General features: G+C 43.9%; 6 protein-coding genes, 2 long non-coding RNA genes and 1 pseudogene across 36 annotated transcripts; 7 read left to right on the top strand and 2 right to left on the bottom strand.

Annotated features, from left to right (window-relative positions):
* The first annotated feature begins 1,425 nt into the window (after positions 1 to 1,425).
* On the top strand, positions 1,426 to 50,730 carry CRAMP1 (cramped chromatin regulator 1). Of its 3 annotated transcripts, none has more exons than XM_021529626.1 (21): positions 1,426 to 1,768; positions 4,015 to 4,364; positions 13,332 to 13,525; positions 14,960 to 15,113; positions 17,975 to 18,058; positions 20,551 to 20,599; positions 27,926 to 28,011; positions 28,696 to 28,819; positions 29,910 to 29,991; positions 31,025 to 32,284; positions 34,529 to 34,703; positions 36,891 to 37,072; positions 37,739 to 37,813; positions 39,092 to 39,173; positions 39,864 to 39,968; positions 40,614 to 40,792; positions 41,330 to 41,398; positions 42,715 to 42,949; positions 43,265 to 43,429; positions 44,075 to 44,220; positions 46,479 to 50,730. In XM_021529626.1, exons 2-21 carry the CDS (start codon positions 4,016 to 4,018, stop codon positions 46,644 to 46,646), a joined length of 3,963 nt encoding a protein of 1,320 aa, XP_021385301.1. In that variant the 5' UTR covers positions 1,426 to 1,768; position 4,015; the 3' UTR covers positions 46,647 to 50,730. The 3 variants fall into 3 exon arrangements, with proteins under 3 accessions (XP_021385301.1, XP_021385300.1, XP_021385299.1); XM_021529625.3 differs by lacking the exon at positions 1,426 to 1,768 and adding an exon at positions 3,418 to 3,546 and having other exon boundaries at positions 13,335 to 13,525; XM_021529624.3 differs by lacking the exon at positions 1,426 to 1,768 and adding an exon at positions 3,418 to 3,546.
* Positions 50,731 to 54,386: 3,656 nt separating this feature from the next.
* Positions 54,387 to 66,215, top strand: JPT2 (Jupiter microtubule associated homolog 2). Its single transcript, XM_021529623.3, has 5 exons — positions 54,387 to 54,500; positions 60,361 to 60,509; positions 60,965 to 61,107; positions 63,068 to 63,113; positions 63,877 to 66,215. The coding sequence occupies exons 1-5, from the start codon at positions 54,457 to 54,459 to the stop codon at positions 64,053 to 64,055; spliced, it is 561 nt and encodes a 186-aa protein (XP_021385298.1). The 5' UTR covers positions 54,387 to 54,456; the 3' UTR covers positions 64,056 to 66,215.
* Positions 66,216 to 69,279: 3,064 nt separating this feature from the next.
* LOC144247168 (lysosomal dipeptide transporter MFSD1-like) lies at positions 69,280 to 75,735 on the bottom strand (annotated as a pseudogene).
* A 9,264-nt stretch (positions 75,736 to 84,999) lies between these two features.
* LOC144247152 (uncharacterized) lies at positions 85,000 to 87,902 on the top strand. The gene is made up of 2 exons (XR_013340846.1): positions 85,000 to 85,202; positions 85,618 to 87,902. It is a non-coding gene; the product is annotated as an uncharacterized LOC144247152 (long non-coding RNA).
* A 5,588-nt stretch (positions 87,903 to 93,490) lies between these two features.
* Positions 93,491 to 169,664, top strand: MAPK8IP3 (mitogen-activated protein kinase 8 interacting protein 3). 24 transcript variants are annotated; one of them, XM_021529609.3, is made up of 33 exons: positions 93,491 to 93,942; positions 118,436 to 118,556; positions 119,302 to 119,372; positions 120,618 to 120,709; positions 122,556 to 122,579; positions 126,527 to 126,671; positions 131,797 to 132,046; positions 134,664 to 134,766; positions 137,801 to 137,919; positions 142,215 to 142,226; positions 143,859 to 143,876; positions 146,322 to 146,379; positions 147,340 to 147,492; positions 148,762 to 148,843; positions 150,587 to 150,738; positions 151,289 to 151,345; positions 151,843 to 152,013; positions 153,438 to 153,564; positions 154,368 to 154,463; positions 155,658 to 155,819; positions 156,733 to 156,898; positions 157,365 to 157,523; positions 158,130 to 158,313; positions 159,025 to 159,144; positions 159,420 to 159,500; positions 160,169 to 160,236; positions 161,328 to 161,476; positions 162,204 to 162,375; positions 162,476 to 162,589; positions 163,809 to 163,847; positions 165,412 to 165,591; positions 165,825 to 165,968; positions 166,968 to 169,664. In XM_021529609.3, the coding sequence occupies exons 1-33, from the start codon at positions 93,625 to 93,627 to the stop codon at positions 167,087 to 167,089; spliced, it is 4,029 nt and encodes a 1,342-aa protein (XP_021385284.2). In that variant the 5' UTR covers positions 93,491 to 93,624; the 3' UTR covers positions 167,090 to 169,664. The 24 variants fall into 24 exon arrangements, with proteins under 24 accessions (XP_021385284.2, XP_021385291.2, XP_077642897.1 ...); XM_021529616.3 differs by having other exon boundaries at positions 93,492 to 93,942; positions 126,530 to 126,578; positions 157,338 to 157,523; XM_077786771.1 differs by having other exon boundaries at positions 93,492 to 93,942; positions 126,530 to 126,671; positions 150,608 to 150,738; positions 157,338 to 157,523.
* A 2,522-nt stretch (positions 169,665 to 172,186) lies between these two features.
* Positions 172,187 to 174,247, bottom strand: MRPS34 (mitochondrial ribosomal protein S34). The gene is made up of 3 exons (XM_021529598.2): positions 173,854 to 174,247; positions 173,705 to 173,747; positions 172,187 to 172,863 (listed from the first exon to the last, which is right to left on the bottom strand). Exons 1-3 carry the CDS (start codon positions 174,169 to 174,171, stop codon positions 172,577 to 172,579), a joined length of 648 nt encoding a protein of 215 aa, XP_021385273.1. The 5' UTR covers positions 174,172 to 174,247; the 3' UTR covers positions 172,187 to 172,576.
* Positions 174,248 to 176,510: 2,263 nt separating this feature from the next.
* On the top strand, positions 176,511 to 199,398 carry GLYR1 (glyoxylate reductase 1 homolog). 3 transcript variants are annotated; one of them, XM_021529597.3, is made up of 17 exons: positions 176,561 to 176,627; positions 177,901 to 178,007; positions 178,642 to 178,678; positions 179,640 to 179,719; positions 183,684 to 183,822; positions 184,393 to 184,635; positions 187,612 to 187,698; positions 188,569 to 188,625; positions 189,676 to 189,726; positions 189,871 to 189,944; positions 191,671 to 191,770; positions 192,957 to 193,067; positions 193,368 to 193,469; positions 194,468 to 194,630; positions 195,047 to 195,226; positions 195,692 to 195,816; positions 196,154 to 199,398. In XM_021529597.3, the coding sequence occupies exons 5-17, from the start codon at positions 183,736 to 183,738 to the stop codon at positions 196,226 to 196,228; spliced, it is 1,455 nt and encodes a 484-aa protein (XP_021385272.1). In that variant the 5' UTR covers positions 176,561 to 176,627; positions 177,901 to 178,007; positions 178,642 to 178,678; positions 179,640 to 179,719; positions 183,684 to 183,735; the 3' UTR covers positions 196,229 to 199,398. The 3 variants fall into 3 exon arrangements, with proteins under 3 accessions (XP_021385270.1, XP_077642896.1, XP_021385272.1); XM_021529595.3 differs by lacking the exon at positions 177,901 to 178,007 and having other exon boundaries at positions 176,511 to 176,627; XM_077786770.1 differs by lacking the exon at positions 177,901 to 178,007 and having other exon boundaries at positions 176,511 to 176,627; positions 192,957 to 193,069; positions 193,373 to 193,469.
* Positions 199,399 to 200,446: 1,048 nt separating this feature from the next.
* On the top strand, positions 200,447 to 212,648 carry ROGDI (rogdi atypical leucine zipper). 2 transcript variants are annotated; one of them, XM_021529594.3, is made up of 11 exons: positions 200,447 to 200,549; positions 202,962 to 203,033; positions 204,291 to 204,373; positions 205,661 to 205,715; positions 206,208 to 206,288; positions 208,586 to 208,681; positions 209,902 to 209,976; positions 210,459 to 210,572; positions 211,317 to 211,366; positions 211,887 to 212,013; positions 212,496 to 212,648. In XM_021529594.3, the coding sequence occupies exons 1-11, from the start codon at positions 200,508 to 200,510 to the stop codon at positions 212,535 to 212,537; spliced, it is 837 nt and encodes a 278-aa protein (XP_021385269.1). In that variant the 5' UTR covers positions 200,447 to 200,507; the 3' UTR covers positions 212,538 to 212,648. The 2 variants fall into 2 exon arrangements, with proteins under 2 accessions (XP_021385269.1, XP_021385268.1); XM_021529593.3 differs by having other exon boundaries at positions 209,878 to 209,976.
* An 11,227-nt stretch (positions 212,649 to 223,875) lies between these two features.
* LOC110470226 (uncharacterized) lies at positions 223,876 to 227,807 on the top strand. Its single transcript, XR_002465371.3, has 2 exons — positions 223,876 to 227,262; positions 227,511 to 227,807. It is a non-coding gene; the product is annotated as an uncharacterized LOC110470226 (long non-coding RNA).
* The last annotated feature ends 9,867 nt before the right edge of the window (positions 227,808 to 237,674 follow it).

Below are 237,674 nucleotides of genomic sequence, written 5' to 3'. Positions count from 1 at the left end.
GGTCTGTAAAAACAGACTAGCAAGGAAGAGCCATGATCAAAACTGAATAAAGCTCAAGTGTCTTTTGACATCTCACCCTAGCCCCTGCCTCTCAGCTCTTGTCCAACTCCTTTTCAGTCAGCTTTTCTCTCACAAACATTTAGACACATGAGCAATTTCACACCTTAACAGCCCACTGGAGGCAATGAGGCTATTCACGCAGGGAAAGTTATTTATATACAGAGAATGGAAACCTTCAGCTGGAGAGCTGAACATAACTGCAAATCTCTCAGCAAAGCACTATGGAAACACATGGTAGTGGAGATGCAGAATCCATAATTTCCTAACAGTATTGTTGAATTTGGTTGTGGCCAAACCAAGGAGGAAAAATAAGCCATATAATTTTGTGTGAGATTATTACAAAATTGAAAAATATTTTCTTCAAAAAAACCCAAAGAATTAAGATGTAGCTTTAAATGTAAAGCTTGGCACTGGAGACAATTTTTTTTTAACAAATTCCATTTAGAGTAATCCACTTGGTTGGTTACTCACAAATACACTTTACAGCTTATTTACATATTTCCATACACAGTGCTCAAGACACGCTACATTTCTACCATCATAGATAATTACTTGCAACATGCTCCACGGGAGCCAGATTTTCCAGAATTCAGATACCATCATGAGGTTTAACAACTTATGACCTTATTTCTAAGTTTACAGAGATTTTCCTTGGAACAGGACTGACATCCTTTCCTGCTATGAAAATTATAAAGATTCAAAAGAGGATGATCTAATTTTCTTTCCACAAACACATTATTAAGAGGAAAGTATCTCATGCAGTATCAGTTATAATTTTTTTTTTTAATTATCCTGCTTAGCAGTTAACGTGAAGTCACTACATAGAAGTATTAGTTCACATCAAGCAGCAAACTCAGGTCGAGCGAAGGGCCTCCCCAGGGGTAATCGCCTGTTTCCAAATGCAGCCCACGAACGTCCCAATCGGCCCAGGGAGAGCGGTCCCACGGCTTTCCTGGGGATGCCGGCCCAATACGGCGCCGCCAGGCAGCGAGCTCCAGCAGCTACCGAGCCCCGGGCGACTGATACACTAGCACAAGTTGGCGGCGCCGCCGCCCGGCAGCCACAAATACTGCGCCGCATGCAAATCACCCGCTCCTGACCAATGGAATCCTGGACCCCATCCAAAGCCCTCGGCTAGAGGGCTCTCCATTGGCTTTTCTTTCAGCCAATCAACAGCCAGATCTCGGGATTCACCCCCACCCCTGGCGGACACGCGCTGCCTCCTCTTCTTCCGCGCGGAGCTTTCGTCACGCGCCCCGCGCCGCGCTTTGTTTGGCTCGCGCTGGGGCCGTGACCCCGCCCCCGCCTCGCTCCCGCTCACTGCCGGCCAATGGAACGCGTTGCTTGGGGGGCGGGGAGCGCCGGCGCTCTCAGCTGGGCCCGCGCGACGCGGCCCCGCCCCCGGCCCGGGCAGGGTGAGGAGGAACCGGAACCGCCGCGGCCCCGGCCCGGCTGAGCCTGGCGGCGTTGGGACCGCGGCTGGGTTTCGGAGCAACCCGGGAAAAGAGGTCGGCCCCGCAGCCGGGAGCGGGGCTACCGCCGTCAGCAAAACTGGGAGGGCGGCTGGGCTTCGCGCCGGCTGCCTGTGGAGCTGGCGGGTCTGGGCGCAGCCTGGGGGTGCCTGAAACTGTGGGTGCCGGAACAACCGAGGCAGCCGCCGCCGGCGGAGCCGGAGCGCAGAGGCTGCGTGACGGCATTGATGCGGCAGGTGAGGCAGGGGCGGGGGATGGAGCCTGCGGGGCGGCACGCACCTGGCCCTGGGGAGACCGGCCCGGCCCCGCTTGCCATCCGGGCCGGCCGCGCTTGGGGAACGCGTCTCTGGGGCTCTTACGGGAGGAGGTGGAGGGACGGCCACGAGGGTGTAGACGACTAAAGCAGCTTGGCTGAAGAAATTTTGAGTTAAGGAGAAAAAGGAAAAGGAGGAAGAAGGTGAAAACGAAAGGAGAAAGTAGCTATAACGGGGAAACTGCACGGCTTAGGCAGAATGCTGAATGGAGCCAGCAGTTGAGAAGTGGGGCAGATCCTGCGGTGTGATACTCGGGTCCTGTAAGGAGCTGTCCCCAAGGAGTGTGTCTTTGTTTCCCGCCGCTAATTGCTGGGGGAGGCCAGTGGCTGGATGCATCGCTTGGTTATAACCAAATAATAAATAATAAAACCAAAACCGCTAATTGATAATTCAGTAATAAAACCAAACTTCAAATTATTTAAGCCTTACTTACGCAAAGATTTTGAGCATACACTGTCAGAATTGTAATATTTCTGTCCTCAAAACAACTAGAAACTGTAGGTTTTGATGAGTGAAGAACTAGTCTCTAACTAGTCAAGTTATTCACTGTCAAGTGAATAAATAACCAAATTTCAGTGTGAGTTTAGATCCACAGTTCAGATCAGTTTATTGATAATTTTCAAGGAGCAAAACACTACCCAGCACAATTCTGGATGGGTTCAGTGTTTTAGCTGAAAACTAGTGGGAAAGGTATAATTTTAATAGTATGAATACAATTCATAAGCAGTAACTTAATGAATTTATATGCCATATAATGTTGATGCATCTTTGTTAATTTGAACCTTGTTATCCTGGTGTCAGCCTAATCTGTAGTGATTCCAGTGTTTGTGATATTCAGAATTTCCTCCTCTTGTTGGTTATCTTTTCCCTAAAGAAGTTGGATGGTGGCTTCTGCCATGGTGTCAAGGCAATTGCATCCCAAGTACTGCTCCTTGCTGTGTGCTCTAATTGGTTCTTTCTTGGAAGTTGACTTCTTTAGGACATGCTGTCAGAAATATTTTTACACTCTTGAGGAAAAAACTAAAGAAGTTGTTGGGTTTTAACAGATAATGTGATTTAATGCCTTCAGCTTGTTTCTGATGTTTTGTTCCAAGTATTTGAAAAAAGCCTTCAGAATTGACAGGATTTGTGAAGTCAGCACAGGAAGTGGTCATCCCAGCAACTGGTCCCAGTGTCAGGTCCGAAAAGTCGACAGATGTCTTTGAAAGCCTAAGGATGCTCCCTTGGCACAAGGGTTTAGGGCTGCCCTGCTTGGCCGGGGTCTCTGCATGGCCAGGAGCAACGAGGCAAGGGTGCACAACCGCTGTAGATGCATCTGAAGTTTATTGCCCTCCAAAGTAAAAAAAAAAAAAAAAAAAAAAAAGAAAAAAAAAAAAGAAAAGGGGGAAAAAATGGGGTGTCATTAATTTCCTTCCAGCAGAGGCGGCAGGCAGGGGTGCTGGCCTGGGGAGCCGGTCCCTGCCCGTTCCCAGTGACAGAACAGACCCGGCCCACGGTGCTGCCGTCGGCGGGGGCGGCGGGGTCGGGGCTGCCCGGCGGAAAGGAGCGCGGGGAGGTGCGGGGTGGGGGCGGAGGGGAGCGGGAACCTCGGGAGCCTCGGCCAGTCCCAGCCCCAGACACACACACAGAGGAGGAGAAGCCGCCGCCGCATCCAGGAGCATGCATCCCCCCCCCTCGGCGGGCCGGGCCGCGGCTCCGCGGTGAGGAGAGAGGAGAGCCCCGGGCTCGGGAGCCGCGGAGGGGTGGGGTAGGGTGGGATGGGATGGGGGAGCAGCACTTTTCCGTTCTCCTCCGCTGGCCCAGCGGCTGACGCTCCTCCGGCGCTGGCGAGCGCTGCTACACGCCCGAGTTTGGCCGAGCGATTTCTCGGCCAAGGGCGGCCCGGAGCACTTCGGGACAGAGACGAGGGGCTACCGGGGGCTTCTGGCCGCCGTTTGGGCCGGTTTGAGAGGGGTTGTGGCGGGGCTTTCCCCCTCCCACCCTCGGCACAGGTTGTTGGGTCGGGACAGCAAACGAAAGGGGATTTAGTAACAAACAACGGCGGCCATGTTGAGAGGAATTTCTGCAGCTAAACTTCTCCCCTCTCAGCCCAGGGGTTTTTCTGCCTCCCCGGGGGGCTCCCTGGCCTGACTGGGTTGCCTCCCTCTTTTCTCCCTCCTCCCCCACAGGATGACAGTGAAACTGGGAGAGAGCAGCGGGGAGGAAGGGGTGAAAAAGCTGGGCAAGAGAACAGGAGGAGATGAGGAGTCCCTGGAAGAAGAAGGGGCAGGAGGAGGAGGAGAGGCAGCTCCAGGCAGCAGTAGCACAAAGAAAGAAGAGAAGATCATTAACAACAACACTACCAGCAGCCCCCCACCGAACCCCAGCTTGTCACCGGCCCCTGCCTCTCTCCAGCCCTCCCAGAGCCAGGACCAGCATCATTTTCTCAGGTCCAGTGTCAGACCGCAGAGCAAGAGACTGAAGAAAGATTCCCAGGCATCCTCCTCAGTTGGCAGCAGCACTGCTGGGAAAGGCAAAGGTAATGTGTTTTGACACCCTAAAAACATGCAGGGAAGGGTGATGGCAAAGAGGGGAGGCACCTGTGGGACTGTGGGTTGCCATTCTCTTTCTGTAGATGCCATCTTTTTTTTTTTGTTTTGGGAAGGTGTTTTGGGGCTTGTTTCTCATGGCTGAAATCTTCTTTGTGTCCCAAGGCTTCAGCTTCTCGGCTGCGCACTGTCCTCTCTGCGCTTCCAGAAATGGAGGGTCTGGACATTTATGTGGAGGAGGAAAAATTCTACATTATTGAAGCAAATCTTTAATGTCTTTATTTCATCTCTCCTGAGTTTTGGGAAAATCCTGTCTTTTGATTAGGAAATCAGACTCTAGCTAACTACTCTGTGTAATTAGATGGCTGCACACTGAATTCTGTTCTTGGATGGTAACATAATATTCACTGGGTGCTAGTTAGCATAGGAAAAAAAATCCCACCCACAAGACATTGGTGATTTCCCCCAGTTATTTCTATTATCCAAATAATTATTTTGGAAACAGCAATGAAATACACATATTGACATACTTGTTTCTAAGGTGTTGGGAGTCCTGGTTCTCTATATCAGAATAGGTTGAGCATCTATGTGATTTGAGTTTTTATTAAGACTGATTTATATACATCTGAAGGTTTGTAGGTACAGACATACGCACACCTGCTTTTCCACTTAGCATTGGAGACAAGAATTTAATTTTTTGGCACTGTTTCTAACTTGGAATAGCTGGAAGGCAGCAGGAATATTTAAATATTTTGGTGCTATTATGTGTGCTCAGCAGTGACTGATGACATCTCAGACTGCAGTTGAGCTGTACTTGAACCTAATTTTGGGTATCAGGTGCTAAAGTGCTATTTTCTGTTAATTTTTGAGAAAAACAGCACTCAAAGATTGCATCAACATTTAAAATAATGAAATTTACTCTTGTCTGCTAAATTGAAGTATAATTCCATGTAGCATAAATGTGTCTTGGAGGTTACCTCACTCTTTCCCTCTCAGGGCTGTGCACATGCTAGGCATTAAGTAAGCATTACAGTTACGATAGTTTTGTGTTGCCATGATAAATCAGTGCAAATGGGGATATTTTAGTTATTGTTATATCAGAAAAATATTATTGAACTCAGTTGCTTGGCAGTTGGTATAATTGACTAAAATATTTCTAAATACCTTAGTAAGTCCTCTTTAATCTCTTGAATGTTAAATGAAAGCAGTGTGTAGTGGCAGAGGACAGAACAGAAAGGCCTATATAATTTTTCTTCCAGTTGCACGAAACCAAATAAACAAACAAATGGAATACCCAGGAGTGTTTAGCTATGTATAATTAATCCCAGGATTGTAAATAGTATTAGATGTGAGGAGGTGTTTCCTTGAAATACATCTTGTCTGTGATTCACAAGTTGAATATGTCCATTTGAAATTATTCAATTGATTTGGAAGTCCATACGTGTGTGAACAAGTACATGTGTTTGTGTAAGTGTATATTCATGTTTGTACATGAACATTTATTTCCAATTCCAGAGCAGCATAATGATTTTTCACTAAGAATATCCATGCAATAGGAAAAGAAATTTAATTCACTTTTGCAATTCAGATTCCAAAACAAACATTAAAAAATTACATACAGAACAGGAAATACAAACTTAGTTAGCAGCCATGGATTGCAATCACTGTACCATGTTGTCAGGTTTGGGAGAACTTCTTAAATTCATCAGGAGTGACAGTGGTAGAATTATGACTGTGCTTTCACTTTTTTGATTTTAAGACTGGCCACACCTCTGCCTGGCCAGATTTGGTGTGAATGTGTCCTATTGATTGAATTCTCTGATATGATTGAGAACATAACTGCTAGATTTTGGAGAACAGAGCCATGGAGCGGGGATCCTTTCTAATTTGGGCTCTTTATGTTCAGAGATGCCTAATGAGAGATTTTCCAGGCTTGTCTAAATTCTCCCTAGTGGAATGCCTTGTGATCAGAATTCATAGTGCGCTGTGTTCCAGGCAAAGTGTCTCACAGAGCCAGCTTCTGATACAGAATGAATGGAAGGGTGGAGATGACTAATAAAGATTGTACTTAAATCCTTTCTTTAGCTGTCCCACTAACTTTCACCTCCCTCTCTAAGTATAAAAATGATGAACAGCTGGAGTGCATCAGTTCTGAACCTGGAAGCTTTTGTATTGTTTATGTCAAAGTCAAGGTGATGGCTGCACAAGTAACTCTGACAGGGGCCAGCTGAAGTGACCAGACCATGCCTATGCTTGGTGCAGTGAAACAAGAAACTTGCTTTTGTAATAGGCATTCAATAATGCTGTGTAACCCTTAACATTTTATTGAAGTGGTTCTACTTGTAGAACCTCTGTATTCTGAAAGGAAGACTCTCACTTGCCAATTTCTTAGGAGTGTGATCAATGCACTTTCTTTCAAATTGTAGTTGCTCAGCAGGCGTTGGTTTGTCTTCAGAGAAATTTTGAAAATAGTAATTTTTTTATGTGTGTTGCAAATTCCTTGTTACTTTTGGCATTTATGCTTTTAGGGTCCTTATTGTAGCAGACAAATCATTAATAAACTCGGCTGTAAACTGTAAAAAGAGTGTGCCCACTCAGCAGCTGCTGACTTTTCAACTTTATCTTACTGTGGTTCTGGGAAGCTTGCTCATAGTAATTCCCGAGTTCTGCCTCGTGGAGTGTGTAAACATGCTCCTAATGTTGCCCTGATGTACTCTTTAATTCCACCTTTGAATACTGCCTCTTGTCTTTTGTGCACTGAGATGCAGTTTTGAGTTTGAGGCAAAAATTACATAGGAAGTAGTACAGTAAAATACAGTTTGGAAACTATTTCACTTCAGTAGCCAATCAATTTGGAATTGTGGGAAGGTTTATCAAATTTCCTGCATAAATATCTAAATCTCTACATTTTTTTTAGAATTATTGTCATACTCTGTTCATCACCTTTTAATTGTATTTTCAAGGTTGTAGTCACTACCTCAACTGATGGATGACTTTTAAAGCATGAAGGCTTGAAAAGAAGTCAAGTAACTTGCATGAAACCATAGCAGAAACTTGAAGGACTAGTGGTGTCAAGACAGTTTATTGAAGGAGTTCCAGTGCAGGGAGGTCTGTAGAGGGAGGAGATGTAGACCAATGGAAGGTTGCTGAAAAAGAGGGATTTCTGAGAGTTTGCTTCTCAAACACCAGTATGCCACATAGTTGCTGAGCACAGGGGTTAAAGTGTGTTTTGAGGCTTTGGTCCATGAAGCCGGAGTGGATGGAATATGTATGCATGTGTATGTTGTGACCACATTGATAAAAGGCATATTGGAATACATTGCTACAAAGTACTGTAGATTTAGCTTATAGAACTAGAGTATTGCCATTTTTGTGTTTTTATCCGTTTTCTGAATGCAGAATGAAGTCAGGAAGACTAGCGTAATGGTGATGAGCTGAAGCTTGAAGATGTCTTTCATGCTGTTGTTCTGGATTTATTCCTAAAATGTGTGGAATAGCTTAAACAAGTATTTGGGTTTGTTTTGAAGTAATAATCAGTTATTTTTTGAAAAAGAACTTGTTCAGCTGAAAGCTTAGTCAAATTAAAGTGTTCAATCTCTTTTGGCATGGTATAGAACTTGCTAAAAAGCAGTCTAGTTTGTTTCAGCATGCCAAAATTTCATGTTTGGTAGCATGTGGGTTAAATCAACTACTGTCTTCTGTAGAGCGGATGTAGATACCAAAAAAAACTGATGTATGTACTTACAGTATCTTCTGTTGTATCTTCCTGAGTTCATGGGTTGCCGAATATATTGTAACCATCATTTGGGATGTTATTCCTCCAGCATTTCTCTGGGACATGAACCACTGTTTAAAAACTAGTGGCACAGTCCGTTGTTCTGACATTCTCCTTAATTCTGTCCATCTCACTTGCACTTAGTACCTCTCCTTCCATCCTACCCTGAAATGATTCATTCTTTGCCATCCCATTTACACCAGTTCTCCCTCCTCCCTCCCTTTCAAAGTGGCTTGGGGCTGGGACTCCACAGTCTCTCATCCTGTACTGCAAGAGGAGGATTTTCTCCTTTGGTGCAGTAAGTACTGAGTCTGACAGGTACCTGCCTGCAAGGCTGCAGGATTAAGTGGAACTGAGCTTTATGGGTATTTTCTTCGGGAAAAGCAAGAGAATAGTGATTTATGGGAGATGGGGTGGTGACCAAATGTATAATAAAACATGGAGGCTTTTTATAGCTCTTCTGGGTTAGCTCAGATAGTACTGCCTTTGATACATTATATACTAAACAGATCCTGCTTAGTATAGAGAGAAGCAAGCCTTCAGTATAGCTTTGTTAAAAGGCTCCGGTTGACAATTGAAACTCTCTATGCTTTTAACTCATTCATCTATCTCTAATTTTCTAACTAGTAGCAGTTAGGAGAAGATAGGCGGCCATTGTCTGTGTAGGACAGTTACCAGTTGAGCCTGAGATTAGCTGAGTTGGTCATGGCATGGTACTAAGAATGCCACAGTCACATGTTCTGTTCCTGTATGGGCCATTCATGTAAGAGTTGAACTCCATAATCCTTGTGGGTCCCTTCCAACTCAGGTTATTCTGTGAGTCTGTTGCAAACTTTGGATGTTAATTCACAACAAGAACACTATATGGCATAACCCTGCTGTAAGCTGTTCTAGACTTGCCTTTCTCAGGTGTCCGTGCTGTGTTCTGTGGAGGCAGGATGGAAACTTCCTTTCCAGTTACAAAGTTTGCAAAATGAAGTGTTGACTTGTGGGGAACTTGTCTGTTACAAGTTGGCATTCGCATCCCACGCTTTGGGGAGTGAGTTCAGCATTTGAACTGCGGCAGGCAAGAGTGTGAATGCCCCATCTTGTTTATAAAGGTATTCCCACATGAGTGCTCCACCTACAGTGACTGGTGACACCTGAAGAAGTTAAGATGTTGTGAGCTAAGCCTGTAACCCAGCCTGTGTGTTTGGATACAAGGATGTAGTGAGAATTTACTCTGGGGACTCCAGCTTCTCTGTGTATAATCTGTCACAGAAGACATGAATCAGCTGGCCTGTAAGAGCTGTCAGTGGAAGACTGAAAGGCAAATTCTAACACACTACCTAGAAGGAAGAAGTTGAGGCACTATGAGATCCTGATACTATCAGTGTCTGTTATTTTAAATATGTGTATTCCATTGTTTGTCATTTTCATATCAGATTCTGAAACTGCAGCTTTTAAATGTTTTTGTATAAATTTTTGCAAGTGTTTATGTTTTGCCTTGAACTACAGAGACAGCTTTTTCCATGGGAATGTAGTTTGATATGATATTATGCCAGTCACAGATCAATGACGTTTTAATAATGGGACATGTAGATGGGTAGAGAACACTGGACAAAAGGATTGAATAAGTTTCTCTGGAACACTAGTGTTTTGACCCATGATTTTGTTAGGTGTTGCAGTTCAAATACCGAGCACAAAAACCTGAAGTCTTTGCAAACTGTGTATTAGAGGCTGAGGGAAAATGCTGGGAACTTACATATCCAAATTAATACCTGGTACACAGATGCTGGTGTTCTGGTGCACCTAGGGCAAAGGAAAGGAGTTGTTACAGCTGTAATGGTGTGGACGGCTAATTCACTGGTTGAGAGATGCAAGAGGAGTAGACAGTGGGAGAATGTCCAGCTTGTCTTTGTCTTGTCTCTTCTATAAATGATTTTACATTGAGCAAACACCCCAGCAGGTTGTTAAGAGTGAGCCCCCTCCTTCTCCCCAGCATTCTGCAGCAGTAATTGTATAGCTGGCCTCAGGGGAGCTTCTTGTTTCAATGCATTGATGAATTTTTAAATCATCCATTATTGGAAATTAATAATAGAATCTTCAATCATTAGTGAGGGGATGAAAGCTCATTAGCTGTTCTGTATGTAACGAGAATTGCATACAGCAAGATTGAAGTAATGAATTTATGGGGAGTAATTTATTGATGTACGACTGGTCTTGTTTTTGCTTTGTATCCTGAACTCGTCTGTAGTTCTTTGTTTTAGACTACAGTACATTCCATTGCCGTACCAAGGTTCAGTATACTCTAAGTTTGATTGGGATCACCCAACAATAAATATTACCATGCACAGTAGTAAGAAAGTTTATGCAAAGGAATATAGAGCAAGCGCGTTTGTTTCTGAAAAAACTGAATGGCATGAAAGAGCTCTGTAGATGTGAAAGGATATTCAGATTTTTAGATCTTCATATACAATATTCTGAACAATTGTCTGGATGCTAATTTTTAAAAGAGTTTAAAACGAAAAAGATACTGTTAAAATTCCCAGGACTACAGTTTGTCTTGTGCAATAGTAAGTGTGCATAAAGGAACAAAAGATCACTTATGAGCTACGTGTCCTTTGTAGAAGATGAATTCATGGAGTCCTCAGCATGTCCAATAGAACTCTTCAGTCCATCTTTTACCTACAACTAAAATGTAAATGAAAATTAATTGAACTTTAAATTTCAATAAGACCATAAAATCTTCACTGACACTTTTGCTTTGTACGCTTTTTAATAAGGAAAACTTTATGTGTACCAAGTGTACTGAACAATCTTTAGAAAATTCTTGGTAAGATCTGTTCCTCAAGCAGCTTACTTAGGATTTATTTGCTTGACTAAGTATTAAAAAAAATAAATCCCCCCCCCCCCAGAAACCCCAAACAAAAACCAACCACCCAGCACACAAATGAAACCCCCATATCCTGCATTCATTGTTCCTCTGAAGGATTTCTTGGAAGTTAGGGATCTGTGATCAGAATAGTGACTCTGGACTGAAATCCTGTACCTGGCTTCTGATAAAGGACATCTTTGTGTTGGGAGCTGGTAGCAACAGGAGATTGGAGATTGAGTTTGGGGGCTGACGTGTTTGATTTTCCCCTTCTTGACCAAAGATCTGTATTTCATTACTGTGCAAGTTGTGATATTCCAATCTCACATTTGCAGAATGAGGAAGTGTCAGTTCTGTGTCTGTGTTGGCTTTTTTCTCAGCCGTCTGTTAAAGTGCTCAGTTTTTTTCTTGTGGTTTCCTTTTTTATAAAGGATTTACCTACACAGTGCCAGAATTAAATGGCATAAGTTTCAATTATTTTATCGGTGGCTGAAGACTTTAGGAAGTAAAGAAGCTGTTTATTTCAGAAGTTGTTTATAAGTGCATTTCCTTCTAGATGTCTAATGATTTTTCATGTCTTGCCTTGCATGCTTCCTTGTGGTAGACAGTAATATTTTCAAAAGAGTCAAATAGTAATCCCTAGAATTAAAAGAAACATTAACTCCAAAATAGTCACAATATCGTATTTTATATCAAGTAAATATTTTTTGTATGCATGAAAAAAAGTACTTTCACACCTCTTGCTTTCTTCCAGGTTTGATTTCAAATATTCTCCATTACTTGCGCAAACCACCTTCTCTAGGATTTGGAGAAATATTGTCACCCAAAGGAATTCCTTTCAAATTGCAACTGACTTGTTAAGATTTACATACAAGTCTTTAAATCTCTAAAACATGCTGGGCCTGTAACACCTGATTCTTCTGATACTTAAAAAAAATACTGTTAAAATTGTCAAAGTGGGATCTCTGGGTTCTTGAATGAGATATATATGTATGTGTATATATAAAAAACATATATATAGGGGGTTTTTTTAACCTTTGTCAGGGAAAAAGACCTGCTTCATGAAGCTGAGTTTGAAAAGATAACTGAACTTTTTAAGCCTAAATATGAAAGAGAGAATTATGTTGATACCTATAGAAGTTAAGGAAACCAGTTAGGACCGCTGTATTGTACAAGCTGGGTGTATAAGCAGATAAACTAAGGCAAGCCAATATATCATGAGGTAAAACACAAAACATAATGGCCAGTAACTAGAGAAAAGGAAAGTGTAATGAGCATTCTTTATAATGAGCAATGAATGCTTAGTGTTAAAAGACTTCTGTTCTATTAAGTAGATGTTGGCATTGATAAGGACAGTCAAATCCTAAATAATTTTTTAAAATAAGATTGAAGACAATTCATTTTGGAAATATAAATTACTGGGAATGTTTATATTTTTACAGAAAAAAATGAGTACAATTTGGGGAGTTTGCCTTAGTTTCTGGATTAGCGTTCCGATATACAGTGTCAAACCGGGCATGGTGTTTTGTCTGTAGATTTTCTATCCCATTTTCTTTTCAGATCCCTACTTGAGTAAACAGCAAATTCTCTTAGTTTTATCCAGCATTATTCTCATTTTAGTATTTCCAATCTTCACACCTCTTTTTCCATGTTCTTTGCTGATAACTGACAAAGGGACAATCAAGATTACACCTCTGTGCCTTTTTCTGAAAGCCACAGCAGGATTTGGGAAAGGAGAATGGGTTGAGACTTGCCGTCCTTTGGATAGCTGGAGGCTTCCTAGATGGGCCGTGTCAGAGGTGGTGCTCTGAGGATCATACACTGTGGATCAGATTATGGAAATGCTGATCTATTGTTGTGTGATGAACTAAAGTCCAAATCTCTCAATCCTTCCTTTTTCACAGTTACTCCGGAGGCAGTAGGATCAAGACCAAAGACAAGGTTGTCACTGTCCTACCTATTTTCCTCATGGACATCACTTTGCTCCACTGGTCAGCTCCCTGTTCAGCACTGCTCAGGAGTTTCCCCTGGCTGCAGGGCAGTGACTGCAGACCTCACCAGCATATAAGCACCAGCAGGGGTTATCTGGTAGAGGCTGCTGTGATACATTCCTGCTTATCTGTGTTACTTCTGGAAGTAGAAAATTAAGCCATTGAAATCTTCCCCTTGTTTTCTGTGCTTTGAGATTTTATTCCCATAAAATGAACCTTGTTATTTGCCCATTGTATTTCAAGTGAAAAAGGAGAAAATCCCAAGTTACTCCCTTACCTCTCTATCCATGAATTCTCCTGTTGGTTTAATATTCACCCTGGTCATGGATTTTTACAGCAGCAGATAATGGAGGAAATGCGCCTGGTGGCACATCAGGAATTCCTCCCAGCAATCCTGCTGGGAATTCCAAGTCAGCAGCAAGGAACTTGGGTTCCTCGGCAGGAGAGAAGGAAGAAGGGAAGAAAGTCCGACGGCAGTGGGAGTCATGGAGCACGGAGGACAAGAATACTTTCTTTGAGGGACTGTATGAGGTACATGTAGAAGAAAATAACAGACATCGATGGCTTTGGTTAGAGTCTGGATATTCCTAAAGAAGGTTGATTAGGGTGAGATTGGCAGGAGCAGAAGGCTACTTACAGATGAGCATTTGTAGGGCCATACATGGGGCTGTAAAACAGCTGTCAGTCCAAGTCATATGTTAAAAGTGTCCAGTTTCTTGGTTTTTTTTTCTTTAAATACACAGGAAATATTTTTGAGTTTTATTAATAAATGTTTATAGTAAGTTCAGTTGTTCTTTAATTATGGTTGTTTCAAATGAACATAATTAAATAATGTCCCCATCTGAACATTTAAAAGCAACACACTTGCTTTGTAATAATACCAAACAAGAAAAGCTGCTCTATTCTAAAGAGAATTGTGTTTAATCTTTGGTCCTGAAGAGGCTAGAGCCTGTTCAGTCCTAGGGTTGAGAGACAAGAAAAAGTTACATCATCTTATCTGCTGTCTCTTATGATGTATATGATGGATTCCTGCTTTTCCTCTTCCTGTGATTATTTCAACAGCATATCTGTTTTGAAACTACATGCCAAAGGTAAAAACAAAAGCAGTGATGGGGAGTTATCTTTGCACATGTGCATGTTTTTGAATTATTATTTTTTCATAATACATATGGTATCACATATATATGTTTTCTGGACAAAAGGAGCACTTGAACAGTATTGTCTTTTTTTAACTCCCCTGAATTTCAGTAATATTCCTAAGAATCAAGTAATTTTTAAGTCACTTCACTGACTTTTTTTTGAACAGTGAGGGAAAATTTTTAAAAATTGTTTTAAGGTAGATCTGAGACTCAGTTTGTTCAATCCCTCCTACCATTCATTTTGTGCCACTACCTTTCAGAAGAGGTTTTCATACTTTGTATTTAAATGAGTTCCAACCTTTTCTAAATACAAAAAAAATGTGATAGCAGAAGTTAATGTGTATAAAATCAAATCTTCTGAAACTCAAATTTTTTACTTCTAGTATCAGTAACATTAAATGTACTGTAAATAAAACTGCAGCTGGTATATATAGTATGTTTTTCATTTACTCTAGTCGGATATGTGGGGGAAATGCAAAGGATGCTCAGGGAGAAAAATCAATGTTTTCAGTCCATCTACTTAGCACATTTGTAAGTAAAGTTGAGTGATTTTTTTAATTTGCTAGCAACTTACTGGTTTTATTTTGAAACAGTTAAAGAAATTGGAATGTAATTAATTTGGGATCCATATTGCATTTTATGTAAAACAAAGGAAGCCATTGTCATTCTTTCACAGTTGAGTTCCGGTCCCCAAAAATTTTGTTTGTGACCATTGATATCCAGTTTCCCACAAAGAACCCCAAAGTCCCTCATGTTGTTTGACTTGACTTACAACAAGATCCAAGTTTGTGTTTGAGTATTTCTATCTGATTTATTCTTTCTTCAGCATGGGAAGGATTTTGAAGCTATCCAGAACAACATTGCCCTGAAATACAAGAAGAAAGGCAAACCAGCAAGCATGGTGAAGAACAAGGAGCAGGTCCGGCACTTCTACTACCGCACCTGGCACAAGATTTCCAAGTACATTGACTTTGACAATGGTTAGTATGCACCGAAATGGGCTTTGTGCAAGGGTTGGAGTCCTACCTTTTAGAGGTGAGGAAATAAATACTAAGGAGGAACAGAGAGTTCACAGTGTCTCACTTCTTATTTTTGTTAGCATGGCCCTATCAAGGTTCATGTTTTGTGAAAAATGCTTTTCAGAACCTGCTGTTTATATCACTACTATTCTGTGAATTCACCAAGCCAAAGTAAATGCAGATCTGCTCTTAATACTGGGGGGAAAACCAGGTTCAGGGAAATGTTTTTGTATTCTCAGGAACATACCCGTACCTTCAACAAATGACTTAACATTGATCAGGCATGGCTCTATCAAGCAAACTGACCCGGCAACACTTTGCAATTCTTGGGGGAAGGTAGAAACAAATAACAGTCCAATACATTTGTAAATGGTGACATATTTGCTCCCACTTTACAGAAGTTTGAATATTATTCCCAGTGCCATATTCCCCTTCCCATTCTTTTCCCTCCTTCTGCAACTGGTTTAATGAAAACAAAATTAGGATGTCAGATAAACTGCTGGTGGTGTTTAATAACAGTAACATTTTAATTGATAATGGATTTTTATCAAATCCATACTACTTAGGAATGGGCAGAGAGAATTTGAGTTAGTCTGTGGGTGGCCTAATCTGAATAACAGGCTAAAGAAATGTATTTCAGTGTGATCAGATTTTAGTAAGACTCAGTTCTTCTGACATTAAGGTGTCAAACTCCCATTAGCTTGTGATTAAGTAGTAGTCTCCAGAGTTTTCTGGTCATTCTAATTGTGTGTTCTGTAATGCATAAATCATGGCAATTTGCGGTGGTTGAATTTTTTGGTCTTTGAACAACTCCTAAATATCAGCAAAATTTTGGATATAAATTCATCTACAGTTTGTGGCCAGAGCCTCTCAAGTTAAAAACTAATCCGGGAAAAATTGATGTGGAAAGAAGTTAAAAGAATGCAAAGCTAGTGTAAAATACAATCTCTTTATCACAGAATCAACTAGGATGGAAAAGACCTTTGAGATCATAAAGTCCAACCTATGACCACCTTGCCAAGTAGACCATGGCACCAAGTGCCACACCCAGTCTTAAACATCTCCAGAGACAGTGACTCCACCGCCTCCCTGGGCAGCCCATTCCAATGCTCAATCATCCTTTCTGTGAGCTACTTCCTAATTTCCATCCTAGACCTCTGCTGATGCAGCTGAAGGCTGTGTCCTCTTATTCTGTAACTGGTTGCATAAGAGAAGAGATTGACCCCCACCTGGCTACATCCTCCTTTCAGGGAGCTGTAGAGAGTGATGAGCCTCCTTTTCTGCAGGCTAAACAATCCAAATCCCTCAGCCACTCCTTACAAAGACTTGGGTTTCAGACCCTTCTCCAGCTTTGTTGCCCTTCTCTGAACACATTTGAGCATTTCAACATCTTTCCTAAATTGCGGGACCCAGAACTGGACACAACAGTCAAGGTGTGGTCCAAGCAGTGCTGAGTACAAGGGAAGAATCACTGCCCTTGTCCTGCTGGCCATAGCATTCCTGATCCAAGCCAGGTGCCATTGGTCTTCTTGGCCACTTGGGCACACAGCTGGCTCATGTTCAGTCAGCTGTCTGTCAGCACCCCCACGTCCCTTTCTGCTTGGCCATTATCCAGCCACTCTGTCCCCAACCCGTAGTGCTGCAGGGAGTTTTGACCAAAGTGCAGGACCCAGCACTTGGTCTTGATAAACCTCACTAAAAATTAAAAATAAGGAATTATTAAAAGTAACCCATTAAGGAGAAATGGATATGGCTAGAAAGAAGCTGAAGGAATGCAAAGCTAGTGTACGATACACTTAGTATCATACTATGCATGATAGTACATACTATACTACGAATGTATCGTTTTTTAGGAACTTTTGTGTTCCTGAGCTTAGGTTATCTAAAGGAGGACTTGAGTATCTAAACAACCTGGCACAAGGTATATTTGTGGGTTCCTTTTTTCAAAACAAGGCAGCAGTTTAAGATGGGAGCCATTCATATTTTATTTAAAAGCCAGCGTTACAGTGAACGCAGTATGGAAGAATTTTAAAAATAAAAATAAGTTATATATCTGTATCTTTGGCTTCTAGAATCTCATTGTCTGAAGGAATTTTAACAATCAGTGCAGTAGTTCAATTAGGTTTTAGTATTGATAAAAATATGTGTGCTTGGATTTTGAGATCAAAGAGAACTAAAGTTTTGATGAATAGACAAGAATAAATATTTTCACTTGATCTGTAAATCACAAGACTCTCCTTGCTGTTATAGATCTTTAGATCTATTAGGAGTAATGTCTGCATCTTGTGTGTTGAAGAGAAAGGACAAAAAAAAACCCTTGCAAAGTTGGAATAAAATGTCAGCAATTTTTTGTGTAAAAGTTTAGAATCTAGAATTTGTGTCAAATCTCTTATGGTGTGTTTGTGCGTAGAAAAAATCTGTCTCTGGAAAATCCAAACCTACCCCTGAATTTTCATGTAAAAGTGTTCTGTATGCATTTGCTTGGGGGCATCTGGACATTTCCCTTAGAATTTGTAAGCAGTTGATACTAGATCTAGCTTTATTGTGATTTAGCTTTATTTTGCATATTGAGCAGTTGCATATTTGTTTAAATTCCATGGAGATTGCTTTGTTTTCCTGTAATCTAAAATATGCCATAAAAAGGAAGTTGGTGAACCAATCCTATTATAGTGTTTCTTGAACCAAAACTTAATTTTGCCTTTGTGATTTGTCTCATCATTGAAAATACAAATCTTCTCCTTTTTAGTGTTGAAATGAGCATCTGCAATGTAGCTGTGTGTATCTGCAACCTGCATCTCACGGACACCTTTTCTGCTTTCTAGTGTTTTCTCAAGGGCTGAAAAAATCCTCCCTGGAGCTGTATGGCTTAATCTGCTATGGGGAACTAAGGAAAAAGATCGGGGGATGTGAGTATGAATGACTTCAGGTTATTTTTACATGATAGAATCAGAAGTTACTACACTTGAGGCTTGCAGTGTCTAGTTCAGATCCACTTTTGAGTTGCTGTTATCTGTGGTGTTATTTCTTCATTAAATGTGTTTTTATTTTTACATACCTTCTTAGTCTGTTGGATTAATCCACTTTGATAGATTTCTTTAGTTTTATCTTCTGCAAAATGCTGTGCATGTATTGCCCACAGGTGATAAGAAAACATACACAAAGTTTAGATTATCTATTCTGTTATTACTGAAACCTAAGCAATTAAGGGTGTAAATTATACACACCCAGAATTATCTCTGCCCATGCAGTCAAAATCTGGGATGTTGTATTTTTCTAAGTTTTTCTTTAAATATTTGCTCACTGTACCCTGAAGATAAAAAGGCACAAACCACAATTGGAAATAATTTTACTGGCTAAGCAAGATGGGTTCTGACCTTGTCGGTCCCAGAGTCCAGTTTTGTCCATATCGATGAGTGGAGATGGAGGAGTACGTGCCATAACAATGCTTCACTCTGATGTTTGCTGGCAGTTGATTAATTGCATTAGCAACATACCTGAGCTTAGGCTCACAGAACTACAGAGTGGTTTGGATTGGAAGGAACCTTAAAGACCATTTTATCCCAACCCCCTGCCACGGGCAGGGGTACTTTCTACTAAACAAGGGTACTTTCCACTAGACCAACCCCTGTCCTTCTTGGCCTTGAACATTTCCAGGGATGGGACACCCACAGCTTCTTTGGGCAACCTGTGCCAGAGCCCCCCCCACACTTGTAATAAAAAATGTTTTCATAATATATTTTAAATTTCCCCTCCTGTGGTTTAAAACCATCAACCTTTTTCCTGTCCCTCCAGGCCCTGCTGAAAAGTCTTTCCTTGTCTTTTTTATAAGCCTTCTTTAAGTACTTCATATGCTGGGACCCCCAGAACTGCAGGTACAATCTCACTTGAGTAGAATAGAGGATCCCTATCTTACCCTACTGTCCACACTGAGGGGATGAGTCCCACGACATAGTTCCTATGGTTTTCATGGCTTCCAGACCAGAGAGAACTGTGACTTGTCTGCCTTGAAGAATGGGCAGATAAACATGCCCTGTATGTGCCAGTCCATGTGCATACACTTTATCCATGTAGTTTTTCATTTGTCCCCAGGCTTTTTGCACAGTCAGTGTTACATAATAGTGCATCTTCTACCTGCTTTGTTTAATTCGTGAGACATAGAAAACCAGCAAAATACCTTCACTTCTTTGTGAAGTCATACTAGTTGTAAGGTGAAATGACACTAAAGTCTTCATAAGTGAACATGTGCAATTCCTAAAAGGGTTGTGGGATTTTGGGAAAGGTTTTTTGCTATGTTATTCCCTTACCTGGGATTGCTGTCATAGCAGGTAATGAATGAGAATTCACTGTTGTGAATGTTCATACTGACTTTATTCGGTTTGTTTAAAGATCTCCAGTGTGTTAACTGGAGAAGCAGTGCTCAACTTGGAGAAGCAATTTTGAGCTGTTTGATGACAAAGCAGGTGCAGAAGCAAGGCACATTGCACTGTCAGCAGAGATCAGTGTTAGTGTTTCTTTCATGTACCCACATCTGTTTTACAAGCAGACCCTTCCTGCTATGACTGGGAGTAAGATTTCACATAGTCACCATGGCAATGCCTGCAGCCTCTGTGCTTCTGTCTTTTTAGTACTTTGGGACTTGGTTACATATTTTACTTGCTGTCACTTAGAACATTCTTGTCTCCAAGACCAAATGTACTCAAGATGCAAGACTGTACACCCATTTATGACAGGTCTACTCTGTAGCTATGGAAAGCAATTTCTTCCTTCCCCCCACCCCCTTTTTTTAACTCTTGTGGTATTCACAGTCACAGAAATGGTGAAGACTTACTGTGAGCTATTGAGACACAAAAGCACTCCAGAAATACTTTTAGCATTGCCAGAGGAAGGTTAATTGTTCAGTTAATAGATCTGGGCCTAACTGTCATATAAATCAAGTTACCAAAATGTCTGTTTAAAAACATGCTCTATAATGCATACAAAACAGTGAGGGTTACATGTGCACTTTATTATTTTTATTTACTCTTTTGTTGTGTTAAGCACTAGGGTGCTGTTTCATTCTGCCTTGCTGCCTTAGTAACAGAGATTGAGCAGGAAGAAGCTTTGCTTTTTAATAACCTGGTGTCAGATTAAAGCCCAATGTTCAAAGGTGGGTGTAGTACCTAAACTAGGGCTATTTAATCCATGTGTAGAAAGTAATTTTTGTGGCAAAGATCATGTGAAGCTTGCATGTTATGAAAATACAAACTTTCCAGAAGAGCTATGTTACAGTGCATTTATGTATGTTAATCCTATGTGAGAATAAAATGTAATAGTTTTGAAAACCCAACAGGACACAGAGAAGGCCATGAGTTTAAATGTGTAAATCCTAATTCACTCTGTTATCTCATTTACTGAAAAGGTATGGATGACAAGAATGCAGCTAAACTCAATGAGCTCATTCAAGCTGGGTAAGTAAGAACTTACTCCTGAAACTCATAAAACTGTGTTGCTCAGCTGGATGTTGTATTGATCCAAAGTTTGGGACATTTTTTAATTTTCAAGAGCTGAAGTTTGATGTTTTCCATTCTTAGTTTGTTTTGTATTAGGATATTTCTCCCCTTTTCCATGAAGCCATTAATTGTTAATAATAAGAAATGATGGGTTAAGTTTAATAAAATAATTAAATGAGAATTCTTTACAGAAGCTACACTCACTTTCCCTGTGAATCCACTTACTTGTGGATTCACTCAGGGAAATCACAAAATTATTTAGGTTGGAATCCAAGATCATCAAGTCCAACCATTACCTCAGCCCTGCCACCACTAACTCCTGTCCCCAAGTGCCATATCCATAGGTCTTTTAAATTTCTTCAGGGATGGTCATTCCACCACTGCCCTAGGCAGCCTGTTCCACTGCCTGACCACACTTTCAGTGCAGAAATTTTCCCAGTATCCATCTAAACCTCCCCTGGCACATCTTGAAGCTGTTTCCTCTTGTCCTGATCCTTGTTCCCTTGGAGCTGAGCCCAACCCCCAACTGGCTGCACACTCTTGTCAGGGAGTTGTGGAGAGCCAGAAAGTCCCCCCTGAGCCTTGTTTTCTCCAGGCTGAGCCCCTTTCTCAGCTCCCTCAACTGCTCCTTATCAGACTTGTGCTCCAGATCCTTCCCCAGCTCCATTCCCATCTCTGCACACATTCCAGCCCCTTAAATGTCCTTCTTGCAGTGAGGGTTCATCTCCAAACCATGCTACCTCAGCAGGGCTCACAAGTCTTGACTTTCAGGCCTGAAATGACCCTTCAGGACCTTGGAGGCCTCAGCCCTCCAGTGGCTTTTGCATCTCCTTGACATAAAGAGCAAATGTTCTCTTTCACTTCTAAAGCATATTGTGGGATTTGGGGATGCAGTCTATGATTTGATGTACTCCTAGAATGCAGAAGGGGTTAGAAGTTGTGTATTATTATAAATGAGGGCATACCTGATGTATTTGTGCATAAAGTTTTCCAAAGTAGTTCAGCTTTTAGAATTTATGTGTTTTAAAGTGAAATCTCTTTCAAAAGACAAGGCATGTAATTACTTAGGAGGCAGTGATGTGTCCTTAACCCCATCTTTAAAAGTGATTTGAAAAATCGTTATTTTCTGTCTCTTACAGGTCTGCTTTTACCTTTTACATTCTTGCTTTTAGGGTGTTCACTGTAGCAGACAAGTTATTGATGAAGTAAACTTGACTGTAGACAGGAGCAGGAGTTTGCCCCCTCAGCAGCTGCAGTCTTTGGACTTTACCTTGCAAAATATGGATACTTGGCATTGTGCCTTTCATGTGTTCTCAAATGGAGTTTCTAATTCAGTTTCTTAGGAGTTGAACAACCTTTTCTCTCCTGGGAGATGCTGTTTGTACAGTGTGCTTGTGTTGATGGTCTTCAATCACTTGAATCACTTGTTCATTCTTCTGTTAACTGCAAGGTTTTAAATTAGAAGAGAAATTCCCATGTGGTTTGGGTTTTGTAAAATTAGGAAAATATGAGCTGTATGTTTAATGGCATTATTCTTAAAGCAAATTACTTTTTTAAATTTGAGTTACCAGTTAAAGTGGACCTGGGACGAGCCTTCATCTGTAGTTTCTGGAATATCTCTATGTTTCAGAGTTTCAGCAGTTGGTTTAGTCACACTGTGCTATACTAGAGCACCTTTCTTATATTGGGTTATCCAAACATACTAAAGCATAACAAATGAGCCTAATGACGTTTAGTGAGCTGTAGTATCAGTATACCACTTTGCATGATTCAGGCCTTAGTTCTTCTGATTAATTGTTAAATGAGGGCTAGTGATTTCTGTGAAGTCTAGGTGTTTACTTCATGAAAGCCAATCTTGTAACAAGCCATTTTGGGAACAGGAGTCTTACATTTGAAAGTATTAATACTAATCTTCTATGCCAAAATTAGAGTGTACATAACATTAACCAGTTCAGAAGTAGTTGCTTTTGCATAGGCTTTTTGTCTACATCTGGGAGACCCATTTTTGCTTCTGTTTTTCTCCTGCATCCTTTACCCCATTTGGTGGTGAACCTCATCAGTTGAAGAAGAGCAAACTGTGTCTCATTACCGTGTGGATGTCTGCATCACCTGCACGTGCAGGGCAGCCTCATAGCTCCCAGAAGGAAACACATTGCATAAACCTTGGTTGGTTCAACTTCCCATCTTGTTCAGTGATAGTACAATTCTGTGGGCCTCTTCCCTATTTATAATCAGTGTTTTCTCCAGTTCCTGATACATTTCTTTCAAGTGTGACACTCCTCTTCTGAATGCAATGCACTTTGTAAGGCTTGTCACTGAGGAAAGCTGTGAAAGAAAGTGAAACCAAAGTGATTAAAAATGGGGAACATGCATTATTCTGATGATCTGTTCCTTAAGTAGGTAAGCATTCTCTTCATTTAATTGGTAAGAAAAGCCAAGAAAGGTTGTGAGGAGCTACCTGGCAATTTATTTGCAGCATGACTCCTGACCCTGGAGTTACATGCTCTAATTCAGTGCTTGTTTTGCATCTGTGGTTTCTCTACTAATTTCATGGAGCATTGAAAAACAAATGACCCTGTCAGGGACTCACAAGAAAATCATACTTAAAAGCTTCCTAGCTTCCTAGAGTTTATAATCCAGGACATGGATACTAAGGAGTGCCTGACAGCTCCAGTCAACTGACTCTGGTAAGTACTGGCAAAGTCTGTGTGTGACACATCCCTGTTTGGCTGTTGGAGTTAAGGTTATTCTCTGTTGTACATCTCTGTACTTGTCTTCAGAATGTCAGTAACAGGCAAATGAGGCTAGTCAACAGCCAGTGGTACAGGGGTTGTTGAATAAATAGAGAATCTTGCAGAAAATAGATCACAGTTTACATCTTTATAAATGCAAAGGGGAGCTAAGAATTATTCTGTCATCTTCTGTAACTGTTCTGAGTAGTTCAGTGTACTCAGGGCAGCACTGGCCTACTTTAGCTGCTGAAAGACAGGATCACTCTCTGTCCAGTCCTTTGTGCTAAGATTTTTATTACGGCATTTTAATTTCACGACACATTTACTAGGTCATTGATTAGGATGTATAAAAAAAAAAAAAAAAAGGTTTATAGTGGTATAGCAGAACTGCTCAGTAACTAATTTAAATAAACTTAAACTGAAGGTCTGTTGTTTTTTTTCAATTTTAGGAGGGAAGCAATTTTATTTGACTTAGGTTTTGCAACACTCTTTACATTTAATGAAAACTATATATGAATGAATACAAATATTTTCTCTATGTCTTTGTAAATATGCAGAAATTTTGGGTAAGTTAAAAAAAAACAAACAAAAAACAAAGCACAAGAAACACCTAATTAAAGAAGTATTGTAACAGTGGACCAGTTAAGCAGAGCACTCTTCAGTGTCTTGTAGTGTATGTGGTTTTACCCCTCGACCTGAGAGGCTCTTTATAACACAAGTTAAGAAAGAAAGAAGCCATTAACAGGCATTAGTTGTTCTGTCTGGTTCAGATTCTGAATGTGGGATAGGAGTGATTCTTTACTGTCTCCCAGTTGCTTGGGAAAACTCTTTGGCATGCTGAGGGGAAATCTGTAACTCTTTTTAAGATTTTAATCTTGATCATAAGATAACAACTGAAAAAAATAATGTATAAACCAAACCATTTTAAGTAGGCAGGTTATGCTCTTAGTATCAAGTCAGACTGGTAATTCTGAATGCATAGTCAGTAGAGTGACTTTTTTTAAGACTTACCCTTTTCTGCATTTGGAGACATCCAGAATCTAGGTAGCAGAAGAAAATAGGGATTTTGAAGCTTAAAGTAGTTCTGTTGTAGACTGACTGTTCTACTGTGCTTTCCCTAAATTTGTGGAAATAGTGTTCTTCCAGCATCCCAGCTACAGATTTCAATTAGAAAATTATAGTCTAAATATATCTGCTTTTATATTAGTTTGATAAAAAGTTATTCTTTAGACTCTGTCCTAGATTGCTTGAAGCTAAGCATACTTAATGGAGAAGGGAGTTAGGGGAAGCAGAACACATGAATGTAGTGAGCTGGGATATTCAAAAACATGTGCGATGGAAGCATGAAAATAACATTGATTGCTGTTGTGGAAGAGTTTTGTAGTGGCAGGGTGAAAACTTGCATGGGAAGTCTTTAATGGTTTTTCACGTTTGTGTGTGCTCTGTGTTTCTTCATTTAGTGAATGGTGTACTTTTCTTGCTGACTTCTGAACTGTGCCATTTCCCCTCGTGCTCAGGGAAGGCAGTAGTTCCTGCTTCTCCATATAGGTATCAGGTTTGCAGTTTGGTTTTCTCCAATGTGGTTTTCCTCTTAGTGTTTCATTGTTTTGTTTTGGCTTTTTTTTTCAAACAATATATTTTCCATAATATACTTATATTTTTCACACTTCTTTTCTGGCTTTTATCTTAGGTTTTGGTTGGGTTGGTTGTTTTTTTTCTCATTTCTCTGCCCTTTGAAGCATAGATAGAGAGTCGTGAGTCTGTGATGCTGATCCATGTTCATTTATAAGCTGTTCCATGGTAACAGGTGGTGGATACCTGCAGCCCAAGGTCCACCTGCACAGGTGGCAGACAAATGGAGCACAAGCAACTACCAGGAAGCCTGACTCAACAATAAATGCTTTATGACCAAGTAGCTGGGCTCTTGAACAGAAATAGGAAATACGAAGAATGAACAACAGCACTTCTTTCTTCTTTTTCTTAGATCAGTTAGTTCAGCTGTTTTAGGCAGAGCAAACCTTCTGAGCCTTCTGAGTAGCCAGACTCTTGTTTCAATAACTTTCCACTCATGTGATGAAACAATTTCCACAAAACTTGATTGGTTTATATAGTCATATCAGTTAATATAAAAAATGTTTCTCTCGCCAAACCCCTTCTTACTTGTACTGTTATAACTGTCAAGATAATAATTATGGTGATGATGGTAATAATAATGCTATTTCTGACTCTTCACTCACATGCTTCAAGGGGACGTGTGATAGTAAAGAATTGCATTAGCTAAAATCAAGGAGGAGAGTCTCAGCTTGCACAAGTACTGAAAATAATTTGTTGTATTAAAACAGATTACAAATAGGGAAGAAGATCATTGTACAAAATGCTGATTTTCTGATAAACTCATATCTACACTTTAATATAAGGATAAATACAAGAGGATATGGAGTCTCATGCTAAGGCTGAGGTGCCCAGGAGGACGTTTCAACTTTCATCCTTGCCTTAACTTATTGATTAGATATCTGCAAGGGTTTCTGTGTCCCTCTCTAAGAGTATTTACACTGGAAGACACTGACAGAGACTTTACACTGTTGGACTTGGTGGGACCAACTGTGTTCAAACAATTCTTGTTTCCAATAATTAAATTGAAAAGAAATACGCCCTTCCAGCCCAGGGATATTCCAAATCTGTAGAAGTTCACAGTTCAGTAACAAACTTTTGAGTTGCTCATCCCATCAGCTCTATCTTCTCAGGTCTGCCCTCAGTTCTGCTGCCCTTTTGCAAGTTTTCCTCTTAGCACTGTAGACAGCTGCTCTTCCTGCTTGATGGTGTTTTACTTACAGCATAGGAATATTCTTTATAATTTATTTTGTTTTACTGAAAGGACTTGTGTTCAATCCTGATGCTTCTATGCCAGCTGATCCTTAATGCTTCGAGTATTAGAGAGTAATACTGCCATTGGTAATTTGATTGAGCTCAATGTCTGCCTTTTATGTCCCTACAAAGAAAACAGGACTGATGGAGTGAAGAAATCAAGTAGTTTCACAGTGTGAAAACAAAAATTACCTCTGACTTCTAAGGATCTTTGAAACTGCTAGTGATATTGAAACTGAACCAGTGAAATCATACTGTAAAAAGTTACTTTGTTCAGATTTTGCACAAGCTCTTAGACCTCATGTCTGCGCCAGATATGGTGATCATATTTCCAAATGAAAGACTGCAAAGACTTCAGACTCTTTCGTCCTATAATTAAGAGTCATGAGTATAAAGGGAAGACTAAATCAAAACCACTCGTCTTTTATGAAGCAGCTGTCTGTGAGGGCACTATTGAACCCAAGTAACATGATCTTGGTCCACTTATAAAACAGAACTCCCTCCCTGAGTGGATAACCAAGTATTTCATGAAAGTCTGGAAGAGGAGAATCACAAGAGTAGCTCTTCCACAGTGAAAAGGTGATAGGAAAGACTGAATGCTCTGTGAACTTGCACTGCAGACCCTTACATTTCTGTATTCATTCCTGTAGCTATGGTGGTGTTTTGCTCTGTGTCCCTGATCACAGAATAAGCTGAGTTGGAAGGTACAGGGATCCAGGGATCATCAAGGTCAACTTCCAGCCCTGCACAGCACCATCCCCAGGAGTCACACTGTGCCTGAGAGCATTGTATTAATGCTTCTTGATTTCTGTCAGGGTTGGTGCTGTGACCACTGCCCTGGAGAGCTCTCTGGGGGAAGAAGCTTTTTCTCCATCCTACATATCCAGCCTACATCTGCCCTGGCACAGCTTTAGGCCATTTCCATGGCTCTTGTCACTGGTAACCAGCACAGAGAAGAAATTGCTGTCTGCCCCTTCTCTTCTCCTCATGAGGAAGTAGTAGCTGCAAGGTCTCCCCTCAGTCTCCTTTTCTCCAGGCTGAACAGACCAAGTGCCCTCAGCCAATCCTCATATGGCTTCCCCCTTCACCATTTTCATTGCCTTCCTTTGGACATTATCTAATAGTTTATTATCTTTACTATATGGTAGTGACCAAAACTGCACACAATACTCAAGGTGAGGCCACTCCAGTGCAAAGCAGAATGGGACAATCCCCTCCCTGGCCCAGCTGGCAATGCTGGACCTGGTGCTCCCAGAACAAGAACAAGGACTTCCCTCTTGGCTGGAAGGCACTGGTGACTCAGCTCCAACTGGCCTTTGACCAGGATCCCCAGGTCCTTTCTGCAACACTGCTTTCCAGCATCTCATTCCCCAGTCTATCCATACATCGAAGGTTGCCCCATCCCAGGTGCACAATCTGGCACTTTCCCTTGTTGAACTTCACATGGTTGGTGATTGCCCAGTCCTCTAATTTGCTGAGTTCTCTCTGCAGGGCCTCCCTGCCTTCAAGGGAGTCCACAGCTTCTCCCAATTTTTTATCATCTGCAAACTTGCTTAGTATCTCTTCCAGTCCTGTGTCCAAGTCATATATGAAGATGGTGAAGAGGACAGGGCCTAAGATGGATAGGTCTGTATTCACATACTGTTGTTACTGGTTCCTCTAAGTACTTCCCTTTCCATATATCCAGGGCTACAACTGTTCGTTACAAAGGCAGAAACCTGCGTATCAAAGCTCCCATGTGCAGGGCTTTGAAGAAACTCTGTGATCCAGATGGTGAGTAAAAGATGCTGGAACGTGAGGGTGTTCTAGAAGATGGCTGGAAACATAGAAAGTGAGAAGGCTTGTTCTAGTGTGTCCATCACAGGCAGGGAAATTTGGGCTATTGCATGTTTGTCCTGGACACAGTATTCTGTCTTGGCCTCTTTGCTCATATAACCCCAGTAACTTCAGGATTCACCTAGTTTTCTTACCAGCTAACTTGGAAAGAAAATACTCACACCAGACCAGTTTACTGCTGCTTTCACTGTATGTGAAGATGCTAGTGAATGAGCAGTAGTATTGTATTTAGCACTGAACATTTTCAAATGTTTTACCTTCTCCTATTCAGCTATGTATGTTTTCATTTTGGATTTTTTATTTTCTTCCTCATTCTGAAGTAAGTAGAATTAGGCTGTTCAAAGGTTAGAAATACTGTACTTGCTCAAAGTTTCCAGACATCTGATTTTTGACACTGCTTGCTCAGCTGGAATCCCCAGTACCACTACAGTGTCCAAGGATAAGAACATATTGAAACAGAAGGTAAATTAAGGAAGCAGGCTCCACTGGTGAAGCTGACCTGCCCGAGTTGTCTGTAGGTGCTGATGACGTAGGTCTGATATTTTGTATTGTGTAACTGAGCATACAGTGTTGTGACTGAGCTGTCCTTGCTTTGACTCTTTGTGCTTCTTCTCCATTCAGGTGTAAGTGATGAAGAGGACCAAAAACCAGTACGACTTCCCCTCAAGGTCCCTGTGGAGTTGCAGCCACGGAATAACCATGCATGGGCTCGAGTACAGAGTCTTGCCCAGAACCCACGGCTTAGGTAATGGAGAGCTGATTGTGGTGCTCAGAATAGGGAAATAGATGAGCAGCATCCTAGCCCCTTCCTCTTTCTTCAGGGTTCTCTTTGCCAGTTGAGCAGTTCATCTTTGATAATGCAGTTGGCCTAAGTGTACTTAGTCTGAAGCCTTTGTCCAATCAGTGCATGGTTTGTAAACATGACTTATCACGTGGGAAAATTAGATTACCATTGTTCTTTATATCTTTTAATTTGAGTAATGAAGGAGCTACTAGCTTTGGAGATGAGTGTAGTTTGTGCCATGTTAATGTCAGAGCAGAGGCTAAGTAAAATGGAGATAGTAGCCTTAGTTTTACTAAAATTTGTATTGTATGTACCATAAACAGAGAGAAGGAAATATACACAGTGGTCAGAGGTGCCTGCGCCAAGGCTCTGAATATTTCACTTGCACCCAATGATTAAAGTAGCATGGAAAGTGTTTGTAGTTTCTCCCTTGCGAAACATTGCTGGTGCAGGTGTTCAGTGTCATCAGTGGCTGTTCATCCTGGTACTTACGTCTAGTCCAGAACTTGGGACAGCAAACACGAGACCTCAATTGAGTGTTGTTTCAAATGCAGCAGTTCAGTGTAGTGACTAAAGATCATGATAAAAATATCCATTCTCTTCTCTGCATTAGGTTTATTTAGTAAAATGCTTTCAAAAAGTGAATGTTTGTCTTTTGTGCCCCTTTTTCTCTTTCTTTATATACTAGCTTCATGCCTTGCCTGCACTTGAACTGCACTTTTGCAGTTCAGCTAAGTGCTGCCATCTTTTCCTATCTTCTTCCATCTGGAAAAAAAATAGTTTCTTGAGTCATGGCAGTCAGGTTTATCTGACAGGGTTTTAGAATGTATGAGTTATCACAGTTGTGAGTTAATCTAAATTTTAAAGTTGTGGGATAACATGTTTTTGGTTTTGTTGTAGATTTTTTTCTTAGCACTTGGGAGTATTCTTTGTGCTGGCATTATAGAATGCCAGTTTATTCCTTAATTCCCCTTCTAGCATCAAGGATAGGACTTGGAGCTCCTGCTGACAGCTGTTCTCTGTTCCCTTGCTTTGCTTCTTGTGCATACAGGATGATCGTGGAGTTACATCGGAAGGTCTCCAGCCTCCTTGAATTCCTGAAGCAGAAGTGGGCTCTACATGAAGTGCGGGTTGTATCCTTTTCCTACTCAGTCTGTTCCATGTGCTGTGTCCTGGGAGAAATTCCCTTCCTATTCCAAGTTCAGTTTTGCATCAGAAAAGTGAATCTACTTCATTAATGTATGAGTCTCTGCTTAGTAAAAATATAGATAAAGTCTCAGCATCACTAGTGGAGGCTTTTGTGGGACATCCCATGGTGTTCTGTTTTTATCGCAACTCTTCTCTGTTATCATCCCATAAAAGCTAGTTAAGAAAAAATTACATTCCTGCCTTTATTTAATTTCCTCAAAGGGTGATCTTAGTCTGGTTCATTATCAGTGGGTGACCCAAGTACAGCCTGGATAATAACTGGCAATTCTGTTTCTGGTTTCAGTAGAGAGATTAAGGACAGATCTTTGCACTTGGTGCATTTTCACCTTGTCCAGGTAGGTGCTGGAACCTGCAATGTATCTGCACTGTCTGAGCCATACAGCATTCAGGGTGCCCGTGCCTCTGAACTTTGATCCATGCAATAGAAGGATTTGTGAGTTAGCAGCTGTTCTGTTCTGAACATAGTCTTTCCCACTTGTCGGTTTTATCCTCTTCTTTGACCTTTCATTCAGGCTTTTCTGTTTAATTTGTGAGCCTGGAAGAAGCAGTGGCATAGCACTTGAAACTCTGAAGGATGTCAGACTGTGTAAGGTGGAGTTTGTTGCACTCATGAGAGGCTGCTTTGCTGTGCAGTGTTAGAGGTTGTGCTTTGCTTTTTTGGGGTTTGTTGATTGGGATTTTTCTTTTTTACAATTACAGTGGTGTGTGAAACGGAGAGGTAATTTTGTTTGGAATGGATATTTGGGCTTGTAGCAGGTCTTCACTGCAGTCTTTATCACCACAAAGGACCTAATTTCTGATTATACTTGTCTTCACTACAATCTGTGCTGAATAGAGAACATGTCCTTGATCAGCTAGGTTTTCTTTTTTTTTTTTTTTAACTTGCAAAGTAGGCTCCCAGGTACTTTTTTGGAAGGGGAAGGCGACTGTTACATTCTTTGACACATCTTTTTTTAGCGTAAAACACTTGAAGAACAGCAACCTCAAGACTCCAGAGATGCAGAAACAAGAGGCAGCTTCTCGGAGGAGAAAGTGATGCTCCATCTCTTTCCAGGGGAGAACTGTACCCTCACTCCACTGCCTGGGGTAGCCAGAGTGGTCCACTCCAAGGCCTTCTGTACTGTGCATTGGCAGGAAACGGGCAAATGCAAACAGAACACAAAAGATTCTCACTTACTCCCCCCTGCCCAAATCCTTGGCATACAGAGTGGTCAGGGGACAGCAAGGGGACAGCTGAAATACCTGCGGGGGATGGAAGGTAAGGGTGTGGGAAGGGGAGAGAGCACTACAGAGCCCAGCCGAACCTTGCAGCCTACAGCTGAAGTTTCTGCAAGCACTGAAGATGGTGCCCCAGAGCCTGTCCTGGTGGAAGGAGCAGCCTCAAATCTTGGCATCACTAATTCCCTTCAGAAATCACCTTCTGGACTTCAGGATCCAGGAGGGCCCCAGGAAAAGCTGAGCTCATTGGCCCCCTGCATGGAGGGCAGGGAGGCCCTGGCTAGTGACCAGGCAGGATTGCTACCCTCGTGCAGCACAGAGTGTGCTTGCAGCAAGATCCCTGATGTGGAGGAGCTCTCTCTGCTCGATCCATTCCCACGGTACATGAAGTCCTGCCAGGACCTAATCGTCCCAGAGAATTGTACTTGCACAGACAAACTGCATGGGAAAGACTCTGCTTCAGCAATTGGTAATGCTTCTCCAGTGATTTTTCCAAGCAGGAGGAGTGCAGAGACCTCTGACTCTTATTCCCAGCTGCTGAGAGGTGGTGTGGCTTCCCCTGGCAGCAGCAGATGTGAAACTCAGGCCAGCCACAGCCAGGGCCAGCAACTTGATGCTTGTACCAAGGATATCATGGATACAGTAATGGAGGATTCTCAAGAGAAGCTGGGCTCCTTGTTTCCACCTCCACCTCAGGGACAATCCAGTACAAAGTCTCTCAAGGATGACCCAAGTCGACTCTCCCAACAAGTTAGAGAAGAAGGATGGAGTCTGCGAACCTCTGAGAGCCTTACGCTGGCTGAAGTCTACCTCATGATGGGCAAACCAAACAAGCTGCAGCTGGAATATGACTGGTTGGCTGTCTTGGAGCCAGAAACCCAGCATGCTAGAGAGCATGCATCTGAGTCCAGTACTGTCCCTGCATGTCCTACCTTTCACAAGCAGAGACTCTTGAATTGCCTTCTGAGACTCATCTCTACTGAAGTCAATCCCAAACCAGTAAGTAGCTCTTGTTCATGCTCCAGATACTAAACTCTAGTTTCATTTGGGGAATAATTGCCGAGTTGTGCATTCACAATAAATCAGTAACTAGCCATGTCAAGAGCTTTGGAGATTCCTGTGTTTAAATTATACAAAAACCACAACACAAGACAGCTGGCTACAGAGTGGACTTTGCTTCACTATGCTTTTTACACTGCCTTTTAGCTTCTGTTTTGCTGTGAGTTTAATTTGTGTTCCAGTGAACATTTGTGACTAGTGACTACATTTGTGACATCCAGTGACTACTCAAAAGATCAGTTATGAGGTGAGGTGCCTTCTGTTATCTCTCAGATTCACAGAACCTTAGAACAGCCCAGGTTGGAAGGCGCCTTGGAAGATCATCTAAGCCAGCCTTTTGTGGGAAATGGAGCCTGGATGAGGTTAATATTGCACATGAAAACTGCATTGATTTTCAGTGTTTATGCAGTTCAAATTACACAGTGTGAGAGTGAAAAGAATGTATTTCTTCAGAATAGTAGAGTCAACAGAACTGTGCCTGTCACAGTTGATTTGGGTAAAAGTTCCCAGACTCTAAGATAGCTGTTCAACAGTCCCAGTCCTTAGACAGACCTTAGGGAATTGAATTTGCTTTCCTTCTTGTGCTTTGTAAACTTGTATTTAAGATTTGCCCCAGTGATACCTGGGTAGCCAATTCCACCTAGTGCAGGCAACTGAAACTCAGTAAAACATCTTTTAAAAAGACACAGAGTTCAGCAGATCTGCTTAAATGCCTGTGGTAGATATGATGAACTAAAGATTCAGTTCCACCCAGGATGCAAATGCATCACTGTTCCCAAACACACAGTTCTTTAATCCTTGTTTGTTGGTGATTTAACCTCCTTCAAAGTTCCTTTTGATTATCATTCTGCAGACATGGAATGCAGGATTTTATCAATTTAAACCCGTCTTTGTTCAGATGCAGCTCCAGATATAGACTTTGTTTAAACTGCAAAATTTAAACATCTGACATCTCACAGATCTGGAATACAGTCTCCTCTTTAGCATCTACTTTTACTTCTGGTGACACAGGTGATAGCTAGGCATGATATGATGAAACAATCACAAACTATAAAGAAGGACATCCCTGAGACTTGCAGGAAAAGGAATTGAAGAGGAGGAGAAACCAGCAGTTAGGATTTGCACGTGTTTTTCTGTCACTTTCACACTCTCGGCTGTCTTACAGTAGCATAGTACTACTGAACAATAAAGGAGCTCTTTAAGGATATGTACCATATTGTACATTCCAGCAAAAAAAAGGAACACAATCATTCATTTTTCAAATACCACTTTATTCTCACTGTTTTTCGGAAAAACATACTCTCCTTGAAGCATGAACATTGTGGCACTGATAGTGCAAAGACCAGGAAGATATTTACTGCCTCACTGAAAGCACTGTAGATGTCTTGAAAGTTGCATTTCTTAAAATAATGACAGGAACTATGATATTTTTGCCACAGGATATTTTAAGAGGAAGGATTGATTGTGTGCATGCCTGCTGTTTTCTCCAGATAATCTGTAATGGCCAAAGCAGCCAGCTGTGCTGTGGTTCATCCTTTAAATCAAAATCATCAGCATAAAACAAACTGTGAAGTGCCGTTGTAGTTGAGCAGAGGGTGTAATTTTAAGCCTGTGACTGCATATAGATTCCTTAAAAAGGGAGGGTTTTCCAGAAAACAGTTTAAAGAACTTAATGAAACAACTGGATAGGCCTTTAAAATTATTGAAGGGCATGTGTCTCGTTAGTGCTGTATTACAGTGTGAAAGACAAGGGAAGGGAAAAAATTCAAAACTCTACTTGATTAGAATTAAGAGAGAATTAAAATGTTTTTGTCCAGATGTATTTTTCACCAGAGCAGCCCTCTGTGTGGAGTTACAAAAAATAGCTTTGCACTGAGTTAAAACCAACACAATTTTTCTTCTCTTTCTTTCTATCCTGTGGTGATACAGTACATTGCATGAAGCTTGTCAAGTGTTAACCCGATTGTAACATAAATTAATATATTGAATGGGTGACATCCAGCAATGCTAAATGGGCAAGAAGGTAATTTCAGCTACCCCTCACACCCACTAGGAGATATTGCTTAGAGTGCTTTAAGGTATTGTAGTATGTCAAATCTTAATTTTAAGTCTTCCTGAGTACAGTGAGTTTCCCAATACATTTGTTGTACCAGCACAAAATATTCATTTAATGTGCATTTTCAGATGCCTGAGATGAGCTCCATTGCCACATCACCTATAAAGCCTGCTCAGGAGGAGCAGTCCCTGACTCCCCCCGGAAAGGTGATTGCCATCAATACCAGGAGTCCAGGCTGTGCACGGAATCAGTCTGCCCTTCGCAACAAGACTTTTTCTCCTGGTGCTGCTTCCAGCTCCTCAGGTGAGTATTCCTAAAAATCCACTTGATGAAATCAACTTATTAATAACTCACACCATGATGAGAATTTCCCAGAGATGGAACACTGGAAGGAGAAGTGCTCTTACTCTTAGGAGCTCCACTGTCTGAGAACATTGGTGTGTGCTAATTTGCTTTAGAATTGTCCTAAGTCCAGTGCTGCTTTGAATCTTGAATAACAATGCACATCAGTATATGCAGTTCACAATCCAGAGTAACTCCCGTTAGTCACTCTTAGAGAAGATGCTTGGGGTTTTTTTGGGAGCTGTATCATGGTTTAATCCCAGCTAGCAACTCAGCCCCATACATCTACTCAGTTACACCCCTCTGGTGGAATGGGGGAGAACTGAAAGAGTAAAACTGAGAGAACTCATGGTTTGAAAAAAAACCAGTTTATTAGGGGAAGTAAACACCATTAATACAAAGTAGAGCAAGGAATTTGTTCCCTGCTTCCCCTGGGCAGGCAGATGTTCAACCATCCCCAAGACAGCATGGCTGCATCGTATGTAACAGTAACTTGGAAAGACAAACACCCTCCCTCTGAATGTCCACCCCCTTCCTTCTTCTTCTTCCCCCAGCTCCTTATGCTATGCCTGACCCCCCCATGGTGTGGAATATCACTGTGGTCAGCTGGGATCAGCTGTCTTGGCTGTGTCCCCTCCCAGTTCCTCATGCATCCCCAGCCCCCTCACTGGCAGTGTGGGGTGAGGAGCAGCAAAGGTCTTGACCAGTGTAAGTCCTGCTCAGGAGTAACTAAAGCATCCCTGAGTTGTGAGCACTGTTTGCAACGCAAATTCAAAACTGCCACTAGAGAAAATTAACCCCTTCCCAGCCTAAACCAGTACATGCTGACTGGCACAGGGCGTGAGATCTCAAGACAATATCAGCTTACAAAACAGGCAAGTAGATGCCCAGTGTAAAATCTGTTGATAGATACTTACTGAAATTTTTCTGTGCCATCCTGCCACTATAGGTTTAAATTAAATATTAGGAAGAAATTCTTCCCTGTGAGGGTGGTGAGGCCCTGGCACAATTGCCCAGAGAAGTTGTGTCTGCCCCTGGGTGCCTGGCAGTGTTCAAGGCCAGGTTAGATGGGGCTTGGAGCAACCTGAGATAGTGAAAGGGGTCCCTGCCCATGGCAAGGGGCGGAATGAGATGAGCTTCAATGTCCCTTCCAACCCAAACCAGTTTCGTGATTCTATGATTGTGCGATAGAGAATGATTATGAATTGCCTTTTCTTTAATAGGCGGTATGGCGGCTGTAACCTGTGAGCCCCAACCACGCACACCAAGAATTTTGGTTCTGTGTTTCAGCCCAAAATTGCATTTTCCACCAAAGGTTTATGACTTCAGGAAAGTTTGTGATGGTGTTGGGGTTACTGGGACCAGCTGTGATTCTTAGGCAATCCTTTTCACAGCCTGGAGCAGGTTAACTCGGTTAACTGGTGCTGTTAAAGCACCTCTGTGGATCTTGGCTCAGAGTGACAGGCTAATGATGCTGGCTTTCATCCAAGCTGGCTGCATGCAGATGGAAATCCTAGCAAATTTTTTAAACTTAAACATAAATGGGGAAGTTTTACTCAGACAAGTTACCATTATTTCACTATGCCAAATGTATTTTGAAGTCCATCTTTGGGAAGGTATTTTGGTAAATTGATCTCCATTCCATCACCAGATTGATTTTATTTGGGTTGCACTTCAAATTACTATAGGGAAAGAAGGGGTGGGGAGTGTAAATAAATCATAAACACTGTAAAATGGCTCTGTGTTTGTATTATCTTTCCCCACATAAGAAATGGTAGATATAGTTTGTTTACTGAGATAGGCCCTCAGGTATGCCTACAAGATGAACAGATAAACTGATTATCACAGTGTATGTGCAGCTGAAAACAGGGCTTCAATTCTAGTTTCTTAAGTAGTGTAAAATTACATTTAATCCCATACTTCCAAGAATTGCAAAGCAAGTGAATATTAGTGGTATTCATAGCAGATACATACTGTCAGTTTGCAGGTGGGACAACTGAAATATGGAGAAATTCCTGATTTTAGAAACAGCTGCTGACAAAGCCTAAATCCTGAAGTCCCAGCTCGCTATGATCCTTCAGTTACTAAAGAGTTATTTCCTTTTTGTTTTCACTTTATTTCATTTAAATTGCTGTTAAAATCTTACAGGTTTGAGAAACCTCCCTAGACCTCTCTTGGTGGCTAGTCCTTCAAGTTCTGGGAGCACTGAGGCTGACAGTGGACTGTTTGCAGTCCCTACAACTTTGCCTCCCAACAGCCGCCATGGGAAACTGTTCCTACCCAACAAGGAAGCAGAGCTGACCTTCCGGCAGCACCTGGACACCATCAGTGTAAGTGAGATGACTGAATAGAAAATGCAGCATGGTGTGCATGAGCCAGCTTCCAGGAGGTATCACAGGCATTCTGAATTCCTCAGAAAGTATGGGCTGCCTTGTGAAGCAGTGCTTCTTATCATGCTTAAGTTTAACATTGTATTAAATGAGATGAGTGAGATTTTGACTATGTAACTGTGCTTTGAACTGACATTACCTGTTCAGGTAATTCAGGTAATTCAACTCTGAATACCATCACACAGCCTGATTACACTTACTTGCTGTCTAATTAAGTTGCTCCAGCAAATATTTGTGCCAGATTTAGCAAAAACCTATCCCCTTCTGATGTGTAGCTAATTTTAACACATCCTCATTGCTGTATATAAGTCAAATTCTAATTTTTATGTATACAATCTCAGTAAGAATTTTGTAGGAAGCCAAACTAGTTGGTAATGAAATGGCTTTTTTGGGACAAAGCTTCATCTCCATAAAAAAGAAGAAAAAATACATTCTTGGTGGAAAATTCTGACTCTAGCAGGAAGGATATTGTGCTATCTGAAACAAAACATAGTATTTTAGTTAACTGTTAACTCGTCTTTATTGAAAATAAGAATTTGTGGGATGTAATTTATTCTGTGTCTGGATGCTTAAAATAATTGTAATTAATTTCCTGTTGTTGTCCAGATGCAGTCGGACTTCTTCCTTCCAAAGCCCAGGAAATTACGGAACAGGCACTTGCGGAAGCCACTGGTAGTACAGGTCAGAGCAATGTGCAAATGCCTGTTTTGCTCCCTGAGTATCAGTAAGGCTGTAGTAATTTGCATAGAAGAAAAAAAAACCTGAATTTCCCTCATGCATCCACTGGAGATATAAAGATGTAATTATGAAGGAACAAACATTTCAGTCTCTTGTGTAACTAGCCATGTTACATTCTCTATGAAGAATATAAACAACAGAAGTCCAGTGCCTAAGGTAGTTTGGAGAAACCAAAAGCCTCTGGAAGAGGCTTCTGAAACCTGGAAGCAGGTTCTGCTACCTGGGCCTTCTGGCACTGAAGCATAGGCTGTGTTGTCCCTGTCCTGTCCTGTGCTGTGCTGGCAGTGTTGGGAGCTGGCAGCCCTCTTAACAGCAAAATCTTCTGTTATATCTTTTTCCTGCTTCCTGCTCAGTAGTGGATGTTAAACTGTGGTGGATATAAGCCTCTGTAGTGAACCATAAACACTTTACCATAAACACATGGCCATAAAACACTTCGAAGGAACAATGATTCCTGGGAAAAAATGGGGCTTGTAAAAAGATGTATGGAAGGAATGGCCTGTTGTTGTGGAAAAAGATGTATGGAAGGAATGGCCTATTGTTGTGGTGCTTTGGTGACAGACAGGTATTAATTACTCTCCTTCAGACTGCTCTAACAGCCCTGGGAAAAGGCACATGTGACTGGGACACCAGAGACAGGTCAGAAAAAAGAAATCTGAAACCTAAATAATAGCAACCTACTGGGGAAAACGAAGTTCACAGGTGTCACTATACCATTTTTTCTATTCTGTTTTGTATGAGTAGGGGATACAGAAATCACTCCTGGACTATTTTTGATCTTGAGATCTTCAGATCTGGGCAATTCCATCTGTTCTAAGAGCTCCTAAGTACACAGAGCTGTCTCACTCATCTACCCTTGCTGAATTTTAAGGGTAGATCAGTTTGTATACAGACTAGGTACCATGCTTAAGATCACTGCTGTAATTCTGAGAGAGATGTGAAAATCACTGCAAGTATAATCAGAGAGGATTATAGTTCTAATCAGAATTTCTCTGAGAATTTTCCCTGTGGAAATACTTTATTTTAATAATTCACAGAGAAAACACATTGTTCCTTTCTGTAGCTTTTTTCTCAAGGGCACACCGATCACATTGCTGTGTCTGGTGCAGTATAGTAGTGCCACGGAAATACTCTGCTATTCTGGAAGGTCTCATGAACTCCTGCAACTTATACAACTGTCTGTGTTTAAATCTGTTCTGGTTTATTGTTTCTCTCACATAGAGAACACTGCTCCCCAGACCATCTGGAAATCCATCCCAGCATGTCTGTTCCTTTTCTATCTTGTCCAACTCATCCATTACAGGTGAGTCTACCATTTACACAAACTGAAAAGTGTCCCTTAACACTGTATAAAGAAATAATTTCTAAAAAGAAGAAAATACTCTTTCAAAATGACATTGTCACCAGCCTGCAGGATGATGGAATTGCTCTGCTGGATCATTGTGAAGCAAGTCATGCTTTTGATAAATTTTTTTCTTCCATTTCCCAAGACTGAAATCACAGAAGAGCAAGGAGTTCTCAACAGGGAGATGAAATTTGGAATAAAATACTTAGATAGGAATTTTTGTTGTGTAGGGTATAATAATTTGTCTAGATTTTTTATTGGACTTTGCCCAGTACCTGGCATTCTGTCTAAATTTTATACAGCAGAAGCAATCCACTGCCCATATGTTCTTTTCTGCTGGTACACTCTTGAATACAGTGGTAGTACATGTGATCCCCTATGAAAACCAGCATGAGACCTGAAGGGTTGTCTTCACTGACAGTATGAGAGCAGCTCCAGTAGCACAGCAGCACTTGCTGTTGCATGTCAGTGTCAAAACACTGATTAGCTCACATCACTATTGTAGCTCTATTCCATCATTTCCACTACTTGCATTCGTGCACCTTGGCTGCTGTTTGGAATTTATTTGCTTCCATTGAATTGTGTTGTGTTCTGCTTTAAAGGTGTTAGATTTCAATTGCATGAAAGGTATTAATGCTTCCCCCCCAGGGAGAGGTTCATTTCGGCCAGTCCAGTCCTCACTGACTAAAGCTGCTGTTTCTCGTCCAATTGTGCCCAAAGTTCTTCCAACACAGGCCACCAACCATCTGTCTAGTAAGTCATTCTGAATTCTGCAATAAAAGCCATGCTGGTGTCCTCCAGTCAGGTCCTGTCTCGCAGTAGAGAGTGGGTTCCATAATTAGAACAATTAATCAGGTGAAAACAGTGACTGCTATGTTTTACCTAGAGGATTCTTTTGAGATAAGAAGACATTCAGATGTTTGAAGTGGATTTTAAAAGGTCTGGTTGAGGTTGACCCTTACAACAACTTAAAATTTTTACACAGATTCTGCATGGCTGTCAGAGGCAAGATAAAAAAATAAGTCTGTATTGTTTCTAGACCTCCTCTAGTAACCCATAGGAAATTTCTGGAAACTGCATAATGAAATACTTACCAATTTGGAGGACAAAAAAGAAAAAAAAAGAATGGGAAGAGAACTGGGATGTTTCTCAGTTATTTTGATATACCTAGTAAGAGGTTGGAACAGGGCAGAAAAGTTAAATATTTTAGCTAAAAGCAGTGTTACCCTTGGTGCAGAGAGGCAGCTGACCCAGATTATCAGATCATTACCATTGCTGCTTTTTTACATAGGCTGACTTTTGACTCTGGGTAAGTTTAAAAAAATCATCTTTTAGAGAATCATAACAAAGTGAAAAAGAAGCTTGTAATATGTTTTTTGGTCTTTTGTTTCACCCTAGGTGCTATTGACTTGGCAGCTAAAAGTGCTGGCATTATCCCTGGTAGTCCCATGCCTGTCCTGGATGCAGATGGTTTGCCAGGTGTGTCTCCATTGTCACCGGATGCAGTGACCACGGTAGTGACAGGGCAGGAGCAAGCAGCAGCACATCAGAACGGAGGCTCCATCACCACTGTGGAGGTCAGAGGCTCTTCAACAAGCTTCTTTCAAGTGCTTAACTGTCTTGTTCTTTCATTGTATAAAAAAGCTGTATTATTATGACTCCTCAGTGAGCTTTCTCCTGGGGCTTGCTGTTAGGCGCTGCTGTTCATGGCAGACCCAGTCTGTGTTGTGTACTGTGTAGTTGGGGTTGAGGGATCAAAGCATCATCTTATTGAATGAATTTCCATCCTGTGAAATAGTTTAGAGCTGGTAGAGCATTGAACTTGGCCATCCAGAAATCTGGCTTGAAAAGAAATGATGGCATTTCAGAAATTCAGCAGGGAATCTGGGGCAAAACATGGACTTTTTGGGATTGTATTTGGAATGGAAACTAATTTCTCCTTGCTGTTTCTTTCATTGAGACCCAGACACATGTTAGTCCATGTCATGTTCTTAGGGAGTTGATGGATAATTTCAAAAGACATGGGATGTATGAAGAGCACAGATAAATGGTGATAGGCCTTTATGTCTTCCCTCCCCAGCTGGTCACTCACGTGATTTCTGTTGTGCTTGCAGGGCTCAGGCCCAGGGTGCCGGGTGCCATACATCAGCCTGCCGACCCAGCCCGAGCAGGATGGCTTCCAGGTACAGTGTGCAGGAGGAATGGGTAATGTTCTGTGAAAACACCACTGGTATTGCTAGTTAAAACTCCATACTCCCAGGTAATTGTGCACCACTGGTACTGTCTGGTGGAAATTAAATCCCAAGCATCTGAAGAGTTTTAAAGAAATTTAGGAAAGCTGCTTAAATATGTGTTGTGTGCCATTCCCTAAAATTAAAGTGACACTGACAGTCCCTGACCTGTGAGGGACAAACAAGCTTTACATATCTCTTAATAGAGTGGAGGAGTTTATAATCGCTCTGCTATATTTATGTGTGTATTTTAGACATCACAAGGAGACATTTCAGGAGTTTGCAGTCCTGCTGCCTCACTGTAGCTAAAGCAGGATTATTAGGACTAAAAGTGTGATTGTAATGTCAGCATCCTTTCCAGAGATTTACTGTTCATTGTGAAGGATCCAGTAAGACATAGACAGATACTTAAAGAGTAACTATGATGGCTCTTGATGAGGCTCAGCAGGATATTGTCATCCTGTCCCCAGGCTCTTTTTCTGGTGGGATCCAGGACCTGGTGCTGGATTTTTAGGCCTCATAATATAGGCTCTTCTTTTCTTCAGTGGAAGCACTTTCCACACTCCCTGTGATGCCTGCATGTGAAAAGAAATAGTTTGATTGGAAGGTGTAAAGGAGATTAAGATTTTTCATGGGACAGATGTTAGGACATGAACCTATGAGGCATTTATGGTAATGGGCCTTGGGTTCTGGTACTTACTCTCAGGACAGTTGTGTATACACTACATCAAAAAAAAAAAAAGTTACAGTTCTGAAATGTGGTATTGGTAATGAGACTCCTAAAAGATCAGTTGAATTTTGGGAAATCTGGCTGTAAAAAGTGAATAAACGTGAGTTACCAGTTTAAAATATGTGTATGCTCTTCCAGAAGTTAAAGGGGTTTTGCCTATACAAAGACAAATTAATACAAATCTATTGGGAACTATCTTGTAGATATATCAAAATTATGTTAATTTTAAGACTACGCTTGTTCTGTTATGTAGGCTGTTTTAAAAATTCTTTGGAATGTTACAAACTCATATTTTTTCAGATTATTTGGCAGGATATGGGCTGAAGCATATTTGTTTATGCTTACAGGTACTTTTCATTAAAATAATACATATTTATTATATAAATAGTATATTCCTCTAATTTAGGCATATTATCTATTGGATTTTTTTCCCTTAGAAGTCTGGTTTAAATCTGATACTCAAGAGACAAAATGTTGCTTTTTAGTTTTCTGAGTTCTTAATAAATTTATGAACACTTAATTCCATTTCTTATAACAGGGTACATCAGTCCTTTCTCTGCCAGAACTGGCCAAGACTTCTCTCCAGAATGGTCTGTCCACCCCTCCACTTCCCTCATCAGAAGCTTCCAGTACTCGGCTCTCTCCTCCCAATGTTTCTGCTCTCTTGGATATTTCTCTGCCTGGACCACCTGAAGATGTGCTTTCCCAAGGCGAACCTACCTCTCAGATCAGTGATTCCATCATTGAAATAGCCATTAGCTCTGGCCAATACAGTAAGTCGAAGACTAGCTGAAGTCTGCCTATCAACTTTTAAAAAATCCCTGACATCTTACATAGCAGCAGAAACTTTTCCAGGAAGCAGTTCTTGGGTTATGAGTTTTTTGTGGGTTTGGGTGTTTTGTGTGTTTGTTTGTTTCCAAATACCTGTTGCAAATAAAATTCTGTGCCTGATCTTTATTTTCTAGCAAATATAGGGCAGGTGGGTTGTTGTTGTTTGGGGGCTTTTTCCTTTCTAAACAAAAACTGTTGCAGTGTCCTATAACTTTACCATATTGACTGAATTTGTGATCCTCAACATCGGTTTACAGGTGAAGGTGTTTCTCTCTCTCCTGCAAAGCTGAATGGCAGTGACAGCTCCAAAAGTCTTCCGTCCCCATCCAGTAGTCCTCAGCAGAGCTGGATTGCGTCTCCTACCCATGATCCCCAGTGGTACCCCAATGACTCCACAGACTCCTCCCTCAGCAGCTTGTTCTGTAAGTGTCCAGATGCAGAGAAGTGCAACCAAAAACTGTTTTCCTGTTAACAAAAAACCCCAACATTGTTTATCAGAAGTGAATCCTTTGAAAAATTGTAAACCCAGTAGGACATTTGTAGAATTATTCCGAATACTTCTTGCTTTCATTTCCACAGTGTTGCTTTGAGTACATTTTCTCTCTTTACAAGTCTGTTCCTGGAAAGATCCTGTTGCTATATTGGGGCCTGTAGCTTGGGACAAGTAATGCCTTGGCAGTTCCTTGTAGTCTGTTGGGAGCCTGACCCATCAGTTAGGGTGAGACATCTGGACTGTTTGTACGAAAATGAACAAATGTCTTTGGCTCTGCTGGTGTAAAAACAGACTTTGTTGTGTGCTTCATAACTACTATCTCAAAGACATGAGGTGAATCACTGGGCTTAGTTGAGATTTAGTTTTTGAGAAGTTTTTTTAATTCATAATTCATGGGTCCAGTATAATAAGTCTCCTTACTCTTAGCAGAGTGGTGATGCTGGCAACACATAATTTTTAAAAATGGAAGAAATGGATATCTGTCCTCCATTTTGAATTTCCTTGCCCTTCTTTTTTATCCTCCCAGTTAAGAACACCTAGTGAAGTGACTTACTGATGTGCTTTTTCTCTGCAGCAAGTTTCATCTCCCCAGAGAAGGGACGAAAAATGTTACCAACTCCAGCTGGGAACACCAGTGGCACCTCCTTACTGGGACCCAGCCTGCTGGATGGAAACTCACGGGACTCCTTTGTGTCGCGGTCCCTGGCAGATGTGGCAGAGGTATGTCAGCAAATTACACTCGGAGTCGGCTTCCTCTTGCAGTGCTGGAAGTTACAGTTACTGGGTACTGTCCCTCAGACCTTCCTGAGATACTTCAAACGCAGAGGTGCTTTGACACCTGCACTTTAGCTCAGTAGATGAGAATTACAGTCATAACAGAAAGGGCAAAATTATCTGAGGGTAATTACCCGACACCAGAGCTGGTGTGAGAAGCTGCTGTGAGTGCCTTCAACCAGGTTCTTTTTGCTCAGGGAGGTCATATTCACCTGTTGGATACACCTTTGTTCTGACAGAGAAAGATTCTATCATTCTGTTGTGTGTGTCTTGCTTTGTAGAGCAAGAACTGAAAATGCTAAAGATAAGAGCAAGATTAATAGTGATGCAGCTACAATCCAGTTGGAAGCCTGGTAGGAAAAAGCAAATAGGTCCAGAAGGAAGAAGAAGGACATGGTTCTGTGCTGCTGAATTAGTTGTCTCTGTTGGCAGAGGTATCCCTTTGTTTTGAGCTCTTCTGAAGGAGTAGAATGAAGCCCAGCAGTTTTTAAAGCTGTGACACACTTAAGGACAGTGCTCCTTTTCAGAGGGACAGACGGGAAGAATACATTAATTACTCATTAATTACTCATTAATTACATAATGTTACAGGAACATTATGTAGCTTAGTAAGGAACATGCAAAGTCCTGCCCTAGGAAGGGATTAAGGAATAACCCCACAGCTGGGGACTGGCTGTCTGGGAAGCAGCTCTGCCATACCTGTATATGCCGATAGACACGAGCTGAGCATGATGCAGGGTGGATCCAAAGGTGTGGATCCAAAGATTACCAATGATATCATGAGTTGTTTTTAACAGGAGCATGGCCAGGATATTGAACAAAATTATTGTTAACATGCTCAACTCTGTCGAGTAGTAGCATCTACCTGCTGTGAGACCATGCTTAGAATATTGTCACTAGTTTTGAACACCCAATATATAGGAGAGATAGATTAACCAGAGCAAGTTCAGCTGAGGTTTACCAGGAGGATCAGGTGGTGGAGAAAGGGTGATGTCTGGGCTTGTTCAGAAAAGGCTTCAGAGTGGGAGGAATCCTGCTGCCTACCACTGCCTGCAGTAGAGAAGATGTAGCAAGCCCTTTACACAATGGTGATGGGAGGTGGGAGAAACAAGCAAAAGCTGAACTGAGAAAGGTTCTGCTTTATCCATAGAAAAACTTCACTTTGATGGTAGGCAGGCAAGGAAACAGGATGCCCAGAGGTGTTGCACAGTGACTGTCTTCAGAGCTTTCCAGGGCTCACATTAGTAAAGCCCTGAGTGAGCTGGTCTGTCCTTATAGGTGAACCTGCTTTGACCAGGCAGCTGAATTAGAGACCTGTTCAGATCCCTTCCCGTCTTACTTATCCCACAGTTTAGTTGTTAATTCAGTACAATACCACATAACTTACAATTCCTTGGGGACTTGCCCTTACGATTTGGATAAGGAGGTTCTGTATAGACCATGTAACCGGGAGCTGCAGCAAGCTCATGCTGATTTAGTGTGATGTTGGCAGCTTCAGACCTGAAACACAGATCCACTTCTGGCACAAATACGAAGATTTTGTTGCTTGGTGGTAATAAGTTGTCAAGGTGTGTTCTAATTAAATAAATATGTGATAATCTATTTGCATGGTTTTGAAGTGACATTGCAGCCCTCAGTATTATCAAGTCCCTTTAGAAGAAAATGGGGTAAGCCTCCATGTTATGCACAGGATAGCAGCTCCTGTGGTAGAGATAATATCTTTAGACCTGTGCACCTTAATGCTAAATTGGAGCAGGTAAGACCCATTGAGACTATGGGTGGTTAGGTTTTTTAGAAGCTTCCGTTTAGTTGTGGATGAGAAGAGCTGTTCTCTAACTCAGGTCAAGTGAGATAAAGTATCTCTTTCATATGAGGAGAGGCTGGGAAGGAAGCTGAGGGAGCCAGACTCTTCTCAGGATGAGAAACTGCAAGCAAAATTTGAAACACAATAAATTCCACCTGAAGACAAGAGATCTATATTGAGGTAATCAGGCATGGAAAAAGGGTACCCAGAGAGTTTTGGAATGTCTGTGCATGGGGATAAATTCAGCACCTGCCAAGGTCCAGTGCGGTCTGTTCTAAGCTGACCCTGCTCAAGTGAGATGGTTGGATAAAATGCTCTCAAGATGTTCCTTCCAACCTCAATTATTCCATGAAATTGCCACTGACATGTAGCTTATCTCTTCTCTCCTTGTCTCTTCCAGGTGGTGGATTCCCAGCTGGCTTGCATGATGAATGAGAACAGCATAGATTACATATCTCGGTTTAATGACCTTGCCCAGGAACTGTCGATATCTGAGCCAACTCGCAGGGAGATCCTGTTTGATGGAGGAGGTGGTGGTGGTCCCCCAACTGGGGATCTGTCACAGTAAGGGAATGACCAGCAGGCTGATGCAGACTGTTCAGCTAAGTTGGAGCTTGCAGAGCTAGAACTTGATGAGGGCAGCAGCTGAATCTGAGTTATCCCTGTCCTGTGTGCTTCTTTCTAACAGAGAGGCACTGGTTTCAAAGATCCCGAGAAGTACTTGCAAGTCCTGGAATGTGCAATATGCTGGCAACAATAGAACGTGGAATAACATTACAGGAGATAATGTGTCCCTGCATCAGCGATGTAAGATTGCAGGTTTGTGGGACAGTCCTGGACTTGTACTTTGGAATAGCCTAACCAAGCAGATCAAGTAGGGATGGGATTGCCACAAGCTCCTGTTTATGAATTATTGTTTGTGTAGTGATCAAAATGCCATGCTTTTGGATCCCCGTGAAAGTTGTGGAGGATGAAGGGTAGGTGTGGGTAGGGAAACTGTTGTGTCTCATTACATGTCCTAGTTGGCAGTCTTCTTACCATTCAGTCAAACTGAAGTTCTTGCACTCTCTCTAGGGCACTGCCACTCCTTGATGCTGTGTTCTTACAGACCACTCTGTTCCTTTGGCTCTTTGACCATTCCAGTAGGGCTCACGCCTGCTTGCTTGTTTGATAGGGGAGCTCTGATCCAGCCTCCTTCCATGCTGCTTGGATCCCCAACTTTTAAACCCCATCACATCACAATCATCATCATCATCACCCTGACTGCACTCATATTCTTAACCTTTGAGATTTTTCAGCACATTGCACAATTCACTCTGTGAGTGGGAGTGTGCTATATTGCTCTCCCTGAAGAACAGTTGCTTTTTAGGTCTGGAAACATAGCAAAAGAGCTTACACTAGGAAAACTGTGTCATAATTAGTCTTGGCTTTGCTGGAAACATGTAAATATTGTCATCTTCACCAAAACTCAGGATTTACCTGGGAGAGGAAATAGAGAAAGAATATTGTAATTTGTAGGAACAAATACTAGGTTAACACTACTAAAGCAGTTGAGATTGGTTTTGTGTTATGAAGAGAAGTGTCAAGTCCTAGCTTAATCCCTTAGTCCTTCCCTACTTCCTCTTTCTTCTGTGAACTCTGGATGCTCTGTAGTACCTCACTGTCATTCTTCATTACAGTCACTCCCAAGCATGAGTGGGTCTGGCACTCCCTCTCTGAAATCCCTGTGCATTTAATGTTGTGTTTTCTTCTAGGAAAAACCCAGATACTGATTCCAGTGGGTTCAAGAGGATAGCAAGTTAATAGTTAATCCGTAGTTAATTTCTGGGAGCTGGTTGTCTGTCAATTCTAGCTTTATAACTCAGGAGACTTTTTTTTCCCTTTCCTTTCTTCTTTCCTGTCCTGAGCAAGAATACCCATGTTGTGCCCCTTTTGTAAGCACTTGTCTGTTTCTCCAGTTAGAGGATGTTCCTTGGCTGGTATGGGTAGCTCTGAAATTTTCCAAGGGGCTGCTCCTATATACACCTCAACTTTGTATTAATAATGAATAAACAAACCTTCTCCATCCTGTAGGCTGTTATCATGGGTTCATTTCCCAACTTGCACTATACTTGGTGGATGTAGTTTTGCCTGCCTTTAGCTACTTGTAGGAGGCATTCCTTTGACTGGGAGTCTATTGTAACTTGCTCACAATGCGCTGACACTGCTGTTTGCCCAATCCCTTCACTCTGCTTTAGGTCAATGATTTGTAGCTTCTAGGGAGTTGGCCTTTTGTTTTCTGTCATTAGGAGAAAATTGAACAAGTTTTCTGATGCACATAGAGCCTAATTTGAGAATTCTGACAGAATTGTCAGGAAATCACATAAACCTGGAATAGGAAAAGTTGAAGGCTGTCACAGAAATGAATGCTAGGACCTATTTTGTTCTGAGCATTCCCCCTTGGTATGGAGAAGACACCTGTTAATCTCAAGAGTTATGCCCACTAAAACTTTTCAGTTTTACTTAAAATTTAGCTGTATTTTGGTTTGGACTTTCCTAGGTTGTTCTCTCTTGGTTTTGGGTTCCTCCATTACTAATGCTGATTATTCTATATGCTGTGTCTCCAGAAATCCTTCAGGTTTGCAGGACAAAAGTAGAAGGCACCTACTATGGCTGTGGATTACAGAACATGCAGGAGGAAGTGTGTTACAGTCTAATCAAGTACTGTCTAAAAAGAAATCTGAACTCTCATTCTTAAACTTCTAAATATTGCAAGAGTAATGTGAGGGTCTCCAATGTATTTGTAACTTGCCAAACTTTTCATCTTCCCTAGTGATGCTGGTAACACAGTGGATATGACACTGGGTTTGGCTCTGAAGTTGCCTAGAATAAAGACCAGTGTTGCTGTGCTTGCTGCAGGAATGGAGAGCAGAGCACTTCATCCTGATCCATGAAGGCTTTTTGCCTTGTGATAGAAGGAGCTGTCAGTTGCCTTGCCTCAGCCTACCCAGGGGGAAGGACCCAACTGCAGAATGAAGGCAGCACAAGTGGCTATTTTTGATGATGCCATGACATCAGAAAACTTCTAATACCCTGAACCTTTGCAAGTGGGCTTGAACCACCCAGTAAATAACAAAGTATAAATTACAGAAATCGTTCAGCACTCAGAATGTTTGGGTTAGAAATGTGCTTAGCATCAGCCCCTTAAAAGTTGGCATTATGAAGCAGAATTTGATTTCAGAAATGTAATGCATTGCAAACTGCTTTTTAAGAATAAAGCCCTTTGAGGAAAAGGCAAGAACTTAAGAATAATTAAGATCATTATGGTAATTCTGAATTGATTCAGTATTTGTTACCCTTACTATGTGAATGGCCATTTAAACACATCCCTGATTGGACCAGCTCTAGATTTTAGGTGAATGTGCTTTACAATAGTAGTCATCATCAGTTTGTGCCTGAGACTGCTAAGGAGGTGGTGTATACACACATGCACACACACACACAGACACACATGTGCATGTGCGTGCGCAGATGGTGGGGGGGTGGTAATACTCAAAACTTCTTCAATTTTAATTATTTCAGCTTTCCCAACAACAGTAACAAAATCTATATGAGGGACAGTGTCAGGCCAAGCAGACATCAAAGCGAGCGACACTGAAATGCACACAGTATCATTTCTGAGGTAGAAGTGATTTCATTAGGTTAGTACTTTCCTGGTACCTATGAGGTGTTGGAGAGGACTAAGGGACGCTAACAGTCTCCAGGTCTAGGATTAACTGCTCTAGGTTTTTCCCTCTCAGTGACCGTAAGGCAGCTCTGAGTAGCTGACAAGGTAAATGGCAGAAGATTCAGTGTCTCATCACCACGGGCTGGGTGGAGAGCAGTACCATAGCCCGAGGCTGGATCCACCCAGGTGTGTGTGACAGAGATCCGTACTGGGTGCTGCATCCTGATCACTCACACAATCATTTTATCCTGCATCCCTAAATCTACTAAGCATAGGAATAGTAATGGTTTTTCATACAGCAGTGTTAAGCCTTTTTTTGACACCCTCTATATTTCTAAATTGAATTAAATGGCTTGATTAAAATCTAACCTATAAAGACATCTCATTTACTGACAGTAGATCCCAGAGGAGAAATTCAGTTGCATTTTGTTTTCTACACTTAGACTTCAGATGCATTTATAAGGAAAGTACTGCACTTTTTTTTAACTTTTTCAAATTTTTCAATCTGTTAATTTCACAAGTTGTAAATGTTACCTAAGTGAAACCTTGGCAAGCACTACGGCAATAAGTTATCATTAATTATTGAAACATGATAACTGCTTTAGAGCTTATGGTTCTGGCAGCAAAATGTAATGCTGTTTCTTTTAATGATAGTTAAGCCATATCATCTAAGGTTTCTGGCTTGTTTGAGATGTGAATTTGTTTTATAGATTATAAATATACCTATATAGTGTATGTATAAAGCAAAATGCCTGTCCTTATTGATTATTTTTTGTACCATACTGTAAATTATGTTATTTATTCTTTACCAATTTTGGAAAAAAAATGTTTTGGTTATTTAATATAATATACAAAAGCTGTTAAACTTCTTCTGTTTAAATTTCCAATTCAACTTGTAAAGCTGTTTTTATTCTTGTGCATAAATACATACTAATACTTGGTCTAACTTGTGTCCAGTGTGTTCTTTGCTGTTCATGTCCTCACAGATTTTTTTTTCATTTAAGCTTTATTTACATGGTCATGGCGTTGTGGGAGTTAAGATTCTTCCATAAGGCCAAGCCTTTCAGAGTGATTTGATTGCAGTGAAATCAGTTACCAAACTCCCATTGGCATTTCCCATCCCAGAATTTTGATGATTCTCAGCATGATCAGAGAAAATGTTGGTAGGATTGTTTTTGCTTTATAGCTGGCATTCCCAGTAGTGTCTGCTCATGCCTGTCGGTGGCCATGGGTACCAGTAACAAGAGGGAGAAAGAGAGAATAACAATCACAAAAAACACCAAAAAAATCCCAACCACCACCACCACCAAGAAGGTACAATAAAAATGGTAGTGTTTATCTTGGGGGTTTGTTTTGTTTTGTTTTTTTGCATTCACAGTTTGAGATAGGCAGAAACTAGGCTGTGAAGGTTGTATTCAGGCCATCATGTTTTATACAGCCACTACCAGAAACACCTTTTCACCCCAGGACTGAAGAACAGGAAGCCCTAAGAGGGTTGCATAGTCTATCTTCAGAGCTTTCCAAGATAAAACTAACTAAAGCCCATAGAAAGGTGGGCTGACACAGCACACCCTGCTTTGGGCAAGTTGGACTCGAGGCCTGAAGTTCCTGTCATCTAGGTCAGTAACACTTTCAGAATCTTGATCTCTACAACATACAAAAAGGCAGCTTATTGTTGCACTGAGAAAGTGCAAGTGTATAATCAATCAGAAATTAAGAATTTTCTAAAAAGCTCAATATAAGTTTTATTAGTATTTTGATACTTCCTTCCCATCCAAAAAGTGCATAGTTACCTCTCCTGCCTGTTTACTGAGAAAATTGGGCTATGACCGTCTGAGCTCTTTCTCTGCAGCTTCTCCCGTGTACTGGCTCTGAGCCTTTGTCAGCATAAAAGACCTCTAAATCTTTTCCACCCTCTAATAAAGCTGCTACTGAATCTTCTTTCAAAATTTAGTTAATTTTGCCCTTAATGACCAAAATTTAAGACTGTGAAAACAAAAGGAATGAGTCTGAAAAATTATTAGCAAAACAAGATACTGCAGTGATAGTACATATTTTTCATGCTCTTTTGTTAGCTTTGATTTGGTTTTTTCAGTCCTTCCAAACAAAAGTAGCAGTATGCTACTAAATGTATGCCTCTGAGTTTAATTCTTGACATATCACAGCTGTACAGCTGTGAAATAAAACCTTCAGCTGAAAATGTTAGCTTGTAATGTTATAGACAACGAAAAATGGTTAGGCCATGCAAATGCTGGCTTTGCAGGTGCAGCTATACCATCTCCTCCCAATGCAGGTTGTCCAGGCAGCCGGTGGCTCTCATGTGGCAGCCACCCATGCTTCAGCCACAGAGCTGTGAGCAAAACATGGACACATGCCAGGCTGCAGAATGGATCACAGCAGCCAGACTCTGCTCAACACTGTGCTGGCAAACCCCTGTGCATACTGACAAGGCCAGATGAGGTATAGAGGCCCAACACACAACAATCACAGAATTTACCATGTTGGAAGGGACCAGAGTGGGTCATCTGATCCCATTTCCCTCCTCACGCAGGGTCATCCCAGAGCACATGGTATAGAGCTGTGTCCAGATGGTTCTGGAATATCTCCAATGAAGTAGACTCCACATCCTCTGCAGTGTTCAGTCGCTGTACAGTGAAGAAACTCTTTGCCATGTTTGCGTGGAAGTTCCAGTTGCTGCCTTTGCACTTGTTTTGCTAGCTGACACCAGAGAGAAGAGCCTGGTCCATCCTCTTGATATTCATCTTAGATATTCATACACATTAATGAGGTCCCCTCTCAGCCATCTGTTCTCAAGATTCAACAGGTCCAGCTCCCTCAGCTTTTCCTCTTAAGAAGGATTCTCCAGACCATTGACCAACTCTCTGATAGAACTGCTCCAGGAGCTCCATGTCTGTCTTGTACTGTGGGGCTCAGATGTGTAAGCAATGCTACAAATTTGGCTTCACCAGGGCTGAGTTGAGGAGCAGGATCATCTCCCTTGACCTGCTGGTAATACTCTTTCTAAGGCCTGGACAACATTGCCCTTCTTGGCCCCAAGGCATACAGCTGGTCAGGGACAGATAGCTGTGCACCAGGACACCCAGGTCCTACTCTGCAGCACTGCTGACCAGCGGGTCAGCTCCCAGCCTGTACTGGTGACCAGGGCTGTTCCTCCACAGGTGCACGACCTGCATTTGTCCTTGTTAAATTTCAGAAGGTTCTTCTCTTACCCATCTCCCCAAGCTGTTGAGGTCCCTCTGAAGGGCTGCACAACCCTCTGAAGTATCAGCCACTCCTTTGTATCAACAGTGAACTTGCTGAGGACACAGCTGCTCTTTCATCCAATCAGTGATGAAGAAGTTATACAACACTGAGCCCAACAGAGAACCCTAGGGGACAACCACTAGTGACAGGTCTCCAGCTTTACTCTGTACCACTGATCATAGGCCTCTGGGATCTGCCACTCAAGCAGTTCCCACTGTCCACTCATCCAACCCACTTTTCTTGAGTTTGACTATGAGAGTACTGTGAGAGAAAAGCAAGGTGGGCAAAGAAGAATTTTTCTTGCTTCCCTAAGTATGGATTGCCCTCCACTTGCTTCTCACTTCACAAATGGTACCTGCTCTTTGCTGGAGGATGGATAGAGCATTTCCTTTCTGTTGGATGCTACTGTCTTAGGGAGGCCAGAGCATAGTCCCACCAGCCTATGTCCCTCTCTGATTTTCTAATACTTCTCAGCCTTTCTAGTTTGTCTTGTAGCTCTGCTACCAGGCTGGATAGTTTATCCACCTGGTCTTACCTGATGCAGCTGCCCATCACTGATGCAATCCACTGACAGGCTCAGGCATTAGCTACAGCCAGAAGCCTGGGTGGCCACATGGAGTTTTTGCATGTTTTGCACGGTTTTTTGGGGACTTCACTCTGAGACACTGCATCTTTTTTGGTGAGTTTAAGGGACTCCCTTCTGAGTGGGCACCATATATTTGAGTTCTCTCAGCAACTGTAATGACCAGAAAACCGAGCAAACTGCGTGCGCTGCAGCGCCCTTTCCCGCTCCATGTCCTGCTCGCTCGCGCTCCCTGGAGCCGCTTCAAATCTCCCGCGCTGCAACGCTCCCACCGCGCCTGAGGGGCTGCCGGGTGCGGGCGGGCTCGGGCCTTGCTGCTCGGGTATCCTCGAACTCGGAAACGCTGTGGAGGGCAGCAGGTTACGAAGTCCTCCCTGAAGTTATTCCATACGATGATCTTCCTTCTGTTTTCTACGTTGCATCACCATCTCGAGGTGAAGTCCTCACATAAGGTCTCGCCTGTAAGGCCCAGGCTCGAACCACACTACTACAGCCCCATATACCAGCCCCACCCCGTCGCTTTAAATGCCCACCCGCTGCTCGCCCCGCCTTTCCCCTAGCCAATGGCTGTGCAGTTTCCTCTGACGGACGGGCAGTGCAACCAATGGGAGCATCCAGCATGAGCGCCGACGCGGGTCGTTTTAAGCTTCCCTCCCTCTGCGAGGCTGGCCGAACAGGCGGGATCTCGAGCGAATGAACTGCGTTGATAGGCTGCCCGTCACGATGGGCAGCCAAATCGGCCAATGGCCGAGCAAGGCGGGGCGGCCGGCTCTCCCCGCGGCGCGGTTGGAGCGGGGCTGTGGAGCGGAGCTGCTGAGTGCCACCATGTTCCAGGGCGCTGAGGCCGAGGCGGCCAAGCCTAGCTCCAGGTGGGGCGGCGGGCGACGCTTGGCGGGGCGAGGGGAAGAGTCGTGCGGCGGCGCGGAGTCCTTTGCGCGGCTTCGTTTGGGCGCGGGAGGTGCGGGCTCCAGCTGAGGGCCGTGAGGGGAAGAGGAGGGCGGGTCGGGATGTAGGTTCTGGCGGAGGACATTGGGCCCCCCGAAGGGCCTCTTCGCTGCGGGCGGAAACGGAGCCCCATACCTCCCGTCCCGCCGGACAGAAGCCAGCGCACGGCTGGTGCCTTCGCCGTCCCTCAGTTGGCTTGTCCCGCGCCCCGGGTGCTGGGCGGGGAGTGGCCGCACTGCGCTGCCGTCGGTGGTGCCTTGGGCTGGGGCCATGCTTGAGGCGCAGGAGGAGAGCCCCAGGCCGGGGGGCACCCACGATTGCCGCGCCCAGCCTGACCCCAGAGCTCCTGGGCGGGGAGAAGGGCCCGGCGCTGGGGAGCACCTGGTCCCGCCGTGTTTCGGCTCTCGGGGAGCGAGGGGCCCCACCTACTTTCTGTGCACAAACGCCTGCAGAAGCAGATTGTTTTCGCCCTGCGAAGTTGAAGTATATTGCTTTGTTTGGAGGAGGGCCGTTGCCCTGAATACTGCAGGGCGTGAGTGCAGTGATTAATCCATCTGCGAGGCTGTACGGGAAGGTGGAAGGGTTTCGAAATTGTCTTAAGAGCGCTGTAAGTTTTCCTGTATTTCAATCGGTCCAAGCTGTGACATGCTTTTAGAAGAAGACTTTTGAGGATGCTCTGTCTTTGGTGTAGTCTCTGAGAAGTGTCAGTTTACATAGTAATTTTGAAACTACGTTTAACACATAAATTGGGTTTCCGGGCAGACCATTGCAACGTGTTAGTTAATAGCGAGCAAAGGTGGCCTTACAGCTTCTTCCCTGTTGCCGTGTCGGGGTGTGTTTGTGGTGCCTGAGAGCAGAATGGAGCCCCTCACAGCTCTGTACCAGAGACTGGCAGCACCGCAGGAACTTCTTTTAGCGGGTTTGCAGCATGGTCTCTGAGGTGTTTACTATATCGACTCATGGCCTGTGTCATCAAGGGCAAAAGTACCTGGTCTAAAGACACAGCTTATTTTGTTCATTCCCTGAACAAAACTTTGTTTAGTGAGAATGCAAATCCTTTTGCAGTTCTTGGTACGTAGAAGTTGCTCTAATTAAAATCTGAGCCTAATTCAAAATCCCTGCAGCAACCACTACTAGCTGTGGAAGTGGGGAAAAAATGTCTTCCTAATGTGTAAAATCTTGCCTAGAAAATTATAAACAAGTGTTTGCATTTTGAGAACTTCATAGTACAGGGGTATTACAGTTAGAAGTAAATTACGCTAAGAAGATCTTAAGTGAAAGCTTTAATTGTCTAGTGAAATGTGTTTCTAGTGATCCTGTAAATTACCACAGTGATAGAGCAAGCAGCTAGTTTGCTGAGTTGAATTAATTGCCTAGTTTTATTTTATTAAACTTTTAACAATGACACTTTGTATTTTTAAGCAAGTTTTCCTTTTTCAAAATAAAACCTGGTACTACTCATCTAAGAGCTTCTAAAAGCAAAACAGGACAGAGTTGTATCATTCTGCTATTGTGTGCTATAGATGCATTGTATTAACATACACTCCATTTGTCCTGTGTATGAGCAGTTTCATACCTACTGCAGAGAGCTGACTGGTAAATTTAACCGTCTTGGAAATGTAATACTTGTGTTCCTCTACTCTCATCGGGGCCACTGCAGAGTATCTTGGAGCTTTCAGGTCAGGAACATGGCTGCATAACACAGCTTGCTGTTTTGTATGTGAGTGAGCTGTTTAATGAGCCATGAGTCCTACTGATCCCACTGCAGGAGTACCCCAGGACCTCTGGTCTTGTTTTAGAGCCGGCAGTTCCAAACCTCTACACATGCTTTCTGCTAGTCTCTTATGTGTAATGTAGCAATTATCTACTGTATTAGAACAGTCTGAAAACTGGTAAAAGTTCAGTGTTTAACTTTCAGGCAGGATTAAGAACAAACTATGTAGAGGGCATCTTGAAGTAATGAATAAGCCTTCCATAGGTTGACTGAAAGGCTTAATGAGGAAAGGGTATTCAAATTGTAGTGTTTCAGAATGTAGGGGATAAAAAAAACCCAAACAAAAAAAAAAAAAAAAAAAAAAAAAAACAGAAAAACTAATTACAATTCTTCCAGTCTGCCAGAAGAGAAGAAGGCAATTAGTGAGGGTTTTTAAACTTGCAGACCGGGGCTCTTGATTTAGCTGTTTTAGAGGAGTTCACCAACTTCTGGTCTGCTGGAGGGGAGAGAGGGAAAGGTAGATTTAGATTTTGTAGGAGACAAAGGGTTGGTTTTTCACAGTTTGACAGAATAAAGCAACACCTTCCCAAAGGAATAAATACCTGACTACAAGGGAAAAAAAAGTATAAACTGGCGTAATACTGATGTAAACTAAAATGACAATAAAGTATAAACTAAAGTTACTATACAGTATACATGAAATTTCTGTGTACTCTGTTGGAGCAGCTCATCTTGGTTTGCTGAGTTTAGCATGTTGTTTTCCTTTGCTAGGATTTACAGGGGAAATCTGATTTTCTTACTTGGTGTGGGGGACCTGCATGTCTCACTGCTTTAGAACTGAGTATGTGGTAGTACAGGGAGGCCAGCAGTGCTCTGGAGGCTACACAGAAAGAAAATAGCTTTGTAGTCTCCCACATATTTGGTTGGAGGGAGCAAGTGCAAAGCCCTGTCTTCTTGTTGGCATCAGCTGACAGACTTTGTTGCTTCAAGGTTATTTTGACTTTTAACCTTTTAACTTCAAAGTTATTTTTGGTAAGTCCTATCAATGACTTAGTTATCTGACTTTGTATTAGTTCAAATTTTATTAACCTGGTGTCACTGCCATTTGAAAGTTTATGTAATGCTTGGAAGGTTCCCAGCATTTCGAAGTTCTTGAAATTGAGATTGTAAATCCACTTTGTGTATGTAGAGTCGTTATTTTGTGTGATGCTGGCAGAAAAGGTACTTGTGCCGATTTCTACCTTGTAAGTACCACCAGTGATGCCTCTGGTTAATTTATTCAACAGTAGGGTTTTCACAGACTGGCTACTAAGCTGAAAATAAGAGGACAGTATAAGATTAATCAGTGTTGGATTTATTTTGATGAAGTTTCTTTAGTGAATTACCAAGACTTTTAATCTTAAAATGGATTTTCTCTAGAATTTCTTTCTGCAATAGTTCTTAAAATCCATTGCAGGAATGAGAAGTAATTTGATTCTTATAACTGGCTATTTTCCTTTAAAAAAATCTGAATGTATTTATTTGATTATTCCCTCCTATGCTTATAGGCATGTGTTAAGTGACCAAACAATGTGATAAATTGAATGAATCTGGGCTGTAAGAGACTCCAGCTGTATAAACAGCTTTTTACTTCCTTTCAGTCTCTTTCCTGGTATACTTAGTGTAGTTGGAATGCAAGAAAGACTAAATGCAGTTTAAAAATAGCTGAAAAGAATAGGTAAAGTAAAAAATCATTTGTGAGAGGAGTCCACTTTAACAGAGACCCCTTCCCAAACTGCTTTTTTGTGGATTTCCATCTTCTTTGTCTCCCCGCTTTAAATACTTAAACTACCTCATGGTTTCTAGACCGTTATGAATGTTTGAAATACAGAATTTACCTATACAGTGTTTGCTTTAATTGTGGGTTTAAGTCTCCTGAAATAAGTGGAGAGCACAGAGGCTAGTTGGATCTGTAGTCTGCTGGACACTAAATTGTAAATAAATAAGCTTTGTAAGATCTAACCTGTACTTTGGACAAGGAGTTGTCCTGTCTGCTGGAATTCTAGTTACTCCTCAAGCTAAAGGCATTTATTAAATCCACAATCATACTAAGAATTAAAATCTTGAAATTGGCTAGCAAAGACAGTCCATCTGAGGCTAGTACTGTGTATATAAACTATTCCCAGACTAAAAGAGGAACTTTTTTCTCCTTCCCAAAAGACCTAAAACTGTGTTCTGCATCTTAAGATCTGAAATGCACACAAACCACATTTTCTGACAGAGCAGCCAAAATCTCTACTTTTGTGAAATTAAATCTTAAACTGGAGTAGATCTTGGCACCAAGAGGTACCTCATTTTATACTCGGTGTAGCTCTCCTGTAATGACATGCTGCTGTCACAGGGCTAGGCAGAGGAGGGATTGTAATAATTCACTGACATTTGAATTGTGTTCAGGTAGGGTGGGATCAAGATCTTGCAATTTATAACTGTTCTTTGGTTTAAAAGCAAAGGTTACTTTAGGTTCCAGATCAAGGGTTAAGATCAGAAGCAGTATAATTGAGCTGCTACCTTTGTTCAGCTGCTAAGACTGTGGGTAATTGGTAGATGTAACTGTAAAAATTATTTTTGATACAGAATCCAAGAATCATTGAGGTTGGAAAAGCCCTCTGAGATCATGGAGTTCAACGTTTGATTGCTTGTCACCTAGACCAGAGCATTAAGTGCCACATTCAGTCATTTTGTGAACACCTCCAGGAATGGTGACTCCACCACTGCCCCGGGCAGCACATTCCAATGTTCAACAACCCTTCCTGTGAAGAAATTCCTTCTGATGTCCACTATGCCCTCTCCTGGCACAAATTGAGGCTGTTTCCTCTTGTCCTATTCCCTGCTCCCTGACAGCAGAGCCCAGACCCCCCCTGGCTGCAGCCTCCCATCAGGGAATTGTGGAGAGCCAGAAGGTCCCTCCTTAGCCTCCTTTTCTCCAGGCTGAGCCCCTCCAGCTCCCTCAGCTGCTCCTCACCAGACTTGTGCTCCAGACCCTTTCCCAGCTCCATTCTCTTTTATGGATATGCTCCAGCCACTTAAGGTCTTTATTGTCGTGAGGGTCCCACAATTTGAGGTGCCTCAGCAGTGCCCAGCAGAGGTTACTCTCCTGGTCCTGGTACAGGCCAGGATGTTACTGGCCTTCTTGCCCACCTGGGCACACCCAGCTCATGTTCAGCCACTGTCAACAAGCACTCCCAGGCCCTTTTTTTTGCTGAACTTCTTTCCGGCCATATTTAGGTATTAATCTCTTTCCTGTGCATTTTCTGTTAATTTTCCAATAAATTTCCACTGATTCTACTCCCAAATAATAGTTTGGTTCCTTTTTGGGGCAGAACCTGTAGTCTGTTGAACAGGACCTAGGCATTACTACTGAAGGACAAGCATGACTTATGGTAAGTTTTCAAGAAGTCAGATGATTTCTGCTGTAAGCTCTAATTTTTCTGCAGATCCATTTGATATCCTCTGGTGCAAAGCTTTAGTTTTAATGGATTTGCAGCTTGACCACTAAAGAATTGGTTTGTTGTTTTGTCTCTCCATTCTAATCTAAACAGCTATTATGATAACTGATGGTTGAAACTAGCAAATTTTTTAGTAGTTATGAAATGTCTGCCTTTATTTAAAAGTCAGTGGGTTTGAATTGTATCACAGATTCAAAGTCGGTATGTGCAGTTTAGCAGAAAGTCTGATTCTGTTGTAATGGTTATTTTTAAAATCCTGACCATCATATGGCTTCTCTTAATCTCTGGAACACCACAGATAGCATAGCCATTTGTGTTGGTGGCAGTGTTAGGATCATTCCATGAAATCATAGATACCTTAATGATGAAGTTGACTGACCTGGAGATTGGCAATATTTGTGCTGAACTTAAGAATATTAAAACAGCTCTTGAAAAGTAGATAGTTCTTGGGTATAGCAGAATTACTTAAAGTAAGTTAAAATCAGGATAGTTACATACAAGGAGAGAATGGGAAGGGGACATCAAATATGTTGAATGCTATAAATTTTAAATGAACTTTTGTATCTTGTTTCTTCTCTGATATAGGGTATTGAAGCCCCCAGGGGGAGATTCTAGTAATCTCTTTGGGAGTACAGAAGAAGTGTCTTCTTCAAGCAGGCCACACCGGATGGCATCCAATATCTTTGGAGCATCAGAAAAACCTCAGAACATTCCAAAAAGAACAAACCCTCCAGGTAAAAGCTGCTCCCTCTTTCTGTGTGGGCTGTGAATTGCAGCATAGAATGGTTTTGTGCTCCTAAACTGGAGCACTTGGATCTGTCTTTTTATGTTGCATTCTTTTTTACTGAGTAGATTTGAACAACAAATCTCTTCAAACTTCTGAATATATGAATATTTCAGTGATCTGTATGTTTGCAGACTTTTTAGCACATTATTCAAGTCTTAATTCTTTCCAAATTGAGGTTCTAAGAAATGATGAAAGGAAACTGCTTCTGTTGTAGAGTTGTCAGCAGTTAGCTCAATTTGAGACCTGCAGGTGAATTGTAGCAAAGGATTTCAGCTAGGCAAATACAACTAAGTCCCTAGGCAGCAGGGTTGTAGAAGTCCTTGAATTACATATTTAATTTTTTTTTTTAATATAGTGTGATAAAACTAATCTAGAACAAAATTCTTAACAACTGCCTTGCAGGAGGAAAAGAAAGTGGCATTTTTGAGGACTCTACTTCTGCTCAGCCTCGTCCACGCTTGAATCCACCTGGTGGGAAGACAAGTGATATCTTTGGGTCTCCTGTCTCTCCCAGCATTGTGCGAGCACACCCGAACAAACCCAAGGTATTTGTACTAATGTTGCTGTCAGATGAAGAAGCAGCTTCAGGGTCCTGTCATGTGTCTGTGTTCTCCATAAGAACAGAACTGAATATATATGTAGTGACTTTGAGTTAGACAGTCCCAGAGTCTCTTTGATAGCTTGGTACTTTGGGTGTGTTAGATCTCTGCAGTTTGTTGTAAAAGTATTAATTAGACTGTGCATGTGCATTCAAAAAAAAAAAAAAAGTCTTTGATCTTTCTTGTGAGTGAGGTACAGCTGGAGCTCTTGACAGAGCCAAGAGGCATTTAAACTGGATAGGGAGGAGTTATTTCTCCTGATTCTGCAGTTTAGCAGATGTGATCTTGATGCAGGCTTGGGAAGTTGGTGAGCTACAGTCATAAACCTTTGTGAGGCCTGGCTGTGCACTTCAGCTGTCTTAAATACATGTATCTACAGTCACCTTGAAAGCACTTCAGCAGATTAGGCTTACAGTGATCAACAATGAAAAAGTGAACTTTGGGTCAGTGGTGTCGGGCCCAGCAGGTACTTGATTTGTACAAGATAAACAAAAGTGTCTCTTAGTATAGTGTTACAGTTGTTACATATAGGTTGTACAGTTGAGTTTTGATCTTAAAGCTGGGATGTGTAATAGTTCCTTGTAGTTATGACCACTTCTGAGTTTGGAAAAAGCAGGATACATTACCAGTTACTGTATTTAAGTGCCCTATATGCAGATTTACGGCCTGCCTTACTCTAAGTAAATACTAATAAGTGAGTAGCTATTATGGTGATAATATTTTTGGCATGTCAAATAGCATGGAAATCTAACATTCTATGAAACTGCTGTGGTTTAGGAATGGTATTCCCCAGTTTAGTGTTCCTGCTGAAAACACTCCAAAACATGCACCACTCATGCTCCCCTCCCCCTTCCCCCTGTGGCTGGGGGAGGGAAATTGGAGGTAAAAACCATGGGTTGAGATATGAACAATTTACTGGAAATAGAAATGAGATAATAAAAGAAGAGTAACAGCAACAAAATTAATAATTAAATGTACAGGAATGATGAATACACAATGGTTCACGTGTGAGGTCTCACCACATGGAACACAGCACTACCCCAGCTGCTCAGCCACCACTGCCCACCCCACACCCTGCACATGATGTGGTTTAGAATAAGCTTCAGGTCCTGGCCTTGCCCTCCCTGGCTACTGCAAAAATTAACCCCTGTACTGGCTGGAACCAGGACAGAAATTGCGCTGAAAACAGTCTCGTTTTTCCTGGAAACTTAGGAAGAAAGGATCAATCCAATTTAACTTTCTTGCCTTTGTTTTTTTCCCCTTAAATTTAAGGTGTTGGTATTGTGGGAGATACTGAGCTGGAAAGAAGACCTGCGAGTTGAGTTTCATGGGTGGGAAAACACACTTCTTTGAAGTGTGACTGTGTATTTCCAACAGTCAGTTCAGATTGTTAGGGAAATGGTCTTAAATGTTTTGATTATTACCTGACTGGGGGTACTTGCTGAAGAGAGGAATTACTGCGTACAAATAGGGTCTTCAAGGGCTGTTTGTATGTGTATTATAGTTGTGTATACCAACTTCTTCGTGATAGAAGGTACTTGAGAGGAATGGTAATTCCTGTCCTTAAAATCAATGAATCCTTAAGGTTGGAGAAGGCCTCTAAATTTGAGTCTGGCAGTTAACCCACCACTGTTGTGTTTACCATTTTGATGATCTAATGTAGCCTCTTCATCCATGTTACAATGAATTGTCTTGAGATGTACACCTTGCCATAACATAGAAGATTTGTGCCCCTGCTTTTGGGGTTCTATAGAAGTAGAGGGGATGAAGGGTTGCACACAGCTTGCTTTTATTTGATCAGTGATCTATAAACTTGGAAGTGAAGCAAAATTTCCCAAAGGATTTTGTGACAGACTTGTTGTTTGAGAACAGTAATACACTAAGATAGTTTTTGATTTCTTTGCAGGATCACATTGTCTTAAAAGAAGAGGAAATACCAAAGAAACTAGAAGGTCAGCAAGAGAAATTCTTTGTTCTCTTTGGGAAGATAAGCTATGAGGAAGTTTCTTGTGCTTCTGCTTAAACACTAGCCTTAGTCTCATGTTTTTAGGATAATATGACTGAAAAGTTTAGTCAGAAGTCTAATCACTTGTCTGAGGGAAATGGTTTTCTTCCTCTTATTGAGGAGAACACAGGTGTGAGTCATGGTACTCCATGTCTGTGAGTTTAGACTTTGCTTGATACCATGTGTATGTCTATATACAAATATGTATGGAATCTGTATATGGCAAACATCTTACCAGGTTGCCACTTCCTCTCTTGCCATCTCCTTCAAGTGGCTAATTTTGGCCTTCTACAGTTGGAAATAATGAACAGCTAACTGACAAAATTTATTATTGCTCCGCTAACTGTTAAAGAATGAATGAGAATCCTGCTTTCAAGTTCAGTATGAAAAGATTGATTGGTACCTTGTATCTTTTAATTTCCTGCAACTGCCAAAATAATTCTGAAGTGTATTGCTCAGTCTTTATATCCTTAGAAAGGATATGGAAGATTAGAAAGATTGCTGAAGGAAGAGAGGAATTGTTGAGAAAAGTGAAATTCTTTTCTTACTACATGTTTCCTTCATAGAAAAATGAATAGGTAATGAGAAACCTTGGTGTGCTATGGATGGGAGATGTGGGGAAAAAATGCAGCTGACAGAAGATGAGGTACTTTGTGCACTACAGAATCGTGAGTGATCTGATAATATGTTTTTTTTTAATGTACCTACAGAAAATACCAAACCACAGCTGGAAGACGGAGGCGAAAAAAAGGCTCTGGGCAAAGAGGAGCAATGCAAGGAGCCAGAACCCAAGACAGACAATCACGAACCGCGACTAGGGCCAAGGCCACGCTCGCACAACAAAGTCCTCAATCCACCAGGGGGGAAATCCAGCATTGCGTTCTATTAGGGTCATCATGTCACTGTCACTTATGGAAAAGTCTTGTCTATGCCGGTGAGGTCAGTTTATACACTATTGCTTGTGAATAGATTCTTAGGCAAATGGATGAGGGTTATGTTAGAGCATGAAGAAAGGGTAACCTGGTGATTTGGGGAGGGAATGGGTGCCTTGTGGAAGATGTGAGTACTGGCCTGCCTGGGTGGGTGGCAGAGCCAGACATTAGTGTAACTTTGTGAAAAAGCAGTGCTACTTAGTGGTAAGTTCCTCAGACTGTTAGATTCTTAGCTAGCTTGTGGCTCAGGAGGCTCTTGGGGAATCAGGCTTCCATAAAGTCAACATGTCAAACATTGTGAATGGGAAGGGGCCTGAAGGTTCCACTTGAAGCTTCTGAAGTAAAGCAGTTAGGTGGGGCTTTCCCCTAGGCAATGGGATGCAGCTTCCAGCGTGAGCTGACTTGCAGTTATATGACTATAAATATGTTCCACAGGAACAAGTACTGCTGCCATGGTTAAGAGTGTCTTCAGTCATTGCTTCTTTTTCTCCTTTCTTGCTTGCAGCACGATTGCTGATACAAGGACAAAATATGCTGAAAATTTCTTTTATACTCGTAAACAATCACACGTTTCTAAAGATTGTGGTCTTCCCCTGTCTAGGTATTCAGGTCTTTTGGATGCCTTTAGTAATTTGCTGATTACTGTGACTAGCTCTTCACATGTGGCAGTCCAACTTGCTGTTTCATGTAGGTGCTTCTAGTTGAGTGCTTGTATGTTTTCTGGTAAAGATGTGGGTGCAAACAATAGCTTTATGGTACTCTTTGAACAGAGGCAACAAGTTTACCACGGAGCATAGGCTGAGGTGTTAGCCAGGTCACTCTGACCCAGCCTTTGTAGAAAGAGCTTAGCTTCAGCACATGTTTTCACTTGGCTCCCTGTGGAAACCAGGACAGTTCTCCTGTTTCCACCACAGTGAATTTCCTGTTGGTTTTGCCTGTGCTGGCTCTGTTAGTGAATTCTCCTGTCTTTCATCAGCCTTACCTTTGCCTTTGTCTCAGATAACCTAGAGCTGTAGTTGATTTTGCTGTAGATTACCTTAGCTGGAAAATCAAAGACAGCACAAACAGCAGGTTTGTATTACTAAACTCTGTCATAAATCATGTTTGAAGATGTGCATGTTTTGCACAGATGTTTTTGGGGGAGGGTTTGTTCCCTGAATTGATTGATGATCCTATCCAGAGCTTTGATACATGAATGTTAACTCTAGGTGCTTACTGTTAAATATATTGAATACTGCCCTTTTAAATCTGACATATCAAAACATTTCTTGCATTTCTTTCTTTGGAATCTAAACAATGTTTTCAGCCCCATCAGGTACATCAAAGAACAAGTGGCCTTACTCTGTGTATCCACTGCTGTTCTAGCCCACGTTCCTTGGGAACTGCTGCCATTGAGACAGAATGCTGGGCCAGCTGCTAAACCTTTCTGTGATTGTAATGCTTCTTAGGCCGCACAATTTCCTTGTGTCAGCAGCAGTGGGTGACTGCTTTAAGACTTAGTTGCCTTTTCAAATAGTGAAACATATGGGGCAGTGGTAGGATAGAAACAGCCATGGAAAGTAGGGATTTGAATGCCTTTGTATCTTTCAGATTGGTTTGGAGCTGCCTGTTAATTTTCCCCCCAGGAAAACAAGGCAGTAGTTCAAACTGCAACCATGGAATGAACTTATGTTAGTTCCAAATATGTACTTCTTAGCACCTCTTCCTGAGTCTGTGCTCTCCAGCCTCTGGCTGAGTCTCAGACACATTAGCCATTTCACAGTTCCTTGTTCCACTACTTGACAGGAAGCTGTCATATAGAAAAGTCAACCAAAGGCTGCTTCCTACATTGCAGGCTCTGGTGTAGCTGATGCTATCTGCAATACCAAGCATTTGGCATCTTTTATTTAGTACCTGATGTGCACTGGCTTCCGTGCCTGTCCTTTAGGGAGCAACTTCTAACTAGGCCTTAAATCAGTTAAATTCTGTTAAATTTCTTGCATTTCTTTCTTTGGAACCTAAACAATGTTTTCAGCTCTTAAAGTAAGGTAGATCTGAGCATTTCTCTGGGACAGAAGGGGATTTGGAACCAAATGAAGAACATGCAGTTACCAATAAACAAGTATTTTGTCACTTCATTGTGTGCTATAGATGCCTGCTTTTATAAATTGGTCAGTACTCTATTTCACTATAGATACACTGGTGAATTTTATGGTCTGAAATGGGAAAAATTGCACATATATTTTCCAGCTTTCCATACATGGGACTGTACTCAGGAGCTGTGACATCCTGCCCAAGGCTGCACATGAGACAGATGCCTCTTATCCCTGGGGAGCGGTAGGACAGTAGCAAGAGCTCAGCTTAATGCCTTTTTGTGGGCAACATTCCATGATGTTCTGTACCACACTGGGATTCTGTTATGTTCTTCAGCAATATTGTAAATATAATTAAATATTCAAATATTTTAAATAGTTAAGGCTATTTGTAGAAAAACATAGTCATTCCCCTTGAACGAGTGATACTCTTTATGTGGAGAAATCATACCCTCACTTGTGTATTTCTAGTGAGCGCATAAAACACCCTTCATGTACCAGACTGCCTTGGCTGACAGAGGAGGGGACTCCAGCTACTACAGACATTGCAATTCTGGGTGAGCTGGACACAGTGACCTCTCGGCCAGGATGTTGTGTGTCTGCGGCATTCATCGCTGAACTTCCAGACTGTAATGCTTGCAGAGCCTCTTGGCCAGCCCTCACTCAAGAGTGACTTCTATGTTTGGCCATTTACAGTTCAGAACTCTCCTCTGAAACATATACAGTTTGGGTGGGATCTGCACAGTGTGGGAATGTGGCAATGTCCTTGATAAATAGCACATTAGCAATGAAGTATTGTCTTTCCTTTGAGCTGCAGCCAACAGTAGACTGCAGTATAGCTCCAGTTTGCAACTGTGTGTGTTACCTCATTGCTTTACCCAAAACTGACGGTTTGTAGCTAAACACTTGGGATAGAATTTTATCAGAGTTGCTGCTTCAGTCTGGGAAGGAAAATTATGGTGTCCATAGCAAGCTTAGCCTAAGAAGTGGTTAAAGGAGGATTTTGCATGCTTTAGTGAGTCATGTGTGGTTCTAGGCATATGTGTTGCTTAGTCACTAGATATGTCACTGTGTCTGTCCTGAACAAGATCTCACAGCTCTAGTGAGCTGGCCAGCTGCAATGTGTCATCCCTCCTGATCCTCATGTGTACCAGTTAACCCAGATCATGCATGTTTTTTCCCCTGTGAAGACTGCTGGCAATTGTACAAAACCTTTTAAGCTGGCACGGTCTGATACTGTCCATCTGTTGCATCACACCCTGCATTGCACTTTCAATGAAAAAGATTAATGTCCTCCTCTCTCTTGGTGTTTTAAGCAGCATTATTGTGAGTTTTTAAAATTATTTATACAGGCTAATCAGACTTGGAATATCCAAAGTACTTTCTTGGGGCTTGTCTAGTGCGAGAAGATATATAAAGTAGTGACGTGTGGAGACAATTACTTAAGCACTAAATGAGTAACTTCTGTAGTATGTTCCCTGGAAGGCTGTCAGAGTTGCTTATGTACAATATATGATCATACTGATGTATGGATGTCCAAGTATCTTGGCTACCTGGGTGATTGTGTATTGGAGTTGGCCACCCAGTGAATTTCAGCTTGAAGCTTTGCTGAAACGGTGTATCACTTCCCTTTGGAAAAGGTGATGGATTAAATGTCATTGAGACTGGAATTTTCCATTTTTTCTTAAGGCGCAAAGACAAGTCACAGCATCCTGGCTGGGGGAGATTTGGCCACATGTAAGCTGTTTCTGTCGTTACTGGTTATCAGCTGTGCAAGAAGTGGACTGGGTAACAATTCATTGCTGGCCAAAAACTGGTGTCTAGAAGCCTCCCAGCAGGCTAAGCTGGCTGCCTAGGCTCTGCCCAGTCGCCACTCCTCCCTTTGAACACAGTTGGTGAGCAGGAAGAGGCAGGTTTAAATTATTGGGCTAAATTAGTAGCCCTGATTATTTTTGTAGTTTTATCTTGCTTCTGGGAATTAAGACAGTCTCATGTTGAATTTGCTCTTCCTTTCTTTCAAGTTCCTTATATTGCTAGCTGGACAACCTCTTCTTCCTCAGGCAGATCGAAATACTCTTCATAGTCAGCAAGAATGCAGAAATTGGCTTTACTTATCAGCCTCTCTAGGTCCAGCTGCCTTCTAATTCTGGTGTCTTACCTACTGCTTTCATCCCTCCTCCTACATATACAGATATTAGAAATAGTAGCTATGCTGCCTTTGGTTTCTCCGTGACTCCTCCTCTGCTGCTTGCTTGGGTGTGTGCTATGTGCCACTTAAGCCAAAACCACAGACTGCTCTGTGTCCAGGTGTATCAGAAGCCCAGGGGCCTGCTGAAGTAATGGGAACTTGTCGCTATGCCAGGTTTTTCATGAAGATCATAAAAATGATGGCTTTTTCTCCGAAGTCTTGTCCTGCAGACTTATATAAATGTGTGCTCTACTGTGACACTGTTTAACGTCCTGGCTGCTGGGAGAATGTGCTTAGGCATGAAGGGCAACACAAGTCCAAGTGTGAGCTGCCTGCACTATTGTCCACTTTCAGGCTTCAGTCTGTATTTTACAAGTCTCAATGCACTGTGTGCAGTTTTGGCCTGCCTAGTACAAGACAGATGTGGTTTAGGGAATGCAGTGATGGGCCACAAAGGTGATAAAGAGACTGGAGCATCTGTCACAGGAGGAGGGGCTGAAAGAGCTGGAGCTGCTCAAGAAGGTTCTGGGAGATCTGGCCAGTGTGCTCAAGTCCCTGCTGGGAGGAAGCAAGGATGAGGGGGCCAGATTTTGCTCTGGACAGGAGGCAATGGGCAAAAGAGAAACCACACAGAATTCCAGCTGAACACAAGGACATACATTTTTCCTGTGAGGGGTCAGATACTGGGACAGGTAGCCCAGCGATGCTGCAGAGTCTTCATCCATGGAGATGTTCAAACTCTGCTCTGTACTCTGCCTTCTGCTCCATGTTGATTCTTCAGGGTTATTTGTTTGCTAAGCAAAGATGCCAGGCTTGCAGAGCTAGTGACTTCAAACTGTGACTGTGAAACCTGCTCAGCAGGAAACCAGGGCAGCTGTAATACGCCATCCCGATGTAGGTGTATAGCCACAATACACCCAGCTACAGTTGGGAACTCACAGTAGCAAAGGAATAAGTGATTTTGAGCCAGCTGGTAGAGACCAGCAGGGGCATAGACGTGAATGCCAAGAGAGTGAAGACTGGCAGAGTCAGCATGGCACAGACAATAGCAAGGACACCTCTCAGTCTAACACGGTGGTGAAGGGAATGAACAGAAAATCTCTTCCAGGGGACCCTGCTTCCCATGGGTCCTAGTGGCACACGGGGCTGTGCAAAGTGGGCTGGCAGGAGTGGCAGTGACACGGCCTTTCCTTGGCTGTTAGTAGTGTAGCGGACCAGCTGTTCTATCTCTTGCTGAGACTTCTGAACTGAGAACTGAAGTGTTACTAGGTGTCTGGCACTCAAGCGAAACCCCAGGTTTTAACAAAGGGGAAGGGAAAACATTGTTATACCATGATAATTATGGAAATAAGGAATGGAAGCTGTTTGACAAAATGGGGCCTGATTGCATGAAAGTTGTCTTTTCCCACTTGCAAAGCTTATCCCAGTCCTTTCTGTTTTTGTCTCAGGCTTCCCAAAACACACAGCCATATACCACAGGTTGATGCTACAATAGCACAATTACAGGACAGAGGTAAAACCAGGGGACTGTTACTTCTTGTAATTTAAGTCAGGTTAAGGTGCGTCTCGCAGTTTGCAAGGATATAAAGGACTCCTCGTTCAGCTACAACAGGTGAAATTCTGTTTGAGGGGGCTGTAGTGGATGTTTCAAAAAATCAGGAGCAAGTTATCGGCAAGTGCTTCATGTTTTGGGTACTCACAATTAATATGCCAATTGCTACAGAGAGAATGAGGGAGCTGTCGTAAACTGCCCCAAAAAATGCAAGCAGCTGCCTGCTGATTTTAACCAGAATATTTATCCTGGATAAACTTGCTTAAAATAAAATGAAGCCAAGAAAAAAAAAAAATTAGTATTCTTGATCTGGTTATTTTGATAGAAAGTAAGTTTGAGCACAAGCATATGGGCAGGAAGGGTTTGAATGAGAGGATGTGTAAACAAGGTTGGTTCTGTCTGGTTTGTACTACCAAGCCCTTGGTGGTTTACTTTCTTTTTAATTAATGTGCACCACAGAGGAGCTGGTATTTTCAGACACTTTGAAGGCAAGTCAGCAAGTGCAGAGTGAAACTGCAGGTTAAAGTGGAGCATGTGTTTCCTGTATCAGCAAAGCTCACAGCTGCAGCATGTCCAAACTACATGGGTGAAGTTTTGACATCCTCTTTTAAGAGGCTAAATGCCTGATCAGTTAAAGGGGGTGAATGCTGAGGGGCAGGACCATGGTTTAAAAATAATATAGCAGCAAGAAAAATTTATATTGAACATCTACATTTGAGAAATACCAGGAATTGCACAGTAAATTACTTTAAAAAGACCCTAGTTACAGCAAAAAACAAACCAAAAATACCACCCTGTCAAATTGTTAGGGACATGCAGAAATTTTATTAAATTTCCTCAAATTCTTTATAGAATTTACAGTAATTCAGTTTAACAGCTTTCACAGAGGTTTATTTAAAGATCTTAAATTTGATTAAAACTGGTTTGATTTGATTAAAAACTTAAATTTGATTTGGCGATTTGCCTATCTGTATGGCTGCTTCCCATCAGTTGTCATACTGATGACATTTCTTCCCTCCTGATTTCACAGTGGCTTCTTTCAAATCACTAATGAAATAGTACCAAAATAATTTTATTTATTTTACTGCAGGCCTTACCTAATATAAAAGTTCATCCTCATAATGTGACAGAGGCTGCTACATCATCCACAAAGGGCAACAAAGCAGCAAAACAAGTCTGTGGCAGAACACCAGAACAGAAGCAGGAGTCTCAATTTAGATAGCCAGGTTGGTGCTTTCTTTTAAGCAAAGGCAAGCATTAAAAAAGAAGTCTGAAGCTTTCCCCAGATACAAAGGCTTCCTCTTGTACAGACTCAGGCTGAGCAAGCCCAGTTATATTCTGGACACAACAGTGCGGCATCTGCAGGGCAGAGCTGCCCCAAGCATGTGACATTGACACCCCACCCAGCTCAGGAGGCACCCACTTTGTTGGTCTGTCACGAAGGTGAAATGTCTATGGACTGTTTTTTAAATGGAGTATTTCTTCCCATTCTCCCAAATCCTTCTGATCCTCCTTTGGCAGTGTTTGAAGCTTTAAATATTGGATGAGTAATTTTCCTTTAAGGTTTTTTTGCAGTCTTTCAGAAGACTTTGAAGGGAAAGAAGGGTCAAAGAGTCCTCAAACTTTTAGGTGTCAAAGGCATGCTTCTCCACATTTCACGAGTGGAAGGAACAAGTCTTATTACTCCTGTATTTCCTAGTCCCTCCAAAACTGAGGCCTGCAAGGCTTTGTCCGCTTATGTCAGTCAATGGGCCACAGCCATAGAACAGTACATGGTGTCTGGCACAAAGGGGGCAATACAGTTGTGGAAGAACATGATAGTGAGGACCAGGAGCCAGTAGGGAACGGGAAGGTGCTGTATGTCCTGAATGTGCTGCAAAGATAAGATGTGCCCTCACTCTCCACGAAAATAGCCCAGCTTCACACCAGTGTTACTTTCTGCAAGCCACTGAAGAGCACAAGAGATTTAAGAAGTGATGGCAGTTAAAAGGGAAGTAAAAGGCAGCTCCATATACCTCTAAGTGAAATTTGAGATGTACTGACTCTAAAACATGCCTTCTGTAACACTATCCAGTAAAAAAAAAAAACAAAAAAGCTTTCTTATTTTTGTAAAGGTTCTGGCTGCAAGAGACTGTTTTGAGCAGGCTTTGTTAAGAGTCCACTGCACATCCTTAAGTGAAACACAACAGAAAGGTACAGTATAAACAGGAGTCAGAACACAACTACAGAAACCAGTTGAGAGTACTGTCATGAGAAGGAACCCATCTAATAGATCAAGGTGCATAAAAATTGCAGACTGAAGTTGCTTGTAATGCTTGTTCCTAGGCAGAATGCAAGGAGGAATTGAAGTTAAGGTCTAGGAAGAGAACAGTACTGTCCACATTAGCTATTTCCTATCCTGAATCCTGTGAGCCAGAAGGCAGTTCAGAGGGAGGCTACCAGCTAGTTTTGTGCACAGTATGCTCCTCTGAGCCACCTACAGTCAAAAAGTAACTGGCTCAGAAAGCTGCTGCCAGTCTGAGTAACACCTGAGCTCCCTAGAAGGCTCTAGGCAGGGAACTCTTGGCTGGTGGCTCACAGATGCAATCTTAGCACTGCTCTGCAGGGTTGACCCAAGGGGTGTGAATGCCCTCTCCTGGCCAAGACTGGCTCCTGTTGCTCCAGTGGCAGTGCTCCTGCACCAGGGATTTCCAGGATAGAGATGGGGAAAAAAAACATGTACAACTTTTTTGGATTCTTGCTGGATAATGCCATCCAAGCCCAGCTACCCACTTTATCAAGTACACTGATTGTAAGGGCTGAAACAAACCCCAGCACACAGAGCATGTTCCCTGGGAAAAACAAAAAGTATTAGAAATTCCTGGGAGTGGAGAGCACTGAACGACAAAACCCACTGCATATAAAATGCCGAATTCTCCATGACTCCTAAGCCCAGATTCTCTTCAAACAGAGTAGGACCCTTCACCTTGCACCACCCTGTCACAGTCCCTGAGCTCTGCCCACTGAGCTCCCATGGCTGCAGGCCAGTGAGGCTAAAGCCACCTGAGTCTCAGGCAGAACTCAGCTGGCCTGTGGCTAGAATGCTCCTGATCTGCAGCAGAACTGTGCAATAAACCCAAGATAAAAGCAAAGGGAAACCCAAGATAAAAGCATTGGGAAACTTACCTGGTCCGCAGAGCAGGGGAGGCATATCAGGGCCGTACAGGAAGCTAGGCTGTACCTCTTCATTTGTGTGACCTGTTGCAGTTACCCCAGCAGTCTGGTCTGTGAGCACCAGCAGCTCCAGAGTAGTGAGTGAGTCTGTTTATTGCTGCCTACACCAAAGCAAGTTTTACAGTGGTCATCTGCTGCAGACATCCTTCTTAGAAGGAGTTTTGTACACATTTTGTTTTCCAGCGAGCCAAAACAGCTTCTGAGATGAATGCACGCTTTGTCTGATGTATTGACCCCTTTGTGGGCTACAGAAGTCACTGTGCTGTGCTTGTAAATGCTGCATGAGCACAAAACTTAAATGTCAGACAGGATGCGATGCCCTATGCTCACCACAGCTTTCTCTCTGAGAGCTGGAATCAGAGGACACTAATCAGTTTCAGCTTCTGCAAGAGATTAATCTCTTTTCAGTGGGTCATGGCTAATACTGCCTTGTTTTATAAATAACACTTTTCTATAGTCACTGAAGCAAGTCTCCCTAACATCACCATTCCAGCAGACTACTCATGTGCTGTATAATCCTTTCCTTCCACTTGAGACAGATCTTGTTTCACTGCACCAAAAAGAGGAGAGAAACTCAAATCTTATAAAGCCCCAGAATAGATTCACACTAAAAAATGTGCAATTCAGGTTCTTCTCACAGTAATTTGAACATGTGGTTTCAATCAACCATGTGCAAGGCATCTTCTGCTGGGACCAGTACAGACACTGCTGCAGAATCAGCAGGTTCTGCTGGCCAAAGTACAGAATGATGAACACATTTCGTTCCTGTCTCTTTCACTCCGAAGTCTCTATTCCATGGGAGTTCTCCTATATTAAGTACTGACTGTCTGTGATTGTAGATGCTAAAATATGCCAAGAAAACTAAGCTGTCAGGCTGACACTAGAGAATTAGAGTGCATTTTCTGGCATCAGTGTAGAAAACACCACTCATTGCATACAGAAAGCAACAGGAAAAACTGGAAGATCATGTGCCATTTCCTGCTTACCTCACTACTTCTTTCAGGTTCTTTTAATCATTGGACAAAACAAGCTGGCCTTGGTCTAGAAAACACCAAAGAAATTCACCTCCCTAGAGTGTCCATTGCATTCCAAACCTTGTCTCAAACTGCTGGGTGAAGAAGAAATTGAGAACACTCCCAAGATGGGAGAAAGACAAGAGTCAATCCAAATGCCAGTGCCAGCTCCTTCCCCTTGAACCAGAAAATTGTGATAACGATTCTGCACAACTTACAGAAGAGAAGAATCCTCTCTTGAACAGACAGGCTTGACCAAGAGCATGGCACAGAAATAACAGCTCTCAAGCTGGAGAGCTCACGCTAGAAGCTGCTCCATGCATGCCAAGAGGAGGCATGTGCCAGAGAAGGTATATGCTAGCCTTACAGTTCATTTAAAAATGTAGTAAATCATGCAGAGGCATGGGAGATGAACTTATTCATCCTCTAAGGCAAGCAAAAATAATTTCAAAGGCAGAGAAATCACATGTCAGTGACCACCCTTAAGAGAAGGACAAACTTGTTAGAGGGGAAGACTTAAAACATTCCAGCACGCATTAAATTAAGGAGCAGTGGTCTACCAACAACACAAGTCACTGGGGAAGAGCAGGTGAAGCCAACTGGTAGGACAAGGGTCCAGAAGGCAAAAGTGTATCATGACCCTTTTGTGAGATGTAAATTAGAAAATATGAAAGTATATAAATGTGAATTCCTTACTACTAAGTGACCCATTCCCAGAACCAAAGAGCTATTAACATCATTGGGAGGAGGTATGGAAAGCCCTTGAAGCAAGCTCAAAGCAAAGATGGGTGATCCCAGCACAGTGAGAAAAGAAAGCAAAAACACCAACTAGGAATAAACAGAAAAAATGCACAAACCTCAAAAGACATGCTTATGTCAGGACAAAGGCATTCTGTGTCGAAAAGCTAAAGAACAACCTTAAAACACACCAATAAACCTCATCAGTTTACTCTGTGCTTTCAATTTCTTGAAGACTAGTCTCTTTTTATAAAATGACTTGGCAATCATCGAAATAATGATGCTATTATCAATGGTGGGAGGTCAGAGGGACAGGTAAGTGGCAGGGAACTCTCAAGAGTACTCTATATAATCTCTGACTCTGCCCTGAGCTCCATTGCAGACTATGACCTAGAGAACATGATCTCCTGTGTACCTTTCCTAAGACATTTACCTCTGTGATACCTAGTGAGAGGGACTAATCTGATTTTTATTTATGCCTCAACATATGTTACTCATAAAATAGAAGATTCCTATAAGGGCTGTACATGTGCTGGCAGCCCTGTCCCTGGGAAGGCTTTGCCTGGCAGCCAGTCAGGGCAGAGAACGCTTCCACGATCTCCCCCTCCCCCACACTTGCCGGTGGGACAAATGCCCAGATGCCTGGAAAGAATGCCCAGGAAACTGGGCTATGGGAGGAGCTTTTAGCACATAAAAGCAGTTAACTGTGACACAATGAGAGCCATTATTCTTTGGGTTTCTTGGAGGAAGCAGGGCCTCACCTCTAGGGTCTCTCCCCATCTCGGTTTCTCATCCTGGTGGTCCTGCTTCCCTGTCCGCACCTGCTTTGCCCTGCTTCACCATTTCCATGAACCAGCTCATCGCCACAACAACTTCATGCTCTGCTGCCTCCCCAGCAGAGCAGGTGCTGCCACAGCCAGCCGCCCCTGCCGTGTTTCCTGGGCACAGCAGTGGCTACTGCTGCTTGCACCCAGCTGCAACCACACCTGCCACAATATCAACCCGTGGCGACCAGCCTCTACCCGCCACTTGCACCGAGCCATTCACAAGAGCTGTGCAAGGCTCGCTGCAGCTTGCAGCCAACACCAGAGGCATGCTGCCACTTTGAAAGCCCCACCAAGCCGCCGCTAGAGGCACGCAGCTCGCTGTGGCTTGCAACACACAGCACCATTTGCCTTGCTGATGCTGACAGAATGCTAGAGTTCTTACGGTAACACTGTCCCTGTCTTGTTTCTCTCTCTGTCTCTTTCCCTCTCTGCTCGTGTTTCTATCTCCTTCAGTAGGAACACTCCTTTACCAATAAACAGTTGTCAGATATAATATTGTCTTGTTTGCACTTTATTTTCATCTGATAAATCTACTAAAAAGAATCCTCCCTGTCTCCCTCTTTAACAACATGTCTTGGTTTGAAAAGACAGGTGTCTGTTAAGGAAGGCAGGAGCCTCTCTTGAAATGGAAAATGTCAACCTCCTCCCTCCAAATTATTATAGTTTTGAAATTAAGGGGTTCTCAGGCAAAGATATGGGAGTATGAATAACAGTTCTTTATTAGGAAAAATAAAAATGCAGTAATACAAAACAACACTGACACAGTCAGAATATGACCTGACATTCTGTTGGTCAGGGTGTTGGTAGCAGTCTGATTGAACGGTGGCTGCAGTCCTCCTGCAGTGACAGATGTGGTTCTGTTGAAGCAGTGATCCTGTAGAAGTTTTCCTCTGAAGGTCCCGAGGTGGTGTAGATAGACCTGGTCTTCCTTTGGGAATCCAGTGGAAAAGAAAGCTGCTCTGGGTATCCAGTGGGAAAAGGCTGCTGTGGTTTTCCAAAAATCAGAGTCTATCCAGGTAGGAATGCTTGGATCCTCTCTGGGCAGAGCATCTTCTAGTGGGATGATGTAATTTGATCAGTCATGCAGTGAGACTCAATGGCCCATTAACAGAAGATACCTCCTGGAGGTAGGGTGGGTCTGGAAGAGAAAGAAAACTGCCCCGCCTGGTTTTAACAGGTTGTCAATTAACACAAGATAACTGCCCCACCTCTGACAGATGGCTATAAAATACACACCCCCAGCCACATCTTGCATTTGCAATGTAAGACACAGAAGAACAAGATGTGCAAAGTATGACTGCATTTTCTGGGACTGCTGGGTCTTGGCTTTCAGCAAACACCAGAGCAAATGCCAGAGCTGGGAGAAGAATCCTGCTTTATCAATTTGTCCCATCAAAAATATGTAATACTAGTCTCTATCATGTCTGTGTCAGCAAAAAGTGTGGTCCCAGACTTCAGGAAAGCAGACCCAGCAAATGAAAGGACCCTAAATCCACCTACTTCATGTGCTGTAAAGAGACCAGAGATGCACCAGCTTCCTATATGTTTTTTCCCAAGCTACTGCATGAACTTGTTGTTTTTTTTCTTCCCTGAGACAAAAGCCATCACCATTTTTCCCCCTACACCCCACCAGGTCATCAGCCGTTGGGTTTTTTGGTAGGGTTTTTTTTGTGGTTTTGTTTTGTTTTGGGTTTTGTTTTGTTTGTTTTGTTTTGTTTTGTTTTCCCCTGGTATGTGTATGTAGTATGGTTCTGACATTTCAATATCTAGCGTTTATTTACTTTTTTCGTGTGCTGTGTGGACACTTGGTTTGTCATAAATGTCTGGCTTTTTCCACTTTCATCCATTAACATTAATTTCTTATCAGCTGGAAGAGATTTCTGAAACCCTTTTCTTCAGAGGAAACATAAATTCCAGAGTGTTTCCTCGCAAACTTGTCTCTAATCCGATGTCAGAGTCCAGCAAATCCCTCTGGCTGCCCTGGCTGTCTTGAGACCCTGGTAGGGGGCTCAGAGATGCTGACATGAAGTAAAAAATATCTGTGGCTTCGATATTGGCCCGTGGAAAAAGCTGTCAATTTTGTATGAGGAATTACAAGTCACAAGGGTTTTAGTAGTGTGATATTTGAACTAACACAGGGTGGAAAAGTAGAATTTTTGGGATTTTTAGAATGTGATTCAGGGGGTTCAAGATGGAGGAATTTGGGCATGTCCTAGTCTTCTTCTCCTTCATCTTGTCCTCCATGTCTTGATGTGATGGTGACACTTTTCTGTTGGTTTAAGGTAGAGATTCACTGTGTAACATAGATGATGTGAACTAGTAATAAATTGTAAACATAGACATGTAGTTTTGAGTGTATAAGGTGGGAGCCATCTGAGGCTTGGGGGCAGATGGCCATGGCCTCCTTTCTGGATGGAGCTCGGCAGATCAGAGAAAGAATGTTATAGATAAGAAGAAATCAACAACCTTGAAAGTGCAATTGGACGCATTCCAGGCTCCTTATTTGGCTGCATTGGGCTAGGGAAGCAAAAACTCTTTATGATCTCGGGGTCACCTCGACCATCTGAACCCCAAGACATCAACAATCTGAGACACATTGCTTTATACAAAGCAATGGAAATAAATGGGGATGTTGCTGTAAATTTTTGAGGCACTAAGGTGTGTGCAGCTGCACCTTCCTGCCTAAAGAAATTGTCCCCAGCCAGGCCTGTCTGCACCTGCAGCTTGTCAGCTGAGAGTACATCAGGAAAAGTGGGGCTGGAGTCCAGGACAGGAGAAAGAAAGCAGCATGCTGGTACTGAATATATGGACAAACGTGACATTGGCTATCTCCCATCCTACTCTGTTCATCTTTCTGTCTCACTGGATGGAAGGCCATTGGGTACAGAAAGGCTACAATAAAACATTTAACAGCAGCCAGCATTTCTGGGATTATCATGAGCCTCTGTATATTTTACTGCACTTTTTAGCTCTTTCTTAGTTTAACATGAGATACCTGTCCTAGCAGAGGCTACGGTTTATGTAAACATAGCTTGCTTTTTCTGTCCACTCTATACTGTATAGGGCAGGGAGTAAAATGTATGAGATTGGCATGCTAGAACATCTTGGCCTCATTCAGGAAATCTTGTTTACCTTTTACCTTCAGTTCAAGGTCTACTCATTGGTTTAATATGCATGAAAAAATAAATAAAGCCTGCATGCAAGTTAATAGAAAGAAACCAACCCTGAACTTACACTTTTGCATGCACATGTTTGTTGCAGTTCGTTTGTGGTCCCCAGGGAGTCCCCCTAAACTGTATGTTCGCTGGTAGCAGTAGGCAGGCAAGGAGACTCCACATGCTTCTAAGGGTGCTAGTTAGATGAGGGTTTACTGGGGGTCCTACCCCTGGGAAGCAGCATGGTTTCTGAGGGAGAGGGAGGGGGAAGAGGGAGAAGCTAGGGAGAAAATGGCCAAGAGAGAGCCTGGTCCCCCTGACACAGTTTAACAGGGAGATTCAAAGTGGGCAAGGAAGAAGACTTGGGCCAGTGGGATTACAGACACATGATACTTCAGGGGAGGATTACAGGCTTGGAATAAACCGTATATTTTTGAGGGGTGAGATAGAGCATACCATTTAACTAAAATGTAACACCACACGTGTTATGTTCATATCCACTGTGATTATCATCTTCCCTGAAAAGCACCCTTTGATATCAGTAACACAGCAATGAGAATTAGTGGAATTCAGAACTGGAAGACAGGACCGCTATCCTACAGTTCCTCAGAGTAGATCCCACTGTACTTAAGGTTTGGCACTTAGCACAATGACATTAGAAGGGAAGGCTGCATCACTCAACCATCATTTCCTGATACATGACAGAGCTCTCAGGGGACACTTGTGAGTGTTGGGGACAAGGTAGGTAGTACACAAATCCAGCAGTTTATTGTTACAGATCAAAAGGTGGGCAGTAACTGGATATGTGCTAATTTGGGGGACTCTGGCAAAAAGAATTTGCTTTAGGCAAATATGCCATTTTTAATATTGTCCAGAAAATGCTACTGAAGCATACTGAAGAGAGGCAGAGGATAAAATATGTTGCCAAACCACCTCAGCACAGCAATGAGCAGGTCACTTCAACCTTCATCAAATCAGATGATTTTTAAAGGTTACAGCAAAATTTATAAATCTGTTTTGATCAAAATGTTGGAAAAAATATAGCTATCTGAAGCATTTTAAATACAGAATCGCACTGCTTATACTGAATTCATCTCTGCTTTCTTATGTTCTTTAAAGAACTTAAATAAAATAGAGTATGAAAAAAGAGTTGGAGTTGCTTTCGGAGATGCAGAAATCCATGTTTGTGAATCTCAGGGGTTTCACCAAGAATGAAAGTTGCTTTCACTAACGTTTTATGAGCACTAAACAAAACCTCTCCTGAGCCTTCCCTACAAGACCTGACTTCCCCTTCTGCTTTCCTTTCCCGTTTCGTTCCCTTCCTTTTCCCCTTCTCTTCCCCTTCTGTTTTCTGTTCCCTTTCCTTTCCCCATCCTCTGTACACTGAGGCACTGTGTACAGTGCCACCAGAAACTTCCAAACACCTCTTTGATGTACCATTAGTGTTGAACAGGGAGCAGCAGCCTGAGATCCTGCTTGGTATATTCACAGTCTTGCCTTGTTGAACATGTTTTTATTTTGTTTATTGTGCACTGTTCTGGTTTGAAAGCAAAACCAGTGAGAGACTCCAAGTCAGAAATACAATTTATTAGGGAAAAAAAAAATATCCATGCAATAATGTAAAAGAAAAACCACTGACAGAGTCAGTATGCAACCTGAGACCCTTTTGGTCAGCATTTTGGTAGCCATCTAAATTGGGGTGGCTGCATTCCTCCTGGAGTGGCAGATATGGTTCTGTTGGAGCAGTGGTCCTGTAGAAGGGTGTAGTCTTCCTCTGAAGGTCTAGTGAAAAACCCCAAGCTGTACCTCTTGGGAACCTGTGGAAAGGCTGACTACTCTGTTGCAAGCCCCAGAATATATTGAGGTGGGGATGTTTAGCTCCCCCCCCCTGGGCGGAGCATCTCACAATGGGCTGAGGTCATTCTGAGTCATTTGGTGGGTCATTGATCACCCGTTAAACAGAAAAGGTTCTTGGAGGGAGTTTTCTCTGAGTAATGTGGCAAGACATTGCTGGGCCCATTGAGGGGATAAGGAAAATTGCCCAGAAGACAGCTGCTGCATAGATGGCAGTAGAAAACATCTCAGACAATGTCAATCTCGGACATGCACATTTATACCGGTGCCACTTACTACTCTGAAGCAATATAAAGGATTAGAGGTAACAAACCAGCATATGCACCTGCTTCTCTGTTGGTTAGAGAAAGCAACATGCTACACTGAAGCCATTAATTACATTTTGACTAATGAGAATATTGTTTGCCAAATGATGATGGAGTGCTCAGATGGACACAGCTAGTCTATACAAAAATTTCCTGGTTGTGAATGTATCCAACCCATAGTTTTATCTATTTTTTTCAGGCCATTTAATTAATAAAACTCTATAATAAGGTAGAAAACTACAGAATCTGCAGTATTAAAATTCAGTCAGATGACAACAGATCAAACAGAAATAGTAAGAGTCTGTGGTCTCTGAGTACCTAACAAGTCAGGTATGTGGGAGATTGCTCCTTCTAACATGCTAACCCAGCACTTACACAGCACAATATATGGTTAAATGTCATGCATATTCATTACATTCCTTGCGATAGGAGTGGTTTTACAAATCAATTCTCAGAAATCATTAATGTCATTAACATATGTAATACACAAGCATAGCGTACTCTGGTGGTCACATTGAAGAAGGCTCCGGGTCTTCCTCAGGGGTTGTTCTGACAAAGACTGGCAGTCTTCCTCACTTTGCACTTTTCACCTTTATTTCCTTTCCTGGCTAGTTACACGTTTTATGTGCTGGCTGGTTACACGTTTTCTGTGTCGGTTTCAATAGGTTTTATTCCTTTTATCTTGACAAGGTACATTCTGTTTCTCTTATCTTAACAAAGCTAAGGCACATCCTGCTTAGACTTGTGATTAATATTTGCTGACTCTTACTAGTTTACTCATGGTTACATGAGTTAACTGTTGATCAACTCCTTTCACCTCGTGGCTGTAAACTAAAAACTCTAGACGTGGACATACTGGTAAGGGTTTCCAAGATACATTGCTGGTTGTCTATTTAAATGAAGGCTGACAATCTCTGTAGCAGACATTCCATAGCCAAAGCACCAGTCACTGCCAGTCACCAGTCACAGTTCAGAAATTACTTGACAAAGGAGGTTTTGAAAAACTACTTCAGTGAGTTTTCCTGACCTTAACAGATATGCAAGAAGCTTTTGCAATAGGAGATGAACTTCATTAAACTGTTTTGAAAGGAATGAGGGACTTGTCTTTACAGACTGTGGATCTGCTGGTAAACAAAGGTAGATACTGAGAGATAAAAGAAACAACCGGAAGGATTTCACTGATTGATAAATGGAACGAGAGACAAATTGTAGGTCTGCTGAGAAATAAAATTGTATACTGAGAAATGAAAGAAACAATGAGAAGAACCATAAATTCCATATATATAGTTTTTAGGCTATAGCATAATATTAAAATAGAAACTATGTGACTTTTGGTAACTAGCTCAAAGAAATCAATAAATTATTTGCACTATCCTCTCTGGATAGAGATAACACCAACAAACAAGATTCCAAGAAAAGAATTATTGCCCCCTTCTTGGGAAAGCCCAGATTTCAAGGAACCAAAAAGACTGATTTACAAGATGAGGGGGGGAAGCTGAAATTAAGTAGAAACACCCTAGTGTGAAAGGAATGAAAGGAATACTTGAATCATGTATGAGATATATGAATATGAAATTGGCTATTGCTTTTAAGAGGTAATCCTTTGTTAGCAAGGTGTGCCTTTTGGCAGAATGCCAGGCACCTGGACATCTGTAATTCTTTGCTTTTTGTTGTCTCCTATTGTCCTAATTTTTATTACTATTTTCATTACTATTAAACTTCTAAAATTTTAACACAAGTGAATGGTGTTTTTCACATTTGTGCATTAATTTTCCTGACTATTTGAAGCCAAATAAACATTCATTTTAAATAAACAGGAATGCTACTAACCAGTTTTTATTCTATACAGAGATAAATATTTTAATAAATTTATTAGTGACAAGCTAAAGCTTGTCAATCACCCCTCCAGATACTACTGCCTTATTGAAAGAAAGCACAAATAGTTTCTGCTATCCATGCATTTTTAAACAAGAATAATCTTGTAATGTTATAGATGATAATATAATATTGAATAATCACTTATAAATCTTATAGATATATGTTATACATATAAATGTGAAATAGAATTTTTGGAGTTCGCTTGAGTTAACAAAATAAATTAAGCATTTAAATGTTAGCTTGTACAATTATGCATTGAATTTTAACCTTTTACTTAAGAAACTTCTGCCATGATACAAAGGGCATAGGAAAATGCAAATTCCTGAAGCTTCTTCCATAAAGAACAACACCGAGGAGACTAGGAGATGCAAAGAACCCAGATAAAGGGGCTCCTCTGTCTCCAAGCTTATCAAGACTGACTGATGTACTCAGATAAGCACCAAAGAACCAAAAACACATGCACAAAGGAGAAAACTTCTAAAGTTCAATCATGATAAAGACCACAATCTTCAGCCTCAGAGACTGAGATAAGTGGAAAATCATTTGTTCACTGTGATATGCTCGCTTACCTTGGTTTGCATAAGAATGTACTGGTGTGTCTTTGAAATGCTTATTTGCTTACAAGGTGATAAGGAGGTTGAGATTAGAGTCCTGGGTGTGTGTATCTGGTCTGCTTGCTGTATCTCAAAAGAAGAGACTTAGAAGCTATCACAACGACCAGACTCAGACTACATCTGGAGAGTCACGCCTGCAAGGAGAAGGGGGGGGATAAAAGGAAGGTTGGGACAGAACATTTTTGCACGCCGTTGGTGGAGCAGGAGACTCCCCGGCCGCCCAGCGCTGTGCTTTGCCTGCCTTACTCGCTTGCTATTTTCAATAAAATTGCTTTATTGGATTAAGACACTTCAAATTGCCGTGTCACAATTTATAACAGAGACCACTGAGAGACCCTCATGTGACCACTCCAGCAAACCACACATGCCCAGAAGGGCGTGGCTCTATTTAGCATGAGAGGCGAGGACAGATGGGGCCAGGGGTTGAATATGCATGGGAAGGTTGTGTAATGTATTGCATATGGAATAAAGAATAAAGATGTGGGTAAGACTGAAGCTCGGCGCACAAGTTTTTTGAGAGATATCTCACTTGTGCCGGGTGCTGACACACGTATACCCACTTCATAACTACATCAGGTTGTGGAGTCTATTTATTATGCGTATTGCTTCAAATGTTATACAAGAATAATCACTTGTAAATGTTAGAGATAATAATATAATATTGGTTTCCACATTCATAGATTAGCTTTTTGCATCACAAGTATTCTGATAGGGTATAAAATACTTACTACTTTGTATAGTATAATCTGTCAGTTTATGTATTCACTGTATAGTTCATACGAATAGTAATGTGTTAAATATATCATAGACTTTAACAAAATATTAAAATAGACACTAAAATACTTCTATGTAACTAACTCAGAAAATGGTGTAAAGCAATTATTCTCTTTCTTACATGTGCGGATTGGCCTCTCCAAGTGTTAAGATAACAGTGACAAGAAACAGAGCATAAGCATCCAGGAAAGATTTATTGACTCCGTGGTATCAGGTAGTGTGAAACAACAGGATAGAACTACAGGAAGAAATAAAATATATGGACCTAATCTACAGAATGTCCTGCAGACAAGTCAGAGGTTAAAACTTTACGAGAGTTCCTGGAACATCAAAAACTCAAAGGAATGTTTAGTGATGTACAAATTAATTGTGAGAAACACCTGCTCACTTAAAAAATTTTAAAAGGTTTATTCAACCTTAGCAAAAATATAACAAAAATACTAAATAAGGGGGAAAAAGCACCGAAAGCCTCCTGTGGCTGCCTACAATGTGGCTGACTCGTCTTCAAGATGAATGCTCTGCCTTTTATACCTCTAGCCTCTCCTAGAACCTTGTCGATCAAGTCCTTCCTTGTCCTTTCTCACATTCGGATTGGAGGTCAGGTGCTACCATAGCAACAAGCCGACCTTCCCAAATGCCCAGATTACCAAAACCATCCAAATAACACATACTGGGGGGGAGCACATTGCAGTAACATAATGTCGTGGTTTGACACGGAAAGATAATTTTTCCCGGAAGGAAGAGGTCAATTTAGATATTGACCAATTGAAAGTAGACACGCCTCTGAGAACACAGAGGGGTTGAAAGCAGAATTCCCAGGGGAACTCGCTCTCTTTGGTTCCGGTCAGCGTGCAGTGCAGACCTTCCCCCCCCCAGCCACGAGCTGGGTGGGGGAGGGGAAGCCCCCATGGCCTGATGGAGGTAACTCCGAAGGGTGGAGGGACTGGAACCGGGCTGGCCCCTGCAGATGGAAGGGTGGAAGAAATCTGGGATGTCTCCATTTCCCCCCCCCAGAGTTCCTCTCCCGAGAGGGAGAGAGAAAGCCGCAAGGAAGGAGGAGCGGGGGGAGCTGCAAGGTGCCCAGTTGTGTGGGAGTTGCTGGATGTCCGGGCATCGAGCCATCCTGGGAGTTCGGACTTTTAACCCTTTCTTGAGAAATGGAAGCTTTGTGAATTTTCCTTTCCCCTCCTCGGTTTGAAAGAGAGGAAGAGGGACACCTTGGACCCTGGGATGGGATGTTGAAAGGAGGAATTCTGGATGGGAGGGGGACAAAGAGTGGCTTTTGGCTGGACTTTTCCATGTTAGCCACAACCTGAACCAAATCTTCTCCTTCAAGAGGGACTGTGTTTTGGGAGGATGCCAGTGAGTCGAGAGACCTGCTTCAGCTGAGAAAAAGACAAAAGTGGAGTGAACAGAGGAAAGGTTAGGGGGTTTGTGGTGGCGCCCCCTTGCCCTGGAAAGGAAAAGAGAAGAGAAGAGAAGAAGATCTCTGTTCTTGAGCCCTCGGCCCCAGGGGAAAATGGGGGGGGACTGTGGTCCCAAACAAGGAAAAACTGAACTGTTGTTTTCTCCCCTCTTGGCAGGGCATCCTTGAAAGGAAAAATCCTAAAGGCAGTCTGACCATCCATGCATTGGTGGTGAGAGCACTGTGCATGGAAAGGAGAAGGGTCACCATGGCAAACTTTTTCTCCGGGCGGTGCCATGTGTGACATGGAAACACAGGATGTGGAGCTGTGTTTCTTGGGGGGGGGGGTCTGTGGCACAGGAGAGACTCTGTTCCCTCGATGGACTGAGTATCGATTGCTTGGAGGGTGGAAACCTGATTGGGGTCCAGATTGTGTCTCACTGTGGTTTGTTGGAGTTGGGTGGTGGGGGGAGGAATGTTTTACGAGGTTTTCATTTGATCTTTGTGTGGTTTTTTTCCCCCCTTCTTTAGTTTTCTCTTTTCTTTAGTAGTAGTAGTTTAATAAAGTTTTTTTCCTGTTATTAAGCTTGGGCCTGCTTTGCTCTATTCTAGATTCCACTTCACAGCATTCAAGGTAGAGATCACATTTTCATGGGGGCACTGGCATTGTGCCAGTGTCAAACCATGACATTTGGTTCCCTGACCGGGAAATCGATAAGATAAGATCAGATAAGATAAGATAAGATGGTGATAAGGTGAATGCTGTGAAATGGGATCAGGAGGAATAAGAGCAAAGCATGTGTTGGGTTTTGAGATGAATTGGGGTGGAGATTTAGTGTAAATTGCTGTTTTATGTAGAATGTGTTGAATGTAATTTTGATAATGATTTTTTTTTTCTTTTGTAGTCTGTGTTCTCAGAGGCGAAGGGTGGAATGTCGTGGTTTGACACGGAAAGATAATTTTTCCCGGAAGGAAGAGGTCAATTTAGATATTGACCAATTGAAAGTAGACACGCCTCTGAGAACACAGAGGGGTTGAAAGCAGAATTCCCAGGGGAACTCGCTCTCTTTGGTTCCGGTCAGCGTGCAGTGCAGACCTTCCCCCCCCCAGCCACGAGCTGGGTGGGGGAGGGGAAGCCCCCATGGCCTGATGGAGGTAACTCCGAAGGGTGGAGGGACTGGAACCGGGCTGGCCCCTGCAGATGGAAGGGTGGAAGAAATCTGGGATGTCTCCATTTCCCCCCCCCAGAGTTCCTCTCCCGAGAGGGAGAGAGAAAGCCGCAAGGAAGGAGGAGCGGGGGGAGCTGCAAGGTGCCCAGTTGTGTGGGAGTTGCTGGATGTCCGGGCATCGAGCCATCCTGGGAGTTCGGACTTTTAACCCTTTCTTGAGAAATGGAAGCTTTGTGAATTTTCCTTTCCCCTCCTCGGTTTGAAAGAGAGGAAGAGGGACACCTTGGACCCTGGGATGGGATGTTGAAAGGAGGAATTCTGGATGGGAGGGGGACAAAGAGTGGCTTTTGGCTGGACTTTTCCATGTTAGCCACAACCTGAACCAAATCTTCTCCTTCAAGAGGGACTGTGTTTTGGGAGGATGCCAGTGAGTCAAGAGACCTGCTTCAGCTGAGAAAAAGACAAAAGTGGAGTGAACAGAGGAAAGGTTAGGGGGTTTGTGGTGGCGCCCCCTTGCCCTGGAAAGGAAAAGAGAAGAGAAGAGAAGAAGATCTCTGTTCTTGAGCCCTCGGCCCCAGGGGAAAATGGGGGGGGACTGTGGTCCCAAACAAGGAAAAACTGAACTGTTGTTTTCTCCCCTCTTGGCAGGGCATCCTTGAAAGGAAAAATCCTAAAGGCAGTCTGACCATCCATGCATTGGTGGTGAGAGCACTGTGCATGGAAAGGAGAAGGGTCACCATGGCAAACTTTTTCTCCGGGCGGTGCCATGTGTGACATGGAAACACAGGATGTGGAGCTGTGTTTCTTGGGGGGGGGTCTGTGGCACAGGAGAGACTCTGTTCCCTCGATGGACTGAGTATCGATTGCTTGGAGGGTGGAAACCTGATTGGGGTCCAGATTGTGTCTCACTGTGGTTTGTTGGAGTTGGGTGGTGGGGGGAGGAATGTTTTACGAGGTTTTCATTTGATCTTTGTGTGGTTTTTTTCCCCCCTTCTTTAGTTTTCTCTTTTCTTTAGTAGTAGTAGTTTAATAAAGTTTTTTTCCTGTTATTAAGCTTGGGCCTGCTTTGCTCTATTCTAGATTCCACTTCACAGCATTCAAGGTAGAGATCACATTTTCATGGGGGCACTGGCATTGTGCCAGTGTCAAACCATGACACATAACTATACAAAATTTCTTTTAACATACATATAATGTTCACGCCTTAATTGTGAGATTCACTCATCTATAACATAATGAATATGCATGTAACCCCAGCAAATTAACTGTATGTAGAGAACATGATTTTAAGATACTCGTGTGCTCTTTGGCTGTTCACCAAAAAAAAAAAAAAAAGCACTCCGATGCTGAATTCTTCTTTTATCCTTATTAAACTTTTTAAAGTCTAGAAAGTGAACTCTGTTTTTCACATAAAACCTGGTTTACGTAAATTCTTCCTCTACCACAACTGTCATATGTTACTCTGGTCCATCTTTTGTTGTAGAAACAACACCTTGAATTTCAGCTCAGTACTAATTAAAGGGTAGATTCTCGGTACTAAAAATAATATATTTTCATTAGTTGTGTGCCATCAAAGTAGAAACTTAATGTTAGGATCCCCTCTGCCCCCCAGGGAACTCTCTCCCCATCTGTTGCCTAAGAGATGATAATGACCAGCACTTAAGAGAGACAAAAGAAGTGACTGAGGAGGGGAGAAGGAGTGCAGCTGCCTGCTGATTTAGCCGGGGGCTTTTCTCTTGGAAGGACAAAGATAGCTGGAGACTTTGCTGGGGGGTCAGGGGGCTGGGCTTTGCCGCGGCCCCGCCCCAGACCCCTGTCCCCAGCCCCGCCTAGCTCTCCTGCGGGGCGAGTAGGGTGAGTGGAAGCACCCGCCACTGTACCAGCTGGGCTTTGGAGAGTGCTTTGCGGGTCCTGAGGGCGCTGCTGATTCCAACGGCGAGGAAATGAGGAGAGGCACTTGTTGGGGCAAAAATCCGATGTTTATTGAGGTCCTGTGGATCCAACAGCACCGGAGGGGGCCAGCCAACAAGAGCTACTGAGGAGTGCTGGCAACATGTTCCATAGGGAGAGGGAGGGGGGCCGATCAGCCAGTGGGGAACAGACAGGAGTGACTCTGTGGGGATGGACATGGGGGGATCCAGTGAGGGGGAGACAGGGGAGGGGTCCCAGGCCCTCATCCAATCACTCGGTGCCCTGGATGGAAGTTTCCAGAGGTAGGGGAAGGGGCACCGACTGACAGACAAGGCACTTGGGAAAGGGCAGGGGACTGACTCGGCACCTTCCAGGGAAACCGACACTTGGGGAAAGGCAGGAAAACTCAGGGAGAAACCAATACAGTATGGGGGTACACTGGAACAAACCATGACAGAATAAAGATGTAATAAAGCATATAAAAACACAACTCCACAGGGCTTGGCTCTTCTCTTGCTCTCAGGATCAGAGGGGAACAGTCGAGCTGCTGCCGCCGTGTGGAGTCCAACCTGTTACTGCTGTGAAATACAAAGTTGTGTTTCATGACAGGCACATAAAGGCAACCTGTGCAGTTGTGGTTACGAAATGTGTGGAAGAAGGCCATGAGACAATTATAAAGATGAGTTCTAATAAACAACCGAGGAAAGCATGAAAGAAGGCTTTTGAACCAGTTTTTTGTTTGCAAATAACAATTATAAGTCTTGTTATAGATAAAAATTGATCCAGCCAAATTAAAAATTAAAAAATAAAAATTGTATTATTAAGATCGAATTATCTCTCAGCCAGCCACAAGGAAACAGACAGTGCCGAGCCCGGGATCGGGACTGGGTGTGTCACAGAGCAGATAGCCTCAGCAGAGGTTTCCCCGATGCCCACACACCACCCTCCTGGTACAAGCAGGCAATCCGTCTTTTCTTCACATTCAAAGTCCCACATATTCATAAAGTCTCTTTCCTCTGTGTTGGGATGGAACAATTCGGTGTCCAGTGCTGATGAATCTTCTTGATGGAGTTACGGGAACACGGCATTCAGATGTATCAACCAGGAGGATTTCAGTGATCCCGATCTAGAATAGATGGTTGCTGGATGATCAGCACCTGGGCGTTCCTGTATCACCTTGAGAAACGACCCATCTGTGGGTGAACCCCATGTATTAGTTTGCAAATGAGGTTTTGTCAGAAACCGGTTTTCGAATATGTGGGGGCACCTCCCAGTGCCAGCATGTGTACTTCCAACAATATAAAATATTACACTTATCATATTATACTGGAACGAATTACACTGACTACATATAACAGTCTTGAGCTGTTTTGCGATAAGAACTTTTGAATTATAACTTTAGAATGTTGCTTAGTATTAAAGTTATTAAACTGTAGCTTTAGAATGTATAACTCTTAACCTGTTTTGTAATAAGAGCTTTTGAATTATAACTTTAGAATGTTGCTGAGTACTAAGGATTTTTAAGCTGTAGCTTTAGAATATAAATAATTTAAACAGAAAGGGAAGGGACCCTATCCCAAGCTCCTGGAGAAGGAAGATGGACATCAAGGTTGCTGATAGATGATTTCAAAATGGGAAGTTGGACATCACTACCATAGATTAATGATCCCCAAAAATAGAAGTTGGACCCCACCATCTGGACACACATACTGGGATATACACAATAGGTTATAGAAATTGGAAAAGAACCAAATATCACCATCATGTTGATGATGAGGTATAGAATTGTGATGTTAAAGGTAGAAACGGAAACTGTTGAAAGCTCATGTAGAAACTGGGAAAAGCTTATGAATCTGCATTACTATGATCAATAAATACCAGCAAGACCAACAACCAGTGTGCAGTGGGAGGGGAAAACCCCCACCACTGTACCCTGCGCTGTGTTTGCTCATACGTTACCATATTAATTAATAATTTGAATTGCTGCTTGATATATTGGCTGAGTCATGTGTCTCATTTCTAACACTGCTTTCTTCCTTACTGTGGGTGAGCATCTGCTCCTAAGAGCAGCCATTGAGCTGGAACCTTAGTAATGCCTGATCTGACTGGAAAGGATCATCACCATCTACTAGGGTGCCACCAGGGAAAACCCAGGACCCCTGGAATCCTGAGGGTGTGTCTCCTGGGTATGTGTGGCAACTGCTATGGAGAAGCCCAGCTGCTGCTGCCCAGCCCACTGCTTTCTGCCACTGCCTTGGGCTTTCGTGCTACACCCTTACCCAACACACTGTGTCCACCCAACTATTGCAGCTCCTGCTAAAGGCTGCAGTTTTCTGCTACATTTTTTTTGTCACCCTGGGTGACGAACTTCAGCCGTTCTAGCCAGCGCTCCGAGATTCCTGCTACAGCCCATTTCTCCATCTGGACGGGCACCAGGACTGGCTTCCCCTGTGGGTTTGTAAACAGAGCCCCTTTTCTCTCCGCCCTCCCGGCTGAATTTCCATCACCGTGTGGAGAAGCGGCTGACCTTGCGCCACGGCGCCCCCTGCAGCCGGGGGGAATCACTGCATGCGCACTGCCAGGCCAGGAGCCACCAGTGCCCCTGCCGGCTGTGAGCAGAACTGCACCAAAGGGGAGGGTGTCTGCGGCTGAGACAAGGCTGTGATTGGGTTTCTGGTATTTTGTTTGTTGTTGCTGCTGCCATTGTTGATGTTTGTTTGCCTTGTTATACATATATATCTATATTTATATCTATATATCTACTAGTAAAGACACGCTATTCCTTTTATCCTATCTTTTCCCAAAAGACCCATAATTTCAGAGTTATAATAATTTGGAGGGAAGGGAGTCACATTTTCTCTTCCAAGAGAAGTTCCCACATTCCTTGGCAGACACCTGTCTTTCAAACCAAGATACCTAAAAAATACTTATTCTTTCACAAAGCGAAGTTCCACCTGTCTAAGGGAAAAAAAATCCCCAATAGTTAATTTGAGGTCATATGGTTATTGCAAAAGAATCCTGATTTTCCTTTCATAGTCTCAGTGTTTCTATCAATTTCTCACTCCTTGTGCCTTTACTTTGCCTACTTGGAAAGGTAAGCTCTTCAGCAAAGTGCCCTTGCAGCCATAACACAATTGCATATGTATAGCACAGTCAGTTTTTAGTTTGCTTTTAGTGCTAAGCAAATAACAACTTGAACTCCTATGCTAGATGCAATAAACCCCCAAAAGGGTAGAATAAGCAAATATTTTGCTTGCCAACTTTGACCTGGAAGTGGTATTTTAATTTTTTCTCATGCATGGCAGCACCTAGCATTCCTGCCATTTCTTGACTGATCTCTAGACTTGAAGTTATTTATGAATTTATAAATACAGGAATGTATCTTTTAGTGATTGATTTAAGTTAAGGCAATCACTGCCTTTCAGCAGGAGCTTTAACACAGTCACTGGACCTGAACCAGGATTCTGTTGTAGAAAGGAGGATGCACTTCAACTGATATCCCCTCCCCTCAGGGATGCCTGCTAGACCTGTTGGGATTACAATCAGAAGAGTGGGTAATGCTATGAGCTCATCAGTCTCTGTGGTTCAACAGGCTTTAGTTTGTGTCATGTCCATTGTGTCAGTTTCTTATGTATGCGGGAAAAATGCAAGAAAACTTTATAAATGTTTTTACATGCTCTCTAGGTTACAGAAGATTAGAAGTTCAGTGTAATATGGAATTAGTGAATTAGTGAATCAGTGAATAAGTCTTACCTCTTTGCCTGCCTTGCTTCTCTCCCTGTTCACCTGTATATTTTTATTCAAAATATTTTCAATGCAATCTTGCATTTAATAAAGCACACTCTTGTGTTTGTTGTAACATAGAACAAAACAGTCATAAAACTTAAAATTCTTAATTATAAGTGAGATGTGATATTCCCACTGCAATTAGGCTTTCTGGGTAGGGTTAAAGTTCTTTCCCTTTTTGCAGTATGAAGCTTTTAGGGTCATTGCTAGTCACGACCTTGGAATTACACTCTTCAGGGCTCTAAGCCAAATGAAGGTGTGGGAAGCCTTTTCCAAATCAACCCCTTATTTCTTTCTCCTGCCAGGCTGTTCTCAGTTCTCAGAGAATAATGATTCCTGCTGTCTTCTTCCAACTCTACAGCCCAGCTGAGCCCAGGATGTGGCAGACTCTAACTTCTGTGACACCTGTTGAGGGTGCTGGAGGCTACCGCCCATAATTTGCTGGAGCTGCTGTCCGTAATTTGGTGTGTGTTGCTGTTGATTTGGGAAATCTGATTAAATTCGGTGGTTGTGCTGAATTTTCTTTGAAGACTTGAGATGGCCATATTTGGCCCTCTGGCTTTTTCTTCATCCCTGACTGAACAGATCCTTGTCTGCTTTCTCTGTAGTAACTACGGCTGCTTCATCTCGGAAATACGACTACCGCGGCTGTGACGGGTCTCTAACGCGGCTCCCGGAGCCAGCGCGTGTCCGGGATGCGGCGCGACCCGGGCCCGCGCTGGCCCCCGCTCGGTGTCTGCGCGTGACGCCGCAGCGCGGGGCCTCGTGCGCCCCCATCGCGCCTCGCGGGGCCCCGGTGCGCAGCGCTTTGTCTGCGCGGGGCTCGCGACGGGCCGCGAGCTGCGCCGCCCGCGGCTCCGGCGCAAGAAGCACTGCGGCGCCCCGCCTCCTCCCAGCACGGGCAGCTTGCGTCCCCGATCTAGCGGCTCTGGGCGGTGCCGCCGCGCTCCGCCCCGGCCGGTGCCCGCGGACCTTGACGCGGCGTGCGGGGCGGGGCAGCGCCCGGTGGCGGTGTCAGCAGGGCCCGAAGCGGAGGCGAGCGGAGCGGGGTTGAGGGCTGTCGGCCGGCAGGATGCTGGAGATCCAGCTAGACGATGGCGGCGTGGGGGGGTATCCGGGCGATGATTACTGCTCGGGGTCGGTGATGTCGGAGCGGGTCTCGGGCCTCGCCAACAGCATCTACCGCGAGTTCGAGCGACTGATCCACTGCTACGACGAGGAGGTGGTGAAGGAGCTGATGCCGCTGGTGGTGACGGTGCTGGAGAACCTAGACTCGGTGCTCACCGACAACCAGGAGCACGAGGTGGAGCTGGAGCTGCTGCGGGAGGACAACGAGCAGCTGCTCACGCAGTACGAGCGGGAGAAGGCGCTGCGCAAGCAGGCCGAGGAGGTGAGCGCCGCCGCCTCGCGACTGTTTTGGCCACGGGCGGGGGCCCCAGTGCAGGGCAGTGGGAGGGCCGAGGCGGTGGCGGGGGCGGCTCAGGGCTGCGGCCTCGGCCGCCTCTCGCAGACCTTCGACCGACTGCCCGCTCCCCCGCGGTGGACCTGGTTCAAAAGGAGGCGGGGGGGGCGGCGGGCGCCCCGGGGCATCGGTCGCCGGTTCCTTCTAGAAGCGGAGGGCGGGGGCGGGACCGGGCGAGGCGCATCCCCTCCCGCGGGACGCGGTGCTCCTGTCCCCGGGACGGCCCCGGCAGGCCCGGCCCAGCCCGGCTCCTCCGCCGCCCCGCGGGGCCGGGGCCACTGCGGCTGAGCTGCCCCTGACAGCGGGAGGGAAAAAAGCCGAACCACAAACCGCAATAGCTGCAATCCTGTGGAATTCTTGAAGAATTAGGATTTTAGTTTGAAATGCCAACAGCATCCGGAGGGGTCAGCATAATTTGTGGTGTAAAATATAGTTTTTAAAATGGGTAATTTGTGTAGTCATCCAGCATTCTCAATGTCGGCTGTAAGCTGTTTCGTTGCAGCAAGGAATTGCCTTTAGAGTATAATATCTTACTTTTGAAGCTTATTTGTATCAAAACTGTGCCTTGAGTTTTAATAAAATCGTTCCCAACTCGGTATCTGCCGTTTCCTGGAGCGTGGATGCGCTCTCGGGAGAGCGGGGGCAACGTTGCTCAGCTGGTGGCGTTGTTTGGAAGTGGCTCATGAGAAATCCAATCCCTCTGATGGAGAGGAAGAAGAATCCTCCGGTTACAAGGACTCGGATGTAGACAAGACAGAGGGGAGGTGATCTGCACGCTGTCATCTTGCTGCGTCTGCGCCTGTCCCTGGTGAAATAGAACATCCTTTCAGCCTTGAAGGATGGGGGCCATAGGGATTGCTGTTCAGCTTCTTGGAGTGACAGTCTGTGAGCTAGGATAGAGCTTTGTTGCTGAAAACAGTCCATCCTAACCACATCATCCCCACCACATCATCTCCTTTAAACTTCTTTAGAAGTGGGGTTTTTCTGTCTTTAAGACTAAGGAAGAGCAGAAGATTTAAGATTCACTTGATTTCCTAGGAGTCAAGTTCTGGTTTGATATGGGGTAATTAATAAAATAAAATAAGTGGTAATAATGAAATAGTTGTTGAACTGGAGAATGGTGTAAAGCAGATGTGAGATTTTCATAGACATGTTTGTGTTGCTTAATAATCATGGGCAAGAAAGTTGGTAACTCAGTGGGGAGGACACTTGTCGTCCATTACTAATACTGAAAGCAAGAGCCAGTCAGTTAAAAGTTTCAGTCCCAAGTTTTAATTATGTATTAATAGATTAGTAAATGATCATAAAATTCTTTTGAATGCTTGTAGGGGTCAAAAATTATTCTAAGTACATGATGCTTATTTGTGTTGTGTAGAGACAGCATTTTGCAGCTTCTGAGAAATAATTTTTAAAATTTACTCTTTATGGGAAAAGAATGGGACTGCCAATGGGGGTTGGAACAGTCCAGTTGGAATCATCTTGCGTCTTTTGACTGGGGTGCATTTCTGTTCTGGTCTTAATAGATACAGGATGTGTTTTCTGGAAGCAAATGTACTGATGGCAGTTAAATTCCCCGCAAGGAAACTTTGGAACCATGGCAGAATACCATTTACCAATGGTGTTTTTAGAGAGTGAGATTTAAAAAATGCCAGTGATGATGATGATGAAGAAGATACTCTGTCATTGTTACACATAGCTCAGTGTAAGTGGGAGAAGTGTCTGCAAGGAGGCTTGTTATCAAAAGGAATAGATAATGTGTTTCTTATGAGAATAAATGAGAATTCTGCCTCTACAAGCCCTTATTACAAGGTCGTACATGGAATACATGGCTGCTGTTTTCCTCCATATATAACAAAGTACATTATTTCTCTGTACCTGTTTATCCCATGCACTGTTTACTCTGCAGTAAATTGTGTGTTATGGGGGTGAAAGTCTATGTATGACAGGGAATTCTGCTGGCTACCAGGTTATTGTACACAATCAAAACCCAGAAAACTTTTCTTCTCAGAACTTGCATTGCTGCTCTGAAACACTGCCACAGTGACCAGGGACTGTCCATGCCACCTCTCCACCAGCATCAGTTTCCTAGGCTGTGACTCAAGTCTTGGGTGGGATCTTCACTTCTAACTGGGAAGATCCTCCCCTGGAAACAGGATTTGACCTTAGTTTTGATTCCTCTCTGTGTATGCGTGCCAATTACTACAATTAAATTGACACTGAGAGGCTGGAGATGAAAAATGGATCTGTTCTCTTGCAATATCCTGTCAAAGGACCCTGAGTTATAGTTACTTTATATTAATTTATTAAATTCAAAGTAACTGGAACCACAGGTGGGCATTGTTCTGGCATTAAAATGTGCATTGTATTGGCTGATTACCACTGTGAAGAGCCATCACACCTTGCTGTTCATCTTTATGCAGCAGTTGTGCACAAACAGACTGTACAGGTATGGTTTGTTAAATTAGGGCTAATACTACAATCATAGAAACACAGAATAGTTTGAGATGGAAGGGTCCTAAAGATCATGTAGTTCCCACACCCCTGCCACAGGCAGAGGAACAACCTCCTTTTCATTAAGGCCATAAAGGAATGTTTCCTTTTGAAAATTACTGTCTTAAGACAATTCTGTATGTTGTCTTTTAAATCAATCTTTGCCAAAAACAAATGAATGCATTACTTTCTAAATGCTTAGGTTGTAGGGATTCCATGTTTTTCACTTGTCCTAAAATAGGGCAACAGAAACATCTGGGCAAGTGGATTTAGAATCGAAGTTCCTTAGCATGAGGCAGTGCTGTCAGTTGCTGTCGTTACGGAGCTCAGTACAGATTATTGCAATTTTCCATGACCTCCCAGCTACTGAAGATCTGGGATTGCACCAGATTTTTTGTGATTTTGTTTTCTTCCATCTGTTTCATACGAACATAGAATACATATGTGTGAATGTAGGGCCATTATTGCTTTTGCGGTGTGGTGGTGTGTGGAATCACAGACTCCTCTTGTGTGTCTTTGATCTCCTGAGATTGAATCCCCCACCCTTGCTCAGTCAGGGGCAGCTGGAGCAGGTTGTCCAGGACCTGCTTAGACTCTGTGCCTTTGTTTAGAGAGTTCCTACAATTGACAGTGGCTCACTGCATTGGCCTACTATCAGCACAATGCCCCATGTGAAAGGTTGGCAGTGTTAGGATGCTGAGCACTCCTTGCCTTACAAAACCTGTAGCAATAAAACTGAATGGGATTGTAAGCTAAAAATCAATTTAGGCAAACATCTGGGGAGAGCAATTTGAAAGGATACTCCAAGTTTGGGATGGAAGATTTCTTGCATCATTTCACTACTGTTTCAGCGAAACAAATTTACAGAAGACATTTGAAGACTGTTGAAGAGGACCAGAAGAAAGAATCTCAATCACTTGCTCCTTTGTTGTGTGACAAAAAAAGAGGGGGAGATGTGGGAATCCAGGGCATCCCTCTGGCTGCCCTGGAAGGCCTGGGACCCTGGCAGGGGGTCAGGAACCCCCCTGGACAGTGCCCCGAGAGACACTGTCTGTGATCTCTGTCCATGGAAAAGAGTTTTCAATCTTACAGGATGAATTACAAGCTCTGAGTGTTTTATATAAGTAATAATTAGTGTGACGGGGTGCAAAAGTAGAATTTTAGGATTCTAGATAAGGGGTTAAAAGGAGGCAAGATGGAGGAAATTTGGCGTGCCTTGTCCTTTTTCTTCTTCTTCATGTCTTGCCATGTTTCACTGTAGTGCTGGCATTTTTCTATTGGTTTAGACTGGGGACACACTCTTCAACGTAAGTGATAGATATTGGCACGTTATTGTAAATATAGCACACATAGTTTCTGGTACATAATGTTTGTAACATCCCACTGAGGGACAGAGCCCTGCATGCTGTCCTGCTGCAGGGCAGACTGAATATGTTATAGATAAGCAAGAATAAACTACCTTGAAAACCAGCACAGATGAATTATGACTTCTCTGGCAGCGGGGCTGAAAGATAGACACTTTCTACAATCTCGGAATAATTTAAATACCACAGAGTCTGTCACCATCCCATCACGTATCTTCTAATGCAGGACTAGGGTTGATGTTAATACAAATAACTGTAAGGAGATGATAATTCCTTCCTTCCCCTGAAGGTGGACTGGGAGCCATTTGTTGGGGGATAACTCAGTGATGCCTTTTCTCTGTCCAAAGTGAGGGTGGTGATCTACCTCTGCCAGCAGCAGGAGTGTTGCCTGCCATTCTGGATCAGGTGCTGCCTCCCTCGCTCCTGCCCACAGGATACCAGGGCAGGGACTGCTCTCTTCCCTTTCCTGGTATCTTGACAGTGTTGTGGCAGTCTGCTCTTTTCTCTTTGTCTCATCCTTTGTGCATGGCTCTACAGGTGAAGGGCAATGCAGGCTTGGTTGGCTGTGGAGTGGGGTGACAGCACGGGTGGAACTCAGGCTGGCAGCCAGGAGGCATCCTGAAGGATTTAGAATGTCCTGCACTGTTCTGGGGACCTTAGCTTATCAGCCAGTGCTGACTTTGAGCTGTGGAGGTGTGTCCTGCTGCTGGTTTCTCCCCAGCTGGTCTGATGAAGGTTACCCAATGCACACTGAGAGCTGAAGTACAAATGCTTCGGGGTTGTGCTCCGAGAGATGCAGAAGGAGCTTGTCCCTCCCTTGCCTTTTTTTATCTTTTCCCCATCAGAAGATTGTGTGCAGAATAAAATTTTTTGGTGAAAACTATACATGTGTCTAGCTTACTAGAGGTGATGTTATAGGACATTGGCTGTTGGAAAGCCACTTGCTATAAACATATGATCAGTTATTACAATTTTTCTTAACAAATTGTATGAATTCCTCACTGATGGGATGAAATGCATTTAGAGACTCTTCTGTTTACAAGTTCTGTTAATTTAAAGGAATGTAACAGACAGTTTGTGATTCTGTTTTGCAATAGAGACTGGCCATATGATGCATATTGCTAAATCACTTCTCTGTGAGGAATCAGGCTTTCCACATATAATGTCAATTAGTCCTTGCTATTTGGTAACCTTTACTCTCACTAATCTTGGAGGGGAAAAAATCTGTGTCCAAACACAGATCCTTCATACAAATCCTCACTCAAGCTCATGGCAATTACTAATATTCATAAATACCAGCATGTTATTAAAAATTGCCTTGAAAGTAGAACAGTAAAAAGCACTGTGAGTTGCAATTTATTTAAAAAGCAGTTCAGGGTAATCTGAATATCAGTTGATAATGATGATTAGAGGTGGTGGCTAGGTTTCTCCTCAACAGGGTTAACTGCATAAGTCAAATTGTGATCCATGGGTAAGCTTTGATGAGAAACTTTTTTCTCTGGTGCAGTGGAGCAGCTACTGCCTGGTCCCTTTCTGTTCACAGCTCTGCAGGTTGATTTGTCAATGATACTTTCGGGATTTCCTCAGGTATATGTAGGCAGAAGTTACTACTGGAGTTTCAGGAAGCAGTTGTAAGAGAAAAGCCAAGAAGACTGTGAGGATTTGGCTTTACTACCATTGCAGATGGATGGACCTTCAAGCTCATCTTGTTCCAGCCCCTGCCATGGGCAGGGACACCTCCCCCTGGACCAGGTTGATCCAAGCCCCATCCAAACCCTGGCTTTGGACACTTTCAGGGATGGGGCAGCCACAGCTTCTCTGGGCAACCTGTGCCAGGGCTTCCTCACCCTCACAGGGAATTATTTCTTTGTTATATCTAACCTCCTTCAGTTTAAAGCCATTCCCCCTTATCCCAGCAAGACTGGAGAGGGATTGCAATAACTGAAGTTTCAAGAAAAACCCCCAGTCAGTCTTCATTTATCTGAAAATGATACAATCTTCCATCTAGCGCAGGCACCTTGGCCGCTTTCATTCTTTTTCTTGTCCACTGGGAAGGATGCAGATGACCCACATCCCCATCATCATTGGTTGTCTTGGTGCCTCTGATGAGCTGTAGCAGGCTGGATCCTTTCATGCCATTGAGGAGGAAGCAAGGGCTGTCCCAAGTGAGAGAAGCTCTATCTTGCCTTGCAGGACAGGATTCAGTGGGAAGCACTGAACCTTTTGCTTCTGAGTTGGATTGTGACATGGCCTCCTTTGTTCATGAACACCTGCTGGTTTCTACCTTCTGTCCCAGTGCCCTGCTTGGAAGGGACTTGCTCAAAGCAGGACATGATGTTCAACTGAGTCTGATAAAAACAGTTTCAGGCTCTTATTTATCTTTCTTCTTCTGCCTGGGTCTTGGCCATCCCACTTGGTGGTACGAATGTGAGTTGCTATTCCATTCCAGAGCAGACCTGCTTGTCCCCCTCAAGACAGGAAGCACCAACAGAGGGCGCAAGGCTTTGTGGAAAGGTATTCCCATTGAAACTACGTGCCAAGTTTCTCCCAAAACATAATTGTACATAATAATTGTAAATACTAATTGAAAACAGGAAAATTTACTGATCTGTTAATGACTGGGTATTTTCAAGGCATATGGCCCAAAAGCTTGTTAGCGTTTTGCCCTCTTTGGGTTTGGGATTCTGTGCTTGTAAAAGGACTGAAAGACCTCACTGGCGATACATTCACAAACAGCATGTATGGGAGAAGTGTACAGTGTGACGTACCATACATTTTGAAGAACTTGAGCATGGAGAAGTACCTTCCCTTCCCCACAATAAAGAGAGGTGTCATTTCAGTGTATTTTACTATTTTCTTTCACCAGTCAATGGTAGCTTTGGAAGAGAGCTCAAATACATGTTTTGGTTGATCTAAATCAGTTATCTCTTTATTAGCAAAACTGGAGAATTGTACTTTGCAGGGGAGAACAATGTCTTGGCAAGGACATAATAAAACCATTCAAGAACATCAAGTCCAGTCCAGCCTTTGAACTCATTGCCACCTTGTCAACCAGACCAAAGCACTGAATGCCACGTCCAGTCATTTCTTGGACACCTCCAGGGACAGTGACTCCACCATCTGCATGGGCTGCCCTGCTGCTCCCGGAATGGAATTGGGTTGTGTGTCAGGTGATGTCAGCTTCCTTCCTTCTTTCCTAGGTGATTATGGTTGCAGTGGTAGGTTGTTCCCCCATTCTGGGGCCCTGCCCTCCCACCATCGTGCTCTCCTTGAGCTCAAGTACCCATGGCTGCTTTGCTTCTCACTTGCACGTGGTCTTTGATCTTCTGTCCCTTTGTTGCAGACTTTTAAACTTGTAAACTAAAGATGTAACACCTCTGGGGATAGTTTTGTGGTTTAACACAGGTTTTCATCACAGCCACTTTTGTATCAGTGCTAAATGCAACTGCAGCATCTTTGTAAGTTCCACTTATTTGAACCACTGCCCACGCTTCAGTAGCCCCACCTTTGCCTCGCTGGTTGTGTACCTTGCCATCCCTTCAGCTGAGTGGTTTTTGTGGTGGTCTTGAGTTCAATAAAAAGCACCACATAATTTGCACCATAATTCCAGGTAACAAAAATACCTACAAATGTATTTTTGCCCTCACAAAGGAAGATAAGTTAACACTACCAGCTTGTGTAATTTTAATTTTCCTTTTCATATTGTTAATTCCATTAATATTCTTCTCACTGTCTATTGTTATCCATGCTCCCTCTCTGCTCAGCATTTAAAACCAGTGCATCAGTGTCTTTTATCTCCCTGAGTGGAGGCATATGCTAAGCTATGCAGGAGGCAACTGTGACTTCAATAATGCAATGTCATACATGAAAAAAAAAACCCTATAAAATATTTCAGAAGAAATTAAAAACAGGCAGGCCAAAATCTGGACAGTGATTGTTGGATGCTTTACGCTTGCTGCACTTGGGGTATGATGAGCTCTGTGATTTGCAAGAAGATTCACATCTATGCTTGAAATAAGAAGCTTATCTTAAATTAGTACTTACCAGGGAATTTTACTGGGAATGCCTCTGTCCAAGTGACCTTTCATAGAGCAATCCTCTGTATGAAGAAGCAGTGTGTGTGTGAATCAGGAGGTCTTGCATATTACAAGGTGGTGGATGTCTGAGAGCCACTCAGCCTGTTAATAACTGAATAGTATAAACAATGTGTTTATACACACACATTAAGGTGATATTAGCGTTAAAAATGTGTGTAGCTGTACTAGGTATAGCCACATCACTGGACACTGTCTTGGTTTAAGTTGAATTACTTCAGACTTGAGCCCTAGGGACTTCTTACTGCATAGTAGTTTTTGCCCCAGTTCTGTAGCTGTTTTGCCACCAGCATTCTCAGAAACACCCGTTCTTCCTTAAAAACCCAGGGCAGCAGCACTGGAAGGGACTTCCTGAGTCAGCATGTCCAGTTACTGAGTATGGCAGGAGCTCGAGTCACATAATCAGTTTCATCAATATATCAAGCTTGGTTAAAACTCCTGCCTCTATTCCTCCCTTCCTCAAAATTGCAGTGGAATTATTTTTTGGGTTTTAATTCATGGCCTGGTTTCCTGGTTTGTTATTGTGCTACCATTGTCTTTTACTATTAGTAAGTTTTTGCTCTGTCAAGTATTTCTTACTTTATTTTTTTAGGGGAAACTGGTCCTGTCCTGTCTGGTCTCTGCAGGGTCCTGAAACCAAACTCTGTTCCCTTGCCAAAGAAGGCAGGTTTGCAGGCCTGTGCCATGTGTCACCTGGCCAGCCTAGTCTTTTTTTATAGATTCCCTCATATGTTCATTGAGTGACACATAGCCACATCTGGTGCTTGTGCTGATCCTCTCTGAGAGGCAGAAGGAATAACATGTGATTTTCCAGGGAAAACTTACCTGTGCCTTATAGCATGTGAATGCTCTCTGTGAGTGTCCCATGGCATTTTTCAAAGTGTTAGTAATAAGGTTTATGTGAGGGCTTTGACCTTCATTACTAAGTCTGGTGTGGCCTATATGACATGGAGTGGCTGAGACGGCAGCATGTCCATCTCCTCTCTGTCCCCCTTGGCTGCAGTTGCACCTGGCCCACTGCGAGGGCATGTCACTGTGTGGCCAATTAGCTGATGGTTCCATCATCAGCTCCTTCCTCTCCACCCTTCTCACAGCACAACTGGTGGTTCTCATGTGCATGCCCACGCACTCAAGTGCTGTTCAGCCTTGCATAGCTCTGGTCTCCAGCATAATTCAGTTTTTCTCTCTGATAGCTGGTTCTCTTTAGTGCTGGTGATACCTCCTGGTCTACTGTCATCTTCAGGACTTCACAGTCACACCTTCTTTCTTTTTGGCCATCTTGGTGGAAATAAGGTCAAGGCTGTTCTCAAGGCCAGCTGTTCTGCCAGAAGCCCATCTCTTCTGTGTGCACCCCTTTCTTCTCCTGCATCTTCTGTCCCAATTAACCTTGTCATTAGTCCCACCAGGAGATGAGAGCACCTGGGTGGGTGAACATTGAGGCAGAGCCTGGAGCCAGGGTCCAAGATGTGGGAGGGTCCCTCTGTATCTTCTGTTTGTGCTGGAAGACCAGGCCTACTTCATGGAGAGCATCATAAGGGAAAAGTAATTCTCTGTTGGAAAAGGGCTCAGGTCCCTTAGAGCAGGAATATGGGAGATGGTAATCTTTGCATACATCAACAAAAAAGATACTTATTTCATGGGAGACACTCAAAGTCCCATATATAGTTAGTAAATACCTAGTAGATAAAAGATGTCATTTTGACTTTTTGAAGTTAGCAACAGGAACAGAAATCTTTTATCTCTAAGCTCTGCAGATATAAAGGAAATGTTATTTCACTATGCTTCCATGGAGATTGGAGTGTTCTTTCAGGAGTGCATTTGTCTTTGAGGATAGCAAAGATTCTAACACAAGACACAGCTCAGAGAATCTTTCCATTGATGCCAAATTGATTTTTGCCTTTTTTGCTTTCATATATTCTCATTGTTCTTTACACATATATTTGTAGCTCTGTAGCCTATTATTGAAGCTATGTACTTACTGTGTGTGTCCTTCTGGGCTAGTAAATTCTAAAAACTAGGTTAGAAATGCGGTTAAAATGGCATTATATTCTGTTCTCTTTTATGATATTTTGGCCATTTTGCTAATAATTGGCCATGTTTACAGTCAGCTTTATTTGCTGGCAGGGACCTTACCTGAGGAAGGCTGGTAATTATTTTTCCATATGAAATTCTTGTGTGTATGTCTTCATGTGATTCAGGGTTATATACATCTTAACTACTTAATATAAAAAGGTGATTGTAATAATGCACTTCAAATATAAAATTCCTCCAGGGCTGATATGTAATGTATGCTATACTGGGAATATGGTTTGAAATTCAGGCCAAGCTCTGCAATGAAAACGTAAGAGTTTTCACACTTGCCACAGCTGTGATGGCACAAATACACTTAAAATGAGGAAACCACACTAAGCAGAACAGGGGACAGAACAGTGTTCTTTGCTGGAGAACACACAGAGCAGAGCAAGGAACTTTAGAGAACACAGCTGGAATTTGCTGAGTTTTTTGACAAGTACAGGGTAAGATGTTGAACAAGTATGAAATTTGAGTTGGTCAATCAGTTGTGAATTTTAGCAAGTGTTCTCTAGTTGCAGGTTTAAATTGTTGGTTCTTCATGCCGGAGCTGCAGCTCTGTTCAGCTTGTGGCCTCTTTGCAGTGCAGTGTGAGAGTGTGAGAGTTTGGCCTTTTGGGCTGTGTCCTGTAACACTTACAGTGGAGACAGTTTCTTCTGTTTGCTGTAACTGAGATCCTTTGGAGATGCAAAAGATACCATCTGTTTACCGATGCTGTGTTTTCTCATGGAATTGGCATCAGGTGTTCACTCTACAGGTACCATGACTGCGATCACTTGGAACAGAGTCTGCTGAAGGCAAACGCTTCCCAGGAGAAAGGGTGGCATTGCTTGGAGCACCCCCAGACCCATGGTTCTGTCACGTCGAGGCACTAAGGAGCAAGATGAATGATAATCAGGTGAAATGCAAGGACCTCTTTTTTACCTGTAAATGACACTGCTCTCAAGGAGCCAAAACATTTCTAAAATTCATGTTAGGTACAGCATGATGGAAATGCAGGTATGTTTTTATCACAGGGGGGACGACTAATGACAATTTTTCTATTTTCTGAGGATCCATTTCAGCTCTTGAGACCAGCAAAGGAGAGCAGCTTTAAATATTTTTAAACTCTTTATTTTCCCAAGAGAAACACTAAATATTTCTGTACTGCCTTTCTTCTGGGAATGTTTTCATGCAATAAAGTCAAGGTAATGTTGGTGTAAAGTAGACAACTCAATTTCTTAATCTTCTACTTCCATCTTTGCTAAATAAATGCCTATAGGGATAAAAGCTGAACATAGAATCACAGAGTGGTTTGGATTGGCACCTTCTGCTGTTCCAGGTTGCTTTGAGTCCCACCCAGCCTGGCCTTGGACACTTCCAGGGATGGGTCAACTGCAGCTTCTCTGGGCAACCTCTGCCTGGACCTGCCCACCCTCACAGGGAAGAATTTCTTCCTAATATTACATTTAACCCTGCCCTCTGACAATGGGAAGCCAACTGAGCGTGTCTGTGGCCTCCTCAAGACTCACTCCAGCAGCTCTACATCCTTGTGGTGAGGACCCCTGAACTGGAGGCAGCACTACAGGTGGGGTCTCACCTGAGCGAAGTCAGAGGAAGAATAACCTCTCTCACCCTGCTTCCCACGCTGAAAGGAAACCACAGCTGTCTCAAGTGAGGGGTTTTCTCCCAACACAGCTTTCACCCACAGCCCTGCTCCCTCACTCAGGTCTGGACTGAACCACAGCACTCCCTTTGCTCCCACTGCGCTCCCACTGCGCACGCAGCCACCACAAATTAAGGCCACATAATGAGATTCCTGGATCTCTGTGCATCTCTGTCTCTGTTTGGTTTCTCACTGATGTGATGTGATGATTTCTGATATATTACTATTTTTAGTCATTTTCTTCCTTTGCAAGAGACAGGAAAGCAGGAAGCCAAGCAATCTGCAATATACCACTGCTCTTCAGAGGCACAGTCATTCTTTGGCCTTGGGATGATTTTGTGCTAGTTATTTTCCCTCTAAAAAGTAGTGTGTGAGCCATTGTTGTTTGCCATAATCCTGGATTATTACAGATCAGTGATCCTACTTGAAATCTAGGGATAGAGCCTAGCAGAAAAAAAATCCATGTGACATTTATATATATATATATATATGTGTATGTGTGTGTGTGTGTGTGTATCAGTTTCATATTTGAGTTCTCTTAGATGACTGAGGCGATAAACTGTTTAATTTTTCATATTCAGAAATTATTCTTTGCCATTAGGGGTAGAGACACTGAAAAAAAAAAAAAAAAGGAGAAAAAGTAATAAAATAGTAATGCTTTGGTCAGCCTTGCTGTTGAGAGCTCCTGGGGTTGGGGGCTGTTTCTGCTTCCAGTGCACCCACTTCTTTGTCATGGTGGGAGACCAAAAAAAAAAGGTACTTTTTCTTTACCATCAGTGGAATTCTCGTATCCTTTTTTATTTCTTTTTTCTGAAGGTCTTTATTGCATCTCCATAAAGCTGGAGTTGGAAGCTGTGAATTCTTGAGGTGAGGGTGTCAGCTGAATTCTGTTCAGTGAAGCCATCAGGGAAACCAATGATAGCACTTGGCCCTGGGAACTAGAAACCTTTGAAATCAAGGGCAGCTGCAGAAGCAGGCTCAACCTGGTATGCTTCACCACGACCAGATATTTCTCTTGCCTCTTGGCAGCACTAAACTAGAAGAATACAGTCAACAAATTTGCGATGCAGTGTTAAAACTCAGCTTGGGCATTGGGATTGTGGCAGAATGTTTTGAAAAGAGTGTATTGGCTTATTTTAAAATGTGTTTAAAAAGTCTTTGAGACTATGCTTTTTGGTTGTTTCTTTGGAGTTTTTTTGGTCCCCTACTTGAATTCAAACTGACAGAGAGCAGGGTTAGATTGGCTGTTGGGAAGAAATTGTTCCCTATGAGGGTGGAGAGGCCCTGGCACAGGTTGCCCAGAGAAGCTGTGGCTGCCTCATCCCCAAAAGTGTTCAAGGGTGGTTTAGATGGGGCTTGAAGCAGCCTGGTCTAGTGGGAGGTGTCCCTGCCCATGGCAGGGTGCTGGGACACAATGGTCTTTTAGGTCCCTTCCAACCCAAACCAGCTGTGTGATTGTGTGCTCCTATTAAACATTTATAACAAAAGAGAAGTATTTGTAGTGTCTGCTTTCAGAAGTCATTGGGATTGTACTGTTCTGAGGTCAGAATTGCGGAGTTGATTTCTCTGAATATTCCCTGTCCTTAGGAAGGTTTGCTATTAGCATCCACAGAACTTCGGAATTTCATATTTGGACATCAAACATCTGTGCAGCATTTAGGGAGGATTGGCTGGGCATACACTGAGATAAAAAACAGAAAAAGCAGGAGAGTATATCATAAGGATTCTTTTTCTGCTATAACTGGATTTGATGCTTTTTGTAAATATTATAGACAGAAAATATTCTGATGGGAAGAGACTTATAAGTTAGCATTCCCTCTGCCTGGTTATTTTTAGAAGGTTTGAAGAGTTGGGGTGATATACTGGATCCTCTTCAAGTTACTGAGAAATTCCCACAGCTTCAACAGGGCCAGGATTATATAGCCCCTCTGAAAGAAATAGGAAAAGTGAAATGCCAATGGATATTTGTTTACTCAATAACACGTACTTGCAGAATGACTGCCTCTGGGAGCCTGGTTAAACAAAAAAACATAAAAAAAATAAAAAACACATTATGCAGTTTGTGTTCTCTGTTTTTCCTGCCCTGTTGCAAGTTTCCAGAGCCATGGGAAGGCAGAGTTTGGTGTAGAGAGCACTATGTGACTGGGGATTTCTTGTGAGCTGGGGATACACTTGGTAGATTGAGTTAGGGCAGGAGAGATCCTGAAGCCAGTCTAGCTGCTCATCTGGGCCACCTGCAGCCACATGCCTTGGGTGGTGAGCCACAACTTGGGGCCTGTGGTCTGGCATCATGCTAGAGATGAAGTGCTGTCTCTGCTGGCTGTCTCTGGAGACTCTCATTCACAAGAGTAACTTATGTGAACATTATGAACCTGTTTTCTCCAAACTTCTGGTGCAGCTTAGTTGTATTTGTGGGTGTGTTCACATCTCTGACTAAAGTTAGTTACATCTCTGCTGTTTCTAGTGGCTAGAGAGGTGTTTCCCTGGATGATGTATAGAATGTCTGTTGTGGCTTACTGGGAAAAAATAAAGCCTGCCTGGATACCCTGGTAAGAACTCATTGGTGCCATAAAGGATGAGCAGTAGTGACTGCTTATCTGGACATTAGGAGCATCTTCCTTGGGCAAAGCCTGGCAGGAATTATTGTGGATAAACCAGGACTCCTGAACAACTGATCAATGTGATCAAGCAGAAGCTGTTTATTGTTTACATTACACAGACTTTTATAGATTCTACAAACTACTCAGATCACACTTCTTGAGTGATGCCTTTGTCTTGTTCCCTCATTCTCTGCCTCCATTTCTCAGTGTCTCTGATTGGTTACTGTGCAGGTGTTCTACAGTCCTCTGTTATCTAGTTCTTGTGATCCTGGTATGTTGTTTCTCAGCTTCTTCATTCTTATTTTAGCACAGTTTATGTCTTAGTAACCTTGATGAATTCCAGGGTGCCCTGAGAAAATTCTGATAAGAACAGTTAAAGACAGTATGGCTGGTGCACACTGAGCCTACGTTGTTCAGATACATTGCTACAAGGAATTGAATCCTCGTTCTGTTGTGTTGGCTGCTCATTTTACTCTGGATTTGGGGCTTTTCTTGCTGTCAGAGCTTGTGATGAGCATGGAGAAGCTTAGGTGAAATGAATTCTGATGTCAGAGCAGGTATAAGGTGCTGCACAGCCAGAAACTGGGTCAAGCCATTGGGCCCCTGCATATAAATGCCATTGTTTGTTCTCCTCAGCACCAGGATGGGCCATCTTGCAGTGCTTTATTCCAAAATGCTGTTCTGCCCTACAAAAAGTTAGGGAAATATTAATTTTTAATATTGTTGTCTCCATGTCTCTTTTCCAGGTGCTTAATTGATTTCTAGTTTTATGTTTATTTCATTACTTTTGGGTTGCAAAATAGACAGGTATGAGGGAAAAGACTGAGCCATAATTGTAGAAGAAATAAAGTTAAGAGCGGGGAGGAGGGGGTGTTTCAAAGTTAACGGGGGGAGGAGGGGGTATTTCATGTTCCTCAGTGGAGAAATGGGAGCAGGACAGTGGTAAAAGCTGAGCCACTGCAATGTGATGGGGATTTAGCTCTTGGCTGTAATTAAAAGGGTTTATGAGTAAAGCTTTAGCACAGAGTGCTTCCAGCAAAATGCTATGAGATAGAGTTTATACCAGGAAAACACTCTCTTGCAATAACTTCCATCAACCTCCAGATGGAGCAAGTGAAACTGCTGCTTCTCAGCTCTGTTGCTCATTGTCAGTGTCTGTTAGGACTTCTTTTCTTTTTTTACTCATTTTGAAATCAGATTGTTGTTCTGAAAAAGTATTCAAAAACAAATCCCAAATTTGCAAAGCAGGTTGTTTTATAAAGTTCTCAGAATCTATAAAACAGGTTGCTGGGTGAATGACTAAGGGATGTCAATGTTTAATTGACATCTCAGGAGGAAACACATACTTAAAAATTTAAACCCTTGAACAAGCTTAAAGTATAATTAATAAGTAGATGTTTAGCCTCTGAGATGACTTCTTTATAATGGAAGAAAGGTGTTGGCATTGCTGCTGTTTCTAGAAAATTCTGTGCAAAACAGCCATAAGTGGAAAAAAACCCCCAAACCCTTATTAAGGTAAATTAGGACAGGAAGAGCAATAAAGTTAAAAGCCCAGTTAGAGGTTGAAGGCACTGCAGAACACTATGTGCAGGGAAGCAAGAAGTGGCTAAAATGTTTTTGATTGTTTCTGTAAGTACAGATATGTGGGAATGTAAATTGAGTCACTGCTCCCAGGAATTTACTGAGCAGTTTTAAAAGTTTGCAAGAATCATAAATAATGTGGCTTTCAGTCATCTGCAGAGAGGATCCAGTTTACAATGATGGCTCCAGTGTCCCTGCTAATAATTCCAGTAAAAGCAGTAGGGAACATGCACGTGGTTTACCCTGAGAGTGCAGCAGTGTAGACTGGTTCATGTGCAGAATTTAACAAAATAATCTTACTGAGCATTTAAATGTGTTAGTTTCCCTGAGAGTCTTTGCCAAAAAAGGATTCTTACCAGTGTCTGTCTCTTTTGTAAGTAAAACAAAGCTTTAATTTGTTAAATCTAAATTCTCATGCCCCTGAGCAGTGATGTTTGTGGAGAGAACACTTCCCCATGAAGAGGGCAGAAGGGGAGGGATTTTTCTCCCCATTATCCATGCTTTTAGACAGAGGAGGTTTCTCCAGCCAGTCTCCATGTGCTGGTGAATCGGTAAATCTAATGGGCCTGGACCTAAGGAGGATTTGGCAAACAGACGGAGAGAGAGAGAGAGGCAGAGTCAGGAGCATAGCCTTGTGAGCTCCTCACATATCTTTGTTACTTCCTGTGGGCTCCTCTTGGCCTATAAACATTTTTAAGGGTGGATTAAAGCCTGCTTAGCTTAATTTCCTTCTCAATGTCATCCTCAGCTGCTCCAGATCCAGGGCTTCTCCCAACCCTAGCCATGCTCATGCAGCTCAGCTGTTGGGTTAGTGTTCTAGTTACTGGACTGGTTGGTGCAAATAATGCTGTACTTTTGGCTTTATTGGGAGGAACTATTCAGGAGTAATGTAATCAGACTTTAATTTTTGGGTTTATAAGCCAGGCCAGGATGTGTACTGCAGCTGGTGGGATAACTTTACAGTGCTGTGTCCTTGTGAGCCTAGTGGCTTGGTTTGCTGGAGAGAGGTGTGTATTATCTGAGTCTTAGAGACTTTCCCACCAGTTTGTGTCTGGAATGATTCTAGAAGCAGCTGTTTCTATATCTAGATGTGTGGGCTATGGGTCATTATTGCATTAGTGTATTCTGCAGAAAACCTCTGATAGCCATGTATCACACAAGAACCAGTCTCATCCTGAAGAGAGGTGGAGCTGCATTCACTTCCCAGGGATCCTGCTTAGTTTGAATATTTCATGACACTTTATGATATGATATGATATTTTAATGGTATTATGTGATACTAGATGATATTTCATAATATGGAGTCCCTCTGGCTCCAGTTCATACCATGAGTTGTGTAATATACCACAGTGGAGCTGAACAGAATGTTCCACATGGTTTACTCTGCTCTTGTGTGCTGGTGTCCACTTCAGGGAGTGACAAAAGTTCACAGGCAAAAAGTGACAGTTTACTGAAAGAGCACCCTGAAATCAGGTCTTTTCCTGTTGTGTTTTCATAGTGAAATGAGTGTATCTCTAAAACCTTTCTTTTGGTCCAGTGTCCTGTGCAGGAGTCACACTGCTGTGTGCAGCTGCCTCTATGTTGGTGATAATGAGAGTGAGCAGCACCAGAGTTGGAGCTTAGTTTTCCAAAAGACTTGCACATTTCTGCAAGACTTGTTCCCACTCAGGAATTTTGGGTGGAGCTATCTATATCTGCATCATTAGCAGAGTTAGTCTGAAGGTTTCTGACATAGGTATTTTTAAATACATGATTGTAAGTAAATTTTTCTTCTGTGACATCAAATTAACAGGAATCAAAATTCAGCCTGGTATAAAGAAGACCAGCATTGCTGTCCTGGCTTGTAAAATAAGCATGTATTCTATTTGCCATCTGTTGGAGGTTGGGCAGTTTTCTTATCTCTTCCAAGAACAATGTCTCCCTCCGGGGAGATATCTTCTGTTAATAGAATATTGAATGACTTCACTGCATGACGGTAAGTTACATCATCCCATTGTGAGATGCTCCACCCAGAGGGAGGAGCCAAGCATTCTTACCTGCATATAATCAGCACTTTTTGGGACACTGGCAGCCACTTCGCTGGATTCCAAGAGGAGCAGCTTCTTCTCTGCTGAATTCCTAGAGGAAGAGCAGGCCCAACTACCATCAGACCTTCAGAGAAAGCTACACCCTTCTAGGGATCACCACTTCAGCAGCATTTCATCTGCCACTGCAGGTGGAGCAGCCACCATTTTAACTGGACTACTGCCAACACCCTGACTCTTCAGGGTGTCAGGTTTCTGACTCCATCACTAGTTTAGTTTGTACTAATTACATTTTTTAGTTATTATTTTTATTTAGTTTTTCTCCTAGTAAAGAACTGTTATTCCTATTCCCATATCTTTGCCTGAGAGTCTTTTTTTAAAAATTGTGGTAATTCGGAGGGAGGGGGTTTACCTTTTCCATTTCACAGGAGGCTTTTGCCTTCCTTCACAGACTCCTGTCTTTTCAAAGCAAGACACATTTTGGCACCCAATGTGGGGCTTGAGGGCACTGAAAGGGGACAAAAAAGGATTAACAGTTCTTAAGTAATTTAAGGGTTTTTTTTGTTGTGTGTGCTGATATAGAAACATCTCTAAGTATCACCATGTGGTCTAGTTTACCCTGGTTTGGGTGGCATGTGGTTGCAGCTGTATTTCTCCCATTTGCAGGCCCTTATCTAAAAATGGGTCCTATAACTAAGGCTACTGTGTCTGTTATATAGTTTGGCTTATGGGTTAATAAGGTGAGGAATATATGGATCTTTAAATTCCTCTGGAAGGCAGGTACATGGATTCAGAGCTATCACACACTAACTATGTTTTTGGGGTTACTTTAATAATGGTACCTACTGTGAGGAAATGACACCGGGAGAAACTTTCTCCCAACCTTTTAAACATCTTTTTGGTTCCGCTCCACCAGTTCTCAAAGGGTTAAGATCCTCTCTAAGTGCTAATGATATCATACAGTGGGTAGTGTTGCTAATATGCCTGTTATATTTAGCACTCGGAGATAATGGAAGATTAACCTGGATAACTACCCTCACACCTACACCAGAGACTGGAGATGCTGCTGCTCCAGAGCCTGACCCTGCTCCACAACCCACCTCAGAAATGAACCACCCAGATTGGGTGAGGGTTCTGGTTAAGGAGATACGAGAGATGCTGAAGGAGTGCATTTCCCCAGCTGGTGAGAAACCGGCCCTTTGCCTTGAGGAGGGACAGTCTAATAGTACAGCTGTGGAACCCACAGATGTTACAACTGTCCAGGTTCCAGCTGAACCACAAAGGCAGTCACAGCCAGCAGCAGTCACCCCTGTAGAAACAAGGAGGTCTAAAATGAAAGCAGAGCACCCAGATAGGGATAGGAATGGAGGAACCTCACAACCCACAGGGGAGCCAGAGGTTGCGATCATCACCGAGTCCCTGACGTATCAAAGTCTGCGTAATATGCACAAAGACATTGTGCAACGACGATGTGAGGCTTGTACTACCTGGTTACTCCGGGTCTGGGACCTTATGGGTACAGGCGTGCAGCTGGACGGTGGTGAGGCAAGGAACTTGGGACCCTTGACCCAGGACTCAGGTATGAATCAGATTTTTGTAAGGGAGCCAGGATCCCTTTCTCTCTGGGAGAGGCTTTTAATGAGTGTCAGAGAGAGGTTTGTCCACAGGGAGAGAATGCAGGAGCACCAGCACAGAACGTGCTGGAAAACCCTTGAGGAAGGGATCCAACAGCTGAGGGAAGTGGCAGCATTGAAGGTACTCTTTTGGAGGGATGGACAGCATGATAATGACCACGGCAAGATCAGGTGCACAGGGCAAATGCTGTGGAGTCTGGCAAATCTTGGGCCATCTCAGTACACCGCTTTAATTGCAACAATTGATGCTGGCACTAACCGAGAGACAGTGGGCTCTGTTGCCAGTAAACTTAGGAATTATGAGAGTATGATTAATGGCCGAATGCAGGCTCATATCTCAGCTGTGATTAAGGAGTTCAAAGAGGAGATGAGGGAGAAGATGAGGAAGGTTAATGCAGCACCCGTGAGAGTCACAGGCCCCAGAATCAGCGCCCAACAATCCCCAGCTAGAGAGAGAGGGTACACCCCAAGGGCTAATCTGTGGTTCTTCCTGCGTGACCATGGGGAAGACATGGGGAGGTGGGATGGGAAACCCACTTCTGTCCTGGCAGCACGGGTTCGTCAACTCAAGGAGGGAAACTCTAACCGGGGGAGTTCCACCAAAGTGAAGGTAGCCTCAACCTTCCATGACCAAGCTTTTGGGTACGATCTGTCAGACCCCCTTGAAGGGACCTCTAGTATGTATGCCCAGGAAAGGAATAATAACCAGTGTTAGAGGGGCCCTGTCTCTAGCCAGGGAGAGGCATGGGAAAACCAGATCTTTTGGACAGTGTGGATCCAATGGCCTGGCACATCAGAGCCACAAAAATATGATGCTTTAGTTGATACTGGTGCACAGTGTACTCTGGTACCATCGGGACATGTGGGGGCAGAGCCTGTTTCCATTGCTGGTGTGACAGGGGGATCACAACAATTGACTCTGGTGGAAGCCGAGGTGAGCCTGACTGGGAAGGAGTGGCAGAAATATCCTGTAGTGACTGGCTCAGATGCTCTGTGTATCCTAGGCATAGACTTCCTCTGGAACGGATGTTACAAAGACCCAAAGGGACTCAGGTGGGCTTTTGGAATAGCCGCTGTAGAGGCAGAAGACATTAAGCAATTGAACACCTTGCCTGGACTGTCAGAAAACCCCTCTGCAGTAGGACTCCTAAGGGTGGAAGAACAACGCGTGCCAATTGCGACCTCGACAGTGCACCGCCAGCAGTATCGGACGGATCGAGATGCCGTGATCCCCATCCACAAAATGATTCGGGAGCTGGAGAGCCAAGGGGTGGTCAGCAAAACCCACTCACCCTTCAACAGCCCCATCTGGCCTGTGCGCAAATCTGACAAAGAATGGAGATTGACTGTGGACTATCGTGGCTTAAATGAAGTGACTCCGCCACTGAGCGCTGCTGTACCGGATATGCTGGGACTCCAGTATGAGCTGGAGTCCAAGGCAGGAAAGTGGTATGCCACTATTGATTTTGCTAATGCGTTTTTCTCCATTCCTCTGGCAGCAGAATGCAGGCCTCAGTTTGCTTTCACCTGGAGGGGCGTGCAGTACACCTGGAACTGACTGCCCCAGGGGTGGAAACACAGCCCCACCATCTGCCGTGGACTGATCCAGGCTGCACTAGAAAAGGGTGAGGCTCCAGAACACCTGCAATACATTGATGACATCATTGTGTGGGGGAGCACAGAGGCAGAAGTGTTTGAGAAAGGTGAGAGGATCATCCAGATACTGCTAGAAGCTGGCTTCGCCATAAAGAAGAGCAAAGTCAAGGGACCTGCCTGAGAGATCCAGTTCCTGGGAGTGAAATGGCAAGACGGACGGCATCAGATTCCCACTGAGGTCACCAACAAGATCACAGCGATGTCTCTACCCACCACCAAGAAGGAAACACAAGCTTTCCTAGGTGCCATCAGTTTTTGGAGAATGCACATTCCTGCGTACAGTCAGACTGTGAGCCCTCTCTACCTGGTCACCCAAAAAAAGACTGATTTCCACTGGGGCCCTGAGCAGCAACAAGCCTTCACCCAGATCAAGCAGGAAATTGCTCATGCAGTAGCCCTTGGCCCAGTCAGGACGGAACCAGATGTGAAGAATGTGCTCTACTCTGCAGCTGGGAACCATAATTTGTCCTGGAGTCTTTGGCAGAAGGCGCCTGGTGAGACTCGAGGCCGACCACTGGGATTCTGGAGCCGAAGTTACAGAGGGTCCGAAGCCAACTACACTCCAACAGAGAAGGAAATCTTGGCTGCCTTTGAAGGAGTTCAAGCTGCCTCGGAGGTAATTGGCACAGAAGCACAACTCCTCCTGGCACCTCGACTACCGGTGCTGGGGTGGATGTTTAAAGAAAGGTTCCTACTACCCACCATGCCACTGACGCCACATGGAGCAAATGGATTGCCCTCATCACTCAGCATGCCTGTATTTGAAACCTGAATCGCTCTGGGATTTTGGAGATAATTATGAACTGGCCAGAAGGTGAAAACTTTGGCGTCACTGACAACGAGGAGCAGGTACAAGCGACAAGGGCTGAAGAAGCTCCACCATAAAACCAACTACCAGCAGAGGAAACCCGCTACGCTTTTTTCACTGACGGTTCCTGTTGCATTGTAGGGATGAACTGGAAGTGGAAAGCAGCCGTATGGAGCCCCACACGCCAAGTTGCACAAGCTACCAAAGGAGAAGGTGGATCGAGCCAACTCACTGAACTCAAGGCCGTTCAGCTGGCTCTGGACATTGCTGAAAGGGAGAAGTGGCCAAAGCTCTACCTTTATACTGATTCGTGGATGGTAGCCAATGATCTGTGGGGCTGGCTGGGAAGGTGGAGGAAGGCCAACTGGCAACGTAGAGGAAAGCCAATCTGGGCTGCTGATATATGGAAAGACATTGCCTCTCGGGTGGAAAAGCTGACGGTGAAAGTCCGTCATGTAGATGCCCATGTCCCCAAAAGTTGGGCTAATGAGGAGCACCGAAACAACAAGCAGGTAGATCAGGCAGCAAGAATAGAGATGTCAAAGATAGACTTAGATTGGCACCATAAGGGGGAGTTGTTCCTGGCTCGATGGGCTCATGATGCCTCAGGTCATCAGGGCAGAGATGCCACCTACAAGTGGGCACAAGACTGAGGGGTAGATCTAACCATGGACAGTATTTCTCAGGTTATCCATGACTGTGAGACCTGTGTGGCCATCAAACAGTCCACGCGGGTGAATCCTCTGTGCTATTGTGGGTGGGGGTCCAAGTACAAGTATGGGGAGGCCTGGCAGATTGACTATATCACACTGCCCCAGACACGCCAAGGCAAGCGCTACGTGCTGACCATGGTGGAAGCCACCACTGGATGGCTGGAGACTTTCCCTGTACCTCATGCCACTGCCCAGAACACCATCTTAGGCTTGGAAAAGCAAGTCCTGTGGAGACATGGCACCCCTGAGAGAATTGAGTCTGACAACGGCACCCATTTCAAGAACAGCCTTATCAACATCTGGGCCAGAGAACATGGTATCGAATGGATATATCATATTCCCTATCATGCTCCAGCTGCCGGCAAAGTTGAACGGTGCAACGGACTCCTTAAGACTACCCTAAAGGCACTTGGTGGGGGAACTGGGAAATTAACCTGGCAAAAGCAACCTGGATGGTCAACACCCGGGGGGTCTGTCAATCGAGCTGGCCCTGCCCAGTCAGAACCCTTACACGCAGTAGATGGAGATAAGGTCCCTGTAGTACATATGAAAGGTATTTTAGGGAAAACTGTTTGGATTAATCCCATCTCAGGCAAAGACAAACCCATCTGTGGTATTGTTTTTGCTCAAGGACCTGGTTACACTTGGTGGGTAATACAGAAAGATGGGGAAACCCGTTGTGTACCACAGGGAAACCTGGTCTTAAGTGAGAACTGTGTGTAAGATTTCATTGCGATGCAGATGGAAATAGAATAAGGGGTGGATAATGTCCTGGCTTGTAAGATAAGCATGTATTCTATTTGCCATCTGTTGGAGGTTGGGCAGTTTCCTTATCTCTTCCAAGAACAATGTCTCCCTCCGGGGAGATATCTTCTGTTAATAGAATATTGAATGACTTCACTGCATGATGGTAAAGTTACATCATCCCATTGTGAGATGCTCCACCCAGAGGGAGGAGCCAAGCATTCTTACCTGCATATAATCAGCACTTTTTGGGACACTGGCAGCCACTTCGCTGGATTCCAAGAGGAGCAGCTTCTTCTCTGCTGAATTCCTAGAGGAAGAGCAGGCCCAACTACTACCAGACCTTCAGAGAAAACTACACCCTTCTAGAGATCACCACTTCAGCAGCATTTCATCTGCCACTGCAGGTGGAGCAGCCACCATTTTAACTGGACTACTGCCAACACCCTGACTCTTCAGGGTGTCAGGTTTCTGACTCCATCACTAGTTTAGTTTGTACTAATTACATTTTTTAGTTATTATTTTTATTTAGTTTTTCTCCTAGTAAAGAACTGTTATTCCTATTCCCATATCTTTGCCTGAGAATCTTTTTTTAAAAATTGTGGTAATTCGGAGGGAGGGGGTTTACCTTTTCCATTTCACAGGAGGCTTTTGCCTTCCTTCACAGACTCCTGTCTTTTCAAAGCAAGACAATTGCTGAAGATGATAAAGTTGTGCTGGTTTATAGAATTCATGTTGGACCGTAGTTTATATATTTATTATGCATTAAAGATAACAATAAGTTTCTAATTTAAAATAGATCTTTCAGCTTGATAAAATACTGTTGTGCTACTTACAGTACTTAAAAATTATTATTTCTGATTTCCTAATTTATATTCCCTCACTTTATATTCTCTCAAATTTCTATTTTTGTGAGGAGAGGAAGGGTCATGGTAGGGCAAACTGATTTTGCATGTAATCCTCATCTGTGTCTCCTTCTCCACTTCTTCCCTATGCAGAAGTTCATAGAGTTTGAAGATGCACTGGAACAGGAAAAGAAAGAACTACAAATTCAAGTGGAACACCTTGAATTTCAGACTAGACAGCTGGAGCTGAAGACCAAAAACTATGCAGACCAGAGTAAGCAAAGCTGTTAACCAGACATGATTATACACATGCTTTCTACACACATACAGTGCTACTTTAAAAAGAATCTGCATAGGTTTTTTTGTTTTAATGTAATTTGTGCAAAGCCCAAAATATCTGGTTGTCCCTTACTTTGATGTAAAATTCTGAGCTTTCCCAAGGCTGGGATGTACCCACACTAATTCAGTAGAGGCTTCATTTCTTCTCTTTTGTGGTCAGTCTCTCCAGATGCAAGGTATAAGATTTGGGCCTTTGGAACCTGGTTTCCAGTTTCTCCTTGCAGAATATTCCGTTCTTTTAAAAATCATCACATTAGTTAGTTACTCAGTTACTTAGTTTGTGTATTTGTTTTTACAAATACTTCCTTAATATGTGCAGTCATTGAAGCTCCCCTCAGAATTTTTTGGTGTTTCAACCAGTACACTTGCTCCTTAAGTAGCCAGAAGAGCCAGTCCCAGAAGACAATAAATTGTTGCCAAACTAAGATGCTTACAGGGCACCAGGCTACTGCTGAAAAACTAATGTGGTTTTATTGCATTTGTGGTGCAAAATTGCTGGTATTGCGAACATGCAGGTACCCATGAAACTAATGAGTGTAAAAAAGACCAAATCCCACAGTTTTCTTTGTTTTATTCAGTAGGTATAAATTAATTTCTAAAAAAAAAGGCTTTGTTTCTCAAATAGTTTATTTTGAGAGCCAGGTTTCAGTTAGCTGATAGTTGGGATCTTCTCTTGGCAGTTTCTCGACTGGAAGAACGTGAATCAGAAATGAAGAAGGAGTATAATGCTCTGCATCAGCGTCACACAGAGGTAGGAGATCATCTTTCTAAATAAATAAACTCTTTGTCTATATCTACATGACTATATCATGTCAAAGAACTCAGCTTTACAATCCTAGTGATGACTAGAGCTTCTAAACTTCGGCACCATCAGAAATACCTAACTGGAGGTTGTAAAGAGGATGGAGACAGGCTGTGTTCACTGGTACCCAGTTGTTGCTGAGCAGGGCACGTTGGGCGGCTGCGGCGGGGCCGCGACCGTTCCCTGCGAGCTGCAGTCCCAGTTATCGGCAGGGACAGAGCAGGGACACACAGCCATGGCACGGGGCTTGGGCTGCAACAACACGGATTTATTCCTGGGCTCCCAGACAGGACTGAGGGGGTGAACAGAAGTTTTTATACAGCAGCTCAGGAGTAGGGGTGTAGGAAAGTGAACCGAGGAGGATATGGTAGGAGAGGAGTATAAGGTGGGGTAAACAACTTATGAGCCTATCAGGGAAAACGGGGGGAATAATACGAAGTAACAAATGGGGTGTCGAGGGCAACAAGACAGACACAGAACTCTCTGGAGAAAGGGGTAGGGATAGGGAGGATTGACAGCTTGGAAGGGAGGAGGTTAGGGAAGGGCTTGGGAAAATTGGCAACTGGTAAAGGGAGGGGATTAGGGAGGAGGACAGGGAACAAACATGGATTCAGAGCAAAACACACCACAACACCCAGTGGAGACAGCTGGCACAAATGAGGACACAGAAAGCTCATTCTGAACAAAGTAGTAAAAACTACTTTACTGCAGGGCCAATTAGCCCTGGCACAGGTTGCTCAGAGGCGTGTTGGAGTCTCCTTCCTTGGAGATATTCATCATCTACCTGGATGCGGTCCTGTGGCAGCTTGCTCTGTGTGGCCCTATTTCAGCAGGGGGTGGACTAATGCACCGTAGGACCATTAATCCTTCCAATCTCACCTCTTCTGTGATGCTATGCACAGTGCTCCCTCATCTCCCATTGCCAATGGGCATTCGGGCTTATGTTGTTTTTTTTTCAAGGATATTTGGTTATGAGATTCAGCTGAAGTAATTTCTGACACAATTTGCTGATAAATTTTCTATTAGATTAGACCATTCACGTACATCATCAGCTTAGAAGGCAGCAGTAAAGACAAGGAAGTCTGCAAAAAAACCCAGGGGATTCGAAATGGATGCCACAGAAAATTAAACAAAAGCAGAAAATGAGCCTTTCCTTCTACTGTGTTTGCCTCATGGATTTTTCTCTCCTCACAGATGATCCAGACATACGTGGAACACATTGAGCGATCTAAGATGCAGCAAGTTGGGGGAAATAACCAAACTGAGGGCAGTGTACCCGGGAGAAGGTAGGGCCATGACCTTTCCATATAACACGTGTCACCTGGGAACTTAAACACTGATTGTGTATGTTTGAGAGAGAAAACAGAGCAGGACCTTTCCCTGGGGACAAGGATTGTAGCTGAAGCTCTGTTTTAATCGGTTCTGGGTGAGTTGTGAGTACTTGATGGTGAGGAGCTTTCTAAGTTGTTCTACAGAGGTGAGGCTTTATCATGCTGCTATTGATGGGGTCTCTAGAAAACACGTTCCTATTCTTAGGTAGTATGTAAAAGTTTAGAATAGATGAAGGTGTCAGATAAAGTGTTTGTGTGTTTATATGTCTTTGTATGTGGGATAGGCAGCAAAACTTAGCAGTTAAATCCATTAGCTATTACAGGATTTTTTCACCTGTTGTTCTTTCAGAGCAAGCTTTCTGTCAGTCACCACAAATCCTACTTATGTCCAAGAAAGGGATTTTCCTCCCTTCCTGCAGTGTGTGGGTTCTGACTAGAAATAAATTGTCTAAAATATAGAAATCAATTGAGAAGAACAAAAAAAAGCTAGATGTCAGCTTTCCTGGTCAGATGAGCTGTAGAAAGCTTGAGAAGACATGGTCTAAAAGGAACCAATAGTTGTAAGTGCTCATCTGTTCATAAAATCTCCCTTATCAGACTATTTTTCTTCCTTCTTCTCTATCCCTCACAGTCTGGAAATCCAGAGTGAGCTCCCAGAACATGATCTGAGCCTATTGTTAGAGATGGAATGGGATAGGTGTGTTAGGCTTGTTTCTCTCCCAACTTAGACTTCTGGAAGTAAGACTATATCTGTGGAAGTGCTTACACAGTAAAATCCGAAAGTACTGTAGGCAAAAGCAAACTTAGAATGTCTCTCTTTTAAAGGGTGAGGCCTGTGTGCACCTGCCAATTTTGAATCATAGAATCATAGAATACCCTGAGTTGAAAGCAAGCCACAAGCATCATTGAAGTCCAACTCCTGAGTTGGACTGCATAATAGAAATAATTTTTCATTTCTTCCTTTCTTAAAAGCTTAAAAGCTTTTCCTTCCCTGACTCTTAAATAAGTTAATATTAATGATGGCTTTATGTTAACATTCCTTGAAAGGGTTGCCCAGTGAAAAGTGTTGCTGGTTGTATCTACAAGACTGCCACTCTCATTTGGTGAAGGGCAAAATTTCCATCAAGAATTACCTTTTCATGTCAGAGAATTTTAGTCTTTTACCCTTTAAGTGTGGCATATTGCTAGTATCCTTGGAGAGAAACACTGTATATCTGTGAAAAGCCCATGATGGGACTGTGGTCCAAGTCTGTAGGAGCTACCAGTGGGAAATGGGAGTTTTTTCTTGATCTCCAGCTTTGCGTGTGTTTGTGTGTGTGCATGTGTAGCACAGATTCTCCAGAAGGCTAGTTTGTGTAAAGCATATGCCTTTACTTCAGATCCTCTTTTTGTACATTGTTCCGATAGAGATAGACCTGGTTAGGTCAATTAATCAATACATATCACCTGATTGGCTAATTAACAAGATGCCTTTCTTATAAACAATGCTTGAGAAAAACAAGAAAACAGAGACTAGGAAAACGCCACCTGCAGGTTGTTTATAATAATAAGCTATCATTATCTTCAACTCCCTAAAGTCTCTCAGACTGATTCTGGGAAAACTTATCTAGTTTTCTTGCTCTCTGACAAGGCTGTCACATCTACAGTACCACTTCCACATGGCCTGGGGTTTGCAGTGCATGTCTACCTTGTGTCTGTGGTAGGTTGCATGTTTGCATGACATTTGCTCTCTAATGGTTGTTCTTTTTGTCTTGCTTTTTGTGGGATTGCTGCTGTTTGGCTGTTATGTTTGTTACTGCAGTCATCGCCAGTCCTGGAGGAAAAGGTAAATCCTATTGCTGCATCTGAACTTCATTAAATCAAGTGTTGGAGGTTGCTGTGAAATGGTGACAGTGTGATGCTGGGACTGTATTGTACTGGCATATTTACTCTCTGTGTCTACTGGCACCCATGCTGGACTTGCTGGTTCAGGAGTGCAAAGGGAGCCATGGAGCTGGGATAACACAGTAGGGAGAAGCTTGTGTATGCAAATGCAGAAGACACACAAGTTTGGTCCCAAAACAGGATCAGATGTCTGGGATGGGATGTTTACACGTCACATCCCCTAATGTTATAAAAAGTCATAGAATCATAGACCCATAGACTCATTGAATATCCTGAGTTGGAAGAGGCCCATAAGGATTATCAAATCCAGCTCCTGTCCTTCCACAGACAGACACCCCAACAATCACATTCTGTGCCTCAGAGCATTGTCCAAACGCTCCTGGAGCTCTGGCAGCCTTGGTGCCATGACAGTTCCCTGGGGAGCCAGTTCAGTGCCCACCACCATCTGGAGGAAATTCTTGAAATTCAGCCTAAAACTCCCCTGACACAGCTTCATGCAGTTCCCTCAGATTCTAAGAAATTTCTTCTCTCTTATTTTACTCTAGAGTTCAAGCCATGCTGGGTTTCTGAGTGGAAGCAGAACAAGTGTCAGTGTCAGTGGGTTTCCAAAGGCACTTTTGGCTGATGGTTAAGCAGGAAGTGCTGTGCCCAGAGCCTTCAAAGAGACTAGTTCTCCTCTTTAAATGCTGGCAAACAAACTGTAGTTTTGTTATGCTTTGTAAATTTTAGGATGTTGCTTGTAGAACATCCTAATCCCAGGTTTCGGCTACTGCAAGTCTTTATTGGAGAGTGTGTTGTTCACCTTGTAACTCAAGGTAGAACTATCAAGTGTTAAGACTCACCCTGGCTGATCCTGGAAAGATTTGCGTATATGAGAGCAGCTGCAGCACTCAAAATTTAGACCAGGATGAGTCTAAATAAGGATACTTTAAATTTATTTGCATTTAAATTTGGTAGCCAACTCCAGGACTGCAAAAGTAGAGTTAGCTCTGCCTTCCTCTTTCCTGGGAGGTTTTGAAGAGGCTTGAAAGTGTTTCCAAAGAAACTCAGCAAGGAAATTTCCTAACAGTCTGTGCTAAAATTCTTTCCTGAAGATTCTACAGCTTCTGATGCTACAGAGACCCTGTACCTCTTTAACAGGGACTGTGAAATTCACACATTTCCGCTCCATTTCGTGGATCCTGTATTTCCTTGTGTGTTAAGTATATATGTGTTTGCATATCAACAAAAAAGTATAATTGAATGTCTCTCAGCATACTTTTGGGACAGCTTTTATGTTTCAGTGCTGTCAGTGAGTTATGTCAAGTCATTCCAGCATAGTCCCTAGGCTATTCTGGCTGTACCACTGGTTTGACAAGGACTGTTCTGCAGTTATAGGAAACTTTCTCCTGCTCCATACACCTGTGAAAGCAACACTCTCTTAAAACTGTAATTCGGTCCTGAAAAAATGAAAGATATGAAACTAATGGTTAAACCATCTCAAAAAATGGCCCAATTTTATTTTATCCATAAAAAGAGATATTTTTTTTTTTTTAAGTAGACTCTTAGGGACCCTTGGATTATTTCTTAAACTGTATAACTAAAAATTTTCTGATACTGTAGTATAAAGTGGCTCTGATTTCTAGTTTTGAATCCCTTCATAATCTCTTACACGTAATTAACTCTGCTTTCTGTGGTGCTTGTATCAGTGCCAGGGTGAAGATTTCCTAGGAGAGGAAACATTTGCCTAGTATGTTATTTAGAAGCTTTTGTAGAAACTTTCAACCTAGCTGTTAGAAACTTTTAGGGCCTTGGAATGATAGCAGTGGGATAAAGAGAGGTACCTACTGCAGACAGGCAGAGGTAATTGTCCTTTGGCCTAGTAGGAGCAGGTGTAAGTGGCAGGTTACATTCATAAACTGGGATTTAGACAAACAGCAGTAGAAAGTTTTCACTGAACCTTCAGTGATTATTTAAGTCACAAAACAGCAAGATGCCTCAGATAGTGGAAAAGAAAAGTTACAAGGAAACTGACAGTTCTGATCACATAGAAGTCTGGGTTTGAATCTGTGGAGAATGATAGGATCGTTACAGTTGGAAATTACCTCCAAGGTCATCAAGTCTGACCTTCAACTGGGTACCCTCATGCTCACTAAATTATATTGCAGAGTGCCACATCCACACACCTTTTGAGTACTTCCAGAGATTGTGACTCCACTACTGCCCTGGTCAACATGTTTCCGTGCATAACCACTCTTGGAGTGAAAAAATTTTCTGCAATATCCAACCTGAACCTACCCCTGGTGCAACTTGAGGACATTTCCTCTTGTCCTATTGCTTGTTACCTGTGAGAAGGTTAATGATGTGTTATCAGTGATCTGTGTTCCTCTAAAATCCAGTTACATGCCTCCTTTCTAGGAGTGTGTATGAAACTTCCATGTACGAGTCTAGTATCTTCAGGAGAGGATTTTTAATACAGATTCCTAGGAAAAGTGTGTCCCAAGCAGGCCATGCTGGAAATACCTTTCTGTCCCATCTTGCCTATCCAGGACAGGCCACAGGAGGCCTTTTTGCCTATTTGAGGTAGGCACTGATGCAGCAATGCAGCCTACTGTGGTGGCTGGGCAGTGCTTGGAGTGAGAAGGTTGGGCATTGTGGTTTTTCTCAGCACCCATTGTCTCCTCTGCTGGACACTCCATGTCTGTCCTTCCTAAAAGAGCTGGCTTGGTGTACCACCTCCTGTGTTAGTGTGTTTGCTCTGTTCCAGGGGCCCTGTAGCAGTTGTTTGCCATGGTCACAGGTGAAGTGGCTGCACTTGTTTCCCAGCCTGGGCATGGCATCCAGTGCTAATGATCATTACAGAAAGGAACATGGAGGTCTGCCGTTACTAACAGCGTGCTGCAGGAAGGGCAGGTTTTATCACACTCCCAATATGAAGAAGAAACTTTGTGCAGGAGTAAGTGAAGAAGGATTGAGTCCAAGTATGGGTGCACATGAGACAGAGAATCAATTTAGTTCAGCTCTGCAGTAACTGGAGTAAATTATAGATACCCTGAACCATTTGCTGGGTTCAGCAAGTTACTGCCACATCTTTTCCATCTCCACTGCTCGCTCTAGATTTTCTCTTGCTGAAGCTTGGTCTCAAAATCTGTGCCAGCTTTTATGTTCAGAATCAAACCTGCAGCTAGCGAGTCACCCGCAGTTGCCAGAAAGGAGGGGATGAACAGAACACACTTAGAGACACCTAGCAATATGCATGATGTATTCATTTATTTCTTTATTTAGTTTCTGAATTGTGAGTGCATTGTAATACGGGTATCGAGGGAGATCAAAGAATACAACTACACTCTTCCTTGCTTAAAATTGGAAATGATCCAACACCTCTGGTTCCTGTTGTTGAAGCTCACCAGATTTGTAGTGGAATGTCATAAATTTCATGTAGATGACATTTAAAGCTTTATTCCTCACCCTGTGGTGTCATCTCTACTAGCTACGGAGCTTTTAATTTTTTGTTGTGAGGGTTGTTTACCGTGGCTTATTTTCCTCCAGTACCTTTGTTTCTAAGAAGCACTGACTTAAATTGTCTTGTGGTTCCCTGCACTTTCATGTTCCTCCAAATTTCTCATACTGATTGAGCAGTCAGTTGTACTTGTTATGGCCACTGACCCCCTCCATCATAGAGCTTCCTCAGGAGAAGGTATTACTCTAGCAGTAACACCATGGGACTGAGCAGCCAGAACCGAAAAAGTGTGGGAGTTCAGAGTTCAGACAGCTACCATGTGAAGATAACAGTTGCAGTTCGATTTCTAGTAACTAGTATTTCATATACACTAGTGTGCTGTTTGTTTTCTATCAGAACCTTGTACACAGCTAACACACTTTCCTCTCTCTCCCTGTTTGTCTCTTTAGCAGGAAGGAACGACCCAACTCCCTGAATGTCTTCCCCCTCGCTGATGGCATGGTACGTGGGCAGATAGGGGCCAAGATCGTCCCAACACTGGACCACTGGCACCTGAGTGACCTCGGCCAGCTGCAGTCCAACTCCAGCTACAAGGTTTTCTAGACCATCACAGAGCAAGGGTTTCCCACTCTTTCACTCTTGGTAACATCTCACATTTTCATTAAGCTAGAGACAATCTGTGTCCGTAACCCTTTGCAGCCTCTCCCTGTGTGTTTGCTCCCATAGTAGCTATGCTGGAGGTGGGAGGATATTCTTCTGCACATCTGGCATATGGTGCAGGAAGGTTTTGACACAGCTTCTCATGCTGCTTTGTCTCAGAGATAATCTCCTTTACTTGGCTGGCCCCAAGTTGAGAGGGATGTGTGAGGAGGCAGTTAGGGAATGAGTGAAGAGAAATCCTTCACTTCTTTATAGCTTATCTGGGGGAGGACATGGTAGAACCGGTCCCTTCTCTCCACTTTGATAAGAGCAATGGTTCTGCAACTCAGGTGGGGCCAGGCCTTGGGTTGCACTTGCCCTTAACTGTTTGTCATTTTTGACTGATCTTCTAGCGTTCCTGTATTCACTGAAAAGGGCTCCTTCTTATCCTGTCTGAATGCCCATGTCTTGCACTGCGCTTAAAGGTCTTACATTCCTCCTATGCCTGGTCACTTCTCTAGACTTGTACTGTCTACGTGCAGTACATGTGTAACAGTTAACTGCTCTGCCTTCTGTGAGGTCTTCCTCACAGCACTGCAGCTGCACTGGAGCAGCTTAGAGGCTGCCTAACGCATTCTGTGCTCTGCTTGGCCATTCAGAGGTCCCCTATCTGCTATTCAGAGATTGGTATGACAGATTAGGCTATGCATAGTGACCTGCATTTCCCATGAGCTGTATGTGTGAACTTTGCAAAGTCTTTGTGCTCGGGATCCCACCAAATCCTTCTCTTTAAATGATTTTTCACAAATGCCTGGTGACAGGTCTGAGAGCCACTGGTTTCTCTGCTGAGCTCAGCTCAGTGTGTCCACTGGTATCTCACAGAGTTTCTGCTCTACTTCAAAAGTGTCTGATTAAATTTGCCTTCACTTTGCTTGGAATTTGTAGCACATTGGCTGTTTTATGTGTCAACAAGTAAGGACTGGCCTCCTTTTGAGAAGTTTTGAATCACTGATTCTGTAAACTATGTTTGCAGTAAAGGCAAAGAGGATATAAAAAAGAAATCCCCAGCTTGTTGTACCCATTCTACATGTTTCCAGATTCCATGAACAGGCTTTCATATGAGGGACTCTACAGCAGTGGCCTTCCTGATGCATAGACAAATTATCAATTTAGTTGGAAAACAAAGTGGCAAGTTAATTTTTTTAACACTATGTCTGTAAAGCAGCCAGGCCTAGCACAGCACAAATGTCAGCACTTTGGAAATCCAAAATAACTTTGCCTAGGATGGATGGTTGGAATTAAGTCCTTATTGTAATGTAATGTTAGAGGCACAGAATTTTGGGAAATATAGCAACTTCCAGCATGCCATTCAGATCCTACAGTCATTTCTGGAAAGCTCTGCATGGAATTCGGGAATAGCAGTACCACAGTACAATAACATAATAATGGATGGTGGAAATGAGGACAGAGCATGAATGTGTTTCTTCATAATAGTGCTGTACCAGCACAACCAAAATGCATGGAGCCCAGCCCACCTCTGGAATCAGTTATTCCTCAGGCTCTCCAGGCAGTGCTGCACACCTTAGAGTGAACAGACCTTCCAGTGACCAGGCTGGGCAGTGGGGGTTAGTTTTTAGAGAAGAGTTGGGTGGACACTGTGGTTAGATCCATCTTCCACAGCCTTGCTATGGTCCAGTTCTTTCAGTGGTCCCACTGAGAACTTGCAAAAGAAGTAACCCAGCATCTGCATTGCAGGAGAATGCAGCAGCAACCCAGATAAGTGGGAAGCTTTGGTGTCCAAGTTCAGGTAATAGAGGTTGTTCTGCTTTGGTCACAGAAGACACCCTGCACAGGGGTTGCTACTAGGTGATGCTTAAGATCCTTTCCAACCCAAACCATTCAGTGATTACTGACTGGATCTCTTAGTTATGTGGTGGTGATGGTGGTACCAGGCCAAGAAAATCTGGTTCCAAGAAAGCTTTGTGCAGAACTAGCAGTGTGCTGTGCCAAAATGTATCATACTGGTATTCATGTTAGTGCTCGTTAGGGAGACTCAGAGTGGAATGCTGGGATGAAGGAGGCTAGATGGTACAGTGGACCTAAGAAGACTTGGATGAGTAGTCTGTTAGGGAGAATTTCCTGAGTATGGAGCAAATTAATGAATAATTAAAAGATGTGATGAACTGACTTGCTAGTTTGGAATGGAGATTTTTCCTCCCACAAGCTTCTTGCACACTCTGTGACTGAAATTCTATTTCCTAAATTCTCTGCATGACTGACTTCTCAGAGGGCGTGGCTCATGCCTCTCTTGCCTCTTCTTCAAAGCTCTGATATTTTGCTGATATCACTCACACATGACTCACCTCCCAGTATGTACCTGAATATTCTCACTAGTTTTACTTCTTCATAGGGCCATGCTGTACTTATATTTTAAGTGTCCTTGTTTACTATTTGTTACTATTTCCTGTTTCAGTTGCTGGTTTTATTTTATTTTTGTGTTATTTTATTTTTGCATTCAGTTTTACATTTATTTTATACAGTGTTTTGGAGATGAAAGTCCTTAACATTTTTGTTTTTATGTACTATACTTTCAGTGTTATAACCATACAATTGTGGCTTCTCATGGTGACATATGACTGCTATGAATGTTGGGCCTTTACAATTCATTTTGGAGGTCACTACTACACAGTTGATGTTTAGGAGGTTTACAGGTATGGCCATAGGTAAGTGGTGGCTGTGGAGATTATTCTTTGGGTGAGCTATGGGTTTTGGAGAATGTCTCCTGTGCTGGAGAGAGCTGTACTCTTAGCACAATATTTAGCATTAACAGAGCACTCAGACAATAGAAGGAAGATACCAGCTGCTGGGCTGTGAAGAGGAACACATTGGTAGTATATACATTTGGGAGGAATTTCTCCAATGCAGGCTGGAAGGCTGATAAAATATGTTTTCTAAGTAAATACAAAACACACATCTGTAACTGAAGAGTACTGAAAGACTGGGGTAATTACTTACTCATGTGTTCAGGGTAAGGGGCAGGTTATGTCAGTGAACAAGAAGATACAGGATATTGCCCTATATTCACTGATGATACAGGGCTTTTGAATGACATCTGGTTCATAAGAACAAGGAGTGACAAATGGAATGGACCCACCTGGGTGTTTAAGATGCTCCTGAACTTTGCTTATTCTCATAGATTTAGAGTGGGTACAACAACATCCCTGAATTCTTTCATCCAACAGCAGTTTTGTTCGAGGAAAGAGGTTTTATGGTTGCACTTTGCACCTGATAATAGTTTTCCCTTTGTACATATGAAAGCACAGAAGACAAACTGCAGTTGAGGTAGTCTAAAGATTACTGGAGCCTATTTATTATCAAAAATCCTATTTGACTGTTTTTTTTTTCTTTACATACTGGGAAAGTATCTCCTAAACCAGGAATATAAAGTAGAGGTGGGAAGTGTGGTTTTCACATGTAGCAGCCTAAGTGCCAAGTTCTCATCGCAGTCTTGGTGTTAAAACCAGTGTATTTGAATGAAGATGGTTTGGATATTCATGTGGGAATGCGGATACTGTTTGGACTGACAATGCGGAAAATACACAAAATATAGATTGCATTTAATGGTAGTGTCATTGTAAAAAAACGGAGTTTCCAATATAAGTGCACAGATGCGGTATAAACCCTTTGATTTCCCTAGTGTGCAGCAAAGCATTCTAAGATAAGCATACAGAGGCCAGTCTAATTAAAGGAAGATCTTAATAAAATTCCAGATTTAACAAAAATAAGGCTGCAAAGGGTTAAGTCACCATTTTTTCCAGTTTTCTCACTCATCCCATATTGGATTTTTTTGTCAAGTTATGAAGCTGTTATTAGAACAAGAGAATGAGACTTCCAGATGAGCAAAATGAAACCCTGTTGCAGCTCCAAGATTCAGGGGCTCAGAGCAGCCTCTGAGCAGAACCAGGATCTCTGTAGTACTTGCACTGGAGGTGAGAGGCCAGTGGTGAAGATGAAAGCTGGGTCTGGATGTGCAGATGAATGCCACTGTACCCAATTGCAATTTACTGTCACATATAACTCTCAGCATTAATTTTGTCACCTCCCTGCAGGCAGTAATTAGAGCAGGCTGCCCTTAAGACTGGGGAAATCTCATTTGAGTCTGAGGGGGGTCATGGCAGTAGTCAGGGCATTCCTTGTCTTACTGAAGCAGTGCTTCTTTAATTGACAAGCACAGTTTACAGTGTAAAACCTTGACAAAGCCTTGAAGCCTTCCTGTTCCTCAAGAGGTGATGGTAATGTCTGTTAGAACCAAGGGCCATTTTGCACATTCCATACTGAGAATCCATCTCCTGTGTTCATGTCTCACCTTTCTGAATTCTTGGGTATTGTCATCCTCCCATTTGGAAGTGGGAGACCACACCTGTTTACGCTGTGTTCCCAAGCTGGACCCATGCCTGCCTAGCTCTGCATAAGGTGGTTTGGAGACATAGGTCTCTTCCGTCAGACAAGCCAGAGCATCCCAGATCAGTGTCCACTCTGCTTCTGCAGTTTAGTGGCAAAACCAGTCTGCTGTTTTCTCATCCAGATGTGTTGGTGGCTTACAGTAATGACATCAGCAAAGACTTCGAAGAGGCCACTTCAGATCCTTCTCAAGTGATATCCATGTTGCCTTCCAGCCTTGGAAAAACTGGCCTAGTTTGCTGCAAGTGCCAAAGCCCTTCAGCTTTCACTGTAGTCACTGTGAGCTACAGGTGCTTTTCACCTGTGATAAGGCCACCTTTCCTGAGATCACATACCAATGTCATTTGTGAAGACCAGTATTCAGTAGTGAAGAGGTAGGTTAGCAGCCCTTTCTACAGGTGGGATTTGCTTGTTGCGTTCAGCACAAGAACTCTGCTTCACTGTGGTGGTCGTGCCTGGTGTCACCAGCAAACAATGGGACGTGTAACATGTAACTGGTACAATGAGCAAGAACTATGCTCATAATGCTTTAAGGCAGCCATACACCAGCAAATGGGACTTACTGAAATGTATAATTGTGCTTTTCCCTTTCTGTTCTGCTGCCCTGGAATTGCCACAGTGCCCCCAAGACGAAATGTCTGAATCTGGGCAGTCCTCAGCAGCTGCCACGCCAAGCACCACGGGAACCAAGTCCAACACTCCCACGTCATCTGTTCCCTCTGCTGCTGTCACCCCTCTGAACGAGAGCATCCAGCCCATCAGCGAGTACACCAATGGCACCACCAAGAGTAATAAGAGGGCACGAGAAAAGCGTAACAGCCGGAACATGGAAGTCCAGGTCACACAGGAGATGCGGAATGTCGGCATAGGTATGGCAGCTGGAGCTCAGGTATTTGGTCACTGACATAATTGACTTCCTAGTGTTTGTGTCTCTCCATTAAGGCTGGGATACTGCACTGTAAGTACAGAATTTGAGGAAGCCTGACTTGGAAAGGTACATGAATGAGACAGAGTTAATTGGATGTTAGCAGTTTTCTGTATAGTAAATTTTTGAAAACGTTAGTTATATGAGTAATTTCACAAATTAACAGAATGGGAACAGGTTACTGAGTTCAGTTCCCTGCAGTGACATGCATGCATGTCTTGGAACCTCTTTCATGAGCACTCAAGTCACATCTTAGGCTGAGCTTTTGGAAAGCTGTTCCTGGATCTTATCAATATGAAAATTAAAGCTTATATTTAGTTCTTTCTGTATTTTATATCCAGTTGTTCAAATGCCAAATTTGTCAGTGAGATTAAATAATTATTTTCCCTCTGTGCTCTTATCCCACACTCTGATTTGCTTAAAATATTTGTATCCAGCTGTTTTTCTCAGCTAAATGAGCTGTTTTCTTTTAGCCTCTTTCTCATATAAGAACACAGCCAAATCTGTGGAAGTTACAGTTGTTTTCTCTCCATTTTCCAAAGTCCTTTAGTAATTTGAATGATTTCTTGTCAGGAAAGCCATTCTCTAAGGTGTACCACCAGGCTGTGAAATAAATAAATGATGTAATAACATGATAAAAGCCCTTCAGCTGTGCCCATGTAGTGTCTGAGCAGTCTCACCCTCGATTGTGAGACTTGAAGTGGCCATCAGAAATGACAATTGTATCTGTTTTACAGGTCATGAACTTAAAATACAAAAGGACCATAAGATTTATCAAAGGTCATTAGGATAATCTGCAGGAGTACAGGGGTAAACATAGGTCTCTGAGGTTGGTATCTGAACCAACTAATTATCTTTTTACCCAAGTTGTTCGTTGGGAGGCAGAAGTTATAACTAAGTTATTACTGAAGCAGAAATTCCTCTGCTAACATTCACAAGCTGGTTCCTAACGAAGTAAGACCATAAACCAACATATAACATCTTTTGCTGTAGCACTGAAGGAGAACTGCCATGACTGAGTCCCAGTCTGTATTTTCCTGAGGAGGCCCTCAGGGTCACAGATGTCCATCGGCCAGATACTAGGATACTTGTTCATGGAAGCATATGGGTTCTGAATAGCCTGCTGATAGATTGTGGTCTGGCTGTGATCCTGGCCAAGGCAAGACCATGAAACACTTGTATCAGGAAAGCTAAGCATGGATGTCAGTAGTTTGAATGCCTTATAAATACCCTGATTTTTATAGTTGCTGCTTTACAAGGTCACTTACTATCAACAGTTTTCTTGGGTCAAAGTAATTGCCTTTTTATGTGTGTGCAAGTGTGAAGTAGAAGCTGCTTTTTTTTTTCACTTTCTTGGTAGAAGTGTGATATTGTGGAATTTGCTCAAAGCAGCTAGGTATGGCTTCCTTATGTGTTCTGCGTATTCAACATTTCAGCTATTTCTCACCCTTAATGCAAAATCAATTCTCCATGCTTAGATGTAATGCACATACTTGAATTTTAATAATGTATTTTATGTATCTGTAATTAAAATGTCTGTCAGTGATGTCTGTGCCGTAGAGCTGTACTACCAAAAATGGTACTTGGAGGTATTTGCAGAAAAGCTTCCCAGCTTGGTAAAATAAAGCTGAGGAGGGCTGTGTTTGTGTTAGACCTGCTTGGTGTGGATGCCTGCTTTGGCAACAGATCCACATGACACTTTGTTTTCCAGTCTGGGTTTGCTGCCAGCTGGCGCAATGGCAGCCTGAAAGAAATTAACACTTCAGTCGTCATGGACTTTGTATATTTGGCTACTGAGATATCTGGAAAGGTCAAAAATGTCACATCTAAGTTCATTGAGGGATTAATGTAATTCACACATTAGGTTCTTAATCTTTCAGAATTCCTTGTGTGAACAGACACTATGTCCATGTTGCTTGTTCAGGATAAGTGCAGGTCTGAGCTTTTGAAGAGTTTGATATCCAATAAACAAGACTTGACAAGAGGAAGAAATTCCTTATTCTTTAAATATTGGCTTCAGGTTGTGGATTACACACAAACCAGATTTCATTTATCAGTTTTGAAGTCAAGTTTCACTGTAATGCGTATCTAAACCAGTGTAGACTTGAGAATTTGTATTGAAAACCTATTTCTGTTAAAACTAAATAGTGCCAGTTCCTAACAATAGTAATTTCTGTGAAGTTGTACAGAAAATCACTGTGTTGCCTTCAATCTCAGCTAATGCTATATGGGGATGGAGGAGTTTTTTATTGGCGGATAAAAAAAGGAGTTTTGAAATTTATTTCAGTGGGTAAAATACTTCTGCTTATCCAATTTTAGTGAGTATTCAGGGCAATGACTTAAGTGGTGCTTTGGAATGGGAGTGGGAAGGGGAATGCTTATGGTGTTCCTGCTCTGGAATTGAGAGACCACCTTCAACCACTTTCTGTTCTGATTTTAAGACTTTGAACATGGCATAATGAAATTTTCAAATCTCAATATTCAAAGCTGCAAAAGTCCCTTCAAGAAATAATATTCTCTGAAAGTCCTGATCCTTTATGTGATATGTCTGTCTTACCTAGGGATGGGCAGCAGCGACGAGTGGTCCGATGTCCAGGACATCATTGATTCTACCCCAGAGCTGGATATGTGTCAGGACCCCCGCCTGGAACGCACGGGTAGCAGGTACTGATTGTGACCTTTCCCTGTGTGCTCTGTTACTTGGCTTCATGAGGAGTGACAAATGGGTATTGTGGCTCATAGTGAGCTCACAATGCAGCTATTTGAGACAGTCCATATATTCTGCCTAATATAAGAAGTCCTGACCTGCTTAGAGTTCTCCAAAATGCAGATGCCTGCTGGTGATCTGCAGGAGGATGTGTACAGCTGACCCAGGACTGGACTCATTTGCCTTACTGGTCAGGGATTTTGGAGAAATGATGGAGCAGCAGAAGGTTTAAGACAAGCAAAAGGAACATGGGCTTAAGCTGTCAGGAAGAGGGAAAAGGTGCATTTGTCCAGTAAGAGCTCAGTTCTGAATTCCATTTTAAAACTTCAAGTTTCTTTCAGTTCTGATTTTTTTCAAGTATTTGAGGAGTAGAGGTAGGGCTGCCCCACACGGGAGGACAAACAGAGGTAACCTCAGCAATCCCAATCCCACAGGCTCTGAGTAGGGAGGCTCAGATCACTGGAAGTGAGCCCTGTCACCAGCCTCAGACAAGGCAAGGGTGTGAATTCAGTCCCAGTGCTACCCATGAGCAGCAGGAGACAGGACTGAAGACAGGTGCATCTTAGGAAAGAAACTGAAGGCATAGGCCTGAGGTCAAAGGGAGCCCTGGGACCAGTGGGGGGGTGTGGTTGCCAGGTGAGGCTGGTAAGGGCAATTTTGACCCACCAGTGCACTGAAGAGTGGTTACAAATCCTCAATGCACTTTTCAGAAGAATCATCAGACTTCTACTAAACTATTCTGCTGCTCTGGTCTCTACCCATCACCCATTTTGTTCTAAATAGGAGGCTTCCTAAAGGCTATTAATTTTGGCACCACATTACTGTGAGGCATAGGTACCTTGGTTTGTTTTTACTGAAGTTTACCTTTTACCCTTCTCTAGTGGGTAATTTGGCACTGTATCAAAAAACCTCTCCAGAATATTACAGATATGCAGAAAATACAGTACCCTGGCAGAGTGAAGGCAAGATTTTCTAATGGTTCCAGTCTGGACTGGATTTGCCCACCCTGTTGAGCACCCCCACTGAGAAGGATATGAGCAGCAATAACATCTGCATTTCTCAGCCGGGAAGGCACACACAGTTAAGCTTCCATTGGGACATATAGGATGCCTGGATTATTTTTAGGCTCAGGAGGAATCTAGGGAGTTGAAATTGCTCTGTGTGGGGAAGACAAAAGTGACTGATAAGATCAGATAAAAAATGGACAAATCCAGGAGAAAGAAAGAAACAGAGCACTGGAAGTCTTCAGGCAGGAATCTCTGCTCCAGGTGGTGAGACTGAGAGCTACCGGGGACACAGCCTGACTTGGACTGCTGACAGTATGTGTGCTGCTCTGAAAGCAGAGTGCTTTCGTGATACATATAGCTCTGAAAGCTGAATGTTGAACAGGAAAGTTCAGTCTGAATTAGGTCTCCAGGTCAGACTGAGTGCTGGTTTCTCTTGTCATTTGTGCTGACCACTGGATTGTGTGAACTGATTAATTGTAGTGCCATCATGGCACTATTTGTACTTCTTCAGTGCTCTCAAATGTCTGGGTAGCTGGAATTTTTCTGTAAGTGAAAAACCCACTTTTTTTTTCTTCTTCTTTGCAGTGTGCTGTGGCTGCAATATCTGAGGCAGCTACTACACTCCATTTATAATCACTAGGATTATTTATGTGATAATGAAGCCATAGAACTTGAGATCATCTCAGCTGGTGCTGACCTTTTTGATAGATTGCTGGAGAAATTGCACAGCTGCTGTTCATGCTGGTTGATGTTACTCATACAAAGCAGGGCATTGAAAAGTGTTTTTAACCCACATTAAGACCATTTTTTAGAATAGACAGGCCCAATCCCAGAGGTTGCTTCCCCTGCACATCTTGTAACAACTCTTTGCTGCTTTGAGCTATGAGGCTGTCAAGAAATACAAGAAGATTCTTGATGGTATCAAGGACACTGAGAGGTTGAAATGTGCCATCATCTGATATGACTAAGAACTATTATCTTTGATTTACCTTTAATTAAAAACATTTGGGGACATGTGAAGAAGTGCTTTTCAATACAGTCTTACCCAAAGGGAAAATGGACCCTTCAGACTGATTGCAGTTATTGGTTGGCTAAGTAAAAAGGCTGTTGCTGTTTTCAGCACTAAATTTCTTTCTTGGTCTTACTGCTGCCTGAGGTTTCTAGCTAGACTGATCAGAACATGGAAATCGTTTTAGAACCTGACAGGTCAAAGCTGAGCTCTTCAGCGAGTTGAAATTTTTCTATGAAATACTGAATAGTCCTTAACTGGTGTGACTTCAGAGTAAATAATCTGGGTGAGCTTTGAGGTTGTGGATGATAGATGGGTCCTCAGTTACAAGAAGGACATGAAGCTGATGGAGCAAGTCCAGAGGAGCCCATGGACATGCTCCAAGGACTGGAGCCTCTCTGCTCTGAAGCCAGGCTGGGAGAGCTGGCAGTTTTCACTTGGAGAAGAGAAGGCTCCAGAGAGACCTCAGAGTCCTTTCCAGGGCCTAAGGGGGCTCCAGGAGGGCTGGACTTTGGACAAAGGCCTGGAGGGACAGGACAAGGGGGGATGGTTTCCCACTGTGAGAGGGTAGGGTTAAATGAGATATTGGGAAAAAGTTCTTGTCCATGAGGGTGGGGAGGCCTTGGCACCGGTTGCCGAGAGCAGCTTTGGCTGGAAGTATCCAAGGCCAGGTTGGATGGGGCTTAGAGGAACTTGGGATAGTGGAAGGTGTCCCTACCCACAGCAGGGGGTTGAAACAACATGGTCTTTAAGGTCCCTTCCAACCCGAATAATTGAATAATTCCATAATTCTATGATATGGGGAATAACACATGCTGTTTTCTCTACTCAGTGTGTTCCCTGATTTCAGCCAATGGTGAACAGATGGGTTTTGATTGCAATAGTCTGAGATGCTCAATATTTCAAAGATAAATGTTTGAGTTTAAATGTTGCCAAGTAACAAGATTCCTTCTGGTTTTTTGCTTCCAACAACAGCCCAACACAGGGGATTGTGAACAAAGCATTTGGCATCAACACAGACTCCCTATACCATGAACTTTCCACAGCAGGGTCTGAGGTCATTGGAGATGTTGATGAAGGAGCAGATCTGCTAGGTAAAACCTTGTTAGAACCATTCTATTTTCTCTGGTACAATGACTCTATATTAAACTTCTAGAAACATTTAAATTATCTTTTTCTTTCAGAACTTGGATGTTTAGCTTTTTTAAGAATGCATGGAAATTGAGATACATGTGATAGAAGCATGTACCTGCAGTACAGTAATTATTATTTAGAAAATAATCTCAGCTGTTGGATAACTTTTATTTGGATTGTCTTTAGTGCATAAGTTATTTTGCTACAGGATTCTCCCACAAAAATAATTTGGAGACAAAATTTTCTTCTTCATCTTCTGGCTGAAAATTCTGCCCCCTCCCCCCCCCCCCCAATAATTTTATACCGAGAGAAAAAAATAGTTTGAAATTTGTAAGAAAGTGACTTATTTGGTTAAGTTTTTGATGTTTAAATTATGTGGAAATATTATAGTCTGTACTGCAGTATTTACTGTTTTGCAGTCAGCCTAAGAGATGTAATAATTCACTTTTTAAGCTGATTTTGAAGGTGTTAGTAATACCTGTAGCCAGGCTATGTTCTGTGTTCCTGACTGGGACCCTGCAGCAGTCAGAGAAGCAGCTTTGCCTCAGGGAGCACTCTGAGCCCTCTTGATACTTTTTCTATTGGATTCCGAAGTATCTAGATCTTGTTTTTTGACAGAAGTTAGAAATGTTCTTAATACCTGCTGCTTTCCTGCATGAGGGCAGTACAAGTGGTCTTTGAATACTCAGGTGACATGGGCAGCTGATAGAGTTTGTAACAGTGTAGCTCATTATCTATGTTACTGCTTGCTTTAAGGAGCCTTAGGACACATGAGGACTCCAGAAACAAGGTGTTATGTGTACTTAGTGGTGAGATCTGATCTTAAAGCGAACATTCTGTTGATTACTGATATAGATCTGCTTATGGATAATCTTGTAAGTTTGGTTCTGTGTATGTGTCTAGAAAAGAATGAGCTAAAATGTGTCGTACGGACTTTCAACAGCTCACCTTTGCCCAAATTATGAAGGTACTTGTATTAGCCTGGATATTTATTGTATCAGGAGCCTTAAAAAGTATATGTTTCTGCAGGGGGGATAGATTTTCCCCTATTAAACAAAAACTTAACCTTGAGGATGTGGACTGAAAACTGGAGAAGAGTTAATAAATTCTTGTTTGATGAAAGACAGGTATCTGTGAAATTGTACTACTATTGCTAATATGTGAGGGGAATTAAGAATATGAACCAGACCATCATGAAAATGCTCGCAATAGCTTTTTGATATGAGTAGGTTTGGGTTGTTTTTTTTTTAAATCGCGCAGCATATATGAGAGCCCTCGTGCCATTGCCTAAAGCATAAAATCATATATTGTTTCACTTTCAACTCAAGATTGCCAGAATAAAAAAAAAACTGCAGAAGACTCTGTATGATCACACAGCCTTTCTCTGCCTGCACTGGGAGCCAGTCTGTGCAGATATTTACAAAATCAAGAATTTTGAAGGAAAAGCAAGATTTCCAGGTTTGAGAATCCCCTGGATACTAGTAGCCATTTGCAGAAGGGCTGGGGCTCATGCTTAAAGGGAAGCTTGACAGTAAGAACTACATGTGATGGTTAAAGCTGTGGAATGAATTTTACTTAGCCAGCTTCATACATTATCAGGAGCTCTCTTCCTGGCAGAATCAAAACACTAAAACCATGGATAATCTTGCCATTGACTATCTGTTTTGTCTTGGTCCTCATGTCCACTCCTTCTTCATCAAGGAGTATTCAGTTGATTGTGTGGCTCTATCTACTAATCACTGTGCCAACTGCTGCTTTTCCTCTCCCCCCAAAATGGTGGGATATCAGATATTATTGGCTTGGAAGAATTACTATTCTTGAAAATTAATTATTTGGTGTATAAACAGCTTCAGACAACATGCTTCCCACTTTGGAAGCCTGCCTTCTGAAAATCCACTTTGGCTTGGGATTACCCTGTATCCTGACCCAGTGATCAGCAAGAAATACAGACTGTTGTTTTCAAAGGGCCAAAGCTTTTTGTTGCCCAAGTCTTGCATGGTTGTTCACTACAGTCTTGGATGAAGTCAAAGATGCTTCACCTCCTCCTGCCATAAGGCTGCCCAAAGATTTCAGTGCTTCAGTGTGGTGAGATGTCTGTTGTCTGGGAGGTACCACTTGCAATGAAATGTACAAAGGCTTTGTTGAACAGTGCCCATGTAAGCGTGGGCCCTGAAGATCACAGTGTAGTTTCTGAAGACAGCAGCATGGCTTATGAGGAGGACATTTCTGTGCTCGGACCATTTTCTGGCCTGAGCAGAGCTACAGAGCCCTTTCAGGTGATCCCGTGGTGAGCCGGCAAAATAGGAAGACTGGTTCCTTTTCAAATCTGGGAGATGGAATGTGATGAAATCAGGTATTTCTGTGCCTTTTTTGTGATCAACATTGATCTAATTAATCCTTTTGCTGAGTTCTAGCCACTGCCTTTGGCACATAAGAGTGTTTTTAAAATGAACACAACCATTGCTGGTTGTACAAAGGGAGGAAGCACAGAGAGATCTCAGGGGTCATGTCTCAACAATAAATAAAAGTGGTACTTTTTTGTATTTGCTCTATAGAAAGCACAAAAGAAAGTCTGGTAAAGATAGACACAAAGGGCTAGATCTTAGGGCTGACAAAATCTGTCAACATAATCCAAAATTTTGCCTTTTTTTGTTAGTTAGAATGTTCTCTCTTTGTGCTGTACCTTTAAATCTGAAGAGACACAGAGGAAATAGTGCTTTATGACCATGATGTAAGGAACAAGATCCACAAGCTGAAAGAGTTCTCTCGAGGTCATATTTGGAGCTTGCTTCTTTCTGTAAATCAAATTCATGAATGACTTTAAGCTCACTTAAGTGAAGAGTTATTACTTCCTCCAGTCTCTCAAAACTTGGCAGTCAATCTGTAAATAATCTCCTTTTTTTTGGTCTCAATTCCTTAAAGAAAGGGAAATTTCATTAAAGAGTACCTTAAGAACAGGGCTTGTAGAAATTACCCTTGAGCACTGGCTGGCAGGCAAGTCTGATTCTGGAATGAAAAATCACATTTATTCCTGGTACATAATTGGCACTCTTCATGTTTTATTATTTTGAATAAAATCCATAAGACACATGGCTTTCCTCCCACCTCTAATACTGCTTTACATCCATGGAATTATATAGGAACTATTCTGGAGAAAAATGGGGAGTGAGAACAATTATTTACTAATGAGCATTGAGGACCAAATTCCCTTACTTCTCCTACAAACTTGGGAGCACTAGTTGGCAGTTTTCCTGCATATTCACTTGTTAATCACAAGTGATCCTGGGTAGGTTCCTGTTCTCCCATCTCCCCTTTTCTCAGTTCCCCCTTCTATCAGATCCCTCTTCTTGCTCTTCCCCATCCCAGGTGTTTCCAGACACAAACAGTCACAGCAGCTCAGGTGTGCTCAGTGGATAGGTCCTTTTACTGAGGGTGGTGATGGTGGTGAGCTGATTGCTAAGAGAAGCTGTGGCTGCTTCATCCCTAGAGGTGTCCATGGTCAAGTTAGAGGGGACTTGGAGCACCCTGGGATAGTGGAAAGTGTCCCTGCCCATGGCAGGGGGTGGAACTGGATGATCATTCTGACCCAAACCGTTCTGTGATTCAGGTTTAGGAAAACCAACTATATTTGTTTTGGAAATTAAAGAGCAAGGGGGCCTGTGGTAAAGACAGAAATGCAGTGTTATTAGAGGTAAGTTTATATACAGTGTTGTGTACAGAAGTGGAAATGAGATTATCAAACTAAGTCCCAGTGCTACACTGTACAAAAAAAAAAAGGTTGAAATGCAAATCCTTGTCTTTTGCAAGCTGAAATGTCACTGGAGAGCACAGTTACGGTCAGAGGATACAGCTATTAAAATTGCAAGGTGAGGGGAAGTGAGAGGTAGTGGGAATGAGCTGTTACGCATTTCGTGGTAGATGACTAAATAAAGATGTTGCATAAAAAGGTTTTCCCAGTACAGGAAAATCCGATTGCTTCAGCTCCAGATCTGGAGATAGCTGAGGTGTGTGGTTGCAATTTTGCCATGGGTAACCTTTCCTTGGGTTTTTTTTCTGTCCTATATGTAGAGTCATGCCATCAACAGCTATGGCAGGTCCTGTCCTTACTATTTCATGCATTTTGACATTGAAATGGCTGAATCATTGTTAATTTTTTTAAACAAAATTTTGATTTTGTTGGTTTTAGTCACTGATGGATCCTTTTTCACTTCCTTTTTCCCTTGTCTCTCCGTGCTTCGCTGGACATGGCGCATAGGGGAGTTCTCAGGTGTGTATCTCCTGCTCAGTTCTCCTTGTTTCTTTTTTTCTGGTTGAGGTCGGATGATGTGGCATACACATGGGATACTCCCCTGCTCTTGTCCAAACACAGTTGGCTTTGCAGACTTCTCCCACCTTGCCTTGCTTGGTTGCCTCACACTGATGGGTCCCTGCAGCAGGAGGTCCCTTCTCTGCTCACATTCCTGCTACCCTTCAACCCACTTTCTCTTCTTTGGCTTTGGGCAGGTTTGCTCCACAGTGTTGCACTAACCTGTCACTCAAAGGTCTTGGAGCACAAAGGGCTTTTTATCTGCCAGGAAGGGTACTTGTAGCAGAGGTCGGGTGGGCACCGACTGAGTGAGGGTCCCACTGTCCTCTCCATGGCCTGTTCTGTGGGGAGTTCCTCCATGTGCCGATGGCTGTGGGGGGTTACCTGGTGCAAAGCAACCCTCTTCGGTTATTGTGGTAGTGACATTAAAGACACTTCTGTGATGGGTTAGAGTGGCAAAGCCTCTGTCTTGGGTGGAAACTTTGCCTTTCTGTCTCAGGAGCTGAGTGATGGCTCTATCCATTGCTGGGGGAGGTTGCTCGCTGCCCTAGGGCCATGCTCTGCCATCAGGTTTGCACCTGCTTGTAAAACACACTTGGGCCCTGATGCAATGTCAGTTGAAGTCAAGGGAATCTCTCTTGATTACAGTGAAAACTGGGTAAAATTTGCCTTGTAGTTAAGGTGATGACCTGGCAGCTGCATTAGCGTCATGTACCAACCAGCTCTGCCATTTCTCTGTGCCTGGTACTGCTCAGTGACAATAGGGACATCCAAGAAGGGACAGCATCATCACTTCTTTTCGTTCAAACTGGTTTTACTGTAAGCCACATTTTGTGTGAACATTTCTCAGAAAACCTCCCACTGAAGTTGGGTTGGAGTTTGTTGCAGTGTGGAGGTGGATTTGGGCCTTTTTAGGCCAGATGAAAGCTTTGATACTCAGCCCCACTTTTGTGTTTTTCCCCCTGCTACTGTCCTTTCTTCACCCTCTTCATAATATCTGTTGACCTGCCTTTGTTGTGGTGATGGGAAACTCAAGGATGTATCATACAGGGAAAATGATGAGGATGAGGGAAGCAGATGAGGTCATCTCAAGCTTATCCTGACATCTGTTGTGATAGGACAAGGGGTGATGGTTTAAACAAAAGAGGGGAGATTTAGATTAGATATAAGAAAATTTTTTTTTGCAGTTGGACTCATAAGGCCCTGGCACAGGCTGCCCAGAGAAACTGGGACTGCTTCATCCCTTGGTGTGTTCAAGGCCAGGTTGAATGGGGCTGAGAGAAGTGTGATCTAGTGGGAGGTGTCCTTGCCCATGGCAGGAGACTGGAAATGGATGAATTTTAAAGGTCTCTTTCAACCCAAACTGTTCTGTGACACTCCAAAGTAAAGTACCTGTTAGGTCAGGCTGCAACAGAATGAGATAACTTTGAACCAAGAATCGTGTACTGGCACCACACACTATACATGTGCTGACAGGCTGCTCTGTTTGCTGTTTACAGGCTGGTACTTAATGGCTGCTGTTTTTCTCTTCCTTTCTTCCCCTTTGTCCCCATTTCTTTCTGTTCCCTTTCTCGTATGGGATGGCTCTCATAGTACGGGATGATTTCTTTGGTAAGGCAAAGGCCTTTTTACTTTTCATTTCTTTTCTCTTTTCTCTTTTCTCTCTTTTTTTCTTTTTTCTCTTTTTTCTCTTTTTTCTCTTTTTTCTCTTTTTTCTCTTTTTTCTCCTTTTCCTCCTTTTCCTTTTCCTTTTCCTTTTCCTTTTCCTTTTCCTTTCCCTTTTCCCTTTTCCCTTTTCCCTTTTCCCTTTTCCCTTTTCCCTTTTCCCTTTTCCCTTTTCCCTTTTCCCTTTTCTCTCTTCTCTCTTCTCTTTTCTTTTTTTCTGCATCACTTTTTATCCACTCATCATCCATCCATATGTCTTGCATCACCTTGGTTTGGTTTTTTATGGTGATGGCAGCACCTCTCCAAGAAGCAGGATGCAGCTGCTCTGTAGAGGTGGTTTGGGGATTCTGGTCTGTTTCATTGTAGTTGATTATCCGCTTTGATGCTTCACTCTTTGCCTGGCTGTGGGAGGAATATGGTGTAGGTGCTCTGCTGGACAGGGCTTTGCCCAGACCTCACCTCCCTTTGTTCCACACCCCAAAGGATTGAAAACGGAAAGTTTTCTTCCCATGAGCAGAGCTGTCCCATTACAATCTGTGCAAGATGATCTTGTGGTGCCATTCCATGGCTCTGGGAGGCTTCCTCTTGTTCTTTTTTCCCAGAGGAGCCTTTCTGACCTCTAGATAGTTAAAGCATTGGGCTGTCACTGCATCACACACAAGTAGAAGCTGTGGTGAAGGATACTGATGCTGTGTGGCCTTTAGTTCTGGCATGATGGCTCACCCTTTTCTCCAGAATTTTCTCTCACAAAAACAGCTACAGAGAAGGATGTATGACTCAAGAATATGAAGGAAAAAGATTTAATCCAAAAAAGATGATAATGAGCTCTTCCCTCGATGTTCTTCAGCTCCTTTAATGGTCTTGTGTCAATGTACTGCCTTATAGGCTAAATATTTAATTGATTATTTGTAGAATCACTAAAAATAAATAAGAAAAAAATTCAGTAAAGAGAAGACTTCTGGGTCTTCTGAGCAATATGTGGCATGTCACAAAAAAAGAAAAAAAAATAAAACCAAACCAAAAAACAAGGGCTGTAGATCCTGCACCTTACCAACCCAAAATACACTGTAGTTTGCATTGAAATTAGTGTTTCCCACTTTTATGCTGTTGGAATATTCTTGGACACACATTGGCCTGAAACATCAAAGTGATTAATTATCTGCCACTAATTTTTCAAAAGTTCCATGAAAATGCTGCTTCTTACTCATTCTTGCTGGCAATTTCCTTTTGTCATCATAAATTCATCCCATTTAACTGTGGGAAGAGGATCTGTGTGTTGGAGTGTTTTGCTGTATTCTCACTTCTCATGCGCTGCCATGTTCCTCTAACTTCCATTTAATTCAAGTTTGTGTTGTTTTTGTTTTCTGCAAATACAAATTATTCAGCAAATGATGTATCATGAAGACTGTTGATGTCTTTGCTGTGAAGGAAGAGAGAGTTCAGAGGGCAGAACAAATACTGATTGTGGGGAGACTTCTTCATGCTCTGGGACCTGTGGTGAGATATGAGCTGCACCCCTCAGCACTGTCCTCCAACAGGGAGAGGCCTCTCTGCCTTCAGCTCTCAGTTGTCCTCTGTTCCTCACTGTAAGACAAAGACCCTGGGACTCAGCAAGTCCCTGGCAACAGGAAACAATCCAGATGTGCTTTTGGTCCCTAAATTTCATTGGTTTATGAAAATACTGAATTCTACCTTCACTCTTAGCACCAGATGTGTCAGTGTTCTTGTAAACCAGTCTGCAGACTGCAGCTCTACATGAATGCTCAAGTGCAGAGTGTCTGCTGTAATGTTGAATGTGGGTAGAACCGAGACTTCACATTTTAAACATCTGTGAGAAAGCTGTTAGAGCTAGATATTGCAAGGGACAATCTGCAGTCCTATTAAAATTGCTCAAGCAGAAGGTCAGTAATGGGGAAGTCTTTCATGTGTATAAAATTCTTGACAACCATGATCCCAAATCATGCAAACATAAAATTTGGCTTATACTAAGAAAGGAAGGAAATCACTAGTCTGCAGGACAGCAACTTGGACAGTGTTCTGCTATCCTCTGTGAAAAACCCATAAACTCTACCTTCATTCTGTATGAAGAATGATAAAAATTGTTTGTAATAGCTCATGGCTGAACCAGGAGTTACTGCCTTGACTTCCCCGACTGATATTAGTGAAGCTCTGTTGGGATGAGAAACTAGATCTGAGTCTGGACTCCCTAGAGGACACATTGGTGTCTTTGCTGCTTGGTCATTCAGGTCACTCCACTTTCCACACAGGACACAGAAATCTAGGGAAGCTTAACAAACGTGATTTCTTTTCCTCAAACGTAAGTTAGGCAGTGCCACAAAAGCTGCATGTTTCTAGGAGAGCAGGTGAAAACTGCCTGGCCTTTCTTTTCAGGAATGGGCAAAGAAGTGGGCAATCTACTGTTGGAGAACTCTCAGCTGCTGGAGACCAAGTAAGGAACTGTTGCATGCTCTGACCTACCTGCCTGGTTATTTACAAGATGTCACCTTGGAGTAGGTCTTGGCCAAAACTCCTGCCTCACTTTTTTAATCTAACTGGTTGTCCTGAATACTTGTTCCTTCACTTGTAGAAGAATTGCTCTCCTGAGCTGTTTCCTAGCTGTTTCCTTTCTGCAGACACTTGGATAAAGTCTCTAGGCATGTGCTGGTAGGGCCTGATGCCATCTGAGATCAGTTGCAAGTTTTAAATTAATGGGAATTGATGTGTTGGTCTGAACCTCTGTGAGGATGTTGCTGATAATAAGGTTTTATTTGCAAGGTTTATTATTAGGGAAAAAAGAATTGTCACTGTTGAATTCTTAAATATTTTGTAGTTGTTGGAGGAGAAGCAGACAGTGTAATGGAGCTGGTTTTTGAGAAGAGCTGACAAACCAGCTATTAAAGTTGAGGAGCTGGGAAGAGGAAGGCCAAGTACTCGCAGGGGAGAGCTGGAGAACCTACTGTGGTGCGAAGTTGCCGATTTTATAAATTTAAGATGTTTCGGAGCTGATTGGAAATGCATATTTCTATTGCCATCATCTGCAGTTATCCTCAATTGCAGATGACAGCAATTCTGAAAGGTGTATTTCAGACTTCCATTCTGTCAAAAATAGATAGGTTGCTCTACACATGCCTTTTTCAGTGTTCTGCCATCTTCTGAAGGAGAGGTTGGTTTCTTAGTCAGGATACAGGAATGGACAAACCTCATCCTGAACAATTATGGCAACTTCTCTGTTCTTCTGCAGCTCCATCTTCCCAAAGTTTAATTTCCCTTGCATCATAGCTGGACTGAATTGTTAAACACACTTGTTTCAACTCTGCTACAAGTGTCTGTGACTTTAGTTAAAGGTCTCTTTTATAGACAACTGCTAGTTCTGGGCATTTTTGCTTATTGTCCCTTTCACACCTTTAAGAAATGCTTTGAACATTGTGAAGAATGATTTGATTGCCAAGGTGGACCAGCTGTCTGGGGAGCAGGAGGTGCTGAAGGGAGAACTAGAAGCAACAAAGCAGGCCAAAGCCAAAATAGAAACCAGAGTCAAGGAGCTGGAGGAGGAGCTAAAGAGGTGAGTGATTACACCCCTGGCCCAAGGAACTGGGAGTGAAGAGTGGTAAACCCACCTCTTATGTTTTACTCTGTTTCACTTGTACGATTAGCATTAGCATTCAAAGGCACTTTAGAGAGCACAAGAAGGCAGGATTAGGATTCTGAAGAAGCAACTTCAAACCCAGGCTCCCTGGAGTGGAAAATTAAGGGTGTAAATTTGCAATTAAAAGCCAACCAACCAACAATAACAACCAAAACCACCCAAAGAAGGGGAGTTTCAAGACCAGTAGTTTTGAACGAAACTTCCAAGAACTTGATCCTTCTAGTAGCCAGGATAGCTCTGAGGGAAGTGAATGCCCATTCATTTACTGAAAGAGTTCAGACAGAGTTGCATAAGAAATATTTAAATGCTTAAATCAGTAATTGTTTCATTGCTCATGTGAAGAGTAAGAAGAGGCAGAAGAGATTCTGAAGTCTGATACAGGAACATGCCGCTTTTTATCTTCCTTTCAAACCAGAGAAACAAGCCCAATTGCTCAGCAAAGCCTGGGATGGTTTCACATCCATACACACAAAGCTGCCTCCTGAAGCTCAGAGTAGAACAGTTCCATTGTGGGTGGCTGTGCATGACTGCAGGTGCTCAGGGCAGAGGACAGGATTTGTTCTCCATCTGGAATCTAGAAGGTTCTGTAATCTGAGCTCAGAATCACCAAGAATAACACAGACTGGTCTCTTTATTGTTCAGAATGTCTGAAATGAAAGTAGTTTTGCAATCAGGGAGATTTTTTAAAGTGCCTTTTGTAATGCCTCACTTAAATATTTCCAGTATTTTTTTTTTTTCAGAGTTTGTTCTTTACCATTTTGGCAAACTGTTCACGTTAGGGGCTTTTTTCACTGTATTGAATCACAAAGAATCAGAGAATCTACTGAAACCAGAAGCAGTCCAGCAGAAGCATTTAAGCCAGCATTTTACCTGTTGAAAATGCCTCAGTTCTCATCAAATATTTGAATGCAGATGCTGGTTCAGAAACAGAAACTGGCTGGATTCTTCCAGTGGTCAGTATTTTGGTGCTCACAACAAATGTTTGAAAAAAAAGGGGGGAGGTCAGTGAAGCTGTTCAGAGTAATGTGCTGGAAGAGGGAGGGAAAATGCCAGAGAAGTATCTCAGCATTTGTACACTTTGTACACATGGTGATGGATGCAGCTAGACTTCCCATAGCTGGTTCTCTTCCCAAAGCCAGCCATGGTGTCACTTGCTGTTTTGATCCCTTTCTTCCTGTTTCCTAGAGTGAAATCTGAAGCAATTGTTGCCCGACGAGAGCCCAAAGAGGAGGTGGAGGATGTAAGCAGCTATCTCTGTACAGAATTGGTATATGACATTACTAAAATGCCTGTGGGGAAAGGGGGTTGATTTACTTACCTGTATTGCTTCATGTATATGAATCCTAAGATGCAGATTGATGTGCCTTTGTTAGCAATGAGGGCAAGGGTGGTGAGTGGGTTGTGGGTGATGAGCATGAAAACCCTTTATACAACTTTCAAACCAGAATCTGGCACAGAAGAGCAGCTAACCCAGTGGCAGTACCACTGTACAGGATGAAGTTTCTGCAGCCGGATGCTAGAGCACTGCCCTGCTCAATACCATCCTAATTTAGAATTAAAATCTAGTGTGCAGTGGGGATTCTCTCATGGTGTTACGACTGTCAGGCTTCTCCAGAAGAGCCTGTCCCCCTGTAGGCAGTGAAGATGTAGCTGTGAGGACATCATGCAGTGAAATCCATTTTACACAGCCAGCTTTGCAACAGTGATTACCACCATGTCTTAGTTCTGGGTTTTTCTTGTTAATACTTTTCTATAAGCCAGTATTGCCTGTTACACCATACGGGCATAAAAGGCTCTTGGGCTGTTCTTATAGGACTGCTCTTGAAACTGTTTTGGCTGGGATAGAGGCTGTTCAACAAAGACCAACTGTAGCTGAAAAAAAAAAAAAGGCATATCAAGCAGTAACAAGATTTTCCATGTAAATGTACCTGCTAGGACAGGGAATTCAATACATTTGTTTATGTCATGTTACTGTTTTCTTTGTTACACAAGGTAACAGAGCAGGTTTGGTTTTAGCCTAGATCTCTTGACTTACTTGGAGTGATCTTGATCTGCTGAGAATTTAGATAGATGGGAACATTTTCAAGTTGTGCTCATGAGCTGCTGAAGAGAGTTGATTTGTTTTCAGCTGGATGGACAGGAGAGGTCTGGTTTCTTTTATAATTTAAAAAATACGTGATAAATTTCTTTTTGTTTATATAGTTCTTATTTTGACTAGTCATACAGATTTGATTCAAAGTCCAGGGAGGCTCTAGAAGGACTTGGTTAATTTGTGTTATTCCAGCTCTCAGCAGCACTTAGCAGCCAGGCTGAGCTTGGGAATTGCCACAGTCTAGCACAACCCTGTGCCACCTCCTAGTAATGAGTTCCCAATACCCTTGCAGTCTTTATTTTGGGCAGATATTTTTTTAGTCATGTTGTTCTCATTTTCCACTCTTCAAAGAGACAAAACAGACTTTCACTCATTTTGTTTCCAACCCAAAGCTGCTTATGCCCTCAATTGGAAGGTCAGTTTATGTCACCAAAGAGGAAAAGGCATTTCCTTAGTTCTCTGTATCCTACCTTTGCTATCTGTACTAACAGAACACCTCCTTGCAGTCCTTGTGAGGGGGCAGGTGGCATTATGTGGTGCTACCTGCTGCTTGTGACTGGCTTTGCTACTGAATTCAATCTTTGGTTTCCAAATTTCTGGACCGACAGACCACTGTCAATTCTTACCATTCCTTGCAGACTATCAAAGCACCTTGCTGACAACAGTCCCACACTGGGGTCTGTGTATGTGAGGGCTACATGTGCAAGTTGGTGGTGATTCTCATTCTTGTTTCTGTGGGTTTGCTGAACACCCAGAGGTCTATGGCCATAGTTTGGAGCTCACTATCTGAATTAGTTCCTCATATGGGGAAATAGGGGTGAAATCAAACAGGGTAGGAGAAGAACTAACAAATATGTGTCTGTCCCCTGACTTGCCCGGTACTAACCTCAATCCCATTCCATCTTTTGTTGGCTGAAGCAGTGCTCCTCCCCTCTGCAGGACAACATTCCCATTGCCCAGCGCCGACGTTTCACCCGTGTGGAGATGGCCCGGGTCCTGATGGAGCGCAACCAGTACAAGGAGAGGCTGATGGAGCTCCAAGAGGCTGTCAGGTGGACAGAGATGATCAGGTGAGGCTTTTCATGTTTTACCTTGTGGTCAATGCAACCCTTACCAACACAGGTTTGAGAAGTACTGGGAGTTTTCCAGACTCTAGATGCGTCGCTCCTAATACCAATTCTTTTTCTCTTGTTCCTGAACCTCCGCTGCAAATATCATGTTGCTGCCATTATTTGGAGACACTGGACAGTTGTTTGTCTTGCTTGTTTCTTGTGTGCTTATTAATCTGGGAGAAGTTCTAGGGAGGAGTATTCCGTCTGATTGATAAGCTCTAAAGGCTACAGCTTGAAGTGACTCTAATGCTAGGTTCTGTAGTTCCCACACTGTCTGTGGCAGACAGTGTTACAGAGAGTTGGTAATCACATTAAACACACTTACTTGCCTTTTACATCAGCCTTGATACTTAAAGTGATTGAGTATGCTTGCATTGTCCCTTTCTCTGGTGTCTTTTGAAACATGTTAGAATGAATTCTGACTTTCAGCATGGCCTCCTTGATGGAAATGACCTGATGCTTGGCAGAGAAGCAGAAATTAACTTGGTTCTGCTGTGTTTGTCCATAGAGCTTCCCGTGAGCACCCATCCGTGCAGGAGAAGAAGAAATCCACCATTTGGCAGTTGTAAGTTGTTTGGTGGTTCATGCAAGATTAAGAAAATGAGGAACGTTGCCATTTCTACTTCAGATAACAACTTAGTAGACTGACATTAATGTCATATAGAAGTGTTGTTGGCTTAACCCTTTTGCCTTCAAGGGCTTCCTTTGTCCTTAGTGAAGTTAAAATCAGATCTGACCATGCACATTGATTTTGTTTCACAAGCTGAAAAAATTAATGAGTATCCTGGAATGGAAACTTGCATACTCTCTGTCCTGTTTTAGAAGGGCATACTCACAGTCAGTTGTAATAAAGGGCTGTTTTCAGGAGGTGCCTATTTCTGGAAGCTAAAAGCATCTTAAGCCAATCAGACCAAGGATGTAGGTCTGGGTTTGAAGTAGAGCAGTTTTTGTTAAAGGCTTACAGCCTTTGATCCCAACCTCTTGCTTCCCCTTTCGTGTATCTATGGGGCCTGTCTCTCCAGGCACCTTTTCTCTTACTTGTTACCCTTTTTCTGTCCCTAGCTTCAGTCGTCTGTTCAGCTCTTCCTCCAGTCCTCCCCCAGCAAAGAGGACCTACCCCTCTGTGAATATCCACTACAAGTCTCCCACCACGGCGGGGTTCAGCCAGCGGCGCAGCCACACCATGTGTCAGATCTCCTCCGGCAGCCGCACCCTCGAGTTCTTCCCTGACGAGTGAGTTGCAGGGTTGTGTGCCAAGCCAGCCTCCCTGGCAGCTCTCCTGAATAACATCAGTGCTTGAAATAAGCTGTTTTCCACTTTGGAAATGTTAGTATGTCTCTGTTCTCTGTGGTTTATCCTCCTGAGCTTTTCACTCATCAGTTATTATATGGATGGGTTCAGCAAACCTTGTCCTTCCAAATATACAGTATCCATGGCTTTTCAGGCCATGATGGATCATCTCAGCAGGGACCACAGGAGCTCAAGGTGGCCTCACTCTAGTTCTGCACTTACATTTGCAGACCGGGATGGAATGAAGGAGAGTTTTTGTGGTGGAGTGTGATGGCAGCATCAGGACAAAGGGATGAAATGTCTGCACAACCCTTTTAACAAGAGGTTTAAGTGAAGATAAAAGTTCTCTCCACAGCACATTTAAGTTCCAGTACTTTGTTTTAATCTTAACCATGCTAAAAATGAGCCTCTGGGTATTGCTACTACAGTCTTACCCAAATTCATTGTGTTGCTGACATGAAGGGAGAAAACTCTTCAGTGATTTACATGACTTCATAATGTGTTCTGCCATTACGAAGGTCGTTTGGTTTCACATGGGGTGGGTTTTTGTGGAAGGACTTTGGAGGTTGTGGTGGTAAAGTAGAATAACTTCTACAATAGAAAGGATTTGTTGAAAAGACACTGGATCTTGTAGAAGGGTAAATTTAAACTTTTTAGATACCCATTGCCCTTATTCCAACTTTTTCTCTGATGACATCTCACAGTCATGCTATGGTGTCTGAGTTGTTCTCAGCAGTGTTTTACATAATGGGGGTGCCCACAGGATTAAATTTTTCTGCTGATGTTGCTTGTACCCCAGAATGATACCTTAAAAACCTTTGGAGAGCTAGAGCTGACAAACAACATTTGTTTATATTAAAACATGTCTAAAAGCTCATGCATCAATTTTTGGTTTAACCATTCCCAGTGCAGAGCTGGAGTTGTTATGTTGGACCCAGAAGTTACTGCACATTTTCCTTGTCAGCAGACAAAGCTTAAAAACGGACAGAAAAATCCATAGTTGACTATAATGAGGAGAGAAAGAACTGAAAGTGCCTTCCTGATGGAGACATTAGATTAGTAAATTGTAACAGTTTAGCCAAAATTGGTGCGATCTCCTAGTTAGGTTTTAGAGAAGGATTATTCCCTGTTTCTGAAGGGCTCTTGGAACATTACTAGAGGTGATGACAATGACTTGCTCAGGTGACAGGTCAGAACTGCCTGTGTCTGCTTCTCAATGGAGTTTTTCTGTCTCTGGCTCCCTACATCTCTTTTCACAGCTGGATTTGGTTTGCTGTGTGTGCCCTCCCCGATACTGGCCACACTCCCTTCACCCTCAGCTCCTCTCTTTAACCATCAGGTGGGTGACACTGTGCTTCTCTCCTCAGTGACTGCACGTCCTCGGCACGCCGTGAGCAGAAGCGAGAGCAGTACCGGCAGGTCCGGGAGCACGTGCGGAACGATGATGGGCGGTTGCAGGCCTGTGGCTGGAGCCTCCCAGCCAAGTACAAGCAGGTAAGGACCATACTATGGACAGTCTGAGTGGAAGGTGACTTTAGTCATTAAGTACCTTAGTCATTAACTATTTCATTTAGAGGTACCATGTGCATGTTTTGTTTGTATGATAATTGTATGCACAGACCAAATTAATGTTCTGTATATCTTCACCAAAGTCAATGGAGGGACATTGCTCTGCATGAAAGTACTGAAATTGAAAAGTACCCTAAACCAGAGTCCAGTTATTGTTAAAAATAAAAATTCCCTTGTTATAATTGGGCTGGAACGTTAGTTATTTCATTTATACTTTGAGAACTTTAACAGTCATTTAGTATGAAAAAGAAATGCAGTTTATGCCCACTTCTTCCCATAAGTAACACAAAATCAAAAAACATCAGCCTCATTTGTTGGCTTGTGACAGACACATTTAACTGGTCGGAGACCTCCTGAAAGGGAGGAGCCTGGCAGCATGGCATGGAGGTTTGGAGTCATTAAGTTTGGAAAAGACCTTTAAGATCATCAAATCCAACTGTCATGATGGAAGGGAATGCTAGTGTCCTGACTCTTTGCAGGGAGCATCCTTTCTCTGCCAGCAGGGCAATGTATAGCCTTTGTTGGCCATCACTGGGGCACTAACGATTGTGAGATGGTCTGTCAGGTGCGCTGCTCCTCTCCCCTTAAGGACTCTGTTTCACACAAGATGTGATAGGAAGCCTCAGCAGCAGCCACCTCTGGTTGGTTCTGTCATACTAATTCCGTCTCTCTTGCTATATCCCGGTGTTTGCAGCTTTATACTGTCTTTTTGTCTTCTCTCCCCCTAGCTGAGTCCCAATGGTGGTCAGGAAGACACTCGTATGAAAAATGTCCCTGTGCCTGTATATTGTCGCCCACTAGTAGAGAAGGACCCAACTATGAAGGTACGTTGTTTCTGCTTACTATGCAGTCCAGAAAAGGGACATGAAATAAGCAAAGGATTTGGGTCAATAAGCCTGCCGTTTTTACAACAATCTCTATTCTTTTGACATTATATATTCCAAATTCTATCTTCCACTTCATTTTTTTGTATGGTGGTTTGTAGTGAATGTAGGAAAAAGTATTTTAGGACAAAATTCTCAGCTGCTTCTGGTTGCTAGGTCCCCTGCTGCTCCCTGACATCTGCTTTTTTGAGACAATTCATCAACAAGAGCAACAACTTATGCTTCTAATGCTTTTGATAAGACCTCTCAGGGTGTAATGAAAATTGATATAAAATTAATGAAAATGATCAAGTGAAAGTAAAAACGCATTTCATCACTCCTTAGATTCTACTGTTGACCAGAATTCACTGGTTACAGGCCAGTATTATCTGGAGTAGATTTTTGTGAAGCCATAAATACTAGAATGTTTTGAGTGGAATTGCAGTTGGGCATAAGTGGTTATCTGTGTAGGTGGCAGACTTACCTGCTGGAATTGCTTGTTTTGAAATAGGCTGTTTGTCATTACTTCATTCAGAAATTATTTTCAGAAGTCATCCTGATGGTTAAATTGTAAGAAAATGTTTATGCTGCTGTTTCTACAAGGTTCTGGGTGTGATCTTTAGATAATGTTCTGTGCAGCATCTCTCCTTTAAGGTTTTGAATAAATCTAGTATTTCTGTAGTCCCCTTCCAGGCATTCTCTTAAAAAACTCCCTGGAAATAATTCATAGGAGGTTAGCTGGGTTTGATTTCAGAAAACTACTTACTTGGGAGCTAAACCAGCAGACTGTTTTTCCACACTTCCAGAGATGGGGCAGCCACAGGCTTCTCTGGACAACCTCACCCTCACACCCTCACAGGGAAGAATCTCCTTCTAATATCTCATTTAATCTGTCTTCTGTCAGTTTGAACACATTAAACATCTGCCATATCCTGGCTGGCTTTGCTGCAGTGACTAAAAAGCAGTGATGTTGCTGTGTAGAGCCTTACCTCCATCAATCCAGATATCTTCTAGTAGAAATCATCAAGATCTGGTGTTTCCAGCTAAATGTTTTAGATGTTTGACATTTGACAGTTCTCCACAAAGGCGCTTAAATTCAAAGCGATCATGGAGCCTGCAGAATTCTTGGTTCAGATTCCTGCTTCTGTTTCTTAGCTGTGGTGTGCAGCTGGAGTAAATCTCTCAGGATGGAGACCTTTGGAACAGGAGCCTGGGAATGGGCAGAAACTAGATCCTGGGCACGATCCCCTCACCTGTGACAGGGAAGTGGAAGGCGAGAACAACAAAAGTAACCATACATCTCCTGAGAAAAAAAAGGTCAGAAAATAAAGTGGATTTCTTTCCTTCCAGTGTTTTTTGTCATTTTATCCCTACTACACGCCTTCTTTCAATATCTTTGTACTGTGCCATAAAATGCTCTTGTACTTGTGGGACAGTGCTGTGGTGTGCTAGCTCTTCTGTAACTTTGGTGTGATTTGGGATAAATCATCCAGTAGAAAGTTTTCCAACATTTGCTTTTGAAATGTTTGGAATTTTGAATAAAATCCTAATAATAAGGACAATTAAATGCCTGATTGAGGTTGCTAGGAAGATTATATAGCCCTCATCATTGTAAATTAATAAATACATTCAGGCAAAGCTTTGTTAAAAGAACACAGTCTGTGAGTCCATTTGGGCCTCTTGAGATTTAATGCATTTCTGGTTTTTAGTAGTCTTAAGTGATTTTTTGTTTTTTTCTTGTTCAAAGAAGCAAACTGTAATTTGCAGATAATCATAGATATTGTATGCGTCTTGTATGTAGAGTTTTTTTCCACACCTTATACTGCTGCCTTATACTTTCCCGAGACCAGCTTGCTTAAGCTGATTAGTTGGGTGTGTCCCAGACTCACAGCATTCTGGATAATTGAATATTCAGTGATACATTTGTCAGATACCTCAACAGAAAAATTAATGGCCAGATTGCTCTTGCCCTAAGGAGTCAGACAGGCTCTTTGGCCAGTGCTCTGGAAACTAGTGCAGCAACATGAATGGAATCAAATTAATAAAAATAAAAATATAACTGATTAGACAGCAATATAAAAAAGAAAAGTTTCTTCTATAGTTCTACTGTAGGATAGAATATGTAATTTAAAATAAATTACACCATGTGTAAATGTTGCCAAGCACTCTTAAGCTCAGGTTGATCCAAGAGAAGTGCTGATCATGCCCATGCGTGTCTGCTGTCCCAAAGGCAAAGGAGCTCCATGAGGTGGATGCCACATCTAGCCGTGTTTGGATCCTCACTAGCACGCTGTCAACCAGTAAAGTCGTGATAATTGATGCCAACCAGCCTGGCACAGTGGTGGACCAGTTCACTGTCTGCAACGCTCACGTGCTCTGCATCTCCAGCATCCCTGGTGAGTGCAGCCCAGGCTGGGGTCTGCACAGGGTCACCTGCCCCACTGAGGAGTAATAGACATCCTCACTTGGGAGCTAACCCCTGGGCTTTGTTGTGTTCTGTGATTGTTCCCCAAAATCATAATCCAGATCTTGCCTTTCTGTGGAGATCTCTCCCTGTTCAGTGTTCAGTAAGTCATTCCTTTGGTACACAAAGGGTTTTTTTTGGAAGCAGGAGTGAGCCTTGTTGGGCATGGAAGTGCTCTGTACCTGCCTTAGATACTGGTACTAGGGATGAGGGGATCTGCTGTGGATCAGGCTGCTGATGGATGGTGTGGTGCTTCCCCAGGGTGGTGAGCCCTGAAGGATCAGAATCTCCCATCATTAGGGTGACTTCAGGAGTACATTAAATTAGCAGTGATTGTTTGATTTACATGAGAACCTGTTCTTTGCCTTCAGCGGCCAGTGAGAGTGACTATCCCCCAGGTGAGATCTTCCTGGAGGGGGATGTGAATCCCGAAGAGTCAGCCGGGGCAGATGGTGTCTTGGCAGGGATCACACTGGTGGGCTGTGCAACCCGCTGCAATGTGCCACGAAGCAACTGTTCCTCACGTGGGGATACACCTGTTCTGGACAAGGGACAGAGTAAGTTTTGGGATGTAAAACTTAGTGACGTGTATCAATTACAGCTAACCCTGTACAAGCTCATGGTGTTACAGCCACATCTTCATGTCCCCAACTTAAGCACTTCAGAGGCCTCCAGAATTGTGTTACTACAATATAGGAGTACCAAAGGCCCTTTTGGTACATTTCTTCTTAGAGCTCTCCTTTCTTCTCTGAGTCACATGCTGCAGCCTGGTTGCAGGAGTCATACAGCTGAGTATTTTGGGCATGTTTGCCCTGCTACAGGTGCTGCTTTTCTGATTGTTTTGTTCCCTGAGTGTTGGGAAGCCAGTTAACCTCACATGCAAATCATAGTGCTGCCCTTGCTGGCTCCATACTGTAGCGACAGCCTTGAAGCCCTTCCAGTGCTGTGCTGTGCTAGTCACAGATTATGCTTCACTTTAAACTAGTGTCTGTTTTCCTTCCAGGCAGAAGATACCTGATGAGCTGCTGTCTCTGTGGCGCAAGCTCAGGGCTTGATTGAATTTGGCAAGGAAAGATAAATTAAAGAACTGACAGCCTGATACCTATATAGTTAACTCACCAACTGATTCTTCAGCATGTCTCACATTGTTCATTGTCCTCCAGGTGAGGTGGCTCCTGTCTGCAATGGGAAAATCAACCAGCCTCAGTCTACTGAGGAGGCAACAGAGGCTACAGAAGTACCGGAAAGCAGTGCCAGCGAGGCAGAGCTGACACAGGCCCGGCCTGGGCCCCTCACCGAGCACGTGTTCACAGACCCTGTCCCAGCCCAGGCACCCAGGCACAATGGGTAGGTGAGCTGGGATCAGAGTAATGGTTCTGTTCTATTACTGATCAGTTCTGTTTTCATAAGCTTTGTGATAAGAGAAGCAGCCTGGTCTTCTGATAAAGTGTCAGACTTCTATCAGTTTTGTGCCCAAGCAATTTTACAGATGGGATAACAGGGAATGAAAAAAATGTAATGAAAACAGACACGGCTCAGCCTGCAACTGACTGGATCAGCTGTTAAAATGCAAATATTTGACCTCTCATTATGAACTTAGACCTGTGGTTAAGGCAGATCTTGCAAAGTACATGTACACTTCATGTTCTTATGGAAGGAGCTTACCGATATGTGTGTAGAAATTATGATTGATTTATTCTACTAGTACCTCTGATGTGTTAAAAGTAACCAAGAAAGCGTATTCACCACTCAAAAAGTTCTTAAGACAAACAAAGCTGATGTGATGGCCTGAAGAATAGGGTGGAAGGAGAAGATATTGTTTGTGTAATAGTCTTGCTAAACTCAGGCTCTGTAGATTTGAAATACTTGTTGTTGATAAGGGGAGGAGAAAGGAAATACTGTAAATTGCAGATTTGCAGTTGAAAACTACCAAAGAGGAGGAAGCGATTGGTGTCTTCAAGGGCCCGTACTGTCTGTGAGTGCCAGGCTGTGGGCCTAGGTGGGCATTCTGTGCACTGCTGCTGCTAAATCTCTAACACTGCTCTTTTGCCTCTTCAGGGAGAATGGGCAGCTGAAGATGGAACCCAGCACAGCACTGCCAGATCAGGAGTCAACCAGGGATGCTGGAACCTGCACCAGTGCTGCCCCCACCATGTGGCTGGGAGCTCAGAATGGCTGGTGTGTTCCCCTTGGGCTGGCAAATCTCTGTGTCACCTCCCTCCTCCCTGCTCTGGGCTCTGTTTTTCAAGTCCAAACACCTTTTGTTCACTGCTTGTTTCTGGAAATGGTTTCCATTCCTGATTTCATTGCTCAGCTCACCATAGTCTCAGGGATTTAGTATCAGTTTCTTACCCCACCTCCACCTTTCCTGCCAGAAGGAAAGACTCAAACCTGGGCAAGCTGAAAGTGTGGGGCCTTGCTGCTAACCATCCCCAATTTGTCCTCTCTCACAGGCTCTATGTGCACTCGGCTGTGTCCAGCTGGAAGAAATGTCTGCACTCAATAAAGCTGAAGGACTCTGTGCTGAGCCTGGTGTAAGTGTGTGTTCCAAGAGACCTGAAGGAGAAGGTTCAGGGCCTGAGTGATGCTTTAGAGGGGGCTAGCAGCTCTTGGTCGTAGACTTACAGAATGGTTTGGGTTGGAACAGACCTTAAAGATCCTCTTGTTTCAACTCCCTGCCATGAGCAAGGATACCTTCCACTAGACCAGGTTGCTCCAAGCCTGATCCACATTCCCAGCCTTGAACACTTCCAAGGATATGACAGCCTCAACTTTTTCTTTGCTTTCCTAAGTGTTTGTGAGAGAAGTTTCCCACAGTTTTTGTAATGGGAACACCTTATACCAACCCATTTTCCTGCTCAGTTGTGGTCCTGACCTGATTCAGTGAATACATGTTTAGCAATATCAGGAGGAAGTAAATGGGGAGGAGAAAGGCAAAATTTCATTGAGGGATAAATTAGGGGAATTTGTTGAAATGGATGGTGTTTATATTGTGAAGAAGAATTCCCTCAACAGAAAACTTACAGATGTGATCTTACTGCAGTGAAGGTAAGAGGTGTGACCTCTTGCAGGATGTTCCTGCAATTCTAAACTGACTAAGAATTCTGGAGATATGTAAAGATGATGCGTGTGGATGGCAGAAAGAGTTTTTGAGTCCCTCATTTCTATTGCATTTTTGATGTATTTACTATCCTTATTTCAGGCATGTGAAAGGGAGGGTCCTGGTTGCTCTGGCAGATGGAACACTAGCCATATTCCATCGAGGAGAAGGTAAGAATCAGTGTAATAGAGAAAACAAAATTTGGCTGGAAATGTAGCAGTGGATTAAATGCTCTTCCAAGGTGAGAAAGTTGCTGGCTGCTATAGTACAAACTCCAAGTTTAAACACATGGCTGTTAAAATTGCTATCCGAAACCAGCTCAGGTGTACTCTAACACCACTTCCTGAACTTTCCTGAACAAAAATGTGTGTATGTACTGTGTAGTACATGTGGAGTAAACATGACACTTTTAGGAATACATATGCTGTGCAGTTGTTTGCGGTACACTTAGTAAATTCAATTTCTGGTCCTCTTCACTGCTGTGGGTTTTGTTTCCCTATGGCTTGAGTAGTCTTAGCTGTGTTCACATCTGACAGAACATGGGGATTTGCTAACTATAACTAATGTTGGCATCTAAAGAACTTAGTTATTCACTGAGTAGCAGTTGATTCAGCAAGCAGAAAAATAGACATGTCTGAGTTTCTGCAATTCAAATTTTGATTCAGCCTTTGTCATGAGCTCAGGCCTGACCATTGACACATCAAAATTGTTCCTATCAGAAATATGATAAAGCTTCATCACATAGAGGCTTCCTGTCTGTGAAGAACACAATATCTGCCTGGCTAGTTAAAAATAAGAGTGAGAGAAGGGAGATCTCATTCCTTTTCCTGGATTTAACACTTTGGGCAAATTATGTTGTAGGTCTGTCATGTGAGGAAGCCTTCTCACAAGGACTGTATGGCCCATTTCATTTTAAGTTTCTGCCTAATCTTGATCGGATGTCTTCTCTCTTCTCTCACTGCTTTTGTTGTACTTGTTAGAGAAGCCTGTTCACTTCATTGCAATAAAGGATGTTTAAATTGGCCTGATTTGAGAGCTGTCAGACATCAAACTAAACTTTATCGTTACATGTTTCATAAGTGTAAGGCTGTGCCCAAAGCAGGAGTTATAGGAAGGTCACAGACATAAGCAAACTAAGCATTTGGTCATCAGCTAAGCCTGTACACCAAGATATATATATATATATAAAGATAGAGGATTCTGTTGTATGCTCTCATGTCATGGAGGAGATGCATCTTTCCACACTTGTTTTTCTCCTCAGATGGTCAGTGGGATCTCAGCAATTACCACCTGATGGATCTTGGCCACACTCACCACTCCATCCGTTGCATGGCTGTGGTCTATGATAGAATCTGGTGTGGCTACAAGAACAAAATCCATGTTATCCAGCCGAAGACAATGCAGATTGAGGTAAGAGAGCACATACATGTCTATGTGTGCACACACTTGTGTTGTATTTATTCTTAATCTGCCAGGGGTTATTTGTTCCTTCCTCCCTTTGCAGAGCATAATTCTATCAGTAAATCTAAACTGACAATTTTCTTTGTCTTTACTAGGGAGTCTATGGGGCTGTGTACTGTCCAAACATAGGTATTTGTTTTGCAGTGACTCTTCACATATAATCTGAGGCTTCTCCATCTTTAGGCATTATGGCACAAAGTAACAGTACAGTTAGCAAGCCCCCAGGATCCCATTAAAGGGAAAACAATGTTTTGGGTGAAACTCAGTACAGTGGTGTTGGTACAAATCTGAGAATGCTTGAAATAATTCTTATTGAGGAGAGAAGTGCTGGATCTGAAGTTCACATTAGTGAGCCAGAGCAGTTTGATCCTTGAAATTTATCCTGGAGTTGAGTTTTTTTCCTTTTCTGTCAAGTACATTGAAAGCTCTTGCTGTCTAAAGGCCCTTGCTCCTGAAGTGGTCGGAAAAGACCATCAATTCTGCAAAGCTGCCAGACAGCTGCTCAAGCAAAGGATTTTTTGTGTACAGTAATGAACTGCTGGGATCAGCTGGTATTAACACAGCTTCTCCAAGATCTTTGGAATCCAAAGAAGTTATCTCAGTTGAAAATTGAGTATATGTATATGTGGAGTAAAGATAATGGCAAAATTTCTGTGAACTCACATTGGTATTTTAGAAGTCCTTTGATGCCCATCCTCGTCGGGAGAGCCAGGTGCGACAACTGGCATGGATTGGAGATGGTGTGTGGGTTTCCATCCGCCTGGACTCCACACTGAGGCTCTACCATGCCCACAGCCATCAACATCTGCAGGATGTCGACATTGAACCTTACGTCAGCAAGATGCTAGGTGAGGGTCTGTTGCTTACTGAGCTCAAGGCAGAATTTGCCCAAAGCGGACCTTACCCAAAGTCATCCCTGACTGCTCAACTCTCATTCATGCTTCCTAGGCACTGGAAAGCTGGGTTTCTCCTTTGTGCGGATCACAGCCTTACTCATTGCTGGCAACCGCCTTTGGGTGGGAACTGGGAATGGTGTTGTCATCTCCATTCCCCTGACTGAGAGTAAGTGACATTTATTGAAAGTACTCTTGCATACCCCCTAAAAAAATAAGCTTTTAGGTATTATTTGTGCAGCATGGCAGGTGGTTCAGGCAGGTGATGCTTTCCTGACATTTGACACCCTTTAATCATAGCCATTTCAGGGAGAAGAGCCCAGAGTATGAGCAGTCCTGGACCTTGACAGAGCAGAGTGATGTGAACTGATTCTGTAGCTACTGTGAAACAAGAGAAACAAAGCTTTGGGAATTGTAGTAAGTCTCCAAAAGGAGGTCATGGGATGAGAAGTCACCAGGAAGATCTGCTTAGAAATTCCACTTTGGCCTAGTCATTTAAATGTCTCCGTAGCAGTATTTTCCAAAAACTGAGCTTAGAAAAGCTCCATTTACTCAGTTTAGGGCTCAGTTTTATCAGTCAAGTAAAAATAGGTCTCCTACACCAAATCCAGCCTGGTGAGGGGACCCAGCAGTAAGAGTAAATAGGTGACTCTGTGGAGCTGGAAGTTTAGTTGAAGCTCCTACTAGTCCTGTTCTGAGCCTGTCAGTATCTTATTTTGAAGGTCTTATCCAGATCACCATGGGGAAGTAGGATTTGAGACTGATTGCAATTGCTTTCAACAGAAAGCAGCCAAATGTATGTTTCCTCACCAATGCTCACAGGAAAGCTGAGAAACAAATACCTGTTGTTCAAAAAGAACAAACATCTTGTAATCCTCCTGGAAGTCAGGCTTGGGATGGTCTCCTCTGAGGGCAATGAAGTTGAGTATGTCTGGGGTTAACACCAGGAGGGCAGTGACATGGTCCTGTTCATGCATTGCAATTTTGTTTGTTTGTGAGTTCCTTTTCTGAAGCCCATTCTGTCTTAAGGCTGCTATGCTTGTTCTGAGTTAAACTTTTTCCCTGCTGTAAAACCAATTGCTTTATCTTTGTGTGTTCCTGTAAAAAATGTGGTAAACAAGAAAATATCACTAAATATGTAGCAGTGGATCCTTGTGACACGGTCCCTCTCCCACCTCAAATGCCACCTCTGTCCCTGTATGGTAAGAGCAAAGTGAGCAAGAACAGTGTTAGGATGAACTAATAGGAGCTTCTGTGGTGGTTTCTTTAGGCTTTATACTATTTTTGTTGCCCTCAAATGATCTCCCAGTAATCACCTTTTTCTTCTCTCCCATCCTACCTGTCACTTCCCGTGCCCCTCTGTGTTCTCACTCCCTGCTTGTACCTAGCTGTAGTCCTCCACCGTGGCCAACTCCTTGGGCTCCGGGGTAAGTCCATTGCCTCCCCTCCACAGCTGTCATTCCTTTTGCACCCATCTCCTTAAGCAGTCATTCTCCTACCTTCCATTCTGCCATTCAACTTCTCCCCATCCATTTTTCCTCATTACTCTTGTTTTAAGTTGTGTTAGAGAACAGCAGTCAGAGACAGTCATGTAAATAGCCTCCTTTTCCACAGCTATAAACAATGTTTTTCGTCTCATTGTTGATCTTTCTGGTTTTTTGTGTTAAGGATAATTATTCTTCAGCAGTGGTTCCCTTTCTGTGGTAGACCAGTTTGAGATGGGGACAGGAAAGGTTCATTCAGTCAGAAGCAGGAAGCAGGAGTAGAGTGTTTTTCCAAGGTCTCCCTTGGTCATCCTTTGTTTTCCACGGATGCTTCTTTCGTCAGTTTCAGGCCAATGGCAGGTGATGCTATGGCACCTGTCAGCTGTAAGTTATCAAAGAAGATGTTGAACCCAGGGGGACTTGATAAGCATGAAGAATTGTTTAGGTTTGTGCCAGTTAAGGCAGGATCTCAGTTCAAATTCATGCCTTTCCACAGTTAGAAATTAGAGGGGCTTTTTCTCACTTAAAGACATTCATGTGGCTGTCCAGATGCATTATCAACGTCTCCTCCTTTTAAAGCATCTGATATTAGCTGCAGTAAAAAGTCAGATATTGTACACACATTGACTCTCATTCTTCCATCGAAGTATTTGTGCTTGTCCCACTGTCCTGGCTTGAGCCTGATAGGGAAAAGTCTCTTTTGTCCAAGTCACGTAACTGAAATTCACCCACAGATAAAAAACAGAACTAGAGATAATTAATGAAGCAATCAACCTCTCTCACAGAAAAGTGAAAGCTGCCTGGTTTAATATTGTTCCTGTTGTACTGATGTGGGTGCATGCAGAAGGAAAGCATCTCCCACCCTGAGCTCAGAGCACTCTTGCTTGGTGAGTGGAAACTGTCACATTCTTGGAGCCTGGTCATGAAGGATACTGGGCCCTGAGCCTTCCTTGGAAGCTGTGGATGGTGAGAATCTGAAAGATACTCATTGCTGGAGTAGCTGACAATGTGGTGTTGTGGTTAAATCAAGAAATTAGGAAGGACAGCCACTTCTATGATGGCTCTGAGTGGGCTTCACTAGGTCCAGAGACTGCTTTCAGCAGCATGTGTGCTCATTGCTGGGCATGAGCAAAGGACTTGACTTGAAAGTTGAGCAACACCACTAATCCAGAGTAGGAATTCTCCTCCAGGTGCCTTCTGGGGACAGTAGACACTTTGTGTACCCTGCCAGCTACAAAAGACCAAGGTTGATCCTAGGAGAGCAGGTTATTTCTGGAGGCTGGACAGGATCACTGCTGGTGACACCAGTCTACCTTGCCCCAGGCAAAAGAGAGGGACTGTGTAATCTGCTGTGGTCTCCTCCATCACATCATTCATAAAAGACCTTTAAAGAGACCCGCACTTTTAAAGGTTTACCTTCACGGCTCATGAGTTTTCTCTCTGACTGAGTCCCTTCTGTAAAGGGGACTCAAAGCTATCACTGATGGTGTTCTTGCTCTGTCTCCAGCCAACAAGACTTCACCAACCTCTGCAGAGGGCAGTCGCTCTGGTGGAGTCATCCACGTGTATGGTGATGACAACAGTGACAAATCTGCCAGCAGCTTCATTCCCTACTGCTCTATGGCTCAGGCACAACTCTGCTTCCATGGCCACCGTGATGCTGTCAAGTTCTTTGTCTCTGTGCCAGGTAAGCACAGTTCTCCTTCAGCAGGAACTTGTCCCTCCATCCTTTTTGTAGCAGTGGCTTGAGCTGGTCTGCAGCAGACTAGGGTCCAGGCCATGGCTGGCACTTCCTGTGGTTCACACATCTGTATTTATACTGGAGTGATAGAAAGAATTGGTCTGCACAATGTGTTTGTATGCATGTGAACTGTGTGGGGGCTGAGCAGAGGCACCAACAGCACCTCTGGCCTCTTCTAGGCAATGTCCTTGCAACTTTAAATGGGAGCGTGTTGGACAGCCCTTCGGAGAACCCCAGCACAGCAGCCACTGAGACTGAGGGTCAGAAGCTAAAGAACGTCCTGGTGCTGAGTGGAGGAGAAGGGTATATTGATTTCCGGATTGGTAAGTCCCCTTGGTGGGAGGCATCTGGGAAGTGGGTGCATAGCTGTCGTCATGTAGAGAGGCATCACTGTTGTGGAGAACCAAAGCAAAAAAGCCGCACACTGTTTCTCCTGCATCTGGCTGTGAGAGTAAATAAGGATGTTCCTTGCACAGCACAAGGCTGTCAACCTGTACCTTGTGGCTGCTGCCTACAAAATTGAGAACAGCACAGTTTTGAGACAATATTAATATAGGAAGTAATATAAAAGCAGGTCTTTAACTGGAGGCCTCCAGGTACAATATACACACATGATACAGGACTTCTACACTTCTGTAAGTTAAACAAATTAGTATAGTTAACAAATATCATCCAATTAGAAGAACAGTTGGTTAGGCAATTTTCCCCAGGTTCTGCCCCGCTGGAGTTGGTCCAAGAGCTTTGCCCCACATTTATCACATCTGTGATGCATAGTAAAAAGCAAGATGTTGTTGGTTGACTAAAGAGGCTAGACTAAATAGTATTTCAGGAATATATTAGAAGGTTAGCTTACTGTTCTAAAATGTAGGGGGAAAGGGTAGGAAAAGTACTGGGAGCTACAGCCATGCATGAGCAATCTGAAAAGCAGAAAATATATTAAAACTATCATAAAATAACATCAGTATGAATTGCTTTGGAAAGAAAAAATGCATCTCTGCCACTGGCTTCAAACATTGCTGGATGGAGCAATGTAGTCCCACTACGATTACACATGCTGCTGAGGGTGCTCTGTGTGTAAAAACTGGCTTCCCTGAAAGGAAGAGTGTTTTTTTCTGCTGCTGCAGCTAGTTTTTCCCATCTATGCAGTCCGGCTTCAGACAAGAACGGGGTTGCTGTAAATGTTCTCCAAGCATGAGAAAGATCTCAGTTCATAGTTTCTGTTATTGGACTGCTGGGACTCTAAAAGGGGTATTGGCCTCCTTAGAATATTCCAGAGCATTTCTTTTCCTGCCGTTTTTATACTCTCTGTGTTCTGTCTTCAGGGGATGGGGAAGATGATGAGACAGAAGAGAATATGGGAGATGCCACCCAAGTGAAGCCAGTACTTTCCAAGGCTGAACGGAGCCACATTATTGTGTGGCAGGTATCATACATCCCTGAGTGAGAATTCCTCTTTTCCCACAATGTAAGTGTCCCTTCTCCTACCTGAATGCCACGATGTACATACAGAATGCCTGCATTATAACTCCTGCTGGAAACTGACCCTGGACAACTGCAACGGTTCCTGTCTTGAACTGTGACCCCTTGAACCTCTGAACTCGTAGCTTTCAACTCGGGCCCGTATGCTTTTGGCGTGGTTAGGTTCTTGTTCTGCTCTGGAGCTGGCATCTAAAAGGAGAGAAATGGCAGTACAACATGGAGGGAGCTTGGAGCCAGTCCTGTGGGAAACTTTTGCCCAGTTTTAGAAGGGGCAGTTGGAGGGGGGTGCCTCAGGTTTTTGGGCAGGTTGCCTCACTCCCACCTGCATGAGAAAGAAGTGCGTCCCTAGGCATTCCCTGCCAAAGCAGTGATGGTGAATCACTTCTGCAGCACCCCAGCAGAAATCCTTCTAGTTCACCAGTAGACTCTTCATCTTATCCTTATTCACCCTTAAGCACGGAATAACATCCTCTGGACTTAGAGCAGCAGAGAGTCCAAGGAAGCTTCCAAAGAGCATCATGGTTTCAGCAGCACTTCAGCTGTGGTGCTGAAGAAGGCAGCAGCACCCATACTGTGGGGATCACATCTTCCATCTTTGCAGGGGGAAAGTCCCTTCCTCTGCTGCTGCTGTTGCCTCAGCAGTCATGTGCTGGGTGCCTGCCTGTGTGTGTCCCAAGATAATTGTTTTGTGGGCTCAGATGGTAGATAGGTGTTTGACTGTCAAGGCCAAACAGCAGTAGTAGCAAAAGGGTACCAGAATGTTGCTTTTTTAAGATAAGTCAAGTCTTTTAACTTTCCTTTCCAAAAAAGTCATACAGAAAAGAATTCCTGAGTGCATTCTGAAAGGTTCATGTGGTTATCTCTGCATTGCATTTGGTGGCTTTTAAAAGGCAGGTGAGGTCAGATGGTGTTGATCTGCTGTGAGTTCTGCATTAACACATTGAGATTGCCTCATCTCAAGGCTGTGTCTACTTTTTAGTATGTGCTGGAAGGAGATATCTTTTCAGAGAGTCTTGGAAAATGGAGACTTGGCAGTTGGTTAGGACAAGTGGAGTCAAGGCTATATCTCACCTGATGTCACACAGCAAAAGAATTGAGGCTAGATTCCTGACATCTTTTACCTAATCTGACATCTTTTACCTAAGCACTGACTATGCTAGTAAGAAGTTGGAAAAGCTGGAAATTTCTGACTCCTGAATTGACAGCCCCCAAGAAAAGTGGTGATAGCCCTTTCTGTTTAAGCAATGCTGATTGCACATGTACATCCTGCTTACAAAAGTGGCAAAAATTGGGGCCAGGGAGGGTGGTTTTGAGCTTACAATGCAGAATATGAAAGTTACAGGTGTAGAGACAATGGTGTGTTCTCCCTTTTCTGACATTGTCTCACAAGGACAAATTCTGTGCTCCTTGAACGTTCTTTCTTGGGTGTGCAGGAGTAGGACAAGTTGCATTTGTTAGTGATAAATTTGGAAGCTCCTGGTGGTCCTCTTGTTTTTTGCCTGACCTGTTACAGTACTCCAGGGTTCACAGAGATGTCCTTGTGACAATATGGGGACAACTGGGCAAGCCTCCATCTCCTGGTAAGCTCCCTGCTGTGTCCTGTGCTTGCTGCCATGGACCAGGCTTGCAGATCCTGGTGTGCTGCAGGGATGCCATATTCCCAGGGGATGCTCTAACATGTGGCATCTCTCCTGATACAGCAGCACCTAAACAATTTTTGTACCCACAGTTCAGGAAAGGTTGTGGCATACATCTTTCCTGCCAGAAGGCAAGAGACATCTCTGGTGACCTTTCACCAGGGATATTTTGTTGAGGCACTGCTGACCCTGCCAGGCTTCTCATTCACTTTTGCCGTATGCTTTCTGCTAGGAAGACCTCTTTGGATCCCAATAGAGAGTGCATTGAAGTAAACAATATAACATTTAGAGCACAGATTCCACTGTCATGTAATAGTTCATCAGTTAGGGCCAGGCAAATTTCAGAATTTGGGCTAGTTAAAAAGAAGGCCTGGTAGGGTTCTGTTTCTTAACTCCGTAAGTTCTTTCATAAAAAAGTCAGATTTGCAACATTTCTACCACTGACTGTTCTGTATCTGGTATGAGCAGTTGAAGGGACAACACTTGATCTCCTGTCACCCACTGGGCCCTAACAACACACGGGAATCTCCCATCAGATTCCTTTCCAGCTCAATGCCATGGTTTCCTCCAAGAGAAGCACATGGCCCAGAGGGGCAGCTGCAGGGGGGAGACCCAGCCTCTGCTGATAGCTCCTGTAGCCTTGGGTTGCTGCTGGGTATTAAGGTGAGGACTAACTGGCTTCAGTACGCTTCTCTGTCATATCTCCACTGTGATGTATGTAAAGTATCTTGTATGTTACAAAAGGATTTTTAAAAGTGTCTTAAGGCCTGTAAACTCCGCTGTTTGATCTGAAGATGGCATTCTGTAAAGAGCCTGCTGTACGAATATATTCCCGTGCTTTGTCCCCTATGCTGTCAGCAACAAACCATACCTGTTCTGTATGTAATAAACATGTTAACATCAGCTTGGGCAGCATGTTGTGTTCCTATGAAGGCACTATGAAGGCTGCTTAGTCTTTAATAGGTCACTTTCAAAGGTGGGAACGCAGCTCAAGTGTTCCCTGTTGAGCATTTCAGTGGCAAGAAATGAAATGTTGATGGCTCACAAGGTCAGAGCAGAAGGGGCTGGTCCAGCAAGCAACAGTGCAAATTGTAACTTGTACCAGCAGCAGAAATAAAAGGTGGAAATATAAGGTGGCACAGCTTCAGAAATAGAAACTGGAGCAGAGAAGCATTCACCTGCTGGTTTGCTGGAACTTTAGTCAGGGTGGCCCTTCAGGAACTGCCAGGGATAACATATCAGGTCAGTATTCAACACTGTACAGGGTGGCACTGCACAGTCCGATAGGCATTGGTGATATCAGCATCATTCAACTGCAGAGAGCTCCTCAGTCCCAGCAGCATTTGGACACCTTCATAGTTATTTTGTAGAACTGCATCAATTCAAGGGCTAGACATGGCAATGAACCATGTGCTTAATACTGGAGAGGAGCGTCTTCTGCCCTGAGCAGGGAGCCCTAAAGTGAGTTACCTCTGTGACCAACACATGCACTGTGGTGTGGCACAGGCCAGGGTATAGTACAACTGGCAATGCCTCTGCAGTTAATGGACGCACCTCAACAGTGAGGTTTGGAAATGTGTGCTGCAATCAATCCTAAATCACTGGGGCTGCACCCTTCAAAACAGCCAGGAGCAGTTTCAGCAGGACCCTGGGTGAAGTACAGCTATGTCTGGTGGCTAAGGAAGCAGGTCACTGCCAACACCCTTTGAACAATCGCACCATGTTGGCAAACAATCTGTGAGGAAATGTACAAGTTTGGGAAGCTCATCAGAACTCACAGCTTGTTCTGGGCATGGAATCCAACACGTGGCAAACAGGCTGTGCAGCATCCCATAAGGGACCTTCACTATCAGGGAAAGGCTCACAGGCTGCCCAGGGCTCTGTGAGAAGACGGCTATTTCTCCATTTCATGACCCTGAGTTTACCAGCAGGTCCTAACTGTCACGGTTAGTGCCACCTAGACCCCTACCTGTACAGGGGCCCTTCCTCCTATGGCCCAGGAGCCTCACTGAAGCACAACCTGAGGTCTTCAACATGTAACTGTGTCAGTCTCTGGCCACTCCTGGATGAACTCCTTCAACCCATGGGGCTGGATTTTGATTACATCATTTTCAGAGATCCCACCTCACCCAAACTGCTGCTGGGTGACTGTGCCTTATTAGCTCCATCTGCTTTTGTTGTTGGCTTGGCTCCCTTTACATATATTGATAATGGGTCATTTCTTGCCTTTCTGGGGCTGCTGTGACCAGCACTTAGGTCTGCTCACTGTGGTCAGATTCGGAGACACTTCCTCTCCTAGTGCTATTTTTAGATCCCAGTTGTGCAGAACAGAGGACTAGACTGTTCTGCTCATCCCATCTGACTCACACCTCCCTCCCATCTCCCTTGTTCTTGCCTTGTGTTCAATAGTACCTCAATCATGGTACGGACAGGAACGCAACAGCTCAGCTCAGTGCCCAGCAGTGGAGACTAGGAATCAGACAAACTACCTTCCAGCCACTGCCATGGGAAGGCTCACAGCCTCAAACTGTGTCTTTACTACTGATTCTCCCTCTCCTGGATTCTTCCATTCCTTCTGAAGCCAGAGAACTAGATCTGACACATGGTCTGCAGTGCTCCTGCCACAACAAGGCAGGCTCAGGTCCTTGTCACAGGGCCAGCTTGTAACTCACAAGAAAAGCCTTCCTTCATATCCCATAGCATCTTAACCCTTCAGGAGCCTCTGGTGAGGAACCCTATCGAAACACAGTTAGCCAATGTCAATCTGTGTGGTCCTGCTTGATGACAGCCATTTCCTGATGGCTGGGGCCGCATGTTCCCAGCTTCATCCAGGCCACACACTCTGGGTGGAGCAGAGTCCAGTTTGTGCTCTCCCTCAGAAATCCCTTCAGGCTATTTGTGATTTCAGGATGGTGCAGTAAATAGAACACCACCTCCTGACTACCTGCAGACACAGGAACTAAACAGTTATTTCTGCAGAAAATTGATGCATAGAGCTGAACAGCTCTTGTGCTCCTTCCCTCCATGCCCAGACCAGACCCTACAACAGCCTTTGACACAGCGGCAGCATCCGCAGCTACTGCAAGAGAAGATGAGCTACCATGAACTGTGCTCAGGAGCTGCATGTTTTAATGTTCACAACATGCTGCCCTGGAACAGGGGTAATTTACAATTGGCTTCAAATGGTGAGAGCCAATCCCACCTCCTTTGCATCAACAGAACTAAAATAATTTCCCCATCTTTGGGAGTAAGAGACAGATAATTTTGGATTATCTTAGTATTGAAGTCATGTTCCTCGCTTCTTCTTCACTGCCTTCTGCAGTGTTCAGAGAACCAGATGCTGTGACTGAGCTAATGGCTCTCCATTTGGCTGTCATGATGTCCAGACATTGAAAAAAAAAAAAAGGGTTTTCTTAGAACTGTGCTGCAGAATTAAGAAAACATTTATTTCCATTTGCAGATACATTTTTTTCAGAGCTCCGTGAAATACTGTGATATTCAATCATTTTTCTGTGATTCATTCAGGACCCAAGTTATATTAAAAATGTTATGCTCCAAAGAACTGCAGCTGGCTGACTGAAGCTGTGTATTTAAAGACTATCCAAGAACCAAGAAGACCCCTCTGCTTACTGAAACCAAAGTTATGGAAGAAGAGTGTGACTACATCTGCATCTTCCCTTTCAGATGAGGTGACTATACACGGTTGAGGAGAAATCTGGAGACATCCTAGCACAATGAGCACAGAGGGGCTCTGTAAGACCCTTTGTGCACTGAGCTGTTAAGAGGCAGTGAGAGTACATGGGCTGCTTAGGACACTAAGAAGTCTCTATACCAGTGTCAGTAGCTTTTTTCTTTTTCCACTCTTGGGGAGAGGCCAGGACTTTCTCCACATCAATAATTGGCTCTTCCATGACTGGTCTTCCCTCCTTCTGCCACTGTGCAAGGATTATGGCTCGGAGTAGTGGTGGGTATGGCAGGAACCGAACAGTCACCTCAGGCACTGGGGTGAATTTCTTGAAGGCTTCCTCCTCGTGTTTGGGCACCATACGCCAGTCATGGTACATGGCTTTGTCAATCTCCCTTACTTCCTGTTCAGTTTTGCCTGGGAAAAGACGATGAACACCAGTGGGTAACACCATCACTATAAACTGCCTTCAGACACAGCAAGTGTTGACTCTTTGGCACCAAAAATGCTACAAAAGGCAAGAGTTTTCAAACAGAGTTTTCAAACGGCTGAACACATTATTCCCTGCTATAACTACAGGATCTCACTATAGTCGTTGAGAATCGAAATAGAAATAGAAACAGGTTTCAGTTACGTGGGTGACTCCCTCTCTTAAAGTTTTGCTTTGTCTCTCTCAAATTCCATTTCCATGGGTAAGGAAAAAGAATAATTTCTCCCTACACCGATGAAAGCTTCCTGGGAAACTAAGTGTTAAAAGTGCTCAACAACTTAAAAACCTTTGAATGAGTATATTTCAGTAATTCCAGTAAGGGAAAATTGTATACATAATATAAAGTAACTCTAAAAAGGAAAATTTACTCATACAACTCCAATCATCAATTTATAATTCCAGTAACACAACTTACTTGCCATTGCACTTTTTCCTTTTTAGAAACGATTTAAATTGGAATATCCTCATGCTCATACTGTGTATTGCTTTGAAAGTCTCAGAACAGTCTATTAGCTCATCTAATATGCTTTTAGTGCTGCTGTTCATCAAGGTCATACTGCACTGGCTCTCCCACAGCATTCCTTGGAAAGACATTCTGAAGGGGCTAGATTTCTAGCCTTTAAAACGCAAGGAATTTCTTCTCCCATTAGAAGATCTGAGAAAAACAAATTTCCCAGTCAGGGAGCCAGCCCTGTTTCCCTGCCACTCTCACACGCACCCGTGCTCTCTAGCTCTGCCCCTATGTGTGGGACAACGAGCTGGTTTTACCTTTGAAGGTCAGGTAGCCCCAGGCTCTTCCATGGTCCATGTTCTGCAAAGAAAAGAAAAGAGAAACCTGTTGAGGGTGGGTCGCGGCGGGGTGGAAGGCGGGATCTCCGCAGGGCGCGGCGGGGCGACGGGCGGGACGGGGCAGGTACCTCGGCCATGTAGTCCACCTTCACCTTGGTGATGACCCAGTAGCAAGGTTCGTGGTGCGCCCACAGCCAGGACTTACGGGTGACGGTGCGGCCCACGCCGAAGCGCGGCAGGCGGCAGAGCAGCGCCAACAGTCGGTTCTCGTTCCGCACGTCCTCCCAGGCCCGCACGGGCAGCCGTTTCTGCGTTAGCGGCCGGTGCATGGTCTCGTAGTCCACGGCGAAGCGCTGAGAGTCCCGCGGCCGATCCTTCAGCTCCCGGTACTCGCGGATCTTCTTGGCTATGGCGGCGATGGGCCGATGCAGCTTCTTGCGGGCCATGGCGATGGCCGAGGGCGCAGAGGGAGCAGAACCGAGCGCCGCACTTGGATCCACTGCTCCCGCCTCTCCCGGAAGCCGTGCCGGCCCCCGCGGAAGTCTCCCCGCCCGTCGCCAGGGACAACCGCGGCGTTCCGTGTGGCCCAGCCGCCTGAGGTGGGTGCTGTCAGGCTGCTGCCCGCAGAGCGCGTGGCGTGCCGCGGCCCCTGGCCGTGTACAGACCCGCCGGTGCCAGCAGGCCCGGCGCGGCCTGACGGTACGGTGTGCTAGGCGGCTCTCGGGAGAGCCAGGCTCGGTGGCTGAGAAGCATCTGAACAGTGTCTAGTTTAGAAAAATCGGAGCAGATTCAGCTATGTCAGGGAACGTTCAAAACCTGAGTGAACCAAGTTTCAGGAAGATTAAAGCAACAGATCTGGCCCAGGTCTTCAGTCAGTGGCTGGGCCACGAGCAGCAGCCGGGTCATGGAACTTCGTACCAGGATGAGACAAATTCCTCTGAGTTGCTCCAGCCATGGAATGCAAGAAGGTCTATGTCTAATAAGTAGACTTATAAATGAAAATTTGTCCAGCCAAATTAATATGAAAAATAAAATATTTATTTTAAAATCAAATTCTATCTAGCCAGCCTGGGGTCGGCCCTGCATGTACAACAAAGGAGGTCAGCCTCAGCAGAGGTTTCCCTCTATGCCCACACACCTCCATCCTGGCACAAGCGGTTTTTATAGGGAAAATTCCGCCTGAGGCCAAGATTTCGGCAGTCAGTCTTTTCTTCTATTCAGAGTCCATATGTTAATAAGATTTTCTTTTTTGGTATGAGGGAGAATAATTCAGTGTCCGGAGTTGTTGAATCCCTTGATGAAATTTATGGGAATTCGGGAAATGTATCTGCCCGAGGATTTCCATGATATCCATCTCGGGTCGTTCACGCGACGATCAGCACCTGGTGTCCCGTACCTTCTTACTTGTAAATCAGTTTCCAATATACACCCAGTCTTGCCTGCGAGGGTGGGGGGGAATCCTAATACAAACGTGTATACTCTAACAAATATTCAATATCACATATATCATATTAGAAATGGTGCAAATTATATATACTACATATAACATAGACCTTAAGTAAAAACTGCATAGGTGAGCATGCATGGATTTTGGCTCTAGACTGGTAAATTAAATCTGACAGAAGACTTCTATTTTTTCATTGAAATCCATATGTTAAATTAAAGGAAGCACAGCAATTCCAGCGCTACTGCTGAGTCCTGCATTGAAGGCATTCAGGCTACTGAGTGGATTTTCCCAGCAACCAAGATCAAAGGAGAAAGGGGTGTGTTCACATGTGTTCATGTGTGCTGCACACGAAAAAAGTAAACCACGCATTAAAAAGGCTTTCAATGCTCTTAAGACTAATATGGTGTATGTCTTGAAAAAAGATGGGCACAGGAGTAAGCAGGAGGTACCTGATTAATTTGAGAGACACTGGTTTAAAATAAAATACTTGATCTCAATCCACCCAAATTTGGGGGAAATATCAGAGCAGTTAAGCCACTTATTACAGGGTACAGAGTTGAGAGCTTGTACCCAGTTGGTTGTGCAGCACAAGGATCAAGCTCGTTTCCGTTTAAGGCCTTTACCCATCAGTTTCTGTGAATCCACAGAGCAGAAGAGGTGACAAGAATGCTTGAAAAAATGTGGAATTGGCTTTGTTTGATGGACAGAAATGAAAGACACCACCACACACATCAAGTCATCAGGGAAACGATGCAGCTCCACAACAGACGACAATTCTCCCCTGCCCGGGAGAACGAACGCAAATCATGTTCCAAACCCTCCACTTCCTAGTGTGGCTCCGCGGGGCTAGCGGGGAATACATATGCAGTCCGAGGGAAGCGAGCAGCGGCAGGAACGGAGCCTTTCGGTTTCTGCTTCTTAAGGGGAATTCTATCAAAGGAACCGCTGTTCATTCGGGAGTGCTGCAGCGCCCTTCGCTGCCCCAGCACAAACAAGGGCTCCGCCAGGGGCGGGGTCGGCAGCCACCACCACAGAGGCCCAGCAGAGTAACGGCCTCCACTTCCAACGCTGCGCTTGGCACACGGCGCTCCTTCCACCGATATCTCCGACGATACGCTTCGAACCGAGCTCCTGCAAAACAGCCCCTCCAAACCCACGCCGGGTACCTCCAGCTGAAGGAGCTGCTGAGCTGAACGGAGCGCCGCTCCCGCCTCGGCCCCGCCCCTGCCTCGCGCGCAAATGGGAGCCGCCGCCGTCACAACGCCGCGAGGCAGGGGCGCTGCTGACAGCTCTCCCGCACACGTGACTGACGGCCTGCCACGTGATGTGCCCGCCCAATGGGCGCGGCCACCGCCCCCACCCCCCCGCTCGCGCTCCCGGCAGGCCCCGCGCGGCGCGGCCGGTCTGTGTCGGTAAGATGGCGGCCGTGAGTCTGAGGCTCGGAGATCTGGTGTGGTGAGTGGTGGCACGGGCTGGGCGGCGGCCGCGGAGTATGGCGGACCGGGCGCCTTTAGCGGAATCAGTCTGCGGCTGCGGAGACGCAGGCGGGACTGTAGCCGGCCCTGGGAGCGACGCAGCGGGAGCCGAGCCGAGTCGGGCTGGGCCGCGCTGGGCGCTGTCAGCCCGCGGTGACTTCGGAGAGCGGCTGTGGGCAGGGTGGGGCTTGGCAGAGCAGTACAGTGGTGCGACCGCTACCGGCTTGCGGGTATCGCCGCCGCCGTCCCTGGGGCGGTGTGGGAGGAGTGGCGGGAGGCAGCCCGGCGCCAGGGCACCGGGCCGGCGGGAGGCGGGCTGGGCTGTGAGCCGGGCCGGCGCTGGGGAGGCTGCCGAGGGCGGCGCATGACGGAAGCCGTGTTAGATGGAAGGATGAGGGAAGCGGGGCGGAAGGACGAGCAATGTGGGGTTCCCTTATAAGTACGGGCTCACCTCCCAAGGGATGCGAGAAGCGTTAGAGATAAGAAAGTATTTATGGAGAGCCACGCAACCGTTTCTTGGCAATGCTTTAATGAAGCAACACAACAATTCAGCGTTTCGTTGCAGATTGGGGTGTCCCTGTGGAAACCCCCAGAAGCTGTTTTCCCTTGTCACTGCGATCTTACCCTCAGATAGTCAGAGCTGTGATTTTGTGTTTCCTGGTCGGGAGAAGTGCGAGAATTCCACCGCGCCCTGTGAGCACCGATTAAGTGCATCGGTTTTGCTGTGCTGGATGGGCTAGGCTCTCCTGCCAGAGCTCAGAGAAGTAGCTAATTTCCAACACATGAATAAACGCATGCATTTATACTGATAACCCAGATGAAAAGAAGCCTGTGCTTCAGGCTGTGACAGCTGCAGCTCTCATCTGAAAAATTTACAGTGCTGGGAAGTTGTCTAATTTATATAGCAAAATAAGTAAAGATTAGCTACTTTTAGCGTATTTCTTTCAGATGGGAATTTGGGGAGTGTTCTGCTCTCAGTGCTGGAATGAAGATTATCCTGCTTTAGTTTTGTATGTGACAGCCAGATGCTGTCCCTAGAGCTGTCGCAGAGAACTTTACCAATCAGACAGAAAGGTTTTGCTGAAGTTTTTCCTTAGTACAGGAATGGGAGCACTGAATATGAGACATGGTCATGGTCACAGCTCTTGGCAGTGTTCCTGCCTGCCCCTGGCTTCTGAACCTTCTGTACAGCATTGCCAACTCAGCAGGCTGCAGTGCCACTTGCTGAGAAGTTTTGTTGTTGTGCCCCACAGGTTCTTTGCCTGTCTCTTGCAAGACAGTTACTAATGGGGTTTTGTGACTACTGCAGCACAAGTCAGTGACAAGGGTGAAATAAGGATAAAGCTCACCGGGAAAGCTGGTAAGCTGAGGGCTAAGACTAATGTCTCTTCCTTCTCTGTGATTATTTCTAGTATTGCATAGTTTTCGTAATGGAAACATTTGCAAGTGTAGAAAGTAAGCTTTACTGCCTTTTATGGCTGTTCATATCTTCAGTTAGTGTGGTGGTGAGCACCTGAAGAAAGCAATAATGGAACACCAGTTGAGGGGATCTTGCCATTAATGCCTTCCTGCGAAAATCAGAACCTCGTCTTTCTGTGCTGGGAGTTGGTGGTTGCTCTGCTCTAGAAAGGTAGATAGAAGTTCTCAATCTGAACTTTGGTCTGATTGTCTGCACCAGTGCTTTTTTCAGTTCTGTGTGAAGAAATTTCCACACTTATGGCGCTGCAGTGCCTGTTACTCTTGTATCTTGCAGGCAGTGTTGCTGTTGCTCTTATCTTCAGTTCTGACAGTCTAGCAAGGTCAAACAGACTGTCCAGAGACCTGAGTTAGGTGCAGATGTCAGCCTTCTGTCCTGCCTGGAACAGAAGGTTTTGACTGCAAATTGTAATTCTCTCATTATGGAAAGTGTTTCATAATATGAAAAAGCCGACATTGGGATACTTAGTTTTTTCTCTAATTCTAGTGCCTAATAATTTATTTTTTTTTTTCTGTAGGGGGAAGCTGGGCCGTTACCCTCCATGGCCAGGGAAGGTGAGGTTTGTTTGTATTTATTGTTACTTTCTTAGTTTTTCATGGTTTGTGTTTTTTTTCTTTTTTGTTTGGGTGTTGGTTTTTTTGTGTTTTCCTTCTGTGTAGGGAAAGCTTTGCTTTAAAGCATTTCAGTTGTGGATTAATACTAGTTTTCTTGTTTGCTTATTTTTTTACACATCTACCCCACAAATCTAAAGTGTGAACTAGTTTAGGGCTTTATTTGATATATTATCTCAGTCTGTCAGTAACAGCTGGTAGTTCATGTGGAATGAAAAGCCAACAGAGAGCCAGCTCTGGAACTGATTGTGTTTCCCAAATTTAGTTGTTTAATCCCTGTCACTTTCTGCAAGACATATTTCTTTTCTTCCATAGTAAGTTGGCTAACAGTACTGTGTTAAATAATGGATATAAGGAGTCTGGCTTCCTAAGATACTGCTTTAGAGCTGTCGTTTTTGAGAATTATCTGGTGTAGTTTGATCCTACTTCTGGTTTGGTTGGGTTTTTTTCAGATGAAAGGTTTTTAAAAAGGAATTTTATATGCCATTTCTATTTATTCTACTTCTTGGAAAGACCTTTCTTTTATCTTATATGTCGTATGAGGGCTAAGCATGCTGAGGTAACAGCATGAGTCAGATAAAAGAATAGTCAATGTGGCTGACAACTATAAACATTTGGTTATTGGTTATTATTAAATTAACACCAGGCTCATCTACAGGTGTCACCTGTGTACTGAATGATAGCTTTTCTCCTTGCTAACATTTTAAAGTTGATGAGCAATTTATTCTGGGAGCAAAGACAAAATTTAAATTCTTAAGGTTACCTAAGTGGAAAAAAAATTATTAATGCAAGTTATCCTCCTAATCAGATTTTTTAAAAAATCTATAACAGCTGAAGACTGGGTGGCAAAATCACAACATTTGTCACTATGTGCTTTTTAATTATGATTTCTAATCACCTTTAGATTGTTAACCCACCTAAAGATCTGAAGAAACCTCGAGGAAAAAAGTGCTTCTTTGTGAAGTTTTTTGGAACAGAAGATCAGTATGTACCTCCTTGTTTACATCTGAGAAATACTGTACCACATAATGTGGATCTTTTGTGGAAGAAATATTTCCTAATATTGCAGTGCAATGTAGCACTGTAAAGGATTCTCTTTGAACCACACAATAAAAGCAATTCAATTATTATTGCATGCTATAGCTGCTCTCTGGGGTATATGAAGAGTGTAAAAACTTTAGGATTTGAGTTGTTGTGATGATAGCTCACCACTTTTAGGTGTGACATGACTGTGTCAGATTTTAGCATGTAATGAGAAAGGTACGGCTCAGAGTTGTTTTACTTTTCTGCTGCCAGAGGAATAAAAGTAACTATATAATTGCCATTTGTGAAAAAATATACTGTCCTACATGCTGACTGAAAACATCCTTGCTGTGCTTTTGGAAGACTTCACAGTATAAGAGAACCAAAACTGTTTTAGACTTCTTTTTTGCAAGGCAGAATTTAATGATTTCAAATGCGAACAAAATGTTAAGATTTAAATTATTACAAACTAGGTAAAAAAGCCACTGAGAACTTGGATATTTCATGAAACTGAAAATTATTTTGATAATTTTTCAGTTTTCCTCTTTATTTTCTGCTATTAAATCATGGAATAGAGAAGAAAATTGCAAATATCTGTGGAAGATTAAAAAACCCTTTACTTTCTGGAAGAAAGGTGAAGAAAGAACTAAGGCCATGTGATGAATGTCTCTTAAGGAAATTATTTTTCACTGCTAAATTTATTTTTGCTTAATACTTAAAAATGTTTTTCTATTAAGAAATGAGATCTAAACTTGATGGAGTAGTGTGAATGCTGCATAGTAAAGGGAATGTTTGGATCTCTAGTAACTTGAGGCAGGTGAAGGTTGATTTGAGGCTGGAGAATGCTTTTTGGTGGTGTTATTAAATATGGTTATTTGTGCTAATAAATTCTGAGTTGAAGTGGATTATTTCTGTCTTGATTATTGGTTCTCAATTCTTGTATTTCATGTTATTGAGTCAAATACAGATTTTTTGGTATTAAGACAAGTGGTCAAATGTCTTGGATACTGTAGCTGAGATTAATAACATGATTGCAAATGAAGAGTTCAGAGCTGCACAGTAATTGTGATTTATTACAAGATTCTAGAGCTCTGGCTGGGGCAAATTCAGTCATCTGGCACAGTGAGGTAGTATGGATGTTGCAGTGTAGCCCCTTCCCCACATCTCCAGCTTGTGAAATTTAATTATATCATGCTATATAATCAAGAATTAGAAATTTGCTTGCTTTGATTGGCATACCCTACCTGAAAATTGAATAGAAATAAATGCTATCAACTTTCTTTCAAATAATGTTGATAGAGAGAAGAGAGTGAAGCTTGTGTGCCTTTTCTGTCCTGACTTGGAATGTCAAAAGGATGTGCTGGTTAGAACTGTGCTGTTCTAACCAGTGTGTTGCTTGAGAAAGTTCTCATGTTTGAGCATAATTACCCAAATCAGGTAAAATATTAATGATTTCACTTCAAATGTGAAGATGAAGAGGAAATCACTTTACTTCTTTTGTAGAAGTAAACTAGTGGGTTTTGCAAATACTTTTTTCAGGTGTGTGTATAAACGGGACTTGGAAATCAGTAACTGAGAGAATGTCACCACGTTTTGAGCAGCCTGAGGAACAGTAGAGTGCAGAGCTGTCACTGTTCAAGGGGTGATGAGGAGCACACTTACCCATACCAATGGTCTAGTGCATGTAGCTTCTCTTTTTAGCACCTCACTTTTTCACTATGTTCACATTGTACAATGGCATTTCTGTACCATAGATCCACTGCTGCAGCTCTTACATTACTGCCTTACTCTTTGAGGTTGAACAGGAGAGGATCTGGTCATCAGCTCTTGTCCAGTGTGGTTTTTTTAAGCTTATTTTTAACTGAGGCAGCATTTAAGATTGTTTTTCACTTACTAGTTTGTCTCTGAGATCTCTAGTTCTTTGTCCTGGTGGATCACAAGTACCAAGATGCACTTTTGAAGCCAGGAACCAGAAAGCTTTATACTTTGGGCTTTCTCCATAGCAAAGGAAAAGGAATGAGAAAGAAAGCTAATGAACACGTGCAGTGAGGAGTTGACAGGATGTTCAGAAACCTAAGAGAATGCCTCGAAGGAAGATAACTTATTTTTATTTAGAAATTCAGTACTGCAACAACATACTTTTTTGTATTGTGGGCCAAAATTTTGTTTCCTTTATACATGTAATGAAAAGCTTCTCATGAGCTGGTGCTCTGTGGGTACACAGGGATGTTTGTCACTGTTTGTCATACAGGCAGGCTTTACAGTGTAAGATAATTTTAAGGTGTGTTTCACAGTAATGTCTGGGCAGCTGTGAGAGATTCCCTGAATAGCTGCTGGACTCAGACTCTAGTCTGAATGCAATGATTTGACTTGTTAATAAAAGTAAGTTCTTACAAAAATGATGTAAACAAAGTGAAAGGATTCAGCTTTGCATGCAGGGGCGCTGGGTTCTTTGGAAAGGATGCTGGCATTTTCCAGTCAGTTCTAGCATGTCTTGTGTCTGCAAATGAGACCCAGAATGTTTCATTCTACTTTCTGAAAGTTGATTCCTGATTACAGTTTACAAACAATTGCTATTGTCAATGAGGAGAAAGGTCTTACTATAGAGTTTATTTTGTGAAGAGAGGAGGAACAATCAACATTCAGCAAAACATTACTATTATTTTTTTGTTGTTTTAATCTTCATGTTCAGTTTAACTATATGAGATGGTGCTTACAGTGTCTGAAAATTCAGCCTTTAAATCACTTGCAGAAACAAGACTGCACTGGGAAATATTAAAAATGTATAATCATGGCTAGCCTATGTAACATAAGGATACCTGGGGACAAGAGAAAGTCTGATTGTCCCCTTTTTGCTGTGTGCTAAGAAGTATCATCAGCCATAATAACTGAGGGAAGGGTTTTCAAAACTTACACAGTTCTGTTTTCAGTAGGCTGGAAGTAGCTTTGTAACAGTGTGGTTGATGAACCTAGGCTTGAATCTGGGGAGGGAGAAAGGTGGTTTAATCTCTTGATAGCCACAAGGAATTCAGGCATCAAGGGAACAAAAGGCATTCCCTTAAACCTCACTGAAGAAGTGGTAGAAGAGCTTGTTTGCGTAAAGAAATTGTCACCCACATCTGATGACTTTACCATTTGGTAAATGCCAAGAAGTTTTATTTAGCAGGAGTAGAAACAGGCAAGTAATTTGATTTTCCTTAAAGGACTGCAGTCTTAATAGGACTTCAGGTTAATACTCTGCTACTGTGTAAGTCAGATTATTTAAAACAGCAACCGTGAAGGAAATATTTTTTTTTTCCCTAAAACAAAATTATTGTCTTCATGCCGAATACCTGGGTACATCAGAAATAAGTACAGCAGTGAGCTGTTGCTTTTGTATTAACTCTGTGTTATCTCTATAGTGAGAATACGTAATTTTGGGTTTTTTTCCTACAGTTTTTTTAGACACCTGTGTGCTCAATATATTTGAACTAGGGATTGATAGCTGAGAATTGTTAGGTGAACTTTATTTTCAGCAACCTCTCAAGTAGATCAGTGGTATTGGCTACTTTACCTGGAGGCACGGGACTGTGGGTGTTCCTCATGGTGAAACAAGTGCAGTCACTGGGCTGCCATTGTTTTAAATGCGTCCTGTGATCACATCCAAAAGCTGTTTTGCCAATAGAGAATAGTTCTTAGAGGGGGACAGTGCTAGGATGAGAGGACATAAAATGGAAGAAATAACAAAGTGCCAGAATAAAATTATTAGTGAATTCAATAATGGCAGCCCTTCAGTTTCTAGATGGGAAGTAAGTTTGGACTGTTGTCATCAGTAGAGCTGGGAAGAAAGTGTAGCTGTGTGTTTCTCAAAGCAGGAGGATTATCCCATTGAGAAGGCTGCAGTTTGGAGAATATAACTATAACTGGCTTCTTTTTTTGTTTCAAGTGCTTGGATCAAAGTGGAGCAGCTGAAGCCTTATCACCCACACAAAGAGGAAATGATAAAGATTAACAAGGGTAAGCGCTTCCAGCAAGCTGTGGATGCTGTAGAGGAGTTTCTTAGAAAAACCAAAGGCAAGGACCAGGTGAGTGAGTTCTTTTTCACTGTGTGCTTTAAAACAGGTTTTGGCATGAATGATGATTAGATGCCTTGTTATGTGAAAGAAGTTTGTTGCCTCTGGCAGATTGGGAAGAATTGTGTTTTCCTTCCTTTGGTTTTTGGGGTTTATTTTCTATCCTCTCTTCTTCCCCATTAAATTGTGTTTGGTGGGTAAAGGTGATTATTGGTTTATTAAATGATGAAGAAACTGAAGAGGCTAATTGATCTGCTTGTGATGATTTTATAAATCAATCTTTAGAATTTGGTATCTACTAATCTTGTCTTTAGTATGTTGGAAGTGCACACAGTCCTGGCAAGTCTTCAGGTGGCCTGTTCTGTTACATGCTTACTTAAACTTGTGTGTTTTTGCAGGAGAACTAACTAGGAGCTTCATTCACCAGCTCTAAAAGTCTAACAGATGTAGTTTTCAAGTTACTGAGCTGTTGTTTTACTTGATAGTAATCAGCACAGGGTCCTTCACATCCTTGGTTTTGCATGAAAATCATTCCATCTCTTCTCTTCTTTCCTTACCATCTTCTATTCTATAATCTCTCAGGCGTCTTCCCATAACTCCACTGAAGAGAAGAATCGGCGTAATTCCAGCGAAGAAAGAGGCAAGCAATCTGCTGGTGAAGAGAAACGCAAAGCCAGTTTGTCTGAAGGAAAGGTGAAGAAGGGCACAGGGGAAGGAAAAAAGAGGGTTTCTTCTGTCTCGTCAGAGAGAGGATCAATGTCACCCTTGAAAAGAACCCAGGATCAGAGCCCCCGAAAGCGGGGGCGTCCACCCAAGGATGAGAAGGTTTGTGTTGTGCATGTCCACCAGTGCCCGTGGACTTGGCAGCTGGACTTGAGGGCTGACTGGCACCTTGACTAACAGTCGAGGAGGAAGAATCAGTTCAGTATCCCTTTTTTTTAAGCTTTTCCGTGTTGCTACTTCTAGACCATTTGGCTGCCTGATACCATTGGCAAGTATATTGTTGATTCTTCCTGTGATTTTTATCAGTTAGTTGCTGTGACTGGCTCTGTTTGTATCTTTGAGAGGGCTTTGAAAGCTGTATTAAGGAGATTCCATTCTTCGTCTTGTCATCCCTCAAGTTCAGTTTGTGTGGGAAGGATTAGCAAAGAGGTACAGGTACAGAGGTACATCTGGCTCCTGACTTTTCCCATCTCATCTACTTCATACGATCAAGTGATAAGTAGCTGCTTAAATTCGACCTCAGTACTCGCAAAGAGTGAAATACCTTTAAGGGCTAGGGCTTAAAGAAGAAATTCATAGCCTGGGGAATCCACCAGAAGAATTGTCTTCATTTCAGCTTCTGCGCTTTAGGATATGTTCCCATCATCCATTATAAAGGAGCCTTAATATTTTATTCCTACTACTTCCCTGATATTTCTTTATGTTGTGGCAGCACTTAGTCTACCCCAATTTAGAGTTCTAGCCTTTCTATTATGGAACTCACTGTTGTGGTCTAGCTCTTCCTATTCCAAATTTTGGTGGATTATTACAAATCATATCCTTGATCGACGATTACACCTGAAGACAACTGGGAGACCTCAACTCAAACACCATATGGCAACGTGCTTGCTCACTTGTGCTTCAAGGGGATCACGATGTGCTTCAAGTCTTTTCTTTCAGTCAGGATGCAAGTCAAGATGGTGGTCCTTGCTCTCTGGAATTGTGAATGGATTTGCCTTCGCTGGTTGAACAGCAGACTCTCTCTTGATGTAGTAAAATGAAACTGATCATCTTAGATATTAGCTGTGAAGGCATCATAGAATAGACTCATAGAATATCCTGATTTGGAAGGGACACACAAGGATCATCAAGTTCAGCTGCTAAGGAGTTAAAGAAAATACTGGCTCTTTTTTAGCACCAATGCTTTTGAAATTAGGCTGTGTAACAGATCCCATCAATTTCTTTTGAGGGAAGTTGGAGGAGAGGAGAAATACGTGAATATTTATGAATTAAAACTAATAATTACAGAACTTGTCTTGACTGATGCAGGAAAATGCTTCATTGGCAACATAATTTTCACTTTTCTAAGTGTCTTCCTATAAGCATGTTGTGTCTCTACATATTTCTGTTTAAATAACCCACAAGACCTTTTTTTTTTTTCACTTGCAAAGTGAGACTGTGTCTTTGAGCTAGATTAGTTCCAAAATTAATCAAAACTAATGGCTGGAAGAATTCTGATTGTGCTAACACGTTGCACACATAGGTTTTACTATGTTATCTACCTCAAGACATCAGAGTGCTTTGAGTAAGCTAATTGTGGTAGTTGACATTATTTTACTGGCACATGACAAGCAGACTGGTTTTAAAGTTGCCACACAGTGGTGGCCAGCTGTGTGATAGCTGCCTGGCCACAACCAGGAAATTTAGCAGGATAATGTAGGAAAGTAAGCCTTATTGTTTCTTGAAAGTGACAAAATAATTGCTATGAAAATATAACAATACTGCCTTAATACTGGTTTTCAGCCTATGAAATAATTTTAAAATCCTGTCTTCTTGCCTGGTTCTCATAAATTCCTCAAGTTCTTAGCCCTAGAGTAGAAAACATTTATGTTGTTGGTCTGAATTAACATGTTGATGGGATTAGTGGTTTTTTTCCTCTGTTCCAGTCCAAATTCTGGCTTCCAAGTAATAAAATGCATAAAAATCAAGAATCCAGTTTTTGCTGAGGTGTGCTCTGTCTAGAAAGGCTGTGTGGCCATACATGATCATTCATATACTCTTATTTTTAAGCTTATATTAATATATTTGAAGGAGCAGCAGAACTTCTTAGATATCAAAGCAGGTTTTATCCACACTTTACCAGCTGAAGTATGCAGGACACTCCCTAGACATTACGAGGTTGGAGACTGATGTCTGCATTGTTGTGCTAAAACTTGGACAATTGCATCATTCTTGGGTTACCTCCAAGAGTCTTACTCTGGCTGTTTTTGCAAACAGTGTTCTCTTGTGCTTCTGTGTGGACACTAAGGTATAGTGTGCATTTTCAGGAAGTAATTTTGGAAGGAAGATAATATGACTCCATTTCTGAACCCTCATTTCAGAGGAAGACAGCACGTATTATGTAGAAGTCCTGTGCATTCTCTTCATGTAGCATAAAAACCTAGATGTCTATAGCATATGTCTATGACCTAGAGCATAAAGGCCTATTTTAACCTATATGCTTTGGGGAAATAAAGTTTAATCTGTTCAACAGTAAAAGCCCCAGGATGTTGAGTACTCTCATGATACTACAAACCAGGGCCTGTGGAGCAGATGGGGCAGCCCACATACCAGTTTGTCTCATGGATTCTGCAAACTTGAGATGTGGCTGTCAACCTTACACTTTAAAGGTTCTGATAACAGGTAGGCTATTCTATTGTGACAGGGTAGGATTAAAACAGTTCAGACCTCTGCTTGTAATTATATTCTTCACTCATTTGTTAAGCATTTTGCATCCACCAGAGGAGAATACATGAGCAAGCATGATTGTTTTTTGCTCATTGCATAGGTGCAGTGATTCCTCTTAGATATGAATAGGTGACTCTCCAGAAGCCATAAATCTGGTTGAAATCCTTTGCTGGCAGGTGATGCTTTCCTCACCTCACCTGTGTTGTGAATACTCTGTTTAAATATGAATACTCATGGAAAGGCGTGTTATTGAAATGGAAGGCTTTTGTAGTGCTTTCAGAGCTCTCTATGTGTGCTCAAATGATCATTGTGCTGTGACCAGCTGCTGAGACAGGTTTTAAGCTCTTTCTGGTCCTCCTTCTGTCTCCTTAGGACCTCACAATTCCAGAGTCAAGTACAGTGAAGAGAGTGATGACCGGAACAGTGGCTGGATTTAAATGGCCACCGAGTGTGAGCGAGGTGAGAAGCTTTACAACAACTAGGTTTTGAGTTTCTGGCAGCAAATCTAGAGCCTTTTGTCTCGCTGTAAAGCAGCGAGATCTTAACTTCTTGTGTCATAACATGCTGCAGGATAACAAAGCTGAACAATATCCCAGGTAGTTCAGAAATATGCTGGGAAATGAGATTTCTGTGTCTGCAGAACTACCTGCAAATTCACATTAAACTTGCTGTACTAATGTTTATACTTGCTTCAAAAGCATTTCTGGTACTGACTTCCCAGAAGTGTAGCTGATGTGGATAGTCTCTCCCTGTCTGAATACTATCACATGGGGTGCTTACATTTTATTTCCTTCACAAAGCAGCTTTTGAAAGCCCTTTGATTTTGTTGAATAAATGAGAGATCAGTAAAGCAGAGTAAGAGCAATGTGATTCTTGGCTAGTATGTAGGATGCTCGCTGGGGAGATGAGGGATCTGGGCCTGCAGTCCTTGTTGCTGTTAGGATGGGTTTGCTTATCTCCAGTCAATCCCCAGAATGTTGTTTTATGGAATTACTTAGAAGCTGGAAAATAATTGTTTTCATTTGCCTGGGAGAGGAAGAAGTGGAAGTTGAATTTTCTTCCTCTTATGTTAATGTTGCTTGTATACTTCTTTGGTTTTCCTACATATGTCCAAAAATGAACGATTGAGTTTGAATGACTTTGGTTTTGAGACTGAAACAAAATGTAAACTACTTAATTGAAACAGGTTCCTTGTGACAGCTGATACATTTTATATTTTCTGCCTTATGCTGTTGCTCTCATGCAGCTTAGGAGAGCAAGGAAATTGTGCTATCGTAACTTAGTAACTCCGTGGATTTATTTCTGAGGCTGTACTTTCTCTCTTTGTAGCCTGTGAAGGACAGTGATCCACACTTTCATCACTTCCTGCTGAGCCAGACAGAGAAGGTAAGGATTTGGAAGACGGGATGATGCTGCTGGGTAGGTTGGAGTTCTACCCTTTGCTGGAACTGAATACAAGGAGTATACATAAAGAGCTCCAGAATTCTGTTCTTTAGGGAGTGGCAGTTAGATTAGTTGAAGCACTTCCAAGCCTTAAGATTTAGAGTGATTTAGCAATAAGTACAGTAAATAAGTTTTTAGTAATTCAAGATAATCTAGCACTAGATTTTGACAGATCTGATGTAATAAATTGTGTAGAATGAACAGGAAAAGTTTTTTTGTGTTCAAAAATGCTGTTGTTTGATTGTTTTTGATGGTTATCCAGTCAATTTCTTCATTTGGATAGGCTTGCCAATTCACTGAATGTTGCAAAAGAACTTCCAGGACCAGAAAAGCTCCGTGTAAAATACAGCCTGTTTATCTCCTGAGAGTCAGAAGCCTTGCAGGATTTTATATTCAGCAGTGAACATCAGGAGGAAAAGGAAAGATCGAATTAAGCATAAAAGGATTTATATCTCGCTGAGGATCTGGGCAGAGCCAGAAGGATTAAGAGCTGCTCACAGTGTTATCTAGACAATCTCACAGTAAGCAGCATGGGGAGGAGCAGCCTTTGCCTTAGCATTTGTAGAAAGCCTTCTTTATGCCTTCTCATATTAACCAGAAGGTTTTGGTTCCACAGCTGCAGAGACATAGTGAGCATAGATGTGAGGCTTCATGGCAGGCTTCAGAGAGCCAAGTGTAGGAGTGTAGGGATGGTCCAGGTTCTGGTGCCTCCAGAAGAGCCTGTTATAGGAACTACAGAAGGGAGTTTGCGGTGCCTCTGTTAGAAGACAGGCTGAATTGCTGGGGCAGGTTGGGAAAGAATGATCTTAATATCTTACAGTATATTTTAGGTTTTATTTCCTTTCCTTAAGGGAAGCCCCAGAGTTGTCCTGGTTTGAAGGTGGTGGTGGGTGGGTGAGCTGCCTGTTTGTGGGGAATAAGGATATAGTCGGTTTGCTCAGCAGAGTAAATCAGCACTGTCCTTCCCCTGAGTGCTTTGTCTTTTCCATACAGCCAGCTGTCTGCTATCAAGCAATCACAAAGAAACTGAAGGTTTGTGAAGAGGTAAAGCAAATCTTCGTTTTGATGGATGTTTATTGTTATGAGGCCTTGCAGTTCTTCCAGAGCTGTGCGTTAAATTGCTTTTATTATTATTTTTCCCTCCTCTCTTCCCCCACCACCTCCCCACACCCCACCCCACTCCCTCAGGAGACAGGATCCACCTCCATCCAGGCAGCAGACAGCACAGCAGTCAATGGCAGCATCACACCTACAGACAAAAAGTAAGATCTCCAATACAGTTCAGCCATTTCCTTCCCAGCTCACACATGCAGCCACTCTCCAGCCTGTCACTGAGAATGAATAAACGGAACATTTCCCTTTAACTGCACAATCCTTCTGTCCTTGTGTGAAATTGTTTGGGGGGCAAGGTGGGAGAGAGACAGCTAAAAACAAAGGTGGATATGCAATACAAAATTCAGAGTAAGTTCTGTCCTGGATACATCTGCAATTTGGAGTGTTTCTGCAGTTGCCCTTTTCAGTAGGTCCCACTGCAGGATGTTAGCAGCAGTATTCCTCAGTGTCACATGAGGTAGGAAGATAAAAGGGGATCTGTCTCCAGTAGTGCCTGGCTGGAGTAGACTGGGGTCGTTTAATCGCTCTCTTGAGCATGCAGAAGACAAGAGGAAGAGGGAGGTGTGTTCTTCCATCATGAGAACATGAGCTTTCTAGTTTCTCCTAACACCCCCATTCTCCTTTATAGAGTGAGAGAAGGCTAACTTGAACTTCGTCTGTAACTTCTGCTTTGTTCAAATTGAGTTCATGCCACTCTTGCTGTTTGCTGTTGGGGCAGTTCATATGGGATGTCAGTTCTCACTTGCACTGCAGGTGAACAAAAATAACAATGAAGCTGTTCAGGTAAAGCAGTCTCTCAGGAAAGTGTATCTCAGAGGTGGTTGTGAAGGAGGGAATATCTCTGCTGGTTTCGAGACTTGAAAATAGGTATATCTTACTTGGGCCATGTAAGGAGCCTGTAGTGATTTACTCTGCCCTAAGGACAGAAAGAGAAAAGGCAGCATGGCTAACTGGGAGAGGATAGGTGGCTTGTGAATGCCACAGTGCTGCTGTAGTGTGGCTAATTCTGCAGAATTGACTACTGGGTTTGCCAGGTAGATTTGTTGTGGTCTTACCTTGGATGTAACTGAATGCTTCAGAATCTCTTTGAAAACTGGGAAGCTGCATGATGGGTAGAAGGGTTTTTGCAGTAATATCTGCAAAAGGAATTCCTGTTGCAGGTGATTGTAGGGACTTGGTGGCAGATTCTCTTTTTTGAATGGAGGGGAGCAAAATTCTTTCCAGCTTGCAGGAAGAGGGGAAGGATATTTTCTGGGGCTGATGATGACCTGTACTAGCCTAATACTTCCTTTCTTCCTATGTCTGAAATGGCAGCTGTAGAACAGGAAGTAGGTCTTTGGTCTGGCATGATGCTTAGCACAGTAGTCTTTGCTAAGCTTTATTAAAACTAGGATACTAGTGTATCATTCAATTATACAAGCAAACATTGTATGTGTGACTTAGTTTTAAAGTCAGCAGATTAATAATTAGAAAAGCACCTGCTCATTTCTAAATGTTCCCTTTAACTTCAGTAAGGCAATGACTGTCAACAGAAAGCACGTGAGCAGCAATTTTAGTAAGCCAAAAACCACACACAAACAGTTCTCCCAAAACAAACAAAAAGAACCCAGACCATCCAAATCTTTAATATTTAGGTGATCTTCTGAAATAGGCTAAAGACTTTCTTCAGGAAATTGTTAGGGATGCTTGGTAAGGAAAATAAATTTCAGCTTGCTTTTAAAGCTCAGTATTTGCCCATTGACCTGTGGTTGCTGTAGAACATGTTTGTTTGGGTATTTTTTTTTTGTGCTGGTGATACTCTTCATCATTTCCAGCACCATGAGAAACTTAATACTGATTGCTTTCTCTTGCATTAATGTTTATCTATACCCTCAGGATAGGATTTCTGGGCCTTGGTCTGATGGGAAGTGGCATTGTCTCTAACTTACTAAAGATGGGTCACACTGTCACTGTCTGGAACCGGACTGCTGAGAAGGTAGGCATGTGGTTAAACCTCTCCTAAACATTCAGTTACACCCTGTATCTCATGGAATCATCTGTCAGTAGTGTCTGGGATGGGATGCCAAAGAAACACAAGGATATACTTGACACCTTGTTTTGTCCTATATCCTATGTGCTTGTTGATGGGCATGTGTGACTAGGTGCAGCTGTGGCCTGTTCTAGTGTGGTCACTCTTATGTCAGCAGTCTCACCCCACTGCCATTTTGTATGAGAGGAGAGCTGTCAGAAAAATCACACCTGTGTATATTACAGCCTTATATGTGTTGAAGAATGTGATGTAACATGCCTCTGAAAATACTGCTGATGTGAATTGCCATGCAATGTATTGTGCCAAAAAGGACAGGTGCAGGGAGTTATCGCAGGAGATTGAGGTATGGTAAGATGCACTGCTCAGCTGCAGGTTAGTCTACATCTGTTGTGCTAGTCATGTGATAACAAGTGTTCTGTCAAAGATCTGCTGTGTCATGAGACCAGGATGGAGAAGGGCTTTACAGGAGTATTCAAAATGGAAATGGAGCTTATATTGCATGGCACTTATATACTAGACAGTGTTACTCTTTGTAGTGGAGGAGGAAAAGTAGGTAGCTGGTGGAGTGTGGTACTTGTAAGATGCTGTGGAATAGCAAAGCAGGAAGTGCACTGTGGTTACTTTGTTAAAAGGGAATTAAAAGATTTATTTTTTCAAGTGCAAAACATGGCTATTATGAGGGGATAGGGTAAGAAGGAGCTAAGATTTGGAAGGAGCAGCCCTCTGAAACACACTCATCTCAGATGTGTATATTCTTGTTACTATCCAGTAACACATGTTGCTATGTCCTTTAACCAATTATTTTTCCTGAAGTCTTCCTTGTTTTCCTAATAATTTCTTGTCAAACCCACAACATTCTTACCATTTCACCTTAGAATTTTGTTTCCTTGTGTCTTTTTTTTGGAGTTCTTCACCTGTTCTTCAGAAAAGCTGCAAAAGAGCCCTGCACACACACACACACGTGTGTGTGTGTATGTAGACAAAGCAACAGAAGAAGATGAAGTTGTTGTGTAATTAACATGCCTGTCTCCTTTGGAGTTGTGTCCAGCAGTGGAGTTTTAACAGCAAAATGCCAAGAATCCATTTGGTCTGCATTTAATTTGTCTTACCTTTGGACTTGTGCCTTTTGCAGTGTGATTTGTTCATCCAGGAGGGTGCACGGCTGGGAAGAACCCCTGCTGAAGTAGTCTCCACCTGTGACATCACATTTGCCTGTGTATCAGATCCAAAAGCAGCAAAGGATGTAAGGATTAGCTCTTATTTTACCTCCACTGGTTGGACTATGAGATGGCAGTCACTGAATATCAGTTCTGATTCCTGCTAACTACAGTAGCCTGGGTCATTGTACATCCTGAGCAGTGCAGCTGTGTAAAAATAAATGTCCCAACAAAAATTAAGCATTTTAAAAATTAAATCTTTGAGGGCAGGTTCTGATAGCCCTCTGGGGGTCTTCCGCTGTAGTGCCAGCCTCAGCTGGACTCCTGCAGAAGTGGGGTTTCTCTGCAGACACCCTATTGCTTTACCACTCTTCTGTTCTCCACAGCTGGTGCTTGGTCCAAGTGGAGTGTTGCAGGGGATTCGCCCAGGGAAGTGTTATGTGGATATGTCCACTGTGGATGCAGATACAGTCACAGAGCTGGCCCAGGTAATTACTGAACTGAGCCTCTTAACAGCAGCAGGTGTTCATTCAGCAGCAGTTCTTCAGGTCCTGTTGGTAATAAAACTGCTTCTAGAGGTCTTTGGGAGAGTCTCAAGTTCCAGGCAAACAAGACAACATGTCAAGTCTTAACCAGCAAACAATGTTGTATGAGATGCTCCCTGGTGATACCAGCAAAGTTGTAGATTTGGCAGAGCTGTTACCTGACACCAGTACAACCAGATAGCCAAATTTTGATCCCCATAGAAATATTTGTAGACAGGTTGGTATTCTGTGGCAAACAGGAGGGTAAAACTCTGTCTGGATTAATGACTGATGAAAGGTATAATCTGCCTAATTTAAGTGCTCTTGTTGGGGAAAATGAATGCCTTCACATTTCATTCTATAGAAATATTACAGGGTTTCTGTTGAAGTGTTCTGATTACTTCTGCTGTGGTATCTGTGATTTCTTTTTGGCATCTTGATTATTCCCCACTGCCCTAAGGCAGCATGTTTGGTTTTACAAGGAAGGGGAACTGGTTTCGGTGAAGTTTTAAGTAGACCTGTTGTTGATGCACTAGTGTGTAACATTAATTCGGAGAATGCAAATCACCCATATTAGTAAACATCTGGTTGAAGAGATCTGTCAGAGGCCTTTACTCTGTGGGAAAGAGGGGAAAATACAATGATCAATCTTCTGGAATTCTTATGCCACATATGCACCTTCAGCATTGATCCCTTGGCCAGTATAGGGTGCCATGACTAAAGCATGCAGTTCAGCTGCTTAAAACATCCACATTAGTGATGGGTGGAGGAGGGTCTTGCCTGGAGTGTGAGGTCAACTTTTGGTCTTAAACACACTTTGCAGGGTATATCACGATAATGCTTTCTTCTCCTGTTGGAGCTATTTTTTCTGCTTTGAAATTCTGTCCTTAGTGGCAGAAATGCCCTAAATTATGTTCCTGCTGCTGTTCATGCACAGCTAACGAGAGATGCTCTTCTCCCAGGTGATAGTGTCCCGAGGTGGTCGCTTTCTGGAAGCACCAGTCTCAGGAAACCAGCAGCTCTCTAATGATGGAATGCTTGTGATCCTGGCAGCTGGCGACAGGGGTTTATATGAGGACTGCAGCAGCTGTTTCCAAGCCATGGGGAAGACCTCTTTTTACCTAGGTAATTGAAACATGGAGAGGCTGATAACAGTTTCTTAGTACAAGGACTGAGAATTTCAGCAAGGAGTCTGAGATGTATATGTCATCTTTATCTTTTCTCTGTGGGCAGTGTGGGAAATTGGCTTGCTGCTCTGGAACTTGGCCAGTTTCAGAGCCTGCGGGCTAAGGTTTCCTTTTTAAATGCTGGCTCATTTTGGAGGATCTGTGACACTTTTGGTTTAAATAATATTTTCTTATTATTTCTTCATTCCTTTGAGTAATTGAAAAATGAGAATATTTTCTGAAGTCTTTCAGGGCAAGGGAGAGCTGCCAAGTGCTTGATGACAGAAGTCTAGCAGTGTTACTGCTGTGTGGGCTGGGGAAGCAGGGCTGCTACTTCTCTTCTGGAGGAATCTAAATGATGTGTCTTGCTCCCAGGTGAAGTAGGCAATGCTGCCAAGATGATGCTAATTGTGAACATGGTCCAAGGCAGCTTCATGGCAACAATAGCAGAAGGACTGACTTTGGCTCAAGTGACTGGCCAGTCCCAGCAGACCCTTCTGGATATCCTCAATCAGGGACAACTTGCCAGCATCTTCCTGGACCAGAAGTGCCAAAGTAAAGTTCTCTTACATTATTTTCTTGCAAGTCATTTTTACAATCTAGCAGCTTTTCAGGTAGTGGCAGAAGGTAGAAAATAACAATCTCATCTTTGTCAGCCTGGGATAATGGTTATTTTAAGCATTCTTGAAATGAAGAGCTGAGTTCCTATTCCTTCCCTTCATAGCTAGGACTTCTGAGAATCTGAGTTAGGACTGCTTAGGGCTTAAGTCAGGATTTCATTGGGGTAGGGTAACAAGTGAAATGGAGGGCAAGCTGCTTAGAAATCTGAGCTCACTTTGTCGGTGGGCACTAGTGACATCAATCTGCTGTGGCCAAATGAAGATAGAGAGTTGAAAAACAGGACGGCTAAAAGCAGTGATCAGCAATGAAAAACGAGATTGGTGTTGAATTGCAGCCCCCTGCAAAGTGGGTTTGGCTTACTTTTGTCATGCTTAATTTTGCATGGGTTCCTCTCCACAGATATCTTGCAAGGAAACTTTAAACCTGATTTCTACCTGAAATACATCCAGAAGGATCTTAGATTAGCTATTGCACTGGGCGATTCTGTCAACCACCCAACTCCCATGGCAGCTGCTGCCAACGAGGTAAGAGTTGTTCAGTGTTCAGATGCGTTCTTCAATATTTATTGAACAGAGCCATTTGTCAACCAGAGATACAGATCAAAGAATTATGTTATCTCTAAGACAAGGGAACAGTGATTGAAATATTTTTTTACTAGGGTGGCATTAGATTTTTTTTTTATTGTAGAGACCCTTAGAATGTTATATCAGGAAACACAAAGACCTGGCATTTTCTGATCTGCACTTGGATTATTTGACATACTGTGCAGTTCACTGGTGCAGTGGTCAGCAAAGGAGATTTTATGCTGGGAAAAGGCTTCACATAAGAGCAGGCTCTGATCATCTTCTGATTTCTCTTTAGGTCTATAAACGAGCAAAAGCATTGGACCAATCTGACAACGACATGTCCGCAGTGTACAGGGCCTACATCCATTAGGCTGCACCCTTCTTACTGTTCATACAATGATAATTGATTAATATTATTATGATACTGGGTTTTAACTCTGGACCAGTCCATCTCTGTCTTTCCATTTCCTTTTATACACAAACGTTGAGACCTGCTGTGATGAGCCTTCCACTGTGGCAGGAGGAGGGAGGAGGGGGCTCAGATTGTTGCAGTCTAATTAGAAAAATCCATGCCATGCACTGACAGTCATGAGACGAAACAGCGGCAATTGTTCAGAAGCTCTGAGGCAACTCTGCCAGAAATCTGCTGCTTGGCTGCTTTAATTTTCCTCTTTGTTTGCTAGTCCAAGATGCTGTTTCTAGCGATCCCTTTTCTTATTTGCTGTGAAATAATGCAAGTGTTGGACTTTCTGCATCAAGGGGACAGGGTGACATGCATCCATCTACCTGTGAATATCACTCAAGTCCTTGGTCCCAAGTAAGGTGAGGAGCATTCCTGCTAATTAGCCACTGTTGTAGAGAACAAAGCACCTCCCATGGAGGAGAAGGGCAGTTCCAGAGGGTAAGGGGAGTTGAGTTAGTCACTGTCTTGATTCAGTTTCTTTTTAGACTTCCACTTCCCCACCTTGATGGAGAAATTCCTGCACTGTTAAAGACAGCACATTGCATCCATGTCTTCCCCTGTACAGACAACTACTGCTTAGGGAGCACAAACTGTACTGAAAATAGGAGAATGCCTATGTCAATGAGGCTCCTGAAAGGCTTATCATAGCCCATCCAAAACATCATTGGAAAGTAACACGTTTTCATAGAAAACTGCAAGAGAAACACAGTGCCTATAAAACTGGGCTAGAGATTTTAACTGTTCCTGGCCTTAGCTTATGTTATGTTACTACTGTTTGGTTTTTTTAACCCTTGTAGTCAATAATTACAAAGGTGTTTTGGATTGCAGCAGTGTCACAAGCAGAGTGGTGAGTCTGAAAGGGGAGAGAAGAATGATCCAAGAAATTGAGATTCCTGAGCTCCTTTCCACGCTCTCTGGCCTTTGCATGGTTGTCACATCTCTCAGCCTGTTTGCCCATCTATGAAGGTGGGTGATGGTTACCTACCTCACAGAGATAATTTGTGTACGGACTAGTGACCTTTATACATGTCAGATTTTCCATACATGTTCTTAATGTTACTATTTTGGGTACAAGATAGCAGAGCATAAGCCTTCTCCCTGTATCTGTGAACTCTGCTTATGGCCAGATACCAACTTCTAGGAAGACCAGTAACTGAGATTGGGGAGGCTAAGTCCACTGCTGAGCTTTAGAGATGGGCAACATGAACTGCAGATGCCAAGGCTGGAGATCAGAGATCCTCTCAGTGTAGATAGCAGAGCAACCCAGAGTCCAAAGGATGCCTGTCACAAAAAAAAAAAAATGCACAGAATGTGGTGGTTTATTTGTTTTTTGGTTTTTTTCCAATTCTCAGTATTAGCCTTTTGGGAGTGTTTTTGCATTTTAAATTCAAGAATTAAATGCCAGTGAGAAACCTTGGCCAAAATCATTTCTCAAGTGTTACAATCTCCTTCCTCCCTTGGGCTGGGATTCTGAAAGGAGAGAAGACAGATTCAAGTTAGGTTGTGTTCCTGACATCTGCTCCTGCCACCTTATTTTTTTTTCCAGGAACTTAATGGTTGTGTAAGGAAATTTCCCCTGGGTTAGGATTTCTTACCAGTCCTGCTTTGTGCAGCATGTGTGTATGGTTCAGGGACACCTTGTTAAGAAAGTGTCACATACTCATTTTGAATCACAACATCTAATGCCTTATGCTGTAAATATTATTTTGATTATTTTATGTCCTACGATGACTGTTCTTTGCGGGCTAATGCTGCATTACTTTTATCCTGTAGTGAACATCTGGCAACTGAGCTGTCAGACCACACTGCCTGTTGGCCAGTGTGTGGGCGATGGTAGTTCTACACCTGTGTTCCTTTGGCAATGCCACTGCAATTCTGTATGTAGGTATTTGCATTAAAGGCACATAAAATTGCCAGGATAGTTAGCCATTGACCTGCTTTGGCACACTGTTTTTCTCCACCCAGAATTACACAGTTAGCATCTGAAGTCTTTTGTTAAACGTTTCAGTAAAAAAATATCTCATACGAATTGTGCATTGCAGGCATCTGGGGGAAGTTATGGATTTGGAGGCAGGAAATGAGACTAAAGGAAAAAATCTTTGAGGTCCTGTCCCACGTGCAGTTGAGCGTGAACTTTGCTGAGCCAGTTCAGTGACATCCCCCACTTGTCCCTGCTGTCTTGGGCCAGAGTGACGGTGAACGGGTGTGAGCAAAGGTAACGGAGGATCTTTGTTAGTTTGTGGTGCCTCTGCATTCAGAGAGAATGCCAAAGGGGCTCTCAAGTCCTGTGACAGGTATTTCATAATTAATTCAAAGGACCAGTCCCAAGGCAGCTCATAGCTGCAGGGTTTGTTTCTAGAAATACAGTAGTTCCCAAAATGGAGATGGTTTGTCTGTGCGAGTGGCAGATGTGGAGTAGGAGGGGTCTGACTGCAGCTTTCGGTCTGTGGGTGGCTGTAGAGTGGCTGCAGTGCTGCTTGGACAGCTGTACAGTCACAGGTGTGCCCAGGAGGAGCAGGAGGAGACCAAAGAGCTCTGATGTGGCTGTGAAGAGAAGGGATGGAAATGAGGGAATCCAGACTGTTCCAGATGCCACTTGAGATTGCTGTCATTCTCACTCAGATTCTTGTATTTATGTCTATAGCCTCTGAACATGGATTTGAGTCTGTTCCTAGGCCTGAGATTTTGGGGGAGGGAAGTGGGGGAAGCAGTGGATTGAGACATGCTCTAATAAAACTCGCTAGTTAAATGTTGTCCTAATATTGTTGACAATTCTGTAAAGTTTCTTTTTATGAAGATTTGTTTTAGAAGTTTGCTTTTTTTTTGACTCCCTCCTTTTTAAAGAGAAAATGTGACACTTGTGAAAAGCTTGTAAGAAAAGCAGTTTCCTTTTTCCTCGATGATAGATCCCATAGTTCATTAAGGTTGTGAATTTTTATTTTCCTGCCTTGTTTTTAATTAACATTTGTCATTCAGAATAGGATGTGTGGAAATGTTTAAATGGCAAAGACTTTTTTTTTTTTGTGCAATTAACAAAGCTACTGGCAAAAAGAATAAAACCTTTCTTGGTAACAGAATGTTCTTGTGGCATTTTCTAAAGCGTGTCAGAGCTATCTTGGGGCATTAAGGAAGTATGTGTTCCTCAGAACATTAGGAACTCAGAGCTGCTGAAAACCAAGTAATCCTGAGAGCACTTCAGTCATTGCTCAAGCTTGGAACTGTCAGTGAGGCATTACAGAGGATGAGTTTGGATAAATTCCATGCTGTGTGCAGAGGGTCACATGCATCTGGGATGAGAGGAGAATCCTTGGTTTTAATGTTCCAGTGTTGATGATAACTTCTATTAAGTTTTGGGCTGGGATATTCATCCTTCTGGCATTTGTGGTTTTTTTGAGTGTGGTGGAAGATTCATGTCCATCACAGGAGAATGGAATGAGATGAGCATTAAGGATCTTCTCAACCCCACCCATCTCATGATTCTGTGAACACTAACTCAGCAGTCAATTGGGTATTCCAGGATAAGATCTGTAACTGAAATGTTTACAAGCTCTGAATACTGCTCGTGGATAATCAGACAGTTGGACAGTAGTAGCTGTTCCTGCCCTGAGGCACGAGGATGAAATGTAGATAATAGTGGGTTTCGAGTGCAGTGAGTTATAGCTGCCCGAGGAAGCACTCTTTCTGAAGCACGGGCATTAAAAGCAACAGATAGGAAGTCGAGAGCTGTGCTTGCAGCAGGAACTGGGGCTGTTGGAAGCTTTCCCTACCCTGAAGGATCATTCCCATCTTCCACCCGCCCAGGGGCTGGTGTGGTGAAGGTACTATGCCGTCACCTCTCGTCTCGCTCGCAGTACAACCGTTGTGAAAGGGAACTCGTCGACTTCTATACAAAGACCTCACTTCCAGCAAAAATGTATTTATTTTAAGAAGTGATGAAACTTCCACGTCTTCCCTCTTTTGAGCATTCTTACACGCAGCTCGCTTTGATCCTCGCCGATGCGCGCTCGGCTGCGGGCAGGCAGCTCAGAGCCATCTTGCGACCGGACACGCTCGGGGCTGTGCGGGCGCTGGTCCCGCCCTGCCTGGCGTGGCGCGCGGGGCCCCGCCCCCGCCGGGGGAGGTGAGCGGCGCTGCCCAATCAAGCGGTGTTGGGCCGTGCACGTGAGGGGCCGGGGGCGGGGCCGGGATGGCGGCGGCGATGGCGACCCAGGGGGAGCGCGCGGTGCTGGTGAGTCGGGCGGGCGCTCGGCGGGGCCAGGGCGAGCGGCAGCGGCTTCTCCCTGGGCATGACAGCACTGCCGGGCCCCGCAGGTTTGTTCTCTCTGCTCGCGCTCGAAGCCGCGGGATGGCGGCAAGGCCTCTGCGCCTGGATCCGGGCCGAGCGCTGTGCGGAGGCTCCTCGGGCCCATCCCTAGAGTAGCTGCCCTGACGGCAGACGCTGCCGAAGTTTTGACATGCTTTCGGGCCGGTGCCCGAGCCCCGTCGCCGAGTGGTTCGGAGGCCGCGGTCTCCTCCCACCTCGCCCAGCAGCGGCGCCCCGGTCTCTGCCACCGGCGCCGCTCCTCCGATGGGCCGGGTTGGGTGGGGTGGCAAGGCCGGGTCGCCCTGCTCCCGGCACACCGTCATTGTGTCCTTTGACCTTGATGTCCCGCTGAAGCGCCCCCCACATGGCGGGTGCCCGAGCCGCTCTAGTGAACTGGTAGCAGCGGGGATGGCTCAGAGAGACGTCACTGCGGCCTCCCTGGGCCAGGATCTCCGAGGAGGAATGAAATCACCGGTATGGAGAAGGAGTTCAGAGATCCGTCGGTCTGGGTGGAAAGCCACATAGGAAAACAGGTTTTTCTAATTTCATAGAGTGTAGAAGAGTATGACCAGCATTCCCCAAAAATACAGCTGTGCAGTGCACAGATGTGCACAGACTTGACTTAATCCAAAATTAATGGGCAGGGGAAAGGAGATTTCTTGCTCTGACTAAAGGGAAGAAAGACACCGATGGACATTTTGAGTAGAAACACCTACGTGATGCTGGTGCATGTTGGAGGTACTAAATGTATCTGCTGCACCCACAGGATCACTGTTCCTTTGGGAACCTGGAGGAGGGCAAATATTACAGACTGAAAGAGTTTCAGATCCATCTTCTCTCTGGTGTCAGTGACAGGATCTGAGGGAACAGCATGGAGCTCTGTCAGGGGAGGTTTAGGCTGGATATTTGGAAAAGTTTCTTTATCCAGATGGTGGTCAGGCACTAGAATACTCTCCCCAGGGCAGAAGTCACAGCACTCTGCATGATAGATTTCAGGGAGGGTTTTGACAACACTCTCAGGTGCATGGTAGAATTCTTGGGGCTGTCCTATGTAGAGCCCACACTTGGACTTCATGATCCATGTGGGTCCCTACCAGTTAAGAATATTTTATGATCAGTATAATTCTCATAAACCCAAAAGAGGATTAAAGGGTTGAAGTCAGTGGTCCTGCACCCAAACTGGTTTGAATAACAGGGAATCCTGCCTGGCTTTGTTGTGTGTGCCTGCCTTGGATAAATGTTTACTGCAATAAACCTGACTTTCTCCTACTGGTTGTTGGGGTAACTCTTGCATAAGGTGATGACACATCAGTGGGGGGTTGTGTTCCTCATGGTGAACAGGAACTATCTAGCAGAGAAACCCCAAAGTTTCTCTGAGTTTAAGTTAAAGTTCTGAGTTGACCATAGCTTGCCTGTTTTTCTGTGGACAACCAGCTCAGAACTCTCCCCATGGAAAATTTATCTTTTCTTACAGGATGACAAGTGGCAGTCTTTTCTTTGTCCCATGTTTGCTTCTGTTCCCTGCTTCTTTGATGACTTGCATGGGGACTTATGGTTTAACAGGAACACTGGATGTGCTTTGAGGTTCTGCTTTATAGAGGCATCTCCATGGCAGCAGCCAATGGAGGCTCAAGGCAGTGAGTCACCAGAACTGAACTCATTCACTACTGAATTTTCCCCAATGATTGCCCCAGCCTGTGTCCCCCTACCCCCCCACCCACTTTTCAGTTTAATTTGTTTTGGTTTTAGACTGCTATTGCTTGGCAAAATGCTGGGGACGGAGGTGGAGATGCTCATTTTAGTTCTTATCTTTGTTTCTCAGCACTTCATTAGCAACAAATTTGTCTGCAAATTGATTCAGTTTTGTCTGTGCCAGGAGTTGGTAATGGATCTCCCTAGCTTTATCTTGGCCCATGATCTTACTTCCTTCCCTGACCCATTGAGGAAGGGGCAGGAAGGGAGGCTGGGTACGTGTCTGGCAGCCAGGTGAGTCTATTTTAACAGCTTATAAAAGATGCCCCAGTTTTTGACGCAGTAGTATTTTTACTTTGCTCTGAAAGTTCCATTCAATTCTTGGTTTTTGGTACAGTGATTTGTGTACCAATTGCTTTCTTAAACAAAGTCAGGGCAAGAATGAGATCAGTTCATTGGACTGGGGTAGAGATGTGGAGACTGAAGTGTTTCAACAAATCAGGGAGAAATCTTTTGTTCTCCTTTATTTAAACAGCACAGAAACAGCAGTACACATAGAACTTAAATAATTTTGGCATGTATCTGAGAGTTTTGCTTCCGGTGTTTGATATCTAATGATTCCACTGCTATTTTTCCATGACATAGGAAGAAGAATTTAAATGGCTTTTACAAGAAGAGGTCCATGCTGTTTTGAGACAGCTGCAGGATATTTTGAAGGTGAGATTAATTTTGTCTGAGTTTTGTTTGACCTTCTGTGTAAAAAATGGTGATAGGCTTCCCCTGCAGGAAAAAAATTTTGGTAGAGGTTGCACAGAAAGGTCATCCATACATGTCCATTTCTGTCCCTGGTGTTTGCTTGCCCTCTGCTCTTGATGATTCACAGTAAAGCTGATTTTGCCAAGATTGCTCTGTTCTTTGCCTTCTGCTGAGAGCTGTTTTGAAAAGGCACATGGAGCCAGCCAGACCTATCTGCCAGGCATTTGCCTGAGATATGAATATTTTCTGGAACAGAGAATCTTAATCTGCCTGTAACTGATGTGTGCTGGTGGAAGCAAGCAACATGGCCTTTAGGTGACAGCTGCTACTTGTGTAGTAGTTACTACTATGTGCTCTCCTTGTTCAAAATCATCCTTTCCTCAACATGCCCACCCCACTGCCCCTTTCACAGGCCTGATGTGTTCAGCTGAAGCAGATGGGCAGCACTTTTCTCACCTTCCTCCAGCCTGAGCATGCGCTGCAGGACTGACTCTTTCCAGTGGGGAACTGGCCAAAGGCACTTCTATGCACTGAGAATGCACTGTGTGTCTGCTGGATCAGTGTTCAACAGGCCCAGCCCGTTAATACTCTCTGGCTTTTGGAGGTTATGGAGTGATGGAAGAACAGGGCTAAAAATGTGGAGGTGAGAGGCAAGTGCCAGAGATGGTGTGAGTGCCATAGTGCTGACTCAGAACTGGAGTCAGTAGCAGATGACAATAGACTGCAATACCTTTATATATTGTACCCATTTTGAAGAATTTATTATAGTTTTGAGGGTGAAGTGTGTAAAGGGCAGTCACCAGCCAGTATAACCAGATGGAGGGCTGCGAAGGGCTGGTGTTCTCTCCACACTTCCTTCATGTGTAAAGACCAGCTGTGATAAGGGGCAGCACCAGGGTGCCTGAGAGTATGCAGAGCTGAGCTGTTGGATGCTGCTCTTTCTGTAGGCAGCTTGGGGAGCTGGCACTGCCCAGCTCCAGGATGTGGGATTTGAAGATGCCTTTCACTATGGACTGCATGCGCTGAGCCTCCTGGGCTTTGCCAGTCCTGCAATAGGATGAAATCCAAGTGCTCTGCTTGGTAGGCTTCAAGAGGCTGGCAGAGGGGACTGCTACATATTCAGCCACTTGATGGTGTCCACATTATCTTTGTTCCTGTCTCATGGTGTGCTTGGCCTAGGCAGATGCTCCAGCACTCACTGTGTCCTCTCTTGGGCAGGAGGCCTCCCACCGCTTTGCCTTGCCCACCAGTGGCTCAGGAGGAGCTGTCAAGCAAGAGAGTTTTGTACTAAGCACATCAGGGTAAGTGGTGGTGGTCAGTGGGTCACTTTCCTCTGCAGCAAAGGGTGCATATCCTGGAGGATCTGTGGTGAAGGGCTTTGCAGAAGCCCTGGAGTAATGGGTTTTCTTCAATAGGAGATTTTGCCTTAAAGAAAACAAACTAGCTCTCATGGCAGGTGAGAATAACAGTTGGTAGCTGTGCTTCAGGGCTACCTGAACCAGCCTTGTGCCATTTCATGCTGACATCTATAATGTAGTCACTGATTCCTGAACGCATGCTTGTGTGTTGCCTCCGTGATGCAGGCAGTTTGCCAAAGGGCATTTTTCTGATTATGACACAGTAAGTTGCAGTTACAAGACCTAAATTCTGCTCTTGACTCAGTTTCTGAGCCTGACTATGGAGAAATCTTAACCTTTGTCCTAATCTCCCTAAAATAGCAATAGTAAATCACCTTCACACAAAGCAAACTGAGGCTTGTGCAGAAGGTGCTATAAGTATGTAGTTCTTCTGAAATTGATACCCATTTTTTGATCCTCAGTGTGGCCCCTTTGTCTCAATACTAGCAGAGTTCACAAACTTGTCACAAGCTAGTTAACCATAGTCATTAGAATGTCACATCATTGCAAGGAATCATGCAGTAATTCTGTACTAAATTTGAACATTGTCTTCTTCAGATCTTAGTTAAACTTAATTTAGTTTTCATTTGTTGTTGTAAGGTGGATCTTGCAGTGTTGATCAAAGAGTCTAATACAGTAAAATGTAAGGTATGGCCCGACCAGATGCTTCAGTCTTCTCCTCACACTGTTCATTGTACATGTGAGTCATCTTGCAGGACCTTTCAGAAAGTTTGGGGTGTGGAATTTTTACTTTTTTGAGGTTGTGGGGTTTTACTTATTTTGGGTCTTTTTTCTTGGAATGGGGTGTGGGTTGTAGCTTTCGACTCCTGTAGGAATCATCTAACTCTTCAATGTCAGTAATTAATTTTATTGTCTTGTGCTTGTGCCTGCTAGAGCTCTTTGTAACAGCAGCCAAATTGTTGACAGATGATACATGAAATAAGAATGGGATCAGAAATTAAGGTAATGTTTTAGGCAGAGCAGTTTGGGTGAGGTGGCCCATAAAAAATATGACTGGAGTTTACTGCATGCCAAGAACTGGGGACTTGAAAATGTGTGTGATGTCCAACTACTGGGCAGGAGTGTTCAGACCCTGGGCAGGAGGAGCCATGGAGGAGGTGAGGTGGTAGGCTGGCAGTTGATAGGTGCCTCTTGTGACATGTGTTGCCAAGATGTTTCCTCTCATTCCAGCACAGACCAGGTGAAAGGTGTGATGACGCTGCAGGGAGATGCACTGTGTCAAGCTGTGAGTACTTACAACACTTCTTGCTTTGTATGACAAGGGGTGGGTGTCAGCTGTATCACCCTTTGATCACCTCAGGGAGGGAAGCTCATCCTCATTATGTGTTACCAGTGATCAGTGTTCTTTGTCAGTTCTCCCTAATTGGCCTAGATGTTTCAGCAACCATTGAAATATATCAAGATCCAGCATCAGACATCCCCTTCTACCACCACCATGTGGTGATGAGTTCTGTAGTCAACTTCCATGGGATTCCTTGCCTTTACCACCTTTGTTGTGTAATAACAAATTGCTTTGGGACCTTCTGGGCTGAGGTTGTGTGTCCTCACACAACAACATTGAAATTCACTCAATGCATTTCAACCTGTTCTTTTTATTAATACCATCCTGTGGAAGCACTGAGGTTCTGCCAGGTCTGGAAGAAGGGAATGCAACTGCCTACCCCTGTCTTCTGCGTACAGGCAATTTTTCCTCTCATGTGTTTGTTTCTTTTTCAAGGATGTTAATCTGAAAATGCCCAGAAACAATCAGCTCCTGCATTTTGCATTCCGGGAAGACAAACAGTGGAAATTGCAGCAGGTACCTGTTGGCTCTAGATGCCCACCCATCCACAACCTCAATGCTCTCTGAGCACTAACTTTAGTCTTTCGAGAGAGATTGTTATGTCCATTCCACATGAGCTACAGTGGTAAAAGCTAAGGGAGGAAACAGGTACAATTAAATAAGTTAAATTCAGTTGGGGTGCCTGGGTGGGCTCATTCCAGACACAACAGTTGATCTGAAGGCTGTGTAGCAGTCATGATCCTGTAAAGGAGTGCCTGAGGTGCCTGTGCAGGGCTGTCCCATGTCACCACAAGCTAGCAGGGCAAAGAGCAGCTTCAGGAGCTTTGAGCAGCTTGTTCTCATTCTCTTACAGATGCATTTGTTTACACTGAGAACAAATTATTGTGTTCCAGTAGCATGTGTGAGTTCCCTCAGGTAAGGAGTTAAAAGAATGCAGCTATCCAGAACCAGAATCTGTTTCCCATCATTTTGCTGGGACATACCTGATTTTCAGGACCTGGCCTAGTGTCTTAAGACATAGTTTGCCTCAATTACTTTGTCATAGCTGAGTAGGTTGGAGGAAAATGGATTCAGTGTATTTCCTTGTGCCATAGCTCAGGTTTTTCTGAGTGATGAGAACATTTGGCATTGAGTGCAGTTCCCAGCATCTGCTTTAGCAGTGAAACCTCTACCTAGTAACTTTGTAGAAATCTAGAAAATCATGTACTTGGGATGTTAATACCAAACTTGACTGTGTTTCTTCATGCCTTGCAACAATGCAAGGAAGTTTTTGTGACAACACTCAGCAGTGCCTTTTCTTTTGTGGCTGTTTTGTACTGCTGGCTAGTTGATAGGCTTCTACCAGCTTTTATGGAAAACAACTGCCTTTATTTACTTGCATTTTGTGTTCTAATGTTGTTCAGATACAGAGTGTGAGTGCCTAAAGGACTGAGTTCAAAAGGATTTAAAGTGGTTATGTGGTGATCTTTGGCTTGTCTGAAATAAAAACTAGCATCTCACCTTAATAAGTGATGACAGTTGGAGTTTTGTTTCTCTGTACAAAGTGAAGTCATGGGTAAGAAGTTGTAGTGTAGGCACATTTTTGAGGAACACAAGTGCAGGCACATATCTTTTGAAGAAGTTGATTAGAAAACAAATCAAAGTCAAGGGGAAATATGAATGGAGCAAATCATAACAGCAGGGTTAGCATTGCTTGGTTGGGTAGTGCTGCCAGGAGCAGTTTAGCTTGCTCAGAAGCCTCTAGGAGATGTAAAGGCTGGAGGTGGTGATATTTGGAGATGCCCAAGTACCTGCAGTCTGACAGTGGACTTAGCATTCTCACTCTTCTCTCTGTGGCCTCCAGTGCAAGAGCTTTCTGAGAGCAGGGCTGTTGTGTGTTCCCTGAGCTCTGCATTAGAAGGAACCAGAGCCAGGTCTATGCCAGGGAGGCTTCTACAAGGATGTAGAGCTGGGAGCTGTGACTGCTGGATGGCATTGTAAATATATCAAACTACAAATAACGCCAAGCTGTGTAGTCTGTCTCCCAGCAGACATGTCTTGTACAATCTTCTCTGCTTAGCTGTTGCATTTGTACCCTCTAATTTACTCCTTGGGTTTGTTTTTCCATTTTCATGCTGCTGCCTGAAATTGAATGCAAGTCAGCTTCTATCAGGGCCATTGTCTTCCTCTGGTTTGTCCTTGCTCCCATGAAAGCAAGGATGCCCCTATCAACCTTGCTTTTATGACTGTGTTCCTCTTGCTTGAGAGGAACTCAAGACATCTGTGTTCTGAGTCTGGTTTGGTCCCACACAATGGCACAGCTTCTTGGTGCTGGAGATGACTCTGAATCCCAACAATTTCACTTTAGAAGGACTCTTGGATACCGACAGAGACACTGTATTAGAAATCAGTGCTTGCTGCTCATTGATGTAATTTGTTTGAGCTCTGATAGGTTGAAATCATTGTTCATGGTGCTAGAGCTGACTGCTGTATGCCATTAGCAGTGAGAATTCCTACCAAGTGGTTGTGGTCAGGGCACTCGCAGGTTGAGAGTGCCTGATGTCACTTCAGGACAGGAACAATATCTGTACTGACAATCCAGGTTGTAGCTGTCAGACTGTTCTGTATCTCCAGTCTGTGAGTGGAGAACCCAGTAAATGCTTCTGGGCAGCATTGGTAGGCTTGTGTTAGAGAGTGTCTAATGTTTAGACGTAGCATTAAATTTGAGAAGACGCCATTCTTAAGGTCAGTGAGATAATTGAGGAAACCTTTACTTCTGAGTACATGTTATTACTGAGTGCTTCTTTCATAGGGCTCTATTTGTACCATTGCAGATCCAGGATGCTAGAAACCATGTGAACCAAGCCATTTACCTGCTTATGAACAGAGATGTGAACTACCAATTCAAAACAGGCTTGGAAGTGCTCAAGGTGAGGAGAAAGCTCCTGATGCTTGGGTAGGAACATGCATTTTTCTTTCCTCCATTTGTTGTTTTAAACACAGTTAGTGCAGATTGCTGCCTGAGTCTCTTAGTGGAAACAGACTTAATAGTTGTACCCATACGTACCCATGTCAAGAAATGTCCATGAAACCTCATATTGTATATGAATCTGTACTAGTTTAGCATTAGTAACAGGGCTGTACATCCTGGTGAGCAGTAATCTGAGCAGTCATTGCACTATAACACATCAGTGACAATGTGAGAGGATATTCCTTGATGTTCTGTGGATGATGTTACATAAGTTACTCTCTGTTGATCAGTGCTGCAAGCGAGAGCAGCAGTGAGGCAACCATCAGTAAAAAGAAGATGATAGTACTTGTGATTTACTGAAAATCTGAAAGTGACTTCTGTCTTGCCAGTAGTGTTTTCTGGGGTCTAATACAGAGCATCTGCTGTATGGCAATGAAGCCCAACCTTCTGCTTGAAAATGTTCTCTGAAGGCAACAGAATTTTGGCTTGCTCATTAGAATTCATCACAACATCAAATATGAGAAAATTCAAGTGGAAGTAAGGGGAGATATTAGTCATTTTACAAAGTGCATTCATCTTAGCAGCCATGAGCTCTGTAACAGACATGTTGCTTCCCCATTTTTTTCTGGAAGAGGAAGTCTGCCTGAAGGCCCTTTGAACTGTGGTTTCTGGCAGGATTGTCCTCACAATGAGCTGGTTCTTTTTATCTACTTTTTATCATAGCTGGTTATGAACAGGGGGAGCCCATGCAGCAGCAGTTGTACTTGTGATGTGGGAGTGGGGAGACCAAGAATGTAGCTTGTTTTTTCCTTAATGCCTGTTCTGAAGAGCTGATGATGAGTTTGTTGATGCCTTTTTAGCGTCAGTAATTGGTCTTTCGTTGGCTTGGTATTCTTGTCATGAATAGCTGTTCTCTCATTAGTCGATGGTATTGAACACTCCTGACCTGTCTCATAAGTCTCTGATGGTGGTAGAAGTTAAACTTCATTTATGTGGGAGCCAACCCTTCCCAAAAAGTTCCTGAATTCCTGGAAAGATGAGGGGTAGTGGCAGTTGTTATTTTAACACTTGCAGAAGGCTGTAGGATTCTGCATCACTCTGTCCAGAGCCGTCCAGGAATCACACTCAGCAGTGGTTCTGTACATTAACTTGTAGCTTATGGATGCTGTGATGTTGCAGCTCTCCAGAGCCCGAAATCGGCTGACCACTCCTGCCACTCTGACACTACCAGAAATTGCCTCCAGTGGTCTCACAGTAAGTATGTGGTGGTCTAGATCTCTATACAGGTTGGCAGCATTGCAATAGTTTGGATACTGTGCTGCATCCTGTTGGAAGTGGGTTTCTGAAGTGTCTCCTGAGGCAGAACTGAAGTGCAAGTGCAAATCCTGATTGGTTTTGGCTGCTCTGTATCTTCCTGTGGGAATGCAGATGACTTGGGCATGAGGACTCTGGTTCTCTTGAGAGTAAGTTCTGTTCTCTGCCCAAGAGTCTTGTCCAGGGATGATTTGCCCGTGTGAACACTGCTCCATACTCTCTTGTCACTTTCAAGCACATATCATTTGATTAAGGGCAATGAGAACAGCAGTTGTTGCCTGCAGCTGCTCAGTCTTTGTTTCTCTCCTAATATTTTTCTTTTGTCATGGGGTAATTGTAGTGTGGCTTGGGAAAAGGGAATGATTTCCCAACATTAACAATTAGGATCTTTTTACTGACAAAGAAACTAATTTTCTTGCTAGAAAATGTTCACCCCTGCGCTGCCTCCAGACATCCTTGTGAATTTCTATATTAACCTGAACAAGCTGTGCCTCACTGTCTACCAGCTCCACGTGATGCAGCCTAGCACAACCAAGGTGATGCCCACTGTCTCCTGAGCCTTGTTTAGTTTCCTCTCCTTACATCCCACTGTGAGGAGGAGATCACACTGGTACCTGGTGCAATGTTATATTCATAAGATAATGCAGAAATAAGTGCAGCTGGTACTAAGTGTCTGTGTTTAGGTCTGCTGCACACAGAACACTGGCTCTAAATCTAGTTTAGGGCATGGCTGTTTAGCCCAGAAGAACATACCAGTGCTCTGGAGTAAGCCATTTTTTACTAAATACTTTAAATACAGTTTGATAATTTTGTGTCATTTTGGAAGGGCATAGTTATATTAATCCAGTTTACATCTGAGTAGCATCTTGGGTTTTCTCTTGGAGTTTTGATTGATACTTTTCTGCTTCACTTGTCGCATGGGTCAACTTGATGTCCTGTAAAAACAGCATTAAACTCTTAAGCTTTATGAATTGCAGTCCTTCCATAAGGAAGATTTTCCTAAAAAATCTATATTTTGTTTTTCTGCTGGATCTTCTCATCTTATTTCTGTAGTGATAAAATTTGTAGCTACATTGAACTCAGCCAATGGAAGAACTAACTCCTTTCATGAGGGAGCAGGAAGGGTTCTAACAAAAGGGATTCCATATTGATGGAGTGTCCAGGAAATAGAGTATGGGTGTTTCTTGATGCCAGGCTACTGAAAGTGTAAGCCTTAAATGTCTTTCTTCTAAGTGGTTTGTTTACCACATCAAAATCCTAATGACCTTTTCCTTCTCTAGAACTTCAAGCCTGCTGGAGGGTCTGTTTTGCACAACCCTGGGGCCATGTTGTAAGTACAGTCACTACAAAGGGTAGTGTACCTGGATAATAGGTGCTGGTATGTCTTGAGGGTGAAATACAAACAGCTGCATACAGTTTCCATTGTAGCACCTCTGAAGAGGAGAAGCTGGATTGAGTCACTTGCTGTGCCTGTGAATGCTCTGTTGCGTCTCTTTAATGACTTAGTCCTAAAGGCCGAAATACGTCAATTTCGAGGATTCAGCCCATCTAGACAGTACTCTCATCTCTCTAGATATGAGAGTTTGCAACAAAAATGAGTGTTTGGTTATTGGCATTGCCATTTGCATTCCCTGCCTTATGCCTGTCTGGAATGAAGGGAAGTTCCTAACTTCACCCTTTAGCTTTGCTATAAATGTGGTCAGAGGTGGACTTGAGTGTTTGCATTCTGTAACTTTGCCAGGTGCTGATTTAATTGTGATAGAAATCATCATAATCTCTCTGATGGGAATATAAGACAGTTGAGTTTTATGCTGTTGTGTGTGAAGCTGTGCTCTTTCCCCCCCTTCCAGTGAGTTTGGCAGCCAGCGCTATGAAGTCAGCCATGTCCATAAAGTGGAATGTGTTGTCCCGTGGTTAAATGATGCCCTTGTCTTCTTCACAGTTTCACTGCAGCTTTGCCAGCAACTGAAGGACAAGGTAATGGCCTTGAAAAAGGGGCTTTGTTTTTAACTCTGGATTTTGAGAGGACCTCAGATCTGATGTGATGCTCAGCTTGCCGAATATAAGGGATGAATCAGTGTTCTGGAGCCAGGGATCTGGCTGGCACTGCCTAGCAAACAGCCATAGGATAAGTATAGTGGTATGGCAGATGTATGCTAAGCTGGTGACTAGATGGAGAGGAGCAAGCACACACTTTTGTGTTCTCAGTCATGAGGTGGATGAGACAAAACAAGCAACCTAGATTCTAGTAGATCAATGCTCAGTTCCAGCTCTGCAAGTTACCTTGAGCAAGTAACTTCATGCTCCTTGAGTGACAGCAGCAGCAAACCTGCCCTTCAGTAGTGTGGTGCTGAAGTGTATAATGCTGTGAAGCTAAGTCCTCCCTCACACATTTTGTGCTCCTTTTTTTGTGGTCCAAGGGGTATAGGAACTTACCTGTTTTTGTTCTTGCTTTCCAGATCTCCGTTTTCTCCAGTTACTGGAACTACAGGCCATATTAATTCTCTGTGGAACGTTCTATGCCTTCACAGTACTTCGAGTGTCTGTCTCTGTTCTCTCATGCCAGCTGAGTCCAGGTCAGCCTGAGTGCTGTGGTTCACTGCCAGATGCCCTGCACAGGGCAGGGTCAGTGTACCCAGAGACACAGCTTTTGTAGCCTTGTCTGGGATTGCTGCATATGCAGGGCACCAAGTAGTGCTGTGTGGTTGACAGGAGCTTCCATTGGTCCCTCTTGTGCATTGTGTGGCTGACACTTCCCAAGCCCCTGATGAGTTACACAGGTCTGTTAAAAGGGATAGGTGCTCTGGACCACCCTCACTAACTAGAACTGTGTATTGTGCTGTAACTAACTCCTTGACTGTGAAGTGGTTGGGAAGGGGGGAAAACAGACTGACATAACACACCTCTTAAAAGATGGGGTATGTTGCTCCCTGTAGTGAAATATGTTTCTCTTATCTAGTCCAGCTGTCCTTATAACTAACCCTGAGTGACTCCCTGTTCTGCCCATCTCCATGTTACTGATTCCCCTTTGGGGATGCTCTTACTTGCTGCTGTTTGAATTCTTTTCCCTCCTCATCCAGCATCAATGTGATAAGTATTTTTTTCTAAGACCTAGTTGGGCCAATTGGTCTTTTCCAGGTTTAGTATCTTGTTTTCACTGCCAGCCTTTGAAGTTGCTCTGGTGTACCTTGTGCAGTCTTTCATCTTGTCATTAAACACAAAGTGAGTACCATGTTGCTACTATGATTTGCTGCCTGTGGGTGCTACAATGTGTAACTCATACCTTTAGCCACTGCTAACTCTGAAATAAAGACCCTCATAGCTGCAGTGCTCATGTGTACTGTGAAGAAATGAGTATCTTGAGATTCTGTGCTCTCTCACAAGTGACTGACTGTTCTTGGTTATGCATGCTGGGTTGTCTTTGGATTTACTGGGGAGGACAGTAGTGGAGGCACTACTAGCTGGGCAGCTCTTCAAAGGCTGAGCCTGTTTGCATAGCCTCAGTCCAGTGCTGTCTGATACTTGAAATACTACCTGAAGTAGTTTTCCAAACATGCCTTGACAGTTATGTTTGGAAGAGGCTGTAGGCACTCAGACTGGGGTGAGTTGGCTCATAGAGTTATTCAGAACAACTCTGGCAGAGTGGGAAGTCTCCAGGTCCCTGTTCAGGATTTTCTCAGGAAGCTGCCACCTACCCACATGGCTCTGTTGCCCTTGGAAGTCTTTTGCAACCTTCTTATACACCTTTTTGTGAACAGGTGCGTGTAAATGCTCCCAAATTTCACTTGGTTCTGAAGACCCTCAAGGAACAGTGAAAGGGACAGCTGCTCTGACAGGAAGGATGATGGAGAGCATGGGCAGCTGGGTTCCTCTCCTACATCTGCTACTCAAGAGCTAGCAGGGGCAGAGACAATGTGATGAAAGAAGTAAAAATTCCCAGGGATGAGATCCCAATCAGTGGCAAAGCTGAGGTTCAAGAGACCTGGTTTTGCTATGAGGGTTCAGTAAGAGAATGGCCAGGAGAGCTGTTCAAAATACATAGCTGGTGGGGTTAACAAAAAGCCCCAGACAAAACCTTAGTAGTAGCAGGCAGTATATCATGCATGCCAGGCATGCTGCATGCCAGTGCAGCCAAGCTCCTGTGGCCAGGGAAAGTCAAGAAAGCTGGTGTAAGGGGATAGACAGCAGTGCTAGGTGGGGACAACAGAGGGTCTGGCTGATCTAACTGGAGAGGAGCAGGGAGAAGAGGGGGCAACAAGAAACAGGCAGCCTGTATTCACTGCTGTTCTCAGGGCTGGTTCTGGGGCTCGTGTGGTGAAGGGTGCCTCTGTTTCATGCAGTAAAACTACCTCAGCTGTTCTGCAGGGACACAGGGCAGAGTCCCCAAGCTTCCATGGGACCCAGCTCCTGCCACGAAGACCTGCATTGTGCCCAGCCTGGGCAGACCGAACACTGCTTTGTCTTGTGTTGGGCACGGATGTTGGGTGTTGGACCCTTCCCTTCCCTTCCCTTCCCTTCCCTTCCCTTCCCTTCCCTTCCCTTCCCTTCCCTTCCCTTCCCTTCCCTTCCCTTCCCTTCCCTTCCCTTCCCTTCCCTTCCCTTCCCTTCCCTTCCCTTCCCTTCCCTTCCCTTCCCTTCCCTTCCCTTCCCTTCCCTTCCCTTCCCTTCCCTTCCCTTCCCTTCCCTTCCCTCAGTCCTTCCTTCCTTCCTGGAGTCTGTCCTTCCGGGAGTCCTTCCTTCTGCCGAATTGTACTGTGTCTCACAAACAGGATGGGACCCTGACTGGTTGCGAACTTAGGATTTATTATCTGTCTGTATCATACAAGCAAAAATGAAGAGACACAGAGAAAATAACATCCATGCAAATCCAGATCAGAGACAAGATGGTAGCTTATGCAAAGCCTTTTCCTACATATTCTTTGAACCAATAGCATAAAAGAAAAGGTGCAAAGTCATTATCTCTAACCAATAAAAAAAGGACCCACGTGGGTTTAACATTAACAGAAGGACTTCTGTGAACCTTAAACAATACACAATAATTAATTATATAAGATTGCAACTTTTTCTATCTTTGCAAAGCATATATCTAGGACTTTTCACATCTCAAGCTATCAATAAGTTCTTATTCTTTCTTGTTCCTTAGGATAAATATAAATATACTCACTTGGTTTTTATTTTCCTAGCTTCCCATGAGAAGGTTTTGAAATTGCCCAGCCTTTCTCAGCTTTATGTCTACTTTCTGGTGTCTTTTTGCACTTTCTAAAGTTTTTTACCTTTTTATATTCCTACTCTTCCTTCCTTCCTGGAGACCTTCCTGGAGTCCATCCCTCCTTCCTGGAGTCTGTCCTTCCTTCCTGGAGTCCTTCCTGGAGTCCTTCCTTCCTCTCCCCCTCCCCGAGGTGCCCTTGCCCTCCCAAAATCTCTGCCACTTCACCGCAGTTGTCCACACCTTGGCACCTTTATCTCATCCTTCCCAATTCCCCTGCAACCTCCCACAGGACATTTCCTGGCTCCAAAATTGCTACAAGTAGTACAAGCCTCCCCAAAAGTGACTCCTGCTGTCCCTCCGTCTAGTTCTCCACTCCAAGAGCCCTAACCATTCTATCTCCCTCTAATCCAATCCCCACCCCTCCTAAACTTCATACCACCCCCACAGTGCCATCCCCAACCACTCCACTCCATCCCATCCCATCCCATCCCATCCCACCAGGCCTTGGACACTTCCAGGGATTCAGGGGCAGCCACAGCTTCTGGGGGCCAACCTGTGCCAGGGCCCGATCTCCCTCCCAGAAAACAATTCCAATGCCATGTCCCATCTCACCCTGTCCTTGGGCAGCGCCAAGCTGTTCCCTGTGTTCTGTCCCTGCAGGCTCTTGGCACCACTCTCTCTTTGCCAGCAATTGCTGCTCCTCCTTGCTGTGGGGCAGAAGCTGCAAGTTGATTTTCTCCTTGTGGCACTGGCCCAGCTCTGAGCCAGGGGCAGCACCTGTCCCCACAGCTTTGCGGCTGCTGCCTCGCTTCCACTGCAGCCCAGCGGATGGAGCATAGCTCCCTGAGCCTTCAGCTCCTCCCGAGGGGCAGCGCTGGGGGCAGCTTCCATCTCTGCCCTGAGGGAGCATGTACAGCACCCGAGGGAACACCTGGGGCTGGGCCAGGGCATCTCCGGGCTGTAGATCAGCAAAGGTGACCACCCTCCCCAGAGTATGCTCACAGCTCCAAGGCTTCTGAGCTGCAGGAGCCTTTGGACACAGCTCCCAGGGATGCCCAGACTGCCATTGTTGGGCTGTCTGTGCAGAGCCAGGGGCTGCACTCCATGATTCTTCTGGGTCTCCCTCCCAGCTCAGCCCCTTCTGCAATTCTCACCCTTGGCCTCAGCCTTTGTGTCCCCACGAGGCACTGCTAAAGCTCATGGGGCCGGGCCAGGAGCAAGGCAGCTCTGTAATGTGACACCAAAGCAGTATCAGTCCCAGCATTTCCCTCTGTGACACCACAGCTGTGGCAGCCCCAACCTTCTGTCACTGGAGAAGCTCCAAGGGAAGTGTCCAGAGCCTCAGTCAGTCAAGGGACCTGACTGGCCACTGGCTACCCCAGCCTGGGCTGATGTGGATTCCTCTGCAGAGAGCTCAGGGAAGGTCCTCCTGGCCACCTCTATGCTGTCACAGGTGTCACATACAGTTACAGAGCTCTGCCCAGAGCTGACAGGGAAAGTTCATTAAAAAAACAAAACATCCAAACAAACAAAACTTTGTATGCCTTCCTTCCTGGAGGCTTGCTGCCAGCAGACACGATTGGATGGTACCAGTGCTGGCAACAGGAAATTGCCAAGTTTTAGCTTGCTTTGCCAGGAAATTGCTGGACTTGTGTTGTGCCAGCACCTGGAAGTTGCCAGATCTGGGCACTGGTGGTGCCACCAAGCACCATACCTTATCACTGACAGTCCTGGTACCAGGCTGGGTCTTGGCTTTCTTTGCCAGAATATCGCTGCATCTGGTCTGTGCTGGAACCAGGATATTTCTTGATAAGGGCACTTTGCCAGTGAACACCACATCTGGGTGCTGACAGAGTTGATAACCAGGAAATTGCTGGGTGTTTGCTTTCTGTGACACCAAGTTGTTGGTTTTGGTCTCTGCAGGCAACTAAAGATTTCCAGATCTGGGCACAGGTGGTGCCAGTAAACAAGAGCTGTGCAGTACTGGTGGTGACACAGGCACCAGGAAATTGCTAAACTTTCTTGTGCCAGCAAATTTCTAGCCTTATGCTGTGCAGGCACCCAAAATTTTCCAGATCTGGGCACTGCAGTGCCAGCAAACACCAGATCAGAGTTGTGCTTGTACCTGTTAGCCAGGTTTTGGCTTTCTTTGCCAGTGAATCGCTGGACTTGGGCAGTGCCAGATTAAGGGAATTTCCCTATCTGTGAACTGGTGGTGCCAGAAAACACCTGATTTCAAGCTCCAAGTGCCAGTAAGGACTGGATCTGGACCCCTTCTTCTTTTCCTTTCTTCCTTTCTTCCTTCCTTCCTTCCTGGGGTCCCACTCCCAGATAACACCAGATTGGGTGGTGGCGGTAGCAGAAAATTGCCAGATTTTGGCATTCTTTGCCAGAAAAGTGATGGACTTTGGCTATGCTTTCTTGGTTTGAAAAGACAGGTGTCCTCTATGGAAGGAAGGAGCCTCCCTTGAATCGGAAAAATGCAAACCCCCTCCCTCCAAATTATCTTAATTTTGAACTTAAGGGGCTCTCAGGCAAAGATATGTAAGAATTACAGTTCTTTATTAGGAAAAAATAAAAATAAAAATAAAAAATAAAAATAAAAATGCAGTAATAGAAAACAACATTGACACAGTCAGAATATGACCTGACACCCTGTGGGTCAGGGTGTTGGCAGCAGTCTGATTGAATGGTGGCTGCAAGCCCTCCTGCAGTGACAGGTGTGGTTCTGTTGAAGCAGTGATCCAGTAGAAGGGTGGAGTTTTCCTCTGAAGGTCCAGTGGTTGTGTAGATAGGCCTGGTCTTCCTCTGGGAATCCAGTGGGAAAAAGCTGTTCAGGTGTTCCAAATATCAGATTTTAGCCAGGCAGGAATGCTTGGCTCCTCCCTGTGGGCAGAACATCTCACAATTGGATGATGTAATTTTATCAGTCATGCAGTGAGACTCACTGGCCTGTTAATAGAATATATTTTCCAGAGAGAGGAGGAGATAAAGAAAACTGCCCCACCTGGTTTTAATAGGTGGCCCAATTAATAGAAGATAACTACCCCACCTCTGACAGATGGCAATAAAATATACACCCCCAGCCACATCTTGCATTTGTAACTTAAGACATGCAGGCAACAGGAAATGTCCAGATTTGGACACTGGTGGTGCAACCAAACACCAGATCTGGGCAGTGCTGGTGCTAGGTCTGGTACTGGGAAGTTGCTGGGTTTATCTTTCTTTGCCAGCAGATTGCTGGACTAGGGCTGTGCCGGCACCAGAAAATTTCCGGATGTGGGAAATGGCAGTGCCACAAACAGATCTGGGCAGTGACAGTGCTGGCACCAGGAAATTGCCAGATGGTGGCTTTCTTTGCCAGCAAATTGCTGCACTTGGACTGTGACAGCATTGGGAAATTTCTGGATCTGGGCACTAGCAGTTGCACTGTACCAGATCTGGGCGGGGAATGTGCTGGCACTGGGAAATTGCCAAATTTTAACTTTCTGTGCCAGTAAATTGCTGCACTTAGGCTATGCAGGTATCTGAAAATCTGTATCCAGACACAGGCTGCGCCAGCAAACACCAGATAAGAGTGCTGCCAGCACCTGGTATTTCCCAGGTTTTAGCTTTCTGTGCCATCAAAGTGCTGGACTTGGGCTTTCTAGCACCTGGAAATTGCCAGATCTGGGCCCTGAGAGAGCCGGCAAACACTAGATATGGAAAGTGCTAGCACAAGGAAATTGCAGGGTTTTGGCCTTTTTTGTCAGCAAATTTCTGGACTTTGGTGGTGCAGACACCCAAAAACTTCCAGATCTGGGTACAGGAGGTGGCAGCAAACACCAGATCTGGGCACTGCCAATATTGGTATCAGGAGATTGCCGGATTTTGACTTGCTTAGCCAGCAAATTGCTGGACTTAGGCTGTGCAGGCATCCAAAAAATTCTGGATCTGGGCTCTGGTGGTGCCAGAAACAAGACATTTGGGTGGTGGTGGCACCATCTATTTGCCAGGTTTTGGCTTTGTGTCAGCAAATTGCTGCACTTGCGTTGTACCCGAAGAGGGAAATTTCTGAATCTGAGCATGGGCAGTGCTAGCAAACACCAGTTCTGGGCGGTGCCAGTGCCTGTACTGAGAATTTGCCAGGTTTTAGCTTTCTTTGTCAGCAAATTGCTGCACTTGGACTGTGCTAGCACCGGGAAATTTCTGGATCTGGGCACTGATGGTGCTGGCAAATGTCAGATCTGGGCGGGGACAGTGCTGGCACCAGGACATCAGCAATTTTTAACTTCCTGTGCCAGCAATTTGCTGCACTTGGGCTATGTTGGCACAAGGAAATTGCCAGATCTGGGCACTGAAGGTGCCAGAAAACACAACATTTTGGTGGTGCTGGCACCAGGTACTTGCCAGGTTTTGGCAGTCTTTGCCAGAAAATTGCTGGGCTTGGGTTCTGATGGCATTGGGAAATTTCTGGACCTTGGCAACAATAGTGCCTGCAAACACTAGAACTGGGCAAAGCCATTGCTGGCACCAGGAAATTGCAGGGTTTTGGCTTTCTGTGCAAACAAATTGCTGGACTGGGGCTGTGCAGACACCAGTAAATAACTAATGAACAAAGTTCCCAGTGTCCCAGACAGGGGCCGGTGGACGAGGCCTTCCTGGTTCCCATGGCAACACTGGAACAGTTGCCAGTTCTAGTTAAGTACCGATATTGAATTGTTAATTAGCTAATTGCTCTGTTTGTTTTCTCTAAACTACTTGGAAGATCACCTACCCCCCTGTCATGGTTTGACACTGGCACAAGGCCAGCGCCCCCATGAAAATGCAACCTCTCAATTGAATGCTGTGAAATGTGATCGGGAACAGAGCAAAGCAGGCCCAAGCTTAATAACAAGGGGGAAAAAACTTTATTAAGCTACTACTACTATACTACTACTATAAATGAAAAAAGAAAGAAAAACACACACAAAATCCAAAATGGAAACCTTTCAAAACATTCCTCCTCCCCCCGCCCCCCCCTCCCCCCCCCCCCCCCCATTTTCAACAAACCACAGTGAGACACAACCTCTACCCCAGTCAGGTTCCCACCCTCCAGATAATCAATACTAAGTCCATCAGGGGAGAGATGAGTCTCCCTTGCACCATAGACCCCCAGGAAACAGCTGCCACTTCTTGTGTTTCCATGTCACACATGACACTGCCCAGAGAAAGTCTGCCAGTGTGACCCTCTCCTTTCCATGCACAGTGCTCTCACCACCAATGCATGGATGGACAGACTGCTTTTAGGATTTTCCCTTTCAAGGATGCTTTGCCAAGAGGGGAAAAATCAACAGTTCAGTTTTTCACTTTTTGGGACCACAGTCCCCCCATTTTCTTCCTCCCCTACGGCCGACGGTCCAAGAACAGAGATCTTCTTCTCTGAAGACAGGGGGCACCACCACAAACCCCCCTAACTTCTCTGTTTGCTCCACTCCTGTTTTTTCTCAGCTGCTGAAGCAGGTCTCTTGGCTCACCGGCATCCTCCGTAAATACAGTCTCTCTTGGAGGAGAAAATTGGTTCAGTCTACAGCTAACAAGAAAAAGTCCAGCCAAAAGCCACTCCATTATGTTCCCCCCCCCGCAATCTTCTTAATCTTCTTTCCCTAACATCCCAGGGTCCAGGCTGTCTCTCTTCCTCTTTTTCAAGCTGAGGAGGAGTAAAATTTCACAAAGCTTTCATTTCTCAAGGAAGGGTTAAAAGTTCCAACTCCCTGGATGGTTCTCTGCCCGGATTTCTGGCTCCCACGGCTAGGCACCTTATGGCCTTGCGCCCCACCCCCCCACACTCTTCTCCTTCCCTGCGGTGTACTGCTGACAAACCACCACTGTCTCTCTCTCTCGCTCTCTCTCGAGAGAAAGAGAGAGAGAGAGATAGACTCTGGAGGGGGAATGCAGACATCCCAGATTTCTCCACCCTTCCATCTGCAGGGGGCCAGTCTGATTCCAGCCTGTCCACCCTTTGGCCCACCTCAAGCTGGGCCACATGGGTCCCCTCCCCCACCCAGCCACAGGCCAGGCAGGGGAGAGTCCTGTACTGCTCCCTGACCGGAACCAAAGAGAGAGAGTTCTCCTGGGAATTCTGCTTTTAACCCCTCTGTGTTCTCAGAGGCATGTCCAGCCTCAATTGGTCACTCCAGGTGTCAATATCCAAATTGACCTTTTCCTTCCGAGAAGATTCTTTTTCCGTGTCAAACCACGACACCCCCCACCCATGCTGCTATTCTAGGACTGAGATGCAAATAGGGAAACTCATGGAACCATGGGAGCATGTTTCAGAGGATATGGACACCCCTAAGAACTAAACACAGTTGAGGGGCCTGGACAGGTACAATACGCTGGCTGAGGAAGAGGAAAACACATCCCCCAATTGATGTTTGACATGTCACCATAACCTATGGAGGACAAAACTAGAGTGGGCTGTGGAAAGCAGGAACAAAGTGGCAAGAATTTCCTGGTGTTACCACGAGTAAAAGAGAGGGGACAGCTGTTGTTGGGACTTCAGGCACAGACTTTGCACCTTCCTCACCCTTCAGCTACCTGGAAACAGCTACAACAGCGGGGGCGAGCTCCGAGTTGGGTCCCCTGCCCAGCTGATCTTTTTAATAAAGAGCTGAACATTAATAAAGCCATAAGCCCTGTTCATTTCAATAACTACATATGGGCACTGCCAGTGGCAGCAAACATGATATCTAGGCTGTGCCAGTGCTTGTACCAAGAATTTCCAGGTTTTGGCTTCAGTGCCAGTAAATTGCTGGATGTAGGCTGTCCTGGAGCAGGGAAATTTCTGTGTAGGGAGCGCTGTGCTCCAGGATGGTTTAGGTGAATGAAGACGAGAGATCTCTGAAGGCTGCTTTTGGGATATAAGGTTTATTAGGGATGGAGAAAGGTCCTGCTTCGAGCTGCCAGACACAGCACGTGGTGAGGCTTGAGAAGATTGGGGAGGGGAGAGACAAGAGGATGCTCTAGGAAGGGGTGGAGGTCCTATGAGGGCAAAGATCCAAGAGAAGGGAAGTTCCAGGAGGAGGGGAAGTTCCAAGACAGCGTCTGGCCCCTTGGAGACCCCTTATGAGGAGGCTTCAAGGTGGGCTGGAACAAGACTTGGGCCAATGGGGTTACAGACACTTGATGTTTTAGGGGAGGGTTACAGGTGCGGGGTGAACCGTACATTTTGGGGGGTGAGATGGAACAGTCCACTTGACCCCTTGACCCATCTGTAGGCAAGGGCATTGTCCGGCTAGCAGGGAGGACCGTTCTCATCCTGGCTGTATTATTTATGAATAATTATATTTATCCATCCTTCCCAACATTTCTGAATCTGGGTCCTGGCATCAGGAAATTGCTAGATTTTAGCTTGCTTTGCCAGCAAATTGCTGGACTTAGGTTGTCCCAGAACAGGGAAATTGCCAGATGTGGGCACTGGCAATGCCAGCCCACACCAGATCTGGGCAGGGAAGGTGCTGGTAGCAGGAAATTCCCAGATTTTGTCTTTCTTTGTCAGCAACTTGATGCACTCAGGCTCTGCTGGCACAGGGAAGTTTCTGCATCTGGGCCCTGGCATTGCCAGCAAACACCAGATCTGGGCAGTGCTGGTTCTAGCACCAGAAAATTGCAGGCACTGGCTTTCATTGCCAGCAAATTGCTGGACCTGGGCTGTGCTGGCACCAGAAAATTGCCAGATCTGGGCACTGGCAGTGACAGCAAACACCAGAGCTCAGGTTCCAGGTGCAGGTAAGAACCAGATCTCGACCCCTTCCCCTTTTCTTCCTCCCTTCCTTCTTTCCTGTTGTCCTGCAGGCAGATAACACCAGATTGGGTTGTGCTGGAACAGGGAAATTTCCAGGTATCATCATTGGTGGTTCTACAAACACCAGATCTGGGCAGGGACAATGCTGGCACAGGGAAATTTTAACTTTCTGTGCCAGCAAATTGCTGCACTTAGGCTGTGCCCACACAGAGAAATTGCCAGATCTAGGTACTGGCAGTGCTGGCAAACACCAGATCTGGGTGGTGCTGACACCTGGTATTTGACAGGTTTTGGCTTTCTTTGCTGGAGAACTGCTGGACTTGGGCTGTACCAGTATTGTGAAGTTTCTGAATCTGGGCCCTGGAATTGCCAGCAAATGCCAGATCTGGGTGGTGCTAGTGCTGGTGGTGGTGCCAGGCACTGACTTTCTTTGCCAGCAAATTGCTGGACTTCCACTGTGCTGGCATTGGGAAATATCTGGATCTGGGCACTGGTTGTGCCAGCAAACACCTGATCTCGGTGCTACTGGCACCAGGTATTTGCTGGGTTTTGGTTTTCTGTGTAGACAAATTGCTGCACTTAGGCTGGCCCGGAAAAGGGAAATTTCTTGATTGTGGCACTGGCAGTGCCAGCGCACACCATATGTGGGTGAGAAGGTGCTGGAACCAGGAAATTGCCAAATTTCAACTTTCTGTGCCAACAAATTGCTGGACTTGGGCTGTTCCAGCACCTGGAAATTTCTGAATCTGGGCTTTGGCGGTGCCAGCAAACACCGGATCTGGGTGGTGCCGGTGCTGGCACCAGGAAATTGCCAGATTTGGGGTTTCTGAACCCACAAATTGCTGGATTTGGGCTGCGCCGGCACTGGGAAATTGCCAGATTTGGGCACCGGCAGTGACAGCAAACACCAGATCTGGGCAGTGTTGGTGCCTGAACCAAGAAATTACTGGGTTTTGGCTTTCTTTCCTGTTGGAACTCAAAATGTCTCTCAGACATTTTTAGAGGTTCCAGGCCTTGGTCAGAAGCATTTTAGACCCTGGCAGGCAGCTGGAAACAGCTGTGATTTTGAGTTTGAGCTATGGAATGAGTTACCAACTTTGGAGGTGGAACAAGCAGTCACAAAGGGTTAGATAGTATAGTAGAAGTAGTTACAAAGTAGAGGGGAATTTTTTTTAGTATTGTACAGGGGGGTTTAACACTTGTACAGGGGGGTTTTCACTTTGTACATGGGGGTCAGAAGTTCTAAGATGGAGGAAAGTGGGCTGATCCTGTTCTTCCTCCTTCTTTTTCCTTGCCTCCATGTTCTTGGTGATGTTGGCACTCACAGATTGGTTTAGAGTAGAAAAGCACTTTGTAATATAGGTAGTAAATATTGGGGGAAAACTATAAACATGTAATACGTAATATATCATATAAAAGATAGCAGCAGTCCTGGGCGGGGAGAGAGAAGAAGGCAGCAGACAGAGAGGATGTCAGGGTGTGTGTGTGCCTCTGCCTGGGCTGCTGACCAAACTGCCACAGCCTAAGAAGAAAATCATTTAGATAACTCGCAATAAACTGCCTTGAGACCGAACAACAGGAGGCTGCGGAGTTTTTCTTTGGAAGCACAGGCTGGAGGAGAGACTTTACCACCACACGAGACCCTAGACCAAGCCCGGGGTTCTCACACTTTGCCAGTAAATTGCTGGAATTGGGCTGTACCAGCACCGGGGAATTTCCAGATCTGGGCACAGGGGATGCCAGCAAACACCAGATCTGGGCAGTGCTGGTGCCAGCAGTGGAAAATTGCTAGATATTTGCTTTCTTTGCCAGCAATTTCTAATTTTCCATGTGACATCCCTTACCCAGGTAATTCTAAGCCTAGTGGGAAATGGAGATAAGTGATGTATTTTTAAAACAATATGTTTCCAGGATACTGTCTTTTGTGAACTCTCCTTCAACAGGCAACTCAGCTGGCACAGCCCCTGCCTTTGGACTTTGCTGTTCATAACATCCAACCAGGGGATTTAGTCCTGGTTAAGAATTGAAAAGAAGCACCACTGGTGGTGAAGTGGTGTGTTAGGTTGTATGTGGTGGAGGAGTGAGGGGCAAGGAGACTAAGACACCTCACTTCCAGATGTTCATGTAGCAACAGAGAGATTTATTTTCCATGACACTCTCCTTATAAAGGGTATTTTGAAAGACGCGGTCTGGATATTCTTATTGGTCTGGACTCCATGCCCCCTTGGGATCTGGCCAGTGAAATGCTTGCTGCTTCATAAGAGATCTGATTGAGCCCCTGTCAGTCAATCCCAGGGCTTGAAATGTGATATCCGGTAACATATCACCCTTCTTTGTTTAATAAAATTTGTAATTTGTTTTCTCTTACCCATCTGCAAGGGCCCTTTACAAATGGGACAACAAAAGACAGCATGGCCAAATTTGCACCAAAGCTGCAGCATTTCTGTTCAGGGGGAGGACTCGGAACACAGGTGCAATGCTTATATGTTATAATTTTAAAAAAGCAAAAACCATTCAACCTTTAACCCATTTAACCTTATAGAAAAGCCCAATTATTTAAAACAACCTGTAACCCATTTATCCCTCGAAGAACTGAGCACCAAGAAAACAATCTGTAAACAGAAAAAGTTTGTAAACAGGGAAGTACTTTGTAAACAATTCAAGTCCTTATATTGATTGTAGGTGGTCATTTGTGATCCATTGTTCTGTTAAAGAAACTTCAGAATGCTGCCCTGTGTCCTTTACCTTGGATTTCTTAGGAATATTGTACTGTTATATGACTCATTATAAAACATAAGAACATGACACCACTCAAAACTCAAAAAAGGGGGGTGTGCCTTCACCCCAACCCTTTTTCTTCTTTTTTTTTTTTTTTTTGTATAATAAATAGAAATATAAATAGAAAAAAAGCATGCATTTTTTAACAGTATTAATAAGGCAGAGGGTTTGCTGAAAGGTCTCTTTTTCATTATGAGCAAACTGGGAGGGCTACTCTGGACAAAGCCTCTATGCCTGTCTCAAAAAAAAAAAAAAAAAAGGTTAGCTTTTTTGCACAGAATCTTTAGCAGCCAGGTTCATAGGTTGATCAGGCCAGTGACTTGGTTGAGAGATTTCCTGCATAAAAACAAGTTTGTATTAATATCCAGTGCTAAACAAAGCTAAATTCATTAACATGCATAACAGTGTAGGCAATACTCCCTTGTTAGAAGCTAGGAATTTTGTTAGTGATTTAATAATTGGCTTTCAAATTTTTTTTAAATGATAACAAGTGGCAAAACTTCAGTTGAAGAACTTTGCAACTGAAATATACTTTCGATTAATTAATTTTGCTATGGGTATTTCAGTGGACACTTCCTGGGTCTTAGCCATCCTTCTTGAGATACTGCGACAATAATTAGTAGGAGTATGAAAAAAGTACATAATACACACACTAATGCTTCCCTGATACACATCATTAATAGTCTGAGGCAGAAATGTAACACCTTACTGATCATTAACAAGCCTTACTGGGCTTGTTAATTTTGGTTCTAACAAATGTAATCGTCCATAATGAATATTGTACCTTGAGTTCTAATGCATATTTTACAAACAGTTGTACTTTATTATAAGTTTTGTATGGAAACCTTTCAGTGTCTTTATTAGAATTTTTGTACCACAAAAACCTTGATTTATCAGGAGGTAACATGATTGTAATGCTTTGCAAGGGAGGAAAGTTAATGTCTCTTTGCTTTTTACCTTCCATTTACATTGCTGGGTTCTCGCTTGTCTGGGTGATTGTGTGTCTCGACCTTAGCTGCTGTGAGACATTTAACCCATCTGTCTGATTACATCTCTTTGGGCAGACTCGACCATCTCTGCCCCTGTGATACCGCACACCCTACATTGCCTTTTCCCTAGCAGGACCTCGGCAAAGGCTCCTCCCACGCATTGCTTCTGAGTGCTGCAGCCTTCTTTCGACGCAGGCTTGGTGGTGGGGTAGCTCCCTCCGGAGGCGTGGCTGTGCCCCACCGAGGCTGGACCGGGGCTGCGGCTCCTCCCCGTGATGTCAGCTGGATGAGGGGTGCTGCCGGGCCGGCCCAGAAGGGTGTGGGGCGGATCCCACGGATCACGTAGGACGGAGCAGTGGCTGCAGGGCTCCTCCCAGTCCCGGGAGAGGTTGGAGCGGCCGGGTGGCACGGCAGCCCTTATGGGGCAGAAGCACCCACTACTTGGTCTGTTCCCCCAAGCAGGGCGGCATGATGTGCCCGCCTGGGTAAGCAATATGATAGCCCGAGGTGGCTGCATAGTGATTACTGCAGCCTGGGGAGGGCATAGGACATCTCGGAGAAATCGGGGCTGTGGTGCCCTCCATCTCTCCACAGGGAGATAGATTTTGCAATCCATTCTGCTGGCTCCCTGGGTAATGCCGGCATCTGCTGGGGTTCCCTTTCTCCCTGGGTAAACAATCTTTCTTTTTTGAAAGAAAAAAATCAGTACCTTTATTATGTTATTTTCTTGTAGGAAAGATGTTTCTGTGCCGCTCTTGTGAGCCAGCCAGGAGGCTTCCTCAGGATAAGGAAAGCCTTATATCTCTCTCGAGGAAGTCACCAAGGTTATCACCATGACAAAGTGAAGAAAGAGAGAAAGTAAAAAGATCTGAACTTTGGTTGTCTCACACAGTGACATGGCTCCATTTACTTATCAAAAGTTTTGTTTTTTTATAACCAATGGGCAGTGTATGTTTTCATTAATTAAATGTAAGCATCTTGTAAGATTATAAAAGCAACATGTTGCTTTAATAAAAAGGTCTGTACAGCCTTCTGATTGAGTCCTGGTGCTTTGTGCCGAGTGGGGCTCTATAGCAACATTTTCTGGTCCTGAGATCCAAGCTCTCATGGTCTCCTAGGCGATCCCAGTACGTAAAACAGGTTCTTAAACTTTTGCAGTATTTTCTGCTGTCTGCTGAGGGGATTTTTTATCACTGTCTAGCCAGTGAGACCCAGTTATTCACTGAAAGTTTGGTTTTTACACTGTTCCAGCTTTTATGCTGTTCCCAGCTCTCAGGCTATCTCGGGTTCCATGCACTGATCCAGGCCCTGATGTCCTGTACCCTGGATCTTACCCCATTTCCCAGCTCTCAGGCTGTTTATTAATCCAGTTCTAGACCAAAAACCAGCTGGTAAGCTGTCTGTCTCTTTTGCTCTGTGCCAGGCTATGGCTGAGTCCTGATCACTTCGGAGGTCACCACGTGTAAGCTTGCATGTGGAAAGGGGGGGGGGAGGGGGGGGGGAAGGGGGGGGGAGGGGCAAGGAGACTAAGACACCTCACCTCCAGATGTTCATGTGGCAACAGAGAGATTTGTTTTCCACTCCCTCCCACTTATAAAGGGCATTTTGAAAGACCTGGTCTGGATATTCTCATTGGTCTGAACTCCATGCCTCCTTGGGATCTAAATGCTTGCAGCTTCATAAGAGGTCTGATTGGTAGAAGACCCTGTCAGTCAATCCCAGGGCTTGGTATGTAATATCTAGTAACAATGGTGTGGACTTTTTCAAGTGTTGCTGACCACAGAAACAGCTGTCAAGCAGCTGAACACAGGTGGACCCATCATGCTCTGGTCAAGGTCTCTAAGGCCCTGGAGATTTGGACATCTCGGCTGGAAAAGAAGGACAGCAGGCTCTGACTGACACTCCACAGGAGTGGTCTGGAGCAGCAGCCAGTGTGTTGACACCAGGGCAAGCTGCATGTACCTAGCCGCAGACTGTCTGCTGAAATAGTCTATATGGGCATCCCTCCCTTAGAATCTCCACTCACTGGGGGGCTACTAATTGCTATAATTATTTTCTTTATCTTAAATGGTTTCTGTGCCTTCCCTCACCACAGGTGGTGCAGTGTTGGGAAGGATGAAAGATTGACAAGAAAGTTTAACAGATATGTATGCTTGACAGAAAGATCTCTGAATGTAGAATCTGAAGAAAAAATAGAAATGAAAGCAAATTTTGATATAGAAGAAAAGAAGTGCTGAGCCAGCCTTACTGGATAACTAAAAGGGCAAAGGATATGTTAGTTAGAAGGGGGTTTTATGGCTTAGAGCAAAGGATAAACCCACCTCAAATAGAAGATGTTTTCACCAAGAAAAAAGATTCCACAGAAAAACAAGACTGCTGATATTGCAAGTAGAAAAAAGGCTTCAGAATTTTCCACTGCAAGAATACTGAAAAACAACTTCTAGCTTAAACTGTAACATACTAACTTTTTGTGATTGGAGAATAGTAACATCAATATGGTAATTGTAGTAGTTATGATAGACTATAAGTAAAAATAAAGGTATAGATTAGTTCTTCTGTATTAAGATGCTCAGCAAAGTATATAATGCATTGTAACTGGAATTAAAGGGTCTTCAGGCTTGTCTACAGCTGGAGCTGAGAGCTGTAGGTGCAGGCTCTGTCACCCATGACCCTGGACTGTTGTAACATCTTGGATATAATAAACTGCATTTTGAAGAGCCACCTGAAGTCCCGAATCTCTCATTCAGGCTCTTACTATGCAGAAGAAAGGGTGGAAATTAGACTAGGTCATTATAATACTATAAATACAGTAGAATATTTTCCTTACTAGTTCTACATTTAGATTGTCAGATAAATTTAGGCCAGGAGTGGTAGACTCAATTTGTAGGTTTATGAGAAGAAATCACAAGAATTTTTAACCTTAGAAATTGTTGGGTCTTGGAAGGGCCAGGAGGTTCTGAAGTGTGGCCATGGGTGCTTAGCCCAGTTGAACCTAAATGGTGGGTCAACACCCTGAGGTCCATAATGGAATGGGATTTGGGGACAAAGAAGGTTCACTGCCCTGTCTTGGTTCGACAAGACAGGAGTCTGTGAAAGAGGGCAAAGCCTCCTGTGCAATGGAGAATGGCAAACCCCCTCCCTCTGAATTACCAGGATCTTTAAATTAAAAGGCTCTCAGGCAAAGATATGGGAATGGGAGTAACAATTCTTTACTAGGAGAAAACTAGACAACAATTTAAAAAGGCAAATGCAATCGGTACAAACAAAACCAGTGAAAAAAGTCCAGAACCTGAGGATTCGGGGTGCCAGTAGCAGTCCTGCTGGGACAATTGCTCCCCTTGCAGTGGTTGATGAATTGCAGCTGCAGTGGTGATCTTTAAAAGGGTATAGTTTTCCTCTGAAGATCTGGCGGCAGTGGGGCCAGTCTTCCTCTGCGCCAGGGTTGCCTCCGAGCTCCGCCGCCGTCGCCTCACCGCGCTCCGGCTGCTTCGCTGCGAGTGCCGCCGAAGAGAGCTGCTTCTCTGGGAATCCCGCGAAGAGAGAGAGCCAGCTGCCTCTCTCCCCAAAAAGCTACCCCTTTATACAATAATAGAGTGCTTGGCTTCCCCCTCTGGGTGGGACCCCTCACAATAGGATGGTGTTACATTTACCAGCCTGGCAGTGAGTCAGTCAATACTGTATAAACAAACCATTGCCTCTACGGGGCAAAACATTGTCTTTGAGAGAGATAACAAAACCTGCCCAACAGGTTTGCCTTCAACAGATGGCAAATAGAATACAAGCTTATCTTACAACCCAGGACACAGGGCAGAAGAGATAAGAGGAGGGGACAACTTCAGTCTGGGGTCCATCCTTCGATATAAGGATTCTTTGCAGTCAGGTCTCAGCCCAGTGCCAGGGGCCCCTGGGCACATCCTCTGGCAATTTTCCCTGGAAAAGAAAACTCACCAGTCCAGGTTGCTGATGTCAGTTTGTAGGGCTCCCTTGGGTCTATCAGGGCAGCACAAGTATGAGATGGGCACAACTTCGGTCTGGGGTCCATCCTTCGATAAAAGGATTTTTAGCAGTCAGGTCGAAGGCCAGGGCCAGGGGCCCCTGGGCACATCCTTTGGCCATTTTTCCTGGGAAGGAAAACTCACCAGTCCAGGTTCCTGATGTCAGTTTGTAGGGCTCCCTTGGGTCTATCAGGGCAGCACATGTATGAGATGGGGACAACTTCAGTCTGGGGTCCATCCTTCGATAGAAGGATTCTTTGCAGTCAGGCCCCAGCCCACGGCCAGGGGCCCCTGGGCACATCCTTTGGCCATTTTCCCTGGGAAAGAAAACTCACCAGTCCAGGTTGCTGATGTCAGTTTGTAGGGCTCCCTTGGGTCTCTCAGGGCAGCACAACTTTCAGGAGGGGACAACTTTGGTCTGTGATCCATCCTTGGATATAGGGATTCTTTGCAGTCAGGTTCCAGCTCAGGGGCAGGGGCCCCAGGGCACATCCTTTGGCCATTTTCCCTGGAAAAGAAAATTCAGCAGTCCAGGTTCCTGTTGTCAGTTTGTAGGGCTCCCTTGGGTCTATCAGGGCAGCACAACTTTGAGGGGGGGACAACTTCAGTCTGTGGTCCATCCTTCGATATAAGGATTCTTTGCAGTCAGGTGCCAGCCTAGGGCCAGGGGCCCCTGGGCACATCCTTTGGCCATTTTCCCTGGGAAAGAAAACTCACCAGTCCAGGTTGCTGATGTCAGTTTGTAGGGCTCCCTTGGGTCTATCAGGGCAGCACAAGTATGAGATGGGGACAACTTCAGTCTGGGGTCCATCCTTCGATATAAGGATTCTTTGCTGTCAGGTACCAGCCCTGTGCATGGGGCCCCTGGGCACATCCTTTGGCCATTTTCCCTGGGAAAGAAAACTCACCAGTCCAGGTTGCTGATGTCAGTTTGTAGGGTTCCCTTGGGTCTATCTGGGCAGCAGAAATTTGAGGAGGGGACAACTTTGGTCTGCGATCCATCCTTCGATATAGGGATTCTTTGCAGTCAGGGCCCAGCCCAGGATCAGGGGCCCCTGGGCACATCCTTTGGCTATTTTCCCTGGGAAAGAAAACTCACCAGTCCAGGTTGCTGATGTCACTTTGTAGGCCTCCCTTGGCTCTATCAGGGCAGCACAATTTTGAAGGGGGTAGAATTCGGTTTGGGGTCCAAACTTCGATATAAGAATTCTTTGCAGTCAGGCCCCAGCCCAGGGCCAGGTGCCCCTGGGCACATCCATTGGCCATTTTCCCTGGAAAAGAAAACTCACCAGTCCAGGTACCTTATGTCACTTTGTAGGGCTCCCTTGGGTCTATCAGGGCAGCACAAGTATGAGATGGGGACAACTTCAGTCTGGGGTCCATCCTTCGATATCAAGATTTTTTGCATTCAGGCCCCAGCCAGGGGCTAGGGGCCCCTGGGCACATCCTTTGGCCATTTTCCCTGGGAAAGAATATTCACCAGTCCAGGTTCCTGTTGTCAGTTTGTAGGGCTCCCTTGGGTCGATTAGGGCAGCACAAGTTTGAGGAGCGGACAACTTTTCTTGGCGATCCATCCTTCAATAGAAGGATACTTTGCATTCAGGTCTGAGCCCAGTGCCGGGGGCCCCTGGGCACATCCTTTGGCTATTTTCCCTGGGAAAGAAAACTCACCAGTCCAGGTTGCTGATGTCAGTTTGTAGGGCTCCCTTGGGTCTATCATGGCAGCACAACTTTGAGGGGGGGACAATTTCGGTCTGGGGTCCAAACTTTGATATAAGGATTCTTTGCATTCAGGTCCGAGCCCAGTGCCTGGGGCCCCTGGGCACATGCTTTGGCCATTTTCCCTGGGAAAGAAAACTCACCAGTCCAGGTTGCTGATGTCAGTTTGTAGGGCTCCCTTGGGTCTATCTGGGCAGAAGAAATTTGAGGGGGGGACAACTTCGGTCTGGGGTCCATCCTTCGATATAAGGAGTTTTTGCAGTCAGAATCCACCCCAGGGCCAGGGGCTCCTGGGCACATCCTTTGGCCATTTTCCCTGGAAAAGAAAATTCACCAGTCCAGGTTGCTGATGTCACTTTGTAGGGCTCCCTTGGTTCTATCAGGGCAGCACAAGTATGAGATGGGGACAACTTCAGTCTGGGGTCCATCCTTCGATATAAGGATTTTTTGCAGTCTGCCCCAGCCCAGGGCCAGGCGCCCCTGGGCACATCCTTTGGCCATTTTCCCTGGGAAGGAAAACTCACCAGTCCAGGTTGCTGATGTCAGTTTGTAGGGCTCCCTTGGGTCGATCAGGGCAGCACAAGTATGAGATGGGGACAACTTCAGTCTGGGGTCCATCCTTCGATATAGGGATTCTTTGCAGTCAGGTCCCAGCAAGGGGCCAGGGGCCCCTGGGCACATCCTTTGGCCATTTTCCCTGGGAAAGAAAATTCACCAGTCCAGGTTGCTGATGTCAGTTTGTAGGGCTCCCTTGGTTCTATCAGGGCAGCACAAGTATGAGATGGGGACAACTTCAGTCTGGGGTCCATCCTTCGATATAAGGATTTTTTGCATTCAGGCCCCAGCCCAGTGCCAGGGGCCCCTGGGCACATCCTTTGGCTATTTTCCCTGGGAAAGAAAACTCACCAGTCCAGGTTGCTGATGTCAGTTTGTAGGGCTCCCTTGGGTCTATCAGGGCAGCACAAGTATGAGATGCGGAGAACTTTGTTCTGGGGTCCATCCTTCGATATAAGGATTTTTTGCAGACAGGGCCCATCCCAGTGCCAGGGGCCCCAGGGCACATCCTTTGGCCAATTTCTCTGTTAAAGAAATCTCACCAGTCCAGGTTGCTGATGTCAGTTTGTAGGGCTCCCTTGGGTCTATCTGGTAAGCACAAGTTTGAGGAGGGGCCAACTTCGGTCTGCGATCCATCCTTCGATATAGGGATTCTTTGCAGTCAAGACCCATCCCAGTGCCAGGCGCCCCTGGGCACATCCTTTGGCCATTTTCCCTGGAAATGAAAATTCACCAGTCCAGGTTCCTGTTGTCAGTTTGTAGGGCTCCCTTGGGTCTATCAGGGCAGCACAACTTTGAGGGGGGGACAACTTCAGTCTGTGGTCCATCCTTCGATATAAGGATTCTTTGCAGTCAGGTGCCAGCCTAGGGCCAGGGGCCCCTGGGCACATCCTTTGGCCATTTTCCCTGGGAAAGAAAACTCACCAGTCCAGGTTGCTGATGTCAGTTTGTAGGGTTCCCTTGGGTCTATCTGGGCAGCAGAAATTTGAGGAGGGGACAACTTTGGTCTGCGATCCATCCTTCGATATAGGGATTCTTTGCAGTCAGGGCCCAGCCCAGGGTCAGGGGCCCCTGGGCACATCCTTTGGCTATTTTCCCTGGGAAAGAAAACTCACCAGTCCAGGTTGCTGATGTCACTTTGTAGGCCTCCCTTGGCTCTATCAGGGCAGCACAATTTTGAAGGGGGTAGAATTCGGTTTGGGGTCCAAACTTCGATATAAGAATTCTTTCCAGTCAGGCCCCAGCCCAGGGCCAGGTGCCCCTGGGCACATCCATTGGCCATTTTCCCTGGAAAAGAAAACTCACCAGTCCAGGTACCTTATGTCACTTTGTAGGGCTCCCTTGGGTCTATCAGGGCAGCACAAGTATGAGATGGGGACAACTTCAGTCTGGGGTCCATCCTTCGATATCAAGATTTTTTGCATTCAGGCCCCAGCCAGGGGCTAGGGGCCCCTGGGCACATCCTTTGGCCATTTTCCCTGGGAAAGAATATTCACCAGTCCAGGTTCCTGTTGTCAGTTTGTAGGGCTCCCTTGGGTCGATTAGGGCAGCACAAGTTTGAGGAGCGGACAACTTTTCTTGGCGATCCATCCTTCAATAGAAGGATACTTTGCATTCAGGTCTGAGCCCAGTGCCGGGGGCCCCTGGGCACATCCTTTGGCTATTTTCCCTGGGAAAGAAAACTCACCAGTCCAGGTTGCTGATGTCAGTTTGTAGGGCTCCCTTGGGTCTATCATGGCAGCACAACTTTGAGGGGGGGACAATTTCGGTCTGGGGTCCAAACTTTGATATAAGGATTCTTTGCATTCAGGTCCGAGCCCAGTGCCTGGGGCCCCTGGGCACATGCTTTGGCCATTTTCCCTGGGAAAGAAAACTCACCAGTCCAGGTTGCTGATGTCAGTTTGTAGGGCTCCCTTGGGTCTATCTGGGCAGAAGAAATTTGAGGGGGGGACAACTTCGGTCTGGGGTCCATCCTTCGATATAAGGAGTTTTTGCAGTCAGAATCCACCCCAGGGCCAGGGGCTCCTGGGCACATCCTTTGGCCATTTTCCCTGGAAAAGAAAATTCACCAGTCCAGGTTGCTGATGTCACTTTGTAGGGCTCCCTTGGTTCTATCAGGGCAGCACAAGTATGAGATGGGGACAACTTCAGTCTGGGGTCCATCCTTCGATATAAGGATTTTTTGCAGTCTGGCCCAGCCCAGGGCCAGGCGCCCCTGGGCACATCCTTTGGCCATTTTCCCTGGGAAAGAAAACTCACCAGTCCAGGTTGCTGATGTCAGTTTGTAGGGCTCCCTTGGGTCGATCAGGGCAGCACAAGTATGAGATGGGGACAACTTCAGTCTGGGGTCCATCCTTCGATATAAGGATTTTTTGCATTCAGGCCCCAGCCCAGTGCCAGGGGCCCCTGGGCACATCCTTTGGCTATTTTCCCTGGGAAAGAAAACTCACCAGTCCAGGTTGCTGATGTCAGTTTGTAGGGCTCCCTTGGGTCTATCAGGGCAGCACAAGTATGAGATGCGGAGAACTTTGTTCTGGGGTCCATCCTTCGATATAAGGATTTTTTGCAGTCAGGTCCTAGCCAGGGGCCAGGTGCCCCTGGGCACATCCTTTGGCCATTTTCCCTGGGAAAGAAAACTCACCAGTCCAGGTTGCTGATGTCAGTTTGTAGGGCTCCCTTGGGTCTATCAAGGCAGCACAAGTTTGAGGAGGGGACAACTTTGGTCTGCGATCCATCCTTCGATATAAGGATCTTTTGCAGTCAGGGCCCAGCCCAGTGCCAGGGACCCCTGGGCACATGCTTTGGCCATTTTCCCTGGGAAAGGAAACTCACCAGTCCAGGTTGCTGATGTCAGTTTGTAGGGCTCCCTTGGCTCTATCATGGCAGCACAAATATAACTGGGGGACAATTCGGTTTGGGGTCCAAATTTCGATATAGGAATTCTTTGGAATCAGGCCCCAGCCCAGTGCCAGGCGCCCCTGGGCACATTCTTTGGCCATTTTCCCTGGAAAAGAAAACTCACCAGTTCAGGAACCTTATGTCACTTTCTAGGGCTCCCTTGGGTCTATCAGGGCAGCATAAGTATGAGATGGGGACAACTTCAGTCTGGGGTCCATCCTTCGATATAAGGATTCGTTGCATTCAGGTCCCAGCCAGGGGCCAGGGGCCCCTGGGCACATCCTTTGGTCATTTTCCCTGGGAAAGAAAATTCACCAGTCCAGGTTGCTGATGTCAGTTTGTAGGGCTCCCTTGGCTCCATCAGGGCAGCACAACTTTCAGGAGGGGACAATTTCGGTCTGGGGTCCATCCTTCGATATAAGGATCTTTTGCAGTCAGGTCCTAGCCAGGGGCCAGGCGCCCCTGGGCACATCCTTTGGCCATTTACCCTGGGAAAGAAAACTCACCAGTCCAGGTTCCTGATGTCAGTTTGTAGGGCTCCCTTGGGTCTATCAGGGCAGCAGAAGTTTGAGGAGGGGACTTCGGTCTGGGGTCCATCCTTCGATATAAGGATTATATGCATTCAGGCCCCAGCCCAGTGCCAGGGGCCCCTGGGCACATCCTTTGGCCATTTTCCCTGGAAAAGAAAATTCACCAGTCCAGGTTGCTGATGTCACTTTGTAGGGCTCCCTTGGTTCTATCAGGGCAGCACAAGTATGAGATGGGGACAACTTTCGTCTGGGCTCCATTCTTCGATATATGGATTCTTTGCAATCAGGTCCCAGCCCAGTGCCAGGGGCCCCTGGGCACAACCTTTGGCCATTTTCCATGGGAAAAAAAAACTCACCAGTCCAGGTTCCTGATGTCAGTTTGTAGGAGTCACTTGGGTCTATCAGGGCAGCACAACTTTCAGGACGGGACAACTTCGGTCTGGGGTCCATCCTTCGATATAAGGGTTTTTTGCAGTCAGGTCCCATCCTGATGCCACGGGCCCCATGGCAAAACCTTTGGCCATATCCCTCAGAAAGAAAACTCACCAGTCCAGGTTGCTGATGTCAGTTTGTAGGGCTCCCTTGGGTCTATCAGTGCAGCACAAGTATGAGATGGGGACAACTTTGGTCTGGGGTCCATCCTTCGTTATAAGGATTTTTAGCAGTCAGGACCCATCCAGATGCCAGGGGCCCCAGGGCAAAACCTTTGGCCATTTTCCCTGGAAAAGAAAACTCACCAGTCCAGGTTGCTGATGTCAGTTTGTAGGGCTCCCTTGGCTCTATCTGGGCAGCACGAGCTTTAGGAGGGGACAACTTCGGTCTGCGATCTATCCTTTGATATAGGGATTCTTTGCGGTCAGGCCCCAGCCCAGGGCCAGGGGCCCCTGGGCACATCCTTTGGCCATTTTCCCTGGAAAAGAAAATTCACCAGTCCAGGTTCCTGATGTCAGTTTGTAGGGCTCCCTTGGCTCTATCAGGGCAGCACATGTATGAGATGGGGACAACTTCAGTCTGGGGTACATCCTTACATATAAGGATTTTTTGCAGTCAGGCCCCAGCCAGGGGCCAGGCGCCCCTGGGCACATCCTTTGGCCATTTTCCCTGGGAAAGAAAACTCACCAGTCCAGGTTGCTGATGTCAGTTTGCAGGGCTCCCTTGGGTCTATCAGGGCAGCACAACTTTGAGGAGGGGACAACTTTG

Source organism: Lonchura striata, chromosome 16 (assembly GCF_046129695.1).
Source record: "Lonchura striata isolate bLonStr1 chromosome 16, bLonStr1.mat, whole genome shotgun sequence".
Lineage (NCBI taxonomy): Eukaryota > Metazoa > Chordata > Aves > Passeriformes > Estrildidae > Lonchura > Lonchura striata.
The sequence above is the reverse complement of the archived record's forward strand: the minus strand, read 5'-3'. Positions and strand labels throughout refer to the sequence as shown.

Coding starts and splice junctions, on each gene's coding strand:
- JPT2 (XM_021529623.3), top strand. CDS start 54,457: ATGTTCCAGGGCGCTGAGGCCGAGGCGGCCAAGCCTAGCTCCAG. Junction 54,501..60,360: donor GCGGCCAAGCCTAGCTCCAG/GTGGGGCGGCGG, acceptor TCTCTGATATAG/GGTATTGAAGCCCCCAGGGG. Junction 61,108..63,067: donor CACACCCGAACAAACCCAAG/GTATTTGTACTA, acceptor ATTTCTTTGCAG/GATCACATTGTCTTAAAAGA.
- MRPS34 (XM_021529598.2), bottom strand. CDS start 174,171: ATGGCCCGCAAGAAGCTGCATCGGCCCATCGCCGCCATAGCCAAGAAG. Junction 173,748..173,853: donor AGGTGGACTACATGGCCGAG/GTACCTGCCCCG, acceptor TTTTCTTTGCAG/AACATGGACCATGGAAGAGC. Junction 172,864..173,704: donor GGGCTACCTGACCTTCAAAG/GTAAAACCAGCT, acceptor GTCTTTTCCCAG/GCAAAACTGAACAGGAAGTA.
- CRAMP1 (XM_021529624.3), top strand. CDS start 3,506: ATGCATCCCCCCCCCTCGGCGGGCCGGGCCGCGGCTCCGCG. Junction 13,526..14,959: donor TCTTTGAGGGACTGTATGAG/GTACATGTAGAA, acceptor TTCTTTCTTCAG/CATGGGAAGGATTTTGAAGC. Junction 43,430..44,074: donor CTCCCTCAGCAGCTTGTTCT/GTAAGTGTCCAG, acceptor TTTTCTCTGCAG/CAAGTTTCATCTCCCCAGAG.
- ROGDI (XM_021529593.3), top strand. CDS start 200,508: ATGGCGGCGGCGATGGCGACCCAGGGGGAGCGCGCGGTGCTG. Junction 205,716..206,207: donor GAGATGCACTGTGTCAAGCT/GTGAGTACTTAC, acceptor TTCTTTTTCAAG/GATGTTAATCTGAAAATGCC. Junction 211,367..211,886: donor CACAACCCTGGGGCCATGTT/GTAAGTACAGTC, acceptor CCCCCCTTCCAG/TGAGTTTGGCAGCCAGCGCT.
- GLYR1 (XM_021529595.3), top strand. CDS start 176,590: ATGGCGGCCGTGAGTCTGAGGCTCGGAGATCTGGTGTG. Junction 176,628..178,641: donor AGGCTCGGAGATCTGGTGTG/GTGAGTGGTGGC, acceptor TTTTTTCTGTAG/GGGGAAGCTGGGCCGTTACC. Junction 184,636..187,611: donor GTCCACCCAAGGATGAGAAG/GTTTGTGTTGTG, acceptor CTGTCTCCTTAG/GACCTCACAATTCCAGAGTC.
- MAPK8IP3 (XM_021529599.3), top strand. CDS start 93,625: ATGCTGGAGATCCAGCTAGACGATGGCGGCGTGGGGGGGTATCCGGGC. Junction 162,376..162,475: donor TTACGTCAGCAAGATGCTAG/GTGAGGGTCTGT, acceptor CATGCTTCCTAG/GCACTGGAAAGCTGGGTTTC. Junction 165,592..165,824: donor GTTCTTTGTCTCTGTGCCAG/GTAAGCACAGTT, acceptor GGCCTCTTCTAG/GCAATGTCCTTGCAACTTTA.